Genomic DNA, 238,417 nt, shown 5'->3' on the forward strand with positions numbered 1-238,417 from the left:
TACAGACACTCGAAGAAATTTAATAAAATAATTATTATTTTATTTTTATATTATTTATTTTACATTTTTTGGAAAACTTACAACTAGGTTAAAAATGTAAGTTACATACATAATTACAGAAGTACAATTAAAAGTTTTCACAGATAGGAATCGATATAATATGTAAGAGTTAAGTGGACAACAAATACCAAAATTATATAAAATGATAAAGAGACAATAGAAAATAACAAAATAACTCAAATTTACAATTACACCTGATTGAAAAAGTTCTCAGTAAGGAGCTGTTTTACCTGCCTAATTTGAGTGGTGAACAAATCCAGGTCTAATAGCTTAGACAAGTCTTTGAAAGACTGACCAACCCGCAGTAGATAACTATTTTGTCTATAATTAGTTCTAGCTCCGGGAACATGCAGGCAGCATGGTCTCCGGAGTGAAGCAAACGGAACCTGAAGACCAATGCGCGCGAGCAGTTCAGGACAGTCGACCGAACCCCTCGCTTTATTCATTAAGTAAATCGTCTCCTCTTCCAATGGCAGAATATGGAATTTTTGACAGCGCTTATTGTAGTTTGGAAGACATGCTTTTATTTTAAATTGAAGATGACTCAGAAACCGTTTTTGTAACGCTTCAATACGTCTAATGTATATATTGTAGACGGGGTTCCACACTTGTGAGGCGTATTCTAAGTGACTTCTAACATATGCACAGTATAATATTTTTATGGCTTTAATGGAATTAAATTCTGAAGACATACGTAAGATAAAACCTAAGGATTTCGATGCCTTACTTATGACCGAGTTAATGTGATCGTCAAATATTAATTTATTATCAAATACAATTCCTAGGTCGCGAATTAAGTGGAGTCTTTTTAGAAACGAATATTTTAATCTATAATTGAATGTAATGGGAGTAGATTTTCTAGTATATGAAGTAACATTTATTAACATGTAAATCTAATTTATTTTCTAAGCAATAATGTTCAAATCTATCGAGGTCATCCTGAAGGCGTTGTGAACATTCAAGTGATCTGATAGGAGATAGTATCTTCATAACATCAGCATATAATAATATTTTTGAATTAAGAAAGCATGAAGAAATATCGTAAAAAGAAGAAGATATATATATATTAAAAAGAAGGGGACCTAGCAGTGATCCTTGAGGAACTCCTAATGGGATCACGATTGTTGACGATGCGTAGCCTTGTAGTACGACGGTATGGCACCTGTTTTGTACATATGATGTAAACCATCTGAACAGATTACCACGTATACTTACAGACTGCAACTTACGCAATAATTGTAAGTGGTCAATTCTATCGAAACATTTACTGTAATCTGTATATATGACATCAACTTGTGAAGGTTCTGACATATGGACAGCCAGATAGTCGCTACAAATAATAAAGTTTGAAACAGTGGATCGTCCTTTCAAGAAACCATGTTGCTCTGAGCTAAAAGTGTGTTTCAAGCAATCATATAATTGCTTTGCTTATAAACAACTCTCTCTAAAATTTTGGCAAATAAGCATAATTTAGATATAGGACTTTAATTTGTAACTATATCTTTAGGGCCTTTTTTGTGTATCGGAGTTATGTACGCCGTTTTCCAAATTTTAGGTACCACTCCCTCTGATAGAGAGCGTTTGAACAACAAGGTGAGGGGAATGACAAGACTCCTGGCACAATCTACAACAAACACTGCAGGGATGTTATCTGGGCCAGCAGATTTGGCTAGATTTAGTGATTTTAATAATTTATACAATTCCGGGGGGCAAAATTTCAGCATCATGAATATCTGTTACTGTAAAATTGTTATTTGCAATTTCATGTGTAGAGTAGTCATTATAATTATTATCTAGGAAATTGGAATAGAAGTAATCATTAAACATATTGCAAATGTCTTCCCCATGGTCTGAGAAGCGCTCCCCAAAGCGTAAAACCGCAGGCAATGAGCTATTGTAGATTTTAGATTTTATGTATAACCAAAAAGCTCTAGGGTTTGTGCAGATATTTTTTTCTATACTGGAAATATAATCTGAGAACATGTTCTTTTCTAAGGCTTTACCACGTTCCCTGAGAGTTATAAAGGAATTGAAGTCTGATCTGTTACCGTACATCTTGTATTTAGATTGGACTTTGTATTTCTATTTTAGAAATTTAATGAGTGGCTTTTTATACCAAAGAGGATATTTACGTGACGGGATAATTATTTTTGAGGGTATATACTGATTAAAATGCCATAGAAAAAGGTCACGGCTTATTCAAGGGATCTATAGGAATGGGCTAGTTTAAGATGCCAATCAATTATACTCAGCTTTGATATAATTGAGTCATAATCACCCAAATTATATAAGAACTTTGTATAGGGTCGAGGTCTTAAAGTATGAAGCTGCACAAAGTCGGCTAAAATGCAGAGAGCTGGGTGATGCTGGTCTTCAGGTACTAGGGGGTTAGGACAGGACGAGACAACAACTTCACTATTACAAAAAATTTAATCTAATATTCTGTCATTTACGTTAGGTATGTGGTTATATTGCGATAAGTTACTTAAATTAATATTATCAAAAAATTCTACTTGGTGTGGGCCTTGTACATTAAAAACAGTAAAGGACGACTTTTCATTACATTGATTCCACCTTAGGTTCGGCATATTGAACTCTCCTAGTCATATAAACTTATCGTATGGGTTATTTAAAACAAGATCGGTAAGGTGTACCGAAAAGGATATTAATTGTGCAGGTAATGGGTTATCTAAACTTTGGTTACAAAAATAAGCAGTACATAAATGCAATTTATACTTAATTACAGGCTTACGGCATTGCAATGTCAGCGTCACCCATATATCCTCAACATTCGAGCACTAGTCACTGCGACATTCGGAAGCCAGCTCTCTTATTACCGCGATTAATACCCCACCCCCAAAGTTTGCTTGGTCTTACCATAGTTATGGTCATGTCTATAAACAACGTAGCGATCATCAAAGAGTTCACTGTCATGCACTCCATCAATTAACCAAGTTTCTGTCAAACACGCAATATCATAAGTATTTAAGCAAATGTTTCGATAGAAAGCCGATGTTTTAGTACGTAAACCACGTACGTTTTGATAGTAGATATTGACCATTATTATAAAAAATATTTGCATAGGTACAGAATAGTTAGAAAATTAAATGACAGAATAAAGCGCAAGAAACTGTCCATAAAACCACAAAAAAATTAGTAATAAAATAAAGAAACTAATTTAATAAAATCATTAGTGTCTACTATAGGCACAATGGGACAAAAGCAGAGATGTAAGGCTGTCCGACCAAAAAAACACGATATTATTTGCAATTTGAGGGAAAACCTGCACGTGCGCATGGCACGTAAGTAAGGATACCTAGTATTGAACTGCTGGCAAATCGGCCCTTCTGAAACTTACAATACGGTTATAGGTATTATTAGTAGAAAATATAACAAGTTGAAACTTTATAAAACTATAGCTTACAACTAATTTGATTATGACATCTTTTTGAGATCTGATTCTGATGCAATTGATATAATATGAGAAGTAGGGTTTTTTCGAGCAAATATTTTGCACCAGGTCAAGGGACCCAGATGTAGGAAAAATCCCGCTCCTTACCTAGCCTCTTTGCTTTATTTAAGAGCATCTTATTTGTATACGTGAGGTGATCGTTCACATAAACCCTGTTTACACCCTGTAGGCCCAGGTCGGTGGGTATCAATGTACGCTTCTTTGCTGCAGCAACGAAGTCATCTTTTATGTATCTGTTATGCACCGAAACTATAATGATCCTATTATGCTTGTCATTGCGCATAGGGACTCTTGAAATGTAGTTTATTTGCTCTTTGGGGATGATGCATCTAATATGGCTCCCTAGTTTGTCAAAGACCTCAAAGAGATTTTCAGATGGACGCATAGGGACATCCTTTATTTTTATATTGTTCATCCTAGATCGTTGCTCCGTTTCCCGCATAGAGATTTCAAGATCCGCAAACCGCTGTTGCAGCGCTTGACCGTCTTCCTTGGCCTTTATTAAACCTTAAATATTACGACTGTTCATTGTCAGTAAGTACATTTATGAAAATTTAATATACCTACGTTTACAAAAATCGTCACCTTACTATTTAAAAATGTATTTATTGCTTTTCGAAGTATTCTCCGCGAAATTTGACACATTTTTCCATACGATGGAACCAATCATTGAAGGAACCATTTCATTCGGAAGTTGGGGTCTCCAAAATGGCCGTTTTGTAGGCGTCCACAGCTTTTACTTTTTTTGCACCACGCAATTTATTCTTTATTTTAGGGAAATTATAGAAATCATTAGGGCTTAGGTCGGGGCTGTACGGCGGATGGTCTAATAATTCTGTGTTTTCTTGCTCTTAAAACTCTTATGTTCTGTGCGCGGTGTGAGAACTCGCATTGTCGTGATGGAGGATGATGCGGCGGTTGCAGTTCTCTTTACGGAGTTCAGAAACGACCTGTGGCAAACAAATGCTAGCATACCATTCTGCATTAACAGTTCTTTGTCCCTCAAGAGGAATAGTCGCAACAGGGCCGGTTTTGTAGACAAACGTGGCCACCATTTTTTTTTGCAACACTCCGTGAACGAACAATTTTTGTTGGCTTTAACTCATTTTCGAACACCCAAACTAGTAACTGGTTTTTTGTTTCGGGTTCGTACGCGTACATCCCGGATTAGTCACCTGATACGATGTTGTATACATACAGCATTTGAAGATCCTGCGTGGAATCTTTCGAGAGTTCTGACGCACCAAGTAACGCGAGCCGCTTTTTACTCTTCACAGAGCAAATGCGGTATCCATCGGGAAATCAACTTTTTTACACCTAATTGTTCATGCAAGATTATTTGTATTTGACTCATGCCAATGTCTAAAGTTGCCTGAATTTCGCGGTATGTCACATGTCGATCTTCCTCAATCAGTTTATGCACAGCATCAACGTTTTCTTTGGTGACTGCAGTTTTTGGACGACCTTGACGGGGATCATCACTGAGCTTGACACGTCCACGTTGAAATTCAGCAAACCAGCGATAAAATGTGATTTTGGATGGGGCTTCATCACCAAATGCAGAAATCATCTGGTCAACACACTGTTTTTGTGTTAAACCACTTCGAAAGTCATAATAAATCATCGCTCTAGAATTTTCTCGAGTCAATTCCATTTTCTCAACAACTAAACAAGTTTGACAAGATCTTGCGACAAGACCGAGAATCTTTTTTTAAATAAATAAATGGTATTCGATTTTTAAAACCAAGGAGTTTTCAATTAAAAAGATTTTAATATGACAGGAACAGTGGAAATATTCCATTCCCGATACTTTTAGTGCAGCCTATGTAACTAATATTATTTTATAGCAATAATAAAGCGGAATGCTGGGAGAGTTTCTTGCGCCGTTTCATCTCTCTCAGAGCGCCATTTGTTACCGAAGCGGTGGTAGTGTTTCAAGTGACAATGGTAAAATAATCAATTTTGAGAAAATAAATGTCTTTTAACATCTAGAAGGGGGGTTTGTAGTCCCTTTGGGAGGTACTGGATTGTAGTTTTCCATCAACTGTTGGAGGTTTTGAGCACATGGAACGTTGATCATATTATGACGGCTGTCGATAGTTAAGTGTTTACTTTACCAAACCTGAGAAAGAAGAAGAAACATATACACATTTAAATTGTCTATTAAAATAGTAGTGAATGAGGGCGGCAAATGTTATAACTGTCAATATTAAAGTTAGCTCGAACGAATGATTTTTATCTGGGTGACAAAAATTTATATAAATTTGTCATATCATTCATCAGATATAGAGGTATAAAATAACCTCTATATCAGGACACACACTAAGGCAGTAGGGCCGAATATGAATAAATAACAGCAGCCGTTAGAACCTTAACATCCCTTTTCTGGCACATCTTCATATTGGTCATAACCATAAAACTCTAAAAAAAAAAATTAATGATCAAAGGATTACAATAAGAATATCTAGTTATATGAATAAGCGCATCAGTCTTGCGCTGCCCTCATCCAACGTATTCCGGCGATCTTGACCAGATTGTCGGTCCAACTTAATGGGGGGCCTACCAAAACTGCGCTTTCCGGTACGTGGTCGCCATTCGAGGACTTTACTATCCCAACGGCCACCTGTCCATCGAACTATGTGCCCTGCCCACTGCCACTTCAGTTTTGCAATCACTTGGGCTATGTCGGTAACTTTGGTTCTCCTACGGATTATTTATCTGATGTATTTATATTGATCTCCTAATATATATTATTTTAATTAAGGTAACATGCTTATATGTCTTCTAAATTTATGAAATATACATAATTCTAAATAGGCTATTCTTATTATCAAGGAAAATTATTACTTGTTCAACCGGTGACAATAAGTAGATAGATAGGTACATTTAAAATATTTAAAACGCAAGGACACTCATATTTATGGCAAAGCAATTAAGATTAATGGATAAGTTCTCAATGGAAATGACATTAAAATAAATCTAGATCTTTTGTTTCAAATACTTGCCCTAGTTCGTCATCACGCCAACTCTTTAATGGGTTCTTATTGTTATGAAAATTAATTGTAATATTATTAAGCGTTTTTCGAAAAGGTCAAGCTAGGTCCATTGTTTGTTAAATTTAACTCGACTTGGTAATAGGCTGTCGAGACTGTTGGTATGATTTTAAATGAACATTTTAACAACAGTTGCTCGGAATTGCTCTAGTCTCAAAGAATTTGATAATATCCGGACATTCGAGCCTTGCTCGGATTTTTAACAATGTACAAAACTTGAACAAAAAAAAACTAATAGGACATGGACACAACTAATGGACTCGAACCGGGATCTTCTGCTTTCCGGATCACCCAATGTCCTATTTGAGCTGTTATAGACTTGTATATTGTGGCGAAATTTACCTTTGTATTCTAATGTTATTGTTTAGGTATATATAAATAGGTACTTACAAGAATTGCTCGTTTAAAGATATTAATAGAATTGTTAAAGGTTACTTTAATATAAATGACTAACTTAATTTAAAGATTAAACAAATAAAATTTGTAACCAACATATATGAATGATGCGGGACTCGAACCAGCGGCCTCTCAAGCGCTTTAAGGGTTGGCTCAGTTGGACAGAGGAAGAAGGAGGAGAGAAAGAGGTTCGAGTCCCTAGTCGTTCATAAATTTTGGTGACAAATTTTATTTCTTAATTAATCGCAGAAGTGAGGGTTATTTATCACTTTAAATTAACAAATTGTTTAAATTAATGATATCATAGATTGGGAATTGAGCGACCCCTCATGCTATTTACATAGTAAAAATATTATTGAAATCTATTTTTTTTTAAAAGATGAAGCCCGCTGTTTTTCTTGTGCCCGTACTTCTCAAGTCTGTAGTACATACATTTTCTAATATTGTGTAGCAAGTTTAGCAGGAGGACAATTATATAGACCTAGGTATTTATTGCATGGACCTTAGTGGAAGACTTACCTAAAAAGATTGAAGCCGTAAAGTTTAAAGTGTTTAAAAGCAGAGGTCCTTTTGCAAACGTAGTAGAACATCGAGTTAGTGAGAACTATCAAACAGCGGTAGACTTCGTAGCTCGGTCATATACTGCGCTACGATAGGTACCGCCTGCTGCTAACTATTTTGATGGGGAAAATTGCTGGGAAAAGAGGTGTTGGAAGAAGAAAGAAGTCTTGGCGCAGAAACATTTGGGCTATGTCAATGACTTTAGTTCTCCTACGGATCTCTTCAATTCTGATTCTATCTGCAGGGAGACTTCGAGCTGAGAATATAAATTATAATATCATATAAAGTATTAAAGAATATATACTGTATAAATATAAATTATCGGATATTTATTTCAAATTATGTACATATGTAGGATACGTAGGATAGTAGGATCCGATATTATAGTTATTTGTATTTATCGGACTCCTGACTCTGATGTCAACTTTTTCCTTACCCAATTAAATTTATTATTACATAAAATCTGTGAAAAATATTATAAGAAAAAAATTATAGTTACAGGTGACTTTAATATTGATCTATTGAAACAAAGTAAACATTCGAATGACTTTAGAGATTTAGCAAAAACGTATAATCTTACATTTCACATAGATGGTCCAACACGAGCTCAGTCCTGTTTAGATCAAATATTAAGTAATATAAATAGAGTAAAAGCGCAGTTGCTACCTTTACACCTCTCAGACCATGACACAGCACAATTTATTAGTTTCAAAATATCTGACACAAAACGAAAATCGAATAAAAATGCTATTACGGGGCTAATATACAAAAGAGACTATAGTGAAGAATATATTTTCAAATTTAAAAATTATCTCCAAAATTTAACATTTTTTGACATATTTCAGGAACGTAATTTAAATCTGGTATTTAAAAATTTTTATGACACTGTCTGTCTTTTCTATAAGCTATGCTTTCCACTTATAAAAATTAAATTGAGAAATAACAGCAATAAGTGGATAACAAAGGGATTAAGAGTAAGTTGCAGTACTAAGCGAAATTTACGATACCGTTATTACCAAATGAAATCGGATATAAATAAATCTAATTATTTAAAATACTCCAAAATTTTGCGTAATTGTATACATAAGGCACAGAAAAATTGCAATATTCATTATTTGAATAAAAGTAAAAATAAATGTAAATCAACTTGGAAAATTATAAAAAACCAGTTAATTCTCAGAGTAGACGTACCGAAATTGATTCACTTTATTTTATTTATTTTTATTTTATTTTATTCGGGAAACAAACAGTACAACTTAATACACTTAAAAAATAAAACTTAAAATATAAATCACTGACCAATAAAAGTTTCCACAATTAAATAGTACATAGAAAAATGCGAGCAAATTAATTACAATTTAAAAGTACCTATTTGTAATGAAAATAATAAATATTAATTAAATATATTGAATTGAAAATAACAAAATATTTATAGAAAATTATATATGATTTTAGTAATAATATTAATAATAATAGCATACATTTTTAAGTTAATAAAGAGATGCAATATTTATTATATTTAATACTAATGAGAATTAATTAAAACTAAGACATTTTCTTAATTTGTTCAATCAACTTCTGTATCGACCCTGAAAAGTAATCAATTGAACAGAATTCTTTGTTGTATACTAAACAAGAACGATGAATAAAGGCATTTTGTGCATAGTTAGTGCGTGTAGTATGTAAATTAAATAAAGATTTAATTCGCGAAGATTGTCTTGGACATCGGAAATTAAGGCAATTAAGAAGAAGTGGAGAGTCAATCATATTATGAAGTAATTTTAGCAGAAATGTTTGATCCTTTACCTTACGACGTTTTTCCAGAGAGATTAAGTTAGGGACATATTGATCGATAGCGGAACACCTAAATTTTAAATGCTTTAAGAATTTCGTTTGAATTTTCTCTATTTCTTGAATATGGACATTGTAATGAGGATTCCAAATTACCGAGCCGAATTCAAGTAAAGAACGCACAAATGCATTAAATAGAAGAATCAAGGTGGTAATATGTTTAAAATCTTTACTGACTCTAAGAACAAACCCAAGCATGCGATAGGCTTTTGCAGTCACACATCTATAGTGGTGAATAAAGGTTAACGAGGAGTCAAGGTGAACGCCCAAATCTCTCACCCATGAAACCCGTTCAATAAGATTTTTATTTAAAGTGTACTTGAATTTAATAGCATTTTTTTTGCGAGAAAAAGATATTACGTTACATTTTTTAATATTAAGTTGTAAGAGATTATCATTGCAATATTTACACAATTCATTCAAATCATCCTGTAATAAGCTACAATCCGAAGGTTTACTTATTGTTTTATATATCTTCATATCATCAGCATAGAGAAGAATTGAAGAATGTTTAAATACTGCAATAATGTCATTTATGTATAGGTTAAATAAAAGGGGTCCAAGATGAGATCCTTGAGGAACACCAGAAGTAACAGGCACGAACGTAGAGCAGTAACCTTTAACTGTAACAGCCTGGCTTCGATCCCTGAGGTATGAAGTAAGCCAACGGAGCAGGTCGCCATGTATACCGAGTTCTTCAATTTTACGAATTAGGATAGGATGACAGATTTTATCAAAAGCTTTTGAATAGTCGGTATACACAACATCCACCTGGAAGCCTTGATCCATTGCAGTAGTTACCTGATGAACAAACTCACATAAGTTGGACTCCACAGATTTATTGCTAACGAAACCATGCTGTTGAGGAATAATAATGGGTCGTAGAATAGGAAAAACACAATCAAATATAATTTTTTCAAAAAGTTTAGCAATAGTACATAATTTGGATATGGGTCTGTAATTTTTCACATTGTGCTTGTCACCTGATTTAAAAACTGGTACCACATAACTTTGTTTCCACAGTTGAGGCATAACGCCACTACAAATAGATTTGTGGAATAATAAATAAAGAGGAAGAGATAGAGAGGTACGACACGTCTTCAAAAAAATAGGAGGCAAGCCATCTGGCCCACTTCCCTTATTAATATCCAGTTTACTGAGGTATCTCTTTACTATAATAGGAGAAAGTGAAACTGATCCAATGCTAACGGAGCTATACTTACTCGAAGCACTTACACAATTATTATTGTAGGTTAAGACAGGTGATTCATAAATGGATTCAAAATATTTACTAAAAAGGGAACAAATATCATTTCCATCACTTGCCGTTAATTCGCTTAAATTCATAATATCAGGGATATAACTAGAAGAGTTTTTCGCTCGGACAAATGACCAAAAGAATTTGCTACAATTTTTAATTTTGTTTTCAGAATTTGAAATATACAAGTCATAATATTTAGTTTGTAACCTTTTTTCGCGATCACGCAACAGACTAAACGTATCATAATCAGAAATTCTGTTATAAATTTTCCATTTCCTATGATACTTTAATTTTTCTTTAATAACTTTTATTAAGCATCTAGGGTACCAGCAGGGAAACTAATGGGTACTTCTTAAAATTTTGACTGGAATAAAATCATTTACAATTTTATGCATTATTTCATAAAAAACATTAACTGCATCCAAGATATCACGGCCATCCAATAATTCAAACCAATTAATATCGGACAGTGCATTATTGATTTCCTCGTAGTTAGCACGGTGAAAAAGTCGAATCAATCTAGCATTTGGCTTAATTAATCGTAAGTTCTGGATAGAAAATAATATTCCCAGAGCTGGGTGATGTGCATCCTCTTTAACAGGCGGTTGAGTGCAACGACTAACGGAACAGTGGCAGTCACTAAAAACAAGATCTAAATATCTGCCATTGACATTATGAACTGAATTAAATTGCCTCAGATCAGCAAAATTCATAAAGTTGGCCAAGGCATACACCAGACTGTTATCGTCGCAAAGGTTACACAGGATCATGACATTGTCATTCCTATCCCACTGCGCAGTCGGGACATTAAAGTCACCCAACACCAAGAAACTATCGTTAGGATAATTTAGCTTCTCATCCGAAACCAATTCAAAGAAATCAATAAGCCTCTCACAATGATGGTTAATATTAGGGAAATAGCAGCAATATATATGAAGTGACCTGGTTATTGCAGTAGACATCAACGATACTGTTACTTTCACTATTTCAGCTGAAAAGTTGCTCAATTGAATGGATGTCGACGAACGAACTGTTATGTTAGACTTTAATGCGATAAGTACACCGCCGCCCATTTTGTCACCACGTACATTATAATTTCTATCACATCTATGGACAGTGTATCTTGAATCAAAGAGTTCGCAATCAAAAATACCATCATACAACCACGTTTCGCTAAGACAGATAATATCATACTCCCCATGCAACATTGCCCTGAAGAACTTATTAGTTTTGGTACGCAAGCCTCGTACGTTTTGGTACAAAATGTTTAAATTATATCCCATGATTTAAAAAGTTTAAAGCAATTACACGTACAAAAAAAAATCTGTAAAATAATAATTATAACTCCACTATTCAATATTTGCCTGGTATTAAAAGAAAAATTATAATATATTACATAATAAATATAAAAAATAACTATAATAACATACATTAAATAGATTCCGCGACTAAAAACCCATATAAAAGATAACTTATAAACACAAATGCCTTCACAAACGTTAAAAATTAAAATTGAACAAAATGCATTATAAAGATATAAACAACTATAGCAGGAAAACAAAAAGACTTCATAACATGATGTGCCATAGGTAGATATATAAGTAATCCTTATACAATTTTGTTTAAATCATTCACATTACATATATTTAGTACAGCGCTATTTTCGGAACGTCTTAACATTATACTGCAATTTTTTATCCAAACATATTTATAATTCTTCTCCTTTGCTATTTTTTTTACAGATAGCAGCAAGGTTTTATTTGAACTTGTTAGATGCTCGTTAAAGTAAACATTATTATAATTGTTTGAAAAACCTAAATCATTACCCTTTATCTTTAGTTTTCTTCCTTGTGCAAGGAATTCGTCTTTTTTCCATCGACTTAAAAATTTCACAATGATAGGTTTACACTTTTTAGCATCCTTATTTTTGTTTTTGGTGGCAACTCTGGTGATAAAATCAATGTCGGTGCTGGGATCAATTTTAATGGAGGTTTTGCTGGCAACATTTTGTAAAATAGAATACAGATTTTCATTTTTATGTTCAGGAATTCCATAGATTTCAATATTCAATATGTTCACTTACACTAGGTAATCAAACAATAACAGACCCTACCCAAATAGCTACATCTTTCAATGACTACTTCAATAATATTGGTATACTCAATGCAAATCAAAATCAATGCTGTCAAAATCCATTCAACATTAGTCAGAATCCCTCTTCTATGTACCTGAGACCCATGTCTGAACCGGAAGTATATACACAAATTATGTCTCTAAATAATACCACTGCAGAAGGATATGACGAGATATGTACAAAAGTAATAAAACAATGTCAAGCAGAATTGGTACCCGTGCTGACACATTTAATTAACATATCCTTTTCTTGTGGTTCTTTTCCTGAAGAACTTAAAATATCCATAATAAGCCCCCTATTCAAGAACGGAGATAAAAATAACATTGAAAATTACAGACCCATTACTCTCATACCTATCATATCAAAAATCTTTGAGAAATGTATGTGTTTACGGTTAAAGGAGTTCAGTAATAAATTTCATTTAATTAAAGATGAACAATTTGCCTTTCAGAAAAATAGATATACTAATGATGCAATCTATTCTTTATCACACTCAATTGCTCAAAATATTGACACAAAAACATTGACTACAGTATTGTACTTTGACATGTCAAAAGCTTTTGATAGAGTGTCCCATGACTTATTATTAAAAAAATTAGAGGCATATGGAATACGGGGGCTTGTGTTAGATTGGTTCCGATCATATTTAAAAAATAGGAAACAAAGTGTAATTATTACTCGGATATATACATTTAACCAGTGTGGTGTACCTCAAGGAAGTGTCCTGGGGCCAATCCTATTTTTGTTTTACATAAATGACATTGTAGACGTTACAAATAATAAAATATCTCATACGCGGATGATATTTCGATAATTTTTGAATCTGACATTAAAAACTTTGATATTATGAAATTTAACAATGACACTATAAATAATATGGACAAAATGATCAAATGGCTTGGTATGAATAATCTTAAAATAAATGTAACTAAATCGAACTACATGACATTTTCAAATGTTCTACGTAATAATTTAAAAATAGAATATAATGACGTCATTATGGATGAAAAAAAGGAAACTTCATTTTTAGGTATTATTTTAGACAATGAACTAAAATGGACATCACACATAAATGAGGTCTGTGGTAGAGTAAATAAATTTGTTTATGCCCTGAGGCGCCTACGAAAAATTACAGACTTAGGTACCACACTGTCAGCTTAACATGCTCATATTGCATCTATCTTGAGATACGGTCTTATAATTTGGGGTAATGGCGTAAACATCCAAAAAGCATTTATTGCACAAAAAAAATGTATCCGTACGAATCGTGTAGACCGCTGTTTATTAAACTGAAATTGTTAACCTTGCCGTGCCTATACATTTACGAAATAAGCATTTTTGTAAAGAGGCATAAATATCTTTTCACCACTGCCAAGGAAATGTATGACCGCGACCAACGATATCCAAATAGACTTGTTTACAAAAAAGCACCCAGGACTACTTTGTTTACTCAAAATTGTCATGCCATGTGTATTGAAATATTTAATAAACTTCCCAATACTATTAAAATGTTGAATATCGGTCCTTTTAAAACTCAATTATATCAATGGCTAATTAGTTACAATTTTTATGCTGTATCCGACTTTTTAAATTTGTGATTTTCTTTTTTTTTATAATCTTGTGTTTAACTTTGACTACATAATATGGATATGACATGTATATTTTGTGTAGATGCTAATGTAATGTAACAATGAAATATTATGTGCTGTAATCTTAGAATTTTATTATTATCTAATGACATGGAGGTAATGTAATTTGCATGCCCTTTTTGGCTAATGTGTTGATTCGTATAGAATTATTTTGCTAACTTGTATACACACATTATGCAAATAAAGAATTATTATTATTATTATGACTTAATAATTAATAACGCTATTTATATAAATAAGAATAAAATAAAACTAAAGTAATCTAACAAAATTAATTAAGAATCAGAAGTGGGAGAGTCACGCAGCCGTCTTTTGACGTCAGCACAATCGGGCCAGACTCGTCCGGGTTAATTACCACACTCGCACAGAATACCGGCCTGAAGTAGCGGCCTAGTGCCGCTATGTTTCGCATAGGTTAGTGTCGAGGACCGGAGGCCATTCCCCCCCCCCCATCCCCAACAAAGATAATGAAAGCGGTCCCTAAAGAGATAGTACCCCAGGAGGGTACCGGCTCTACCAGTCGGAGAATCCCTCCCCGAGCACTCTAGCTCGGGCTGCCCTTCGTATTCTGGGGAGGGCACAGTACCGCGCATGACCAAGGACAAACGAGGCAGTAACACCACGGCACCCCGCTCCACACTCAACGTGGACTTTTGCAATATCAGGGGAATTCACTCCAACTTAAACGCCGTCCACCACCACCTTGAGACGGCGAAGCCGGCCTTGTGTTTCCTTACGGAGACGCAGATATCTCGACCTAGCGATACGTCATAATTAACGTACCCCGGGTACAAAATAGAGCACAATTTTTCGCCTCATGCCGGGGTGTGTGTGTACGTTAGGGAGGATATCTGCTGTCGCCGTCTCGGCAATTTTGAGGGTAGGGACCTGTCCACTCTCTGGCTCCGCGTAGATTTAGGAACGCGTCCGCATCTATGCGTGTGTCTACAGGTCCCATAGTGGTAACGCAGAAACCGATCATCTCATGGGCTGCGTTCAAGCGGCAATTGACGACGTGCTTGCACAGATCCCCTCCGCTGAAATCGTAGTCTTGGGTGATTTCAACGGGCACAATGCCGAATGGCTTGGATCACGTACCACAGACTACGCAGGGCGACCTGTGCATAATTTTGCATTGGCGTACGATCTGTTCCAATTGGTTGAGTCGCCAACGCGGCTCTTGACGACAACGGAAAAACACCGCCGACCATCCCGCGGTGTCAGAGCTCTATGCCTGAAGTACAGTTCAGACAGAAAACTGTTAGGCGAGCTCTGTTTTCGTTGGACGTCAGGAAGTCGAGCGGGCCGGATGGCATTTCTCCAATCGTGCTTAGAACGTGTGCCCCTGAGTTGACGCCGGTGCTAACGCGTTTATTCCGGCACTCTTATTCCAAAGGCGTAGTCCCTGACTCATGGAAGTCAGCCCTTGTCCATCTGATCCAAAAAAAGGAGACAGTTCGGATCTGGCAAACTACAGGCCTATTGCTATTACCTCCCTGCTCTCCAAAATCATGGAGAGCATAATTAGCCGTCAGCTCTTGGTATACCTAGAGGGTCACCAGTTGATCAACGACCGACAATATCGCCATGGTCGGTCGGCAGGTGATCTTCTGGTATACCTAACACATAGATGGGCTGCGGCTATTGAAAGCAAGGGGGAAGGCCTGGCAGTTAGCCTGGATATAGCGAAGGCCTTTGATCGTGCATGGCATAAGGCGCTCCTCTCTAAACTTCCATCATTTGGGCTTCCCGAGAGCTTGTGCAAGTGGACCTCCAGCTTCCTCACTGGGCGCAGCATCCAGGTCGTTGTCGACGGACATTGCTCGAACCCGAAGCCCGTGAATGCTGGAGTGTCCCAAGGCTGTGTGCTATCTCCTACGCTGTTTCTTCTGCATATCAATGATATGTTGGACACCTCCAACATTCATTGCTATGCAGATGACAGCACTGGTAATGCCGTATACACGGGCCATGCACGTCTCTCTCGGGAAATCGTTGACCAGTGCCGGGAGAAACTTGTGTCTTCTATCGAGTCCTCTCTTGAGAAGGTCGCGGAATGGGGTAAATTGAACCTTGTCCAATTTAACCCCCAGAAGACTCAAGTTTGCGCGTTTACCACTAAAAAAACCCCATTTGTCGCATCACCGCTCTTCGACAATACTTCCCTAAAAGCCTCGCCTAGTATCGGAATACTGGGTCTCGAAATCTCGAGCGATTGCCAATTCCGTGGCCATCTGGAGGGCAAAGCCAAATTGGCTTCAAAGAAACTGGGCGTCATTAATAGAGCACGGCAATACTTCAAGCCGGCCCACATTCTAGCGCTGTACAAAGCGCAGGTCCGGCCACACATGGAGTATTGCTGTCATCTCTGGTCTGGCGCACCTCAGTATCAGCTCGATCCATTTGACCGCGTGCAACGCAGAGCAGCGCGAATTGTCGGGGACCCAGTACTCTGTGAATGGCTGGATCACTTGGCGTTGCGTAGAGACGTCGCTTCATTGTGTGTCTTCTACCGCATTTATCATGGGGAGTGTTCCGAAGAGCTGTTTAACCTGATTCCTGCCGCCGAATTCCACCTTCGCACGACACGCCACAAGTTAGGATATCATCCTCACCATCTGGATGTGTGGCGGTCCTCCACAGTGCGGTTTACAAGGAGCTTTCTTTCACGTACTACAAAGCTGTGGAATGAACTTCCTTGTGCGGTGTTTCCGGGACGATACGACATGGGTACCTTCAAAAAAAGCGCGTACACCTTCCTTAAAGGCCGGCAACGCTCCTATGATTCCTCTGGTGTTGCAAGAGAGTATGGGCGGCGGTGATCACTTAACAACAGGTGACCCGTACGCTCGTTTGTCCTCCTATTCCATAAAAAAAAAAAATACAAATGGAAAATATCATTAAGATCTCTATCGGCAGGTAAGGTGCCCATGAAGCTGGCAACGTAACCTCTTTGTATAGCCAAACTTATCCTTTGACAGAGGTACGTACCAGATCTTGGGTCACCTGTTAAATCGGTTAGACGCCTAGCTCTTTTACGAGTTTTTGTGCCGATGAACCCCAAAGACCCATCGTCTCCACCCCAAAGGGAACAAATATGTATCCATCACCGAGTGATGCATATTTCTTCCGCTTTAGGTTTTCGGCAGATTCCGCCGCTGCACCTCCCGCTCTCGATGAATGTTCAATATGAGAGGGGGCTAGCGTGTCCACACAAGTCGCATCCCACACCAGTGGCTTTCCACGACTCCAAGGAATCAACGTCATGCCATCAGGCCTCTTACCATCATCACGTGAAATTCCATTTGGCTCTAGGATAGCCGGCACGTTGACGGTAGTAAAGGTCCGACGCAAGACGTCGTTTAAGGCGGCATGGCGTGAGGGACGGCCCGCACTGCGGCGGCAAGATAAGCCATGGTGACCAAGGCTGTCTACATTGCCTCCGCAGCGGCACATATGGGGAACTGTTCTAGGGATACCCAGACGTAAACCAACTGCGATTGAGAAGCTGGAATTATCAAGAAGTGTCCCTATATTACTCGAAGGAGTGGCCTGAAGCCAGTACCCTGAATCTCGTTCGCTAACAGCAATAAAACAAGCCTGATCCAAAATATTGTGATTTGATAATAATATCCTTTTGTGAATGATTTTGCACTGTGGCTCATCCCATAGCTTTTGTGATCGCATGTATAAAGGGAAATTTTCACTTGGACGGGCAACTTTCCAAGCATTTTTAGCAGTTTCCGCATACACCAGTGGCAGGGACCCTAATGACGGGGAGATAATTTTATCATATAAAATGCTGACATTGTGAACAGAAGATAAGAATAAGGATATACTAGATATTTTTCTGATGCCAATTCCACCAAAACGAATGGGCAGAGAAGCCTGGCACCAAGAAATATCAGACAATGAACAATTTAATCTTTTTGATAGTAAATTTCGTAGAGAATCGTCCAAACTTGACAAAAGTATCTCATGATTCCAAAGAGGGCAACATCGGAGAACATAGGTTAGCTTGGGGACAAAAAGACAAAACCGAATTATATGATATATATATAGGCCATGTGGGAATGTGAGCATAGTAACCGGTCTGAATATTGTTAAAATTTTGAATTTTGTTCATTTATATATGCTGAGAAAGACTCTTCCGAAATTGGTGCACCTAAAAGGCGAAGAGATTGCTTTTCTATAATTTTTAAATTTGGGGCAATAATGTTGAATTGTTTAATTATGGCATCTCTTCTATCCTCCTCCTCCTCCTCCCTGCGTCGTAATCCTCAGTACTGAGGGTCGTAACCACCCCTCTGTACCACTTTCTTACGTATGATCGCTCTCCATCTATTCCTGTCTCTGGCGGTGTGAAAGGCATTGTGAACCGTAGAGTCGAGGGCGGAGCGGATCAGATCGGACCATCGTGTTGGACTGCGTTCACGAGGCCTCTTCCCATCTATTTTGCCGACCACAATGAGCCTCTCAAGGTTTCCATCGTCCTTCCTTGCGATGTGACCGAAGTATTCTAAAACTCTGCGCAGACATTCGGAAGACAATCGCGAGGAGATCCTGAGTTCACGCAGTATGGAGAGATTAGATCGAAATGCTGTCCAGGGGATACGGAGCATCTTTCTCCAGCACCACATCTCAAAGGCGTCAATGCGTTTGCGGTCTGCAGCTTTCAGTGTCCAAGTCTCAGCGCCGTACGAAAATATTGAGAAGACTAGGGTCCGTACCAGTTTGGTCTTAGTTTTTAAGGAAATGTTGCGATCTCTCCAGATTCTTCCAAGCTGAGACATAGCGCTCTTAGCCATACCAATTCTCCTGCGTACTTCCCTCTCGCACGAACCATCGTTACTTATGTTGGGACCCAGGTAGATAAAGTGGTCCATCATTTCTAGGCCCAGCGCACCAGTTAGTTCCAACTTCCAAGATCTATCCACCACCATGACTTTGGTCTTGGACCTGTTTATGGGAAGTCCCATCTCTCCACTAATCCGCTCCATACGTTCAAGAAGTGCAGCCATTGCTGACTCATTTGCTGCAAGAAGAGTAGTGTCATCGGCGTAGCGCAAGTTGGTGATTGAAAATCACCACTCAATCACGCCACCAATTGTGATGCCTCCCTCCCAGTTCTCGCAGGTTCGTCTTATAATGTGCTCTCCATAGGCGTTGAATAGAATGGGCAAAATGCATCCCTGACGCACTCCTTGATGAAACTTAAAGGGTTTCGAGGTTGTTTTATCAACTCTTACAACTCCCTGGCTTGAGCCATACAGGATGCGAAGCAAAGCGATGAGATGATTTGGTACACCAAGCTCTTGCAGAACCCTCCATAAGCAACTCCAATTGACACAGTCGAAAGCCTTACTGTAGTCGACGAAGCACTGGCGTATCAAACTCGTATGCCTTCTCAATGAGCTGCCTGACACTGAGAATCTGCTCCCGAGTGCCCTTCCCCTTCACAAAACCAGCTTGCTCCTGCGGAATTTGCCAATCCAGATAGTAGTGGATGCGATTATTGAGAATATGAAGCAAAATTTTGCTGGCATGCGAGATGAGGGATAAGGTTCGATAATTGCCGCAGCTCTTGGTTGACCCTTTCTTATGCAGCGGAAGAATTACGGATTCCGACCAGTCCCGCGGCCAATCACCGTTTTGCCAGACGTGTGAACAAATATTGTATAGTGTCTCTTCACCCAGGTCACCCATAGCTTTAAGCACTTCTGCTGTTATTTAGTCGCTTCCTGGTGCCTTGCTATTCTTGAGAGACTGTAGAGCATTAGATATCTCGGAACTAAGAATAATGGGCCAGGTCCCTCCAAACTGGGGTAACTTCGGGCGTTGAGTGGGGATCTGTGTATAACCGGTCACAGTAGGTACGCCATCTTTCAGCAATGTGGTCGAGCTCGTGTAGTACAGTGCCGTCGGCATCTTCGATAATCCACGATTTAGCTTTGAACTGCTCGGAAAGGACTCTAACCTTCCTGAAAAGGTCTGCAGTTTGTAGCTTGTTCGAATGTTTCTCAATGTCGCTGCAGATGCCCTCAATGAAGTTGTTCTTGTCGCGGCGACAATTGGCCTGGATAGCTCTGCTAAGCCCGGAGTATTCGGTCATTACTTCATGATCTTGCAGACCCCTGGTTTTTAAATGTTTCCTGCGTTGAATGAGCCATGAACAATCGGAGATCCAGCGTCCTCTCTTCCGCTCCGGCATTTTGCGCTTTGAGATCTGGTCCAGTGCACCGTTGATATGACCTTTCAAATGTTTCCATTGAGTATCGGCGTTAGCGTGTTCATGCGCTGGGTCATCCCTTAGTTTGGCCTCTAACGCCTCCCGGAAGAAAGGTCGCTCAGAAGGATGCAGGCTTCTGGGTTTTGGCGATTGGCGTCTAGGCGCCTTTAAGAGGAGCGAGAAATTGGTCACGAGTAGGTTATGGTCAGAGCCGCACTCTGCGCCGGGATAGGTTTTCACATTCGAAACTGAGGATCTCCAGCGGGTATCTAGAATGATATAGTCGATTTGATTTCTGTGCCTATCGCCTGGAGATCTCCATGTGTATAAACGTCTTGGATGATGTTGAAAATACGTGTTCATAATACTGAGATTTTTGTCTGTACAGAACTCGATCAGTTTTTCACCCCGTTCATTTCTAATGCCAAGTCCAAATTTTCCAACTGTGCTTCTGATATGGTCATCCGCAACTGTACTACCGACTTTGGCATTCCAGTCACCAAGGATCATTTTAATTTCCCGACCAGGAATTGAATTCAGCGTTTCCTCCAGTTTCCCATAAAAGTCGTCAATTACCTCATCTTGAGCTTGTGCCGTCGGCGTGTATATTTGTATAATATTCAGCACACACGGTTTGGTGTTCAGCTTCATTGTCAGGATTCTATCCGACACCGGGTTATAACCGAGGACATACTTATTCATATGTGGCGGCAATACGATTCCGACCCCGTTCCTACTCGAATCTTCACAGTCCGAGAAGTACATGGTGTTCCCCGCCGTAGTGTTGTAGTGGCCATTACCACGCATGTGAGTTTCAGCAACGCCCAGTATGGAGATGTTAAGTGATTCCATTTCCTTTTCCACGATGGCCAGTTTCCCCGCCATTAGCAGACCTCGGACGTTCCAAGTGCCAATGCGACGATGGGTTCGAATTGCGGTCTTCTCGATATTATATGTTTTGACACCGACAGTAGCATTTCCCTCTTCTGAAGCCTGTCGACTCACCCCAGGGGAAGCTCCGGTCGTCAATTTCACACCATCCAGCCCGGATACTGGGTGGCGCCGATGGTTAGTCAGGTCGCCAAACATACTCACTTTTTCTGTTTCTGATTCCATAAGGGGGGTTTTCATGGGAAAATAAGCGCGGTGGGCTCCCACATCCTCCCACGTCAGTCTTTTAGAAGGTATTTAGATCCTCACGGTCACTGGTTACCGCCCCATGGGCTCAATGTCCACACAGGGATGTCGGGTTAGTTACCACCGCCCGATACTCGGTGTTGACTGTTTTACAGGATGGGTAGGTCTCCTCCACACCAACCCTCCTCCTTTCTCATTCGGGCTTGGGACCGACAACGGCGGATCTCTTCTATCAAAAGGTACCAAATCTGAGATAAAAAGTTCACACTTTGAAAAATTTAGCTCTAAACCAATTTCATACAACTTTTTTATCAAAAAACTGAGATCTTTTAGAACTGTATTTGTTTCACCTCCTAAAGTACCGTCATCTAAGTACCACATATTTAATTTAGAGTTTAGTAAATTAATTATTGGGTGTATAGCGAGACTGAATATTGCCGGTCCGAGTGGATCACCCTGTTGACAACCAGTAGAAGACTGGAGAACATTGTCCCTATAAAATAATTTTGACTCCGAACCATAACATTGCCAAAGATAGCTTAAATCGAATTTTGAATTTCTGTTAAAATGCTTAATCTACTTACAGAATTGAAGTCATTTTTTACAGCCACTTTCAAGACCACCTGGCCTCCATCATTTTTCAAAAAGGAACGGAGTGCGTGTACTGCAGCTTCGCAGCCACCTTTCGAACCAAATCCTAGCTGCAGTGGCAGAAACTTTTCAGCAAGTTTAGTCATAATAGACTTAAAGCAAACTTTGGAAGCTATTCGTCTATAGGTGCAACCTACAGCAATCGGCCTAATGCCACCATCTTTCTTTTTAAAAGCACATAGGTTGGCACCATACAAAATGGAAGCAAAATTATGGGGTACTTTGTCTGCCAGCATGACATTTATTAAAGCGGCGATATCTGACAGGAGGGTTCGGCCGGTGTGGCCAGTAGAACCGAAGACGAGATCTTTAATGTGTTGCGGTGTAAGGCCATCCAGGCCTCCAGCCGAACCATTCTTGAAAGACATCACCGCTGTCTTAACGTCTTTAATTGTGACCTGCAAAGGTAACTGAGGTGAAGCAGGCTGGAAGACAGGAGGAGCTGCTGATAAAGGATGTTTCTCTTTTAGGGCGTTCAGCGTTTCTTGCGAATTAGGCGCAATGACTACGTTTGAGGATAATAATTGTGCTGCACCTTTCAGGTCCCCATCACTCACTTTACTCTCGACTTTCTGGGATAAAGAGCGTGTTAGTCGGTGGTTGTCTATAATTTTTCTTATTAAAAGTATTTGAGGAAGTAAAATTTATGTTCTGTGGGGCCGTGGTTGAACAATTATTTTTAAGTGTGGATGTTAATGATTTATGTTTGGAATTGGCATGTAGAACCTGAAAGGGAAAGTATAGCAGCTGCTCCCAAGCACATTCTGAGTTTTCATTGATGGCTTTTTTAATTTTAATTGATAAATTCTGTACTACAACTATCCTCGCACCACGAGGGATACGCTTAACTATTGGAGTATTTAATTTTGATTGTGAAATATTTTGCCCAAATGGTTGTTGTTGCGATTGAGACAGAGAATGTGTTTGTTGAATGAAATGACTAGTTGAAGTTAAGCTGGGAATAGGGGGACTTGACTGGTCGCGTTGGGAGAGTGCCTTACCAGTGTGAATATTCAAACCCCGTTGACCTTTATAATGACGAGATAGAGAACAATGTGGGAATACTAACAAAGTTGTATTATTTTCATCAGTAGTTCGAATAACATGGGGCGGGCCTGCCGACTGCAACATAATATTTTTGCAACGTAAGAAAAAACACAAAATACTTACACACAAAATAACTAACAAAATCAATAATATAAATGTACACATAAAACACTTTTTAGTAATGTCACAATAACAGACAGGCGTCAGGGCCGGCGGACACAGAGCGCCGTCGCACCATCACCCGCGACTGGGCGCCATGGAGACGTCTAGGGTGACGTCTGGCTAGGGTGGCTGTGTCCCTTGAAATTATATTTTCAAGACTTTGAACCACACAATAATAGCTAAATAACACTTGTCCATAAAATCGATAATAATATTTTTGCTTGTCAAAATGCAATCCACGAACTCAAGACCGAGACTAAAGCACTTGTATATTTTTTGGTTCTAATATCAATCAGGTCTTCTTTTGCTTTGTCAAATTATTGGCACAGAATTTAGATATATTTTACCATTTTATAGTAATAAATATAATTTTACAAAAATAAACGAATATGAGCCTTGACGTGTTAAGTGTCAATCGAATATTGAATGCATCAATCAACCTTTAGAAATTGGATTCATTGTTTGTATATAAGGATGCTTCGTGACATGATGATCGTGATTACTGTCATAATTAGTAATTGAATCCAACTAACACAATGATTTCTTATCTATAATGTATTTCAGCACCGAGATAATGTCGTCGTTTCCTTTATAAACACGGATGAATATATTTAGTTCTTCGTACAATTCATGTTAAATATTTGCAAGCCACCTATCTATCAACTTATTACTAATTTCATTTAAATCTTTTTATATTATCCCCTGCAATGGAAAACAACGCGTAAACGCCTATACCGAAGATTTCTGATAAATCCGATGTTGAAAGTTATCGACCCATAGCAATTCTATCTTCACCAGCTAAAATATTTGAAAATGTTCTCTACAGACTAATTTATTTACAGGTAGCTAAACTTCTTAATAATGCTCAGCATGGTTTTAGATGCAGAAGGTCAGTAAGTTCAAATTCTTTAACATTAACAGAATTTATATCAACACAGTTAGATATACGATTACAAGTAGGTGTGCTTTACTTTGACTTTCGTAAGGCCTTCGACAGGTTATACACTATATTATATACCAAGATATATATATGGTCTCATGATGTTTAAGAGTCTCAAACCTAGAATGGCAGCTTGCACGCACATTGTTGACAATGTTATTTTGAGAATTCAGATTTTCCATTCCAGCAGTCATGGATGTAGACAGAGATTCGGGCTCAGATTCGTGTTCTTGAATTAATAGCGTTGTCGGCGGCACCGGTGATCTAATGATGATCTACTTAATTTATCATCATCCTCGCTGTTTTCGGTTGGGTCAGGATTAGGTCACTTTCAGTCAATAAATATTTTGTAAAGGTTTCCTGATCAACACTTTTTATATAAATCTGGATCTGTGGTGTCTATCTGGATGTGTGGTGGTCCTCCACAGTGCGGTTTTCTAGGAGCTATCTTCCACGTACTACAAAGCTGTGGAATGAGCTTCCTTGTGCGGTGTTTCCGGGACGATACGACATGGGTACCTTCAAAAAAAAGCGCGTACACCTTCCTTAAAGGCCGGCAACGCTCTGATTCCTCTGGTGTTGTAAGAGAATGTAGGCGGCGGTGATCACTTAACACCAGGTAACCCGTACGCTCGTTTGTCCTCCTATTCCATAAAAAAAAAATAAAGATCCACGTACATTTTCTTTTACCTGCATTCTTTTGATAGCATGTTTCCTTTTTGAACTACCCGAAATCACGATCACACGAACTCTTTTCGTAAATGTTATTTTGTTTCGCATAAACACTCAGAAATATTTTTTTTAGTATCACAGAGTTTTTTTTTTTACATTTCAGCTACTCGAACTTCAATTACTATAATTTTCACTTCTCCAGCGCACATTCAATACTAAAAGAACGTAAAATTCAATCAAATTGAGATATGTACGGTACAGTTTGAGTTTATTGCGAACAGACGGACAGACGCGGCGGGGGATTTTTTTTTATAATAATTATGCAGTGATAGTAATAAACAGAGATAAAAAGCAAAATCAAAAGGAAACTTGTAGCTCCGAATAGTCGACGTCGCAAAGTAGACCGTAACTGGTTTAATGGTGTTCATTACTTTAACTGAATACCCGAGAAACTAGTTAACGTAGGTACTTTTATGTACATTTCAAATACCGAAACGTTAAAAATACTTTAATTAAAATGGCTTTTTATATAACAGCTGAATGAATGACTGATAAAAGCGTTGGGAAATAATTATTATTGATTACTAGCTGACCCAGCAAACGTTGTATTGCCATATAAAGTAATAAATAAAAAATTTTTTGGGGTACTCATAAAAAATAGATGAACCCGATTTTCAAACCTAGCAAATATATCGTACTACAATTATTGTATTCGATTGCCATCTTGCAAGCCTATAGCGTATATGTGGATGGAACAGAATAATATAAAAAACGCGATACACAAATAGTTGTAGATCGTAGAAGGGCGAAAATTTTAAGTTATTTATATTTTTAATGATGAATCATAATATAATAAAAAAAATGGCACATTAATAAAAAATATATATTTAGGGGTAGGTCACCCTTATCATTTTGGGGCATGAAAAATAGATGTTGGCCGATTCTCAACGAGTAGGCATTACGCACACAAAATTTCATACAAATCGGTTCAGTCGTTTCGAAGGAGTTTGGTAACAAACACCGGGACACGAGAATTTTAAATATTAGATATTTTACTCTATATTTACAATGAGAACATATACACCAGTATTTGACATAGTTCACTGCCGATCAGCTGTTGTAACCATAGTCTGACACAAAGAGTATAATAATATATAGGGAAAAGAGATCCCTCTCTAGTCTCTACGCTTTAGGAGCTGTCTATTTGAAAACTAGCGCCATCTGGAGATTGGCCCCGAAAATAACTATATATATATAGCTCGAAATTATATAATTCATTTGTAATGTTGTGAGTTGTGACGCAATTAAATAACTAACTCTACTTTTTAATGTAGGTATTGCAATTTTTTACCATGTTGGAATTGCGCGTGGAGTTAGTTATTTAATTTTGTCACAACATAGAACATAAAGGATAGATTTAGTAGTGTAAATATGCAAAATGGAACACGAGAGCTACATACATGCGCAAACGCTAGACGTAGACGCCATTTTATGACCGGTGGGCAGTGACACAATTAAAGAAAAGTTGAAAGGTTTCAAAGCGAGTGACAGCTGACAAAGCTTTCATTTTCGGGCGAACTAACAGATGGCTCTACAGTCTTCTGAAAACGTCACTTTAAGGCGTCTGTCACACTCCTGGCTCATCAAACTTAGCCCCCCAAAAAAATTTTTTTTTCTATTTTTGAATTTTCAATATCGCATATCGTTAGTTCGTAGTTTGTTCTTAATAGTTCGCTATAAATAATTGTTTGTTCTTTTGTTGTTTATTTAAAAACAATTAATTAAAAATGGGGGGAAACGCCTACTATTTGGTTCAGGCACTCGCTGGCCGCTGCCGCGGCACGCTACGCTCGGCTCGGGCGTTGTTTTGACTGTTCTAACATAACCTAACCTAACCAATTTTAATGAATTGCAAATTTAAAAAAAAAATCGTGAACAAACAAATGTTTATAGAGAACAATCAAGAACAAATGGCGAACTAACGATATAATAAAAAAAAAAAATAAAAAAAAATAAAAATCTGGGGGCTAACTTTCTTGAGCTCCCACTCCTGGACTGACAATATACAAGCGTATAGACAAACACAGCGTGAACATCTAACGGAGATACAGCGATTTATAAAAGGTATAGATTTATAAAGGTCAGCCACGCTTGGTAGTAGCTTCTTAGTAGGTATTTATTTTATGACAATAAGGGATGAGACAAGCAGGACGTCCATCTGATGGTAATTGATACGCCCTGCCCATTACAATGTAGTACCGCTCACAATTCTTGAACATTAAACCACTAGCTAACGCACATTGACAAATATAACTGATCACATAATATCATCAGGCTGTCAGGTGGTCTACACGCTAGTAGGTATTATAAGTCTTTTGTAAACTATTTTACAAATGGATATTGCTATAAGTTTCACTTAATGTTTATATTTTTGATATATAATCTCATGTTTAAAAAAAAGTGTAACAAGAACAGCTTATTAAAAACTATTTGAATAAAACATTATATTTGAATTTAAGTCCCAATAAGCAATTTGAAGTTGCACCACAGAATATGTAATGTAATGTAAATGTTACAGTGCACTAAAATACTTTATCAAAAATAAACCTTGTGGCCATAGATACACGGTGATAATAATTAGTTCCACAAATACCGCCATGGCCGCGTCACGACAAAAAACCCAATGTTTATAAACAACCAAACAGGTACTCAGCGATAATAAATGCAGCTGACCCGATTCCTCATTCGCTTGGAAACAGTGCAACATAACATGATATTTATAACGACGGAAATGATCGACACTTTATTTCGTTGAGGTAAAAATGTTTTTAGTTAAATAACTTCAAAAAAAGAGAATCTTATCATTTTGAGATTACATTAAAAGATAGAAAATCGGACTGATCTTGTGTTGATACTGGAAATTAGACAGCGGCACTCGAGGAATAAGTAAAAGCATATATAAATTTATGTATGTGTCACTCATGTAATGAAATAGCCAAATTAGACATAGATGATTTCGATTCGAGACTTTAGTTATTTTTTAATAAACTAAGTGAAATAATTAAGTAAATTAGGAATTGTGTAGTTGATTTGATTTTAAATCTTATTCAAGCTGTGCGACCCTATTGGATTGCAATAAGATTTAAATTTAATTTAATTAATAAATAAATATTAGCATTATCATAAGACGCAATAATAATGTTTGTTACTAAAAAGTGAAAAATAAAAACTATATGCATAAATATATATATATTATAAGAATTTAAAGAAGTTAACTATAAATAGGAAATTAAACCAGTATTCTCTACATCTTTTTCAACGTTGGGTGTAGGTAATAACTATCTGATACCAATGTAAGAGAGACACTTGCCCAAAAAATAATAGAAAACTAACTATACCTATAAGGCGCATAATAAAAATCTAGATTTGGAAGACGATAAAAACTCTACAATTAATTGATTTCGTAAACAGATTAAGAACTTAAAACGAGAAAAATTTACAATTTCTCTTGCTTGATATAACTTTGCTAACCTCTCCGTATTTTATACCTACACAATATTGTGTCTGTGTTACTGCACTTAGTTGAAGCGAATGAAGTGTGAACATAACTATTTCATTCGCTCATCTGCCAATGGCTAACTTCTTGCAGTTCGATATCAAACGCGGAGGTCTCCGCATGAAGACCTCGTTCAGTGACAATAAAAAAAAATAATGAATATTCTAATTTCAAGATTGAATTGGCAGAATGGAACGCGCATCAACCAATACATATTTGCTGTTCTCTGTAAGTTTATTTTTAAATAACTAATTAATTTAGGTAAAAATACATGAAATAATGGTTTAATTAATTAAAATAATAATGTTTTTACAATTTAAAAACGGGACTCTGTTAAATATTGTAGAATTTAAATAGAATGCAAAATATACCTACTTATTAGATAGTTGAAGTGTAAGTTATACTTTTTTATTACTACCTTCCGATACAAACTTAACATGTAGATATTAAAATGATCTGTTTATTTGTATATTTATTTGCATTTACTGAAGAATGTAAATTTAATATTATGGTATCTTGTATTGTTCAAGGGAAGTAGGTAAAATACTTATTCTATATTTTAGCGTGCGATAAAATGTTTTCTGGAGCTTAGTAATTAATTAATACAATACCGCATTCTCATTACTTGAGGAAGACACTCTTTTTTTATAAAATCAAGCGAAATCTGGTTTTGAGTAATTAATTACGAACGAAGTCAGATTTGAATAATCCGTGCGCTTAACTTCTGTGATGTTTTTTGGAACGACGTTTCTTATGGGACGATGCGGAGGGGTACCCTAACCGGGAAAAAACATCCGGAACGTAAGATTATTATTATTTATATATAAATAAATAATTGACAAGTAACAATTATTGACATTTGACACATTTCTGACAAATTACATTGATTGTTTATTTGGTTTAGTTAATTAGAGCATGGGTATTTAAATCATATTTAAATATGTTTATAACTGCAAAATTACATTGACATAAAAGCACATATACCTTTTTGATGTTATTGAAGATACATTTCTTTGACTATTATGTTGCGCGCGCACAACGACATCTGAAAATAAAAGTTTTCAGAAATTTTCTGACGTTTGCGGCATTAATTGTTTTTTTTTTTTGGTTTCTTCGTCCATTATTAGGATAGGCAAAGGGTTCAAGGCAATACAGCCGTATTCGTTAATATTCAATAATTTATTTCACGATTTTTACAATATTGTTCTACAAACGTAGCACGACGAATAAATTATTTTAAGGATTTGTAGTGTTCCGCCAACGAAGTATAACTTCTTGTGTGTATAAGTAGTAAGTACATAAGTATACAGATTTTAATTTTAGACAGTGGAATTCAGTGGAAACTGCCCATATTTTTTAGGAAATCAGTAAAATTAATATTGTAAGTATGTTTGTAATCGACTTCTTTGGGCATGATTTTGACCCACTTTAAACGGCTAGATTTCGTTCAAACTTTGTAGATTTATCGAGGAGCGATGACATTATTTGATAAAATTATTTAATTTTTCAATTTGCAAAATATGATTTTTGTTAATTTATATAATTTTCATCTATAGTCGATAAGGCAGGAATTGGTGTTAAAGTACTTAATAGTTTTAAAAATACGCTTTTATAGAAAAATTTAACTAAAATATGAAAAAAAATAATAGCTAAAAAAAAACTAAAAAGCACGCTTTATATATATTTCAACAAAAAATAGAAAATAAATTTAAATTGAAAATAGTGTAAAAAAAATATATTTTATTGTAAAAAAAAGCGTGGGGTGTAGAAGAATTATTATTTTAATAATGTCTTAAAAAGCGTGCTTTTTAGTTTTTTTAACTATTATTTTTATTATTATTTTAGACAGTGGAATTCAGTGGAAACTTCCCATATTTTTTAGGAAATCAGTAAAATTAATAATTTTATAATAAGGAACTACGTTCATATCCGGTGTCCCACGACACCACACGGTGTTTTTTTAATTGGCTCGCGCTCCTTTTACTTATCATTCAGCCTGTTACTTATTAATTCACCCCCTTATTCATAATGGTCCGCTAACTTTAAACAGCCGCTTAATGTTTTTTCTCATTCTGACTTTTGTCAATAGAAGAAGACAGAGTGAGAATTAGCAATGCTTTAAGTTAGCAGATTATTATGAATAAGGGGGTCAATGTCTGTGGTTGATACCTTTGGTGATTGAAACTTTATGTAAGTTTCCTGCTTACAGGGAACCTACTAGCAACTAGAACAACCTCTTTCGGATTGGATGTGTTAAAAAATTGATTTTGTGTCTGCATTAGAAATTAGGGTTGAGGGGTGGAGAAGGGGGGAAGGAGCCCTTTAAACCCTAAAGCGCAGAAAGGAGTAGTTTTATTTAATTTTTACAATTTGAGGTTATGTTAGGTAACTTTTGAACAGGTGTGCAAGCTGTTTGCGGATTGCCTTTGAGATTTTACGTCAGACCCTTTAAACCCTTTTTTACCTGTTGTAAAGTAGAATCTGTAGATGAAGCCACAACCTGAGAGTTGAACAAAGCATACAAGATTCTATCAACGATACGACACTTGAACGCTCGTTTCGAAACTTTTTCTTATAAAAAATACATAAATTGACTAAAACTAAGTAGTAGGTACTAGGTTTTTTATTTAATGAAAATAAGGGACGAGGCGAGCAGGACGTTCAGCTGTTGGTAATTGATACGGCATTGTAATGGGTAGGAACCCATTACGATGCTAGGCACTGCATTGTATGGGTATGATATGGGTTTTTCAAGAATCCTGAGCGGCACTACAGTTGCGCTCGTCACCTTGAGACATAAGATGTTAAGTCTCATTTGTCCAGTAATTTCACTAGCTAGAGTGCCCTTCAGACCGAAACACAGTAATGGTTACATATTACTGCTTCACGGCAGATAAAGGCGCCGTTGTGGTACCCATAATCTAGCCGGCTTCCTGTCCAAAGGAGCCTCCCACTGTTAAAAATGTTTAACTCATGAATAATATTACAATAATTATTAGAGTGTGTAAGATATCTTTCTTTAATTATACTGTTCTTATAAAAATACGAATTAAACACAATTTAAATTCAAGTGATTAAACTAATTTCAATGACAAATAACTAAACGCATTTTTGTTGATACGAAACACAAACAAGGGTACAATAATTCCATTTCGGTCTTGGCTGTCCGAATCTGAAAATCGTCACCTTTTTCCACTTAATAGTGATTTTCATTATCATAACACTAGAACTAAGGGATTGATTGTAACTAATTCTAGTAGGCTTCATAAGATACATAATAGCTTTAAGGGTAAATGTATACACTTCTATAATAAAGTCCCAGCCACTGTTCAGGCATTATCTATAAATAAATTTAAATGTTTTATAAAAAAATGGCTCTGTCGTAAATCCTATTACTCCACAGCTGAATATGTAAGTGATCGGACAGCGTGAGACTAGATTATGATTATTTTATAAGGATAGAAATTACTGTACAATATTGTATATTTTTATTGAAAAGAGCGCAAAAAAAGGATGCTGGGAGAGTTTCTTGCGTCACTTCTTCTCTCTCAGAGCGCCATTTGTTTCCGTAGTATCTAGTATATTAGAAATAACATCAAAAATAATTGTAAAGTAATCAATTTTGAGAAAATAAAGGCATAAAAGCCTTTATGGTAGGGTGTTTCTTTGAAGGGACTTTTACCGGATGATAGATTCTTTTATAAGGACATTCAATAAGTTGTTCTCAACTATATCAATTGTATTAATTGTAAGAAGTCCCTTCATGAAGCAAAAAATGTCCTATGAAAATACAGATAAATTACTAATAATATACAAATGATTTAAGTTTTGTCGTCGATTTAAGGACGTGTTGTCTTGCCAAAATCTGGCACGAGACTGATGAGTCAGACTCACGAGACTGATGAGTCTGCCTAGTCTGAGGAGTCCGAGGATGCCTCGTGTAGAGGCGAAACACGTGTCGAATTGTTGAAAAACAAATATTGGCGGAATTAACACTAAAGAAAACTTAAATCATTTGTATAATTATGGATTTCCGCAAAGTAACGCCTACTTCAATAAATTTACTAATAATAATCAGTAGATTAATTTATACCTTTTTACTTTATTAAGTTTCTCTTTTTTGTGATTATTTAGTTTTACTGTAAGCTCTTTACGCATGAAACACAGGTATACCTAGTTCAGGCACAGTGTTAACTATCTTTTAAGGCGACACTAAATGCCAGCGACCTTGAGCGATATGAGCTCACGGCTGCCGGCCCGTTATCTATGTAACAAAGCCAATTTTTTCAAAATTCTTGCGTGGAAAATGTAAAATTTTAACAGTTTCTGACAGTTTTTGTGCTTAAAATCCTCGTCATTCATTACTAATTTGAATAAATGCACCTACACAAAAAAAGTACAAGCTATTAGAATAACTTTTCTGAGAGTAGTACTAAAAAAATGCGTCATGCCATGCCAAAAAACTTGTTTAACTGCAAAGAAAAGTGGTAGTTCAATAAGGCTGTGGAGTGTTAACTATAACCAACAGCAAGCATTAGCAACCTACAAATAAGACTTAAGGATATGTGTAACAGGATTAAGTAGTGTTCATAGCTCCAAATTCTACTTTTTCACCACAAAACTTGTCTAAAAACACCTTGTTTGCGTGTTTTCTGCTAACCCTTCGCCTTAAGTAAGACTTGTATTATTATTTTGTAAACTTTCTAAAATAAACGTACCCTAAGTTACTCGTTATTACATCAGCTACCTGCCAATAAAAATCCCGTCAAAAACGGTCCAGCCATTTCAGAGATTAGCCAGACAAACAGACAGATAGACAGACAAAAATTATATAAAATGTTATTTTGGTGTATGTACCGTATATATATTCATATATATATATATATATATATATATATATATATATATATATATATATATATATATTTACATATAATAAAAACAGTTATTTCAATATTACAAACAGACACTCAAATTTTATAGTATAGATTTAATAATCTCTTAATAAATCAATTTAAAATTGAAATTCAAATATATTGGATCTTGGTTTGGATGCAACTTTATAAAGTAGAATGATTTTAAATACACTGAATACTTAGCTAATTTGAATAGGTACAGTCTTTTAAAAGTGCGATAAATTTCTGGGTAATTTCAAATATTTGTAAGCATTGCCATTGTTCGGACCGGATTTGACGCAAAAGTATTGGAACAAACGTCAATTATAAACCATCTTCAAGATATTTTTTTGTTGTTTGTTGATACTGTGACGTCATAGTTCATGCGCCGTAATAGCAGGCGTTTAGTCTCCGCGTCGGTTGGTTTTACTTTCTAACGATTATTATTATATAAAAACTAGCTGACCCAGCAAACATTGTATTAAAATCGCGACACAACAGTAACTGTTGATCGTAGATGGGTGAAAATTTTAAGTTGTATGTATTTTTTAATGCTGACTCATAATCAAACAAATTTAAAAAAAATTTAAAAAAAATTAAAAAAAAATCCCTTAATATTAAGGGGGGTGAAAAATAGATGTTGTCCGATTCTCAGACCTACCCAATATGCACTCAAAATTTCATGAGAATCGGTCAAGCCGTTTCGGAGGAGTTCAATGTTTAAAACCATCACACGAGAATTTTATATATTAGAGATATAAAGTATCGATAAACATATAAAAAAACGGACATAAATAAGTATGTACTATTCGCGACATGGTGTTGAAAGCTAATAACCTAAACACATGATCGGATTTGGTACGGGCAAACCATCGAACGCGGTCTGGTTACCATGACGGACCATATTCGATGGTATGTCACATTGTCCATTCACATGTTATTATTATTTTTTAACGGCTAGACGGAAAAATTCAGACCAAAAGTTGTAACGACACTTTTTGCTATATTTTGTCTCTGTCTCACTCACTCTCTCTCTCATAGAATGCAAGCCAGTTATTTTCGATTCGTCTTTCTATATCGCATTGAACAGTGTGGTATCGCGACGATTATTTTTGTTGAGTGTATGTATAAAGGTTTTTAGTACATTTATTTATTAAAGCCTATTACAATATTAAAACTATTACTAATTTATTTACAATATTTTTTATATATCATCCGACTGCTGGGTAAAGGCCTCCCCCTTCTTTTTCCATTGGTCCTTATTGTTTGTTGTACGCGACCACATCACTCCTTCGTAATTCACTAGGTCGTCTCTCCATCTAGTACCAGGTCTACCTCTTCTTCTTTTGGCGTCTAATGGGTACCAGTTTGTTGCGATACTGCTCCATCTTTCGTTACTGGCCCTTGATATATGGCCTGTCCAATTCCATTTTGCAGTTTTTGCGATTCGTATTATGTCTTTAAGTTTACTTTTTCTCCGTATTTCATTCTTTATTATTTTGTCTTTTAGTCTAATACATAATAAGTTTCTTTCCATATATCTTTGCGTCACTTTTAGTCTTTTCGCTTGGTGTACGTACTTGGTGTTTTGTACATACTTAATAAATAATAAAAAATAATAACAATGAATTCTGACAGTGTTTCTGCTCAAGTTCCGGATATTGCAGATGGAGTAGAGATTTTATACAGACAATAATAAATGCTTATGTGCTTTTAGCAAGTACTCATTATAACCTCTCTTCACTATTGTGCTAACCAAGTCATACGCGTTATAATCTCTCCATTATTGTGTGTAAGCGTCATAACTTTAATAAGTTTCAAAGCAAATTATATTGTAATTCTTCTATAATAACTTCGTGCCATCCGTGTGTCCCTTGACACCTCTCATTTGTTTTTATTACCTTTCATTTATTATTATTCCGAGTACGTTCATTTGCGCCCGTCCGATGATCCCGCCGTACCAAATCTGACAATGTGTTTAGACTATTATACTTAGCTCGATTGACTCATACCACAGTGGAGCTTATCGCACACAGAACTACTATTGTACTGTCATAGTTGTATAGCTAATTGCTTTAATGCTTTGTACGCTTCTTATCATGTTCGGTTTCCTAGAGTCTGTATCGGACAATGTCAAGGTAGTCTGTAGCTTGCATTGAGAAATAAACGCAATTAGAAAACACGGTATCAATGCGGCTCTGTAATGTGTGGTTAGACTTAGGTTAAACGGTAAATAGCTGTCTTATTAATAAACGTAATGAAAAGATACTCCTAATTTAAAATTACTTCTCCCTGTCATGTTATTCTGTAGTGACAAAAGATCTCGAGACGGAATCTCGTGGCAGATTTTGCCTCTAAACACTGAAGAAAACTCAAATCATTTCTATAATTATGGATTTCCGCAAAGTAACGCCTACTTCAATAAATATTTTTTTGTAGCTGAACTAATCTTAATATATTCTATTCTTATACTTAATAATTATTTTTGTAGGTCTGTTTGCTAATCGGCAAAGGCCTCCTCCAACCTTTTCCATTCCTGTCTATTTTCGGCCACTCTATTCCATGTTACTCCTGCTACTTGTCTAATTTCATCATCACACCTTTGCTGTGGTCTGCCCCTTTTCTTCTTACCTTCTCTGGGGTACCATCGTATCACAATTTTTCTCCATTTCTCTTGACCTTTAACTTAGCATTTACTTACTTATTATACAAGCTTTTGTACGTATAACATACGAAATAATAACATTTATTACAATATACAAAACTTATTAAATATATCTCACTACAAGATAACAAGATATACCTCCAGTTTCAAATTCATGGCTTCCTGTATTTGGAATGATTTGCCACCGACTCTCAGAATGATAAAAAATTTAAATCAGTTTAAGGGTTAATATAAAATGGCTTTATTAAAAAACAACAGGAAGCCGAAAATTTCAACTATTGTGTATGGAAAGAACTTCCCTTAAATAAATATTTCTCATAATTTAACGAGAACATTTGCAACTCGATTCATATTACATTTACACTGACACATTGACACACACTCATATATTTATACAACACACACACTCACGCTCACAAATATACTTATAATTTATACAGAGGTTGATACTTTAAAAAAAGTTCCCATTTTTTTATATGCATTTTAATAGTTATTAGTTTGCACTCCTTACTATGTATCCCATCCCTATCTCCCTAAGGAACACCTTAGGGAGATAGGGATGGCTTTACCAGCGCTGCATGAAAATATTATTTCAAGCAGCATAAGCTGAGCCTACTACCTTTTGTCTTAATGAATGTTTATAATAAGCTGATATTGTATACTTAAATTAAGTTCAATGCTATAAATTTTATTATTATTTCCATTATGAAACTGCCTATGAGTGACTGTAATTGTATGTATTCTTAGCACTTAACAGTAATTGTTTTATGTTAATGTACTAATCGCAATTCTGTCAAAATTAACAGATTCTTTCAAAGTATTATTTATTATCATTGTAGTTAGTAATAACGCTTTCTTATACTAATTGTCAAACTATTGAAACTGTACACCGGATAATTACATTCAATTGAAAGAAATTAAAGTGATTATCGAGATAATATGAATAAGCCCTTGAGAATATATTGTAAAGTCGCTTCTGTTTCGTTACGCCTTATCTTCTTAATGTAAGGTAACGCGTAACTTTGTTTTACTGGAGGGTTTTAATTACAGTTGGTGGCATAAAATATTGGGCTCCATTTGAGCAGTTAGACCACGCTGTGGTCGGTCCTGCATATTCTGCTTGACTCGAGTCTTCTATACTTTGAATCACTGAGAACAAATTCAAGAAAAATATTAAAGCTTCTTTGACAAAAAAGGCTTACTATAGTATATTAGATTATACAGAAGATAATGGTGGATGGTTCTAGTCTTATTCTGCGAAGGCCGTTTACCAGTGGGAGGCTCCTTTGCACATGATGCCGGCTAGATTATGGGTACTACAACGGCGCCTATTTCTATATGAAAATAAGTAGCAAGACATGCCGGACGTTCAGCTGATGGTTATTGATACGCCCTGTCTATTACAATGCTCTGCCGCTCAGGATTCTTGAAATACCCGAAAATTCTGAGCGGCAATACAATTATTTCGCTCGTCACCTTGAGACACAAGGTGCAGTAATTTCACTAGCTACGGCGCCCTTCAGACCGAAACACAATAATGTTTACACATTACAGCTTCACGGCAGAAATAAGCGCTGTTGTGGTACGCATAATCTAGTCGGCATCCTGTGCAAAGGAGCCTTTCACTGATGTTAGTAAGCTTAGCAAAATTAATGTAAAGTTGGTCATTTATAATATTTTAAAAGGATCAAGTTGTATATAACATGCTTCAGGAAGAACAGTAGTATCTAGGAACTATAGAGTTATTTTAAACCTTATTATAAAGCTGCTAAGTGCTAGATTAAACAGTGGAGTATGTGTGAATTAATATAATTTGTAGTGTTAACCAAGCTGTTAACGAAAACTGTTGACATTACTATTTGCTTATGTGACGATCTGTCTGTGACGTGATCATTACGTCAATTTTTATTCAAAACTGCTTTTTGTCACGTTCAAAAATAACTGTTAATTTTTTTCTCATGATATGGTCTGCTGATATGACTAGTGTTTATATATATGTAAGGTATTATTTATTTATTCAAGGTCCACCAACACAGAATACACAATACATTTCATAAGATTGTAACATAAATTTCAAAAATCGTGTTCCTGCAATTACAGGTGAACACATCATGCACATAAACATACAAACAATTTAGTTGTTAATTAAATAAAAATAAATTGAAGTCCTATAACGCTAACATGTGAAAACAATATCTTAATATATATAAACTAGCTGACCCAGCAAACGTTGTATTGCCGATATTAAAATCGCGATACAAAAGTAACTGTTGATCGTAAATGGGTGAAACTTTGAAGTTGTATGTATTTTTTAATGCTGACTCATAATCAAACAAATTTAAAAAAAAATGTCAAAAAAATTTGGCGTGGACCACCCTTAACATTTAGAGGGATGAAGAATAGATGTTGTCCGATTCTCAGGCTACCCAATATGCACTCAAAATTTCATGAGAATCGGTCAAGCCGTTTCGAAGGAGTTTAACTACAAACACCGCGACATGAGAATTTTATATATTAGATTTACTATATTATTTAAATATTACAAGAGCCAATTATATGATTCAAATATTCAAAGTAGACCTAAATGCGACCATTTTTACCATTTTAGATATTAATCCCAGATCATTTATAGATACGTCTAGATGGACTGCGAGAACCTCTATTTTAAGCAATACATGCACACTAATACAAAGTGACACACAAATCGCGAGTGTAAGACGCAGCTCGTCACGCACACTAATGTAATAAACATGGCCTGTTTTCATCGGTTGTCAAGCAGCAAATCTCTATGTAGACGTATAAATTATCTAAGAAAATATCTATCTATTGAAAAGAGCGCAAAGAATGCTGGGAGAGTTTCTTGCGCCGCTTCTTCTCCCTCAATGGGCCATTTGTTTCCGAAGCGGTAGTGGTATCTAGTATATTAGAAATGACAATAAAAAGAAGTCTAAAGGAATCAATTTTGAGAAAATAAATGCCTTTTATGCCTTTTAAGAAAGAAATAAATAACGCAATATTTGAAACATGGTACACTCTATATTATAAAGATTAGATTAATAAAATAAAAAAACAAGTCATTTGACATCAATAGAATTTAATTTTGAATGGTAATAAAATTATGCCCTTAATTTATCACTGACTGATACTAAGATATTCGCTGTTATGAATATATTTTTATTGAGCTTCCGATGTTCTAGCATTGTCACAAGTGACGTAGACAAGGTTGCGTTATAGTTATTTATGCAACTGTTGTGTAATAAGGCAAGGCGAAGCCGAGTGTGATAATAGTATCACATGAGTGTTTTAATACCTAATTATCAAGAGTTGCATACAAGACTTTATCTACACCCAGAATATGAATCCTCTAAAAGATTCTGGAACAGTTAGCTTACTGCTAACATTAAAACACCAGTCCTAGTAGTAACCTAATATCATTCATTACTGATTATTTACAAATAAACTAAGTATTAATGAAACAATTATTTATTTTAGTAGTAATTTACATTGTGTATAGTGCAATAATTAAAATTCACTCGAATATAATGTTCTTTTGAAGCGTTTAAAATGAATCGCTCATTTTTTGTAAACAAAACAATAAAAATATCGAAGATAAATGGCGGGGATTTGAATAACCTACCTTTTTTTTACGGCGCGCGACGTTCTGGGAGTGTGGAACGCGCATAAACAAAAATGTTCTATTTTTGAAATTCATACAGATACCACGCATCGAGCAATAAGAATGTGGCTATATGTTGAAGCTCTTTGCACATGAAGGGATAAAAAAAAACATAGGAGTGTTATGAAATTCAGTGCACCATTACAACACTCTTTTGGATGATGTAATGGTTATTAGAACATTGGGTGTTTTAATGTTGGCAGTAAGCTAACTGTTTCAGAATCTTTAATAGAGGATTTAAAGCATAGGTATAGATAAAACGCTTAACGCTACCTGTGCTGTAGAGTGCATAGTCAACCACAGCGAAAATATTTAATTAATTTATAGTAATGGTTCACTAAAAGATTTACATCATAAATACGAAAATTAAACATAGATAATGTAAATTATCACTATCGTAATGTAGATCAAATTATAGGCAAACACAACTTTATTCATAGGAATACAAAGGTGTATAAGCAAAAAATAAAATTAAATAAACGAATGTTAATATGCGTTTTGTATTGTAAGATAGTTGTTGAATTGAAAACTTCTTTAGCATCGTTGTAATTTGATAGTCGGTGAAACGAAAAAGCAAGGCACATAAATTTATAAGATTTAACATGGGATAAAATGAGAAAGGAAGCATTATACAGTATTTTGGTACCAGGCGATCATAGTTGAAGAAGAGATTGTGACGTCATGCACGACCTTTTACTACATAAACACCAGGAGAACATAAATATGGTAGCGGTGATAGTAATTTCTTCCATAGTGGTTGAAATCATGTGTCATCCTAGCAACATGTACCAGGACTTCATATTATGCAGCTAAGAGGTTCATGCACAATGCAGGTTTCACTTCTGACATATTGTGTACTTTGTACGATCGCAATTTTTTTTTCTTTTCATACTCATTCTCGATTTGAATTAAAGCATATGTTAGCGCATAAATGGAGTGATTTTAATACAACAATATGCACTATAATTTATTTTTAGTGTTCGACGGTTTATCCTCCGACTTATTTTACAAAAACACCTACTATTTAAAACTATTTTAATTTTTTGTGTTATTATATAGTATATATGACACTCACAAAAATTTTAATTTCTATTGGTAACAGAATTTTCAAAATCGGCTTCTAGTAAATCCAGAGATGAAGACCGGCAACGCTCTTGTGATTCCTCTGGTGTTGAAAGAGAATGTGGACGGCGGTGATCACTTAACACCAGGTGACCCGTACGCTCGTTTGTCCTCCTTTTCCATAACAAAAGATTACCCTCTACAAAATTGTGTTAATGATTTTAAATTTAAGAAAGGATTTTCTTTTTTCGTCAATTCTACAATAATTTTATCTTATTCTGCGATTCGGAACGGAATCCAAATCAACAAATCGGCAAATTCAACAAATAAAAAATCATGAAATACAGTCTAGCCGTTCTCCAGATGTAATTAATTTGTAATGTAATTTGTACTAAGAATTTTTAAGATGATTTCACCAATAGGTATATAAACGCTATAGTTTGTAAGTATAGATAGGTATATGATCGTTAATAGTAATGCAAAAGCTTAAAAGCAAAAATTATGTTCAAAAATTTATTTTAGTCAGCATAAACATGCAGATTTTGCGCAAGTCACGCAGAGTTGGCCGTAGGAAAAACATGGCATGCCAAAATATATAGCTGTTTCTTTTAAAGTTTAACCCTGCTATTTGTTGATAGTTATTGAAAATGCAAAATTAAGGCAGGCATTTAAAATTAATTACCCCTCAACCCGCAGCCGTCCGTTCGCCCACAAGTCTGTCCCAGTTCCTGCCACCGGACCGCATCATAATATCACGCACTCGGTTGTAAACAACCATCATCGTCATCGTCATAACGATTCAAATATTTGTTCAAATAATGTAGTAAGTATATACAGAGATTATCTACTTCAAATTTTATTAAATTAGGTCATAAGATGTTGCTTTCTAAGCTATATAAGAAACTATAGTTTTCTATTTTTCCCACGGGAACTCATTAATTTTCCAGGATGAAAGGTATCCAAAATGTTGACCGGTAATATAATTATTAACATGCCAAATTTTATTAAATTATGTGCATAAGTTATTGTTTACTAAGCAATATAAATTACTTTAGTTTTTTAAATATCTCTCTTTAATTTTCTGGGATGAAAAGTATTTAAAGTGTTGACCGGAAATTTAAGGTATCAACATGGTAAATGTTACTAATTAGGTATTACTAAAGTAGAGGTTTTTAAGTGGCCCACGGGAACTCTTTAATTTTCCGGGATGAAAAGTATCTAAGACGTTGACCGGCAATATAAGATAAAAATATGCCAAATTTTATTAAATTATGTGCATACGTTGTTGTGTACTATGCTATTTAAGTAATTAGAGGTTTTTAACTATCCGGGAACTCTTTAATTATCCGGGATGAAAAATTTATAAGTTGTTGACCGGGGATGTAAGGTATCATCATGCAAAATTTCAATTAAATCGGTCCAGTAGTTTCAGAGATTACCCCGTACAAACAGACAAACAGACAGAGAAACAAAAAATTCCAAAAAAGTCAGGACTTGTTCTGTTTCTCTTCTTACATCCCTCTGACTCGGTTTTGATCATTTTTTTTCTTTGTACAGAAATTTGATCACTACAGATTTAGTATAAGTATAGATTAAAATTTGTGTAGAATTAATTATACTCCAGAAGCTTTAACAACTATGTAAAGAAATAAATTAATACCAATAGCAGTAGGTAAATTGTAATCAGTAATTATTTTGACACATGGCAACTTGTTCATAGCAAATTGTATATTTATCAGTACCTACACAAAAAACTGCTTATTTTTTATTTAATTCAAAATTTATATACACAATAAAAACCGAAAATTTATTGCTCATTACGAGTATGACAAAATTGTCGACCATCAGCCGAGTTTCACCAGAAAATATTATGTGCATGCGGAGTTTCAACCTTTGGAATTCCCCAAGCGCGGGAATAGCTAGTAACCGCTTTCATAACAAGACTTGCAAAATCGAAAAAAAAAGAAATTCAAACCAGTTAACGGTTTAAGTACTCAGAGAATTTTATATTCGGTTATATTTATTAATAAGTACCTACTGCCACGGTACACATACTTTACGTGTAACAATTACGGCGTACGAAGAACATCAAATCTATATTTTGTGATCACGGACGAGTAAAAAAAGATGGAGTTATGCTAGTGTGTGTCCGGTTACAGGGGATACTAGTTACACAATTTTTTCTCCCTTAAATAATCATATATGGCCACAAATACTTATATAGTATCGTTTTTACACTTTTTCACAACGCAAGACGGCATTTTTAAAATATTTTATTGAGACGCAAACTGATCTGTCACAGACGATGACAATTCTTATAATGGCCGCCTATCGGCTTGTAGTAGTGTGTGTGCGTGGGGCTATGCATTTACACGTTAATGGGCTTGTTTTGGTGCAACATTGTTATGTAAGGTGACACGGAGTCCTTATTTTTTTCACTAGTCCGTGTTTGTGATTCGAATATTTGGTAGACTACACGAGATTGACTCACAATGATTCTTATAATATATACTTCCATAATCTCATTCATATGAATATTATACACTAATAAAACTGAAAACAAAATTTTATGAACGATGTGGGATTCGAACCCGCGACCTCTCTTGTTCCCTGCGAGAGCTCTTACCAACTGAGCCAACCGTTCGAGTGACGTATCATTGATTAAATCTTGTATGCTTTGTTCAACTCTCACTCTACAGGATCTACTTTACAGTTGATAACCTGCTCAACTCAATCATGACAGATGTCTTGAATTGGTTCTGTGAGCAAGCGTTTTCTGTGTGTGTGTTAGCGTAAAAGCCTAAAAACATGGTCGGATTTAGTACAGCCGGACCAGATGAGAAAATAAAACCTAGTTACTCATGTGGTCCGCTACCAGAATTCTCCATATGGTAAGCCCCTTTCCGATTTTCCCCTTTTAATATTTATTTCCCTCCTAGCTGGCAGCCAACAATACATAAAGAGTTCAGTTGACTGAAAAGCAATTAGTTGGTGAAATTGTATCCAAGGAAATAGTAGCATGAATGATGCTGTATTACTTAATGGTAATTCATTTAATTAGTTAATGTTTAATGTAATATCGTTTAAATATAGCATTATATACATCTATATATACATAAGAGATTTCCACGTATATAGTCACTCATCACGATACCTCTGGAACCATTAGGCGTAGAGACCTGAAATTTGGTAGGAATATTCCTTTCGCCGAGTAGAGGTCAGAACAAGTAACAAGGATCTCATTCACACTTAAAATTTAAATCAACATTTTCAGCTTCATTATCTAATTATTTCCAATGTGACTAGATTTTTTAAATACACCAAAATCGGAAGTGCCGTAAGGCACACTACGCCCTGACCAAGTTCTTACCCTCTTTCTGTTTATAAAATGGTTTATTTTGCATGGTTTTATAGCTTTCTTATACATTCACTCAAATCATCATAATTATAAGCAATCTACGCATTAACAGACCGCTGCGCGCGCGGAAAAATGGCGCCGATCTAAGGCATACCGCGGCGCAGGGGCACTTGCCGATTTCGGAAGGTTAAACACAATCTTAACTTATCTTAGTACGGTAATAAATAGGTGGAAACCTTTTTATTACCCTTTTACAAATCATCTATTAAATTTTATATAACTGAAATCTGCACAGAATGAATTTTTGAATGGACACAGGTCCTCACGCATTGGGTGCCTCGGGACGGGCCAAGATGTCGAGGCAGAAGAACGATGGCATGACGATTTGGAGGCCTATAATAAGACTTGGTTGCGGAGGACAGGACCGAGATAAATGGAGTAAAACAGGGGAGGCCTTTGCCCAGCAGTGGGATCCGATAGGCTAATAAAAAAATAACTGAAATCTCCACTCATCGCTCTTCGGAAAATGAAGTTTGCCTTCAACATTTTCTCGTTCGATGAAATATATCGTTCGGTAAATCATTCTTACTGTAAAGACTGAGGCTGAGATAATATGTAGAGAGTACTTAGACATTGCTCAGACTTTACTTACGTAAAACTTAGCTGAGTGTAAGCTTAGCATCATCTTTGATTTCATTTTTATAGTCAATTAACAGCTGATATTTTGCAATCCAAAAGTAAAGTCAGTGTTTATCACACTCGGCAAAATTTTACGTCAGTAAAGTCTGAGCAAATTCTAAGTTTAGATCTCAGCCTGAGGACTTAGTAGTTACTCACACTTTTCCGAAGAAAAGAATTCGAATACCTTCCTGTTTCATCACCATGTCAATTTACAGCTTCTATTTTTAATATTTTCTTTAAAAAAAAACTACGTTTAAAAAAACCAATTTTAAAAACTGAAAAGTCTGAAATAACTAAAAATTTTATTTAATACACCTCTTATGCAAACCTTTACCTTTAATGTTAATAAAATACTATTATTTGTATGTGCGACCTATTGATAGATATTAAGTCAGTGCCAAGCCCTAAACAATATAAAACTTAATATTATAAACAGCTTACTTACTGTAGTTATTTAGGTTGTCTGGCCCGCTTGGTTCTAGAAGAAGCTATCTCGCTCTAAGTCACGCGTGGCGAGTGTAGGTACCTTTATTACATTTGGCTTGGCACCGACTTCAAAGCTATCTATATGTAGCACATAAAAAAATAATAGTATTTTATTAATATTAAAGGTAAAGGTTTGCATAAGGTAAGAAAACCCGTACACAGAAAACAAACTATGTTAAATTTATATGGGACCAAATGGCATCTATTTCGCATCGAACAAAAAAAGAATTACGTAAATCGGATCATAAATCTCAGAGTAATCGGTGTAAATACATAAAAAAAATACCGATCGAATTGATAACCTCCTCCTTTTTGAAGTCGGTTAAAAAAGGTATTATTTAATTCAAGAGGTTCCAAGCCCTTATTCACAATGCTTAAACTAATGTTTCCTCGTTTAATATTAGTTATTTACCTTCTCTTTGTTAGGTAATTTCAAATTTACATAATTTTCACATTTGTTACATTTTAGTTGCGCTTACTTCTTGAAAATCAAGAACATTATTAACTAATTGTAATCCAAATCAAAAGTAGTGTATCTCTACACTTGGATATATTTTTTTCATTTTTTGTAAGTAGTTTTTTTATTAGTATGCGGTTGTTGGGTTTCCAATTACATAAATAGCTCGATGTTTTGCCTTTACCTATCGAATAGATTGCTCTTCTTCTTTTTTATATCATCTTCGAATCTCAGACATGATTGGCCTTTTTTTCTTTTACGTTGTCAATAATTTTAATTTTAATTTTAATTTTGGCCTCTTTCTGGTTTTTTTATGACAGTAAGGGATGCGACGAGCAGGACGTAATTATGATGGTAATTGATACGCCCTGCCCATTACAATGCAGTGCCGCTCGGGATTCTTGAAAAACCCAATAATTCTGAGCTGCACTACATTTGTGCTCGTCACCTTGAGACATAAGATGCTAAGTCTCATTTGCCTAGTAAAGTCATTAGCTACGGCGCCCTTCAGACCGAAACACAGCAATGCTTACACATTACTGCTTCACGGCAGAATAAAGGCGCCGTTGTGGTACCCATAATCTAGCCGGCATCCTGTGCAAAGGAATTTTTCTTTGAGTAATTTTCATTTCTGGTTTAATTACATTAAATTGTCTTTATTTTGTCCGCTAACTCTTTTATTAATATTTATTATATTTGTAGTGTTAAATGTAAAGGAAACCTTTGCCTTCATAATAAAAAAAAAGGTAAAAATTACCATAGCCAAATACCGCTAGACCTAGTATAGCCCTAGTAGTAGTATAGCACTATAACCATTTTGTTTGTCCAGTCCATAAGGGATTCCCTTTATAGCCCGGAATAGTTAATACACCGTTGGAACTTCACAATCCTAAATTAATTTTGAAAAATGCATCATATACAAATAAATAATTTTAAACAAATAAAAAAAGTAGGTGAATATGATATAGAATAACCATAAAATATAATATCAAAAATATTTTCTACGAAAGTATAACGTCAATAATTTTTAACCCGTTTTTTAAATTATCTTGTTTTGTGTCTTCCCCGTCAACTTTCTAAGATTTGATTCGAGGACGATCCGTAGCGGTATTTTTGTTGTCTGTGAATTAAGTATTACAATATTAATTTATTATATAATTAATTACATAGTTTCTTTTTATATACAAATCCGGTTGAGGTGGGTATTTAGGGCAGAAACATATTCTAGGTCAAATCAATTCAATTCAAATATTTTATACAAAGTATTTTAAACACTGAACATCAACATCTGAGAAGAACGCAAGATACTCGGTGGCATTTTTTTTAAATAAAATAAAAAAAAACTACGTTTAAAAAAACCGACTTCTAAAAGTGAAAAGTATCAAATAACTAAAAATTTAATTTAATACACCTTTACCTGTTATATTAATAAAATGCTATTATTTATATGTGCTACCTATTGATAGGTTTTAAGTCAGTGTCGTTACAATAATGTCATTTATGTTATTTAAATCACACACACATGTGATAATAATCTTGATAATTCTTTTGAATTTAGTAACACATTTGCTTTCAAAATATTTTGGGATCATGTTGATATAGCATCGCTCAATTAAAGATTTACTAACTCGACATTTAAGATTTCAATATATACTTATAAGTAAGTAAGAAAAATTATAATTTCTATTGTTCATAAAATGAAAACTACTGGGCCAAACGATGTCAAATTTTTATGGGACTGAATGGGAAACATTCTGCATCAAACTAAAGAAGAGTCACGGAAATCGAATCATAAGCGTTATCTGTGTACATAAAAAAAATACCAATCGAATTGAGAACCTCCTCCTTTTCGAAGTCGTTTATAAATTTGGCTACAGTGAACCCAGCCTTTGCAGATTCTGCCAAGATGGTAACCATCACCCTCAACACATCCCAATGGAGTTTAAATCCATCGCCATAGCGAGAGTATGCCTTAAAACCCTCACACTCCAGTTAAAGTACCCAGCCTTGAAGGTAATACGCCTTTAACACGTCAACACCTAATACATTAATTAAAGAAAATTCATTATTAATTCAGACATTCATCTCGCTCACTGTACTTCGAGCATTCTGACATTATTCCCGTCCATTCATCCGTGAAAAAGTCACACTCAGGGTTTGCGTTCAGACGGACGTTGAACGCGGTGAGGATGCAGGGTATAGATGCCACTACCTGTGCATGCGCAACTGTTTGCCTCTGCGGAACCGCAAACAGTTCAAGTATATGATTACGGAGGTTCAGAACAAAAATCAGAAAGAAGTGAGTTGTCGATACTCCCGCCGAACTTCCAAAGAATAATATTCAGATACCCCAAAATAAATTTGATTCGATAATACCCGTATAAAGGTACCTCAGAAATACCTTCTGAACTTTTTCAAGGAGGCGTCTTTTTCCACATAGGCGTCCTCGTGCGGGTTCCAGATGCGCTAGATTCTAATTTTGATCTAACTAGCGCGTTGTAGATCAGCCGGAAGACATTTTTGTGGTGAAAATCCCTTGCGTTTCTAAGAAGGAAGCCGCGGCGCCTATGCGATTCTATACTTATGCGATTCTATATGTATAACATGATGATGAAAGTTCATTTTATGATCAAGTGTGACCCCAGGTCTTTGATGTTTGCAGACCTAGTGACTATTTGGCCATCGATTTTATGGTCGAACTTGATAGGGTACCATATTTGGCCATAAGTCATCAATGAGCATTTCCTAAGGTTGAAGTCCATTTTATTTATGAAACTCCATGCGAGAACAGCATCTATGTCATCTTGCAATGCCACGCAATCAGCCTCTGACCTTATTACTGCAAACAGTTTTAAATCATCAGTGTATAGCAAGCCCTTAGCGTGTTTGATGACTGTTGGAAGATCATTTATCATGAGTAGGAATAGGAATGGGCCAAGAATCGAGCCCTGACTAACTCCGGACGTGATTGATTACATTTATTAATTCGTAAATTCGATCGAGCTTCGTACCAATGCTGTAGAAAACTACCAAAATGTACACTCCACAATAATAAAACTAACTAGCCTCTTTTCGTGTACTTATATACAATACTTTTTAAAAATCCATCACCCTGAAGTCAGCAAGTTATACAACAGCTGCAGTCAAATTTTTTAACGCAAGCATACAAGACGCCGCCTGGACGGCAGCTCCCAAAAATAATATCACCAAGCCAGCAACACAGGTTGACAAGTCCACCATGGACAAAATTTATGAAAAACGAAAAGCAAGGAAACAATGGCAACAAAGTAGATGAATTGAATGATGAAAAAAATGATTAAACCACATGATAAAAGATGTGAAACGATCTCTGGATAATCACCGCAACAGAGGTTTCCAAAATTACCTAAGTACCTTGGACTCCACTGCGGCCACAAATTACTCTTAATGGAAAGCCATAAGAAAATTGAAACAACCGACTATTACATCATGGATCTGAGAATTTAAGTGCTTTACCGGTTGTACTCCTAAACATAATAATATAAATGTACATGTAAGTTAATAAAGCTAAGGAAGTATGCCAGTACCCTTTCTACCCTTCTGCGAGATAGGTGAGGTTAATTTCAATGTTCATCCTGTATTGTAACATTGCCGACCAAATTGATAGTTCTCCACTATTAAAAATTAGTTGACTGTAAAGATCCAATAGAAAATGTATTCATATATACTTTTAAAAGCAAAACAATAAATAAGACATAAAAAAGTTGTGAACCATGATAAGACACGTAGATATACAAAAAGACATATTGTGTACAATATCGAGGTAAACGTTCAGATTGCATATTACGAGATTTCTTCTTATGAACTCGCTAGTGACTTCGTGGAATAAATTACGCTGTTTTGGCCCAGAAGTCACATCGAAGGAACTTTTCGAGAAAGTGCAGTATAAAACTTACTAACGTACATCTTATTGTACCACTAGAAGCCAGTGGAAGTATTCAGTTTTATGTATTGCACTAGACAGTCTAGCGACTATAACAGTATTTAAAGGGTTTTAATGACAGCAGAACCATCGATATGATTGGATGATGAAGCTGAAGGTAAGGCATCGAAATTATTTGATGAAACCATTTATCGTATCAATGTTAGGGCTTCTGGGATACGTGGAGCACATAACACAGCTTTCTAGCTATCAAATGTAAAATATAAATCAGTCTACAAAAACATACAACTGCGACATATTGTATTTTTAAACAAGTTATCTATAAAAAAATAAAGGCCGAGTCTATTAATACGGGTACTGTACGAACAATTTGTAATTATTAATACGGGTACTGGACAAGCATTATAACCTAACCACAAATTATGACATTTTTAAGGGTTGGACATTTTTATGGGGAGGAAAGAAAAGGAAACGCCTAGAATTCGTTTCTGGCACTCGCCGGCCGCTACCGCGGCCCGCTACGCTCGGCTCGTGCGTTGTTTTAACTGTTCTAACATAACCTAACGTAACCAATTTTTATAAATCATAGTGATAGAGATTTGGTCCATGTTTATAGTGCTACTAATTTTATTACAATACACAATTTTCAAGAAAATAACGAAAAAAAAATACAACCTCTGAGCGGGTAAATAAAACACAGATCATACATTTGAATAGTTTATTAAAAAATCAGACAATGTGTTATGATAAGTTTATTAATATTATTAATAATTAATACATAAAAAAGGAATCATAAAATTAAAAAAACAATTTCCGACTGAGCTAGGTCAACTTAGAAAAAAAAATTGAATAAATGTACGAATAAATATAATTTATTCGTCCAGTACCCGTACAAACAGCCACTGCGAAAAATTAAATATGAATATTGTAGTTGTTTAATTTTTATTGAAGTCGTTTTTATCCATAAAACAAAAAAAATGTAAAGTATTTTTTTTTTCCAGTAACGATCCCACTTCTGAGTTTCGGCATGATCCAAGGATGGCTGTCGCCCATGCTGATAGTGTTGCAGTCACCTGACGGACCGTCATCACAGCCTTTAACCAGCTCGGATATATCCTGGATGACTTCGGTTACATATATTACTGCTATCGTCTGCGGAGCTCCTCTGGGTCATCTCACTGACAGATATGGCAGGAAGATCATGACTTTAGTCACCACATTATCGTTGATTGTGAGTATTACACAATATTATTAAGAAACCTTAGAAGGTCACGCGGGTTAAATTTTTTTTTATGAAAATAAGGAATGAGACGAGTGTTCGTTCAGCTGATAGTATTTTATAAGCCTTGCCTATTACTATACAGTGCCGCTCAGGATTCTTGAAAACCCCAAACATTCTGAGCGGCACTACAATTGCGCTCGTCACCTTGACTTGTCCTATAATGACACTGTCAAAATCAATATGTCCATCTCTTTTAATAGTTCAATTATTAATAATTATTAATTAATATTATTGAGGTCATCTATGACCATAATAAAATGAAAGCCAACTTACAATCAATTGCCATCTTAACACGGCGATCATTTATCAATATTTTTATTAAACATATTGTTTAATTTCTCTTTGATTTTTATCCGTTTCCAGCCTTTGGCATTTCAATAACCGATTAATTATTATTTTTAACTTCCTTCTATCTAGCATGATAATTAGTCGTCCCGAATTAAATCTATCCAGAAGTTTTTGCGTTTTGGCCGGACATATACAATAGGCTAACAGATAAACGGACAAATAGACAAAAATTCTAATAAAGAACACGAAGCAAGTATATTTTTAAAAATATTGAATATACAGTTTATATCGTTATGATTCTATTATATGTATATAGATTTACTAAACGTTTCTACAACATATAGGATATAGGTACGTCATATCCGGCTAACATTGAAAACGAATCCGAAACAACTTAATTTATTATATGGGTGCGTTAGTAAAAATGTTTATTATATGGAGAAACATCTACTGTACGGAAGTGAATGCATAATTTTAGCTTAAAATAGGCAGTCTGTCAGGTGCTTGACCTTAATACAAAAAATCGAAGGCCATGTCTAAACTACAGCAACTCTATAGTTAGATGTTTGGATTTATGTAAATCAAATAATTTTAATCATAATATAAATAACGTTCAGTTTTAAAGTTTGTCAGAGAGGAATTGAGAGAAGTTATATGGGGCTAAGAATAAGAGACAAAATTAAAAATGTCACAATATGAAATAAAACCAAAACAAAAGATGTAGCCTTATCTGTTCTACGTTTAAACGAAAGATGGTCCAAAGTAGTAACGAACTGGTACCCTATAAATAGGAAACGAAATTAAGGGGAGGCCTAATAAGAGATGGAGCGATGTCATAGTAGAAACAGCAGGAAAGATGTGGACAAGAATTGTAAGAGACAGGAACAAGTGGAAATCAATGGAGGAGGCTTTTACCGCTAAAGGCGGTCCTTATGTCGAAAATATTAACTAACAAAATTGGTATTTTATTATTTAAAACAAATACAATTTATAAGTAAATATCTAAATGTATAGATGTAAGGAAATAAATAATAATATAATAATCCATAACTATATAAATCATCAAAAACAAATGGCGTATAATCACCTACAACATTATTATCTTTAGGGCCGCTCTTATATTCTGGACTGTATTGAATGTGTCTTCAAAGTCGTCTGTTTGTGCAAAGGCTATTCAATTGTTGAAGTTAAACTTATTTAATGCGCGTAATGAAATAATGATGAGAGTGAAATTTTAAGATGCGCACGAATCACTGTAAAAGTAACAGGTTGAAGTTGGTTCCTAAAATTTTCTGACGTTTGCGTCATTCGTTATTTTTTTTTTTCTTCGTCCATTATTAGGACAGGCTAAAGGTTCAGGCCCATACAGCCGTATTCGTAATTAATTGTCAAAACCATTTTTGCAAGATTTTTACAAAATTGTTCTTTCTAGAAACGTAGAATAGCATCGAAAAAGCTTGAAAAATACATACAGCATCAAATTTTCACCTGTCTAAAATCACCACATAATTTTGTATGGCGATTTTTATATTATTCTGTTCCATCCACAGATCCGCAAAAGGATTACAAGATAACCAATCGAATATAATAACTATTAAAGTCCGATATATTTGGTAGGTCTGAGAATCGGTTTTCATCTATTTTTTATACCCCAAAAATTTTAATTATTGAATTTTTTTAATACAATGTTTAACTGGGTCAGCTAGTTAGGTATATAAAATAACAGAGATAGATTTCCGGGAGTCGGGACTTTTTTATTAAGTACCAGAGAAATGGATTATTATTTATTTACTTATAATGTTATATTTTAACTAACGATAAAAAATGTTAAATTTCTTATAATTAACCGCGTTTTTTATTTGTATGTGAAAATAACATTAGATGTCGCGTACAAGCAATTTTTAAACTCGGTCACATATTATGTACAACTTGGATAAATTGTTTTTTTTTTTTTTTTTTATGAAAAAAAGGGACGAGACGAGCAGGATATTCCGCTTATGATTACTGATACGCCCTGCCTATTACATTGCAGTGCCGCTCAGTATTCTTGAAACACTCAAAAAGCTTCTGAGCGGCACTACAACTGCGCTGGTCACCTTGAAAATTAAAGATGTTAAGTCTCATTTGCCCAGTAATTTCACTAGCTACGGCGCCCTTCAGACCCGAAACACGGTAATGTTTACACATTACTACTTCACGGCAGAAATAGGCGCCGTTGTGGTACTCATAATCTAGCCGGCATCCTGTGGAAAGGAGCCGAATACGATCCAGTTATCACATCGTACCAATGCAGTTACCAAGAAGAAACTAGTATAAAATAGTTTGCTTAGTTCCGATCTGTAATCTAATTAGAAGTTATTGTTACTGGTTTTGCGAAAACCACAAAAGAAAAATGTCTTCCGGTCCGTGGTGTTCCGAAGTTTTTGTATTAAAACAACAAGATAGACTAGTTCTATTGTTGTATGGCAAACTTTATTGTTTGATTTCTTTACTAGGAACTTGTGTAAGAACTAAGAACCATTGGTTTTGGAAGTAATTACATTGTCATTCATACATCTATATTCTTCTTCTATCATCTATATAATATCTTTCTAATATATAAAATTCTCGTGTCATGGTGTTAAACTTTGAACTCCTCCGAAACGGCTTGACCGATTCCCATGAACGTTTGAGTGCATATTGGGTAGGTCTGAGAATCGGATCCTTTTTTCATCCCCCTAAATGTTAAGAGTGGTCGCACGATTTTTTTTTAATTTTTTTTTGCCTTTTTTTTTAAATTTGTTTGATTATGAGTCAGCATTAAAAACTACATACAGCTTCAAATTTTCACCCATCTACGATCAACAGTTACTTTTGTATCGCGATTTTAATATCGGCAATACAACGTTTGCTGGGTCAGTTAGTCTTAATATATATAAATTACGTGACACGTTGTTTGTCCGCGATAGACACCTATACTAACGAACGGATTTAAATTGGGATTACTGCAGGGAGTGCAGTTTAGTCCAACTTGAGAGAGAAACTTCGATTTCCAATAATTATTTTTATTTCCAATATTTGTTATATACATATATTCTGTGAGAGAATTTAATGACGCACGGTTTGACAGTTCCGCTGTGAAACAATTTCATTATAACAACAGCTACAGAACAACGTCTGTCGAGTCAGCTAGTATATATATATATATATAACGAAAATGGTCTTTGTTTGAGGCTCTTTCACGCCTAAACCACTGATCGTATCGACATGAAACTACCATCATTCGATGCGAAATTTATCCTAGATGGTTATTGGCTCCTTATTTTTCGAATTTCAACGCTCCTTCCTTTTAAAGTTCGCCTAGCTGATCCGGCAAACGTTATTTTGCTATATAAATTATTTTTAGAGTTAGACCGTTTCTTGGACATTGCAACATTACTTTATTATTAGGACATTAGCAGTAATGTGTAAACATTACTGTGTTTCAGTGAAATTACTGGCGTTATTTGACATTTAAAGGATTAAAACACGTGTAATGCAACTGTGTTTTTACATTAGATTTTTGAGTAAAAGTTACATTTTTACTTGCCATTATTAAGTTTAGCGCCATTTATTGCCTCGGAGTTTACTATGACAAACTATCTAAACTAGTACTATCTTTGACATCATTTCATCTGCAGTCCCCCTGAAAACGAGATCTGGAAATGACTAGAAACGTCGAGTTAACTATAATAATGATAAAAATTTAACTTTTCCTCAAAAATCTAATGTAAAAACACATTTACAATTAATTACATGCGTTTTAATACTTTATCTACACCCATGCTTTAAATCCTCTATTAAAGATTCTGAAACAGTTAGCTTATTGCCGACCTTAAAACACCCAATATTCTAATAACCATTACATCACCCAAAAGAGTGTTGTAATGTTGTACTGAATTTCATAACAACACTCCTATGTTCTTTTTTATCCCTTCATGCGCAAAGAGTTTTAACATACAGCCACATTCTTATTGCTCGATGCCTGGTATCTGTATGAATTTCAAAAAAAGAACATTTTCGTTTACGCGCGCTCCACACTCCCAGAACGTCGCGCGCCGTAAAAAAAAAGTAGGTTATTCGAATCCCCGCCATTTTTGTGTAAATGTAAAATGTAAATTACTACTAAAATAAGTAATTGTTTCATTAATACTTATTTTATTTGTATATAATCAGTAATGAATGATATTAGGTTACTACTAGGACTGCTGTTTTAATGTTAGCAGTAACCTAACTGTTCCAGAATCTTTTAGAGGATTCATATTCTGAGTGTAGATAAAGTCTTGTATGCAACTGTTGATAATTAGGTATTAAAACACTCATGTGATATTATTATCACACTCGGCGAATCGTGTTTTAATACCCCTTATTACACAACAGTTGCATAAATAACTATTAAACGTGTTTTATTTAAATGTGTAGCACTCGCGTTAATCAAAGAAAATACTAAAGTTTGAAAGGTAAATAAGACGAACAATTGTCCTAATCATAGGTCTACATCTGTCCTAATAATAAAAGTCAAACTTATCTTCCAGATATACTGGCAGATAAAGCTGATATGCCTTGAGCCGTGGGCGCTGATCCTGGCGCGAGGAATAGCTGGTATCCCCAGCTCAGCCTGTTACATCGTGCTGCCGATATACCTGAAAGAGATCAGCGACATTGACCTGAGAGGAGCAGTTGGGTCATTGCTTATTTTGAACAGGTATTTAGTTGGTACACCAAGTCTTCTTTCCATGACAGCCCTAAACAACAACAGGATATAATAAGTCCCAACTTATAATCCCCTAGTAGGGCCACTCAGAATTGGGAGAAAGAAGGGCGCACTGCATTTTAATTTGAGAGTGTATTAGAAATAATTTGATAAGAATTATCTGAATATAAGAAATTCATTAATTAACGTTTTGCCCTTTTCTAGATTGCATAATAAATATACCAAATAAATAAAAGCAATTGTGTGCTTCTATATAAAAAAATTAATATAATGTAATAAAAAACCTTGTTAATTCAACGCCATTTATTGCTTCACTGCTTTGATATTTTTGTAAATGGTTGTTTTCAAAGTCATAACTAAACTTTATTCAATTAGGCTCAACTTTTAGCTTTTGAATCGTCGCTATAAATATTACTTTTAAACTTCTGAATATACCATATGTTCGGAAAAAGTTGAGCTCGTGAGAAAAAACATACAAGAAACTCAACTTCCTACTCGACCTTGGTTTTGCAATTTAAAGATATATCAACCCCAATATTTGCATATTGGGAAATTGACTAGAAGTGAGGGTTATCACTTTAAAAGCATAACAAATTGTTTAGATTTACAAGAGCGACATCTCAAGTCAATTTTCCAATATGCAAATATTGGGGTTGAGCAGGTTATCAACTGTAAAGTAGATCCTGTAGATGAAGCCACAACCTGAGTGTTGAACAAAGCATACAAGATTTTATGACGATACGTCACTCGAACGATTGGCTCGGTTGGTTAGAGCACTGGCACGGATCGCCAGAGGTCGTGGATTCGAGCCCCGCATCGTTCATAAAATATTGTTTTTCAAATTTTATTTGTGTATTAATACTAGAAGTGAGGGTTATCACGTTTAAAACATAGCAGACTGTTACAACATTAACTACATAATTATATTGCAATGCCAAAAGTGCATATCATTACAGGTAACTTATTATCGAGACGTTTTTGTATTAGTATTTATATATTTACAGGAATTCTAAACTTGAAATCAAATCAAATCAAAATCACTTTATTCATGTAGGTCACGGAATAACACTTATGAATGTCAAATTTTTTTTTCTTATTGAATCTACCGCTACTTCGTAAAAGATTGAGCTAATGAGAAGAAGAAGCAAGAAACTGATTGCCACTCTTTTATATCAAGATTTACAATTTTCATCGATTTACAAAATCATTTCAATTACAATATAATATATATTTTGAAGGAGGAAATATATTGACAGTCAAAAGTCAATGTTGAATGCCAAATAAATAATAATCTAATATATAAAATTCTCGTGTCATGGTGTTAAACTTTGAACTCCTCCGAAACGGCTTGACCGATTCTCATGAAATTTTGAGTGCATATTGGGTAGGTCTGAGAATCGGACAACATCTATTTTTCATCCCCCTAAATGTTAAGGGTGGTCCACACGATTTTTTTTTTTTAATTTTTTTGACATTTTTTTTTTTAAATTTGTTTGATTATGAGTCAGCATTAAAAAGATATACAACTTCAAATTTTCACCTATCTACGATCAACAGTTACTTTTGTATCGCGATTTTAATATCGGCAATACGTTTGCTGGGTCAGCTAGTTATATTTATAAGCATTGCTTTTGTGAGGTCTGACTATATGGTTTTAGTAAATAAATGATTGAATTGATTTTATTTGTGGTTTATAATATATTGTTCTGAGTTATTATTGTTAAGTTATTAAAAAATTCAAGGCACGGATTAGACGTTAGATATAATATCAGAACAAATTACAGTTAACTCCAATTTTAAAAATTTAGAATTAAAAATTCTGTTTAGTATTAAAATTCACTATTGTAATATCCAAATAAAATTTGAAAACAAAATTTTATTAACGATGCGGGAATTGAACCCAAAGTAAAATAGATAGGCGTTCCGTTCGAGTGCTCTGTCAACTGAGCTAACCGTTCGAGTGACGTATCGTCATAAAATCTTATATGCTTTGTTCAACTCTCAGGTTGTGGCTTCATCTACAGGATCTACTTTACTTTGGGTTCAAGTCCCGCATCGTTCATAAAAATTTGTTTTTGATTTTATTTGTGTAATAATCTTAGAAGTGAGGGTTATCACATTAAAAACATAACAAATTCCTTATTTTAATATGGTTATTAGTTCAATATGAATTACCTGGCTATAAAAGTTATAAAAAAATATAAAATTATTGGTTTATTTATTTTTATGCTGACCGTACATGTCCACACACGCAAATGCAAAAATGTTTCGAAAGAAACCTGTAAAAATAAAAACTTCGAAAGAATCTTTTTGAACATTGGCATGAGTAGTTTAATGGGAAAGTTTTCTTTCCATTTAACGTAATAGGTGTTGTCATTTCATATTGTAAATTTCACAGATTTCTTTTAAACTTTTTTTTTTATGGAATAGGAGGACAAACGAGCGTACGGGTCACCTGGTGTTAAGTGATCACCGCCGCCCACATTCTCTTGCAACACCAGAGGAATCACATGAGCGTTGCCGGCCTTTAAGGAAGGTGTACGCGCTTTTTTTAAAGGTACCCATGTCGCATCGTCCCGAAAACACCGCACAAGGAAGCTCATTCCACAGCTTAGTATCTTTTAAATTTACTTCTTAGTTTCTTTTAAACTTTCAGAAATATCGGCTACTTGGCAAGCTATGTCTTCGCTGATCTGCTGGAAGTGAAGACAATGCTGTGGATGGGATTGCTAGTCCCAACTGTTATGTTTTTCATATTTCTCGTGATGCCCGAAACGCCGGAGTATCTAGTCAAACAGGGAAAGATCGAGGTATGTTTATAGTATGACATCACTGGAGTCATCCAGTATTTAATTAAACTTAAAAGCTTCTACTTTGTATTTAAATTATTTTCTTGTTTTTTATTTCATTTTTTATAAATAATGGTATTAACATTAAAACATTCATAAAACATCTCTTCGGTTAGTGCGCTATTTCATTTACAATATGAGAACTTAATTGATTAATCATTACATTAATTGTTTACGTTTTATTTTGTTAAATTTATTCTCCTTGTATCTAACATTATCGTATACACAGAACAGAAAAAACTAGTGGAAGTGGCATGTGGGCGTTACCCTGTCGCCACTATTGTGTACAAATGTACCTACTCGAGGCTCAAGTGAGACCAGTCGTTTGATGTCAAGTGAAGCATTATTATCTTTTAAAAAAATACAAATATGCCTTATTGTGCTATTTTTGATTGTAGAAATCATAGCCGCAATAAAAATAAGTCCAACGAAAGGATAAACTACCATCGGTAATCATAATTTTCCGATTTAAATAAAATTAATATTTTTGTGTTGTGCACAATATACAATTAAAAATGAACTATATAATTACGACGTATGGTTCATTTACCTTTACGTTTAATCGATGTAACTTATGTTAGAATAATTAATGTAAGCAATAAAAATATCTTGCTACTCAACAAGTGCATGCATGTACATATCGATATAATTTTATCGAAACAAATTTTATCTTTATTAATTGTATTCAAGTATTACTCTTTTCCATGCATCATGCGATAAGGGTGTAAGTAAGCAAAATGTTATAATATGGTTGTGGTAATTTTTTTATGGAATAGGAGGACGAACGAGCGTACGGGTCACTTGGTGTTAAGTGATCACCGCCGCCCACAATCTCTTGCAGTACCAGAGGAATCACAGGACTGTTTCCGGCCTTTAAGGAAGGAGTACGCGCTGTGTACAAGAGAGACTACGATGAATTCATATTAATAGTTTTAATTGTCTCTTAGGTACAGATATTTATTATTTAACAAGTATGTGTGAGATTCCAGTTAAACTTAATAAGCGTTACTTTTTAATTTATCGTTTCCTTAGATTTTCATGATTATCGTATACATAGATTTTACGTTTCTGCAATTCTTCAATACTTGAGTTGCTTGCATGAGTTGCTTGCATGAATTGATTAGAAATTTGAATAGAATTATCAAATTCTATATACCAAGTAGGTACATAAAAGATGGTTTAGACTGGTGACCTATCCACACCACCTGGATGTGTGGCGGTCCTCCACAGTGCAGTTTTCAAGGAACTTTCTTCCATGTACTACAAAGCTGTGGAATGAAAAGAAGCCCGCTGAGTTTGTTGCGCCTGTTCTTATCAGGTCTGAGGCATACCTTTTGACCTTTGGAATGGGGGGAATTTAGTTTTTGACTTTCATTAAGTGATTTTATGTCCTATTTTGAATAAAAATATTTGAATCTGAATGAGCTTCATTGTTTACGGGACGTCACAACATAGATACAGGCAACGCTCTTGTGATTCCTCTGGTGTTGCAAGAGAATGTCGGCGGCGGTGATCACTTAACTCCAGGTGACCCGTACGCTCGTTTGTTCTCCTTTTCCATTAAAAAAAAGACTTTCGTTGGATCCGAGAGAATTCAATTTAAAATTAACAAGAACAAGCCATTATGATTTTTTTTATGGAACGAGAACATAAACGAGACTAGGCTACCTGGTGGGACCACCACTTATTCTCTCTTGCAACACGAGAGGAATTACAGGAGCCTTGCCGAGTTTTAACTGCTTGTAATAGATGTTTTACAGCATCGATTATCGTCCTGGAAACACTGCGCAAGGAAACTCATTCCACAGTTTTGGTTGTACTTTAAAGAAAATTCCTTGAAAACCGCTCTGTGGAGGAAGGCCAGATATCCATATGATGAGGATGATATCTGAAATTGTGGCGGCTGGTACAAAAAGTCCCAAGTCAAACAGCTCTTTGGAGCACTCCCCGTGACAAATGCGGTAGAAGACACACAATGAAGCGACGCGGACGTCTCAACGCAACGTGAAGCGGTTGAGCAACACTAGTATACTGACTCAATCAAATCAAAATGAATTTATTCATGTCAAGGAAATAACACTTATGAATATCAAAAGTTTTCTTTTCAATTTACTACCATTTCGGAAAAGGTTGACCTTTTAATAAGAAGAAGCGGAAAGAAATTCATTACCACTCTTTTAAATCAATATTGAGAGCTTCATCGTTTTACAAATCATTACAATTGCAATATATATGTAAAGTGATGCAATAAAAATACTCAACGTCAAATATTCAATGCCTTACATGAGTACGTCGCAAAAAGTAAATGTAAACGAATAAGTAAAACCAAGACTTACTGAGTAAAATAGATGCATCAATCCACACACATCGTAAATAAATAAAGGTATTTTGCGAGAATTTTATTAGTGATTATAAAAAATAGAATAGCTTTAATGTTTATAGCATGAAGCAGATTTTCTAGTAACAGGATCATCCAGCCATCACAAAAAGCGCCCTTGACCATATTTTAGTAAAGGCAACGACCGCCCCACGTTACCGCCACAAGCAGTGACATTTAAGCGAGCATGACGAAGCCTGTCACGAGAACTCAACCGAATAACAAAAAAGAATGTTCATATACATATTATGCAATACTCACTAAATAACTCTACAATTTGACCATTTTGCATAACATAATTCTGATAATCTGTTTATGATTCTAGGAGGCAAAGGCTGTGCTAGCGTGGTTACGAGGAGTGAAGGCGACCGACAGATCTGTTGAACGAGATATTGATAGCATTGTTAAGGTTGACAAACAAACACAAGCAGATGCTAAGTCAGTGTGGAAAATAATATGTAAGTCTTATATCTTTAAACGAGCAATTCTTGTATATATTTATAAATATATAATCTGAATCTCGGAAACGGTTCGAACGATTTTCATAAAATTTAGTATACAGGGCAATCAATCGATCTAGCTAGGTATCAATTTAAAAAAAATGTAGTTTTATCCGTGTTTTAATGAGAGACACCTACAATAACATTAGAATACAAAGGTAAATTTCGCAACTATAAACTCTGGTTCGAATCCAGATGTCCTATAAGATTTTTTATTGTTCAAGTTTTGTACATTCTTAAAAATCCGAGCAAGGCTCCGTCGTCCGGATCTTGTTAATTATATCATAATGGAAAAATAATCTAAAATTATTACATTCTTAATTTGCCCTGTGCTTGCCCGGGGAATATAAAGAACAGGGAAGTCCCAGGCCCAAGGGTGTCGTAAGGAGCGACTAAGGGCATCTACCAGTGGGATGCTCCTCTGCCTAGGATGACGTCTATATTATGGTTACCACAATGGCGCCTTTTTCTGCCGTGAAGCAGTAATGTGTAAGCATTGCTGTATTTCGGTCTGAAGGCGCCGTAGCTAGTGAAATTAATCGGCAAATGAGTTTAGTTGTAGTGCAAATGTGTTTTTGGGTTTTTCAAGAATGATGAGCGGTACTACATTGTAATGGGCAGGGCGTATTAATTCACATCAGCTGATCGTCCTGCTTCTCTCGTCGCTTATTGTCATAAAAAAAACGAGCGCTTATAAGTCTTTCTCCCTCACATCCGATTGCTATCACGTAGCTTCAACATCCAAACCAATAAAAATAGTATTTTTTTGTTATCTGGTACTTACTTCTGGTATTTAATTTTTATGAACACTGCGAGATCGAACCCGCCCCTCTTAATAACTATCCAACCGCACGAATGTCGCATGATCCATGATAGGTCTTGGTTGTTTGTTCAACTCTCAGCTTGTGGCTCCATCTACAGGATCACTACAGTTGATATTAAAATTCACATATATTTATATAAAATAGGATTTAAAATCACTTAATGAACGACAAGTAGTTTTTGGCCCATTCAAGATAGACTGCCTCAGACCTGAGACGAACGGAAGCAAGAAACTAAACAAGAACAATATTTTATAAAAATATGCATTACAATGTAAAATCGTATCGTTTTTTTTATGTTATAATAACCTTTCCCACACAAACATTTCAATTCTTTTAAATATCGTAACAGAAAGCGTATTAAAATACTTATAAAAAACTCGACTTAACTAAGAAGTAGGCATTGTAAGTTTATATTTGTTCCTGGTTTTAACATTATGGTTATTACAGTTTCTAGCAAATTAACTTATGTGCCTAGGCTATGCCTATAACTATGTTCGTGACATTTTCAAGAATATATTGAGAAGCAACAGTTAGGATGTTTATTTCTTAAAATTTTGTTCTCAATCATTCTTGTCTTTATATTAATAGATTATCTCTTTTTTTTCAGGGAGCGACAAACCCACGTTTAAAGCCTTCATCATAACTTTGGTGATCAAAATATCGCAACAGTTCGACGGATACCTGATAGTGCTGATATATGCAAGTTTTGTGACGGAGAAAGCTGCGGAAACCATCAGTCTGGAGTTGAGTCCAAACAAGCAAGTCATGATCATCGGAGTGGCCCAGCTGGTCGGCTCCATACTGGCCACGTGTATTGTGGAGAAGACCGGGAGGAAAGTGAGTATTCTTTTACAAAATTTATCTCGGGGAGTGTTCCGAAGAGCTGTTTAACCTGATTCCTGCCACCGAATTCCACCACGACACGCCACAAGTTAGGATATCATCCCCACCATCTGGATGTGTGGCGGTCCTTCGCAGTGCGGTTTTCAAGGAGCTTTCTTCCACGTACGACAAAGCTGTGGCATTCCACAGCTCATTAGCTTCCTTGTGCGGTGTTTCCGGGACGATACGACATGGGTACCTTCAAGAAAAGCGCGTACACCTTTCTTCAAGGCCGGCAACGCTCTGGTGTTGCAAGAGAATGTGGGCGGCGGTGTTCACTTAACACCAGGTGACCCGTACGCTCGTTTGTCCCCCTATTCCATAAAAAAAAAATGAAATCCTTTTTCAATAAACCCAGTCTGGCCATTCTTCTACTCGGTAGAAACGTTCTTGACAATAAGGGCAGATGTAATCCACCTCACAATTTCTCTATCTCTCTTTGTTAGAGGTCATTCTAGTACACTCATGCACGGGACCGCCCATAGCAGACTTGATCTGATCGGTCCATTGCATAGGTGATCTTCCACGCGGTCCAATTTCTTCCACTTTACCCTGGACAACAAGGCGTTCTATGGACTGCCTGCCTCGTTTCGATACTTGTCCAAAAAAGGTTATGTGGGATTGCACTCTGGAAGATCAACGCAGTTTGATTTTTAGTGCCTGGAGGATCTTAACGGTTGTACTAAATTCGGTCCACGACACACGAAGTAGTTTTCTCCACCACATTTCCAGACCCTAGTTTATTATTACTTATTGAACGTCAATAACTACTAAACTTCTATAATTTCACAAATTAAAATGCTTAAATGTTTTATGGCGTAACGAAATCTTAATAAATATTCAATGTGTTTATTTATTGATGTCTCTAGACTTAAAGTAATTCTATTAGAAATGACAGAAGAAGAATGAGGCCATTTAATCTATCTGCTTACGAATCTATGCATTCACTGTTAACATGGGTTTAGTCACAAGAGTCATCAGCATGTCGTATAGAGCACCTAAGTGAAAATGGCTTTTAAAAGTGAACATTATTTGTAATCCAAGGGATTCAGATCTGAGTTAATATGGTGAGTCTTCTGCTTTTATTAGGTAGTTCGTGCCTTTTGAACTGGTGCAAAGTCTTGCTGGAAAGGTTAGGTACATTTAACCAAGATAGGCTATTGATACACTTTTTCTTTTTCACAAAAGATCTAACATAACAATAACTTGACGTTGCGTAGAGATGTCGCTTCATTGTTTGTCTTCTACCGCATTTATCACGGGGAGTGTTGCGAAGATCTGTTTCACCTGATTGCTGCCGCTGAATTCCACATTGGCATGACATGCCACAAGTTAGGATATTGTAGCTGTACTATTTTCTGAACTTGTAAATATTTTTTAAGTAACAATTGTGATTGGGTAACTAGTTTTAAGGATTTTGTATATATATCATGTAACTTTTTAATAAATCAAATATCTTCCACATATTCCTCACAGTCAAGCAGTTGTTTTATTTAATCGCCAAACGCTCAGATTCTAAAATATCATCCCCACCGTCTGAATGTGTGGCGGTCCACCACAGTGCGCTTTTCAAGGAGCTTTCATCCACAAAGTCGAGATACGACATACCTTCAAAAAATGCGCGTACACCTTCCTTAAAGGCCTGCAACGCTCCTGTGATTCCTCTGGTGTTGCAAGAGAATGCGGGCGGTGGTGATCACTTAACACCAGGTAATCCGTACGCTCGTTTGTCCTGCTTTTTCCATAAAAAAATATTCAAACAAAAACACCAAAATTCAAGTTACTTTCTATTTTACAATAAAAATATGTGTGGTGGCAGTACTGTCTCGACGAACGCTACAATTATATCGTTAACAACCTATTTCCATAAAATCTAATGTATTCTAATAAGATGATTTAATTCCAGCTGTTGCTCGTGTCGACATCAGTAGCAGTGGGTGTCGGCATGCTGCTACTATCTGGCTGGTTCTACTTCACCAGCGCAGGGTTCTGGCTACCGGGCTGGTTACCAGTAGCCGCCATGTGCATCTGTATCTTCGCTGATGCAGCCGGCTTCCAACCCATATCCTACATTATCATCACTGACCTCTTTACCTTCCAAGTAAGTCTATATTTAATAATATAATAAACGGTTTTACGGGTAAATTCACAACCGTATTAATAAATCGCTAGTTCTTCCCTCCGCGCGATCACTGTATCTTTTCAAGGTTACATTTTTGCATAATCAATGTAGAAAATCTTACTAAGAAAATTTAAGCTTAGCCCGACAAACATATTCGCATTTCGAAGTTTTAGTTGGGAGCGTAATGCAAGGGGAGCACATGACGCAATCCCATAGTTGTTGGTAATAAATCTGTCATAGTAGACAAGATATGTGACCAGGGGCTTGCATATCGTATAGGCAATTAGGCAGCGCCTACTTCGTTATAAGCCGAAATAAATATAGCACTAGTGCTAAAGTTGATTTAGTTTAATTTTGTTCCGTTTTTTTATAACCAAACTATTGAACACCCACTCATAAAAAATTCCTTACGCTAGATACTCTACGGTGAGAAATCTTTGCATATTCCAAAGCTCAACTAAAACTAGTCAGATCCATAGTGCCTTCCTTGCTAGAAAACCAATGCACGTATGTGACCACCTTTTATCTTTGGCTGTTGCAATTTGCAAAACAATTATTAAAAATTTCGACACTGGAAATAAGGGCAACAAGATTTATAAAAGGCATAAAAGGCATTTATTTTCTCAAAATTGATTCCTTTAGAATTATTTTTGATGTCATTTCTTATACTACTAGATACTACTACCGCTTCGGAAACAAATGGCGCTCTGAGAGAGAAGAAGCGGCGCAAGAAACTCTCCCAGCATTCTTTTTTTTTTTGCGCTCTTTTCAATAAAAATATACAATATTGTACAGTTGCTATAAAATAATCACAATCTAGTCCCAGGCTGTCCGATCATTTAGATATTCAGCAGTGGAGTAATAGGATTTACGACAGAGCCATTTTTTTATAAAACATTTAAATTTATTTATAGACAATGCCTGAACAGTGGCTGGGACTTTATTGTAGAAGTGTATACATTTACCCTTAAAGCTATTATGTATCTTATGAAGCCTACTAGAATTAGTTACAAGCAATCCCTTATTTCTAGTGTTATAATAATGAAAATCACTATTAAGAGCAAAAAGGTGACGATTTTTGTGAACATATATTAAATTTTCATAAATGTACTGACAATAAACAGTCATAATATTTATTTCTTTAAATTTTTCTTTGAGAGACTGTCTATAACCAAGCTGATATATAGCACGAACAGCTCTCTTTTGCAGAGCAAACACTATATCAATGTCAGCAGCATGACCCCATAGTAATATACCGTACGTCATGATGCTGTGAAAATAACTAAAGTACACTAATCTAGCGGTCGCAACATTCGTGTACTCTCTAATCTTTCTAACTGCATATGCCGCAGAGCTGAGTCTATCTGCTAGATGGGTAATATGTGGATCCCACTGAAGCTTTTTATCTAACGTGATACCCAGGAAGACCGTAGTGTCCACAAGTTCCAATCTCTGGTCATTTATAAGTACGTTGGTTTGTACCTCCGCTGTGTTTGGTGTAATGAACCGTAAACACTTTGTTTTTTTACTGTTTAAGTGCAGATTATTCGTCTCAAACCAACGCACTATCTTTGAGAGTGCATTGCTTACCTCGTCATCAATATCCGCACGTCGCTTCACTTTAAAAATAAGTGAAGTATCATCAGCAAACAATACAATCTCATGGCTATCATCCACCACAAAGAGATATACAGAGTGTAATCGTTAAGTGTAACCAGGCGGTGGTTATCGAAGGAACGTTACGTGATCAGTAAAATAACATCAATAACATTTTAAAAATCAAAGACAAGTATCTACAATTTTGATATTAGGCACTCTCATTTTTAGTATGAGATTAGTAGAAAGGTCATTGTATCGCACAGCAATGATTTCACTTTGAACATCTGCTTTGAGGCCTGTCGCACTCCCCGTGTAGGTATCGAAATCGTAAGTACATGCGGTGGCCTCTACACAGTACTAGGCCAGCCAGTAAGGACTTACGGCGATTAGTGACGCACGATTACACTCTGTATAGGTACTGCTAGGTTGGCACTATAAATAACTTAGAAATATTTTGGTCACCTACGTTATTTCCAAAACAATAATATTGCTTACAACATAACATGCAATTAATAATGTACCGCAGTTAATTGTTTTAGAATTTTCTTGCCTTATTTTTTGAATAAAACCACGGCAAACGTGCCGGTTACTAATTTGCTTTAAAAGTAATTGCATGTTTCACATTCTAATATACCAGAGGGAGGCTCCTTTGCACAGGATGCCGGCTAGATTATGGGTACCCCAACGGCGCCTATTTCTGCCGTGAAGCAGTAATGTGTAAGATTTTACTGTGTTTCGGTCTGAAGGGCGTCGTAGCTAGTGAAATTACAAATGAGACTTAACATCTTATGTCTCAAGGTGACGCGCACAGTTGTAGTGCCGCTCAGAATTTTTGGGGATTTTCAAGAATCCTGAGCGGCACTGCATTGTAATGGGCAGGGTGCATCAAAATACCATCAGCTGACCGTTCTGTTCGTCTTGTCCCTTATTTTAATAAAAAAAAATAATATAATAATAATTACATTGGAGTTTTAATTTATCAAATAAAACTTTATTTTTTATATAGATTTAAAGCGTTTCTAATATTTTTATTTATTATTTTCCAGCTACGTGGCACAGTATCGTCATTTGCAAATATCTGCGCAAAAGTCAGCAACTTTGTACAGATGAAGTGGTTCACGATAATCTGCGAGCTTATCAGTATACATTGGACGTTTCTTTTCTTCGCCATCGTCTCTTTCCTAGCAGCGCTGTATACAGTTATATACTTCCCAGAGACCAGGCATAAAACCGTGGAAGAGATCTACCAGAAACTAGAGAAAAGAAAAGATGACGAGGAGAATGGGTCTTAGATGGTTGGTTGCTGGATTACTAACCACTTTGATAAATACAGGGCTAGCAGGAAATATGGATAGGAGTACAAATTTAGTGAAAAATATCCCGATAAACTAGAACTGGTTAACGATGTAATTCTTCACCCACGTTCAATCGCTGAAATACACTGTCGCGCCTATTCTAGCACTGATTTTGAGCTCACAGCGCGTGGACTGATAAGGCGCGGGCGGGCGAATATAATTGTCTCCTATTTGATCCAATAGAAAACGTCGCAGATATTTTAGGCTCACAACAATGGCGACAACATACTGTTAATAATCTGAAAGAGAATTGTAAACGAAAAAGTGTGATTATTAGTTATTTCTAAAAGTAGATTGTGTAGTGTGTACCAGCCCTATATTTTTATGCTCTCAGTTCCATTGCTACCAATTTCATATCTATGGTTAGCAATAATCAATTGACACGGAAATTCCGTTATGTAATTTTAAAGCGGTTTTTTATGACAGGAATTGTCGTTATACGAGATACATATTTTTCAATTTTACTTTGACAACAATATAAAGTCTCACAGTTGACCTGATAATAAGTATCTATATTTCCTAGAATCTTATTAACCTGATTAAGAATATTAAAATATATTAATAATTAAAATGAAATCTGAAAAAGGGGCTATTGCTTTTCTATTGTCACTACACAAGCCACATACACGTGGTGGTAATTATGTTTGCACGTGTGTTGGCATTGTTTATTCGTGAAGACATATTTCACATCTTTGCGAAGTTTTTGCAATAATTGTTAACAATTTATTCTGTTTTATAATGAGAGCTATTTTTAAGACTTTAACGAATTGTATAGATAAGTAGATAAGAAATATTGATTATATTTAAGATAATTCATTAAATTGGGAAGTCAATCGAATTTAATTGCGTGTTATCTCATATACCTACCGTTAAGGTGAGATACCTAGTTAATTTTATTTGTAAATAATGTATTTAGTTTTAATTTTATGATATTGATAGTATAAAGAAGCCTTGATTCTCCTACAATTTTAAAATATGATAAATTTAAATAATTTGATACAATATTGTAATTGGACTCGTTGACCAAAATGTCAGTTGAATTGAAGAGCGTGTCTCTTCTTTAAGTTCCTAGCGACAATCAATTTAACTTCACATTTTTTTGTGATAAGCTACATTCTACTACGTGTAAGCTACATTCTGACATAATATTTTGGTACAAATAGTTAATGGTTTAAATACTATAATATTATATGGTTTTTTCATTCTTCTTGTCCTCATATATTAGCAAACAGGATGTAAATACTACGTAATAAGAGGCAGGGCGGGCTAAGTAAAAATTGGCATTTAGTTTAGTATGAAATGTGTAGTGACTTGACATAAGTTTGAAATAGTGTTAAATTACTCTATGTTGCTTAAAACGTAGTGGATTTCGGCTCTCGCAGTTTTTACAAGATTATAGCCGTCATCTGTCAATCTATCAATGACTGCACATTTCATACAATCGAGTGAATCGCTTTTTTCTTTCTTTTTTTTTTTCCTCGCGAGTTTCGCTAGGCTGATATATTAGGTAGGTATATTGAGATGCTAAGTCAGAAAAATATTAGTTACAAATTGTTTTGTAGGTATTGTTTAATTAGATTAGTAATAAGGTATTTCATAAAACTGATCTGTGATCTTGTAGTCTATATTCACATAAATACATTAAAAATAATTTATCAATAGTAAATTTTATAGTAAAAAAAAACCAGGATGCCACAATAACAATTACACGATAACATTGACATTAAACTTGTGAGTAACCAGTAAGCTAATGGTTACACACACAAAACTTGAAATGGATATGACATGCACCATTTATTTACATTGACCGGATTTTTCGCAAGAATTATTGATTGTTAGGGCGCTTTCGCACTACGTCCGATCCGAATCCGATCCGTACCCGGCAAAACACGATCCAAAATAGTCTTAGAACTATTTCTATGGTAGTTTACGCACTAGATCCAGCTTCCTTCATCCGATTTCTTTCCGTCAACCGTTAGAAATAGTTCTACTAAACCGGACCGTATTTACACAGATACGGACGGACGTAGTGCGAAAGCGCTTTTATTGTTGAGTTTATAATTCTAATTAATTTTTTTTATTCATAATACAATTTTAAATCACTTATTGAGCGACAGAAACTACAATCTATTCGAAGATGTATGCCTCAGACCCGAGAAGAACGGGCGCAAGAAACTCAGTGGGCTTTCTTTTTGATATAAAATTTCGTTTCCACATAAAGATCTTTTAAAATAATAGTAGTTACTCATTCATCGTACCTATAGATAAAATTTGACTTATATTTGTGATTAAATTTATATTTTTATATATTCAAACTGGATTTTAGCTAAATTGAATATTAAACTATAATCATATTGGGATAGGTAATATTTGTGCCTAATTACGATATTACAAACATTTTTTTATAAAAAATAAGTGACGTTCAGCTGATAGTAATATATAAATAGGTTCATATCCCAATGAGTTCTGATTTATTCATAACCTTAACTGGGTAAGTTTGGAATATAAATCATAATTAAATTCAAAAACCGTAACCAAGTAATGATTTATGAAAGTCTTAGGGTTGCTTAAACTGATTACGGATGTTATTATGATAATTTTTAAACACTTGGTAAAAAGTAGGTAAATTATAACGTTCAGTTTTGATACAACAAAATGACGTAATATGTTGATAGAAATGTGTATAACTTTGCCAAATCATCGTTTGTCGTGTTATTTAGTGTAGTGTATGACCAGCTTAATGTTTATAATATTATTTTGTAAATCCTTAGCCACATCTATATTTGGAATCAATAGAAGTAAACTTATTATCATATAGATAATATTATTGTATAATATATTAGCATTAAAATTGATATAAATAGTTGTAAATATTACCCAATTTGTTAACTTAGTTAATATTAAAAATACTTAATTGTAATTAGATAACAACGGAATTGTATTTTATTATAAATAATACGTTTAAGCGAATAAATTATTGATCTATGGTTTATTTTTATTGATACAACTACATATGTAGCAGAATTCTAATTGATTGGGGTCATGTATGAAGTTCACCAACAGTGGAGGAAATATCTCTCATGTACCATCATTTAATGTTGGGTACATCTGTTTTTTTTTATAAGGGATGAGACCAGCAGGTCGTACAGCTGATGGTAATTGATACGCCCTGCCCATTACAATGCAGTGCCGATCAGGATGCTTAGACACAAAAATTTTGAACGGCAATTTGGAGACAAAAGATGTTAATTCTCATTTGCCCAGTTATTTCACTAGCTAAAGCGCCCATCAAATCGAAACACAGTAATGCTTACACATTATTGCTAAAGCAATAATGTGTAAGCATTACTTACGGCAGAAATAGGCATTACAAACGGCAGAAATAGGCGCCGTTGTGGTAACCGTTATCTAGCCGGAATCGTGTGCAAAGGAGTAATTAAATTTCTAAGACATAGTTGTTATATTATATGTGTACTACTGTTGATTTTCAAGAATAAATTAATGAAAAACCGCAGTGCTCTGAATTTTCTCGTCTCATCACTTTTTATCATTTAAAACAGTGTAATACCACATAACCACATGTATTTATTTATTTGTAAGGTGTGCCTACAGGTTTACATCTTAGTTAGGATCAGAATTCACATTCGTATTATAAAAAGAGATGCAGACCCAATTACAGGCAAACCCAGGATAAATTTAAATAAGAATATGGAAGACTAATTATTATAACGAAAATTTTGAATACAAAGTACTGAGAATGTAATATTACCTCAGACAGATTATTTACAAACGCCAAGAAAATTATTGGACCTAAGTGAGAACCTTGTGGAACCCCTGACGTCACGACATAAATATCGGAATCTAAACCGCAAACCGTAACTTTCTGGCTTCTAGAAGACAGATAGGAATCAAACCATGTCAGTTTTCGTGAATGCCAAGATGGTATAATTTACGTAAAGTAGGATGTGGTCAACTTTGTCGAAAGCTTTGCTGATGTCTGTGTAGATGGCGTCGATTTGATGACCTTTGTCTACCGTGTCGGTGAGATAGGAGACGTAAACAGCAAGGTTCGATATGGTGGACATACCACTACGAAAGACATGCTGACGACGAGTTTAAAATGGTTTCAGTTGGTTTGAGAGAAAGGGGTACAAGATCGATTCGAACAACTTGCTACAATAACTCAATAAAGATCAAACGATAGTTTTGTATATCGGAGACGTCTCCACTTTTAAGTAATAGTACAACGCTAGCATTCTTCCAGATTCGCGGAAGGTGCCTGTTTTCAAGGAGCGATTATAAATGATACACAGTGGTAGAGATAGGCTTTCCCCACACTTTGCCAAAAACATCGCTGGGATGTTATCTGGACCTTATTCTTATCGAGTTTAGTCAATGAGTTTTCAACAGTTGTTTGTGTGATTTAAATTTTACTAAGATAATAGTATTAGGGGAGTATTTATTAAACTTTAATAATTTTTTATTAAAATTCTAAGTACTTTGTTACTCATTGTATAATAACAAGCCTTGTTGACTCCAAAATTGTATATCGCAATTCGCATACAACACAAAATGGTCACAGGGTACCGCTGCCCACGCATCCCAAAGCACACAAAGATGATATTATCATCACAAACTAGCGGCACGTAGGTGAAGATAAATTTACTTTCAATTATAGCTTCCAGTTACAAGGTGTTCAGTATTTGCATGGAAGCCATATAAGGAAATAACAGCCGCCTCGAGTACATACTGATCGTTAAGTCTATTTAGGGTTATTGCGTCGTAAATTTGTAAGGCGTTATATTTTAATATTTACAATTATTAATGTGTTGGATATATTTATGAGATATTTTCGTAATTTTTTTTTTATGAACAAGGAGGGCAAATGAGCGTACGGGTCATCTGGTGTTAAGTGATCACCGCCGCCACAAATTCTCTTGCAACACGGGAGGAATAACGTATGCGCTTTTTTTGAAGGCACCCATGTCGTAGGGTCCCGGAAATAGGAAGCTAATTTTATAGTTTTGTTGTACGTGGAAGAGAGTTCCTTGTATACCGCACTTGATGTTCGAGTAGTATAGGATTCTTAACTGGCTTACAATATATATTAATATACATAGTTTAAAACAAAGTCGTTTCCCGCTGTCTGTTCCTATGTAAGCTTAGATCTTTAAAACTACGATAAGGATTTTGATACGGTTTTTTAATATATAGAATGATTTAAGAGGAAGGTATATATGTTTACATGCATAATATAGTAGAGAAATATATATATCTTAATAAAGAAGACACACAATGAATCAACGTATCTACTCAACATCAAGTGATCCACCCGTCCACAGGGCACTGGGTACCGGACAATTTGAGTTGCTCTGCGTTGCACGCGGCAAAAACGATGTATATTAAGCAAACAATATACAAACACTGATAGGAATTTTGAAGCAGTAATATGTAAGCATTACTGTGTCAGTCTGAGTGGCACCGTAGCTAGTGAAATTACTGGGCAAATGAGACTTAACATCCTATGTCACAAGTTGACGAGAGCAATTGTAGTGCCGGTCAGAATTATTAATTATTAAGAATCCTAAGCGGCACTGCATTTTAATGGGCAAGACGTATCAATCCATCAGCTGAACGTCCGTAGTCCTATTTTCACGGCTAAACATTTCTTTATTAGCGAATCAAATCGATAGATCGGTATATACATATTATCCTACCCAACAATATTTGTAAGCGTGTTATCAATTGGACGAATAAAATAACAAAATAGACTTTATTACAAACTTGAAGGAGCTTTTAAAACTGCCAAGCGATAATTTTTTTCTTTAATTTAAAATTCTTTTAACTATTTCCTAGGCCTGAAGATAATAGTTAATCAATATGGTGAAAAACTTCAATTAAATTCATTTATTATTATTATAAGTAGGGGATTTAGATGTTCTTAAATCCTATGATCTATTGTGCCCCCTGCTTGCGCTAGAGGACCCACTCTCGACTTCCTATTTCTAAAAAAAACGAATAAGCTGTGGAAAAATCGAGGCTACTGACTAGGAAACGAGTGCCGGGATTTAAATTGTGTTCTCAACACCTATTACTTTTAAGAAACGTAGGATCCTTAGAGGGTCCAGGCAGGGCACGTCCTCTGCTTTGAGTGAAGGTGACACCCCAGCCTGATTCTGGCAATGGCCTCGCATTCCAGAAGGATGTGTATGGTTTGATTCAGTGAGACCCATTCTGCTTAGGTGTCGATTCAGCTTGCAGTGGCCTGAGTGAGGACTCTCAGTTGTCTCCTGTCCAAGCTTATGCATTGTTTTTTTATATATTTGTTCATATGATTGATTTTTTATATATATATTTGTTTCTTATTTTGTCATCTAGGAACATATCCCGTATAATTCCATATAAATTTCCATTCCATATTCACAGTTTCTGTATTTGCCGCATATTTTCGGAACCCCGCGAATAACGATCTTCACTGTATTGAAAATCGTTCAAATTTTAGTGATCCAGTATTCTGATTCTAGGCAAGGCATTAAGACAAATATTTTTGGGAAGCGGTGATTGAAATCAAGATCATTTGCCAACAACGTCGAAGGAAGTGAGAAACTCATCATTTTAAAAATATCTTAGTTTAAAATTATTTTGATGATCACTTCCACAGTTTTGGAATCACATGGCTCCGTGAGGACGAAGAAACATCGTAAGAAACTCACTCTACCAGTGAATTTTCAGTAAAGTCTCCTCACGACAGTTCAGAGTAGAATTGTAAGATATCATCAATCTTCTGTAGCAATGATGAACCTTCTAGTTCCAGCTCTATTCAACGCATATGAAGTCGCGGTCAGTTATTAATAATATGTAGCTTTATTACTTTAATAAAATTAAATATAACTTCACTATCACTTCAGCCTTGCTATCCAACGGGGTAATGCTGCCAGTATTCTTGGTACGCTTCCACGTAATGATAGTTTTAATTTTATGTAGTTGTAGTATTGTAAATATAGTTATAAGATTTGTTTTGATTAAATAAATAACTTCACTATATTATTAAAATTTCTATCATTTAATATTTATGTACCTATATTCTGAATAGAAGTACCAAATTTCAAATTATCATCTTTAAAAAATATATATGAATGGAACCTTTAATAAAACAAAAAATATTATTGAACAATAGTAGTTACTCATTGGGTCACCAGGGGGCTGCTGAAAATCAGCGCTGTGTTGGTATTATACCAACGTAGCAGGACGCTGAGTCAGCTCCTTTTGATAACAGTAACTGCTACACAGTACTTTTAAATTAAGATAATCACTATTATATTATACATATATACGTGTTTTTTTTTTACTTTTTGTAATTTTGGTATGTTATTAGTTCTTAATTATTGTTTTTAACTCTGTAAGTCTTTTTTACTTGTATTATTCTGTGTGGTTTGTTTTTGTTATTAATAATGTTTCATTCATTCATTCATTCATTATATAAAAATTAATCGCCATTTGAAACACACAAAGATCTAAGAGTACATAAGTACCTAAAGCAAAAATATTATGAAGGAATCTCATTGTCTATCCCTCTTTAAAACATTATTAATATTCCGAGCACATAGTCTAAACACAGTAAAACTGTATTACACATTAGTGTTAATATCAATGTAATCATAAAACTTCGGTTCTTGTTTGAGAGTCGCTTGAACTCAACCCACGGAGAGCAAGAATTCATCTACAAATACTTAGGTCATACTTTTATTATATATTCTACTAGTAATAATAATAATAATAATATTGATATACATTTACACAAATTATCTTGCCCCAAGCTAAGCATATATAGCCTGTGTTATGGGTTACAAGACAATGATATATTTAATACAATATACTTACTTAAACATACATAAATTTATATAAACATACATAAATACATTTAAACATCCATGACTCCGAAACAAACATCCATATTCATCATATAAATTCTTGCACCTACTGGGATTCGAACCCGGGACCTCTAGCTTAATAGGTAGGATCGCTAACCACTCGGCTATACAGGCTATACTAGTAGTACTAGGCATTCTCTCATACAAGTTTCAAAGTAGGTATATTTTTCCTCTATTTATACATTCTTCCAGTTGTTCCAGTATTCCCGAGGGCGCGACGTCTTGAATGGCCCTCTCTCTTCAAAGCTTGTTATTTGTATACCTCTTAATTAATGTATAATGCTTAGATCATCGCCATCAACTGTAGTGGTTATCAGTTCTACCTAGTCTTGTCATAAATACTGAAAAAAAGAAAAAAAATCTATTGCAAATAAAATTTATAACGTTTACAGTGTGTTTCATACATAAATATAAAACAATCTATAAAAATAAAAATGAATTGCTGTTCGATAGTCTCGCTAAAACTCGAGAACGGCTGGACCGATTTGGCTAATTTTGGTCTTGAATTATTTGTGGTAAGTTAATTCCAGGGAAGGTTCAAAAGGTGAATAAATATTAAAATGCTTGGAATTAAATGAAAAAGTATAAAGTAAAAAGTATAAAGTATCCATAGGAGCAGACAACGGTTATACGAACTATATAGTGAGAGATCATTATGTAATCATGATGTATCTTTTCTTGTGTATGTGAAATAATATTCAAAATTATTTAAGAAAGTATGTACTATTGCTAAGTCAATGCATATTAGAGAAATAATTAAAAATGCTTCAAATAAAATAAAAATGACTTGGAAATTTATTAACTGGGAATCTGGAAGAGCTAAAGACGGCAAGTTTGAATATAATCTAATAATAAACAATACTAAAATCCACTCTGAGCAGGAAGTAGCTTCTGCTTTTGAGAATTTTTTTTCTGACATTCCAGTTTTCATCTCAAGCACTCTTGTCTCCTCCACCAGTGTTGCTGAGTCACTTCTTTTGGAAATTGTAAAGGAATGTAAACAAAATTCAGTGTTTTTTGCCCAGCAGAAATAATTAAAAGTTTCAGATCTTAAGAAATGAAAAATCTGCTGATATATGGGGCATATCTGTAAAAATAATAAGTTCAGTTATTGACTTCATAGCACCATATCTAGCACTAGTTTTTAATAGCTGTATTGAACATGGCGTGTTCTCTGACCTTCCGAAATATAGTTAAATTACACCAATATTTTAATCGGGACTCACTTCTGACCCGAATAACTATCACCCTGTTTCAGTGTTGCCGACCCCAAAAAAACTAAATCTTATAAACTTACATAATGTTACCTAATTTAAAATTAATTTCTTAAGTGTTTCGATCTGATATAATTAACGATGGGCAATGAATGAATTAGAACGTTCTACTTGTATATTCAGTGGCCGCATGTAAATAGATAATTTCTGTTCGTTGTTAGTAGTTCATAAAACTGCTAACAGCCAAGTATAAATAACTGACAACTGCCTAAATTATGAATTTAAGGATCTATTTTTTTTTACGGGTCACCTGTTGTTAAGTGATCACCGCCGCCCACAATCTCTTGCAACACCAGAGGAATCACAGGAGCGATGCCGGCCTTTAAGGAAGGTGTACGCGCTGTTTTTGAAGGTACTCATGTCGTATTGTCCCGGAAACACCGCACAAGGATGCTTATTCCACAGCTTTGTAGTACGTGGAAGAAAACCGCACAGTGGAGGACCGCCACACATCCAGATGGTGAGGATGATATCCTAACGAAGGTGGAATTCGGCGGCAGGAATCAGGTTAAACAGCTCTTCGGTGCGGTAGCTCTTCTTCAATGCGGTAGAAGACACACAATGAAGCGACGTCTCTACGCAACGCCAAGTGATCCAGCCGTTCACAGAGCACTGGGTCCCCGACAATTCGAGCTGCTCTGCGTTGCACGCGGTCAAATGGATCGAGCTGATACTGGGGTGCGCCAGACCAGAGATGACAGCAATACTCCATGTGTGACCGGACCTGCGCTTAGCAGAGCGCTATATGTGGGCCGGCTTGCCGTGCTCTATTAATGACGCCCAGTTTCTTTGAAGCCAATTTGGCTTTGCCTTCCAGATGACCACGAAATTGGCAATCGCTCGAGATTTCGAGACCCAGTATTCCGATACTAGGCGAGCCTTTAAGGGAAGTGTTGTCGTAGAGCGGTGATACGACAAATGGGGTTTTTTAGTGGTAAACGCGCAAACTTGAGTCTTCTGGGGGTTAAATTGGACAAGGTTCAATTTTCCCCATTCCGCGACCTTCTCAAGAGAGGACTCGATAGAAGACACAAGTTTCTCCCGGTCGACGATTTCCCGAGGGAGACCTGCGTGGCCCATGAATACGGCATCACCAGTCCTGTCGTTTCCATAGCAATGAAGGTTGGAAGTGTCCAACATATCATTGATATGCAGAAGAAACAGCGTGGGAGACAGCACACAGCCCTGGGGCACTGTAGCATTCACGGGCTTCAGGTTCGAGCAATATCCGTCGACAACGACCTGTATGCTGCGCCCAGTGAGGAAGCTGGAGGTCCACTTGCACAAGCTCTCGGGAAGCCCAAATGATAGAAGTTTTGAGAGGAGCGCCTTGTGCCATACACGATCAAAGGCCTTCGCTTTATCCAGGCTAACTGCCAGGCCTTCCCCCTGCTTTCAATCTGTATACCAGAAGATCACCTGCCGAACGACCATGGCGAAACCCGTATTGTAGGTCGTTGATCAACTGGTGACCCTCTAGGTATACCAAGAGCTGACGGCTAATTATGCTCTCCATGATTTTGGAGAGCAGGGAGGTAATAGCAATAGTCCTGTAGTTTGCCGGATCCGAACTGTCTCCTTTTTTTTGGATCGAATGGACAAGGGCTAACTTCTATGAGTCAGGGACTACGCCTTTAGAATAAGAGTGCCGGAATAAACGCGTTAGCACCGGTATCAACTCAGGGGCACACGTTCTAAGCACGATTGGAGAAATGCCATCCGGCCCGCTCGACTTCCTGACGTCCAACGAAAACAGAGCTCGCCTAACAGTTTCCTGTCTGAACTGCACTTCAGGCATAGAGCTCTAACACCGCGGAATGGTCGGCGGTGCATTTCCGTTGTCGCCAAGAGTAGAGTTGGAGGCGAAAAGAGCGCACAAGAGATCGGCTTTCTCTTTTGCCGTATGGGTCAGGGTGTCATTCCTCATGTGCAACAGCGGCATGGACGGCTGGCTGAAGTTACCAAGAGCAGCTTTCGACAACGACCAGAACTTGCGTGTTCCGGACGGGTAACTGGAAAGCTGCTCGCCGATGTTGACGACGTGTTTTGACTATGCACGGGCGATTTGCCGCTTAAAAAATCTGGAGGCACGGTTGTATTTCCTCTTAAGAACTATGCAGTTCGGATCCTTTGTGCCCAGCGCCGCAACCCAAGCTCGATACGCCTGTTTTTTGCAGTCAGATGCTGCTTTAACTGACGCATCGAACCAGGGCTGTGATCTGCCACCGATCGGTACTACAGAGTTTGGTATAAAAATATCCATGCCCTGTAGTATCACATCGGCTACTGCAACGGCGCAGGCACCAGGATCATCCGAAGGGAAACAAACCCTACCCCAAGGGTAGGATGCAAAAAAGGAACGCATCCTATCCCAATCTGCTGACTAGTAGTGCCAAACGCGGCGGGTCGCTGGTGGTCTGCGACGTTGGCGTCGGATAGGCACTACACTCCTGACCAGGCAATGGTCGGACATTACGAGAGGGGCGTCGACAAAGACTTGGTAACCATCGGGATGTGTAGTCAGCAGAAGATCCAATAAGGACGGCATGTGGCTATCCACATCCGGGAGCCGCGTTGGCGACTCAACCAATTTTTGACAGACCATAAGCCAATGCAAAATTATGCACAGATCGCCCTGCGTAGTCTGTGGTACGTGATCCAAGCCATTCGGCATTGTGCCCAAGACTACGATTTCAGCGGAGCGGATCTGTGCAAGCACGTCGTCATTTGCCGCTTGAACGCAGCCCATGAGATGATCGGTTTCTGCGTTACCACTATGGGACCTGTAGACACACGCATAGATGCGGACGCGATCCTCTAAATCTACGCGGAGCCAGAGAGTGGACAGGTCCCTACCCTCAAAATTGCCGAGACGGCGACAGCAGATATCCACCCTAACGTGCACACATACCCCGGCATGAGGCAAAAAAATTGTGCTTTATTTTGTACCCGGGGTACGTTAAATATGACGTATCGCTAAGTCGAGATATCTGCGTCTCCGTAAGGAAACACAAGACCGGCTGCGCCGTCTCAAGGTGGTGGTGTACGGCGTTTAAGTTGGAGTGAATTCCCCTGATGTTACCTCCGGTCCTCGACACTAACCTATGCGAAACATAGCGGCACTAGGCCGCTACTTCACGCCGGTATTCTGTGCGAGTGTGGTAATTAATTTAAAGTAAATTAAGTGGAGAGTTCATGTTTTGAATTGAAACAAACTTCACCTCACAAAGATAATGGAGAAAACAATATACGCGTGATAATATAGGTATTGTTCACCCAATAAAGATGCAATAATATGTTCAGTGAATAAGAAATATCTATTGACTTCCAAAAAAGTGGGAGACACAATATAAGTAGGTTCTAATCCTTGTGTTCAGCTATTTAAGTTAAAATAATATGTTCAACCATTACAGATACTTTATATTCATATACTAAAGATCAATATGTTTCGCTATTAAATACACAAGTTATCATCCCCATCATTTGGATGTGTGGCGTTTTTCTACAGCGCGATTTTGTATCAAAAAAGTCAAGCAGTGGAATGAATAACCAGAAATTATTTTTAAAAACTTTTATTTGTTGACAGCGAGAATTAGTTGCCAACAGTAATCACCTGATTATCCTTCAATCAAATAAACAATACCACCAGGAAACGGCTACTCTGTATCATGTCTTCAAAATAAAAAGCGGATGCCTATGAGATTGACTGATCAGGGTTAAGTACGTATTGTTACAATAACAACAAAAAACAATCGATAAACCTTAAAGAACGTATACAAATGATTTGAGTTTTCTTTAGTGTTAATTCACGTGTTTCGCCTCTACACGAGGCATCCTCAGGACGTGTTGTCTCGTCAAAATCTGGCACGAGACTGAATCAAATGAAAAAAATAATCAAATTCCAAATTTCTATATTTGATATTAAAATATATATACAAAATTACTTAAATCTACTTATTAAAGCAATTTACAATTAAGCCTTATCTATGTAGGTATCAGAAAACTTATTTCTACAACCCTATCTACGTATTAAGGGATAAAACTTTATTATGCTTAAGAACAAAATAACGAAGAATGCAGAATTAAGGATTGGTCTCCGCTCCGCTCCAACAAGATACCGCACTACTTAAGAACAATAGATTTCTTATTATTGCAACTTTATATTGTATTGTGTATTAGCTATCTGTAAAGATGCTTGTGTGCGTGGCATCTTGACACTCAATGGCATCTTTCTTTACTTATATACACTTCGTGTTATTTTTCATTTAAATTAATAAATTACAAAATACTTACTTATGATATATTGAGATCCCAGTGTCTTTCTTATTTCTTGTAGTATTAATATTACAAAGTTTCACTACGCAACCCGGCTTTTTAATTTCAATAATTAGGAATGTTTAACATAACATGTGACACGTCAACGTCACACATTGTTCAAGAATGGCTCGAGTACGCCCACTTGGGCGTAGTATTGGCTGCCAAACTTTGCGACTACGCCTGCCGTATCTAGTTTGAGCGCAGCGGAGACCAATCATTAATCTTTGAAAGAATTACACAAAAGACAATGAGCTAAAATGCACTTTAACTGAGAAGTTTTTATTTGGTTGTGATTTGACACATGCAGAGAATGTTATAAAATTACCTTTTTTAAATTCAAGGTTGGAAGGTTTTTCTCGAGCCATAGAGTGACATTTTTAACTCCTAGTTCAGCGAGTACCTGGACAGAATCCCAAGTTCTACCTGTGAAGAGCAGAACTGTATCATCGGCATATGATATTATTTTACAATTTGGAATATTCAGGGAGGAGAGCTCGTTAATATAAATTAGAAATAAGGTTGAACCTAAAATACTGCCTTGAGGTACGCCATATTCTACTTGTTTCATGTTACTGTACATGTTATCTATTTTAACAGTTTGCTTTCGATTTTTAAGATAGCTCTGAAAGAAAAGAAGTGCATTGTCTCGAATTCCTAGCCGTTCAAGTTTTGATAAGAGTATTGGTACAGAAACAGTAAACAGCGCGCGCTAAATCCAGGAATAATCCAGCACATTTATGTCCATTATCAGTATTTAAGACAATAAAGTCAGTTAGTGCATCGACTGCGTCAAAAGTAGAGATCTTACTTAGAAAACCAAATTGGTTACATGAAATAATTTTATTTGAGTTTAAGTACATAACTAAACCAAACGTTCTAATATTTTTGATAGTACAGGTAAGATGGCTATCGGTATATAATTGCTGACTACGTTTCTATCACCTGCCTTGTAAATCGGCCGAACTATAGCATGCTTAAATATATCCGGGAAGACGCCAGCATCTAGCAAGGGTTAAAAATGTATGATAGAGGTTGTTTTAAGATGTACACATTATCTTTAATTACTTGTCCCGATATATCATCTAACCCTATCGCACATTCCGCCTTTAAATTCATTGTATTATTAGCTACTTCGTTACAGTCATAAGTAACATGACGAAAGAATCAATTTTATTTTCCCTTTCTTAGTCTTTGGCTAACTGAGATTCAGATGAATTTGTTCTTATCAAGATATCTCGTGCTAATGTATTGCCTATGCTTGTGAAATATCCATTTGTTGAGTTAAGTGCCTCCAGGTGATGGGGTGACGCTGTTAATAGTTCTATAGGCTATTTTTATCCTTTTCTAAGTAACTAAATTTCTTAATAAGCTTCCAAAGTTCTTTTGGGTTTCTAGAGTGTTTCTCTATTTCCACTCGCTCATATGCACGTTTATCATATCGTTTAGTATCCTGTATAAGATTTAATAAGTAAATGAATTAATAATAATCTTAAATTATTACTAACTTAAATAATTAAGTAAATAAATTTCACCACGATTTAAGCAAATAATTTTCATTTCATGACATAAAATCTTGATTTTAAATAATCTTACATTAGACATCGAATACAGAAAGCGGCTGTTAGCCAACGTGTACTAGTAATGTTTAAAAAATATTTTAATGTGCTATTTATTCAATAATCCTCATTATAGCCATAAAATCTTACATAATCAAACGACCAATTGTTCTATATAAATATATACATTCTCAATCTCAGAAACGGATCCAACGATTTTAATGATTTGATTTGAAAGGTTTCAATTTAAAAAAAATGTTTTATCCGTATTTTAATGAGAATCTGCTACAATAACATTAGAATACAAAGGTAAATTTCGCCACTATACAAAAGACTATAATAGCTCAGATGGGACATTGGGTGATCCGGAATGCAGTAGACCCCGGTTCGAATCCAGATGTCCTATTAGTTTTTTGTTCAAGTTTTGTACCTTCTTAAAAGTCCGAGTAAGCCTCGGTCGTCCAGGTAGGTAATATTATTAATTCATTATAATATCCGCCAGTGAACACCCAGCCTTACAATGTCTATAAGTATAACCCCTCTATTAATTAGAAAGATCAATCTACAGTGTACAAACAGCTTTGAAGTTGAACCAACGGCCAACCTCATTGAGATCATTCGAAGTTCGAACTCGAGTCAGTGAAAGGAACGCGCCGGAACTGAGCACGCGTCAGTTTGCGTACAATCTTTGTTACGATAAACTTGTTTTCGATCTTGTGAATGTTACAAATTATTGTGAAGTAAGAAGTTATTTGTACAGTGTCTGTGTTTACGAAGTTTTCTGGCGATACAATTAGGTATGTTGCTGTTTAAATATTATTTTTTACCGAGCGATTTGGTTGGGAATGGGATCAACAGTACAACTTTTTATGATTATAACAACTTATTCCGCAAATCGTCGGAGTTTTTATGTTATAAATGTGTAACAAAAAATAGGCGTAGTGCCTGCTTTAACTGCAATAACATTAATTATAAATATTTTAAAAATAATTATGAATTGCATCTATTGAAGCATCTCAGTGATTTAAAAGTTGATTTAAAATAGTGTCATTAGTTTTTTGTTTTGAAACCTCGACCACCGCTTTCTTAGTAAGTTGATTGGAACTTGGAATAAGTGAAATATGAATTTCTAAATATGTCCATAAACTTATATATAATAACATTCATAACAAGGTACATTTTAATATTAAGTACTTATATTATCCTGTAATTATTTACCTATTTGATATATCAACAAATCTTGATTTAAATAAAAAAAAGTCATACAAAAATAATACAGCTGAAAGATTTAATTTGTAATCGATTTTATAACGAGCCTTACCAGGTTACAGTCATAAAATTCAAATATTAACTCTGATTATACAGTTCTTTATACAATAACATTGAGGATTTAAACGGTTATTGTTACTATTTGCCTAGCACTTCATAATTAATTTAATAATATAATATGAATTGTAAATACTATTTGTGCCCGCGCCTTCGGTCAAGTATATTACGGTGCATTTGTTGCATATGTATGGAGCACTTATTTTTAACGTAAACCACGTAAAAAAACATAACCCGTTTCTCCGCAACGATTTTGATCAAATCCATCATAATTGTACACATGCTACACTGAGGGCAATCAAAAGTTTTATGTAAGCCGGTCCAGTAGTTACAGAGAGTAACGTGTACCAAAATTTTGACAAACATCTTTTTATTTTATTTTTATGTTCAGATACACAACACAAAACAATATCCAAAGCAGACACGTCGTCTCTACAGTTTTATTATACTTACACACACACATGCGCGACATTTTTGTAGTTAAAACTAGCTGAGTTTTAACTACAAAAATGTCGCGCATTGTTCAATAGCGGAACCATAAATTTATATGCATTCATTTTTGAAGTTTTACTTCTCTAGGCGCGTTATGAAAAGTTCGTTCCCAAAATTAACTGACGTTGTCGTTTTTCTGCGTGTCATTCGCTTTTTTTTTGTTTCCTTCGTCCATTATTAGGATAGGCAAAGGGTTCAAGCCCATACAGCCGTATTCATTATTTAATAATTAACTGTCAAAGCCATGTTTGCAAGATTTTTACAAAATTGTTCTTTCTTAAAACGTAAAATAGCACAGAGGAATAAATCATTTTAATTATTGAAATAAGAAGAAAGAAGTATAACTTCTTGCGTGTAGGTATACATAAGTACACACACACTTTTATCGTACTGCAGTTCACATTAAAAGATTTGTAACACATTAAAATACTCAAAAATTATGGACATAAAAATCATTGACACCATTAACATATAACGTGCCGTTTATCAATGTAACCGCTAGTTGCAGAAACCGTCCTTAAAGTTAATGTTTCATTAAGATACCGTCACTTTCTTTTTTCATTTTGACAGTTAAAGATGCAGCCTGTGATTTAAGGTATGTTCCGATATGCACTGCGAGCACTGCACAGTGCTATCACTATAGAAAAATTCGTTCCGTTGTGGACTGCCAGTATACTGCCGCAGTACCCTAGGGTAATATATGACGTCATAAATCGCCGCCATATTCTACTGTGAGCACTGGCGTTTTCGAGGTAAGGTACTTTGATCACGTGATCAGTCAAAACCACTCGAGTGCCTAACGTTTTATAAACAATACCCATAGTTTAATCCAAAATATTTATAATTTGACAGTACTCCAACAACAGTTTTTTTAATGGACTAGAAAACTTTAATACACTCATTTGAATGCTGCGACAAAAAATGAGGCTGATAGTATACGGGATTGCGTTCCGTTTAAAATAGTAACCAATATAATTGGCTATAAAGGAACTGCTTCACAGTATACTAAACTGACGTCACACTGTACAGTGGTCGCAGTGCATATCGGAACATACACATAATGAAACATTAACTTTAAGGATGCCTTCTGCAACTAGCGGAAAGTGTATCAACTATGTATCAATGCATTATTAGTGGTGGGGGTGAGAGAATCGCTAGGCCAAAAAAGAGGCACAAAGTTGCCTGATGCCAATAGAATAAAAAAATATTGATAACAAACCAGCACCACACAATAAATAATAAACCAGAATAAGTAATAAATTCTTAGAACTAACTAATAAAACCAATTAAATAATACAATTTATTACTAAAAGCGATAAAGTAGGTACTGTGCGGCAGTGAATTTACCAAATGGAGATTACTCAGTAACAGGGGTGCGACAGACGCCTTAAAGTGACGTTTTCAGAAGAATGTAGTGCCATCTGTTAGTTGGCCCGAAAATGAAAGCTTTGGCAGCTGTCACTCGCTTTGAAACCTTTCAACTTTTCTCTAATTGTGTTACTGCCCACTGGTCATAAAATGGCGGCTACGTTTAGAGTTTGTGCATGCAGCTCTCGTGTTCCATTTTGCATATTTACACTACTAAATCTATCCTTTATGTTCTTTGTTGGGACAAAATTAGATAACTAACTCTACGCGAAATTTCAACATGGTAAAAAACTGCAATACCTACATTAAAAAGTAGAGTTAGTTATTTAATTGACTCAGAACATTAAAAATGAATTTTATAATTTGGAGCTTATATATAGTTATTTTAGGGGCCAATCTCCAGATGGCGCTAGCTTTCAAATAGACAGCTCATAATGCGTAGAGAGGGTTCTCTTTTCCCTGTATATTATTATACTCTTTGCTCAGTAATAAGCAACACTGGCATGGCGTGGCGCCAATTTAGCGCTGGTTTTCAGTAGCCCCAACATTATTGACTCCTGGAGTAGCAGCGACTAGTATTTTTTTTAAAATTATAGTTATGAATATAATTGAATAGAAATTAAAATCAGTAAATAAAGGCAGTACAGATATATTTTGGGTGTAGGTACATCTTATTAATTCAAAGCGTACACGCACATAATAATGTAAATGAAATTGCTATTTTCGTGGAATAATTTCTTTATTAAGGTTATTTTTTGCCCGTGTTTCCCCGGGGCATAAAATTATTAGTGAAATACTTAGTAGTCCCAGGCCCAAGGGTGTCGTAAGAGGCAACTAAGGGCAAATTCCCTTAGCCTGGTAAATACCAGTAAGGCTCTTTGCTCAGGATGTCGGCTAAAAAAGGCATTTATTTTCTCAAAATTGATTCCCTTGTCATTTCTAATATACTACTACTAGATCCTACTACTGCTTCGGAAACAAATGGCGCTCTGAGAGAGCTCGTTTTAAGAAAAATATACAATATTGTACTTACACTGCTATTGCTATAAAATAATCATAATCTAGTCCCAGGCTGTCCGATCACTTAGATATTCAGCTGTGGAGTAAGAATAGGATTTACGACAGAGCCATTTTTTTTATAAAACATTTAAATTTATTTATAGATAATGCCTGAACAATGGCTGGGACTTTATTATGGATACCACAACGGCGCCTTTTACTGCCGTGAAGCAGTAATATACAAGCATTATTGTTTTTCGGTCTGTAGGGCGCCGTAGCTAGTGAAATTAATGGACAAATGAGAGTCAACATCTTATGTCTCAAGGTAGTCAGCGCAATAAAATTATCGTGCCGTTAAAAATATTTGGGTTTTTCTAGAATCATAAGCGTAATTTATAAAAAATATCCATAAAATGCATACCTATAGAAATAAATTATAAAAAAGTATTTTTTTGTAATATTTTATTTAAAGCAATACATGCAGTCAACGCAGTGTCATATTGCTTATATAACGCATAATATCTAGATGCCTACTTAATAATAATATGTATGTATGTATGTACATATTTCACACCAAAATAAACACACAATCTAACATACCGACATTACTGAGAACCTGTTTCGTATCTTTTACTTTAACTCCCGTATCGATTTATTGATCATCTGTGGGTATATAAAAAAAGTAAATACAAACATTGTAATAACTACTTTGTTTTTTATTCCTGTTTTGTAAATACAGGTACATGTGTACCAAGATTTTTTAGCCTTATAACCCTTCTAAGAATCGTTCCAAATGTTAACCGTCAAGAGACGTCCAGCAGATGTGAAACATCTCAGTGAATATTAAAATTTCTGATATATTCATAAGCTAAAAACCGATAAAATTGATGGAGTTTACTCACTCTCTTTATAAAAATTAATTTAATATACACATATTAACTATTATACTATCTACTTTCATTATACTAACTACTATATTACACCAATCATTCCACACGGAATGATTGGCCTCGAAATAAAACATTGACGGACAAACAACCTATAAAAAGATTCCTTTTTTTTTACTCCGATGACATATAGAACTCTTACAAAAGTATTATTTAGCTAAATAGTGTTAATATAGTATTAATTATTACGTAAGAATCTAAGATAATATAAATGATCCCGAATTCAAACTGCCGAAACCTGATTCTTGCCGCCGAATTCCACCTTCACATGACACGCCACAAGTTAGGATATCATCCCCACCATCTGGATGTGAGGCGGTCCTTCACAGTGTGGTTTTCAAGGAGCTTTCTTCCACGTACTACAAAACTGTGGAATGAGCTTCCTTATGCGGTGTTTCCTCACGATATGACATGGGTACCTTCAAAAAAAGCGCATACTCCTTCCTTAAAGGCCGGCAACGCTCCTGTGATTCCTCTGGTGTTGCAAGAGAATGTGGGCGGCGGTGATCACTTAACATTCCATAAAAAAAATTCATGTTCTTCATCCCCGAGAATTGTAAAAACCGATATCCATACTGTCGTTTTAAATTAAATTCCTTTATTTAAATTTCGTTTATTTCAAATAATTGGATACCCAAGCGCCGCTGGCAGCTATTTCGGTCAACGGATCCGCCTAGCCATAAACGCGGAAATGCTGCCAGTATTCTTGGTACGCTTCCACGTAATGATAGTTTTAATTTAATGTAGTCATAGTATTGTAAATATAGTCATAAAATTTGTTTTTTGTTTAATAAATAAATTCTAACATATTTGGATATACATTTAAAGTGTTAAATTTAAGATTTCCCAGTAAATTGTCTTGTGACACTTATATTGGGATATATTGTCGTTATAAGTATTTTGCACGATGGTCAACTTATTAATTATTAGCCACATGTTATTTACTACCATACATAATTATTTCTTTGCGTGAACGAACATGAAACTTACAATTTATGGCGTCTGACATTGAAAAACGAATTACTACGTTAACCGCTGTTTTCACCCATCAAACCTTTAGCCAATCGCTTCAAATTTTATATATTCATCTATTTAGAAGTTTCTGGCGTTATAAAAACGAAAAAATTGTTTTTCGTTTAAGTGATGCACACATTATAGGATAGTCATAGGATAATGGGGGGGAGGGTCGACGATATGTTTTATTGTGTAACAATAGGTACGTTACATTTAAAAAACTGACATATCTAAGTATTATAACACTAAAATGGAAATATTGATAAAATCATTAAAAAAAATTTACTCTGTATAAAAGTTCTATCTATAGTGGTGTCAACGTAAAGCATACAGTTTAACTGTGGAATAATAATAATTATGTTATGTCGTCTATATTTTGCATGTTTCAAAGCCATTAACCAACATAGCCTAAACACATGGTCGGATTTGGTCCGTCCGAACTATCGGACGGGTCCGATTATGTGGATATAGCTTAAGAACCACGTAAGAGGCGCCAAAAAGTTACGCCCCTCGCAAAGATGCGTTTCAGAAATTGCTGCTTGGTGTGCCAGAGAAATATCGATGAAATAGATGGTGTCTCAACGGATTTTCTTGTTATTCATAACGAAATAACTGTTATACATACATACATACATAAATTCACGCCTCTTTCCCGTAGGGGTAGGCAGAGACCACTTCTTTCCACTTGCTACGATCCTTACATACTTCTTTCGCTTCGTCCACTTTCATTATTCCTTTCATACATGCTCTCCGGTTTAGGGTACTCTTGACCTGGCCTTTTTTCAAGACGTCCCTGATTTGATCTTGAAACGTCCGCCTAGGTCTACCCCTTCCAACACTTTCATTCACACTGGCCTTATACACTTTCTTCGTCAATCGTTCTTCATTCATTCTCTCGACATGTCCAAACCATCTCAGCATACCTTTCTCAATTTTTGTCACAGCATCTTCTTTCAGACCACAACGTTTTCTTATCTCACTATTTCTTATCCTGTCACTCAGTGTAACTCCTATCATACTTCTCAACGCTTGAGAGCGCTGTGTTGAGATGAGTCTCAACTGCATTTATTCTGCTTTCATGTTTCTTCTGCCATACCCAACTTTCACTTCCGTACATGAGTGTTGGAACCAACACCCCCTCATGCACAGCCAAGCGAGCCTTATTAGACACCTTCTGACTGTTCATAAAGGAGTGCAAAGCTCCATTCACCATGCTTCCTGCATTCACTCTTCTTTCAATATCACTCTCATACTTTCCATCTCTTGTAAATTTAGAACCCAGATACACAAACTCATTCACCTGTTCAATTTTTTCATCTCCAATCACGATATTGCAGTCTGTCACTACCTCATCTCTTTCAAGCACTATCACTTTCGTCTTCTTTACATTCATCTTCATTCCCTTTCTACCAAAAGCTCCATTCATAGCAGTTACCATCTCATGCAACTCCTCGGCTGAAGATGCAAGTAATACTTGGTCATCAGCATAGAGAAAACATTTGACGAGTAACTCATTCATTCTCAAACCACTGTCATTCTCTTTTAAACCTGTCAAACAATTGTTCATGAACAGATTAAACAGCCACGGTGACGCTACACATCCCTGTCTAACACCTTTTTCGATATTAAACCATTCAGTGTATGCCCCGTTTATCCTTACACAAGCACTAGAATCTCTATAAAGAGATTGCAATGCTCGTATGAGGACACTGCTCACACCGCTCGTGGACAATGCTGACCACAATTCATTCCTCGCCACTCTATCATAGGCCTTTTCTAGATCCACGAACGCGCAATAGACCTTTTTGTTTTTAGCCAAAAACTTTTCGGCTATGCACCGCAAGGAAAAGACCTGATCCGTACATCCCATTCCCTTTCTAAATCCCGCTTGTGCATCCCATACTTTTTCGTCTGTTTCATTCACAACTCTTTCAATCAACACTTTTGCATACAATTTACCGACGACGCTGAGAAGGCTGTTAAATAACTGTTATGGCTGTTATAAATAACTTATGCAAGTGGATACCAAGTCCATGGCCTCATAATGATTAAAATTGTATCATTGATTTATTAGGGAACAATTTAAATGGAAATAAAACTCATTTCGGAAATCTTTTTTTAATTTATATTTTCGGAATGCAGACCTTACTAGCTGGGCAGTTAGATAAAAAAAAATACGAAATTCGTGTGATATAATTTATGGGTGGCCCCTTGTATAGCTTTAAGGAAAATAACTGCCTGAGTGAAGGTTTCTATGTGGACCTCGGACATAAAGGTATGTTCCGTATAAGTTCCTAGAATAACGAGTTGACCGTCACTCCGCAGTTCTATATATTATATTAATTGCACATCCTTTTTGTTTCTCTCTTCCGCAGACTCATAAACGTTTTATAGATGCAAATGTACTGGTATATAGATAAATGTGCATGTACTAGTGGGAGGCTCCTTTGCACAGGATGCCGGCTAGTTTATGGGTAGCACAACGGTGCCTATTTCTGCTGTGACGCAGTATTAACATTACTGTGTTTCGGTCTGTAGGGCAAAATGAGACGCAATTGTAGTGCCGTTAAGAATTTTTGGGTTTTTCAAGAATCCTGAGCGACACTGCTTTGTAATGTGCAAGGCGTATCAATTACCATCAGCTGAATGTTCAGCTCGTCTTGTCACTCATTATTAAAAAAAAATGTAAGGATGATAAAAAAATATTTTTTAAGTAGGTACTACTTCTCTAGACAGATCTTCATATTATAAGAAATGACAGCGAAAGAAAGCTAACCATAGAAAAAGAAATACATTGTGTGGCGAGTAAAAGAGAGGCGAGACGTTTTACTGGCTTTCGTTCGCCACTATGACGTCACTTAAATGGTGGAATTTCCCATCTTATCACGCGGGGACTGTACCCATTTCACAAAATCAAAACCCCTTATTACAGACCCGCATCCTCTCAAGTTCGACAGATTATAAACTCTTATTCATGATTAGGATAAGATCAGCATTCCAGTGTTCACAAGGTTCTATTTTAGTTGACCAATATTGTCGCGCAGAACGCATAATCAAAGTCTAAAATTAAAACCTACGTTTAACTTTACCAATAAATAAATTGAAGTCGATGTGTCAAACCTTATTCAATAAGACAGCTCAAGTGACAACATTTTAAGTGTCAAACTTTTGTTATACCAGTGGGAGGCTCCTTTGCACCGGATGCCGGCTAGATTATGGGTACCACAACGGCGCTTATTTGGCGTGTTCGGTCTGAAGGGCGCTCGAGCTACTGAAATTACTGGACAAATGAGAGTTGACATCTTATGTCTCCAGATGACGAGCGCAGTTGTAGTGCCACTCAGAATTTTTGGGTTTTTCAATCCTGAGCGGCACTGCATTGTAATGGGCAGGGCGTATCAATTACTATCAGCTGAACGTCGATCTCGTCTCTTCCTTTATTTTCATTAAAAAAAAACTATTGTTATAGCCGAAACACATGATCGGATTTGGTACGGTCGAACCATCGGACGCGGTTTGGTGCCGGACCATATTCGATGTTGTGTTGCATTGTTCATCGCACAAAATTATTATTTTTACCGTCCGGACCGTTCCAAGTATTACGCCGGACCAATTCGTGTTTGATTGTTCGCACACAGGGTTCAATTTAAGTTGATTAACAAAAAAAATTTAGTCCGGCCGTACCAAATCCGACCATGTGCTTAGGTAGGTTATGAGATAAATTTTTATTTCTTCAACTTTTCTGAATTCCTGTTAACACTGTACAATTTGTAGTAAATTTTGTTGTTGATCAACTTAAATTGAACCGTGTGTGCTAATAATCAAACACGAAAAAAGCGTTATATTCTCGTCCGCCATGTACCAATTTATAGTCGGTTTTCAAATTCATATACGTTTATTCGACTCTTTATAAGGTCCGTTCATGTGATTCCTCTGGTGTCAAGATAGTATTGGCCGCGGTGATCAGATAGTACCTATGTTCGTTTGTGCTCTTGTAAAAATGCACTTTTTTTTTTATGCAATAGGAGGACAAACGAGCGTCCGGGTCACCTGGTGTTAAGTGATCACCGCTGCCCACATTCTCTTGCAACAACAGAGGAATGACAGCAGCGTTGCCGGCCTTTAAGGAAGGTGTACCCAGATATTTACATTTAAATAATCGTATAATACAAATCGCTGCACATAATCATTATCACTGACTAGTAAGATTAATAAGCTCCAATACAAGGAACGAAAAATGTAGAAACCGCTCTATAATATATTTCGTATATAATCTGATTTTGATAACTATGGGAACATAATAATTTAACAACTAAATCAACTCTTTACAATTCATATTTACAAAGTAGAATAGGATATAAAGATGGAATAATAAATAACACAGAATACAAAAGACTATTGAACCTCTGCGCAGATGGTATCACAAAGAGTCCGCTTAACTATAAACTACAATGTCCCCTTTGTCACCTTTTATATACGATAAAGTAGAAGTACCTGGATGTGACAAGCAAATAATAATAATACGGAAATCATAACAAACAAAAACTGTTGGGGTTACAAAGGACGATAACAATATTTTGTATTTAAAAACGCTTTTTATCGACTTTATGTATGTTTGTTTGTAACCGACTCATTTGGGCGCTATTTTGACCCACTTTAAACGGCCAGATTTCGTTCAAACTTCGTAGATTTATCGAGGATCGATGACAATAAATTAATTTGATAGAATTATTCCATTTGTCAATTTGCAAAATAAGATTTTTGTTAATTTATATAATATTTTCCTCTATCGTCGATAAGTCAGGAATTGATGTTCATTTTAAATTTCAAATATTATCTTTTAAACGTCAAAATCACGCTGGTTGTAATTGTAATTCATTGCAGGTTTTGCGTGAGTGACAGTAATTTAAGTGGTACTCGTAATTGAGTGATGCACATAAGGGATCTTCTGTAAAATTCGTGATATTATATAAGATATTTTAGGCTGCAAAAGCCATACTGAACGAAAATCATTAAACACAACCTTTCAGATGTAAATACAATTTTAATTTTTTTTATTTATTTATTGAACCAATAAGCGCCTTTTATCCTTACAGAGTGACCTATTGCGATAGAGGCTTAACTTATTTAAGTATTTAATTGAATATAACAATAAATCTTAGAGCTACTACGAACAATCTATAGGTACCTACTATTCTAGATAATAACTATTACTAGAACATACACCAACTAATTAAAATAATAATACTCATTGTAAAAAGATTGATAGTATAAGAGCAGTTACGAATTATAAGAAGTGTTTAATAAATGGTGATAAACAATACCAAAAAATTAGAAATGATGTTCAAAATTTTGAATTATTATCACCAGACTCAGTAGTCAGTATATTATTCACCCAAATCCGAATGGATCAAGAGCCAAACTTGTCTATCATCATTAGACTACTACAGCTTTTTAATTTGTCGGGGTTATAATGTCTAGATTATATTTATTATGGTCGTTCGGGTGTACTCGAATGGCAAATCCAGTTGATACTTGATCCAGCTTTAACCTAAACAAGATGATTCCAGTGCTTCTCAAACTAGACATTATAATGTTACTTTATAAACATTGTCGTTTATGTACCAAATTATTTTTAAATTTTGGTAATAGGTGACGGAACGTACCTCCACAATAATAAGTAATTAAGCTAATTTTATATTGTTTTAGTGTGATTATCATTTAAACTAGGCCGGCCCTGTGTTCTAAATGCTAATTCTAGCGACATTCGTAATCTATGCAAATAACATAAATCTACGAGTGTTTAAACAATTATGTTAAGGCGAGGTTTTCCCAACACTTTAGGCAAAAAGCGCTCGAACGTATATCTATTATAGCGTTAGATAAACTGCAATAATTTAGATAAAGAAATGAAGATAAACATGTCGAAGAATTGGTATTTGTAGAAGTATTTTAAGTAGTTTTTCAAAAATGTTACTTTTTAAGACTATGGCGCCTTAATATCGTATCTAGTACAGATTTATATTTGAGCGGTCATAAACATAAGAAAGGTATTCTAAAATAATGGTTTGACCATAAAAATTGTATGAGTACATCATGGTAAGTTAGTACAATTTGAAACAGTAATGTGTTAGCTATGAGATTATCATTATTACATAAATTATCAAGAATTGAGGCGAAGGTCAACAATATTATGTTAATTTCTTTAATTTTTTCCGGTTCATCAACCAAAGTTATATATTCGATAGCGGTGACTTAAATAATATCGGCATATTGATATCTAAGATAAATTTCAACATGGTTTTGTTTGTTATTATGACAATTTACACCATTGTTTTTGTGTGTTAATTGGGCACGATGTAAGCTGAACTCGATAATGACCTGCGTACGTGAGTAACCAATATCTTACAATAACACTTAACTATATGTCAATTATATAGGAGTTGAATTATCAGGAATGTGCACATAGAAGTTATTTGCGCAATATATAAGACAGGTATTTAAGTGATCAAGTGATCACTGCCGCCCACATTCTCCTGCTTGCTACACCAGAGTAATCACAGGAGCGTTGTTGACCCATTCACAAAACGCGTACGCATTTTTGAAGCAACAACTTCTTTCGTTACTGAAACGTAAAAGCGAGACAGTAAAAAGAAACAGACACGATTTAACGTGGGAGAAAATGAGATAGGAAGCATTATAAAGTGTTTCGGTAGTGATCATAGTTTAAGATGAAATTGTCTTATGTATGATGCGAGTTTCCTTAATATATTCTGACGTCATTTGCCCGGTGTAGTACTAGTTAGACACCTGGAGAATATAAATATGGTAGCTGTGATAGTAATGTCTTTCGTAGCGGTTGAAATTGTGTGTTATCCTAGCAAAATGTACCAGGACTTCATAAGCACCTTAGAGGTTGTTCATCACGGTGTTGAGATGCACAATGCAGATGTCACTTATTGTGTACTTTGGACCTATACCTGTGTCGTATCGTCCTGGCAACACTGCACAAGGAAGATCATTCCAAAGTTTAGTATAAATCGGATTATTGTTTCAGCTTGCTACTCAGAAGTTTAGCCGCAAAGATCGTTTCATTGGCTAGACTAATTACACCCTTGAACTAAAGATATGAGATATCTAACAGTTAATATTGCTCAACTGTTTCCAGCAAAATGCGGTTAACTTTGGTTTATGCGGATATTGTTGTTGTTTGATGTTAATTGTCATTCTATCTGTCTGAAGGCGCTCATTAAATAACATGCGACCGAGATAATACCTAATAACGAGCAGCTGTTCACCTCGAACGGGTAAAGAAAATCTTTTATTGCAATCACAGGACATGTTATTGAATAAATAGCATCAACTTATGTTATTGAACAATTCTAAGGCCAAGTAGATTAAGCACACGAATAAACGAAACAGAATGAAATAAAAAAAATTCAAACAAGCTGACCCACATTCAAGCGCTCTACAAAGCCACAGGTCCGGCCACATACGGAGTCTGGCGCACCCCACTATCAGCTCGATCCATTTGATCGCGTGCAACACAGAGCAGCTTGAGTTATCGGAGACCAGTGCTCTGTGAACGGCTGGATCACTTGGCGTTACGTAGAGACGTCGCTTCATTGTGTGTCTTCTATCGCATTTATCACGGGGAGTGTTCTGAGGAGCTGTTTCACCTGATTCCTGCCGCCAAATTCCACATTCGCACGACACGCCAAAAATTAAGATATCATCCCCACTATCTGGATGTTTGCCGGTCGTCCACATTGCGGTTTTCAAGGAGCTTTATTCCACGTACTACAAAGCTGTGGAATGAGCTTCCTTCTGCGGTGTTTCCGGGACTATACGACATGGGTACCTTCAAAAAATGCGCGTAGACTAGGTGACCCATACGCTAGTTTGTCCTCCTTTTCCATAAAAAAAAAAGTTTTAATGTTCAGGTGCAACTACGTTTTTTGGGCATCTATCAAAGGATGAGATATCGCTGGATAGATTTAATACTGAAATATCAAAATTTTATGGAGACGGGATAAGCTATTTTTGGAGTTAAAACTTCTTTAGTCATGTTGAGCACATTTTAGTAGGGGAAAACCATATATATGGGTTCGCATCACCGACAAGCTCATGACTGGCGCACTGACACTTTCTGAAATCTCATGAGTTCCCGTCACCGAAATGCTTAAAGCAGTATATCTGTAGCTATACAGCTGACGTATTGTGCAACATTAGTGCTGTGCATACCTAATCTTGTGAAATTGAATGGATTTAATGAAAAGATCAATGTGTAAAATATACTGTTGATTGTTGAAATACTGTTTTTGATTGATAAGTTTGTTATTGAAAATAAAGTTTTAAAAATAACTTGAAATTAATAATTTAATGTCTATATATTTAATTATTTTTTTACAAATCTCATAACTATATTTACATACCATGACTACATAAAATTATTATTATTATATCATTACGTGGAAGCGTACCAAGAAAACTGGCAGCATTAACCGTGTTGGATAGCTAGGCTGATCCGTGGACTAAAATAGCTGCCAGCGCTTGGGTTTCCAGTAGCCTTATTGAGGCGCGAAGATAGTATTTTGAACATTCTCCGCACCTCTGGGCCCCACGGGCCAAGCACAAAGAGGAAAGAAGACCAACATATTTGCGACGCTTGTCGGATGCAGTCGAAGCAGCAGCACCAGCACCAACTGACGTAACTTGGACATGAGAAGGAGACAGAATGTCGACACAAGTAGCGCCCTTCCCCGTGCCTAAGCCACCAGCGTCATTCCATCAGGACGCTTGCCATCGCGGCGGATATAATATACCATTTGGATAATTTAATTGTTTTTAAACATTATGAAATTTCAAATTTTAATACTAAAAGTTTTTATATTTCACTTCAATATAACTTTAAATTTTTTTGTTACGTTCATATTATGAATGGTTGATTTTGCGAGGATAAAACTGGTTTGAGTTTATATAGATTATGAGCCAGTAGTCCCCGCGTTGTTGCCAGGACATTGAGCTATCTATAATATATGTTATAAATATGGCTATACTATTGCAGTTTATAATATTATATATAACTAGCTGACCCAGCAAACGTCGTATTGCCATATAACATATTTAAAAAAATCAATTATTAAAATATTTATGCAACTGATTCTCAGACCTACCAAATATATCGTACTACAATGATTGATGCCGGCTAGATTATGGGTACCACTATGGCGCCTATATCTGCCGTGAAGCAGTACTGTGTAAGTATAACTTTGTTTCGTCTGAAGGGCGCCGTAGCTAGTGAAATTACTGGGCAAATGTGACTTAACATCTAATGTCTCAGAGTTACTAGTGCAATTGTAGAGCCGATCAGAGTTTTTGGATTTTTAAGAATCCTGAGCGGCACTGCTTTGTAATGGGCAGGACGTATCAATTACCATCAGCTGAACGTCCTACTCGTCTTGTCCCCTATTGGCATAAAAAAAGATAAAGCTCTTATGAACAACAATAATTTCAACGTAAGATAGCAAAGACATGATAGAGTGAAAATAGGAAACATACGCAAGAAACGAATAGTTTCCACATTTGTAAGTTGTCCAACTTGCTAAGTGGCGAAAGCAACAGAACATTCCAGATAGCACAGATAGTTCAAACATAGATAATTATGATTCTAGATAGACTCAAAAGCTGCGAAAGTGAAAAAAAATAGCAGTGAACTGTTTGCCTCTATTTTCAGCAATACACACACACACACACACAGGGGCTTGCATATCATATAGGCAATTAGGCAGTGCCTACCTCGTTATGAACTTGAATTAATATCACTAGTGTTAAAGAGAATTTATTGAAGTAGGCGTTACTTTGCGGAAATCCATAATTATATAAATGATTTGAGTTTCTCGAGACTCTCGTGCCAGATTTTGGCGAGACAATACGTCCTGAGGATACCTCGTGTAGAGGCGAAACACGTGTCGAATTGTTTAAACACAAATATTGGCGGGATTAACACTAAAGAAAACTCAAATCATTTATATCACTAGTGTTAAAGTTAATTTACTACCTACGGTAGGCAGTCTACAGATTGCTTATACGAAGCAAGCAGCGTTTCATACAACTTATGTCGTACTGTCAGATTTTTTTTTAGAAAAATAAGGGATGAGATGAGCAGGACGTACAGCTGATGGTAATGGATACGCCCTGCCCATTACAATGCAGTGCCGCTCAGGATTCTTGAAAAACCCCAAAAATTCTGAGCGGCACTACAACTGCACTCGTCACCTTGAGACATAAGATGTTAGGTCTCATTTGCCCAGTAATTTCACTAGCTACGGCGCCCTTCAGACCGAAACACAGTAATGCTGACATATTACTGCTTCACGGCAGAAATAGGCGCCGTTGTGGTACCCATAATCTAGCCGGCATCCTGTGCAAAGGAGCCTCCCACTGGAATAAATCGCAACTAGGTCTAATTAGATCTACAGTGCCTAACTTGCTAAAAAACCAATGCACGCCACTGAATGCACACACTTACTAAAACAATGTGACTGACGTATCGCGAGTGTAATACGTAGCTGTCATACACACTAACATAATCAAACAGGCTTGTTTTCATGCGTTCCCTTACAGCAAGTGGTTCTATCTAGATGTATAAATTATATATGAGTTCAAAGTAAAGCCTAAAAAAAGTTTTGACAAAAAAACAACCGACTTCAAAAGCACTATTCCAAAACAATACAATATATAATATGAACTAAAAAGTATAAAAATAATTGCGTATTTTATACAATCTAATTAATTAATCAAATTCTAGTTACGATTATTGTTTTTTTTTTTGGAATCGGTGTCAGCCAAAGTAGGTTTGTAGCATAGCTATTGGTGAGATGTGCTTGTGTCGCACGCGCGACGTCAGTTAGCCGGATTATACTTCGTCACCTTTTAAATTTACTTAGGCCTAGTTATTTTTATTATTATAACATACATTAGTATTATTATTTCATCACTATGTGTGTGTGTATTTACATCTTCTTTGGTAACACTCACCAAATGGAAATTGTCATAATCTGTTTTACTGTTTATCTTGTGCTTTGAATAGAGTTAAAGTAAAAAAAAAAACTACTTACAATTCGTAAGAGCTCAAGGCTCTTAACAAAAGTAAATTGTGTTTTTGTGTGGATCTTGAACATTATTTAAAAAAAAATTGGTATTTAAAGATATGCGACTAACTAATCGTTTTTCAGAAATTGTTCGACTAAAATCATTCAATAAATAATATTTATAAGTAATTGTGATTATGATAATATTCTCAGCTTGTTCCTATATTATACATTTTAGCATAAATACCTGTATCTACCGTATCTATTTAAAAGCAAAACGAACTCTATTTCAAGCATATAAAGGTAGATAATTTAAACAAAAATGTTATTTCTTAGTTCAAGCAAATTCTAAGAATATTAATTCTATTATGCACACATATTTGCGAATCGTATATCATAATCATATTGGCAATACAAAATTTACTAAGCTGAAAATAATATGACGTCTATTCTACTGTAAAACCGCATCGAAACACCATTTAAATAAGTGCACGATACAATTGCTATTGTGTTAAGTATGTGACTTTTTGGTTCTATTTTTTCCCAACAAAAAGTCGTAAACCAATTCGAATGAACACGTTCAAACGAAGGTGTAATAAATATGATGTACAAGAATAACTAAAGAGAAAAAGATTAATAATAGCATAATTAACGCTTTATAATATCAACGTAAGGAACGTTAAGGCCCGATTTCACTAATGACACTTCAAACTGATTTTAATAAAACTGAGTTTTCGGTAAACGAGTTCAAATGCCAGTCTTGATCTCGATTCAACACAAAGCGAATTCACCAATACCTTTTGAACGTGTTGTTTTAAACTGAGTTTAAAAGTCATAAACAATAGATTGTATCAAATACCTGTCAAAACTGTCATCGATAGTTATTAAATAAAATTAATTAAAAATTATTAAAGAAAACATAAAGTTAAGATTAATGTAGACAAGTTTAGACGTGCCGAATTTTATTCAACCTTGTTGAAGTCACTGGGTGTCACATTGTAATTAGATGAATTAACTTATATTGCTTCAGTTTTATTAAAAGTCAGTTCAGACCACAGTTCAGATATTACAAATCGCAAGCAACTTAGCAGCTGATCAAATAAATTCGAACCGTAGGTATGCAGCGTATAGGTAGTTGATCAATTACTGTGTAGTACAGTGTTTAGCCCACTTCCTTCGTGGATTATAACAATTTATTATAAATGTTTTTTCTTCCATTAAAAGCTCTTCTGCGGATTATTTTTATTCATTGTCATGTTACACAATTCAAATTCAAATATTTTTATTCAAAATAGGAATCAAAATCACTTATTGAATGTTAAAAACTACCACCCATTCAAAATAGACTGCCTCAGACCTGAGAAGAACGGACGCAAGAAACTCAGCGGGCTATTTTTATATAAAAAGTACGGATTACAATGTGATATCGTACAATAACATTTATAATTAAAGAGCCTGAAGGTGTTCGCTTCATTCCCAGTCTATGGTATCATTAAGAAAATCGTTTATGCTATAGTAACCTTTCCCACACAAACGTTTTTAACATCGCCCAATAAAACTACTAACTAACTCGACCTAACTGAGTAATAAGCATAACAAGTTTATGTTTGTTCCTTGTGTTAACATTATGACTGTCACAGTTTCTAGCAAATTCCTCAATGTGCTTATGAACGTATAAAAAAATATTAAGAACACTAAAATATATGATTATTTCTTTAAAAAATCTCTTTATGATTCTTTAGGACCTAGGTTATAATTCCGCGACCTTTTCGAGGGATCAAAGGGTTTTAACAGATACATATAGACAAAATAGACGAAAAATAAAGTGATTGTTTATGGGTTTCCGGTATGGACTTATAAAAAGGGTTGTTCAAGTTTGAATATCTGTTTCAATCAATGTTATAGTGTACTCAGGCTGAGTTGCATCATATAAGTTGCATCAGTTAAGACTCAAGTCAAATTTAACGTTAACAGTAACTCTGACTTTATCATAGACTGCGGAATGTGTTGCACCATCGTATTCCTAGGCATAGTTAAAGTTAAATAGTGAAGTAGCAAGTCAGTATCGAATATTTATTAGAAACTATATATTAACAAGTCGCTGTTTAGCTATTTAACATTAACAATAGCTTTAACCGCCGAAGATTGGACGGTTACGGTTAACTGTTAAAGTTATGACGTCATCTAAAAATTGTAAAATGGTGCAACACATGTTTTGCTTAACCGGTACTTTAACAAGTTAGTTGGTACAACCCAGCCTTAGAATCTCATGAATCAAATCGGTACCAATTCGGTGCGCAATTTAATTGTTCCGGTCACAACTGTTTTTGGCAACAAATAACGTCATCTCATCGCTCGTCAATAAATCTTCCATAGCTAATTTAATGATCGATCGCTAATTCAGTCGATGACGTCATACAATACCAGCGTTGTTTAGTATGTATAGTTTGCTGGTAAAAAACGAACTTAAAGATAATGATTCATTATTGACCTCTGAGTTAGCCAGGGGCCTAAAAGCCTTGTCTTAAGGATTTTTATTTTCAGTATTTTGTTTAACAAAAAAGTCCGATGAAGTATTCTCATCTCATCTGTCATCACTTACATTTACCTTTTCTGTATGTTTTATGTATGTTTTCACTATTGTTTAAGAAAGTAGCAACTTCTTTTGAATCGCTTACTTTGACACATTCCAGTTTAGGTTGAAATATTACCTCATGGTACGAATGAGCTTGCGATTCAATTTCGGACTTGATTTGACGTCAACCTAAATTGGATAGCTCTAATGACGTCGGGATATGAAATAGCAAAGCAGTTCATTTTAGGTCGTCAATTGAATCGCAATAAGAGTTTATGGTAGGCCCGCTGGTTAACGTTGAAATATGTATTATATATTAGTCCGTCCCACTTCCATCACATGGAGGGGAGTAGGTTAAATATTGTACCTACCTTAAATATTGTAGATGTAACATTTGACTAAAAGAAGACTCATATATCAGGCAATAAATAAAAAATCGTTTAGATTTAAATAAAGTCTTCAATCAGTAAAATACTACATCTACAAAATTTAAGATGCTTCCCCACCATGTGGCCAAGGCGTGGGACACTCGGTATTTATATTTATACAACTGATTTACGACTGATTTCTGTATCTGATAATGTCTTGTGTCAATCGATCCTAAGTCTTAGTGTTAATACCTTACCAACCTTAGTTTCAATACCCATAAAGTACAGAAAACGCAGATATCACCAAAACGATCCATAGATATTAAACATTATCCTTTCATCACCATTTTAGAACTAAGCAAGGATATACGTGGTGTTACTTGCTGAAAAGCTCTATACGAGTAAGATTCAATGAACATGAGTGTAGTTCCGCAGTAATTTATTTCACCTTCGAGCGAAGTTCCGTAAAACATTTCTACATTCGATAATCCACTTTCAATTGTTTTTTATTTATGCAGCTTATCCAAATAATTTGAGTTTTTTTAGTGTTAATTCCGCCAATATTATTCAGCTTAGACAAGAAAGATGGATACTTTGAAAAATCGAGTGATTTGCGTTTGGAGAGGAGGCTGCTAATAAATCCTAAGTACCAATTACTCCTTAGACACTACAAATCACCAATATTACACTCACCGTTTTATTGCTTGTAATACTCAGATTGAATGTTCTCCAGAAATGCTCAGTCATCGAATCATTCAATAAATGCACCTCCTTAAACGCCCTGAGCAACTCTTCTCTAAGGATTAATCCCGAATGATGTCGAGCAATGTATTAAATAATAAATAAAACAAGAAATAATAAACAAGTAAACATGTTGTTTATTACCTTGTATTTTACCAACCTATCGAATTTAATGATTCGCGAAAATTCGATGTCAACGTTTACTAACTATAGCGCCAGCGGATGGTGTGGAAGTGGATAAAACAGTTTGGGATCGCTTTTTCTTCCTAATTGCTTCACAAACATCGATACATACCAATTTGAGGCTAGCTGCGATGTGTATTTTATAACATTCTTCATCTGGTTTACTTGTAACAATGGGGGTGCTACAGGGCTCAATGTTACGGCCATTTCTGTATATATATGGTTTGGCAATAGATTTTAAAGTATGAAGTTGCCGTTTTATTGTAATAGGTACTTCAAATTGACATAGAATCTTCATTGTTTCAGGATTTTTGAATAAATTTTTTTTTTTCCACATGGAACATATGTAGTTCTTCTATTAAATGTGCAACATTCGATTATCAACTTTCAATCGTTTTTCTATTCAGCTTAGACAAGAAAGATGGAAATTCCGATCCGACCCAAGAATTAGCGGCATGGTTTAACGTTAAGTTACTAAGGCAATATTGACTCATTTGCGTCAAAAAAATAATGATTTTACTAATCTCCAGAAAGAAACGCTTGTTGAAACTTGTGTTGCTTTAATCGATACAGAAATGAAGGAATATTGGATCGTATTGTGACATTCGAAGAAATGTGGATTCTTTACGATAACCGTCAGCAAAAATGCAATGGGTGACCCCAGGTCAAACGCCACAATAGTGTCCTAAAGCAATGCTTACCAATAAACACTGTTTGTTGGCCTCAGAATGGTGTTATTCACTATAGCTTTCTCCGATCTGGTCAAGCAATAACGGCAGACGTCTACTGCGCCGAACTCCGAACAATGATAGCAAAACTATCAGTGAAACACAACACTTCCCTCAAAGCCTCGCCTAGTATCGGAATACTGGGTCTCGAAATCTCGAGCGATTGCCAATTTCGTGGTCATCTGGAAGGCAAAGCCAAATTGGCTTCAAAGAAACTGGGCGTCATTAATAGAGCACGGCAATACTTCAAGCCGGCCCACATATTAGCGCTCTACAAAGCGCAGGTCCGGCCACACATGGATTATTGCTGTCATCTCTGGTCTGGCGCACCCCAGTATCAGCTCGATCCATTTGACCGCGTGCAACGCAGAGCTGCTCGAATTGTTGGGCACACAGTGCTCTGTGAACGGCTGGATCACTTGGCGTTGCGTAGAAACGTCGCTTCATTGTGTGTCTTCTACCGCATTTATCACGGGGAGTGTTCCGAAGAGCTGTTTAACCTGATTCCTGCCGCCGAATTCCACCTTCGCACGACACGCCAGAAGTTAGGATTTCATCCTCACCATTCACCATAACAGGTCCACTGTTCCACACGCGATTTCAATTGAGTATAATATGTTTTTCGCTACATATGCACAGTATCTATATTTATAAGCTATGCACTTATATACAAATGATTTAAGTTTTCTTTAGTGTTAATTCCGCCAATATTTGCCATTAAACAATTCGACACGTGTTTCGCTTCTACACGAGGCATCCTCAGGCCGCGTTGTCTTGCCAAAATCTGGCAATGGCGGTCCTTCACAGTGCGATTTTCAAGGACCTTTCTTCCACGTACTACAAAGCTGTGGAATGAGCTTCCTTGTGCGGTGTTTCCGGGACGATACGACATGGGTACCTTCAAAAAAGCGCGTACACCGTCCTTAAAGGCCGGCAACGCTCCTGTGATTCCTCTGGTATTGCAAGAGATTGTGGGCGGCGGTGATCACTTAACAACAGGTACACTCGTTTGGCCTCCTATTCCATAAAAAAAAAACAGCCCCAACTCATGAATCTATCTTCACCATTATTGCTCCATGATAATAATTAAAATTTTTCAGTACAAATCATGAATTACTTTAACCTTTAATATGTATTTGATGGCAATATTTATATCTCTGTAAGTATATAATATAATAAGTGAAAACTAAAAATAAACATACATATAAATAACTGTAAGTTTTCTTGATAAATAAAAAAAAAATATGCAGTAAGATTTATTTAAATTCAAATACCACTAGTATCAAACTAACTCTATTTTATTAATATTTTTTTTATGAAAATTGGGACGAGACGAGCAGGACGCTCAGCTGATGGTAATTGATACGCCCCACCCAGTACAATGCAGTGCTGCTCAGGATTCTTGAAAAACCCAAAAATTCTGAGCGGCACTACAATTGCGCTCGTCACCTTGAGACATAAGATGTTAAGTCTCATTTGCCCAATAATTTCACTAGCTTCGGCGCCCTTCAGACCGAAACACTGTAATGTTTACACATTACTGTTTCACGGCAGAGTTAGTAATCATACCTTCGAGAATATAATAGATAACATTATTATTTATGAGTTCATTATATAATGGGTCTAAGCGTTGTCGCCATGAGACACATATTACATAAATTTTCCCAACAATTAACATAGAAACTTGTACTTTACAACTAGCGTGCGTCATTTATTTTAATATAACATATTTAATGCAGCACACATAAATAATTTTTCATAACAGGTCCACTGTTCCACACGCGATTTCAATTGAGTATAATATGTTTTTCGCTACATATGCACAGTATCTATATTTATAAGCTATGCACTTATATACAAATGATTTAAGTTTTCTTTAGTGTTAATTCCGCCAATATTTGCCATTAAACAATTCGACACGTGTTTCGCTTCTACACGAGGCATCCTCAGGCCGCGTTGTCTTGCCAAAATCTGGCACGAGACTGGACGAATTGTTTAAAAACAAATATTGGCGGAATTAACACTAAAGAAAACTTAAATCATTTGTATAATTATGGATTTCCGCAAGGTAACGCCTACTTCAATAAATTTTCTTAAAAGCTAAGCACTTGATGTAGGTAATATCTTTGTAATAAACGTGAATGTTAATCAATAATTACCGAGAGAAAAAACTACATACTAACAATCAAACGGAAGAATTACTTCAAATCCTTGTTTAATTTTGCAGAGGTCTTGAAGATTGACACACAAACAGACACAAAATAAGCGCGTACACTTTTTTAAAGGGTCTATAAGGGTATAAAAGAGTAGCAATGAGTTTCTTGCTACTTCTTCTCATTAGCTTTTAACCCTTTACGAAGTAGCGGTAGATTCATAAGAAAAATATTTTTTTCATAAGTGTCATTTCCGTGACCTACATGAATAAAGTGATTTTGATTTGATTTGATTTGGTCGACAATGCTCTTGTGACTCCTCTGGTATGGCAGGAGAATGGGCGGTACACTCTTTGTCCTCTCTTCCATAAAAAAACCATCACTTCAGTTGAAAGATGCTGCTGGACAAAGGCCTCCACCAAAGATCTCCACAACGATCAGTTTTGCGCTGACCAAATCAAATCAAATCAAAATCAGTTTCATCCTCTTCTCCGATCCAAGGCGATCTGTCGATCTTGTGGGGGACCTTCCAATACAGCGTCTTCCAGCACGTGGTCTCCATTCAAGGACTTTACTGCCATACTGCTTACATACATACCAAGCTAATAAAAGCGTGTTTAAAACAGTGACCAACCTTCTTCTAGAAGAATAACAAACCAAAACACATTAATTTAGTTCTAGCTATAACAATTATTGTAACTATTTCCGTAATGTGCGATTTTCCTCGAAAATAAAACTTGACCTCACGGAAGCATCTAATAAAGTAATTTATATAAAATCACATCAAGTTAATCTACGACAGGAAATACAACGTTTTATTACTTCATGCTACAACTTAACATTTGATTAATCGATTTGTTCCTGTTTCGCCCCGGGTTTTCGTCCCACATTCCTGTTTCGCCCCATGTTGATTTTTATTCCAGTTTCGTCCCATGTTGATTTTTATTCCTGTTTCGACCCACTTTTTAAAATTTTATTTTCGTACAGCCAGAAAATAATGTGAATTACAACAATATTCTAGATATATATAAGAGCAATAGTTTACCCGAGACCAAACGATGGCATGAAAGGTGTTCATAAACCTATTACATGATATTATGTTCTTGCAGATTGCGGCACGGCTGTCTTAGGTTGTCTTAAAAGTAGAACAATAAAACTTGGCACAAAAATACCATAAACGGACCAAGTTCATAGTAAAATTATCTTGATTCGGAAGTCCATGCATCAAGATAAAGGCTGAGAAAGAAAGAAAAATATGTTATGTTTTTAAAGTGATATCTCACTTTTAGGATTAATACACAAATAAAATTTGAAAAACAGAATTTTATAGCGAGGCGGTACTCGAACGGTTAGCTCAGTTGGTAAGAGCACCGGCACGGAACGCCGGAGGTTGTGGGTTCGAATCTCGCATCGTTCATAAATTTTGTTTTTCAAATTTTATTTGTGGATGAAAGTTGATTTTTCTCAGAGATAAACTTTTTAATGAAACAATTTATGTAATAATATTACATTTACAATAAATTAATATTGTATTTAACTACATATGTACTACAGTATACAAATGCTAGCACTTTTATACTGATAAATAAAGCAATTCGTCCGAAATTATTCCCTAACCATTCCAAAATATTCTAAAATGTACGTTTATGTTCAAGTTTTCACTTAACTCTCGAGGGAATTCTATTACATCATCATTCCTCATGAGATATTTGCTAGATCATATCCTGAATTTAAACATATATTTATTTCAACGTGATTGCCATAGAAGTGTTGATACTGTATCCGCAACATGGACAAATAACTTGATCGATGTCAAGAGATCAATGCAGTAATGATAATAGCAAGTCTTCAGATCTGCAGCAACTACTTAGTGAACATTTTGCATGACGAGTTAGCCCGCAAATCTTTAATTTCCGATCCGTCTCGCATTCGCCCTGACCATTCAAATCTTAAGGCCATTCCTTGAAAGTTTGTGGTATGAATCAAGACAATCCATTTCCGAAGTTCAATCTTTATATATATAAGAGATTTCCACGTATATACACATCACGAATATCTCTGGAACCACTAGAGCTAAAGACTTGAAATTTGGTAGGACTATTCTTTTCACCGAGTAGAGGTCAGCTAAGAACGGATTTTCCAAAATTCCATCCGCAAGAGTTTTTTTTTAATTATGAACAGAACAACGTCTGTCGAGTCAGCTAGTATTATCATAAAACTATGATGGATGTAAACACAAAACTTATTTTATTCGAGTTTATTAGTATTTATAAATATTCCTCGTGGGTTTTATCAATTCGCTTTGTGAATTATTTTAGATTAATATTTTTCGTAATAAACTAAACGCGACGCCTTGGTTGCATGCTTGCTGATGCCAGCAGTACGCACGTGACCACTGTTAAGGACGGTACTGTGTTCGTTTCTCTCGGGCTCACATTACGTAAGATTTTAGCAAACAAGTACAAATCGAGAATCATAGTAAAAAATGAAAAAATGATATATCGAGCAACGTTCAGTTCCGTGGTCACTTAGAAGAGAAGGCCAAACTGGCCTCTAAAAAGCATGGTGTACTCAGTAAGGCGAGACAGTACTTCACTAAAAGCCACCGCCTGCAACTTTATAAGGCGCAAATTCGGCCTCACATGGAGTACTGTTCTCACCTCTGGGCGGGTGCCCCCCACTACCAGCTTCTTCCATTTGACCGCATACAACGAAGAGCCAAAGAATCAAGCCATCTCCGATCATTGCGTAGAGATGTGGGTTCTCTCTGCATCTTCTACCGCATTTATCACAGGGAGTGCTCAGAGGAGCTGTTCGGGTTGACTCCAGCGGCCGAATTCTACCACCGGACACTACGTGCAAAGTACCACCCGCACCACGTAGACGTCTGGCATTCCACAACCGCACGTTTCGTTAGAAATTTCTTGCCTCGCACAGCCACTTTGTGGAATCAATTACCTGCTGCGGCTGCGGTTTTCCCAAACAGATACGACTTAGGGACCTTCAAGAAAAAAGCACACTCCCACCTTATAGGCCGGCAACGCATTTCTTGACACACCTGATGTTGCGGATGTCCATGGGCGGTTGCGTCACCTCTCCCCATCTCTCTTATATATATAAAAAAATCCATATTGTTGAAATCATAATTTTGCGCGGCGGCCATCTTGGATTTCAAAAATGATCCCAGAATCGTTCTCTGCACCTTCGAGAACCTCGGATACGATACCCATAATGTTGTAATCATAATTTTGCGCGGCGGTCATCGTGGATTACAAAAATGATGCCAAATTCGTTCTCTGCACCTTCGAGAACCTCGGATAAGATACCCACATTGATGAAATCATAATTTTATGCGGCAGCCATATTGATTTCAAAAACGTTCCCAAAATCGTTCTTTGCACCCTCAATAACGTCGGATACGATACCCATATTGATGAAATCATAATATTGCACAGCGGCCATCTTGGATTTCAAAAATTATCCCAGAATCGTTCTTTTCACCTTCGAGAACCTCGGATACGATACCCATAATATTGAATTCATAAATTTGCGCGGCGGCCATCTTGGATTTCAAAAATGATCCCAGAATCGATCTCTGCACCTTCGAGAACCTCGGATATGATATCCTTAATGTTGTAATCATAATTTTGTGCGGCGGCCATCTTGGATTTCAAAAATGATCCCAAATTCGTTCTCTGCACCCTCGAGAACCTCGGATTCGATATCCAAATTGTTGAAAATATAATTTTGCGCGGCGGGCACCTTGGATTTAAAAAAAAACTGCACAATACAAGGCTAGTAACGAAGATGTTCTACTTACTAGCGGCCGCGCGCTAAAACTGCACGATACAAGGCTAGCAGGGAAGCCCGAGAGTAAGAAATACTCTCCCTCAATCGGTGTCAATCGCTCTCTCCCTTGAACAAAAACCTCCTCCTCTTCTTGAATAAAAACGTCTCAAATTTCTGTGACGCCCTATTCCGTTTCATTTGTAAAAAAATTACCCTCATGCTTTTAAAGAAGTTTCACTTCAAAATGCATAAAAATATGACATCATTTCGTACTCTTGCGGAACTATAAGTTTTATAAGATATTACGCGGTCCTTCCGGGGTGGGGTCGTTGACCGGTATCGCTTGGCTTGTGTCTCGGCCATGCCCGCGTCGAACATATATCTAACTCTATAGATATAAACGTTCGAGCACTTTTTGCCTTACGTGTTGGGAAAACCTCGCCTTAAGAGGAGAGGTAATCGATATACAAACAGACGCGGAAAACGACTTTGTAAAGGTTTACAGAATCGCAAAGTTCCCGCTTTGATAAGAGGTGACAGCTGACTACTGTAAATTTGTTTAACACAACATTAATCACTACAAATTTGGATGAATAAGTAGTGATTTGATGTTATTTCCGTGACCTACATGAATAAAATGATTTTGAATTTGAATATGAACGTTTATTTAACACTTTATTTAAGGCTGGTAGTGTTTCCCCTGGTGTTACATGAAACTACTTACCATTAGATGACCCGTATGCTCGATTGTCCTTCTCTCCATAGAAAATATTGAATATATATATATATTGTCGTACTACGGATGTTTTTGAACCAAGCCTCCTCCAAAAAATTAAAAAAGATTGTGTGGTTTTATGAAAACACGGTAAAATTGAATTTTTTTTTTCACATTATAGACATTTAACGAGAAATGAGTAATAGTCTATACACTACACGGTCAGCTGCTGCGAACTATAGGCGCCGCCCGACCGTCACGCGACATGCAACACACAGAGGAAAAAGTTTGAGACGATGTAATAATAGTTTTACTTTACTAAAATATATAGTTTATCAGACATGAACGCATATAAAACACATTCGTTCATTGGTTTATACTTTATCCTGACAATTATAGTGTCAAAGTGACAAGTTTATCTAAGTTAGAAACAGAAGATAATTAACTACAAAAAAGTTCAGATAAATATTCTATAATTGCTCTTTGTTGTCTATTTTATATATTAATTCCTGCTCTATACTAATCTATTATGTAATAATATTATTTATTATTTATATTGCATAACTTAATACATAATTACGTTTGATAAGACTACATGAGTAGCTAGTTTAACTTTATTATTAATACATATTTTAGACAAAGGACGCGATGACTTGTCCATGCGTCATGCTCGTGATCAGGCGCTACTTGTAGTGGTTAGACGTTGTTAACAAGAGCTATATTTTTTACTTACAAGATTTAGAATTGGTCTCCGCTGCGCTCCAACTAGATACCGCAGGAGTAGGTGCGACAACGAATACTACGCCCAAGTGAGCGTGCTCGAGCCAGTCTCGAACAATGTGTGACGTTGACGTGCCACATGTTCTGTTAAACTTTGCTAATAATAAGTACTAAAATGCCGAGTTGTGTAGTAATGGCCGGTCTCAATAATCTTAATTAAACTCGGTTAGCTACTAGAGTTTATCGGTAACTTGCAAACTATCTGTTACAGCCGTGTCTATAACAAAACTCTCGCAAGGCTAACTACAGTTAAAGACTGATTGGTAAACGTCCCGTCTCGCGCGTTCTGTTTTTATATTTTAACAAAACTGCTTCGTGCTAATTGTTGATAAACAAATGTTTAGAGTTAGGATTTACTTTCGTAATATAATTTTAAGTAATATTATGCCTCTTTTGAAAGTTCTACCTCAAATGTATACATAAAATAAACAACGTTTAAAAAAACCGACTTCAAAAACAGATAAACAAAAAAAATAAGAAAATTTATAGAAGTAGGCGTTATCCATCCATAATTATACAAATGATTTGAGTTTTCTTTAGTGTTAATTCCGCCAATATTTGTCTTTAAACAATTTGACACGTGTTTCGCCTCTACACGAGGCATCCTCAGGACGTCTCGCCAAAATCTTGCACGAGACTGAATTAAAACTAAAGAAAACTCAAATCATGTGTATAAAAAAAAATAACTAAAAATTTTGTTGAATACACCTCTTATGCAAAACTTTACACACGACTCATGTTTTTTTTTTATATGAGAGGGAGCAAACGGGCAAGAGGCTCACGGGATGGGGAAAGGTGAGGCAACCGCCCATGGACATCCGCAACAACAGGTGTGTCAAGAAATGCGTTGCCGGCCTTTAAGGTGGGAGTATGCTTTTTTCTTGAAGGTCCCTAAGTCGTATCTGTTCGGGAAGACCGTTGCCGGTAGTTGATTCCACAAAGTGGCTGTGCGAGGGAAGAAATTTCGAAGAAAACGCGCGGTTGTGGAGTGCCAGACGTCTACGTGATGCGGATGGTACTTTGCACGTAATGTCCGATGGTGGAATTCGGCCGCTGGAATCAACCCGAACAGCTCCTCTGAACACTCCCCGTGATTAATGCGGTAGAAGATGCAGAGAGAACCCACATCTCTACGCAATGCTAGAGAATCAAGCCGATCGGAGATGACTTGATCGTCGATGATTCGAGCCGCTCTTCGTTGTATGCGGTCAAATGGAAGAAGCTGGTACTGGGGAGCACCCGCCCAGAGGTGAGAACAGTACTCCATGTGAGGCCGAATTTGCGCCTTATAAAGTTGCAGGCGGTGGCTTTTAGTGTAGTACTGTCTCGCCTTACTGAGTACACCAAGCTTTTTAGAGGCCAGTTTGGCCTTCTCTTCCAAGTGACCACGGAACTGAACGTCGCTCGATATATCGACGCCAAGTATGCCAATACAGGCTGTGGCAGTTAGAGGAGTGATCTCGAATCGAGGGGATACGACAAAGGGAGACTTTTTAGTGGTGAACGCACAAACTTGTGTCTTCTTGGGGTTGAATTGGACTAAATTTTGTCGGCCCCATTCCGAGACTTTGCAAAGCATAGTCTCGATTTCAGACACAAGTTTGATCCGGTTCTCGTCGACGCTATCCCGGGACATGTTGGCACGGCCGGTGTAGGAAGCATACCGTCTGCATAGCAATGAATATTGCTGATTTGCAGCATATCATTGATATGCAGAAGAAACAGCGTAGGGGATAGCATGCAGCCTTGCGGGACACCAGCGTTTATGGGTTTTAAGTCGGAGCATGCACCGTTGATAACAACCTTGATGCTCCGATCAGCCAAAAAGCTAGTGACCCATTTGCACAACTTCTCGGGAAGCCCATAGGATGGCAGTTTCGCTATAAGCGCTTTATGCCACACCCGATCGAAGGCCTTCGCTATGTCCAAACTCAACGCCAACGCCTCTCCCTTCGACTCAACCGCTTGCGCCCATTTATGGGTGAGGTATGCAAGAAGATCACCAGCTGAGCGACCCTGACGGAAACCGTACTGGCAGTCGCTGATCAGCTGGTGCCCCTCTAGGTATCCCAAGAGCTGGCGGTTGATGATCGACTCCATTACTTTGGAGAAAATGGAGGTAATGGCAATAGGGCGGTAGTTGGACGGATCTGAGCGTACACGATTCTTAGGGATCGGGTGCACTAAAGCCGCCTTCCATAATTTCGGGACTACGCCTGATCAGTAGGAGAGCCGGAAAAGACGGGTAAGAACCGGCGCCAGTTCCGGAGGACATGTCCGCAGCACTATCGGCGGAATGCCATCGGGCCCGCTCGATTTGTGAATGTCCAAGGTGAGAAGCGCCTTAAGCACGGCACTATGCCGGATTTTTACCTCCGGCATATATGAATCGCACCGCGGAATATGCGGTGGTGGTGCACCTTGGTCATCCAGGGTCGAGTTGGACGCGAAGAGGGAGCCCAGGAGATCAGCTTTCTCTTTCGCGTCATGGGCCAGCGAGTCATCATCCCTGTGCAGTGGCGGAATGACTGGCTGGCAGAAGTTTCCTTGGACAGCCTTGGCGAGCGACCAAAACGCACGAGTTCCCGAGGGAAGGCGTGCAAGTCTCTCGCCAATTCTGCCAATGTGCTTCGACTTCGCGTCAGCAATAACTCTTTTGAAGGACCTGGAGGCATGATTGAAGTGTTTTTTAAGTTCGCTGGAATTCAAATCCTTAGATACCACCGCATTGACCCAAGCCTTATAGCACTCCTACTTTCGGCGAGAGGCCATTTTGCAGGAGCGGTCAAACCATGGTTGGGACCTGCCACCAATAGGCACAGAGGAGGATGGAATGAAGAGTTCCATACCTTGCAGTACCACATCAGCAACAGCGTCAGCAGCGGCATCTGGATCTCCCAGCGAAAAACAGATCTGCCTCCACGGGTAGGATGCAAAAAAGCACCGCATCTCGTCCCACTCTGCTGACCTATAGTGCCACACGCGGCGACAACCTAAGAAGCGGGGCCGTGTTAGGCGCGTGATCGGCACGGTGCTCCGGATCAGGCAGTGGTCCGACAATCCCAGAGGAGGGTCAACGTAGGTAGCCGTCCGGATGTGAGGTTTCAGAAGGTCCAACAGTGAAGGTGTATGATCTTGCACATCTGGGATTCGCGTTAGCGCAATAACCAGTTGCGTCAGACCATATGCTAAGGCGAAGTCGTGAACAGATGTCCCGTTGGTTACGTTTTCTTTAGTATAGCTCTTATTGATTTTTAAGGTATCGCTCATCTCTTATCAAGTCGTCTGTCGAGATATATGATTGATTCCTTACCCTTGTATTTTTTTTACAATTGTAATGGTAATGGGTATTATAAAAGTTGGAAGACCGTGTAAGAGGTGGGCTAATGATGTGATTGAATACGCTGGAAAAGACTGGCTAATATCGGGCAATGACCGTATAGTGTGGAAAAAAATGGAGGAGACCTTCACCCAAAGGGCCCATACTACTAATTAAACATTTATTATTAAGAAATAGAAAAAAAAATACTTGCATAAAACTATTCTCTTTTTAAGTTCTTATAATATTAGGCTTAAGTTAAGTTTACTAACAATAATTATAAATTTGTTTTAATTTTAATATTTAGTTTAACTTTATCATGTATTTTAGTATGGGAATAAAAGGCTTTTTTATTTTATTTTATTTTTATTTAATGACAATGGGTCAGTTCATCTTTTATTATTTTATTCGCTTTTACTCACAAAAAATCTTACACTTATCCAGTAAGATAGTCTAAAGTTATCCCACGGGAACTCTTTAATTTTCCAGGATTAAAAGTATCCAAGATGTTGGCCGGCAATAAATATAACATGCCAAATTTTGTTAAAATCTGCATATGTTCTTGTGCAATAAGCTATATCTATAAGCAACTTTATTTTTTTAACTATCCCACGGGAACCCTATAATTTTTCGGGATGTAAAGTTTCTGAGATGTTGACCGATAATATAAGGCCAAATTTTGATAATTAAGTGAAGTAAGTTGTTGTGTAATCTATATAAACTTTAGTTTTTTAACTATCCCACGAGAACTCGTTAAGTTTCGGGGTGTAAAATATCCAAGATATTAACATGCCAAATTTTATATATATACATATATATGTGCATAAGTTGTTGTGTACTAAGCTATATACGTTATTATAGGTTTTTAACCGTCCCACGGGAACTCTCAAATTTTTTGGGATAAAAAGTGTTTTACATGTTGACTGGGGATATAAGGTACCATCATGAAAAATTTCAATTAAATCGGTCAATCGGTAATCAGAAACAAAAGTAGAAATAAATTCGGGACTTATTTTATTTCTTCTTAGATCCCACAGACTCGGTTTTGCGATTTTTTTTTCTTAATAGATAACAATAAAATGAAAACATCCCATATTTGAAGGCATAAAAGGCATTTATTTCTCAAAATTGATTCCTTTCGAATTCTTTTTGATGTCATTTCGAATAACCACTAGATACAACTACCACTTCGGAAACAAATGGCACTCTGAGAGAGAAGAGACGGCGCAAGAAACTCTCCCAGCATTCTTTTTTTGCGCTCTTTTCAATAAAAATATACAATATTGTACAGTCATTTCTATCGCTATAAAATAATCACAATCTATTCCCAGGCTGTCCGATCATTTAGATATTCAGCAGTGGAGTAATAGGATTTACGACAGAGCCATTTTTTTTATAAAACATTTAAATTTATTTTTATAGATAATGCCTGAACAGTGGCTGGGACTTTATTATAGAAGTGTATTCATTTACCCTTAAAGCTATTATCTATCTTATGAAGCCTACTAGAATTAGTTACATGCAATGATTTGTTAGTTAATGTCGTCTCAAATCATGAACTTAAGATAAGTAGGCAGTGAGATAATTATAGAGATCACAATGTTTACTATGCCACGTCCCGAAATAAAAAACGATAAGGAATAGTTACGCAAACAGACACGAGATAAATTTAAATAAAAAGGTGCCAAGTTCGACTCGGACTCGCCCATGAAGGGTTCCGTAGCAGCAAGTAACATAATATAAAAGTTATATAGAAAGGAAAATTATATTAAATTATGATATTATTAATGGAAAAGGCAAAAAATCTTTGCTCAAAATCATACAGTGCAAATAAGATCTTATCATTTGTACGCATTTAAAAAAAACGACTTACTAGATCTCGTTCAAACCAATTTTCGTTGGAAGTTTGCATAGTAATGTACATCATAGTTTTTTTTAGGGGACAAATTTTTTCACTTTGGAAGTGTCTCTCGCCCAAACTATTCAGTTTAGAAAAAAATTACATTGGAAACCCCATAGAAGACCTATCACATACCTAACACGTATGTGTTTGTTGAAAAAAAAATTATGTTTCAGTTCTAAGTATGGGGACAAATTTGTGTAAAAAATTTAATGCGGTTTACAGAATACATCTACTTATCAAGTTTAGTTCTTATAGTTTCGGAAAAAACTGTCTGTGACATCCGGACGTACAGACACACAGGCATGACGAATCCATAGGGGTTCCGTTTTTTGCCATTTGGCTACGGAACCCTAAAAATGATAACAAGAAAATACAATCAATCTCCAAGGTCATTCCAAAAATTTTAAATAATATCTAATATACTGACCTAAGATATTCTCTTGGTTATCTCTTAAAATCCATATATTTGAAGAGGAGGATAAACGAGCGTACGGGTCACCTGATATTAAGTTGTCACTAAGTTCTCTTGCAATATAGAGGAAGCGCTGTGGACCTTTGAGAAAGGTACATGCGCTTTTTTTAAAGGTGCCCATGTTTTATCGTACCGGAAACACCGCACAAAGAAGCTCATTCCACAGCTTGTTGTAAGTGGAAGAAATTTCCTTGAAAACCGCACTGTGTAGGAACGCCACACGTCCAGATCGTGGGGATAATATTGTATTTCGGAATACAGTCGCGGAGAGGGTTTGTGCCATACATCTTATTTTACACAGTTTAATACACTTTCCCTTTAACGCAGTGTTTCACAACCTTGCTTAGGCCATGCCCCTCCTGAACATTTGTAAAAAAACTTATGCCCCCCATATATAATTTTTAACTATAAAATTGTTATAATCGTAAGTAAAATTTTAAAACATGTAATGAAAAACTGAATTTTAAAATAATTTTAATATTGATTTTTCTGTATTCATTTAGTGCGATCGTAACGCTTGATGCTTGCTGCACAGAGATTTTATATTAGGTTCCAATATATTTAGCATTGCATTACCGATATCTAGCATTGCATTTAAATAACCCCTAAGCGAAAGGGTTAACCGTTAAAGTCATGTCGAGGCCATTTTTAAACTTATCTTGTCTTATGACGTTTGCAGTATGTATGACTCGTATAAGTATTTTTTTTAATGATAATAAGGGGCGAGGCGAGCAGGACGTTCAGCTGATGGTAATTGGTACGTCCTGCCCATTACAATGCAGTGCCACTCAGGATTCTTGAAAAACCCAAATATTCTGAGCGGCACTACAACTGCGGTCGTCACCTTGAGACATAAGATGTTAAGTCTCATTTGCCCAGTAGCTACGGCGCCCTTCAGACCGAAATACAGTAATGCTTATACATTACTGATTCACGGCAGAAATAGGTGCCGTTGTGGTACCCATAATCTAGCCGGCATCCTGTGCAAAGGTGCCTCCCACTGGTGAGGAAAGTATCAAGGAATCCTTTTCATTCTTAACAATAATTGTTTGTCCGAACATTGCTAAGCAGAGAAGAAAATGTTGATGACGTGGAGGTGCATTTTGTAGTTAATGTGATCTGATAGGCGAAAAATAATCTTAGCACCGAGTTTTTGGCATTTTTCATCAATAATATAAAACAACATGCACACACGGACGGGTAAAAAAAGAAGGACTCCACGCCGTGATTTTAGCAAGTGAAGCACCGTTATGCTAGTGTGTGTGCGGTTACAGGGGATTACGGGGGAGGTTAGCTAGATCGATTTATCACCCCCGAAATCCCCTGCATACTTAATTTTATGAAAATCGTTGGAGCCGTTTCCGAGATTCAGATTATATATATATATACAAGAATTGCTCGTTTAAAGATATAAGATAAGATATATGGCCACAAATACTTATATAGTGTCGTTTTTACACTTTTTCAACGCAAGACGGCATTTTTAAAATATTTTATTGAGACGCAAACTGATCTGTCACAGACGATGACAATTCTCATAATGGCCGCCTATCGGCCTGTAGTAGAGTCAGTGTGTGCGTGGGGCTATGTATTTACACGTTAATCGACTCTTGTTTTGGTGCTACACTGTTATGTAAGGTGACACGGAGTCCTTTTTTTTTACTAGTCCGTGCATGCACATTGTTATTTATTTATTTTAGAATGCGTCATGCTCGTGATAGCGCGCTGCAGGAAAATTTCATACATATTCCATTGGCAATTATTTAAGTGATTGTGTTAAACAGGCGTTTACTTATATACAAAATTCTCGTTTCCCGGTGTTTGTTACCAAACTCCTCCGAATCGGCTAAACCAATTTGTTTGACAATTTGACTGTATATTGGGTAGGTCTGAGAATCGGCCAACATCTATTTTTCATACCCCTAAATGATAGGGCCCACCCCTAAATATTTTTTATTTATTTATTTTCTGACAATTTTTTTTTATGATTCAGCATAAAAAATACATACAAATTGAAATTTACACCAGTCTACGATCAACACCTATTTTTGTATCGCGATTTTAATATTATTCTAATCCGTCCACAAATACGCAATAGAGTTGCAAGATGGCAATAGAATATAATAATTATTGTAGTACGATAAATTTTATGTACGATCTATTTGGTAGGTCTGAGAATCGGTCGTCATCTGTTTTTTAACCCAAAAATTTCAATTATTGAATTTTTTTTTATTAATTTATATGGCAATAAAACGTTTGCTGGGTCAGCTAGTTATATGTATATAGAAATAATGCTTAAGACGTGAAACGGTGAAACACGTTCTCGCCAAAAAGAATGTAGCAGTGATTACTTCACATACTAGTTAGCTCTACAACGGTAAATATAAGAGCTAAAATTAAGCTCCTAGATTGTCTTTTTTTTGTTTTTTTTTGACGACAATTTTTTTATCTTCCATTGCAATGCTCAAATGAGTAAAATAAATCATGTTGTTTTGTTTCAGATTAGTGAAAAATGCGAAGCACGTAACAGACAAGTGCATATCTCAGTATGTTTTATGCGTCTGCGTTGCTGCGATGGTTCAGGAAGTTTCAGCATGGTGGTGTGGCCAACCAGTTCTTCATGGCGTTGATGGGTACGTACCCCAGATACCTTCATATATATATAATAAGCCAATATATAAACATATACAACTACTTAAAAAAAATAAGGTTTAAAAAACCCACTTCTAAAACTCAGAAGTATAAAATAACTTAATAGAGATAGTAGACACAGTTGAGGTTCATCACTTTAAAAACATAACATATTGTTTAGATTTACAAGAGCGACATCTCAAGTCAATTTCCTAATATGCAAATATTGGGGTTGAGCAGGTTATCAACTGTAAATTAGATCCTGTGGATGGGGCCACAACCTGAGAGTTGAACAAAGCAAACAGAATTTTATAACGAGGCGGTACTCGAACGGTTGGCTCAGTTAGAGCACCGGCACGGAACGCCGGAGGTCGTGGGTTCGAGTCCCGCATCATAAAATTTTGTTTTTAAAATTTTATTTGTGTAGAAAGAAGAAGTGAGGTTTATCACTTAAAAGACATAACATATTGTTTAGAGATCGTAGAACCAAGATAGGTGTAGTTGGCACCACTTCACAGTTGGCAATGTGTTGAAATTCTACTCTATCATCTTGGTTTTAACTCTGTTGATGGCCAGTCCGAATTCAAGGCTGGTTATTTCCAAACGTATTAGTAGTTCTTCAATATCCTCCTGCTGTAAAGCTAGATAGTGCTGTCAAAATGTAAATCCAAGATGGTGGCTGCATGAAATTGACAATTTTATGCAACATGGAGGTCGTTTTCATAGCTGTTGAGAGTGCTGAAATAGATAGTGCTCTCAAAATGTAAATCCAAGATGGCGGCTGCAAGAAAATGATAACTTTTTCGTCATGGGTGTCGTTTTCATAGTTTTTGAGGGTGCTGAAATAGATTCTTCTTCTCAATCTGTCAGATTGGCCGTGGTTGCTAAGTTGATGCTACATTTTTTGCAGCCGCCATCTTGAATTTTCATTTTGACAGCACTAGTTGGTATTAGTTTCAACAACCACGTAAACCATGACAAAACACATGTAGGTAACTTTTTTATGTCCAAAATAAATATACAAAAAAACCTAATCGAAAACTATTAAACCACATACATAAAAAATATAATAAATATTGCAGCCGCCATTTTAGTTTAACATTGTGAATTATGTTCACAAATTTATTACAATCGATCTGACGGACGTACAATTCGAATACTAATTACAATTATAATATAATAATAAATCATTCTTAGTATTATACTATGCTACTTTATGGTTTAGAAAAGGATAGCTCCGGTTTTAATGGAGCCGAGCTGAATGAAATACGCTGGTATTTTAAAAAGATCGCGGAAACATTAATAACAACGTGACACTCGTGTCGTCTTGATCGCGAAAACCGCTTAGGGGCTCGTCGATGCACATGTTTGTGTGAGTGTGTTATTTCGAACGATTGTAGGTTTAGATGGTAGGTAGTTTCCGTACTGGAGCCCTATTACCAAAATCGAAATACGAAGTTTCGGTTGACGGATCGTACATTTCCCTATTACGAAAGTGTTTCGGATTCGAAGATCGATACGAAGTTTGCGATTAGACATTCTGTCTTTCGTTTATCTTATTCCCAAATTCAATTGACATTTACTTTTTATGGTTATGTCTATGGTTCCGAAACGAAATCCATCCGCACTATTCGGATTCGAAGTATTTTGGTAATAGGATTTAATTCTCACCTCTGGGCGGGTGCTCCCCAGTACCAGCTTCTTCCATTTGATCGCATACAACGAAGCTCGAATCATCGACGATCAAGTCATCTCCGATCGGCTTGATTCTCTAGCATTGCGTAGAGATGTGGGTTCTCTCTGCATCTTCTACCGCATTTATCACGGGGAGTGCTCAGAGGAGCTGTTCGGGTTGATTCCAGCGGCCGAATTCCACCATCGGACATTACGTGCAAAATACCATCCGCATCACGTAGACGTCTGGCATTCCACAACCGCGCGTTTTCTTCGAAATTTCTTGCCTCGCACAGCCACTTTGTGGAATCAACTACCGGCAGCGGTCTTCCCGAACAGATACGACTTAGGGACCTTCAAGAAAAAAGCATACTCCCACCTTAAAGGCCGGCAACGCATTTCTTGACACACCTGTTATTGCGGATGTCCATGGGCGGTTGCCTCACCTCTCCCCAACCCGTGAGCCTCTTGCCCGTTTGCCCCCTCTCATATAAAAAAAAAATAGGATTTAATTCGAAGTTCGTCGTTCTTTTGTTTCGGACCGAAACTAGGCTTTCGATTTTGGTAATAGACCTCCAGGTACATACCGTCTGCTTACTGGTAAAACATGTTAAATGCATATTTTGTCCAAAATGAGTTAAAATGCAGTTATATGTATTTTTAATGCTCTATCTACTGTCGAAATAAAATAAGTAATAGGATTATTTAAAGCAAAGTTACTGAAGTTAAAATATGTTAAATAGCAATGATATGTCATAAACAATTCGTTGAAGTTGAATCGGAGTTAATACATTTATTTACTTTGTTTCGGCAAAAAATACATGAAAACTCACAACTATATACATAAGGTTTTCTTGTTGTCAGTTCAATCTAGTAAAAGTACATCATTATTTACTGATAAGATATCATATATGCACATACTATATTTTATGTTTATGAATCATCATGTTATCATCCCGCAGCCTAGCTCTTGTAAAACATAATAAACACATTTATTACTTTATACTTATAGGAACTCTAGCGAGATTTCTCAATTATTACGATATAACCAAGTAACACGTAAACGTTTCACGAAAACTGCCTCCTTCCTTTTGGATGTGATGGATAAGAACTGGCTTCTATGAGTCAAAGACTTCGCCTTTTGAGTATGAGTGCCGGAATAAACGCGTAAGCACCGTCGTTAACTCAAGGGCACACGTTCTAAGCACGATTGGAGAAATGGCATCCGGCCCGCTTGACTTCCTGACGTCCAACGAAAACAGAGCTCGCCTAACAGTTTTCTGTGTGAACTGTACTTCAGGCATAGAGCTCTGACACCGCGGGACGGTCGGCGGTGTTTTTCCTGTGTCATCAAGAGTCGAGTTGGAGGCAAAAAGAGCGCACAAAAGATCGGGATTTTCCATTTGCCGTATGGGCCAGGGTGTTATTCCTCATGTGCAGCGGCGGCAGGGACAACAACCAGAACTTGCGTGTTTCAGTCGGGTGTTGACGACATTCTTCGATTACATATCGGCTACTGCAACGGCATAGGCACGGGGATAATCAGAAGGGAAAAAAACTTTGCCCCAAGGGTATGATGCAAAAAAAGAACGTATCCTATCCCAATCTGTTTACTTGTAGTACCAAACGTGGCGGTTCGCTGGTGGTCTGTGACGGAGCTGTCGGATTAGCACTACACTCCTAATCAGACAATACGGACGTTCTGAGAAGGGCGTTGACAGACAACTGGTGACGATCGGGATGTGTAGTCAGCAGAAGATCTAATAAGGACGGAATGTGGCTATCCACATCTGGGAGCTGCGTTGGTGATTCAACCAATTGGGCAGACCATACGCCAATGAAAAATGATGCACAGTCCTGCGTAGTCTCAGGTCCGAGAACAAGCCATTCTGTTGAAGTCGCCCAACATTTCAATTTTAGCGATCAACAGTCAAGATGTTTATTTCTTTAAATTTTGCTCGCAATGATACTTTAGTATCTAGATTATAGATAGCGCGCATAGCTCGTCTGCAGTACAGAGATGGCATTAATATCGGCAGCATTACCCCATAACAATATACCATAGGACATAATGCTATTAAAATAACTATAGTACTTTAATCGCGCCGTATCTAATAAATAAACTACTTCTAAATTTAAAGTACCTATCTACTCCTGTAACTTGTTCGAAATTCTTCCCAAGACTCCTTTAAGTGCTTTTCTTTACTCCTCATTGTTTCGGATTTGGTAATTCATACCCACTTAAACAGTTCATCCTGTATACTAAAAATAAAAAATAAAATAATTAAAAAGAAACAACCGAGTTCTAAAACACTATTCCAAAACAATAGATATAATATGCACTAAAAAATATAAAAATAATTGCATTTTCTTAGACAATCTAATTATAGACAAGATTATTGTAATCTTTGGAATCAAACTCTCACCACTGTTTAAAGTATATCCTTTACAATAAAAAAAACATAGAAATCGGTTGGCGCAATATTGAGTTATTCGTAAATTTGTCGCGCACATACTTACATCAAATTTAAGACTTTTATGGTTTTCTCATGGATGCCATTGTCACATCTGGACAATATTACAATGGGACCATACGGGAAGCATCAGCTTTAAAATAAAAAAAGTAAGATCAAAATCGGTTCACCCAGTCGAAAGTTCTGAGAACATAACTCCTTTTTTTTGAAGTCGGTTAAAAATAATTGTAGGAAACAAGAAGCAATTGAAAACGATATAAAAATAAAAGAAAATCACAAAGAAAGAAATAAATACACAAGAAAATTCATATAATTTGCTATTAGATAGTCTTTATGAGCACAAGGTCTATGAATGTCTAGAAATATATTTCCAGTAATGGATATCTGTTCTTAAAATAGAATGCGGTAGCCCCACTTACAAGTTACTACAGACAGGTTGTTATTTAATGAATAGCTGTTATTTTAACATTACCAAGAGATAATTTAATATTTTAAATATATTTATTTATTACCCACTGCTTACTTGCGGTAGTAACTTTTCTGGGTATTTATTGAAGTAGACTTTGCGGAAATCCATAATTTTGTTTCGCCTTTACACAAAGCATCCTCAGGAGATGTTGACTCGCCAAACTCTGGCACGAGTCCGAATTGTTAGACAAATATTGGCGGAATTAATTTTAAATAGATTTATTTATTACCCACTGCATACTTGCGGTAGTAACTTTTCTTGATATTTTTTGAAGTAGGCGTCACTTTGCGGAAATCCATAATTTTGATTCGCCTTTACACAAAGCATCCTCAGGAGTTGTTGACTCGCCAAACTCTGGCATGAGTCCGAATTTTTTACAGACAAATATTGGCGGAATTACTCGTAACACTGAAGTAAACTCAAAACATTTGGATATTTTTCTGGATAAAATATAGTAGGGCTGCCGACAGAACAAATAAATAGAGAGGAAGTACAATAGACTTTTTTTATGACAATAAGGGACGAGATGAGCAGGACGTTCAGGTGATGGTAATTGATGCGCCCTGCCCATTACAATGCAGTGCCGCTCAGGATTCTTGAAATACCCGATAATACTGCGGCACTACAACTGCGCTCGTCACCTTGAGACATAAGATGTTAACTCTCATTTGCCCAGTAATTTCACTAGCTAGGGTGCCCTTCAGACCGAAACACAGTAATGCTTACATATTACTGATTCACGGCAGAAATAGGCGCTGTTGTGGTACCCATACTCTACCAGGCATCCTGTGAAAAGGAGTCTCCCACTGGTTAGACTTAGAATATACTAGCGTTTATAACACCTGACAGCTATTGTCAATGTGTGCGTTAGCTAGTGGTTTAATATTCAAAATACTAAGGACCGAATGCCAGGCGTGGCTGACTTTTAACGACTTGTTAATCAAAATTACGGTTACATTAACAATATAGTCGCTTTCCTTTTCTATCTTGCAGTATCTTCGCTAAATATGCTCTTTTTTCTTGCACGCTTTGAATGTTTATACGCTAGTATAGGAAGTCTATGGAGAATACAGATTAATGCAATATAGATATACTTAATACATTTAAATTAAGAACTTGTCACATTGACATTTTATTTTGACCTGACTGATTGTGGCTGCGTTCAGAAACGCCTGACTTTTATGGTTGTGGGTACATACCACAAACCAGTAAGTATATAATAATAGTATTTTCAATACACTTGCTCGTAAAGTCAGTCTTATTACATCGTTTCATAAACCGCCGAATTCCACCTTCGCACGACACGCCACAAGTTAGGATATCATCCTCACCATCTGGATGTGTGGCGGTCCTCCACAGTGCGGTTTTCAAGGAGCTTTCTTCCTCGTACTACAAAGCTGTGGAATGAGCTTCCTTGTGCGGTATTTCCGGGACGATATGACATGGGTACCTTCAAAAAAAGCGCGTACACCTTCCTTAAAAGCCGGCAACGCTTTTGTGATTCCTCTGGTGTTGCAGAGAATGTGGGCGGCGGTGATCATAACACCAGGTGACCCGTACGCTCGTTTGTCCTCCTATTCCATAAAAAAACAAAAACCAAACTATAACACACACATGCCTAATAATATTACACACTAGTGTATAATATAATTATCCCTACAAAGTTAAGTTAGTACCTAACTACAAATTAAATGTGAGTAAACAGAGCACTTTCAATTTAACCGGGTAATACAGTTTTTTGTGTAACAACAAAGAGGTTTTATGCCGCTGAAAATCTATCTAATTTTATGGAATAAGTAAATTTGTCCTTAATTATGACGGAAAATCATGTATTATTATAAAATGTTTTATAATTCACAATAATTTGTTATAAAATATAGGCATTTTATAAGTAAAATTATAATTTTGAACTAAACTGTATGGCTATTATTATGTAACCCAACACCTTATATTTGGCGCGTGCAAAAAAAAAACTTGCGCGCCATTTCCTAGTAATTTTATATTTTGTTTGTATCGCGTTTGTTTCTATATGGTAAATACCTAATTGTAAAAATGTCAAGTTTTTATACATAAGATGAACACTTGAAATATTTAACGCCGCATGAAATACTAAATTAGCACAAATACAAACGAAAGCTACTTGCAAAATCTAGAGAAAAGTACTTAGCTGCATATGATACTATAAAAATGTATGCGATACATGTTTCCATATACACATAAATCCATAGATACACATATGGGTTTGATGAAAAAAAATATTTTTAGTTTCAGTTTTAAGTATGCGTAAACCCCCAAAATTTATTGTTTTTTTTTTTTCTATTTTTGTGTGAAAATCTTAATGCGGTTCACAGAATACATCTATTTAACAAGTTTCAACAGTTATAGTTTCGGAAAAAAGTGGCTGTGACATTCGGACGGACAGGCAGACAGACATGATGAATCTATAAGGGTTCAATTTTTTGCCATTTGGCTACGGAACCCTAAAATGTAAATAAAAATAGTATTTTATCGAACTCTTTTTTTTATGAGATTTTATGGCCTGGTAACCTTATACCTTTAAGCCAATTATCGAACTCTATTAGTAGTATAGATTATGTTATGATTATTACAGAGTACATGAAATAGAATACAATGCTCTATCTTAGACCACGGGTGGCAAGTGGCAACCCTGACAAGCCTACCGCGAACTTAGCTGCATAGATTATATATAATAAAGGACCTCTCAATCATATTTCGTCTCAGCTCTTCAGCCTAGCGAAAATCTCTAAGAAAAAATCGATACACTCGATTGTATGAAACGTGCAGTCAATTGATAGATGACGGCTATAAGTATAATCTTGTAATATAAATGATACTAGCTGACCCTACAGACGTTATTCTGTACATAATTAATAAAATACTGTTTTTTTTTGTGAATTAGTCAATAATATTTAATAACATCAATAATTATTTCATAAAATATGCTCCCTGTTGTTATAATGAAATTGTTTCACAACAGAATGTCAAACCGTGCATCAATAAAATCTCTCATTGGAAATATATCCATATAAAACAAATATGGGTAATAAAAATAATTATGGGTCCCAAATCAAAATAAAATCTTTCCTCTCAAGTTGGACTAAACTGCAATCCATGAAGTAATCCGCAATCAAATCCGAAACACACATCAGGACAGTGGATTAATATATTTTAAGATGACGATAATATAATTCAGTCATTTAAGCAATTCACAAACGCCAAAACGCGTAAATGCTATTTAGAATGAAAATGGTGGCGTTTAATTAATAGAATTATTCTTTGTTACAACTCTGGAAACAAGGAATTAATTAATACTAATTCTGTTAGTCTATTGAGACAAATTAATAAGATACAAGTTAATTTGAATTTTGCGAATTGATGAACAGCAGCTGCGAGCCTCTTACAAATGTGTCTAGATCATCTGATCTAGAAATAAATATAACGAATGTGTTAAAAAAAATGAATTTTTGGGAATGCAAAGTATATTAAGAGAGTACCGTTTCCTTCTCTCAGGACACAATAGTTTCCAAAACGGTGGCAGTGCTCCAATTGACATCTGAAAGAGTTAAAAAATAACCAAATGTCTATTTAATGTCTGAAATTTGTCATTTCATTCATAAAATAGTTTCAAATGATGCAACGTTTTGAATGGGTGTGTGTGTAACCAGTTCACATCGCTAGAATAATATTATGGTTTTACCGACAAAACATACAATACAGAACGGAAAACGAACAATTGATTACAAACTGGAAACATATACGATTACGAATGGAACATGTTCCTACTCTGAAAAGAATAAATAAAATCCTTTCTCAACTCTTACTACCTACTTAAGTTACAACAATTTTTTTATAGAATAGGAGGACAGTCGAGGGTACAATAAAAAATTGTGTAACTGGTATACCCCCGTAACCGCACACACACTAGCATAAAGGTGCTTCACTTGCTTCATCACGGCGCGGAGACCTTCTTTTTTAGTAGCCCGTGCCATAGGACTACAAATAACTGAACTATTATTGTAAATATATATTTATTTTCTATTCTATTCTAATAAATGGACAGTAACAATATCATTAGTCTTAGTTTCAAGTCAGTGATTACTAAATTAAATATTAATAATCATGCAGTAAGATTTGATTTCGCTAACTCAACCCTACTCCGGGAATTATACTAGTAAAATTTGCAGGCCATTATCACGGACTCGTAAAAAAAGATGGACTCCGCGCTGTGATATTAGCAAGTGAAGCACCTTTATGCTAGTGTGTGTGCAGTTACGGGGTATACCAGTTTCACAATTTTTTCTCCCTTAAATAATCATATATCCACAAATTCTTTTATGGTATTGTTTTAACACTTTATCACAACGCACGGCGGCATTTTTATAATATTTTATTGCGACGCAAACTGATCTGTCGCAGACAATGGCAAATCTCATAATGGTGGCCGATCGGCTTGTATTAGTGTTAAGTGTACGCGTGGGGCTATGTATTCACACGTTTACTGGCTTGTTTTGTTGCCTCACTGTTATGTAAGGTGACACGGAGTCCTTTTTTTTTACACGTCCGTGGCCATTATATAGCGACCAACTAGGAATGGAATAAGGATCTTGAAAAGGGGTTTTTTAAATAGCGTTACTCTATAAATTTATCATTTAAATGCCCGTTCGTACGTAAGTAGATGCTCTTGGCCGTCACGGGTTATCCTGCCTAATTTGCCGCTCTTAATATATCAGCTGTTTTAGAGCCAACTGGTATTTTCTTTATCATTATAGTATAGTTTCAATTTTTCTCACCCACTAGGAAAATGTAACCTGTATATTATCATTATCAAATCGTTTTTTTCTCCAGTCCTATTCCATAAGAAAAAGGAAACAAGTGGAAATATTGTAATCAAAATTATTAAAACATTTGTGTCACTTATACGTCCAAAATTGAGACTAGTAGATTATAATTTGTATGCGTCAGAGAAAACAATGCAAGTGTCGTTACGTAAACTACGGAATGTGGGTAGAATGATAATATGTGTTGTGAAATTCAAAGTTACTAAAACATTTTCATTTAGGAAGTAAAACTTCTTTAGGCGTGACTTGGGGGTAACTCAGAATATTTTTCTGACGGAAGTAACGTTAGTACTTCGGTAGAAAAAAAACAATTGAAACAAATTTTTAACCATTATAATTTAATGGTTTAAAAAATTGTTTAAGTTTGCTCTGACGTTTGCGACATTCGTTAATTTTTCTTCGTCCATCGGACAGGCAAAAGGTCCGAGCCCATAGAGCAATATTCGTTAATATTCAATAACAACGTTATATTGATATGTGTGATATTAATAATTTAATTATTTTTATTCAATTATTTATTAAAAACACAGCTTCAATTAATGTAAGTATATCTTTAATGGTATAAATTAAATCTTCTTGTCTTTCAACTTTTTAAGAATATTTGTTATATACTCGATGTCCTAGAATAGGTGGGACCAACAAGGGCAAACGAAAATAACATATTTTGTAAATGAGCTTTCAAATAAGCAAAAAAAGTATATATATGTATCGGTTAATTATTCCTAAAGTTAATTATAATTAAGTTTTACTCAATCTTTAATCGCGCGTAAAGATTACACGCACACAATTTTTTTATGACATAGGAGATAAATGACGGGAGATCTGATGTTATGTGATCACAGTTGCCCATTCTCACTTTCAACACCAGCGAAAATAGGACTGCAGTGTTGAAAGCCTTTGAGGTACTTCTTTAAGGCTTTTCTGTACGTGATCGCCATTCGAGGACTTTACTGCCCCATCGGCCATCTGTGCGTCGAGCTATGTGCCCCGCCCACTGCTACTTCAGAGTTGCAATCATCTGGAATATGTGGATGACTTCGGTGCTCCTACGGATCACCTCATTTGTCTGAAACACCGAGCATAGCCCTCTCCATTGTCCTTTGAGCGACCATAAGCTTTATCATCAGGCCTATAGTTCTCTATCGACCTCGTCTGCGTTCCGTATGTCGTCACTGGCAACACACACTGGTTAAATCCATCGTCTTCAAACACGTGTAGTGGTGTTTCAATATTTAGTTGTATATATTTAGTACTACTTAGTAAATGGTTTCCATAGGTAATTTATTTTATCTGTAAAAGAGCCCCGAATACACCATAGTCCACACCACCACTGACACATAGCTCAGATAGCCATGGTTGCGAAACTGGACGGATGGCCGTTGGGGCAGTAAAGTCCTCGAATGACGATGACGTACCGGAAGACGCAGTGTAGGTAGGCCCCCATAAGATGGACCAACGATCTGGTCAAGATCGCCGGAATACGTTGAATGAGGGCAGCGCAGGTCCGAATGTCGTGGAGATCTTTGGGGGAGGCCTTTCTCCAGCAATGGACGTCTTCCGGCTGATGATGATGACTTTGCCTTTTCAGAGTCGCACCTAACGGATTCATGTTATTTATAATATTTGATTTATTATAATATTTCTGAACTCGACTGACCTCAGATGCTGTCTCTGCAGTTAGTATCAGTAAATTATACTAAGGCTGCGTTTAAATTGTTATTAAATTATTGTATTTAGAAATCATCAGCACGTGTTGAACTTATCTATACTATTAATTAATATTATAAAGCTGCAGTGTTTGTTTGTTTGAACGCGCTAATCTCTGGTACTACTGGTCCGATTTGAATGATTCTTTCAGTGTTGGGTAGTCCATTTATCGAGGAAGGCTATAGGCTATGTTTTTTTTTCAAAATTAGGGATCCGTAATAAAATTGCTATTTTGTAACACAAGGTGTAAAATCGAAAACCTATTTTTGCGTGCGCTGCAAAAACTATTGACAATAGAACAAAATGATGTACAGGCTATAATATAGGCAATATTTTATTACTTATAAAACTATCGCGTGAATTATACTTTATATGGCAAAACAACGTTTGCCGGGTCAGCTAGTATAGAATATTTTATGTATATTTTAAAGGATAAAAGTATGTTAGTTAATAAAATTAAAATATATTCCATTTTTTATGACAATAATGGACGAGACGAGCAGGACGTTCGGCTGATTCGCTCAGCCCATAACTATGCAGTGCCTAACAGAATTCTTGAAAAAAATTCCTTCAGAAATTCTGAGCAGCACAAGATTGCGACGAGCGCAAGACATAAGATGTTAAGTCTTATTTGCCAGTAATTGCCCACTAGCTATGGTGTCCTTCAGACCGAAACACAATAATGCTTACACATTACTGCTTCACGGCAGAAATAGGCACCGTTGTGGTAACCTTAATCTAGCCGGCATCCTGTGCAAAGGATCCTTCCACTGGTGCATACTGGTGCCATTTTACATGTGCATATAATAGAGTATGCCTGACTCACGGGAAGGCATCTATAACAGATACGATTGGGGGGCTTGGAGAAATTTGTTTCGGTTTGAACGAATATAGGTTAAACCAAGAATCCTAAGGAGCACTGCACATTAACGGATGAACTAACTATCAGGTCTTGCACGTCTCGTCATTCTTCACACTTAGGTTTTTTTTTAATTTTGTCATGGTCATGGTCCTGATTATTTCAGGCTGACCTCCAGTCTGGCTTCTTCCATTAGCATCAAAAATATCATCGTCTTTTGTATTTCGAATTCTGTTATTTTTGGTGTTGAGATTTTATGATTCACTTTTGCAAAAACAAAAATCAAAATTGCGGATATTCCGTAGATAGATATCATATATGATATCCTGGCGTGCATCCGTGCAGAATGGGATGTCGCTATGCCAACTTAAGGGGAAGAGTAAGCAGAAAACACGCAAAACAAGGTGTTTTTGGACAAGTTTTGTGGTGATAATATAGCATTTGGAGCTACACTATACACTACTTTATCCTGTTACACATACCCTTAAGCCTTACTTGTAGGTTGCTAATGCTTGCTGTTAGTTAAACTTAACACTCCAGAGCTATTATGAACTATCAGTTTTGTTTGCAGTTAAACAAGTTTTTTCTCGGCATGATGCATTTGTTTAGTATACTGCTCTCATAAAAGTTCTTCTAATAGCTTTTACTTTTTTGTGTTGGTACATTTATTAAGACTAGTAATCAATAATGAGGATTGTAAGCAATTAAACTGTTTGCGCCTTTAAGATGTTAAATTTTCGACGCAAGAATTTTGAAAATATTGGCTTTGTTACATAGGAGCCATGAACTCATATCGCTCAAGGTCGCCGGTATTTGGTGTCGCCTTAATGGCGGACAGGCTTGCCCTGCATGTTTCAGTATGACAACTCTCTCTGTTATCCCTACTTAAACATTTTATTGAGATAAAACCTTTAGTTGCGAATGTAACGGGCAACTACCTGTCTAAAATATAAGCATTCTATTTGTTTTACCCTTGAATAATTTATACGTCCAGATAGACTGTGACCGCTGTGAACACGCCGAACTATTAACCTCTATTTTCAGCTACGCACGCACACTAGAACAAAGTGACTGAAGTGTCACGAGTATAGGATAATGATGTCATGCACACTAAATTAAGGCGACACTAAATGCCAGCGACCTTGAGCGATATGAGTTCACGGCTGCCGGCCCGCCATCTATGTAACAAAGCCAATATTTTCAAAATTATTGCGCGGAAAACAGTTTATATGCTTACAATCCTCGTTATTCACTACTAATCTGAATAAATGAACCTACACAAAAAAGTACAAGCTATAAGAATAACTTTTCTGAGAGAAGTACCAAAAAAACGCGTCACGCCATGCCAAAAAACTTGTTTAACTTCAAAGAAAAGTGGTAGTTCTAAAAGGCTCGGCAGTGTTAACTATAACCAACAGCGAGCATTAGCAAACTACAAATAAGACTTAAGGAAATGTGTAACAGGATTATGTAGTGTTCATAGCTCGAAATGCTATACTTTCACCACAAAACTTGTCTAAAAACACCATGTTTGCGTGTTTTCTGCTTACTCTTCGCCTTAATAAGCCTGGCCTGTTGTCATGCGCTGCATAACAGCAACAAGCTCTTTCTTAACGTAAAAATTTTCTAAAGTATTTCCCTTCTATCTATAAATTGATAAAAAGTATAGGATGTTAATTAAAAGGGTTGTGTACGCGCCTTTATTGGAAGACCCGTTTTTATGTACCTCTGATTCATATTCCAGTTTTGCATTTTGCCGATCAGGTTAATCTTGCGGTGAAACGTAAGTTGAAAGTCCAGCAAATTTATAATATAGCACATCGCTTACCAAGAGGAAAAAGTTATTTAAACGCCAAATTTTTCTTGAAAAGATGTATTGCCAAATATCTGACATAAAATGTTTTTTCTTTATTTTATTTATTTATAGCATCGGCAACTGGAACCAAAATACAGAATTGATGAAAATAAAAAAAAAGAACATTTAATAATTTACGTGGTTACAAAAATAGATCCCCTTTAGGAAAAATAATTTTGTAAATTAGGTTAGTCCATAAATAATTGTTTCATAATTTTAATTTTATTTATTAAGAATAACTAAGAGCATTGGCAACGAGGCCTGAAGCTTCTGCCCTAAACTACACTATTCGCTTTTACGTTAAAAAACTTACTTTAGGTATATTAACCGTCCATTTTTATTCTCTGTTTCTCGATACACACTTAAATATGTTCCAATCGACTAGTCAAATAATTCGGTCAAAATCCTACTCACACTGCACATTGAACCATTTATATGCATGAGGTTCAATTATCATTCTACCCACATTACGTAACAACACCTCCATTGTGTTGTCTGACGCACACAAATTAATGTCTACTGGATTTAATTTTGGAAATAGAAGTAATTTATTGACGTAAATGTAATTATAGACATTCATTAGTTTATTTTTGTGTAGCTGGACGAGTCGAGTGAGAAATTCAAATATTCTAAATCACGTATAGAAATATCCATACAGAAAAGACATGCTCAGACCTAAGAAATGCGGGCGCAAGAAACAGCTAGCTCCTCGGGCCTTTCAAGATAAAACTGCATTACACAAAATATTTCGATAATGAACTGACGTCTGAAGTGAGTCTGACGGAACGGTCTAAAGGTCCAGTTATTAACGTGTATCATTTGTAAGCCTCTTCATCTCCCCTTGCGATTATGGCCCACTGATGCATAAGCGTAACACTATGCTTGGCGAATAAATCCTGCTTCCAGGTGTTGTTTGTAATACTCGCTTCATGAAGATACTGCGGTTCGGAAATGCGGGAGGGCTTGAAGAGCTTGATTCACACTAGGGGCAGTTGGGGCAAGTGCCCAGGGCGGCAAATTTCTAAGGGGGGCAAAATTTTGAAAAGTGAAAAAAATTTTTTTTTAGACTTATCAAGATTGCTCAATATAATTAATTAATTCTGTTGATTTATAATTTTTGGTTTAATTGATAATTCAAGAAATTCAATTGAAAAATATAATATATAAACTATAAGTTTAAGTAAAATTCCAGTATTGGGGCGGATTTTTTTCCGGTGCCCAAGGGCGGCATTAAGTTTAAATCCGGCCCTGGCTATAAGTATGAGTGGCGAACACAATAGTTCAATTGTGAACGCGGTATTACCAAGACTCATTAGGACTAGACCAGTGTTTACCAACCTTTTTTAGGCCATGCCCCACCTTAACATTACTAAAATTTTTATGCCTCCCAAACCTATTTTTTACACATTAAAAATTATTTATTCCCGAAATATAAATGATAAGTTTTAGGGAGAAATCACTATAAAATTGTTTACAAAAAATCGTAAGTAAAATTACAAAATATACAATGAAAACTGAAATTTAAAATAATTTTAATATTGTTTTTTTTTGTATTTATTTAGTGCGATCGTTGCGCTTGATGCTTGCTGCACAGAGATTTTATATTAGGTTCCAATTTACTTAGCTTTCATCTCCGCGTTGTGTTATATCAACTCGATTTATTTTTTTATCAGTGAGAATCATTTACAGCACTAAATCCACATTCAGCTAAATATGCAAGATGCAAACGGTAGTAAAGGTAGTTTCCTTGCACTTTCTTCGAATTCGCCTTTTTTGTTAAATTTTTCACCGATAGCGTTGCATTTAAACTACCCAAATCGAAAGGGTTAAAGTCATGTCGAGTCCATTTTTATATTGCCCCCCTTAATTATCAAATTGCCCCACTGTGGTGCGTGAGCCCCACTTTGGGAAACACTGGACTAGACAAATAGCCGCCCTCTCCAAATAAATTAGTTTCATTTGTAAAGTCTTTTAATTGTGGTAATAAGAACTAGACCTACTTTACCTTTACCTACTAATATTACTTATTATTTGAAGTAGGTATAAAAAGGTTTGAATTAAAGCACACACACACGTACACACTCACGCCTTTTCCCGTAGGCAGAGACAACAGAACGCCACTTGCTTCTATTCTTACTAACCTCACGCGCTTCCTTTACATTCATGACTCTTTTCATACACGCTCGCCGGTTCCGGATGCTTTGGACCTTTCCTTTTTCAAAACGTCCCCCATTTTATTTATTTATTTATTGGTGGACCTTGCCACCAACATAGAATACATATTATGTAAATTCATAAAATTGTAACACAAAGTCCAAAAATCGTGTTCCTGCAATTACAGGTGAATACAATGTCATGCACATAAATATACAAACATGTTAATTCATAACTATATAAAAGTAAATTGAAGTCCTATACGCCAACATGTCAAAATAATATAAAAAGATAAATTAATTGCACAAGTCATTACAAGCTACAATACAGCCACTTCAATAAAATTACTAAAATACAATAAACAATATATTTTGTCAATGCGTTTTTAATTAAAAATTAGGTCATTACATTTTACTAATCAGAGTGTCAGGTTTCTCTTAAATTGTGTTCAAAATTCCAATTCAAATATTTTTATTCAAAATAGGATGTGACATCACTTATTGAAAGTGAAAAAACTACCACCCATTCCAAAATGAATGCCTCAGACCTGAGAAGAATGGGCACAACAAACTCAGCGGGCTTTTTTTTTCATAGAATAAATATGTTTACAAAGTAATATTGTACAATTAAACTTATTATTTAATAGCCTATAGTCATTCCATTCCCAATCTGTGGTATCATTAAGAAAGTCATTTATGTTATAGTAACCTTTACCACACAAACGTTTTTTAACAATTTTTTTGAATAACGTAATACTTTTGTTTTGAACATTTTCTGGGATCTTGTTGTAAAAGCATATACATCTGAATATTTATCTTGCTCAATAGCTGCGGGCAATCCATCATGCCATTACAAAGAAAAATATCTGTTTATGGATTTGCCTACAATCCCCAAGGATATCATTTTATAATTTGCTAGCCTGCTACTATATCTGTCGAGATATATGGTTTTAGGGCGAAAGAAAAGAAATTTGGTCGACGAAGAGGTCTTCTGCGACCGACTTGCCCAGACATGCCTTATATGAATATATTTAATTGGTCATCATTTCTTCACTCATTCACTCCACGTGTCCAAACCATTTCAACATTCCTTTCTCAACCCTTGTCACAACATCTTCTTTCAGACCACAGCGCGCTCGTATTACCGAATTCAGAATTCTATTAATCAGTCTCACCCCACACATATTTCATATATCTTTATTATTATTTCAGTGACGATTCCTGTCCTAAACTTCGGAATGCTGATGGGATGGCAGTCTCCAATGACGCCGATACTCCAATCACCAGACGGCCCAGCCCCAGAACCCATCAGTGACGAGACAATATCCTGGATGGCTTCGATCACATTCTTCCCCTCAATATTCTGCGGCGTGTTCGTCGGGAAGCTAGCTGACAAATGGGGGAGGAAGAATACCACAATGTTGACGTCGCTATCTCTTGTGGTAAGTTTCTTTCTTATACCTAACAATATACCCAGTTTTGCCATAAATACTGAAACAAAGAAAAAAACCTTTTTTCAAATTTTCAGGTAAGAAATGAACAGTACGTCTTTTATAGGTTGCAAGTCCAAAATCATCTTTTAAAATACGCGACATGGGTCTAGGTGCTATCTTCATCTACTGAGATAACATCTTTTGCTTTGACCTCATTTTTCGTACGAATACTACAAGGACGGCCAGATCTTTTTCTGTAACAAACAGAGGAGGTCTGATTGTACCTCTAATAGCCCGGTACACAAACATTTTACTAATATCAAGCGTATGGAGAGTTTTAACAATTGCATTTGGCTCCAAACCTACTTCGTGTAATGCAATCACAGCGATTCGGTTCTCTTTATCACCCCACTCCATTTTAATATCGTAAAATATTGTACAATGTATTGGCGCCAAAATGAGAAAACTCAATGATAGTATCATATAAAAATGACAGATTCTAAATTCAAATGTAATATTTTGTTTATTTTTAATTGTAACGTTGTTGGTTCCATGTAGATGGGATCGAGCTAGCGTGTATGAATAGGTTGCACCCCATACCGGCGCCCGTCCCATCTTCCATGGAATGATATTTATAATTATAATATATATATAACTAGCTGACCCGGCGAACATTGTTCCGCCTTAGAGGCAATAAATGAGCAGATTTTGGATTTAATTAATTTCAATATTTTAATTGGATGATAAATATAAGGAAATAAAAAATTAACGTTAATGATTCTTTATTGGCTGTGTATTTTGGTACTTGGGTTGCACTTTTCAGTGAAGCACCTTGTGATAGACGACATTTACCGTTTTATTATCATGCGCAAAAGCAAATAACGCAGATGGTCTACCATCCCGTGAACATGCCACTTATAATTAATTGAACATGGGAAATGGATTCTAGATTCAGACCATAAACTTTCAAGGATTGGGCTTAAGATTTGAATGGTCAGGGCGAATGCGAGACGGATCGGAAGGGAAAGGTTTGCGAGCTAACTCGACATGCAAAATGTTCATGAAGTAGTTGCTGCAGATCTTGAGGAATTGCTATTATCATTGCTGCATTGTTCTCTTGACATCGATCAAGTTATTCCTCCATGTTGCCCATGAAGTATAATTGTAAAAATTTATGCTATGTATCTTCGAGAGGTTGCAATGATCCAATCCGATGGTGAATCTGTCCTTATATCTACAATATCAAAAGCAAAGTCCGTATTACTGATTTATAAACACTTTTTTTAGAATTAGCATACATAATACATAGGAATAAGTATAGTAAGTATGTTATTCTTCTACTGTATTGTGTGTAAGTATATAAATAGCTTGAATGTCCTCGTTCTTAGATAATGTCCGCCCCAAATGGGGTCATTTAGAAACAAACATTGTATTTTTGAGTGTTTGCTAGAAAATGTCGTGATTCGGTAGTTTCCCATTCTCAAACAGTAATGAGTACTGCAATCGTATCGAAATGCTCCTCGATTCAAATCAGTACTTCATAAATTTCTTCTTGTGCGTCGAAAATTATCTAGTTTTTGATCTCTGAGGTTTTCCTGGACGATTTCGTATTGCCAGCCGATCCGTTTTACGGGCTGCCTCGCATTGCTCTTGTGATTCATAGCACGAAGTCGATCCATACTAACGCGGTTCTTTTCACCTGCAATTTCTTGTTCTTCTTCAGTCCTTTCATTCGCAATGTTTCGAATCCTAGTTGCATTACGTCTATGTCGGGAATAATTTGATCGTCTTGGTCGTGACATTGTTAATGATAATATCGGCACAATAAGCTAATAGAAACTCGAAACAAACACACCAACCGGTCAACTTGAATAACATGACGTGCACTATCAGTTGTATTTTATTACTCATGTAGCGTGAAACTAACAAAAAACTTCATTGAATTCTTTCTATTCTCGAGATATCATCAAAATGTAAATCCATACAAAATGTATCAGAAAATAAATTTAGTTATAATAATATTTTTTCGTGATTTTTTTGATATTTTATTACTTATTATCCTATTCCAGACTAAGAGAAATCCAAAAAATCTAACAAAAGAAAAATTGGTCTAGCCGTTCTTGATTTATAAACGGTGTAACTAACACGACTTTGTTTTATATATATTATATATATTAAATGACTTCGACAGTCAGATATTATTTATTGATCATATTGAGATCATGATGAAGATTTAAATCAGTAACAATGGAAATATTTATAAAAAATTATAACTGGCAGAAAGAAGACATTTTGTTTGTGGACAGATCCAACAGTCAACAACCGCATAACTCAGTTAAAATATTGTGGTTGGTCGCACAAACGTAGTAGAATCTTGCCGTGTCATCTCCGTTAACTGATAATGTGGATCAGCCTAGGATAATATATACTAATTACCATACTATTATATTTCCTGTAGAAGGCTCTTTGCAGAGACTTAGGATGGGTTGCACCATAATATTAACTGTTATAGTTAAAGTTAAATTTAACGTTAACAGTAACGCTGACATTAACATAGACTGCGAAATATTTTGCACCATCGTATTCCTTGGTCTTAAAGTATTTGCTGTACTGGACTCACTGCTTTATTTCTAGAAAAAAAATATAAATTTTGTCCCAACGAAAGAATTCATTTAAAAAAGAAAAGCCATGAGGCCTATTATAATTATAATATTACCAATAAGTAGGCACATAGTTCGATGGACAGTCGACATGCAGTAAAGTTCTCGAATGGCGACCACGTACTGGAAGACGCAGTGTTGGTAGGCCCCAATAAGATAGACCGACGATCTGGTCAAGATCCCCGGAATACGTTGGATGAGGGCAGCGCAAGACCGATCTTTGTAGAAATCTTTGGGGGAGGCCTTTGTCCAGCAGTGGACGTCTTCCGGCTGATGATGATGATGAAGTAGGCGTAGTTACCTACAATAGGAACCCGATGCAAGCGGACATTATTATGTAGGAAGATAACTACCAAACTACCGACTGGACGTCAAACATCCTTTGCGCCAATAATATTATATATAAAGGAAATAGGTTTCCTGCAGGATTGGTCTGTACTTACTTCATTGTTGGAGATTTTAACCACCGTTCCAATCGTACAGCCAGCCGCAAAGCTACATTTTTCAAGACTAGAAATCTCTTTTCTTTTTCTAGAACTGATATTGATCATAATTTTATTACTTTTGCTTTCAGAAGTACTAGATTCCTCGATTAATTCTCTAAGCAGGGACATTATGTTATTTTGGAGCACAAACGCTATAGGTAGGCAGGCTATACGCGGCAGCTATTTAACATAAATAATAGTTTTAACCGACGATTGGATGGTTATGGTTAACAGTTAAAGTAATGACGTCATCTAACAATTGTTAAATGGTGGAACTCATTTTTTGCTTCACGAGTACTTTACATGTAATCGGGTTATTTACCATTGAAACACTTTTTGAACTTTGGAAGGTGCCGCTGGTGAAGTTACGAAGCCCTACTAAGGCTGGGCATCTTATGCCTCCAGGCGTTGCTAGAAAGTTTGGGATGTCAAGATTTTTTTATCAGCACCGCTGGCTGCCTAGTCAGGCTCATAAAAAAGTATTGTTTTTCGATCAATTTAAATGATTACTGAGAACTTCAATATTTAGATAAATATACTAATTTATCTAACAGACTAGTTTATTAAAACTGGTTGTTTCGAAAATTTAAACATGATTTCATTATGTTGTTTTGAGCCGGTAGGACTGATTTGTAGAAATTTGATCGATGTGTATGTAGTAAGTAGTATCGTATCGTTCTTTTCTGAGTCAAAAATAGTCATTAAGCTGACAATTTCGTGAGTTCAAATAGCAATCCATAATGTTATAGTTATTAATGCAACTGTTGTGTAATAAGGGTTATTAAAACACGAATATGTGTTGATAATAGTATCACATGAGTGTTTTAATACCTAATTATCAACAGTTGCATGCAAGACTTCATCTACACCCATAATATGAATCTTCTATAAAAGATTCTGAAACAGTTAGCTTACTGCTAACATTAAAAAAGCCAGTCCTAGTAACCATAATAATATTATCCAAAGGAATGTTATTATGAAAACGGATGTTGTAATGTTGTACTGAATTTCATTACAACACTCGTTTGGATGATGTAATGGTTATTAGGACATTGGGTTTTAATGTTCGCAATAAGCTAACTGTTTTAGAATCTTTTGATTTAAAGCATGGGTGTAGATAAAATATTATTATGCAACAGTTGTGTAACTAGGTAAGTCAAAGAAAGCTATTAGTGTCATTCAATCATTTTTAAATGTGAGTGTATGAATGCAGAATCAGAAAAGCATTGCCGACCTTATAAAGCCTCGACTAAACGTATACAAATTCAGAGAACCGAAAACACCAAAGAGGATGTAAATATTACGTAATAAGAGGCTGGACTGGCGATTAAAAATTTGAAATTTAGGTAAGTATGAAACGTGCAGTCATTTGACATAAGTTTGAAATAGTAATTACAATAATATGGCGACGAAGTATAATCCGGCTAAGTTTGGAAGCAAATAGTTGCTCGGCCGTTTTAAATATCCTATCTATCGTTAGTTTAGCTTACTAGATGTAGACAAATCTATCGTTTTACGCTTACTTACATTTCAATAACCTTTTTTTTATGAAAATAAGGAACGAGAGGAGTAGGACGTTCAGCTGATGGTAACTGACACGCCCTGCCCATTACAATGCAGTGCCGCTCAGGATTCTTGAAAAATCCAAAAATTCTGAGCGGCACCACAATTGCGCTCGACACCTTAAGACAAGATGTTAAGTCTCATTTGCCCAGTTATTTCACTAGCTACGGCGCCCTTCTGACCGAAGCACAGTAATGCTTACACATAACTGCTTCACGGCAGAAAGAGGAGCCGTTGTGGTACCCATTATCTAGCCGGCATCCTGTGCAAAGGAGCCTCCCACTGGTAAACCTATCGACATTATTGTACTATAACAAAATTGGACATAACTATGGATAGATAAGATCTTGTCATTAAACGGTGACAGCAATGTATCCGCAACTCGAGATACGTTATTGAAAACGGCCGTTAAACGTATTGGATTTCAGCTGTCTCTGTTTTTTACAAGATTAAAGCCATCACCTGTCAATCTATCAATGACTCCACGTTTAATACAATCGCTTTTTTCTTAGAGAGTTTAGCTAGGCTGCAAAACACACTGTTGCGTGGCGGGCGAGGATCGAATCGGGAGCTCTGTGGCGAAAGCCAACGTTACAACCTATTGCGCCGCTGAAACACTTTGTAACTACATAATATTATATCTAATATATAAAAATCTCGTGTCACACAACATCTATTTTTCATCCCCCTAAATGTTAAGGGTGGTCCACACGAATTTTAATTTTTTTAACATTTTTTTTTTATTTGATTATGAGTCAGCATTAAAAAATACATACAACTTCAATTTTCACCCATCTACGATCAACAGTTACTTTTGTATCGCGATTTTAATATTATTCTGTTCCATCCACAAAACCGATATAGGGTTGCAAGATGGCAATAGAACATGTACTGTTACAAACGTATCCTCGTAATGAAATAATTTGAGTACAAATTACACTACACTGCTTCATCGTGGAACATATTTTTGTATCCTATATAAATGTAATTATGCCTTGTGTTAATAGCATTGAATGATAATAACACATAATGAACACAATTATTGAAAACATATGGCAATATACAAATTAAATAAAGGACAAAAATATGTTTATTATGGTAATATTTCCGAATTATTTAAATCACGATTGAATAAAATGAATATTTACAATACAATCAAAATAGGCTAGCTCAGGGGTGCTCAAGCTTGAACTGCTGGCGATATACCTCAAAATTGTTAGACTACGATCGATCGACTAAGAGAGGCTTCAAGTATGTGTGATGAAGGATTGTCGACTAGGTAGAGTGTCACGATGACATAGGTATTCGTTTTGCTCACAATAATATGCATTTTTTAGTCAAGGTAAGTGTAGGTCTGCTCTTAAAGGTCAATGAAAAAACTCATAATTATTCAAAATTGCGAGTTTATTGGTCCATACAAAACAAACGCGTTCTAGTGTCTGAAGTTCTAAACTTAACTAAAGAGTGACTTCGGATGTTGAATCTGCATGACACTGCATGTCCTGAGCATACTTTTAATAAGATGGTACGTAATTACTGATTTTAGTTACCTAAAACAAAATCTGTGAATAGTTCTATATCGGATTTTTTTCTCGAGATTGACCATAAAAGGACTCGCGATCGACCTGTCGTTTGAGCACCCCTGGGCTAGCTGTATACAGGATGTAATCGTTAAGTGACCAGGCTATTATTCTATAACTATTACAAATATCAAAAAACTTTAAACTGATATCAAAAGTACGTTATCTAATCAGTAAAATTATATCCTAAATTTTGTTATTTAACACTCCCTACATACATTAAGTATGGGATTAGTAGGAAGGTTTTAGTTTCTCTATGTTAAAAGGTTATTTTAGCTTAATGTTGATATTAAAGGAAACTATTAATTAACCTAATGAAGTAATAAAATTATCATTTAGTTGAATACTATTTATTTATTTCTGATTAAATACAAAATTTTATTTTCGAACTGACGTTCTTGTTGTATGAAACAATGACCTTTCTACTAATGTTATCAGCCAGGCGAAACTCTCTTAGAAAAAAGCGATACACTCGATTGTATGAATCGTGCAGTCATTGACAGATTGACAGATGATGGCTATAATCTTGTAAATAAATGAGATGAAATCCACTACGTTTTAAGCAACTGTTTGCTTTCAAACTTAGCCGGATTATACTTTGTCGCCATATTGTAATTACTATTTCAATGCTGATGGTAATTGATACGCCTTGTTCATTACAATGCAGTGCCGGTCAAGATTGTTGAAGTATCCAAAAATAATGAGCGGCAATACAACTGCGCTCGTCATCTTGAGACATAAGATGCAAAGTCTCATTTGTCCAGTTATTTCACTAGCTACCAGACCGAAGCACAGTAATACTTACACATTACTGGTTCTCGGCAGAAATAGGCGCCGTTGTGGTACCCATAATCTAGCCGTCATACGGTGCAGAGGAGCCTCCCACTTTCGTCAAATATGCACTGCACGTTTTATACTCAACTAAATTTAAATTTTTACTTAGGCAGTCCCTTCTCTTATTACGTAGTATTTACATCCTCTTTGAATGTCATACTAAATATATGGAAGTGTTTTTAAAAATTTATTGGTGTCATTTTACTGATTAGGTAACGTTTTTTAAATATCAGTTTAAAGATTTTTTTTTTGTTGACGTGTTTCGTCTCTGCATCCTCAGGACCTGTTGACTCGCCAAAATCTGGCACGAGACTTTGCATTATTAAGAACTAGCTGACCTGGCAAACATAAAGAAATTATATATGTAAACATTCCTTGAGCTTCAACGAATCTATTACAAATAATTTCATTGAGATCGGTCGAATAGCTTAGGAGTTATTAGGGAACATACAAACATACATTCTCTTTTATATACATATATATAGATAAGCACTAAAGAAAACTCAAAGCATTTGGATAATTATAGATTTCCGCAAAGCAACGCCTACTTCAATAAATATAAGCTTTTATAAACCGCCAAGAAATGGTTTAAATTATGCGCTACTTTGGCGATTTTTTGGGATAGCGGCCTTAACGATTACACCCTGTAATGCCAAGTATGGATGAATGTCGATATCTAAACAAAAACAATTATTCAAATACAAAGATTAATGCATTCAAACAAGCAATAAAATTGTATAACATAAGTATAGATAAAATAACACTCACAATATTTACGTTATTTAATATAATTATGTGTCATAAAAATTACTCACAAAGCGGAAATTTACCAAGAGTACTGAGCATTCCGCAATGAATAGCTAGGACGATCAACGGATCAGCCAACTGGCCAACGGGCAGAAACAACTGCCAGGCCAAAATATTAGAGGTTAAAGTATGAAATTGCCATATTTTTATTGTAATACGTACTTTGAATTGGCATAGAACCTTCGTGGTTTGAGATTTTTGATAGAACTTTTTCACGAGGTATTTAGTTCTTCTTTTAAAAAATATGCAACATTCGATGTATCGACTTCCAGTGGTTTTTTTATTCAGCTTAGACATTTTTACTTGGAAAATTCGAGTGATTTTTGAATACGAGTTCCGAAGCGGAACTAACGCGGCAGAAACAGCTCGCAATATCGATGGGACTGCTTATGAACGGACCGTGCGATTTTGTTTAAAAGCTTTCGTGATGAAAATTGAAATAAAGAACGAACCACGTGGAAGACGCACGGTCTTACCCAGGAATTAGCGGCATGGTTTAACGTTACCTTACCAACAACATTGACTCATTTGCGTCAAATTAATAAAATAAAAAAATATGATAAATAGGTGCCTCATGATTTGACTCTGCAGAAAGAAACACTCGTTGAAACTCTCTTGTCTTGTTGAATCGATATAGAAATGAACGAATATTGGACCGAATTGTGACATGCGATGAAAAGTGGATTCTGAACAATAACCGTAAGCGAAAACAACAATGGCTGACACCAGGTCACACGCCGCAACTGAAACCGTAACTTAATATTCAAGGCTTATTTCATGAGCACTTCTTATGTCAGCGGGATGGCATCTGCGACCGGCCGTCAATGCGTGGACGTTTAGAAATTCGAAATGGCAAACAATGACGTTCGGGACGAAACTTCGAAACGAATGGAACCGTAGTAGGAAACACCCGAAACGTCAATCGAAACTTCGTTTTTCGTTGAATAAGAGTAGACCTACTGAATACTCGATGAATATAAAATTGATATGAACAAAGTGTGACTAGTTTGCACAGCTGACATGACTAGGTAACAAGAAAGAATAAACATCATGTTTATTCTTTTGTTTATACAAAACTGCTAGATATGTCAAGATCGAGGCCTTACGCCTACCTATCGATTTCTACGTTTACAGCATCTTCATCCAATTTAAGTAATCCAATTCACATTTTTATACATACCAAGGACCGATGATGATACAATATAGCGGGATATATATACATATATAGGAAGAAATCGAGCTATTCTTTTAATAAAAAAAATAATCAGTGGACTTTTTATAGCTATAGAACGAAACCATTTCTTAAATAACTTTTTGAAGCTTGCTCTTTTAAAATATTATTAATTTTATGTAGTCCTTGAAGAGATCAAAGTGACTGAAAAAATACACTGTTTCAGATAAGTTGGAGCATAACTCTATTCTCCCTTCGACCCTGGGCCCTCATCACCTCGCGAGCTGTGGCTGGTCTAGCCTGTGCTGGCTGCTACGTGGTGACTCCATTGTACTTGAAAGAGGTAAATTTTTTTTTTTTATGGAATAGGAGGACAAACGAGCGTACGGGTCACCTGGTGTTAAGTGATCACCGCCGCCCACACTCTCCTGCAACACCAGAGGAATCACAAGAGCGTTGCCGGCCTTTAAGGAAGGTGTACGCGCTTTTCTTGAAGGTACCCATGTCGTATCGTCCCGGAAACACCGCACAAGGAAGCTCATTCCACAGCTTCGTGGTACGAGGAAGAAAGCTTCTTGAAAACCGCACTGTGGAGGACCGCCACACATCCAGATGGTGGGGATGATATCGTAACTTGTGGCGTGTCGTGCGAAGGTGAAATTCGGCGGCAGGAATCAGGTTGAACAGCTCTTCGGAACACTACCCGTGATAAATGCGGTAGAAGACACACAATGAAGCGACGTCTCTACGCAACGCCAAGTGATCCAGCCGTTCACAGAGTACTGGGTCCCCGACAATTCGAGCTGCTCTGCATTGCACGCGGTCAAATGGATCGAGCTGATACTGGGGTGCGCCAGACCAGAGATGACAGCAATACTCCATGTGAGGCCGGACCTGCGCTTTGTAGAGCGCTAGAATGTGGGCCGGCTCGAAGTATTGCCGTGCTCTATTTATGACGCCCAGTTTCTTTGAAGCCAGTTTGGCTTTGCCCTCCAGATGGCCACGGAATTGGCAATTGCTCGAGATTTCGAGACCCAGTATTCCGAATCCAGGCGAGGCTTTAAGGGAAGTGTTCTCGAAGAGCGGTGATACGGTTAAATTATTACTAGAACACAAATTATTATATTATTTAATCATAACAGTAATAAAAAAGATAGTAGTGTTAATAAAAATGTTAACACCTACTTAACTGAACCAGATGATAAAAAAAAAACCGACTTCAAAAACTGAAAGATTTAATTTACTACACCTCTTATGCAAACTTAATATGTCTAATTTTGCATTCATCATAATACAGGTTGTGGCTTCATCTACAGGATCTACTTTACAGTTGATAACCTGCTCAACCCTAATATTTGCATATTAGGAAATTGACTTGAAATGTCGCTCTTGGTAATCTAAACAATTTATTATGTTTTTAAAGTGATAACCCTCACTTCTGGGATTAATTACACAAAAAAAAACTGAAAATACAATATAAAATATCACATTGGCCCCCATGTAACACAACAAACTTTTATATTTTGAAGTCGGTATTTTATTATTTTTAGTTAAAAGGTTTTGTATTCGATACTAAAACCATGACGGTTTTTTTATAGATCGCGTCAGACAACATACGGGGTGCGCTAGGTTCCCTCTTCATCCTCGTCCAGAACCTGGGTTACCTGGTGGTCTACGTGGCAGGAGATATCCTGTCGTTCGCAGCGGTCATGTGGCTCTGCACTGCTATTCCGGTGATACACTTGCTTGTGTTCATGATGATGCCAGAAACTCCTGTGTTCTTAGTCAAACAGGGCAAGATAAAAGTAAGTTCATTACCTATAGATCATCATCAACATCATCATTTTAGCAGGAAGACACCGGTCCACTGCTGGACAAAGACCTCCCCCAAAGATCTCCATGACGATCGGTCCTGCGCTGCCCTCATCCAACCTACCCAAGCGATATTAACCAGTTAATCGGTCCATCTTGTGGCTACTAACACTGCGTCTTCCGGTACGTGGTCACCACTCGAGGACTTTACTGCCCTAACGGCCGCCTGCCGCCTCAAATCGAAATCGTGAATGAAAGAAAACCAAATAAAGTGTTTTTGCGGAATTAATCCGAAATTCCTAGTTCGATCAATTCAAACTTATAAACTCGGTTCATTCATTCCAAAGTTACCTCAGTTTGAAAATTAATAAAATAGTTAGAAAACTTCTGTCGGACATAAGACTCAGCATAGAAGACATATATTTTTGAGCTCGGAAAAGTTGAGTGCGGGAAGTTGCAGACATGTCCTTCAGGATAAACCGTTTCACTAATTACGTAGTATTTACATCCTCTTTGGCGTTGACAGCTAGACAGATGTTAACAGAAATAGCAGCCGATTAAACAGTGTGAATCCTTTATGTCGAGGAATCAATCAATAAATTTCTGTTTTCTGGAAAACCTAGAGACATCCAACATCATAAACATTATCTTTAAAAAAAATAAGATTCTTTTACTAAGCAACATCTGTTTTAATATTCATAAACGATTCAGCAGCGCTTAAGATTCATAATGCATTTCGTAATGTTTATAGTAGGACGTTGTATAACTACATAATAAACCACTTTTTGACCCAACTAAGACTGAAGAATTCATACTAATTAATTATATTTTTTGCCTTAATATTATTTCATGTTCTTATGATGTGTCTGCATGGCTAACATCAGATTGTTCACTGTTAACTGATATTACAAAGAGTATGTAAGTAATATGTTCACGCGTTTCAATGTATTGTTTTTTATTTGTATTTAATATTATCGGAATACGTAGCAATAAAAACGCCACATTAAATTAGATGCTGTCAAACGATGTTGTTTTTTATTTTTATTATTGTTCAATTCGGGGAAACTCCGGACTTCCCGGTGAGTCGAAATTTGTATTCAAGTTTTTTGAATATTTACCTTATCGTTATTAAGTATGAATGAAGTATGTACGATGATTTTACAACATGGTTTAATAAAATGATCTATTTAAATTATTTATTAGGCTTAAACGTAATCAAAATGGATGGCTGTAGCATAATACAGTTAAAATACATCTGTGTACATACCAATAGAAAAAAAAGAGTACCCAAATTTTTCTGCAACATCACAGGAATCCATGTTGTATCGTCCTGAAAACGTAGCGCTCCTTCCATAGTTTGGTTGTACGTGGAAGAAAGTTGAAAATCGGTTAGTAGCGTGTCGTGCGAAGGTTTTATTTGGCGCCAGTTATCAGATAAACAGCTCTTCGGAACACGAACGGAACTTCGTGATAAATGCGGTAGAAGGCACACACTTAAGCGACGTCTCTACGCAAGGCTAAGTTATATAGCCGTTTATAGAGCACTGGATCTACGTCATTTCGGGCAGTTGCACGCGGTCAAATGGTTCATGCTAGTACTGCACCAGATCAGAAATAACAGCAATACTACAAATAAGTACGGGTGGACCTGTGCTTTATAAAGGCATGAAAGGCATTAATTTTCTCAAAATTATTCCTTTAGAATTATTTTTGATGTCATTTCTGATAACTACTAGATACTACTACCGCTTCGGAAACAAATGGCACTCTGAGAGAGAAGAAGCGGCGCAAGAAACTCTCCAAGCATTAATTTTTTGCGCTCTTTTCAATAAAAATATACAATATTGTACAGTCATTTCTATCGCTATAAAATAATCACAATCTAGTCCCAGGCTGTCCGAATATTTAGATATTCAGCAGTGGAGTAATTGGATTTACGACAGAGCCATTTTTTATAAAACATTTAATTTATTTATAGATAGTTAATGCCTGAACTGTGGCTGGGCCTTTATTATAGAAGTGTATACATTTACCCTTAAAGCTATTATGTATCTTATGAAGCCTACTAGAATTATTAATCCTATAGTGCTCGGGCTTGAAGTATGCTCTTGATCTATTTGTGATCCCCGTTTCTTCGAAGTCAATTTGACTTTGCCTTCAAGATAACCTCTGAATTGGCAATCGCGAGAGCATTTATTTATTTACTACACATAGCAACTGTCATTACAGGCGACCTCTAATGCGTTACAAACAAACAAGAATAATACATGCAAACAACAAGCAAATCAATCTTACAATAATCAAATAACAATAATACAAAAGCATTAAATACTACATTAAAAAACATATTATATTAAAATTAATACATTATACTAGAAAATACTAAAAAACTTGAACATACAACTATTTACCATAAGATACTACATATTATAACAATACCCTTGCAAGTTCACTCCACATACACCCAAAAAGGTCCACTTTGCTGTGGGGTTCATTTATAAGGCGAAGGGTTCTAGTTAAAGGCGACTTTGCCGACATCTCAAACGATAGGAGATAAACACCTATGCGAGTATGATACGAATACGGTCGGGTCTGGTCTGTACGCTGATCTAAGAGACGGATTAACTGAATTGCAAATACTTATAATGCCAATTCTTGCGGAATCATGTATTAAAATGTGTTTATGTTATTCATAACATGTAAGTTATTTGAATATTTTTGATTATAGGAAGCTAAATCGTCTCTAGCATGGCTTCGGTACACAACGGTGGACGACAAAAATTTAGAAGAAGAGATAAAACAGTTAGAGAGAGAAGAAGACTTTGCGCGTTCTATGAAAAAAACTTCGTGGAAAAGTATATGTAAGTATAATGTGTCAATCTATTTCATAAGAAATATTTATTATTAAAAGACATGGATGTCTTAATAAAGAGGCGTAGAGATAATAATAGACATGTTACAAGTGCTATTTCCTGGGGGGAGTCCGGACGCTGTCTCCTATACAGGATTTGCCTAATGAATAGATAATATTGCGGTACCCTCGGGTAGACGTTGTGGCGTTTTAGAAAAATATGTTTAAAGTTTAGTAAAAGTCCTTCGGTTTTCGAGATATTCGACACTTTTAGAAATTCAAAAACAGACCCCTTTGCCACTCTTTTACGTGGCAAGACTCCAAATGAAGGAATTTTTTCAGTCTGTCTTTGGAATAGTATCTGTTAACGTCGCTATCTGTCTATCCTCTTCCTTTTCCTATAAACCTCTCTTTCTCCCCCCTTCACCGCGCCCGCGACACTTCGCGCCATTTTGGAACGATGGACGTGCGAGAGTCATCCAGCAGTAAGCAGTCGCCCGCCGAAGACGGTCGCACGAATGCGCAACCAGCTCCGATCTCTACTCACAAATGAACGCGCCGCGAAACGAATTGTGAAGTAGTGAGGAAATTCGCCGGAACCAACCGGATTAAGTGTCGCTGGCATAGCCAACCTCATCATGACAGTTCCTAGTTCCATTTGATCTTTCCACAAAAAGTGCACTTACCTGCGACTGTATTGCTCACAGTATCCCTCACAAAAATGGTCATGTAAAAGCTAGTACGACGAACAGGTACTCACGGAATTATATACAGAAAATTTAAAAAAAGTATAAAGAGTTTAGAAATATTCGTCTTTCTAATGTCATTAAATGGTTTCAGATCAAGACAAGACAACATTCAAAGCGTTCAGGATATCCCTGAACGTGATGCTGTCACAGGAGACGTGTGGCTATCTGGTGGTGCTGATGTACGCTGGCTCCATCTTTGACCAGGCATCGCAGTCCATAAGCCTGAAGCTCAGCCCCAACAAGCAGACCATTGTTGTGGGAGCCATTCAGCTGTTGGGGTCCGTAGTAGCCAGCTGCATCGTTGAGAAAACTGGACGAAAAGTAGGTTTTATGAGACTTTATAACTTAATATAAAAATATGACATCTGCGGAACTACGCAGTAAATAATACAGTCGCTCATAACTCCAGACGGGCACGGAGAGATTAAGCGTATGGCTGGTCCATGCGTCATGTTCGTGAATGGGTGCTACTGGTGGTGCCTGGTCGGTCATGTCTTCGGGGTTTTTTATATTGTTATCAATAATGTACCATTTTATTTTTAGGGGTTTTCATGGCATTTAAATGTATAACTTTATCTGTATGCTTTGTTTTGAACAGTAAAAAGAGGTTATTAATTTAAATATGAAATTGCTCGTATAATATCTTAACTTATTTACAGTGTATGCGCACTGATACATCTACTGCACTTGACACTCTTGAGTTTTTTTTAATGATTAAGCAAGTATTTTTAATATTTATGGCTTACAAAAGTAAGTTAAAACGTTTGAGTAATAATAGTGCATCATTTTACATAAATTTTTATAATTTAATGAAAATTCTGAAAAAGTAAATATAGATTTGAAAGAGAGGCAATGAATTTCTTGTGACTTCTTCTCATTAAAGCTCAACTTTTCCGGGTTTTTGACATTCATTACAGTTATTTTTACCAGAGTGAATAAATGATTTTTCTTTCTTTTTCTTACACGTCACGATTAGTCTGGTGTTGCACTCTGGGATACGTTGGTCTCATTTCGATCTCCGTACGAAATAATACACACTGTTATTAATAATTAATAACAGTTAAATTCAAAACCGGTTCCCAGCCTAGTAACTAGTAATGTGCATTGGCAGCAATGATGAAATCAAATCAAAATCAAGTCATTTATATTTTGCATAGATTGAGTGGGTACATTGGTATTATATTATAATTATAGGTGCTCACAATCTGCCGGGTAGGCATTTAAAAATTATATTTTACTAATTCTTATTCCAAGTTAAGTGAACAACATAAAAACAACTTTATTCATAAAAGTGTACCTTTAAAATTTTATTATTAGGATGTCAAAAGTAAACATATTTTAATGGTACACTTTTCGCTCACAATCTCGAATTATTTTTCATAAAACTTTGTTCATTTGTTTTTCCACAGTGGCTTCTAGCTTCCACGTCTCTGGCTACGGGCTTGTCCATGCTGGCCTTAGGAGCGTGGTTCTATATCACCTCGTTCTCCATATGGCTGCCTGGCTGGCTTCCGGTCCTAGCCATGTGTCTGTGTATCTTCTCAGACGCCGCAGGCTATCAACCTGTGCCATATGTTATTACTTCTGAGCTTTTCTCATTCCAGGTAAGACCATTAATCTGTTACTTGTACTGCGATTCTCCTTCGCTACACATTTGAATCCAGATTTTTAAATTTTTGACGAATTTCTCATAGAAATTTTAGTAGTTTAGTAGTGCGAGACCCCAACGTATTTTGTCTACAAATTATACTCTCGTAGAAATTGCTATCTCCAGCTGGTGAACCATGTATGAACCATATATTATTTCTCCGTCTTGGTATTGAGGGCATCGACTTCTAGCGCTACAAACTACACCCTCATAGGAATCGCTAACATTTTCTCCTTGGTTAACAATATACCATTTACTTTTTATTTAAAGATCGTATAAATCGTCTAGTCTCGGTAACTTCATAGTGAGGTTGTTGACAATTAAATATATCTGTCGTATTTTTCAGCATCGCGGCATGGTTACATCGTTCGTCAGCAGCGTGGATGCTCTCAGCGACTTCCTGCAAACGAAAGCCTACGACCCACTCCTCAAACTACTGGGTATACACTGGGTTTTCATATTCTTCTCAATGATATGCTTCCTCGGTACTGTGTACACAGTATTATATGTACCAGAGACTAAGGACAGAAGTGTCGAAGAGATTTACGCAATCCTCGAAGATGGGAGACAGAAGGAGAAACGGAAAGACATGGAAGCTGGTAATGAAGTAACTAGATTGTAATAGCTTGAAGATACCATCCAATATCAACTGATACAGAACTAATTCGAGCTCAATAGAAATAAGAATCTTTATGTTTTTGTATTGGATTGTATTTGGACATCTGGATCTTAGCGTGACGTTTCGCCAACTTCTAGTTCACTCCGACGTTACTTCAAGTCGTTGCGCAGTAACAAATATTAATTTGTTCAATCACTCTAATGAGTGATGCATGTATCAGCACAACTCCAGAAGTTCAGATCATAAGTTTGGCGACGGAAATACCAAGGACCAACAAACAATGCTACAAATTTCTTACACAGTTACCTATGTAGATGACTTGGTTTTTTACGTTCGCATTCAATATGTACTTGGTGAAAACTGAAAGAAAGATCTGTCCGTATGCGTGGAATACATAGTAGCGGTGAGTCTCAATCAATACCCGCGTAATTTTAGTAAAATGTTATTTAAATAATTTTTGAATTGCAAATGTTTGTCCAGTGTACCTTTAAATAAACATAATTTGACAATTATCTTTCCTTTGCGGAAACTTATTGTATACTCATAAAGCCAGTCGTACATGGTCATTCATTTTCACGCTGCGACTGCTCGTATGGTAAGTTCTACGGGCTCCTATTTATTAATCACCACCACCAGAGTTACTAATCCAACTGACGTTTACGTCCACTCTTAGCGTATAATAATTAAAATAAAAAAAATAAAAAGAGTAAGTATATAACTTACTCTAAAAATGTAGTAAATTAGTAGACACTGCTACTAACAAACAGCTGTTTTATAAATTTCATAAATAATACTTGACCTTAATAAATAATTTGTACTAGATTTATAGTAATCTCACTTTTTTGGTTCTGCGGCTGTTGGACGTAAGGCTTAACTCAACTAAATATTTGTATTTGTGTGTAGTATTTATACTAAATAATAAATAAGTTTATTTAAAGTAATGTAGTAAAATATTGTATATAATATTATTATATATTTTAACTACTTATTTGTACTAAGTACATGTTGTACAACTAAATTAAATAACTACTTAAATTAAATATTAGTTTAAGTATAAAAAATTGTTATATTCTACCATAAAGCGAACAAGGTTTAATTTCCGCTATAGAGATTTGGGACCTAGCTATAATTTATTTTATATGCTAAATATGTACTTATTTTATTTTTTGGACATCTTCAAGAAATTAATGATTTTACCAGTCCATATTTATATTTTATAGTGCTTCTATTATAGTTATAAGATTCATTTTGAAATACCTCACTCATGAGTTTTATGTACTTATGATAATATTTTGTGACTAACTTCAATATTGTCGGAAAATCGTGACGCATCATAAATAATTTACTCAAAAAACGTTTTAAGTCTGAACTGGTTAGTAAGATAATAATATTGACACACTTTCAACACAAGTTATCCTATTCCAAACTAGGCGTAGCTTATACTACGGGTGTTAGAAAACTATATATTTATTAAGAATGTATTTTATATATACATACAAGATCCATGACTCAGAAACAAACATTCATACTCATCATATAAATGTGTGCATCATCGTATATTTTTTCCTTAAATCATGTATACATCTAGATAGACTGTGACAGCTGCCAAAACGTCGAAAACAGTTTAGCTTGACAGTTAACCTCAATTTTGCAACATTGCATGTACACAAATTGACATACAAATCGCGAGTGTAAGACGTAGCTTGTCACGCTCGTTGTCATGTTATACATCTGGCTTGTTTTCATCGGTTGTCTAGCATCAAAAGGCTCTATCTAGACGTATAAATTAACTAAGATTTGTACTTATAAAATAATCAGTAGTACCTAACCCTTTACAGCCTGTTAATTTTACATTGACGGTTGGCAAAAACGAACTAACGAATTATTATAATTAATTACTGATGGTATTATTTAATATAACAACATAGTTAAAAAAAATATGTGTGTATACTTATGTATGCACTTAAGAAGTTATACTTCTTTGGCGTAACAAAGCAAAAATCCTTAAAATTATTTATTCCTCCTACTAGTCTACGTTTGTGTAAAGAACGATATTGTAAAAATTTTGCAACGATGGCTTTGACAGTTAATTATTAAATAATGAATACGGCTGTATGGGCTTGAACCTTATGGGCCTGTCCTTATAATGGACGAAGAAACTAAAAAAATAACGAATGTCTCAAACGTAAGAAAATGTTAGGAACACACTATACCCTGTTACTTTTCTGATACAGTGATGCGCGCGCATCTTAAAATTTCACTCTCATCATTTTTTCATAACGTGCCAAAAGAAGTATGACTTCAAAAATATTTTAACTACTTCAAACGTTTATATGAAAACGTCAAGAGCGCCCACAATTAAATGCCATTGATTATTACTTGACGCGCTGAGATCCGGCCTAATTGACCGGTCCAGTCAAAACACTTAATATATAACGACTAACTAATTAGTTTGTGTATGTTCTTCTACAGTAAATTCATAGCATTTGCTAAACATAATTAATGATTTTCAGGGACCAAATGGGACCAAAATAGTATTTTTTCTAATATCAAGTCAGCTTGCAATAAAACTTTTTAATCTTTATGCGAAACACACAGACTAGAAGAAAAGAAGGACTCTGCGCTGTCATATAAGCATGTGAAGCACCTTTATGCTATTGTGTGTGCAGTTACGGGGTATACCATTTACACAATTTTTTCTCCCTTAAATAATCATATATCGACAAATACTTTTATATCATTGTTTTTACACTCTTTCACAACGCACGACGGCATTTTTAAAATATTTTGTTGCGACGCAAACTGATCTGTCACAGACGATGGCTAATTTTATTATGGCGGACGATCGGCTTGTATAAGTGTATGCGTGGGGCTATGTATTTACACATTTACCGGCTTGTTTTGGTGCCTCACTGTTATTTAAGGTGACACGGAGTCTTTATTTTTTACTAGTCCGTGGCGAAACATTTTCTCAAACTTAGTCCAATTTTTTGTCTTTTTATGCATTCCGAGTACTTAAAAGGTGCTTTCAAACTGTGATATAAAAAAAATCGAATATAATAATATATTATTTTAATATACTCGTGCCACGTATTGTACTGATTGTGATATTACGACGAATTATTAATTTTTTTGTATTAATATATTCTAAGTCGAAACGACAATAAAATATTTAATATATTTGTTCGTTTTATTTATTTTCGAATATCCTTCGTGGGACTTGAGAAGAGCTATCAGTAGGGCTATTCTACTAAAAAATGCAACGAAGGACAAGAAGTGATGGCACGCATTAGGGTGCGTTGCCACTGATGCGGAGCGGGGCGGAGTGGAGCTGATCTACCACACTGTGTGGCAGCACCGGGTGGTGTTGCCACACCGCTACTCTCCGCTCTATCCAGCTTGGGGCCGCGCGTCTACACATGTTATTTGAAAATCGTTAATAAATTGTTAATTAAAAAATATATCAACGTAGGCGGAGCGGAGATTTCAAACATTGTTATTGGTCAATTCTCGGTCCGCTCCACCTCAGTGGAAACGCACCCTTAAGCTCGCGAACGCTCGCTGTTTGGGAAGACTGGTCAATCATGTCATCGCGAACTATACTTTGTCTTCTAAAAATCTAATGTCTTTTTTATGAAAATAAGGTTGTTTTAGGTTTTACTGTTTGATCTGTTCTTAAATGATAGATATCTGACACCGCGGGATGGTCAGCGGTGTCAAAAGTGGAGTTCGAGGCAAACTGCCCAGAAGAGCGGTAAACTCTTTTGCTATATGGTCTAGGGTATTCTTCTCCATGTGCAGTTGCTGCTGGGATGCCATGGGCGGGCTGCCATTACCAAGTGCGGCTTTTGACAGCGCCCAGAAATTTCGTGTCCTGGAACAAACACATGAAAGCCGCTCGCCGTTTATGATACCGTGGACTTTGCAAGTACAGTAAGTAAGTAAGTCACAAACTTACGGCTAATGGATATTTCCTCTTTAGATCTTTGCAGTTCAGATTCTTTGAGTCGTGTGCACCTCGGGTTCGATGTTCGAATGCTATCAGTTGCTGTTATATTTGTTAACTGATGCGTTGAACCAGGGCTGTGATCTGCCACAGATGACTACTATACAATAGTCGTCGACGAAGGGTGACTTGTAGAATGAAACTTGGTGCATTGCTAGTGTTATTCGACTAGATCGTTTAATGGGCACTACATTCCTGGATGACCAGGTGTAGGCACTACATTCCTACTTAGTGAATGTGAACAGCAGATTCAGTAAGGACGGCATGTGGAAACCCATCGTTGGGAGCTGCGTGGATGTCTCGACCGATTGGGAGAGATCATAGTCCAATACAAAATCATGCAGACATCGCCCTAGTCACACAAGATTACGAATTCAGTCGTTTACAAGCACGTCGTCTACCCCCGATTGAGCGTAGTCTTTGAGACTAACCGTCTCCACATGACGAAAATGGCACGTGTGTCACGCGAAGATTTGGAGACGATCCTCAAAGTCTGCGCTCAACTGTAGGCTGGTAACTCGTCCCTTAAAAGTGGTGAGACGGAGATTTAAGCGCTTATCCTTATCCTCTATCCGCAATGAGTTCTTTAAGTCGGCTTGAGACAATGTAAGACAGCCCACAGTCGCAGTCCAGTTTCGCAGATGCAGGTGTCTATAAACTGGACTGCGACTGTGGCCTGTCTTACATTAGGCAAACCAAACATAATATCTCAAGCCAACTTAAAGAACACATTGCGGATATCAAACACAGACGTCACTCTAAGTCAGCTGTATGTGAACACATAACAGACCGTCCTAACCACTACATCCGGTTCGACCAACCAAAAGTTTTGGTAAAAGAGAATAGATTTCTCCCAAGACTGGTACGTGAAGCCATCGAAATTAAAAAACACCCAAATTTCAATAGAGAAAATGGTCTAAAATTATCTAACACCTCGGATCCAATAAGATCTAAATTAAAACCCATAACTACACATACCAAAAAAGAAGAGGACACTGTCTATAAATTTTGCCAAAAACCATCTGTGTACAGCAAAATATACCACCTCCGAGGAAATAAATGGCGCTAAACTTCATAATGACAACTATGACAAATACTATCGTTGACTCAATTCATCTGCAGTTCCCCTGAAAACGAGATCTGGAAAGGTCTTGAAACGTCGGGTTAACTAAAATAAAAATGTAACTTTTACGCAAACATCTAATGTAAAACCGTTACAATTACACGCGTTTTAATCCTTTAAAAGTGTTTTATTTAAAAGCTGTAAGTGTTAATTTAAAAGGGTGGAATGTTACTCTTTGGAGTTTCTTGACAAATGATTAAATCTATACTGATTTGGCAACTACGCTGAAGCCATGCCGAATGATTCAGATTTTTTTTTATCATAGATATATACATATATAGAAGGATCACCAGCAAATAACTTATTGAATCCCGTTTGGAACAATCGTCACTCAATAAATTTCAAATAGCTTTTCGTAAAATATATATTTCTCATATAAATTTATCTGTATCGAACGTCCTTTAACGGATTCGTCTTGAAACAGTAAAGGCTTACATTTATATAAACTCATAAACACGTATGTACTATGCTGAGGTACTATGGAATGAGCTTCCTTGCGCAGATTTTCCGGTACGTACGATATAACATGCAAGAATTCAAAAAAGCGTACACGAACACATATTTTGGCCGGCAACGTACCTACCAATAATTAATCCGGTGTTGCAAGAAAGTTAGGGTTTGGTAAACACTTAAGTTTTGGTCAGTGGCCAAGGTACTTTAGATGTTGAACTTAGGCCAGGACAATATTTTTTTAAATTACTTTACATTCACGTAATAAAATATTCCTAATAAAATATAAGAGAATTGTCTCATTACAAAAAAGAAAATATCAATATGACTTTGATTTTGTTCACAATTTATGAGTTATTTTTTGATAAATATGTTATTTCAACGAATAAAATGGTGTTAGTTAAGAATACGTCTGGCCTGGGTACATAGGGTATGTTGTACGTTGGCCATAAATACCTTCTTTCGTTGTAATTATTAAAACTTGACTATTTTGGTGGTGAATACTCAAATAAACCTTTCAAAAGAAGCAAAAATCGCTTGAGAACAGTTTGTCAAATAAAAAAATAATTAATAGATATCTAAAAAACTGTCCTAGGTACAACAGGTGCCCTACTCTTGATAACACGCGGATTCTTCAAAGCCAATTTTTTATGCCTTTGCAGACGACAACTATAGGTACCGGCAAATACTTCAAGTTTCGATACTTGGTGGGGCACTAAAGGGAGTTTTCTTGCAAAGCGATTGGTTTTCAAAGTAAACCACAAATATTCCATAAAATTGATAAGTATTTTGGTTCAGTTACAACCTCGAATTGGTTGAAATAAAAAAGTTTTTAAACATTTCGACACATCGTAAACATGAAATTTTATTTCGATGTTGAAATGATAACATTTTATGTGTTACAGTCAATTCTCGAATAATGCTTTATATTCTAGCTCAGTTTGTGTTTGCAATAATAATTGTTTATGCGAATGCTCATAATGAAAATATTATAAACGTGAAACCGGCAGAATGTAAGTAATAATTAGTATCTACAACTTTACTACATATAGTTGTATTAAGTTTTTTTTATGAAAATAAGGGACGTGACACACAGGACGTTCAGCTGGTGGTAATTGATACCCATAACAATGCAGCGCCGCTCAGGATTCTTGTAAAACCCAAAAATTCTGAGCGGCACTACAACTGCGCTCGTCACCTTGAGACATAAGATGTTAAGTCTCATTCGCCTAGTTATTTCACTAGCTACGGCGCCCTTCAGACCGAAACACAGTAATGTTTACACATTACTGCTTCACGGCAGAAATAGGCGCCGTTGTGGTTTCACCCGCTGGTTTTTTTTACTTTATTATTGCTTATAAATAGGGAAGGACTTAAATAGGTCATGGCCAATTTTCTAGGCTGAAAAGGCTCTTAAAGAATTATAAATCTAAAGGTTAAATATAAAATCAATGTGCGTATGTTGCCTATGGATTCCAAAATTTTCAGGCAATCCGAAGATTAGACCAGCGAGTAATCCTGTGATCCAGTTTTCCTGTGCAAGGCAAAAATATTATTGCAATTAATATTAGACATCAATATAATGCGGGTAGGTAAACCACACATTTTAACGTGATGGTCATACCCCAAATAACTCCTCTGATCACTACCAGTAATTTATTCGGAGGAAGTTTCAGAGAGAGCCCACATCTCTTCGCAAAAACAAAGAATCCAGCCTGTCGGAGATGACTGATTTAGATAATAATCGAGTCCAATGTTATTCTGCTAAGGCAGTTACATAGCTTTTTGCTCTTAATGGTGATTTTCATTATTATAACACTATAAATAAGTGATTGCTTTTAACTAAATCTAGTAGGCTTCATAAGATACTGTATAATAACTTTAAGAGTAAATGTATACACTTTTATAATAAAGTCCCAGCCACTGTTAAGGCATTATCTATAAATAAATTTAAATATTTTATTACAAAAACCCTCTGTCGTAAATCCTACAATATTGTATATTTTATTAAAATGAGCGCAAAAAAAGAATGCTGGGAGAGTTTCTTGCGCCACTTCTTCTCTCTCAGAGCGCCATTTGTTTCCGAAGCGGTAGTAGTATCTAGAATATTAGAAATGACATCAAAAAGAATTCTAAAGGAATCAAGTTTCAGAAAATAAATGCCTTTTATGCCTCATATACGAAATATTACTGCATATTTATAAGTAATTACCGGATAGTAAGTTGGTTCCGGATCTGGTGGATTACATTAGCTAGTGCGATCAAACAAAAATGTCTTCAGCTTTATAATATTAGTGATGCAAACGATTTACTTATTACAGTTAATTTCAAATTAAACCTCTACGACCCTAATCGGGAGGTATCACAAGAATACAGAAGAAAGAACAGCGACAGAGACAACAAGAATGATCTCAGAATCCGGAATGACTACTCCGTCTACTTCAGCAAGGACAACCTGAGGATCCTGGGCGGTAACTCCTCCAGCACTCTGAACTATCCATACATGGCGGCCATTATAATCAACGGACGGCTGTGGTGCGCAGGCGCAATAGTAGATGTTAACTGGGTTGTAACAGCCGCGCATTGCTTGAATTAGTAAGTGATTCTATATAACAACTAGCGGAAAATAAAAAAACGAATTAGTTGACTATCTAAACCTGACGGTGTGCGATCTGTCTCAAACTGCCAAACAACTGAAAGTTATTTTGTTGTTTAATTTCGATTACTAATAGTTTCGATTACAAGAAAAACCCCTGTTACGGTTATGGGCAAAAAAGTTCTTTATGTAGGTTAGACCTCCTTCTTTTATTTTTTTTTATGAAAATAAGTGTCAAAACGAGCAGGACGTTCAGCTAATGGTAATTGAAAGGGCCTGCCCATTACAATGCAGTGCCGCACAGGGTTTTTGAAATACCCAAAACTTCTGAGCGGCACTACAACTGCACTCATCACCTTGAGACATAAGATGTCAAGTCTCATTTATCCAGTAATATTTCAAATAAAGTTGGGGCTAAGGTTACAAAAGCCTATAATAAAGGTCGTTAAGCTTTAAGATTTTTTTCGTTTCTGCGCATTTTTAACAAATCGGGTTTCTACCTATTGCTATCGATATTTTTTATTACGATGGTGAATAAATTGATCCACTATTGAAGCTGGTGAAAATTACCTTGAAAGATTAACTACATCATGGTCAGATTTATAGAATATGCGGTCTGTCTATCCAGTCGACTATCGATTATGTGTTTATGTAGAGCCCTACAAGCCTGGCTTATTTGCTAAGGCACTAGAAGGAGTGAACGTACGTGATTTGATCACAAACGTGGGATCAGGAGTGGGAGCAGCACCATCTGCTGCCTCTGTTGCTGAAGCTGCCAGGGAAGATAAGAAAGAAGAAGAACCCGAAGAGTCAGATGATGACATGGGCTTCGGTCTGTTTGACTAAAAGGCTTTATTTTAAAAGATTTTATTCCGTTTTAAGCTTTATGAAGCTTAGGTGTAAGAAACTGACATTAATATCTGCCGCGACCCTCAGGGATATCTCAGGCACAATTTCAACTTGTTGCATTAACTGACAGACGGTAAAGACAGTGATCCCATAGCTATTCGTATTTTCTTTATAACGAAATACAAAAATATTTGTATTAACGCCCATTTTAGTGTTCTCCACGTGTCTCCAATGAAGACCCTGAGCAAGTTTGTAAAAGTACGCGTGGGCAGCGAGAAACCTCATGAAGGGGGAGTCCTCATGGACGTGGCTGGTGCAGTGCGGCACCCCAAGTTTGAAGAGGAACCGGTACCGCATGCTGATGTTGCTTTACTTAAGCTGGCTTCAAATCTAGGTAAGTATTTGATTGGGCAAGAAAGTCTCAAGAAAAACTCCATATTATATTCAGTAGAAACGATTCTTATTTAAAAAATATTAATGATATTTAATATTTATATAGCTACTGGATTTTATCCGCGACTTCCTCCGCTTGGACTTTGATCTCTTATTCCATCTCCAAATAGATGATTATTTGCTTCTTTACATTTACAATATTAGTATAAGCTATCCCAGCTTAGTGTATTCAGTCAACTAACGTTGGATGATCTTAAAGATGCTACTCCTGACCGTTTTTTGCTCATAACATCATGGAATCCGTCTACACAAGCATTCAGCGAACATTCCAGAAGCAATGAGACTGCTTGAAAGTCCTAGCATCTCCCTAAAAGCATTATTATAAGCCATACGTGACGCATATAACCCGTGCGTAGAAGAGTTTTTAAAAGCGGCGCGAAAATAGTTAAACTTCTTTAAGGAAAGAAATTATGAGAGAGAATTTTTACGCTTTGCAAGCACAGTGACGCAGTTTTTATACTATATATGTCAAAAATGTCTTAAGTCTGTATCTTATAGTCTGAATGTCTTATAGTTTTTATACTATATATGTCAAAAATCTCTTAAGTCTGTATCTTATAGTCTGTATGTCTTATAGTCTGAAGTGTTCTTATCTATATTTTTATCAAAGAGAACTAACATGTAAGCCACATGGGACGACACTTACAGGCATTTTTCGGGCCTTAAGTTCGCGCCCTATTTAAAAATGCCCACGAGCTACCAACACAACTGAGAGATTGTTTTCCCATAAATTGGTTCTTGAATTACGTAAATATACAAACATTGTTCTGTGGGCAATACTTATTCTTGATGGGCTTAAAATCAACAAGGTTCAGTTAAGTTTACTTAGCCAACGTCAAAATTATAGTTTTTGTAATTTCTCTACAGAGTTCAGCAAGTACGTGAATCTGATCAAAATCTATAGCGGAGTCAAAGAGCCATTTGCGCAGAGCTTCGTAGTTGTCACGGGCTGGGGTGCCACAAGGGTAAACACTACTTATTTATATTCTAGGAAATAAGACCAAAAAGGATTTTTCCTGTAAAAGGAAATAGAAAAATGTTACAAAACTTAAAGCAATATACCTTTAAGAATAATGTCACAACCACTAAACAATATTCGAACAAAAATTGGACAGAGTAACATCCTAACTCGACAACGGTTGAAGCGGACGTGCCAACATCAGTTTTTTTTTTTGGAGAGGAAGAAAATACATTTACGTATTGAAGACCCCGAAACGGGGCCAATATGTTCGGCTCGGGTGTAATTACCCCCTACCGACTAAAAACCTCCTCTGTGCCCTAAAGACTTTTACAGCGAAGCTCACAGGCGCGGGGCGTCTCGGAAGGAGGCTCGAACCTCGGACCACCTGCTCGCTAGGCTGGATGGAGGGAAGATCACTTCATTTACACATATTTACAAATGTGTGAATATGTAAACGCATGCCAACATCAGTGAGGAGGTATCTCATTTTATAGATATCTCCCCACTCTTCTCCTTTCACTTTCTAAGATATAATTATGATCAAATTATTTACTAACTTTAATATTCATTATACAATGTCAATTAAACCTGTCTATATAATCGTTTTAGCGCCGTTTCTTTCTTTCTTCTGTCATAGACTTAGAAGATACTAGCGTATAGACGACCTGCTCGATAATGTGTGACCAATTTTGATTTATCTCTTACTTTAGATAAAAATCGTAAGTATCGCTGACTTTTCTGTCCCAATAAAATATCGACGGTAACTCACCTAATCCGTACACGCTGTCTGTTAATGGGACGACGTATAGCTTACCAGCGATAGAAGTTTGTATGGAAATTGCAATTCACGTGTCCCAATATAAGGCGATAAGAATCGCTTATCGGGTATATTGGGACAGCTTCAGATTATTGACAGCTAATTACTGACAGTAGAAGGCAGTAATATATCTATATATGTAGATAGTATATTGGGAACGGCCGTTAGAAGCTAATGCCAAAAGCTCTCATACGCTTTGTTAGTCTATTGACTAGTATAGTGGAAGTCTATGTTCTTAAAACTTAGATTATTTATACGTCTAGATAGATTGTCACAGCCGTGAACACATTGAAAAAAATAGGGGCGAACTGTTAACCTCTATTTTCAACAACGCACGCACACTATAACAAAGTGACATACGTATCGCGAGTGTAACACGTAGCTTGTCAAGCACAGTAAAGTAATAAACCTGGCCTGTTGTCACGTAGACGTACCTATAAATTATCTAAAGTTTAAACTTAACAAAATGGATAATATCATTGCTATGGAAGTCTTCTGTATAAGTAACTTCTTTGTATTAATCATTTCCATCTTCTTGTATTCAGAGTTCCGACACAGACTTCCGCGAGCACACTCCAGATATGCTGACAGCACGTCTGAAGGTCCGCACGACACACTACTGCAGGGACGCCTACCAGCTGGTTAATGGTTTCCAATTCACGCCTGACTTCTTCTGTGCTTCGCTGAGGAACGGAACGAGGGATGCCTGCTTGGTAATATTTCGTGAATGTAGTCCGTAGAATGAATAAAAGAATCTCGTCCCTATAATATCTGGTCAAGGAAGGTATGTGTGAAAAATAAAGCTGTGAGAAAGTTCAACAAAGGAAACTATTACGAAATAAATATAAATGCTGTCTCAGGCGTTATTTTTAGGCTTAAGCCAATTTATAATAATTTTTGTTATTATTATAACTATTATGTTTTTACTATTGATTTTCAATTTAAAAAACGACTAATAATAAACGAAGAAAATAATAAATAATTACGGAGAGTTTGTTCTATCGTTTATCAACTTCAATTAAACTTTTTAATTATAATAAAATAGTGTGAAAATATTTCAAGTTGGTAAATCAGACAACTTGAAGTAGGTAATTAACAAAAAGAACGACCGACTTCAAAAAAACTATTTCAAAACAATAGATATAATAATGCACTAAAGAGTAAAAACAAATTGCGTGTACAATACAATCTAATTAGTCGTACTAATTATTCTAATTCTAGTAACAATTATAATTATTTTTGGAATCGGTGTCCTCCCGCCGCAGCCTCTCGACACGTTGCGCGTGCGATACAAGCACATCCCACCTACAATTATGTTATATAGTTACAAACGTATCGTAACTTACCGCTAGGTAGGTTCTTAAGTAGATATAGTAAGGGCCAATGCAGCTGATATTAAAATTTGCTGCAAAAGTAGACTAATCGCACTATTTGTAAATTGGGATCTGGAGCATTATTAAAGCAATTTATTTAAATTTTTTTATGATTAGGTGCTTATTCCTTTTCATTATTGTTGGCGGTTATCTGCAACATATTACTTCGCATTCTCTCAAAATTAAAGATATTAAGTATATATACTTTTTAAATGTACTTTAACAACCGCGATTATACTATTCCTAATTTTCACCACATACGTTATCGATAGGTTCATTCATATTCCTTTATGGTTATAGAACACAACGTGTTTTGACAGTAGGAGGTAATCTATGGTCACATAATTCGTAGGTATTATTTTAAGATTGTATCTGTAATTGTTGAGCAATTTAAAAAAACTTCCGTGATTGTCGTAATTTCATTTCAATATAAGATTAGCGTAGTGGTATTAAGGTCGAACTTGATGTTAATAAATGTATGTGGTACTGCCTTCTCTTGGTTGTGAATTTAGGCCTATCATAACGCAGGAATTATAGTGTGCCAACTGTATATTTAACAGATAAATGTGTGAGTGTATTGACATCCGATCTCTGAGTAAAGCAAACATCCTGCTGCCACCAAAGAGCATGTCAATACTAATAAGGGGCGGGACTGCCTAAGTAAAAATTTAAATTCAGTTTAGTCTGAAATGTGAAGTGATTTGACATAAGTAGTAGTAATTATGGCGATTGGCAACGAAGTACAATCCGGCTAAATTTGAAAGCGAAGAGTTGCTTAAAACGTAATGGATTTTGGCTACATCCGTTTTAACAAGATTATAGCCGTCATCTCTCATTCAATGACTGCACGTTTAATACAATCGAGTGAATTGCTTTTTGGTTAGATAGTTTCCCTAGGCTGCCACTGTTTTTGCGGTAGCGCCAGGTACAGCCTAGCTGTAGTAGATTATACTGTAATTACTTCTATTTCAAACTTATGAAAAATCGGGGCACGTTTTATACTACACTAAATTTCAATTTTTACTTAGGAAGTCCCGTCTCTTATTACATAGTATTTACATCCTCTTTGGTTGCGCAAGTGAATGTATTAAAACTATGTTCATGATAAACGCGTCGAAAACTGTTTTAGTTCGACGCAGGAGCGCCAGCGGTTCAACAGAACAGCCTCATGGGAATAATGAGCTTCGGTCCTGAGCGCTGCGGCCATGAGTTCCAGCCGGCGGTCTTCATCAAGGCTTTCTATTTTAGGTATTGTCTGTCTGACACAAATATTATTTATGTTAAAATATTTTATTACTTTTATAACTCTGCGAACAGCTCGGTTCATGTGTGTTGTATTATTGTGCGTCTCCCTGCCGCCAGACAGGCCAAATCTTTACAATCTTGATGTGAAGCAATCTTCAAGAAACTTTCGAATGAACTTCCATATAAATTATTATGGATTATTAGAATTACGTAAATTAAGAAGAGTACAACCACAGGTGTTGCCAACTTTTAATAGAGTATGGGTGTTGGTAATCACTTAACATAAGATACTGGTGACCCATACGTTTGGTTTATGTACTGGCCCATGAAGGGTAAGCCATGTAAAGTAAGCTTGAACCCATATTACTAAGAGTCAATTAATATTATGTAAGAATAATAGAACATCAAAGTATTGTAATCTGTGTTCATGTAGTCTATGTATCGAATGTGACATTTCAACAAAACCAGTCAAACTGTTGTTCGATTGCCGTGGTCGTTTTATTAATAAAGTAACCCATGATGAAAAAATCCAATACCGGCTGTATTGAAATTTATAAAATCATATTTAAAAAGTACTTTAAATAGAACTCCAAAGTCGTTCCTTGTGGAGCTGTGGGTTCTATTCAGGGCTCCATCATTCGATTAGATTTAACACTTTTTACTCAGAAATTAAATCACATTTTCAATATGCAGCATTGTTTATTTGAAATTAGTACGTTCTGCATAAGTTGCATTTTGTTCGAGTATCGAATAAATAATTAGTTTAAGTTAGTAAACAAAGTCATAGTGAAAATTAGCCAATCATCATCAGCTGGAAGACGTCCACTGCTGTACAAAGGCCTCCCCCAAAGATTTCCACGACGATCGGTCCTGCGCTGCCCTCCTCCAACGTATTCCGGCGATCTTGACCAAATCGTCGGTCCATCTTGTGGGTGTTCTACCAACACTGCGTCTTCCGATACGTGGTTGCCATTCGGGGACTTTACTGCCCCAACGGCCATGTGTCCGTCAAACTATGTGCCCTGCCCACTGCCACTTCAGTTATTATAAAATTAGCCCAGCTGTTCCATATCTAGTAGCGACCTAATAGTCCATTAAGTAATACGTAAACTGTACCTACACATACTGTGAAAACTATGGGCGAATATTGCCGCTTAACAGTCCGACCAGACATTTATGCCCTAAAGAATTATCCTCAACAGGGACTTCGTAAGGACAACCATTGCATCATACAAGACGACTGCAGACATCATAGAAGCTATCCAGGAGATAGACCCGAGTATACGACCCCCCCTAGCAGTAGCCGATGACGATTTTGCTCCGGTCAACGTTGAGGAACGGACCGAACCTGATGAAAGACACAACTAGCCTTTACAAATAAATTATATAAGACTTGTATATTCTGGCCATTTATTTACTAAATTCAGCTTTGTATCTGAACACATCGCAAGAGAACGCCTCGAGTTTACTCAGTGCCGATGCGAGAAACCGAACCAAGTTCGGAGCTATTGTGTGGACCATCGCTTATATAAAACAAATAACACTAGAGTCTCCATTATTATGAGTATGCTGTAATCTTTGTATGTGCAACTTCGACAAATGATTAATATAGCAACCGTCCGTCAAATCGTTCCTTCCATCAAGTTCCACATTCTTCGTTCCGGAGTTTTTTATTTCATTCTGCAATAGCATCTTGCTTAATACATATTTTTATCAAATATTGCTTCACTAGGGGGACCACAAATAAAAGGACACAATTCAATTTTTAATTTATTTATTACATAACTACAGAGAATCACCATCGCATTAAGGGATGCATCGCGGATATATTTGGTACACTTAAATAACATTCGATAATCTTAAGGTGAACATCGAAATGTTTTACATAATTGTATTCAATTATCAAGAGTTTTTCACAAAAAACTTTTATATTTAGATCCAAAATCCTATGTAGCAATCCGTGAAAGAGATGTTTGATAGTTCCATAAACTTAAATCATCGATAAGAGTATATTAACGTGCAAATCAGTAATATCAAATGTTAGTGTCATAATGGACTGGTCTAACCAGGGTTACCATTTAGTAATTTTTGACAAGTTCTGACAAATAGCCTGACATTTCGATAAAAGTCCAGACATTTAGTTGATCTCATTTAGATTTCGCTTCTCGTAAAGATTAAAGACATATATGATATTAGTAAGTATGTAATTTTATTATTAAATTCCAATTATTTAAATAAAAAAATCAGGACAAGGTAGAGAGACGGACAAAATCTGGACTTGAGTCTAAGGCCCGGTATCCACCAAAGCGGAGAGGAGAGGAGATGTATTTTGATAACCAATCAGATTTCGTTATGTCCACATCTCATCTCCGCTTAGTTTCGGTGAAAATGAATCAAGCGGAGAGGAGAGATGTCTCATTTGTCTATAAAATTTTGGGCCGCGTCGAGCGATTAAGCGGCGCGTCGGAGCGGAGATGCGTCTAGGTGAGCGGCCGGCCCTTTTCCCGGCACCTTGTCCCCGTGCGTCGTAAGCGTTCTATTAACACAGCTTACATCTCCTCTCCGCTCTGATGGAACTAGCCTGACATCTTCGCGGCTTATCTCCTCTCGTCTCCTATCCGCTTTGGTGGATACTGGGCCTAAAAGTCCGGACATGTCCGGATTAATCGGAACGGATGGTAACCCTAGGTCTAACTCAATGTAGTTAACATTAGGTAAATTGTGGTGGAAATAACAAAAGTATAATTGCAAAGGATAGAATGTGATTAAAGTGAAAAAAGGTTTTTAAAACAATTTTAATAAAAACACTGAAAGAATATGAGACTTCCACTTCTTAAGGACGCAACACTTTTTGATATAACCAATATGTTTGATATATATTTTCGGCCAATTCGTTATAAAAACCTATAAGGCTCTTTTCAGACTACGCTATATTATAATAGCATATAGTTCATAGCACAACAATACCGCGCACCATACCTTATTATGGACACGTTTACATTTCACTGTACGATATATTATTTTTGTTACGGAAAAAGGGACGAGACGAGCTTGACGTTCAGCTGATGGAAATTGATACGCCCTGCCAATTACAATGTAGTGCAGCTCAGGATTCTTGAAAAACCCAAAAATTCTGAGCGGCACAACAATTGCGCTCGTCACCTTGAGACATAAGATATTAAGTCTCATTTGCCCAGTAATTTCACCAACTACGGCGCCCTTCAGACCGAAACACAGTAATGTTTACACATTACTGCTTCACGGCAGAAATAGGCGCCGTTGTAGTACCCATAACCTAGCCGGCATCCTGTGCTAAGGAGCCTCCCACTGGTTAGCTATATACGTAATAACATTGAGTCTGTGTTGAGTTCATGCTGTGCTATATCGTGAGCAGCCCTCTTCCTCCTTCTTCCATCATCTAAAAGTTTCAAACCACTACGTTCTCCTCTGAACTTTATATCCATGCTCTGGCATTTTTCTTCTTTCATAGCATTAATGACAAGATAGTGCCAAATTCCGCATTGTCATCATCGTTCGACGAGCTTTCAATTATCCAGTATTAAGGCGAAGAGTAAGCAGAAAACACGCAAACATGGTGTTTTAGACAAGTTTTGTGGTGAAAGTATAGCATTTCGAGCTATGAACACTACTTAATCCTGTTACACATATCCTTAAGTCTTATTTGTAGGTTGCTAATGGTTGCTGTTGGTTATAGTTAACAATGCCGAGCCTTTTTGAACTACCACTTTTTTTTGAAGTTAAACAAGTTTTTTGGCATGGCGTGACGCATTTTTTGGTACTTCTCTCAGAAAAGTTATTCTTATAGCTTGTACTTCTTTGTGTAGGTTCATTTATTCAGATTAGTGGTGAATAACGAGGATTGTAAGCATATAAACTGTTTTCCACACAAGAATTTTGAAAATATTGGCTTTGTTACATAGATGGCGGGCCGGCAGCCGTGAACTCATATCGCACAAGGTCGCTGGCATGTAGTGTCGCCTTAACTTCATTGTGTCGATCGTGTGCACACTCTTCAAAGATCGCGGTCAACTTAGCTTGCCATATACTATAAATGCTTGAGATTATATCGCGTAATGTGAACGCCATGCTATATATAGCATCAGGTCCTTATTTGCTATATTATATATCACAATAGTATAGCGTAGCCTGAAAAGAGCTTAATTAGACGTAGTTCCTGAAAAACGTTCACAAACATCACATTTTAAGGAATTCGTGTTTGAAGTTTAATTAATATTAGTGTATCCCATACATGTGGGTTGGGCTATTAAGTCATGATGTCATTTAAAGAGTAACAGTAGGGCTTCGATTTTTTGTCAATTCCTTAATATGAATCAACTGAGTAGTTTTGTGTTCTTAACTCAATTTCGACATGATTGTAGTTTGGAACGTTTTTCTGGAATTACGTCCAATTGATATAGGAACAATCCTGTTGGAAGGTTATCGCAAAGAAGACAACTAAATCTATTCAGTGAAAACCATTATTATTTAACAGACAACACTATCGGTGCTGTGCCGGAGTGAAAGGAAACAATATAATTGTAAAATAAAAGATACTAACTGAAAATTTGTGTGAAAATTTATTAGGTAGGTATCAGGTAATAATATATAAATAATAATATAGGAAATTTCGGGAAGAAAATACTAAAGAAATGCATTTCTAAATACATAAAACAATTCTCTATGTACGTTAAATTTGTAAAATTGCTATACGCAAATTGTTTTCTCAAACTACCCTCATCTGTTAATTATTTTAATTTAGGTGTATACATAGGCTGTCTTATTAATAAACGCAATGAAAAGTTACTCCAAGTTTAAAATTGCTTCTACCTGACAATAAGTAATTCTGTAGTGACAAAATAAAGATAAATACTTACGAATAAACTTGGATAAAAGATGTTATACCTGAGAATAAGCCAAGAGTATGAAAAACGTTGAGTATATCACTGACAACACTGACTGAATACAAAGATAATTCTGAAGTTTTTCGAATGTCAAGCAGCCTTACAAATAAACGCGGGAAATGTTATACGTCCAAATCACGGACGAGTAAAAAAATAAGGACTGCGTGTCACCTTACATAAGAGTGAGGCACTAAAACAAGCCGGTAAACGTGTAAATACATAACCCCACGCACACACTTACATTACTACAGGCCGATAGGCGGCCATTATGAGAATTGTCATTGTCTGTGACGGATCAGTTTGCGTCTCAATAAAATATTTAAAAAATGCCGGCGTGCGTTGTGAAAAAATGTAAAAACAATAATATGTAAGTATTTGTGGATATATGATTATTTAAGCGACAAAAAAATGTGTAACTGGTATACCCCGTAACCGCACACACACTAGCATAAAGGTGCTTCACTTGCTAATATCACGGCGCGGAGTCCATCTTTTTTTACTAGTCCATGGTCCAAATAAACCATTTCTATTTCATGTTTATTTACAAACATTTTTCATATTCTTGTTTTATTCTCAAGTATAACTTTATTTATACTTACCAAGTTTATTTGTGAGGCCGATAAAGTTTTGAATTTGGAATAACTATACCTCGCGTTTTTAATAACACAGAGGGTGTATAGCACGGACTAGTAAAAAAATTAAGCACTCCCTGTCACCTTACATAAAAATGTAGCACCAAAATAAGCGGATTAACGTGTAAATACATAGCCCCACGCACACACTTACACTACTACAGGCCGATAGGCGGCCATTATGAGAATTGTTATCGTCTGTCATAGATCAGTTTGTGTCTCAATAAAATATTATAAAAATGCCGTCGTGCGTTGTGGAAAAGTGTAAAAACGATACTATATAAGTATTTGTGGCCATATATGATTAGTTAAGGGAGAAAAAATGGTGTAACTAGTATCCCCCGTAATCGCACACACACTAGCATAACGGTGCTTCACTTGCTAATATCACGGCGCGGAGTCCATTTTTTTTTACTCGTCCGTGGTGTATAGTAGCACTATGTGTATGAATCACTCGAGAGAAGACGAGACTTCTCGTTCTGGATTTATTGAGGCCCTCGGCTATCCACACAAACTACACCCTCGTTGAAGTCGTGAAAATTAGCTTAGCCAACATGTTATATAATATATATTTATCAGATGATGTTTAAGAGTTTCATTAAAGTAAAATAATCTTCTTGATCTTTTGACAATTTTCTATTTTCTCAAAGCATCACCCCTTAAACTTGTTTAACCATTATACTTAAAAACTTATATACTTATCCTGTACACAATTATAAAAAAAAATAAATTAAAAACACACATAATTCAAGGAACAATTATTGAATAAAAGGTGAACGCACACTTATCCGAGCCGAACACGTCGAACGAATCGAACGAAACGAATTTTAGAATTATGTATATGAAATCTCATGAAACTTCGCACACTTTTATCGCACGAATTTGCATGATACTGATTTCTAAAATTCGTTAACCATACTTGCCAACTTAAAAATAAATTTAAAATTCACCACATAATACATACGTACTTTTTTCTATTAAGTATAATGCGACTACTCCAAATATTTGTATGAGAAACACAGCGTCCTAACGGATTGATTTGGAACTAATTTGTACATACAAATATTTAACATATTCGCGAATATGCAGAGAAAAACTTGTATAACGTATTTAATATGCATATGGTATAAGAGTCAAATACTTTTTTAATAAGGTTTAATACCTCACTGCAACATTAGTATCAATTTAAATATTTCAATTTAGAACCCAGTCTCTCCTTTTCTTTGTTTTTGTGATTTTGACGTCATAGTGCAAAGCGATCCAAAATGGAGGCCATTAAAGCGCCGGTAAGCTATTTATAAGTAATATTTTTTAATTACTTATTTACTTTTTGACTTATAATATTTTATTATTACTGTATATCGATGTGACTATCGAATGAAAATATGTGTTTAGTACATATCCGTACATATTAGTAGGCTGAAAAATATTGTAAGATTTTAGAAATATTTTATGATCTTAAGAATAAATACCTATATGTTCACGACTCTTTTTATATCTCCTTGTTATTTCATCACCCTCCCTGTATTTAGACTTACAATACACTATATTATATACACAAATAAAATTTGAAAAACAAAATTTTATGAACGATGCGGGACTCGAACCCACGACCTCCGGCGTTCCGTGCCGGTGCTCTAACCAACTGCGCTAACTGTTTGAGTAACGCCTAGCTATAAAATCTTGTTTGCTTTGTTCAACTCTCAGGTTGTGGCTTCATCTACAGAATCTACTTTACAGTTGATAACCTGCTCAACCCCAATATTTGCATATTAGGAAATTGACTTGAGATTTCGCTCTTGTAAATCTAAACAATATGTTATGTTTTTAAAGTGATAACCCTCACTAACAAGATTTTATAGCGAGGCGCTACTCGAACGGTTAGCTCAGTTGGTTAGAGCACCGGCACGGAACGCCAGAGGTCGTGGGTTCGAATCCCGCATCGTTCATAAAATTTTGTTTTTCAAATTTTATTTGTGTATTAATCCTAGAAGTGAAGGTTATCACTTTAAAAACATAACGTATTGACTATATTATATTACAAATTACAATATGTGTTCTCGCATGCTTTCTGTAAACTATAGTAGTTGTATGTAGAACATGTCCAACGAATATACAACAAGATAGAAAGAGAATACGAAGATATTGTTAGTGTTTGTAACTAATTTTGATTGATAAGGCATACATAGTCAACCACACTTGGTGTTAGCCCCTTAGTATTTTGAATACTAACCACTTATATAATTAATACGCCTAGATAGACTGTGACAGCTGTGGAAACGTACAAAAAAATATCGGCGAACTGATAGCCTCTATTTTCAGACACTCACGCTACTAAAACAAAGTGACTGGCGCATCGCAAGTGTAAGACGTAGCTGTCATGCATAATAAAGTAATAAACCTCTTTTTTTTTATTCAGTCAGCCCCCCCAAAAGATAGCGTCACCCATTGTATTCAAAAACATGGCAACACCCATATATCGTTACTATATACATCGATTCACTGTTAATATTAATTTCAAATGAAGTTAGAGTTTGTTGACAATCGAATTTGAATCGTATTAACTTATACCGAAAGTTCATTTTCCACAAAATATCGCGATATAGTGACTGACACAAGACTAAAATGTTATGTGTACGCTTTCAATGTGCAATCTTCAGTCCAAAGATATTTAGAAACCAGATTTAATGGCGTCCTTCAATAAACCCTGAATATCCATTTCTTCATAGAAATAAAAAGCTAAAAATCATCCCATAGATGGTTCGAAAAAAGAGCTCAATAAAGTTCCGTAGACATGTAACACAAGTGGAAAAAATATGTATAGAAATTGAACGTAAATCACTTATATTCTTTATCTACACCCATGCTTTAAATCCTCTATTAAAGATTCTGAAACAGTTAGCTTATTGCCAACATTAAAATACCCAATGTTCTAATAACCATTACATCATCCAAACGAGTGTTGTAATGTTGTACTGAATTTCATAACAACACTCCTATGTTTTTTTTCGATCCCCTCATGCGCAAAGAGTTTCAACAGACAGCCACATTCTTATTGCTCGATGCGTGGTATCTGTATGAATTTCAAAAAAAGAACATTTTCATTTACGCGCGTTCGACACTACCAGAAGTCGCGCGCCGGTAGAAAAAGTAGGTTATTCGAATCCCCGCCATTTTTATTGTTTTGTTTACAAAAAAATGAGCGTTTCATTTTAAACGCTGCAAAAGAACATTATATTCGAGTGAATTTTAATTATTGCACTAAACAAAATGTAAATTGATACTAAAATAAATAATTCTTTCATTATTACTTAGTTTATTTGTATATAATCAATAATGAATGATATTAGGACTGGTGTTTTAATGTTAGCAGTAAGCTAACTGTTTCAGAATCTTTTAGAGGATTCATATTCTGAGTGTAGATAAAGTCTCATGTGATACTATTATCACACTCGGCTTCACCTCGTGAGATAAATCCACATTCGTGTTTTAATACCCCTTATTACAAACTATTACATAACGTTTTCTCTTGAATTTCATCGATTAAATTAAAATTATATTTTGAAAACACCAATTATAATTTTCCTTTAGTGCTTGTGAAGACGACACTGATTCAACTCTTTCAGAGCCAAATACGCTACAATATTATGCAATCGTTAACTTGCATATGATTCACCAGATGCTATGTGATCACCGCCTCCCACATCCTCACTCAGGAATCAAATGAGCGTTACTGGCCTTTTAAAACATACCTAACAGTCAAGCGTCATTCGTTAGCCAAAAGTTTGTTTCTCCCAGCGTTTGATCAATATTTTCGTTGTCCAAAAAATTTTTCCCAAATTCAACTCTCGCTAAGATGCCCAAGTATTCTTTGACCCAATCATGCTAACCGACAAGGTATTATTTTATTTAATAATAGTTATACGGCGACCACGTACCTCCATATTATCAATTGGTAAATATTTACAAGAACTTCAAAAGCTTTTACGAAAAAATTATTATAATTGAATTTGACACATGGCAACTTTGCTCGTAATCTGCCGCAGTCACAGATTGGGGCCTGATAAATTTAGACCAGTTCAACCTAAAAAGGACACAGGTTTGTGTCCCCTTTGTTGGATCTCCTAGATTGTAAATCTTTTAAAAACACTCCCCGTTCAGTCACAGCATGAATTGACATACTTGATATAAATATATTGTTCCGTGGTCATCTGGAAGGAACATCTAAGTTCAGTAATTAATGAAATCTACAAATTTGGCCAAACATGGAGTACTTTTCTCACCTCTAGACGAGGACTCCCTCCCACCAATCAAGCTCAATCTATATGATATCATAAGCAACCAATCGTAGAGCGAGAAGGCGATGACGCAATTGTGATCCTCATTGGCCGGCTCGAGCACCGGTTAACAGCCAATCACAGAGCTTATAGGTTACGCAATACTTTCCTCCCATTGGTCATCACGGATCACGCAGCATAGGACACTACATCGACCACTGCGATATAACTTGTCATCGTTCGATTGATAAGTGAGTTTATTGAATATGAAAATAATAAAATCACACTTAAACAGAAACTTATTTTATTACAAGCTTAAAATAAATGAAATATTGAAAACTATTCAATACATCCTGCAATCAGATTAACTCAATTAAGATTTGAGTGTTTAAAAAAAATTGTAGTTAGACAAGAATAAATAAACAAATGAAAATTATACTTAGTAAATAGCCGAGTAATTTTCACTTTTATATGCATCTGTCAGTCATTGGGTTAAGATCTATTTTCTCACACGAATAATCACACTATAGCTGGATTAATTTCGCTTATCTTATACAAGATGTATACAAATGGAAATAATTAAAACATCACAAAATTTTTCAAAAAAAAAAAAACAAAAAGCATATGCAAAACACATTTGTTTTTGCAAAAAAAAAATTCATACCACAATTCTTAATTTATAATGTTTATTAACAAAATATGAAAAAATGACGCATTTATAATTATAATAAAATAACTTAAAAAACTAGAATGGTTTGGAACACTCTTGGCACAGCACTAATTATAGGATAAATTAGGGAGTTCCTTGCGAGGCCTGTAACCGGTTTTACTTAATTTAACGGTTAATATCGGTTTGTATCTATTTTTTCGTTCGGAGTGTTAACTTTAAGGGAGATTTTTCATATTCCTTATAACCAGTTAATTCCGCAAAAATGGACGAGCGTAATACCTACCAAAAAATAGGTATGTTACACTCGTGCGCTTAACAATATTAGGTAAATATCACTAAACTTCGAATTGTAAGACATATCAAAATTTATAAACATGACGGCACTCGAACGGTTGGCTCGGTGGTAAGAGCGCTCGCACGGAACGCGAGAGGTCACGGGTTCGAGTCCCTCACCGTTCATAAATTTTGTTTTCAAATTTAATTAATTGTGTAATTAATCCCATAAGTGAGGGTTATCACTTTAAAAAATAACAAATTGCTTGAAATTGAGTCAAATATCTCGGTGATGTAAAAAACGGTCTAAGCCGATTCATGGAACAAAACCTTTATAGTGAACTTTAATGAACAAACACCGTTATAATTGTAGTAAATGTAAAACTAAATGGAATTAAAAGTTCTCTATGTAGTGAGGTGTTAAGCGGTTAGAATATTTTTCTGTTTCCCAGCCTTGCTTTCTCGATATTTTGACGCTCTAACAAACGCTACATTCCCGTCGCTCCGAAGTAACGGATGTCATGAGCGGGTACTTGTAATTTTAGCAAATATCTATCTACCCTTATTTTCTATCGTCTATTTGCGGTTGCAGCCTACTTGAGATAAAAATCGTAAGTATCGTTGACTTTTCTGTCCCGATGAACTTATCGACGGTAACTCAACTTATCCGTACACGCTGTCTGTCAATGGGACGACTTCTATCCCTGGTAAGCTTATAGCTTAAGTTTGTATGGAAATTGCAACAGTGAACTGGCGATAAGAATGACTTTTCGGCTATATTGGGACAGTTTCAGATTATTGACAGCTAATTACTGACAGTAGAAGTTAGTAATTTATCTCTATCTGTAGATAGTATATTGGGAATGGCCGTATAGCGTCTACCTTGACTATTGTCACAGCTTTAGACGTCATGAGGCGGAAGTTGATAGAAATATGCAAATTTAAATATAATATAATTTAAATTCACAGCAAATATTAAATGACAAAAGAGTAACTCAAAGTATTTAAAAAATATTACTAAAAACAGCCAACAGGTCACTTAAAACCTGCCATTTTAACGTGCTTGGTGCGCATGAACTATGACGTCATAGAACATAACAAAATACAAACAGATGATTGGTTGTAAATTGACATTTATCGCCATTACTTTACTTGAAAGTCGCTTTGACCAATAGGGTCGCTTTTAAATATGTATTCGAATCACCCAGAAACGATTGCACTCTTAAAAATTGTTTTATTGCTCAAAATAAAAATATCATTCAAAATATTGATGCAGGCTTAGATAATTTATACGTTTTGATAGTCTCTTGCTGTTAAATAACCGATAAAAACAGGCCAAGTTTAATACTTTAGTGTGCGTGCATTGCGCAGAATAGAGGTTAGTTCTAAACTCTTTTTTTCGACGTTTTCACAGCTGTCATAGTCTATCTAGACGTATAAATGATATATAATGATGTCAGTATAAAAATTGTTTGCCTCTTATTCAAATCAAACGCCATACAATATATTCCAGATTATCTAAACCAATTGTAGCGACAATAATTATGAAGGTAGTTAGACTGTACATATCTACCGATAATAAGTTCTCGCTGACAACATTTTTTTTACTTATTTATACTATCATTTACAGAAAGAATCTTGAGCTAACAGCCCCACAAAACTGTTTGGACAGTTTGTCTGCAGGATCCAGTTTACTTACATACTTGCTTCTTGTATATAGCGAAAGATCGGGAAACTCAAAACACACGAATTATATATAGCCCGGTATAAGTGCTTACAATAAAACAGTTCTCAAAAAGCAGATATCTATATTGACGTACTATAAAGAACTTTACTCCCAATCGCCTGTTAAAAGGTCGTCAAATCTGTCCGGGCCGCGTTGTATATACGTATACATTAATTACTTATACAGATAACATTAAAACATTCTTGCAAAATAACACCTTATTTCGTAGCAGTAATGTTCAAAGTCTATTGCATACGCTCATTAGAATTAGTAACACTATAGTAGTAGTATAGTAGTAGTATCACGCGCGAAACAGACGCGAACACGACGCAAGTACATGTTATTTTAGCAATTGAATTGAAATTATTTATCAAAATAATTATATTGTTAATTTAAAACATTTTTATGTTTTCATATGCTGCTATTTGAAAAGTTCTTCACAAATACTTTGTCATTGCGTGGCGTTGTATTCAAAGCGCGGTCGTAACACAACTGAACGAAAACTCTGCCTGATAGACGCGTAGTCAGAGTTTTGCTTCAGACAATTTTTAGTGTGATTGTGAGTTTAGTTGTTTATTGTACGTCTTTTCTCCAAATTGTACTCAGGCGGTGACTATTTGGATAGTATGTAACTTCAGTCTTTTTTAAGTGTAAGTCAGTAACAAAGGTTTGGCTGTCACATATTCGCCATATAGGTACTGTTATACACTTGTATGCATAAATTTGTTTCCTTAAAAACCACAAAGCTGAATTTTAGATACAAATATTTGACATAAAACAACTAAGACCCACAGATACTCTGCAGCATACAATATATTGTATAATTAAATAAGATTAAATTGAATTATCATAATTTCAATCGCAACGAATGGTCCAGTTTAACAGTTATTATATTTTGATCTGTCAGTGGTTAAACCACGTCTGCATGTAAATTATATAACTATAATTTTATGACAAATGACTAAAGTCAATAATTTTAAATAAAAGAAATTCAAGGCTACTATAGTGGTAGCAACTTAATAGAGATAGTATTGGAAACATTGAAACAAAAATACACTACTGCGACACGAAATAACATGCAAAATGACACTTAAGTATACTTATTGTTAAAAAATTTTTTACATGTTTACCAATTTATTCCCTTGAAATACAGTTGACATTTCGATCCTCACTCCAGTCCGAAAATTAAAAACGAAACTTATTAAAGAAAAACTGTATTCACTGGCGTTCGTACGTTCACAAGAGCCTATTGACCGCCACTCACACTGTACGCGTCCATGGAGGACGTAGACGTACACAAGGGGCGTGGCCACAGCGCAGCGGGGATGCGACGGTGTGACGACTAGTCACTGGTGTTGCGTTTGGCTTGCGGCTCTTCTAAATCGGTCTCAGGTGGTTGTTCTAGTCCGGGCACTATGATCTGTGTTTCTGACGCTTCCGCTGGCTGTGGACAATTATTTAACTTGTAATACTTATTAACTATAGGGAACCATTAGATGTTTACCAGTAGGAGGCTCCTTTGCACAGGATGCCGGCTAGATTATAGGTACCACAGCGGCGCCTATTTCTGCCGTGAAGCAGTAATGTCTACGCTATTATTATGTTTCGGTCAGAAGGGCGCCGTAACTAGCGAAATTACTGGGCAAACAAGATTTAACATCTTATTTCTCAAGGAGACGAGCGCAAGTGTAGTGCCGCCCAGTTTTAGGAGAGCGGATATCAAATACCATAAGCTGAACGTACTGCTCGTCTCATTCCTTGTCATAAAACTTTGACTTTGACTTATGTTGAAAGTATGATTTAATAAGTCTTATCAACCGGTTAGTTCTGCGAGAGGAGCGTACTGACCTGAGAAATAGTTAAACGTACGCTCGTATTTAACATTACAATGTCAAATCATTCAGCGATGGAAATACGTGGAAAAAACCGTTCCTAACCAATTTATTCAAAGATACCTTTGTTTTGAACTTAAATAATCAATAACCGTACAATATAGTAGAGAAGTAGATAAAACGGAATGTTATACTAATATGTTTTCTATGTACTTAAGCATTAACCGGTTCAAATTTTTTTTTTCGGTTTCTTGGTTGTGAGGGATAATAAGGGCTTTCTTATGTATTATTCTATTTTAGTTTTAAGAAACCGCCCAAGTTGTCACACAAAAGTGTCGTTTCCGGCAATATTTTCTAAAATTATACCTAGGTAACACTGAAAATGTTTAGAAAATGAAAAACGGCTTAATGTAGAAAGTAGTCAATACTTTTATTGTTTTTGGAAGTAATCTCCGTTCCTCTCGACACATCGTCGCTTTCGATGGAACAACTAAGAAAAGCAGTGGGCCCATTCTTCCTTAGGGGTCTCTTCTATGGCATTTTCGTACGCTTGAAGATGCGGTATCGTCAGGGCTCGTAAAGCGAATACCTCGAATTTTTTCTTCAGTTCTTGGGAATAAATAAAAGTCGCAGGGCGCCAAGTCAGGACTGTATGCCGGATGACTCATTATCTCAACACCTGCCATAGGCAAATATTCAACAGTCTGTTTTGCGGATTGCGCTGAAGCATTGTCGTCGTGAAGAAGGATCCTGCTTCGAGGGCGCTGCTGTCGAATTTTTCCAAGACAACAGGCAAACAACGATTGACAAACCAGTCTGCAGTAACTGTCCTTCCATCTTCTAGCACAACTGTCGCGAAATGACCTTTCCGACCAACGAATGAGGCAATCATCTTTTTTCCTTGACTTCCTTTCTTTACCTTAGTTGGCCGATCCTCGAAAGGAAACACCCACTGAGCTGATTGTCTTTTGGTTTCGGGTTCGTAGCAATATATCCAGCTTTCATCACCTGTGACGATGTCAAATTTGAGTCACCGCCATTGAACTTATCTAGCATTTGGTGACACCAGTCCGTTCGAAGGTGTTTGTGGTCCTCGGTTAAAGTATGGGGAATCCATCTGGTACAAAGTTTCCTGACGCCTAAATGTACGTGTAATATTTTTTGAACCTGACTCATACCAATGCCTAGGATTGCCCGTATCTGCTGATAGGTCACTCTCTTATCTTCTTCTATCATACATCGCACAGCACTGATGTTATCTTCAGTAGTCGCTGTTAAAGGACGTCCCTCACGCGGATCATCATTGAGATTGCTACGTCCACGCTTAAACTCGTTAAACCAAATGTTAATGGAAGTAGTGGCACGAGATGGGGCCTATCATAGCTTTGTTGTTGTGTAAGCCCACAACAAAAGTCATAATAAATCATTGACCCAAAATTTTCTCGCGTTAGGTTCATTTTCACGTGTAACAAGGAGTTTTAGATTTGCCGCCAATTCACAAAGACAAATGAATGCAATAAACTACATTAGGTTTTCATGTAATGTTTCTAACTGTCCAGTTCTTAACATTTTCAGTGTTACCCACGTACCAATAGTAGGTTGGTCAATTAGTTAGGTTGTTTAGAGTGCCAATTTCAACCAAACTACAGCACTAGTACAAAAAACTAAAAACTTTGTATCCGTAAGCTTAACCATTCCAACAATAATAATTAATAAGAGCCAATTGCTAAAAAGCACATACATGCATTTCATACAAAAATACGTTAATGTGTTTCATAACGTGGACACAGAACTTTAGTGTTCATAATGAAAGATACAAAACACCAGTGTGTTACTGCAATGCTTTCATGAGACCCGGTAGGTTGATAACGAATCTTGTGACAGGCGTAAAACTTGCGATCATTGCTGTCAAATTCAACCACAGACAAAGACCATACTTATGGAACGTACCAAAAAGTTATAAAGTTAAAAAGTATATAGTCCTAATGCGAGTTGCGCTAGTATCTATAGGAAAAGAGCATTCTGCGAAAGGCCAGCCTAGCGAAACTGTCTAAGGGTATGTTCCGATATGCACTGTAAAGTGTGACGTCAATTTAGCATACTGTGAAGCTGTTCCTGTATAGCCAGTTATACTGGTTACTGTTTAAAACGGAACGCATCCCGTATACTGTCAGTCGCATTTTTTGACGCGGCATTCAAATGAGTGCATTAAAATTTTCTAGATTATTAAAAAAAACTGTTGTTGGAGTACTGTCAAACTAAAAATATTAGGCGTAAAAGTTAGGCACTGGAGTGGTTTTGACTGATCACGTGATCAAAGTACTGCGAGTAATTTACCTCGAAAACGCCAGTGCTCACAGTAGAATATGGCTTCGATTTATGACGTCATATATTTCCCTAGGGTAGTGCCGCAGTATACTGGCAGTCCATAACGGAACGATTTTTTCTACAGTGATAGCACTGTGCAGTGCTCGCAGTGCACATCGGAACATACCCTAAGAAAAAAGCGATTGTATGCAATTGTATGAAACGTGGAGTCTTTTGTAGATTGACAAATGACGACAAATCTTGTAAAAAACGGAGATAGCCGAAATCCACTACGTTTTAAGCAACTGTTCGCTTTCAAACTTAAAGGGATTATATTTCGTCGATTACTTTTTCAAACTTATGTCAAAACTCACTGCACGTTTCATCCTAACTTTATTTCAATTTTTACTTAGGCAGTTCCGCCTCTTATTCATCATCATTATCATGACCTGGAAGACGTTTTCCAAGACGATCGGTCCAACGACCGGCGATCTTGACCAGATCGTCGGTCGATCTTATGGGGGGCCTACGGACACTGCGTCTTCCGGTACGTGGTCGCCATTCCAGGACATCACTGCCCCAGCGGCTATCTCTCCGTAGAACTATGTGCCCTGCCCACTGACACTTCAGTATCGCAATCATTCGAGCTATGTCGGTGACTTTGGTTCTCCTACGGATCTCCTCATTTCTGATTCGATCTCGCAGGGAAACTCCGAGCATAGCCCTCTCCACTGCCCTCTGAGCAACCATGAGCTTTCTCATAAGGCCCATAGTTAGCGACCACGTCTGCGTACCGTAAGTCATCACTGGCAACACACATTGGTGAAAACCTTCGTCTTCAGACACTGTGGTATTTGGAGCGCGAAGATTATACGTCTCTTATTCGGTACGTATCATTTACATCCTCTTTGCGACAGGCGAGCAATAGACGTGCGATCGGCTTGCGTAATAGGAATTCTATTGACATATTGCGACCGATCGTGTGTGGTTGCTGCCACACTGCTACTGCTATCGCTAGGTACTGCTAAGTTTTACATAATCAGCCCGCCGAACAAATTTTGTACCTCAAACGAAATTAAATGTTTGTATACGGAGCATTTTTAATTTAATTCGGTTATACAGTTTTTTTTAAACCAACATTTAATAACGAAGTCTGTATTTTTCTCGCAAGTGTGATGGAGAGCGTCGTCTAAATGCAATCCTTTTGTGTAATTTTCAAATTGAATTACTTCCCATATTTAACTCTTATTAACCATACTATGAAAGAGTGTAAATAATACTGTTTTTTTTAAATTAATTTATAATTTAAATCAAACATTTTCAATAATTTCCTGCCTACTAAAATTGTTCTTTCGAAAATTCAATGATGCTATTTTAGTATAATTAAAAAAAAAATTGAAGCAGGCGTTATTTTTTGGAAATCCATAATTATCCAGATTTTCTTGAGTTTTCTTGACTGTTAATTCCGCCAATATTCGTCTATTCGAGACTGAGTTTCGTGCCAGAGTTTGGCGAGTCAACATCTCCTGAGGATGCGCCGTGTAGAGGCGAAACACGTGTCGAATTGTTTGAAGAAGAATATTGGCGGAATTAACACACAAGAAAACTCAAAACATTAGTGGAGTAGTATAATTTGGTCAACCAAGGCTGTGGTTCTTTAACAGCATTTAATTTAGGTTTATATATTATATTCAAATACTTAATCTCCATTATTCAAGCAGGATTGGTAAGAGTACTACACAGCAAGTATTTGGCAAATATTTAAAAACAATAAATGCCTAGAGAATACAAAATCGCAGCAAATTAAAAAGAAAAATCTAATGTACCAATCATTAGATGCAAATCGTCACAAGCAAATATAGATCCAAGCATTTATAGAAAAACCAATGTAAAAAAACTCTATTGCCAAACAGATTAGATTTACCTTCACATCAATAAATCCGGAAAGACCAATGATAAGCTTGTAACAATAATGATGGTATGTTACAGACAAACTGGCTTGGTTGAAGCAACTAGTTGCAAATAGCTCTAATTTAGAAGAATTTTATTGATTTTACACTTTTTTTTCTATCAGGCATTTGTCTAAATTAGGGCTTCCAATCTCGCTGGCTGTATTAAATCTCGGCATTTGCGGGACTACGAATTTTCAATCCCGCGGGATCTAGGTATTTGCGGGATCCCGCATAATGAAAATATGCACATTTTAAAACAATGAATTTATCAACTCCACAGTTACTTACGTACATATTACTATTAAAATGAGATCAATCAAATTATAGTGTTTTTTGACAAAAAAAAAACAATAACAAATTCTGAATAATAAGCAAAACAAAACAAATCGTTTTCAAAAAATACACAACGCAAAATTACAAAATCAACCAAAAAAAACACATTTTAAACTGATAAATTATTAGTTAATGATTAAGTTTTTCAGTTTTTAATATTAACTGAAAATGTTTGCGAAGGAAATACAACATTTCCAAACTGTCGTCTGCCAAACTACAGCACATTTTACTCTATCGCCTGGCCAGAAAATGCCCTTTCTGCTTCCACACTTGTGGTCGATATTCCTTTTAAGGTTCAACGAACCTTTCATTCACGTACACACGCTTAAAATTTTTATTCTATTCTAAAATGATGTATCAATAAACATCACGAAAATACGAAACAGTTAATAATTTGAGTTATTAAGAATAAAAATTCACGCAGATTATCCTATTTTGCATCGCATGCAAGCTTTTTTTCAATATCGAGATCTCGGTATTGCGGGATTGGAAGCCCTAGTCTAAATTGATATAGATAGCATTGTTTGAACAATTCTTTTCATTTCACACTTATATTTCTACTTTGTTTTATTTAAATTAAAAATGATAGCTTAGTCACGGACTAGTAAAAAAAATAAGGACTCCGTGTCACCTTACATAATAATGTAGCACCAAAACAAGCCGTGTAACGTGTAAATACATAGCCCCACGCACACACTTACACTACTACAGGCCGATAGGCGGCCATTATGAGAATTATTGTCATCGTCTGTGACAGTGATCTGTTTGAGTCTCAATAAAATATTTTAAAAGTGCCGTCGTGCGTTGTGAAAAAGTGTAAAAACGATACTATATAAGTATTTGTGGCCATATATGATTATTTAAGGGAGAAAAAATTGTGTAACTAGTATCCCCCGTAACCGCACACACACTAGCATAATGGTGCTTCATTTGCTAATATCACGGCGCGGAGTCCTTCTTTTTTTAATCGTCCGTGAGCTTTGTTATAATTTTAAAGATGTACACACATTTCGGACAATTGTTTAAAATGAGATAAAGAGATTTAATTGAACAAGTTTATTGATTTCACAGTTATTTTTCTATCATACAATCGTTGTAATATGACGACCTGTATAACCGAGTGATTAGCGATCCTACCTACTAAGCTATAGGTCCCGGGTTCGAATCCCGGTAGGTGCAAGCATAAATATGATGAATATGGATGTTTGTTTCCGAGTCATGTATGTTTATATGTATTTATGTATGTTTAAGTAAGTATATTGTATTAAATATATCGTTGTCTTGCAACCCATAACACAGGCTATATATGCCTAATTTGGGGCAAGATAATTAGTGTAAAGTGTGTCAATATCAATATGAATTAAAAAAAAGTTTATGAATTTTAAACTTAGTTTTATGAATTTAATTAATTTCACACAATTTTTTCTATCAGACAATTGTTTAAATAGACATTGATAGCATTGTTGGAGGTTCTCACGGATTTTTTTGAATTGAGATACAAAGCAATTATAAATATAAGATGCGTGGAGGAGTGGTGAGCCAATCCCCCAAGGATTGAAGAATTTTATTAATGTCACACTGATTTTTTTTAACCGACAATTATTGTTTAAAATAAAATGATAGCAAAATTTAAACAATTTCATTTTTTTTAAATGAAAATAAGGGACTAGACGAGGAGGACGTTCAGCTGATGGTAATTGATACGCCCTGCCCATTACAATGCAGTGCCGCTCAGGATTATTGAAAAACCCCAAAAAAATCTGAGCGGCACTACAACTGCGCTCGTCACTCAGAGACATAAGATGTTAGACTTAAATGAGACTTCATTTGCCCAGTAAATTCACTAGCTACGGTGCCCTTCAGACCGAAACACAGTAATGCTTACACGTTACTGCTTCACGGCAGAAATAGGCGCCGTTGTGGTACCCATAATCTAGCCGGCATCCTGTGCAAAGGAGCCTCCCACTGGTTCCACTTCATTAATTTCACACTGATTTTTCTATGAGACATTTGATTGAACTGTGATGAAATGAATCTTACATTATTAAGATTCATTTCATCACAGTTAAGCCTTCTGAACTGCCCACGCTCATGCCAAAATTCGAAAAACGCAAAATGCGCCCGGCCCCCGCACCACAAGTATTTCATTGTTAACAAACAAAAACAACTTTTTGCTATTAGTAACTGCATATTATAGTTACTACAATCATTGCAATGCAACTATAATCATTCTTTCAAGATTAAATATTTAATTCTTAATAAAAACTGTCTATTTTATTCATGGCTGGAGTTATTGTTTACTCCTTTATTCCGAGGAAAAATTCGGACGGTGATCCAGTATCAGTTAAGAACATTAATTTTATTCTCGTTTATCGACATTATTTAGACATCCCTATTAGATTTTTGATTGGTAATGATATAAGAAATAATCCGATAGTGTAATCACTGCACTGGAACATCTCAATAAATGAAATTCTATATTTTACAGATTTTTGTGTTACATTAGTAACACCGAAATTGAACCAGTCAAATTCAAATTTAAATTTAAATATTTTTATTCAAAATAGGATGTGACATGGCTTATTGAAAGTCAAAAAACTACCATCCATTCCAAAATGAATGAATGAAATGAAAAATTATGAATGCCTCAGACCTGAGAAGAATGGACGCAAGCTGTTGCTTGCGTCCATTCTTCTAACTCAGCGGGCTTTTTTTTTCATCGAATAAATATGTTTATAAAGTAATATTGTACAATTAAACTTATTATTTAATAGCCTGACGGCGGTCACTCCATTCCCAATCTGTGGTATCATTAAGAAAGTTATTTATGTTATAGTAACCTTTACCACACAAACGTTTCTGTTTCAAACCAAGACAGTATTGTCGGTAACAAAATACGCGGGAGGTACATTGAATAGCTTAAAAAGGTGAGAAAGCTCACTAAAAGTATTAATTAATTTAATGTATATTACAGTAATGCTAATATTACATTGGAAGTCATTAAAAAACTACGAATGAAACTAATTGTGCTTTAGTTAATACCTACGAATGAACTATTCACAAACAGTCTCTGCGAAAGTAATATTCATTTAAGTGTATTTCTTACCATTTGTATATTCATACAAATATATAATTAATTTGGGACAAGTATTATGGATTCTGACTATACACTAAACCATACCACAAACATGCCATACCTTTCCTATGAACATAATATCATCAAATATAATAGGAAATATGCATTGTTTATCAGTTTTGCTTGATAAGATAGGTCCGTATTCGAGAATCATGTTGAATTTGACACTGTTTCAACCATAAACTTAGTATACTAACGTAATAGACGAACCCTGTGTGGGAGGGAGACAACTATCCTTACATAAAAACCTAGGTGTGAGAAAGAGACTGAATAGACGGAACTTGAAACCGTTTTAAAACAATTTAGTGTCCATTAGTCTCCTGTCAAATTGGACCGCATTTTAATTTTAGTGTTTTTATCGTACTTGTTCTGTGTTTTAACAGATATTAATTAAAAAATATAATGGTGTCGTGTTCTGTATTAGATTGTGTTGTTACATACAAACAACAATCCAACTAAATAAACATTTCACAGGTAAATACTAATTCTTCTATACTGCTTTCGTGGTGCTTATTTTCATAGAAAAACTTACTAAAATATTTTGTATAACATTTTATATACGCAGTAAATACACTATTTTCTAAAGATTATGATAAATTTTATAGATATTTGTCACAGGGATTGTCTAAAAGTAAAATACTACACACTTCGCTAACTTACACATCTGTAAATCTAGAATGAACATTTTAAATTTAGTCTCACCGTAATGAGGAGAGTGTTTGTCTATTACGATGGCATACTAAGTTTATGGTTTAAACTGATCTACGGCGGATGTATATATTTGATTCAATGTATCTGACAAAAAAAACTTGTCGAATAATGCAATGTAAATGAGCCGTAAATGTACGAGCGAATATACACCTTATAGTTTAGAACATAAGACCTACCTCACACTCGTTGGAGATTTCTATGTCCTTTTCGTTTGCGCGCTGACGTTTTCTTCCGCGCGGTATTGTCGTCTCTGTGTTGGGTCGCTTTGGTTGGAACTGAAAATACATTATTAGACTATTATATGTGACGTCACAATACTTGCGTCTGAGAACCGCACTCCTGCACCTCAATGGTCGTATCGAATATTTATTGAAATCGTAAGCTGTATTTTTCACGCTCATACTTTGAGTGAGATACTTTGAATGAATGAAAACTTTATTAATAACAAACACAAAACACACAGCATTCTGTGTGGTTCGTGTTTGTTACAACTAAATAAGACGTAAAAAGAAGAGGTAAAAAAAACATTGCGTGCGTACAAATATCAGAAGTGAAACCTGCATGGAGCATGAACCTCTAAACTGCATATGAATTCCTGGTACGTGTTGCTAGGATGACACATGATTTCAACCGCTATGAAAGACATTCCTACCACCACTAATATATATAATAATATGTTCTCCTGGTGTCTATGTAGTAATACGTCGCTCGTTTGGAGTCAAAATATATTAAGGTATACTCGCGCCATACTTAAGACAATCTCTTCTTTAACTATGATCGCCTGGTACCAAAACATTGTATTATGCTTCCTATCTCATTATCTCCCATGTTAAATATTATGAATTGATGTGACTGCTCTTTTTACTAACGCTTTTTCGTTTCATCGACTTTCAAATCACAACGATGATAAAGAAGTTTTCACTTCAATAGTATGCATATTTCTGTCTCATTCTTTGTCGGCTTCATCCTACACATTTTTGTATTTGTGTCTCTTACCTGTCGTTTTTTCCGTTGCATCCGTTTTGAAATCACAACGATTGTAAAGAAGTTTCACTTTAAAAACTTTGCAGCAAACAGATAACAAATCTTGACTGCACACACGTTTCAAAAGTCGTCTCAGTTTTTTTAACCCTACGATGTTTTGTCTATGGTCTTTTATAATTTAAAAAAGACTATTAAAAGAACAGCCCAAATAATGTATATTTATGTAATTAGACAATTTTATTTTGAAATGTTGTTTATTGTTTTATTGGCGGTACTTTTACGCAACATAAATAAAATACAGTCGAATTGAGAACTCATCCTTTTTTGAAGTCGGTTAAAAATGGCGCTCTGAGAGAGAAGACAGATTACCTGTAGCTCTGGCGGCAGGAACACTCTAGAGTTGGCGAAGAACTCTGGCTGCGGCGCGAAGTACATAGTGGGGATGCGGACATCGGTGGGGAACTCGCGAAGCTCGAACGTGGTTGAGCGAGCCCAGATCACCGACATGGCAAGATCGCATGTCGCCCACAGTTTCTGTGATATAAAATGACGTTTTAACAATACATACAGACAATTTTTTACGAAAAAAAAACAACCTGTAGCCTGCTTAATATCAAATAATTCTGGTAAAATGTGATTTGTTTACAGAATCTGTATTGTTTTTTTAATTTTTGACATGAAATTGGTTCTTGCGACCGGAGAATGTGATGGCCAATAGAACGAGCTGTTCGACACAAATTTATACAAAATAAAACAAACTCACATAATTGACGGCATCGTCATTCTCATTGAGCGCGTCCTTGTGGAGTTTCATCTCCTCTATGAGACTCTTGTAGAAGCCGTAGCAGTAGAAGTCGTTCCGAGTGATCAGTGGCTCCAAGATGAACCAGAGGCATTGTTTCACCATCTGCAACACGAGATATACTTCAATAACTCCATGATATGAGGTTATTTACATTAATAGTTATTTATATTTTTACATACATATACATATAATCATATAGATAAAAATTTCATGTCACTGCTAAACTACTGAGCCGACTTGAATCAAATTTTGAACATTATGTGCAGTCTGATCCAACTTGAGAGATAGGATAAGTTTTTTATTTCTATTCATAATATTTTTTAATTTCAAATTGTGTTTCTGTTTCATTAATTCTATGAGATAACTTTTGGCGCACAGTTTGACAGTACAATACAAGAACAAAACGAAATTATTATTGTAAAAAAATTATTTAAAATGAATTTGTTAACCGACTTCAAAAACGGTAATTCGGTCGGTAGTTTTTTTATGTATGTACACCGATTACTCTGAGATTTATGAGCCGATTTACGTAATTCTTCTTTAGTTCGATGCAGAACAGATATCATTTGGTCCCATAAAATTTTACATAGTTTTGCCCAGTACTTTTCATTTTACGAAGATTTTTTATGAAAATTTTTGTCTACGTGGATGATATAATTGTTTTTTTTTGTACGGCTTTTTTAGATTTGTTGATTATACATTGTTATTAACTGACACTAAAAAGTAAAACAAAAAAAACCGACTTCATTAAAAGTAAGGGTCATATTAAAAGTAAGGGTGTGCATAAGAGGTGTATTAAATTAAATTTTTAGTTATTTGATACTTTTCAGTTTTTGAAGTCGGTTTTTTTTAAACGTGTTTTTTTTATCCAGTGGCGGTTCTTACCGTTTGGATTCATCCGAATAACGTGAAAAGAGAACACTGTAGAGCATCCACACCTTATTTCGAGACCTACTAAATGATGAAAACGTTTTCACGTATTTTAGAATGTCTCTTTTAATCAATTATCTATTATCAGTTTGAAAAACTATTTACAGCGTTTCTACATACGTCTAGATACATCTCAATTTTGCAATTTATCAAATAAATTACGACGACACGAGGCTGTGAGACAAAACGACGCGGAGACTAGATTATGGATACCACAAAGCGTTTTCTGCCGTGAAGCAGAAGTCATGTGTAAGCATTACTGTGTTTCGGTCTGAAGGGCGCCGTAGCTAGCGAAATTACTGGGCCAATGAGACTTAACATCTTATGTCTTAAGGTGACGATCGCAGTTATTGTAGCGAAGAGCGGCACTGTATTGTAATAGGCAGGGCGTATCAATTACCATCTTCAGCTGTTCAGCTGAACAACCTGGTCATCTTGTCATAAAAAATAAACCTTATTATGAAATCGAAAACACATTAGCCACCTATCAGTCGCGATGTCGGTAAAATAGTTGATATAAGTAAATGAAGATATGCTTGTTGCTATATGTTTCTTTTAATGCTTCTATATATTTTTTTGTATTAAGATTCATGTATATATTATTATTAATGTCTTATTGAATTATTAATTATATAAAGACCACACTGTATCGCCAAAGTTAAACAGGCACTGCTGAAAATCAGTGCTGTTTAATAGCCACGGCCGTGTCACAGATAATCCCGAGTCGGTGACCCATTTCCTGCACTGCTCAAGAACTCTCTTATATTAAATCAATTACTATTTAATTTCGATCTTATTTGGTTTGTCTTGTACTTTTATCTTTTTATATAAAGTGTAACCTGTGACCCCCTTATTCATAATGGTCCGCTAACTTTAAGTTTCTGACTTAAGTCAATAGAAGAAGACAGAGTGAGAATTAGCAATGCTTTAAGTTAGTTAGACTATTATGAATAAGGGGGTGAGTGTTTTGTGAAAAATATGTTTTTCTTTCTTTCTCATGTTTACCTTGAGCTGGGGCACGTTGTCATAGGCCTGAAAGCTGGGGTCGTGCGTGAGAACGGGTACGGCGAACACGAGCATATAGTCCGGCATTATGTGTTGCAACTGGCTCATAGCACGCTCCACTGGCGACAAATATAAAGGTATATAGCAGAATACATCCTGAAGAGAAGTAGCTCTCCAATAATATTAATGGAACAACATTTATTTATTTATTTGTATCATCAACATTACATATATTACACATTTATATAAACTTATGCTAGGTACAATTCTGATATATGTAACAATTAAAGATTAACACATCATTCGATGGTAACAGTGAACAGTGTGATTTATACAGTCAAAAATGTCTAAGTACTAAAATTTATATAAATTAAGGATATAATTATATGGTTTCATAATGAAGAGGATATGGGTACATACTACTTGGAAAAAATTCAATAATAATAAATCTTTATTTGTTGCAAAAAAAATACAATTTTGCTTAAATTTACCCTCGACCCCCAAACTAGGACAGCCCGTGACACGGGGGTCATCCTCTTCCCAGTTGTGCGATGTAAAATGTCAAATAACAAACATCAACATATTTTAAGGTCTAACAATGGAAGTTATGCAACAAATTATGAACACAAAAAAACTATTTTATATATAATTTAGGGCGTGTGTTGTGTGTTTGTGTGTATGGATGTGTGTGTGTGTGTGTGTGTGTGTGTATGTGTGTGTGTGTGTGTGTGTGTGTGTGTATGTGTGTGTGTGTGTGTGTGTGTGTGTGTGTGTGTGTGTATGTGTGTGTGTGTGTGTGTGTGTGTGTGTGTGTGTGTGTGTATGTGTGTGTGTGTGTGTGTGTGTGTGTGTGTGTGTGTGTGTGTGTGTATTTTATTTATCAAATGCTATACCTAATATAAGTAGTGGTTAACGAATAGGATTCTCAGTAGCTTCGTAATTTAGGTTTCTTAACATGTTCTTGAGTTTATGTCTAAGTTCATATATATATTCAATCTATCTATAGATTCAAAGGGATAAAAAACAATACATACAGATAAATTGTCCTACTCGAATAGTGTTAGTGGAGGAAAGTACAATGAGTGCATATATTTAAGGGTACATAGAAGAAAAAATACTGGTGACAAGCCTTATTCTTGTAATAGTTGTGACAAGAGCTTTAAATTCTCTAGTCATCTTAAGACACATAAATGAATACATACACGTGAAAAACCTTATTCATGCAATGTGTGTGGTAAGAATTTCGTTCAATCTGGTAGCTTAAAGACCCATATTAGAATACATACTGGTGAAAAACCCTATTCTCACCCAAAGGGTGTAACATATCATTATTATTTAACCAGTGGGAGGCTCCTTTGCACAGGATGCCGGCTAGATTATGGGTACCACACGGCGCTTTTTTCTGCCGTGAAGCAATTATGTATCAGCGTTATTGTGTTTCGATCTGAAGGGCGTAGCTAGTGAAATTACTGTGCAAATGAGACTTAACATCTAATGTCTGAACTCTGAAGGTGATGAGCATGATTGTAGTGACGCTCAGAATTTTTTCAGTTTTTCAAGAATCCTGATTTCCACTGCATTGTAATAGGCATAGCTGAATTACCATGAGCTGAACGTCCTGCTCGTCTCGTCGATTATTGTCATAAAAAACAATATTCTAAGAATCTCAGCACGAATGACATACCTTTAGTGCCGATGGTAATGTTCCGGACGTACTCCCTCCGCCGCACCACGTCCGCCATCATGTACTGACGCACCAGCCCGCGGATCCTGCGGTCCGGCTCTCGACCCGCCAGGGCGTACATACCCATGAAGTCCAGCGGCAGACATTTGTTTGGTATACCCTACAATTTAAAACGATATTCGTTATAATATTGACACACTTTTTATTACAAATTATCTTGCCCCAAGTTAAGCATATATAGCCTTTGTTATGGGTTACAAGACAATGATATATTTAATACAATATACTTACTTAAACATACATAAATTCATATAAACATACATAAATACATTTAAATATCCATGACTCGGAAACAAACATCTATATTCATCTATAAATGCTTGCACCTACCGGGATTCGCACCCGGGACCTCTAGCTTAGTAGGTAGGATCGCTAACCACTCGGCTATACAGGTCGTCATAAGGTCCTTATAAATTGAATAAGCCTAGTTAGCCAATATAGAAAAAATTATAAAGTATAAAATATTAAAAGAACGCACGGGCACGACCTACTTAACGTATTAAAGTATAAAAATATACATACATAATACAACTAATTAAAATTAAATTTGTAAACAAAATTTACGAACGTAGTGGGACTCCTACTAGCGCCCCTGACCAACTGAGCCAACCGTTCACATAGATCGTAAATATCGATCGTAAATTCATAAATTAAGTTAACATCATATTATTTTCTATTATATATATTTTCTATTATATTATATAGCTAAACAATTTGAATAATTTTAATTACCTTTGACAATCCTTTGTGTAACTTTGCTGCAAAAGCCTCTCTGACTTGGGGAACTTCGTCCTGCAAAAAAAAAAAGTAAATATCATAAGATTTTTTTATTCTTTATTGATTTAGGGGCTTTTTATACGTATACAGTACATGTCGGCCCCATTATAATCTAAGTACATTAAAAAGACAAAAGAAAAACAAAATTCTTAACTTAACAAACTAAAAAAAAAAGTTAATAAAACCAAAAACAAGTTATATCTATAGCGTTCAAACAATAAGACTTATGAATTCAAACAGACTTATGGCATCCTTAGATGCAGGGCGGGCAAGTATATTTACAAACATGCCCGTATCAAATCTGTTCAAACCCATAAGTCCTACAATTTTGTCTCTACTAGACTGAAATCGGACACATTCCTTTAACAAGTGCTCAACTATTATAAGATAAATTAATTAATAACGGTTATTCAGGCCTTATTTGATCTTGTCAATTTATAGCCTTTTATGAACAGTGTTACATAACCCCATCGGAGTTTTTTTTAAATATCTGCAATCAGTCTAACTATAGTCAAACTATGAGCAGATGAGTTGGATATCTAGACTTTTGTGGCAAAAATGGTCAGTCTTTCGTCCTTTACTTCAAGTCCAATTCCACAATGCTATTTTGGATTCTCTGTGGATAGTTTATAGTGAGAAACTCAACTGCCAATGGGTTTGGATGAATTGCTAGGCGTTCTTTGTAATTTGAAGAATTTGATTGAGTTCTTAGGAGTTCTTTGTAATTTGAAGAATTTGATTGAGTTCTTAGGTGTTCCTTGTAATTTGAAGAGTTTTGATTGAGTTCTTAGGTGTTCTTTGTAATTTGAAGAGTTTTGATTGAGTTCTTAGGTGTTCTTTGTAATTTGAAGAGTTTTGATTGAGTTCTTAGGTGTTCTTTGTAATTTGAAGAGTTTTGATTGAGTTCTTAGGTGTTCTTTGTAATTTGAAGAGTTTTGATTGAGTTCTTAGGAGTTCTTTGTAATTTGAAGAATTTGATTGAGTTATTAGGCGTTCTTTGTAATTTGAAGAGTTTTGATTGAGTTCTTAGGTGTTCTTTGTAATTTGAAGAGTTTTGATTGAGTTCTTAGGTGTTCTTTGTAATTTGAAGAGTTTTGATTGAGTTCTTAGGTGTTCTTTGTAATTTGAAGAGTTTTGATTGAGTTCTTAGGTGTTCTTTGTAATTTGAAGAGTTTTGATTGAGTTCTTAGGCGTTCTTTGTAATTTGAAGAGTATTGTTTGATTTCTTTTTTAATGTTATTTATTTTACTGATTTATTTTTGGAATAGAAGGAAAACGAGCGGCCAGTACACCTGATCGTGAATTTGTTGGTGAAGTATTATAAAAAGTACCGTTACCATACCAAGTGGCATTCATCATGAGTGTCGTAAGAGGCGAGTAAGGGCTTGGTGATGTGGGACGAGTTGTAGGGCTCAGTATCGAATGGATCCTAAAGAATAATTGAGAGCAAAATGTAAAGATATTAACATTTTAACTGTTGCTCCAATATATTTTTGAAAATATTATGTATTTACATAGGCACACAAATTATTTTCTAGAAACTGTCATAACCACCAACCGTTAACACTATGAACAGACATACACTTATTAAACCTACTAGTCGGCTAAGTCAAAACAAATGTACTATGAAATTCAAAAGAATTGTTAAAAAACGTTCGTGTGGTAAAGGTTACTATAACATAAATTACATTCTTAAAAATACCACATATTGTGAATGGAGCGACCACCCTCATTAAATAATTAGTTTTATTGTACGATATTACATTGTCACCATATTTTTTATGGAAAAAAAAGAAGCCCGCTGAGTTTCTTTCGCCCGTTCTTCTCAGGTCTGACGCTACTCTTTCGAATGGGTGGTACTTTTTGACTTTCAATAAGTAATATCCTATTTTGAATAAAAATATTTGAATTAGTTATCACACTCGCACAAAACGAACGGGTACTTACGATCATAAGATGCGACAGGTTGTAGAACTGTTCCGCCGTGAACTGGTCTCCCACTCCCTTCTGCTCGCAGATCTTCAGCATCGCGGCGCCAGCAGCCAGGCGCAAGTGGGCCATCTCAGCGCGAGATAACTGGTTTTGCTGTCCACATGACACATTTATTTTTCAGTGATTTTTCGTCATTTGAAATTGATATTACATGACATTTGTTTGTATAAGAGTCCGGTCTAAAATTTGTTATGGGCACACTCCAACCCTCCGGTCCTTTCCGGCACAGCATGCTGGCTAAATTATGGGTACCACAACGGCGCCTGTTTCTGCAGCGAAGCAGTAATGTGTAAGCATTATTGCTTCGAAGGGCGCCGTAGCTAGTGAAATTATTGGGCAACGGACACTTAACATCTTATGTCGTAAGGTGACGAGCGTTGCGTTTTTCAAGAATCCTCAGCGGCACTGCATTGTAATGGACATGGCGTATCAATTACCATCAGCTGAACGTCCTGTTCGTCTCGTCCCTTATTGTCTTAAAAAAAACGTGCGGTTTTATTCATGAAACAATATCAATGTAAGAATCCTACTATTTCTGCTACTAAATGAAATGCTCATAAAAAGTACCGTCAGATTACTGACGACTGCCTACCACTAGCCGTATATGACAAGGTCTGTCACTGACTCAACAAAACCCCCGCGGGTTATATATTACATAACATGTATAAGCTTATACAAATTAAATCTGTAACAAAATTTGTGAACGATACGTGACTCTAACCCGAGCCTAAAAATCCGTCTGAACGTTCTTACCAACTGAGCCAACCGTTCGAGTGACACATGGGTCGCAAATCTTGGTATGTCTTGTTCAACTCTCAGGTTGTGGCTCCATCTACAGAATCTACTTTATAGTTGATAGCCTGCTAAACCATTGGGGTATAGCAGGCTATCAACTATTAATGCAATTATTGAATTGCATCGAAATTGACTTGAAATGTCGCTCTTTCAAATCTAAACATTTTTTAATTATATAGTGATATCCCTCACTACTGGGTATTATTTATACAAATAAAAATCAATCACCCCCTTATTCATAATGGTCCGCTAACTTTAAACAGCCGCTTAGGAGTGTTTTTTCTCATTCTGACTTAGGTCAATAGAAGAAGACAGAGTGAGAATTAGCAATGCTTTAAGTAAGAAGACTATTATGAATTAGGGGGTAAGGTTGTATAAACTTACTTGTAACAAATCACCCTTATGTAGGATAAAAGCGTTTAGCATCCTGAAAGTCTTCTGGGCCGAGAGCTCGTCTTTCTTCAGGCCCAGCAGCCAGCGAGCCATGCACTTGAGGCCTTCCAGCTTGCAGCGAGTCTCCTCCGGGAGTTCATCCTCGTCACACCACTCACCACTTGGCGCGTTCGCCCCGCCACCACCTTCGCGTACTAAAAGCTCTTTGACAATCTGAAAAGTAAATCATTTTTATAAGTTTATAACAAAGTGAAACACAGGTCTGAAAAAATTGCGACGTAATATTAGCGAAATTGAAAAAAAAAAACACCGAAATTTGTTGCTTTTTTGTTGCTAAAAAATTAATATTTTTGCTCTTACCGATCGCAAAAAATCGGCAATAACGCTAACTTTACATTAAGATAGCGTGAGAATTATTTTGAGATAAAAGGAATTAGCGAAATTGAAAAAAAAACACCGAAATTTTTGGCTATTTTTTTTGCTAATTAGTTGCTAAAAAATTAATTTTGGAGAAGGAAATAAATTAATGAAGGAACGTTGCAATTCGAAAAATAAGTAGCCATAAACCATCTAGGATAAATTTCGCATCGAATCTTGGTAGTTTCATGTCGATACGATCAACGGTTTAGGCGTGAGAAATGTGTGGGTATTGGCAAAAAAAATTTACGCAAATAAGTATTTCTCTCATACAACTCACCTTTCTAGAAACAATATTCTTGATGTGAACGGGGAAGTTGTCGGGTAAGTTGTGAGCAATGTGTCCCAGTGTCACGATGGCCGTCCGATAGTGATCCGACTGCGGGTGAAGGGTCGTCTTCAAGGTATCCAATATCTCCGTGAATATTTGTGTCCTTTGCTCCGGCACGTTCACGAATAGGCACCTGTCACAAAAAAATACATTAATAATTGCAAGCTTTTTTTTTACGATAATAAGGGACGAGACTATCAAGACGTTCAGCTGATAGTAACTGATACGCCCGGCTCGTTACAATCTGACCGGCACTACAACAGCGGTCGTCACCTTGAGACGTAAGATATTAAGTCTCATTTGCCCAGTAATTTCACTAGCTACGGCGCCCTTCTGACCGAAACACTGTAATGTTTACACATTACTTCCTCACGGCAGAAATAGGCGCCGTTGTGGTACCTAGCCGGCATCATGTGCAAAGGAGCCACCCACTGGTAATGTGTGACACTTGGCGAATTTCCCCCTCTTATACACAACTAGTTTTGAAACGATAGCTTAAAAAAAAGGCCCGATGAGTTTGTTGCGCCCGTTCTTCTCAGGTTTGCAGCATTCTCTTTGGAATTGGTGGTAGTTTTTTACTTTCAATAAGTCACATCCTATATTGAATGAAAATATTTGAATCTGAATTTGAAACCGCTTCGCAACGTAACGCGTTACGGAGCCAGTCTGTCTGCCTTCCCTTTCTCTCACGCATACGACAGCGGTGGACAGGCTCCACCTCTCTCACTCTAACCAATTGTTACTTTTGTAGGACTAAATATTGAACATACTAATTATTTACATATGCAACATTGTAATGTACATATTATAGAAGAATAGTAACCAAGAATATAATATATTTTATAATCAATAAAAGATTTTATTAAAAATAACATCATGGTCATAATACCTATTAGAAAATTTATTGAATTAGGCGTTACTTTGCGGAAATCCATAATTATACAAATGATTTAAGTTTTTTTTTTTGTGTTAATTCCGCCAATATTTGTTTTTAAAACAATTCGACACTTGTTTCGCCTCTACACGAGGCATCCTCAGGTAGTGTGACTAAGATAATTATTACAAATTGCTGTTAATTATTATAACACTATTAAATAGGATCTCTACCGGTGGCTGGGAGAGAGCGCAGGACCAGGAAAGCGACAGAGAACCCGAGGTCTAGTTGACCTAGCTGCGATTTATAAGTTTACCATTAAATTATCCCAAAGAAAAGAGTTCCTGTGTCCTGTGTTAAATTTGACCAGTAATTTTAACTGACAAACTATTTTTTTAGGATAATTTTAGAAATAAACTACTATTTGATGCAAAAATGGTTGGCCAAAGGTGAAAGTTTTGTCTACATGGCAATTCGACCTTTCCCAGGTTTCCGGAGCAGTCATCTCTAGTAACAATCATCTTTAGGATGCTGTTACCTTTAGACCACTTTTTCGCGCATGATGGCACGGAAATCATCCACACATACATCTGGAAAACATTCCAAAGGGACTGAGAGCCTCCTAACGGCATTATTCTTCATACATACGAACACATCCACAGGCCGCATGAGTTAATAGACTGACAGTATACATTGACCAATGAATGCATTGATTTGGTTATGTAACATGTGTGAACTCCCCTGTATTAGTGTGCTATAAGTACATAGCATATTCAAATTCAAATATTTTTATGCAAAATAGGATGTGACATCACTTATTGAAAGTCAAAAACTACCACCCGTTCCAAAATGAATGCCTCAAGCCTGAGAAGAATGGGCGCAACAAACTCAGCAGGTTTTTTTTTCATCAAAAATATGTTTTACAATTAAAGTAACATTTACAAAGTAACATTGTACAATTAAACTTATTATTTAATAGCCTAAGGGCGGTTGCTCCATTCCCAATCTGTGTTATCATTAAGAAAGTCATTTATGTTATAGTAACCTTTACCACACAAACGTTTTTTAATTTAAAAAATAAAATTTAAAGTTTTTTATTCTTTTGAATAACGTTATACTTTTGTTTTGAACATTTCCTGGGATCCTGTTGTAAAAGCATATACATCGCCCCATAAAAGACTAACTCGACTTAGCCGAGTAGTAGGCATTATAAGTTTATGTCTGTTCCTGGTGTTAACATTATGGTTATGACAGTTTCACGCAAATTCACTTATTCTTCACTTCATATACATACCTGACTGCGTTTTTAGCTTGTTTCGGGGTCCCAACCTCCGCGTACGCCTTACACAGAGTTATTAACTTTGGGAATAATGTCACGCACGCCTCACCTGGAACAAAATAATAAGATTAAGTTTTATTTTTTATGGATAGAGGTCGCCACTTCCCATATTTACTTACAAGACCATAGGAGTGTGGCCAGACTTTTAGGTGAGTGTATGCGCGTTTTTTGACGTTTACTACAGTTTGATTGTCGCGTACAACGATTCCTTTGTTGATGAACCTTATGGTGCTGGGATAATATGTTAGATTTTTGCGTAAAGTGTGATGGTTCTACTGAACCACTACCAATAGACGATAGTTAAGTAAATTTCAATTTATATACAAGTTTTAAAATAAAAAATAAATTCTAACTGTAGATATAAAAATAATTTCATGATATTTATTTACATTTTAATTAAATAAATTATGCGGTATAATTATAAGCGTAAAATAGCACGAAGAATAAAATTTGTTAAGGATTATTGTTTTATTACGCCAAACAAGAATTACTTAAATAAATGTGAAAACTTTTAAGTATTGTAAGTAAGCCTTCATTACTTTTAATTATTTCATAAGTTATAATTGTAAGGTAGCTGTAAGTCTATAATTATTCAGTCTGTAATTATTAATGAAAAAAATACTTCTTGCGTGCGTACATTAAAACCTCTTTTTTTTTCTATATCATCATGTAACTGTCCCAAAGTTCATCGCTAAGCTTGCACATGGATGTGGACTAGATGATAATCCGCGAGACCCAAGGAAAAATATAAAAATATCGAAAGATTGACGACTCTGTTTGTTTTTTGGTGAATAACCGCCGTCTTCATCCGTGCCCGTGCTATGAGGCGCGATTAGCCAATAATGATACGTATTCGGCAAATTATCATATGTATGTCGCAGTCAATAACGTCGAGCACAAGAAGCGAGTAAGAAGATGAATTCATCTTAGCTCGGGTGATATCGGCGTGCGGTGCGGTTGCAAGCGAAAGCGGGCACCGGGCGAGCGCCGAGCTGGCATTCAGGATATAACTGTCGAGCGAGGCGGTAGTGTTTTACAACACGTTCTTATTTATAATAATATAGCCTTTATTCAGATCTTAACTAACAAAGATAACTAACAATACTCTAAAACAAACATAAAACATTAGAAACAAAATAACTTATTCTAGTATTTGTATTTTTTTTTAATTTTTTGTGGATCTGTTTGCCAATCGGCAAAGGCCTACCATTTCCATTCGTGTATTTCTTGAGCCACTCTGTTCCAAGTTACTCCTGCCACTTCCCTGATATCGTCCTCCAATCTTTTCTGGGGTCTACCTCTTTTCCTTTTCCCTTCCCTGGGATAACATCTTGTCACTTTCTTACTACATTTGTCATGTCCTCTTACCATGTGCCCAGCCCATCTCCATTTGAGTCTTCTAATTTTGGATTTGACATCGATGACTTTTGTTTTACTACTGATGACGCGGTTTTTTAGTCTGTCTGATCAGACGTTCTTATTACGTAATCGTAATTGCTATATTCATGAAGTGTACTTAATTCTACGTAACGATTGTTGCTGATTATTATACCGTGTGTTTGTAAGACTGTGTTTTACTTGCTGTCGTGTTAAAACGCCCACAACAATGGGTAACCACGAGGATCCTGACCATGTGACCGGCGTTCCCCCGTCATGTACTGTAAGAAACCAAGTATTCTGACTCCACATCCGTTTTTCCCCTGCCCTTTTTTTCATGAAAATAAGAGACGAGACGAGCAGGACGTTCAGCTGATGGCAATTGATACGCCCTGCCCATTACAATGCAGTGCCGCTCAGGATTCTTAAAAAATCTCAAAAATTCTGAACGGCACTACAACTGCGCTCGTCACCTTGAGACATAAGATGTTAAGTCTCATTTGCCCAGTAATTTCACTAGCTACGGCGCCCTTCGGACCGAAACACAGTAATGCTTAGACATTACTGCTTCACGGCAGAAAAAGACGCCGTTGTGGTACCCATAATCTAGCCGGCATCCTGTGCAGAGGAGCCTCCCACTGGTAAACCCTACAAACGGACCAGGCCAGACCTAACTAGTCGTACTAGATTGCTTACCGTAGGAAATTTATGAGTGGGGTTTCAATAGAAGTTTAGTTATAAAATAACGGAACCAAATTAAACTAAATTAACTTTAACACTATATATATTTAGGTTCATAACGAGGTAGGCACTGTCTTGTTGCCTTTATGATAAAATGCACGCCCCTGAAAGAAACTATAGCTGTGTCGAGATAATTTACTCACTCAATGGCCTATATTTCCCGAGGAAGGTGAGGGCCGCAAGGATGTGCGGAGCGATGCAGTCGTCATCCAGCTCCAAGAGTGACGTGAGCCGCTCCAGGATATCCTCGTGCAGGAAGTGCGCGGGGAACACGAAAGACAGCATCACCAGCAACTTCAGACCTTTCTCCGCCGCTATCTTTATATCAATACCTGGAAGAACATATACGTTTACGAAGATAAATTCGAAGTGGGAGATAAAGTCTGTGTAGAAAATGGAATGTGGAGCTGGAGAAAAATGCTATAGATTCTATGGACCGCCATTCGCACCAACGTGTCTATTCTGAGAATAGACTTTCCACTGTATGCCTACGTAGGGTGCTGGAATTCTTCGGACATATTGCTCGTAAAGACAATCACAATCTTGAACAGCTGATAGTGACAGGCAAGGTAGATGGCAAACGTCCCAGAGGATGCAGTCCCACGAGATGGTCGGACGAAATACAATCCTCTCTGAACTAAAATAAATTAATCTCCACAATGCCCTTCATGACGCTAAGGATCGCAGCAGATGGAGGGAAATCGTACGGGAGAACCGAAAATCGTCGTAGAATGTCGGTTGATTAGAAAAAAATGGATGAACTAAGTATTGGACCGTACAAATTTTTTAATAGGATTTCTAATTCATTATATGAAGTTGGCACAAGAAAGCAGAATCCAATCTCTACCATATTACGAAGCTAACTCCAGTAGTCACTGTACTACTTAGCTCTTAATCGAATAATACATGCAATTGTTCTCTTCGAGGGTAGGAGATGTAAGTATAATTACTACTATGAAATACTAATTCCTTAGGAAGTCACATAGATGTCAATTATCACTGTGACACTTGCGAAAGATTGGAATGTCATGGTAAAGTGTAAGATAGGAAGAGTGATTAATATTAATATTCGAAATTATGAAAAGATAATATATTGGCTTTAAATCTATTATTAAAGAGAAAATCGCAATTAGGTTTTTTTTTTCATCCTCTTAAGTGTAATGATGTTATCATTATATATTTTAATAAAAAAGATATAGGGTGTATAAGCAACAAGTGTCGGACCCGTCGATTATACAAAAGTTACGATACGTGTGCCCCGGACAAACAGATACACGTGACAATACTGACTAATGACCGGTCACAAAAAAATTTGAAGCCATTAAAGGAGACGAGGATTTCTGGGCCAAAATGTAATGAGTTGAGATATGGTTTAAAAAAATTGTCATATCTTTCTATTTCAATATATAGAAAATTATCGTAATTCACAATCTAGAAAACGAGAAATCTAAAAATATAAGTTTTCATTATCTTAAAATTCACGAGTAAAATGGGATATCGATTATTATAATAGATTAATGTGTATGAGTTAATAGAATTCAACCCAAAACCACTTGCACCAGATGATTGATTCTATAAAAGTACCTAAAAAATAAATATTAATTAACATGACATAATGTCATTAAATATCAACTTAATATTATAAAGAAAGCGGTCGAAGTAAAAGTCGATTCTGAATCTCGTTCAGTATTTTTAATCTGTGCTGACAGTGACACGCACAGAACTGTCTAGAATGTCAAATGTCAATTGTCAATCACTCGTTTCGTAGTATCTATCGTTTGTGCGTACCTACGCGATTTGTCATTTGAGTGTTTCCCGTTGAATTTATTGAATTTTATGAGTTTCTATTTGACTTCTAATATCGCTAAACTTGTACGATTATAATCTTACAACAAAAAAACAATCGCATTTAAAAAATCAGCGGTCTTAATATAGATTGTCGAGATAACTCAGCTTTCAGATTGCCAAAAATCTTCAAATTTTCAGTGACGTTTTTTTTTTAATTTATAAGCTATTTACTGACATTAATTTCATCCTTCCATCCATCTTGGCCCAATAAAGTATGAAAGGGTATCCGTCTCCTTTAAACTCTTAGCCCTAATAACTGTCCCTTTTTAGTTTACTACTGAATTATACAACTTTTTTATACAATAAGGGACGAGACGAGCAGGACGTTCAGCTGATGGTTATTGATACGCCCTGCCCATTACAATGCAGTGCCGCTCAGGATTCATGAAATTCTGAGCGGCACTACAACTTGAGACATACGATGTTAAGTCTCATTTGCCCAGTAATGTCACCAGCTACGGCGCCATTCAGACCGAAACACAATAATGCTAACACATTACTACACAAATAAAATTTGAAAAACAAAATTCGGGACTCGAACCCACGCCCTCCGGTCATCATGCATCTACAGGATGTACTTTACAGTTGATAAAAGGCATAAAAGGCATTTATTTTCTCAAAATTGATTCCTTTAGAATTCTTTTTGATGTCATTTCTTATACTACTAGATACAACTACCGCTTCGGAAACAAATGGCGCTCTGAGAGAGAAGAAGCGGCGCAAGAAACTCTCCGAGCATTCGCATTTTTTTTTGCGCTCTTTTCAATAAAAATATACAATATTGTACAGTCATTTCTATCGCTATAAAATAATCACAATCTAGTCCTGATAACCTGCTCAACCCCAATATTTGCATATTAGGAAATTGACTTCAAACTAACATATTGTTTAGATTTACAAGAGCGACATCTCAAGTCAATTTCCTAATATGCAAATATTGGGGTTGAGCAGGTTATCAACTGTAAAGTAGATCCTGTAGATGAAGCCACAACCTGAGAGTTGAACAAAAAGCAAACGGAATTTTATAACGAGGCGGTACTCGAACGGTTAGCTCAGTTGGTTAGAGCACGGAACGCCGGAGGTCGTGGGTTCGAGCCCCGCATCGTTCATAAAATTTTGTTTTTCAAATTTTATTTGTGTATTAATCCTAGAAGTGAGGGTTATCACTTTAAGAACATAACATATTGTTTAACACATTACTGCTTCACGGCAGAAATAGGTACCCATAGTAGGTTGTGGTACCCATAGTCTAGCCGGCATCCTGTGCAAAGAAGACTCTAACTGATGCCTCCCACCGCCTCCCAATGTATATATTAACAAATCCAAAGACATCAGAACCAGGCTAGAAACTAAATAGAGAAATATCCAATGAAAATAAACTGAACATATTAATATATCATTGATAAGTGATAATTGTGCCATGTATAAACAACATCGATACATACAACTCTAGCTATATGTCGACAACACAACACGAAGGAAGCGGATGAATTGATAATACTAATAGTAACGATAAAACAGAACTATCAAACATTGCTAATAAGACGAATATCGACCTACAAATTCTAAAAATATCTATTTGCTTATCTGATTACATTCCAGTGTTGTTTGCTTACAAAAGCTGTTCTTAAAATTAAAGTTATTATATTTTTATATCCCTATTAATATTATAAACCACCGAATCGATTTTGTTAAATTTCGTACAGAGATAGCCTAGAGCTTGAAAAAGGACATGGGCTACCTTTTATTGCACAAAATTAAATGGCTGGGTTGAAGTAGGGGATGCCAGTTTGTATAGAAATTTGTCATTATCTAAGATAAAACCGTGAAACTTTGTATTAAGACACTTGATAAGAAATAATTTATAAACATTTGTTCCAGGGTTTTTGAAACATTTACGTACATAGGGATGAAATAGGAGATTAAAATTCGCAGGGAAATATTAATACCATCTTTGTGCTGCAGAAGTGGGCTATTCGCGCGATTTAAAACCTAGGTCCTAAAGAATCATTAAGAGAAAAATTTAAAGAAATAAACATTTTGTCTGTTGCTTCTCAATACATTTTTGATAATGTTTTGTATGTTCATAAGCACACTGAGGAATTTTCTAGAAATTGTGACATTTATAATGTTAACACGAGGAACAAACATAAACTTGTTATGCCTACTACTCGGTTGGGTCAAGTTAGTAAGTCTTTTGTTGGGCGATGTATATGCTTCTACAATATGATCCCAGAAAATGTACAAAACAAATGTGTTACGAAATTTAAAATAATTGTTAAAAAACGTTTGTGTGGGAAAGGTTATTATAGCATAAACGATTTTTTTAATGACACCACGGACTGGGAATAAAGCGAACACCCCCAGGCTCTTTAATTATAAATGTTAATTGTACGATATCACATTGTAGTCCATATTTTATATTTAAAAAAAAGCCCACTGAGTTTCTTGCGCCCATTCTTCTCAGGTCTGAGGCAGTTTCTTTTGAATGGGTGGTAGTGTTTGACGTTCAATAAGTGATTTTAAATCCTATTTTGAATAAAAATATTTGAATTTGAATTTATTAAAGAGACTGTCCGCAATGACAAGGGATATGTGCTGTTTCATGAAAGAGCTGAAAGAGCAGATTGTATAGTGTGAATAATTTGAAAAGTATCCTAAAAAATAAAAAATATTGCCTAAAGTAACAATTTAATGCGGGAAATGTCGCGGGTAAACGCTAGTTTGCTAATAAAATCCTCGCAAAATACCTTTATTTATTTAAGGTGTGTATAACATACATGCTGTACTCAATAACTCATGTTTTGTATTACATTTACTTTTTTTGACTTACTCGTCTAAGGCAAAAAACTATTTGATGTTTGAGTATTTTTGTTGCATCACATTACATTATACTGTAATTGATACGATTTGTGAAACGATGAATGTAATAAGTAAAAAATGAATTATCAAAATCGGTTCGCCCAGTCGAAAGTATTGAGGTAACAAACATAAAAAAAAATACCGACGAATTGAGAACCTCCTCTTTTTTTGAAGTCGGTTAAAAAGAAAAGCAAACTTTTGAGATTCATAAGTGCCAATACCTTGACCTATATGAATAAAGTGATTTTGATTTGATAATATGTTAAGTTACTGTTGTGTGTTATTCAATATGAAATAATGTGTTCTCATTCAGAACATGACATTTTAATAATACGCCCGTACGACACCTTGATTGATATGCGAGAGTAAACAAAATTAATATTTGAGTGACATTCAGATCCACATCAAACGAGAAATTCTTGTATCCAATACCAAAGGGAATTCACCTATATGCAATGAATGAAAATACATGGAATACTAGTAAAGAAAACCATAGTTAAATTAATTTTATTACTAATCATTGTAAGTAATAAGTAAATTTAAATACTGTGAATTTACATTTTAAAAGAAAAGAGACTGTTTAGGAAGAGCGGCAACGTTGTACGCGGAAATGTTAATATGTCGCTGTTCAAAGTTCGAGGATTCATGTCCATTTAATCATTGACCTAGTGATCTATTTCTACAGAGCGTTCAAATTTGCTCAAAAGTGAAAGTCTAATTTTTTACCTCATTTTGTGTATCCTCAGCATATGCGATAAGTTTTAAGTTAAATTTGTTATTTAAAATGTTATAAACGATGATCTCTAATGTCAATTCCGTTAAGTTCTACCAAATCCCTGCGACATGTGTATCGCTGTTAAACGAGTTAAAATTACCCTCTTTCCAGCGTTTGGAGAATAAACAGCTCCTGAAGGAGGCTCGCGAAGAGCGAACACGCAAAATATTTTTTTAAGTCTCATCATAACCCATCATTAAATGCCACGAGGGAATCCACAAACAACTCCCCAAAGCTTGGTATTCAAAGGCAAGAAGCAAACACAAACTTTTCTATCTACCCACTGTAAGCACGGACTAGTAAAAAAATAAGGACTCCGGGTCACATTACATAACAGTGTAGCACCAAAACAAGCCGATTAACGTGTAAATACATAGCCCCACGCACACACTTACACTAATACAAGCCGATAGGCCGCCATTATGAGAATTGTCATCGTCCGTGACAGATCAGTTTGCGTCTCAATAAAATATTTTAAAAATGCCGTCGCGCGTGAAAAAAAACTACGGAACATAAAAATTGTCAAGGAATTACATTTCACAGATAGAATTTTAGTAATCACACTTTTTTTGTTCTTTTCATAATAAAATTGATTCGATGTTTGGAACACAAAACCTCCACAACGCTTGATAACGTATAACATACAGTGTGACCGGAAAATAAACAGGGACATTACCCGAAAAATTGGGTAATCCATATTTTATTGGTGTTCTAAGTACATAATTCATTTTTTTTATGAAAATAAGGGTCGAGAAGAGCAGGACGTTCAGCTGATGGTAATTGATACGCCCTACCCATTAAAATGCAGTGCTGCTCAGGATTACTAGTTTTTTTTGACTTTCAATAAGTGATGTCACATCCTATTTTGAATAAAAATATTTGAATTTGAATTTGATTTTTGAAATACCCAAAAATTCTGAGCGGTACTACAACTGCGCTCGTCACCTTGAGACATAAGATGTCAAGTCTCATTTGCCCAGTTTTTTTTTTTTTTAATTTTTACCAACATTTTTTTAAAGTAGTTCAAACCAGTCCATATTTGTGTACTTTATAAGGTGCGGTTCCGGCCACATAACGAGTATTGTTCCCATCTTTGAGCAGAGCTGCTCGTATTGTCGGGGATGCAGAACTCTGTGAAAGTTTCCATTACTTGGCGTTGTGGAGAGACGAATTTATCACGGACATAAAAGTATGAAAGAACATAGGTAGTTATTTGTTCTCTAAAAATCTACTTATTTGATACCACGTCAGTGACAAAAAAAAACGATTTTAAGAATGAATTTTTTGTAGGTATTCTTAAAAATTAAGAAACGTTAGTACGTCATTTTTATATCAGTTAAAACAAAGATTCCTTACTTTCAAGGTGTAACTGTTCATGTAATTTATTTATTTACTCATAATTCTCATTTTTATTTAAGAAAACAATCTATCAGATATTAAAATATCGGAGTTACAAGTAACGTGGCTAAGTAATACTATGACTAATAACGGGAAAACATTTGTGCTATCTGGTATCCCCACTAACTGCACACACACTAGCGTAATGTTCCTTCACTTCTTAATATCATAGCGCTGAGTCCTTCTTTTTTTATTCGTCTGTGACCGTAAGAAATAACGTTGGCAGCAACGCGCCATTATATCGTGTCTGTCACTCATAAATAATATTTTGGAGAAACCCGGGGCTGATCCATTTTGCGATAGCCTCGTAGCATTTAAACGTAAGGTATTGCAACTATAGTATAATGATTCTAACTTTTTTTTATGGAATAGGAGGACAAACGAGCGTACGGGTCACCTGGTGTTAAGTGATCACCGCCGCCCACATTATCTTGCAACACCAGAGGAATCACAAGAGCGTTGCCGGCCTTTAAGGAAGATGTACGCGCTTTTTTTAAAGGCACCCATGTCGTATCGAAGCTTATTTTATTACTTATTATCATTTTTTTTTATATATTTACTGTATAAGTCTTTGTGTTAAATATAAGTGCCCAATAGAAATGATTCTCGTTTATGTTATGTGCACCTGTAATTGACTCATACACTGGAACAATTTTTGTGCAATATTTAAGTTTAAGAGTGTATTGTATATGTTGTTGGAGCACCATTAAATAAATAAAAACATATAATAAAAATAATAGATGTTTCATACAAGATCAACAAAACTCACCGCACTCCTCCGCTATAGATGTATCGGTACCTCTGACTGCACCCTCAACATATCCCACCAGTATCAACAAGGAATCATGATCTACCATCACAGAACTGACTCGTTCCAGTAACATCTTCACAGTATTGTAGTATAAATTCGTCATCACCGGCTTGCCCAATTTCTTTAGGACACTCGACTAAAAATAAGGAGAGAAATTTGACACACTTAACAATTAATAGTTAACTATTCAAATTCAAATATTTTTATTCAAAATAGGATTTAAAATCACTTATTGAACGTCAAAAACTACCACTCATTCAAAAGAGACTGCCTCAGACCCGAGAAGAATAGGCGCAAGAAACTCAGCGGGCTTTTTTTTTAAATATAAACTTAACATTTACAGGGGATCTTTGAACACAATTCCGTTTATATGGACATAGCCCGAGTCAATGAAATAAAAATGGACTAAAATGGCGTCACTTATCCATCTTTCTCACACACGGCACCTGCTATTGCTATACTCACACACACGTACATACAGCGTGCAAAAAATAACTATATTAAATTTTGAACACAAAATCTTTAGGTCAAAAAAGAGGTGAATTGCAGGCGAATGCTTTTTTTGAAAACTGTACTTTTGTAAGTGTAGGTACAAAAATTTGCGATTTTTTTTTTATGGAATAGGAGGACAAACGAGCGTACGGGTCACCTGGTGTTAAGTGATCACCGCCGCCCACATTCTCTTGCAATACCAGAGGAATCACAAGAGAGTTGCCCTTGGCCTTTAAGGAAGGTGTACGCGCTTTTTTTGAAGTTACCCATGTCGTATCGTCCCAGAAAGGAAGCTCATTCCACAGCTTAGTAGTACAAGGAAGAAAGCTCCTTGAAAACCGCACTGTGGAGGACCGCCACACATCCAGATGGTGGGGATGATATCCTAATTTGTGGCGTGTCGTGCGAAGGTGGAATTTGTGGAATGGATTTTAGAATTTATCTGTTGACTAGGCTTGCACCTTTTTCTGCCATGCCAGTGCAAGCACTAGTATATAATCCTTAGATTACTTGTGTTACGATTGCGTAGTAAGCAGGGCGTTTCCCTTCAGGTCTGAGGTATATCATTAATTCAATGATTCTCATCTCATTGATACACAGTTATGAAGGCAGTGACAAAACACCCTTGATCACTAACAACGCATTGAGACGCCTTGTCGGATAAGGACTTGAAAGACAAGCCAAAAATTTCACCAAACTGAGTAATATTTTAACGTAAATTTTGCATCGACAGAAACCGTAAAATGTAATATATCAATAAACTACTTACAGTGGTCCTTACACAAACTTCACAGCTAACATTCGGACTCAATATTGTCTCCATACCCTGCAGTAGTTCAGGCGCTTTCTTCATGTGATCGGAGAACTGGTTTAAAAACTCCTGGGCCTTCACAGATTCGGGCAGAAACTTTGTGCTGATATGCAGCACTTTTGTCATAATTTCCTTCTGAACAGCAGGAGTAGGTGGTTTTCTATGCAGCTCAATCCATTCGGCAACTGTCCTCCGAACAGCCAACTGGTGTTTCTGGAGCTCTATGAATGCCTTTGTAGCATTATCATCGACATTTGACATGAGGTAGTACAACTTCTTCATTCTTATTGGCGCTGGTAATGTGTAGGGGACCAGGGAAGTGTTCAAGAGCCTCTCGACTAGGAGTCTATCTTCCAACGCAGTCATGTAGTAACCATGGAGTATTTTGTCTTTGATCCACTGCACGGCTTTTTCTGTAGCCGGTGGAACGGACTCTTCGGTTATAAACTTCTTGTATATCATAGCAAGGCCAGACATGGCTTCTTTTCGAATCTTAAATTTCTTATCCAGAGTTCGTTCTTTTACAAAATTTAGCAGATCTTCTGACTCCGCGACGGCCTGAAAGTCTCTCTGTGCCGTCGCTATAATGGCCATGACTACTTCATATCTAACTTGTTCATGTGCATCGTGTTGACGCATTTTCAAAGTCTCAGTAATGTCTTTCCTCAAATCCGGATGGTGTACCAGAAAATGCATACAGTATTGTACACATTTGATTCTGATTGGCCCTGAAATGTCATTGAATCGACCTAAAAACGCGCGCCACAAGGCCGAATATTGTTTGGCCAGCTGTGATCCTGGTTCAGAGAACATTCTCGCGAGTAAGGCAACAGCGCTCAGTCTTTCATGGAATTGGGCTGACTTTAGTTTGCACTCTAACTGCGGCAAAACTGCAAGCAGTAGCGACGAACAGCATTGGTACAATTCATAGATCAGTTCGTATACTTTTGAGAATATCAGAAGACCCTTCTCTTCTTTTCCGAGTATAAGCACGTGATTGAAAAACTGCAAATAAAAACAAAATCATTATACCTACTAGCACACTAACGCCAATGAACATTTTGATTAATGTAAGATACATTGCTAGTTATGTAGGCACCACCACAAATCTAGAGCGGACACGAAAAGTAATGCGAAGGTTGCAGTTGTGGACATTGGTATTACGCGCTAATTCATAAGAATCAGTATTGATATGTAGTTCCGAGAGCAGCGAATCTTCGACATTACTATAGAAGGATATAATACAATAGGACAGGCTACTTACCGCTTGTATATACGGCTCTAGAGTATCACTAGTCTTAACTATGAGGTCCTTAGCGAGCGCATAGGCGTGTTTATGTTCTCTCTTGTTGGGTTCCACCAGGTTCACCAGAATCACGTTGAGCAGCTCGTTGGAGACAACGTCTGACTCCGTGATGAGTGGGCACAGAACGTCCAGCATAAACGACTTCACTTTCGTCGAGTGGTCTGAGCTAAGGATATTAAGGAGAGTACACATTAGGACTGTGCAGCACTGTTGGCATCGATATACTTTCACATAATAATATATATTCAATTACATACGAGTTCCCCTTCAAACTGTCGTCAATTGTTTAAACCGTAACAAATTATGATAAGGTCCAATTGACACATTTATAAAAAATAAAAAAAAAAAGTTTTTCTAATGGGACCTTTTTAATAACATGTCTCATTGAATTCGCGCTCGACGAAACAAATTAACATAAAAATTATTATACTGTTATTTCTTAAAGAAATATTCAGAATCTCAATATGTTTAATAAAAAAAATGTTATTTTGAAGAAAATAAGAAACTTCGAACTTTTAAAAGAGTCGTCAAAAAAGTGCGAAGATCCTAAAAAAATACATTTTGGAGAAAAAATCTTTCATAGCAAAATAATGATTATCTAAAGTAAATGCTTACTTGACAATTTTGAACATGAGCGAGAACAGCGCGCAGAATATCTCCTGACAGTCTTCCAGCTCAAAGCACATGTTGAATGACTTGACATAGGCGAGGTTCTCCAGCAGATAAAAGTACCGCTTGAACGCCGGGTTCTTGGGATCGCGGAGACCTTGCAGCTGGTTTATCAGGAACAGGAATATTGTTTTGACCTGTACATGTAAATATATAAATACTAGTATATATTATAGTATTGCCATATAAAGTACCTAATTAAAAAATGTTTGGGCTTTAAAAAATAGACGACGACCGATTCTCAGTCCCACCAAATATATCGTACATAAAATTTATCGTACTACAATAGTCTTTATATTCGATTGCCATCTTGCAACTCTATTGCGTATCTGTGGATGGAAACGAATAATATTAAAATTGCGAAACAAAAATAGGTGTTGATCGTAGACGGATGAAAATTTTAAGTTGTGTGTATTTTGAATGCTGAATCATTATAAAATAAAAATAAAAAAAATCGTCAAAATAAATAAATAAATATTTAGCGGTTATTATCATTCAGGGGTATGAAAAATAGATGTTGGCCCATTCTTAGACCTACCCGATATAGAAAATTTATTGAAGTAGGCGTTACTTTGCGGAAATCCATAATTATTCAAATGATTTGAGTTATCTTTAGTGCTAATTCACGAGGGCATGAGTCTCGTGCCAGATTTTGGCGACTCAACATGTCCTGAGGATGCCTCGTGTAGAGGCGAAACACGTGTAGAATTGTTTAAAGACAAATATTGGCGGAATTGACACTAAAGAAAACTCAAATAATTTGAATACTACCTGATATATACACAAATTTTCAAACAAATTGGTTGAACCGTTTCGGAGGTGTTTGGTAATAAACACCGGGACACGAGAATTTTATATATAAGATGGACTTAGTATTGTTATTAGGATGATGTCGGAGCCGCATGAACCAATCATTAGGGCTGGTATTCGTACGTGCATTTTATTAGACATAACAGAAGGTCCCGGGTTCAAATCCTGGTAGGTGCAAGCATTTATATGATGAATATGGATGTTTGTTTCCGAGTCATGGATGTTTAAATGTATTCATGTATGTTTATATAAATTTATGTATGTTTAAGTAACTATATTGTATTAAATATATCATTGTCTTGTAACCCATAACACAGGCTATATATGCTTAACTTGGGGCAAGATAATTTGTGTAAGAATTTGTGTCAATATTATTATTATTATTAGACATAATAAATAAAATTTGAATATTTCTGTTATGAGTTGTTGATCAGAAACACCTAGGTGGATATGCGAAACAACAAGTTTCGTGCCAATTGCATGAATGTGGAGATATCAACGAGCTGCGGAAGAAATAAAAAGAATTGCATTTTGACATGATGTCCTGTTGTGGTTTTCAACTGGTGTTAACCTGACCAATTACTCAGACACTTCCACGATATAGGTATGTATGCGTTAGACGTTCCAGTGGGAGTCTCCTATGCACAGGATGCCGGCTAGATTATGGGTACCGCAACGGCGCCTATTTCTGCCGTAAAGCAGTAATGTGTAAGCATTACTGTGTTTCGGTCTGAAGGGCGCCGTAGCTAGTGAAATTAATGGGCAAATGAGACTTAACATCTTATATCTCAAGGTGACGAGCGCAGTTGTAGTGCTGCTCAGAATTTTTGGGTTTTTCAAAGATCAATTACCATCAGCTGAACGTCCAGCTCGTCTCGTCCCTTTTTGTCATAAAAAACACACCTCAACGTAATGCCAAAGAGTCAATTCGTTTGAGAGACCTTTTTATATAAATATTAGAAGGGACAAAAGGGGCCAGCAATTTCAGAGGTCAAGAGCTGCGTTGCCTCAAAGACAGGTAGGAGTATAAAAATTTTCGTAGATGATTCGAGCTGCTCTACATTGCGTCACTCGAACGGTTGGCTCAGTTGTTAGTTGTATTAATTGATATGTCGCTCTTTCAAATCTAAACAATTTGTTATTTTAAAGTAATACCCCTAACTTCTGAGATGAATTATACAAATTAATAACATAATAATTATATGACACGGCGTTAAAACAAACCGTTCAAAACCGGTTTACGAAACAAAACCATTATAACGAACTTGAATATCGAAAAACCATAAAATTAGTAGAAGAAAATGGAATAAAGAGTACTCGATGTACTTAAACGTTAGCCGGTTAGTAATTTTCCGGTTTCCAAGACTTGCACAATATGCAAGAATGTAAACAAAGCGACGTAAAAAATCGATCTCGTACAACATTACAAAGTACATACATGCTCTTCAGCAAAATAGCTATTTTGTGGAAAAAGGCACCAGCTTTTATGACTTCATATTATGAAGCACCCACCCAGAGAAGAGAACCCACTAATTAATGTGCGAACAATATCCGAGTGGTTGGAAATACGTTGGAATGCATCGGCTTCCTTACCTGCTCCTGGTCCTTGTAAGGTGCTTCTGGCGCGTAGACCCTCAACACATCGGCGATACAGCAGGCGATCAACAGCTGCACGTCTCGCGACGGGTGCGTGAGGAAGAACTCGTCGGCGAGGTGCAGCGCCAGGGGGATATACTGCTGGTACATGCCCTCATCCTGCCCGAGTCCTTGCAGGGTGTGTGCGAGGGCCTGCCGAAAATTATCTCAAATTAAATACACAATAAATACAAAATCGCTACACATACCAGTGGGAAGCTACTTTGCACAGGATGCCGGCTAGATTATGGGTACCACAACGGCACCTATTTCTGCCGTGAAGCAGTTATAAGTAAACATTACTGCGTTTCGGTCTGAAGGGCGCCGTAGCTAGTGAAATAACTGGGCAAATGAGACTTAACATCTTGTCTCAAGGTGACGAGAGAAGAATTTTTGGGGTTTTTGAAGAATCCTGAGCCACGCTGCATTGTAATGGGCAGGGCGTATCAATTACCATCAGCAGAACGTCCTGCTCGTCTCGTCCCTTTATTTTCATGAAAAAAAAATACAATAAAACCGTTTGCCTTTTTTGACAAATATTTATTTATAAACATTTAAGCAATTTGTTATATTTAAAGCTATATCTTCTTTACTTCTGGGATTAATTATACAAATTAAATTTATAAAAGATGCAGGACTCGCACCCGCGACATCGGGTTCCATCCGAGCGCTCTTATCAACTGAGAAAACCGTTCGAGTGCCGCATGGTTAGTAAATCTTGGTATGTCTTGTTCAACTCTACCTCTCCCTTCATAAAGGGATATCACTTTAAAAAAATGTTTAGATTTGAAAGAGCGACATCTCAAGTCAATTTCCTAATATGCAATTATTGGGGTTGAGCAGGTTATCAACTGTTAAGTAGATCCTGTAGATGAAGCCACAACCTGAGAGTTGATCAAAACCAAGATTTACGAACCATGCGTCACTCGAACGGTTGGCTCAGTTGTTAGTTGTATTGAGATTCTCTGAGTCTCTCTTTAAAATCTAAACAATATGTTATTTTAAAGTAATATCCCTAACTTTTGGGATGAATTATACAAGTTAATAACATAATGATTATTTGATATAATTAATATCAGTCAGATTAAATCTTTCCTCTGTTAAATGACACGGGGTTAAAACAAACCGTTCAAAACCGGTTTACGAAACAAAACCATTATAACGAACTTGAATATCGAAAAACCATAAAATTAGTAGAAGAAAATCGAATAAAGAGTACTCGATGCGCTTAAACGTTAACCGGTTAGTAATTTTCCGGTTTCCAACACTTGTACAATATACGGCCCAAGAATTTAAACAACGCGACGTAAAAAATCGATACAACATTGCAAACTACATACATACTCTCCAGCAAAATAGCTCTTTTCTGGAAAAAGGCACCAGCTTTTTTGTCTGTTTCACATAAACCTACTGTCTGTATGTAGGTACCTACTTTATTTAAGAAGTCCTAGCAGTAAGAACTACTTGTTTAGATGCATTTACCAAACTTAAGTACCTGTGTAGACGTCTTCTTAATCTTTGCACCAAATTGTTGTAATGCATAATGTTGTGTAGTAGGTATTATGAGTATGTAGTAACTTGTACATGTTTTTTTTGTATAATACATTTACACAAATAAAATTTGAAAAACAAAATTTTATGAACGATGCGGGACTCGAACCCACGACCTCCGGCGTTCCGTGCCGGTGCTCTAACCAACTGAGCTAACCGTTCGAGTACCGCCTCGCTATAAAATTCTGTTTGCTTTGATCAACTCTCAGGTTGTGGCTTCATCTACAGGATCCACTTTACAGTTGATTACCTGCTCAACCCCAATATTTTCATATTAGGAAATTGACTTGAGATGTCGCTCTTGTAAATCTAATCAATATGTTATGTTTTTAAAGTGATAACCCTCACTTCACTTCTTCTTAATACACAAATATAATTTTATGAACGATGCGGGACTCGAACCCACGACCTCCGGCGTTCCGTGCCCGTGCTCTAACCAACTGAGCTAACCGTTCGAGTACCGCCTCGTTATAAAATTCTGTTTGCTTTGTTCAACTCGCAGGTTGTGGCTATATACATACATATATAATACGTTTTCTTTTGAATGTGCGAAACACAATACACAGTATATATTGTATTTGCGAATGTCGTTTCAATCGCGGACTCAAGTAGAATTCGAAATCCAATACTTGCGATATTGTCATAAACAATTTAAACATTTCGATTGCTCAACCCGCTTTTGTTTTACGTCGACTTGCATCGCCAGGGATTCGCAACGGTTGGTAATGTTGCGCTATACACTTACCGACTTCTAATATTATATAAAATTCTCATGTATTTGTAGTTAAACTCCTTCGAGACGGCTTGACCGGTTCTCATGAAATTTTGATTGAATATTGGGTAGGTCTGAGAATCGGACAACATCTATTTTTCATCCCCCTAAATGTTAAGGGTGGTCCACGCCAAATTGTTTTTACATTTTTTTATTTAATTTATTTGATTATGAGTCAGCAATAAAAATACATACCATACGATCAACAGTTACTTTTGTATCGCGATTTTAATATCGGCAATACAACGTTTGCTGGGTCAGCTAGTATCTTTGTATATATAACTAGTGGACCCGACAGATGTTGTCCTGTACACACGTCTTAAATTTTTAAAATCGGTACAGCCGTTAGCCGTTCACTAACATACACATGGGCAGGAGAATTATATTATATAAACGTAATCGAGAATCTAAACAAATCTCAAATTCCCTGGAACACACAAAAATATCATCAAACCAGCCACCAGTTTGGTGTGTGTCTTCAGGTGGATTCGAGAATAGTTTAGATTCACAATTGAACTACCTCCTAAACGGCTGGATATAATTATAAGAATAATTTTTTTTTTTTGGGAAAACGTGGCTGTGTCATACGGACAGTCATACATGACGAATCCATAAGGGTTCCGTTTTTTGGCTACGGAACCCAAAAAGATCGGTTATAGAAATGCCAAACGGAAGAATTGAAATAAAAATATATCAATCTCGGATCGCTAATACACCATCACGATTGCATACAATACAGACATCGGTCATATTATCTTTTATACACTTTTAATTTTACCTATTTCATATGCTCACTTTATGTAAGTGACCATTTTTTCGCGCTACCCACGAATTGCGACTCCACTTTGTTAAATTCTCTAAATTGTCAATATAGCAGTCTGCCGCTCATTGCGCGTTATTGAAACGTCCGTTTGAAAGAATTGAAATAAAAATATATCAATCACGGATCGCTAATACACCATCACGATTGCATATTATCTTTTATACACTTTAATTTGACCTATTTCATATGCTCACTTTATGTAAGTGACCATTTTTTCGCGCTACCCACAAATTGCGACTCCAATTTGATAAATTCTCTAAGTTGTCAATATAGCAGTCTGCCGCTCATTGCGCGAGTTCTAAATATAGAGTAAGTATGAAGTATTATTGATTATTCTCACAACAGTACCTTTCGTTTCTTATTAAGTACAGCAATATCTGGTTCATTGCTTACGTCTGGTTTAAAATCTAATATTTATGCTACGGATACGTTATATTCTCAAAGCTTATTGATAATCTAATATATAAAATTCTCATGTCGCGGTGTTTGTAGTTAAACTCCTTCGAAACGGCTTGACCGATTCTCATGCAATTTTGAGTGAATAGGACTGAGAATCGGACAACATCTATTTTTCATCCCCCTAAATGTTAAGGGTGGTCCATGCCAAATTTTTTTTTAATATTTTTGACATTTTTTTTTAATTTGTTTGATTATGAGTCAGCATTAAAAAATACATACAACTTCACAAATACAACTATACAACTACTAGCTGTAGTATATATTATATACTAGCTGACCCAGCAAACGTTGTATTGCCGATATTAAAATCGCGATACAAAAGTAACTGTTGATCGTAGATGGGTGAAATTTGTAGTTGTATGTATTTTTTAAAGCTGACTCATAATCAAACAAATTTAAAAAAAAATAGCAAAAAATTTAAAATAAAAAATTTACCTTAACATTTAGGGGGATGAAAAATAGATGTCCGATTCTCAGACCTACCCAATATGCTCTCAAAATTTCATGAGAATCGGTCAAGCCGTTATATGTTAGATATTTCGATTGTCCGTTATTTTTTTTATGGGAAACGAAGACAAACGAGCGCACGGGTCACCTGGTGTTAAGTAATCACCGCCGCCCACATTCTCTTGCAACACCAGAGGAATCACAGGAGCGATGCCGGCATTTAAGGAAGATGTACGCGCTTTTTTTTTTGAAGGTACCCATGTCGTGTCGTCCCGGAAACACCGCACAAGGAAGTTCATTCCAAAGCTTTGTAGTACGTGGAAGAAAGCTACTTGAAAAGTGCACCGTGGAGGACCTATTTACTGTAATTTATATTTTACGCGTTCATTATGTTAGATATTTAGATTTTCCGGTATTTTTCACATTTCATTCGAGATTGCACAAAGCAATTCTGGAGCCATCTTTAAGACACTTCAAAAGCTTAGTATCGATCATAATATTATGTTCGTATATCGTGCTATCGTAATACCAACATATGATAAAAACAACATAAAAATGGAGAAAACCGTATGCTGTGATAACTTTATGGGCGCCTGTAAGGGGAGGCCATTAGATACGTGAGGCATTTTTGAAAATTTTCCGACCCCACCTTGGCGAGATATGTTTCGGCTGTTAAGCGTGTTAGATTATTGATATAGAGAGAGAGAAAAAAAACACAACTAGTTCTATTACTTTTATTGAAGACTAGCTGACCCAGCAAACGTTGTATTGCCATCATAGTATCATCATCGACTGTAGTAAATCAATGCACTATAGGTAGCTTAAATGAATTTTTTTTTAACTCCTGAGAAAGTTAGACAGATACAAAGATTCTAATTAGTTATTCATATTAAACTATTCTTCCAATTTGATTTCATATTCATTGAGATTTTAAACCTTCCCTGGACTCCCACAAATAATTCAAGACCAAAATTTGCCAAATTGGTCCAGCCGTTCTCGAGTTTTAGCGAAACTAACGAACAGCAATTCATTTTTATATATATATAGGACTAGTATTTGTGAATATTAAAGAATTTTACACCGTTTTCTGCTAGAAAAAAAAATTACGTGAAATTAGCCACGACCCCTCCCCTCAAAGTGAGTTTTGGAAAGATTTAAGTTGATCCCCCTTCCCCCAACCTTACGTAATTAACGGACGCCCCCCTTTAAATGCTCTTAAAGCCGACCTTTACCTTGAAACCTGAAGCTGGGTCGCTTGCTTACTTATTGTTTATAGACAGGACACGCCCTAAATCAATACCTACAGAGTGTCTCAATCAAAATGCATGTCCTATACAGTATTTAATTTACCAGTGGGCGGCTCCTTTGCACAGGATGCCGGCTAGATTATAGGTAACGGCGCCTATTTCTGTCGTAAAGCAGTAATGTGTAAGCATTACTGTGTTTCGGTCTGAAGGGCGCCGTAGCTAGTGAAATTACTGGGCAAATGCGACTTAACACCTTGTCTCAAGGTGACGAGCGCAGTTGTAGTGCTGCTCGGAGCTTTTGGGTTTTTTCAAGAATCCTGAGCGGCACTGCATTGTAATGGGCAGGGCGCATCAATTACCATCAGCTGACGTCCTGTTCGTCTCGTCCCTTACTTTCATAAAAAAAAACAGTATTTACTGATGAAAATATTTTCACAATTGTACCTATAGCACTCTTCTCAGAAAAAAATTTGCAGAAATAGTAAAGTCACCAATACCAATGCTTGTGGGCTAGATGAAATTTGTACGAAGATATTTACAACTATTTAAATAGGGAAATAAATCAGAAACTGGGCGTCATTAAAAGAGCACGGCAATACTTCAAGCCGGCCCACATACTAGCGCTCTACAAAGCGCAGGTCCGGCCTCACATGGAGTATTGCTGTCATCTCGGGTCTGGCGCACCCCAGTATCAGCTCGAATTGTGGAGGACTCAGTGCTCTGTGAACGGCTGGATCACTTGGTGTTGCGTAGAGAAATCGCTTCATTGTGTGTCTTCTACCGCATTTATCACGGGGAGTGTTCCGAAGAGCTATTTAACCTGATTCCTTCCGCCGAATTCCACCTTCGCACGACACGCCACAAGTTAGGATATCATCCTCACCATCTGGATGTGTGGCGGTCCTCCACAGTGCGGTTTTCAAGGAGCTTTCTTTCACGTACTACGAAGCTGTGGAATGAGCTTCCTTGTGCGGTGTTTCCGGGACGATACGACATGGGTAACTTCAAAAAAAGCGCGTACACCTTCCTTAAAGGCCGGCAACGCTCCTGTGATTCCTCTGGTGTTGCAAGAGATTGTGGGCGACGGTGATCACTTAACAACAGGTGACCCGTACGCTCGTTTTTCCTCCTATTCCATAAAAATATAGATATATATATATATATATATCTCTAATTACCGTCCAATAACTCTTATCTCTATCTTTGCTAATATAAATCGCTCTTGACAGAGCGGTCGTGATTGTCACGAAGTTTCAATAAGATTTCAGATCTAATGCGCCTCACAATTTGACAAGACTTGACTTTGACAAGGAGCTCTGCGTGCGCTTGACTTGGTCAAACACCCGAACTACCCAAGCTTGGATGGTAGCCGACTTTCCGAACTTTCGAGAGCCCATTGGACTTGGTGATTAGTTTTAGAGGACATGGCCTGCTCTAAATGATACGCCGACATCGAAACGCTTCTCTCTAAATCTATATAATATAATTTTTCTTACATACGTATAAATCGATTGTAATAAATTTTTGTACAATGTGTACAGTTTGTTCTTACTTGCAAAAATCGTCACCTTTTTGCTCTTAATACTGATTTTCATTATTATAACACTAGAAATAAGGGATGCCATGTAACTAATTCTAGTAGGCTTCATAAGATACATAATAGCTTTAAGGGTAAATGTATACACTTCTTTAATAAAGTCCCAGCCACTGTTCAGGCATTATCTATAAATAAATTTAAATGTTTTATAAAAAAATGGCTCTGTCGTAAATCCTATTACTCCACTACTGAATATCTGAATGATCGGACAGCCTGGGACTAGATTGTGATTAGTTTATAGCGATAGAAATGACTGTACAATATTGTATATTTTTATTGAAAAGAGCGCAAAAAAAGAATGATGGGAGAGTTTCTTGCGCCGCTTCTTCTCTCTCAGAGCGCCATTTGTTTCCAATTTTTATACCTTTTTATGCCTTGAGAGGTGTATATATCGATTCGCGACTCAATAATTTTTATTGTAAATTTAATCTCTATGAAGAAAATGCTTAACACTCAATTTAATAATTCTGTTGTAACATGTTTTCTTTACTACGACGAGAAAAAAAAATAACCAGAAAATTGTTGATGTCATGCTAAATAAATATTTTTGTGGAAAAATATATATTAATTAACTTACCTTCTACAGAAATATGTTGCCTCTGTCTGTTAATAATAATATAATAATACCGGAGACCAGAGGGATCACAGGAGCGTTGCCGGCCTTTGAGCTTCCCGGAAATACCGCACAAGGAAGCTCATTCCACAGCTTCGTAGTACGAGGAAGAAAGCCGCACTGTGGAGGACCGCCATACATCCAGATGGTGGGGATGATATCCTAACTTGTGGCGTGTCGTGCGAAGGTGGATCTTGCCCTACACTAGGCATATCCTTCACATAAATGTTGTTTGCACCTACCATTCGATTGGATTCGAACAAGGGACCTCTAGGTAAGGCTATCACTGGGCTAGTCAGTGGTAGCCAGTAACGGGTCATATATAAAATTTTTTGTGTACCAATTCTACGTCAAAAACGGTTTCCTAAAAAAAAGTTGAAACTATACTTCAATATATAGGTTCTCAACGTTGGCGATAATGCCCCCTTGTGGGCGTTTGAGACTTTCGGGGGGGCAGTAGAAGACCCAGAGAAAATTAGGGGGGCATTGAGATGGCGCAGATGGGGCGTGGGTAGATTAAAAATATAGTCTAAAAAGGCAAAAAAATACACGAAAATACTCTAGAAAAAATCATATTCTCAAAGTGGGCGGTGAGCAAAATAAGGTTGAGAAACTATAATACTGTCGGAAAAAAAAGGAAAGGAGAGAGTCCTGAAATGAGTCATGCCCTCGATTTATAAGAAAACAATAGCTGAATATTTAGTTTCTTTTTTTTTTAAATTTCTTAAACGTTTGACGGAAATCGGCCCGAATGATTTTAAAAAAAACTACTCCTATATTTTATTTTCACCAATCTGTTGCTGAAAAGGATATTTTTTTATTTGAATTAAAATCATAGTGTTTTATTAAATTTTTACCAGACTTTTGAGCTAACTTCCTTGTGCGGTGTTTCCGGGACGATACGACATGTGTACCTTCAAAAAAAGCGCGTACACCTTCCTTAAAGGCCGGCAACGCTCTTGTGTTGCAAGAGAATGTGGGTGGCGATGATCACATAACACCAGGTGACCCGTGCGCTCGTTTGTCCTGCTATTCCATAAAAAAAAACTCTTTGATCTCGAACACAAGTCATATTTTCGAGCTCGAAGAGTTCGAAAACGTCATAAGTACAATTCGGAGCGTTTTCCTAACTTTTTTTTTATAGAAAGTGCATTATATCGAAATTATTTGAATTGTACAGAGAGAAATCATAATGCATATAATTACAAAATCTTTAACGGTAGCTTCTCTGTATTTAATGTCAGGCTAGCTCTACATTGTATCGTATTACGACGAGTCAACGAGAAACATCGTCGCACTAGTTAATAATAATACTACTTACGCTTGCTCTGTGGGATTCTGTCCAATGCACTCCATGCAGTAAAATTATGTTTAATGTTTCTATTTTATAAGATAAACTTAGGAAACGTGCAAGATGTTACAATAGTATAAGTTAGTAGTAGCCCTGCTCATTTACCGCTTAGAATTTTTGATTAGGGGCGTAGCTACCGCCGTGTCAATTATAGAACGGCTGGACCGATTTGGCAAATTTTGGTCTTGAATTATTTGTGGAAGTCCAGAGAAGGTTTAAAAGGTGAATAAATAGGAAAATGCTGCAAAATTAAATAAAAACAACAAATTTGTTTTTCCTTTGATGTGTCAATACATAATTTCTATGTGAGAATTTATTGACGCACGGTTTGACAGTTCTGCTGTGAAACAATTTCATTACGACAGCAGGGTGCATATTTTGCGAAGTAATTTTTGATGTTATGATATATTATTGACAAATTCATATAAAAACATTATTTCATTTATTATATACAGAACAACGTCTGTCGGGTCAGCTAGTGATGAATAAATATTTCTTTTAATTCTATGCAAAAAAAAATATTATTTTGTGAGAAATCTTTACCCCAATTCATAAGGGATATACCACTACGCAAATTTTTATACGGGGCTTTGCCAAAGCACGCTACGCCATCACAGTGGCCCTTGTCACTTTGAGACATAAGATTTCAAGTCCCTAAAGCTCACTGAGCACAAATTCAAGAAACATAATATTTAAGTTATACATAAGTTTCTTTGACAAAGAAGGCTTACTATAGTATAGTAGGATATATAGATGACAATTCAAATTTCAAATTCAAATATTTTTATTCAAAATAGGATTTAAAATCACTTATTGAACGTCAAAAACTACCACCCTTTCAAAAGAGACTGCCTCAGACCTGAGAAGAATGGGCGCAAGAAACTCAGCGGGCTTTCTTTTTTTATATAAAATATTGATTACAATGTGATATCGTACAATAAACATTTATAATTAAAGAGCCTGAGGGTGTTCGCTTTATTCCCAAACCGTGGTGTCATTAAGAAAATCGTTAATGCTATAGTAACCTTTCCCACAAAAACGTTTTTTAACAATGATGCATGGTTCTTGTCTGCTTCTGCGCAGGCAACCTAAAATTGTTATTACTAGCTGACCCTGGATCATAATAAAATAACACCAAATTGGTTTAGCCGTTTCGAAGGAATTTGGTAACAAACACTGGGACACGAGAATTTTATATATATGACTTGTTGACCCAGCAAACGTTGTATTGCCCTATAATGTAATTAAAAAAAAAAAAACAATAATAAAAATTTTTTGGGTATAAAATATAGACCTACCAAATATATCGTACTACAATTAATATATTCGATTGCCATCTTGCAACCCTATTGCGGATCTGTGGATGGAGCAGAATAATATAAAAATCGCGATACAAAAGTAGGTGTTGATCGTAGACATATGATATTTTGAAGTTGTATGTACATATTTTTAAATGCTGAACCATAATTAAATAAAAATAAAAAAAAAATTGTCAAAAAAAATCAATTAGAGGAAAAATAAAAGAAAAATATATTTTGGCCGCTTCTCAGACCAGTATATATCTCATAATAGTAGGAAACACAATTGAATCAATTAAGTACCTATGTTCCGGTAAATATACCTATTAAATTATTATTATTATAAGCGGATTTATAGCCAAACCCACAATAATTGATATAGCTAGTAATTAAGGTTTCATTATAATGTTCTTATTGCAGATGTGCTGGCTCCCTTACAGGTACCAGTCACTTTATTATTTAGAGAATATTTTTCTACTGGAGTTATGCCAATATTGTGTAAGTCTGTCTGGATCAAATAAAAATATTGAAACTATTCTATCTCAAAACTTTGTCTTATCTCCTAGTTATTGAGCAACTAATCTATGTCAAAATGCAAGATTTTAAAATTAATATGTTCCCCCAGCAACACAGCTTTTTTCATCAAAATGTAGGTCACCTGGTGTTAAGTGATCACCGCCGCCCTCATTCTCTTGCAACGACAGAGGACGACAGGATTTTAACACTGGGAGGCCCCTTTGCACAGGATGCCGGCTAGTTTCAGGCTCAGTTTGTCCGGTAGTACTATTCGGTTGCAGTGATTTAGTGTGATTATGTATTGAAAGGGAAGAAAGGCACATTGACCCCTTCCTTTAGTGGTGTTGCTGCAAAACCTACCTACCTACTTATACCTGTATCATGTCTGATATACCTGGGCTTTATTTTATGGAATAGGAGGACAAACGAGCGTACGGGTCACCTGGTGTTAAGTGATCACCGCCTCCCACATTCTCTTGCAACACCAGAGGAATCACAAGAGCGTTGCCGGCCTTTAAGGAATGTGTACGCGCTTTTTTTGAAGGTACCCATGTCGTATCGTCCCGGAAACACCGCACAAGGAAGCGCATTCCACAGCTTTGCGGTACGTGGAAGAAAGCTCCTTGAAAACCGCACTGTGGAGGACCGCCACACATCCAGATGGTGGGGATGATATCCTATTTTGTGGCGTTTCGTGCGAAGGTGGGCTGTTTTGAAGGAACTTGTGACTAAATAACTAGGTACCTACTTACATAACTATCTAAAACATAATCAACATGTTATGTGGTGTATTCTGTGTATTTAATGTGAATCTACAGGAGTATTTAAAAGCTGCCCAGGATACAAACAAAATTGTCTAATAATCAAATTGGAAAACAATATTTTTATATATATATATATATATATTCCTTTTTTTTATTTATTAAATAAATGTCACAATAGTATTGCATATTAGTCAAATAACGTAACAATGAAGGGATATTATAACTCTTTTTGATTCACACAGTATATTAAACACGACACCCCTCGAAGCCAACATCCATTTTTTACACGAATGAAAGTAAATACAAACCTGGGTATAAATTCTCCAATCGAGCGAATGGCAAGAGAATATAATGAGTACCTAAATATAATACCAGACTTGGACATTGGTGCAGATGGGTTTACATTTATAAATAAATGTACTAAAATTTATAAGAAGTAAATGCTGTTGTTTTGTATTGGACTTAATTTTAATTTTAACATAATATTTAGATAAACTGTAATTTTACTAACATAATATTTAACTTTAAACAAGTTGTATTGTATGGTCGGGAAGGTAACAGATAATGAAAGATGTGTAACCATGTAAGTTATTTGTACACTTAGATATATATATATATTTTATTTTTGTATGCAATTTATGTATTAGAGTGCGATTGTTGGGTTTCCGAATAAATAAATAAATATACTTAGTACTTAAAAACACACATTTAAAACTGGCATCAAACCTAGAGACCTCCAGCTCAGTAGGCAGGGTAAGCAACACCTGAGCCATATGAGAAATAGCACAATAATGTAGTCTAAGTCAAATAAATTATATTCAATTGGATGTAGTTTCTAAAAAACGTTCCAAGCCACAAACATCACATTTTAAGGAATTCTCGTTTAAAATTTAATAACTATTAGTGTATTCCATATGTGTGGGTTGGGCTACTAAGCCATGAGGTCACATAATGAGTGACAGTATTGCTGCTATTTTTTGTCTGAATAACATGAGCAGTTTTGTGTTCTTAACTCAATTTCGACATGATTGTGGTCTGGAATATTTTTCTGGAATTATGTCCAATTAGGCTTAAAATAAACGGTTATGATTCGACACTATAAATATTTCTTATAAATTACTGAATCTGCAGAAGAAATGTGAGAAGAACATACAAGAAACTCAATGGCCACTCTTTTAAGGAGTAAGTAATTAGTAAGACTTAGAACTGGTCAACTTAAAGTTTATCCTTCTTAACACATTGCTTTAACATGAAAATATGTATTCAAAGTGTAGTAAAATTGTGGACATACCTTAAGTCTCCGAACCAGCTCATCAGGACCTAGGTCATCGGTAATTGGCCGGCAGCCTTGCGGGTACACTATTTCCGCCATACTGCCAATCTGCAACCAGTACTGAAGTTAAAATTTTAGTAGTAAAAAAAATTTTAAAAATAGTTGTTCATGAGTAAGATGAAGATATTATGCCAATATATGAGATAAATGTAGATGTACCGCAGGGCAATGTTATGTGACCCACACTATATCTTCTTTATACTGTGGAGCTTCCTACTTCTGAGGTAACTATAACAGGCACCTTTCGGGGATGAGACAGCATTACTGTCATCGGATAAACTTCCGGAAAAAGCCATAATCCAAAATATTCTTGACAGCATCACAAATTGGCCTAAGGATTGTATTTAGGGAAACAAATCAAAAAATCTCTAAGTAACTTTGACTACTCTACCTGCCCACCAGTCAAATTAAATGGACTTCAGATTCCAAAAGCTAATGAGCAAAATACTTAGCAATGTACCTTAACAAACAGTTTGTTTAACTGTTGTTTTTTTTATAAATAAAATATATGGCAATCTTTTTCATTTTAAAATTTCATTTGTATTGCAATCATTTTGGACACCATTGCTGCTCAAGTTTCTCAATATCCAGAATGTTCCAAGCAGATGTAGCAATGTATTATATATACTAGCTGTTCAGCACAAAACAAGGTCTGTTGGGTCCAACAGACCTTGTTTTGTGCATATAAATAAACTGGCTGTTCCCGTTCATTTGTGTAGGAGTTCACTGGAAACAAAGAGATGGTGTAAGTAAGTTTCATAGTAAGATGTAGATAGCGTATCTGACTTCAATCTTATTTGACTTATATGTTATTTCTTTATGTACCTACTTTGTAAGTTGTAGTTGTTTGCTTTTCCTAATTAAAAAAATAATAAAAAATAAAAAAATTACACTGTTATATAAATTAAGATATAATATAGGCAACAGTTGTCCTACAATGAATAATAAATAAAGCATTTAATAACAATATTTAAAAATATTAAATAGAAACTTCTAATAAGATTACATAATGCTAGGTACTCTAGAACATATATTTTACCAAATGGTACAAAACCAGGAACAGTAATTAGTGCACAATAAGTAGACAGTTAAAAAAAACTAAAAAAGCACAATATGAGTGCACTGCACATAATATGTGCACATCCAATCCATGATTTGGTTGTAAAGGTACTTGTTTCCTAGTAGTAGAATGACCACATTACGGGCCTGGAATGTCTAGAATATTCTAATTCAAAAATGAAATTCAGAAATCATTTAGATATGAGAAGATTACACAGATTAGAATTCCACTTTGTAACAATCTGCTAGCAAGATGTTATGTAGTATTGAATATTAATTATTCATATAACCTACAAAAGAAACAAACACATTAGCCAAAAATGTATAAACTTGCAATGAAATGAAATTATTTTATTTGCAAGAAACATTGTTAACATTTTGAATGTCCACAATATCAGAAAAATAAAACTATCTTCTATGCAATTATTTTTATATATCTTAATATATTGTTAATATTGACACACTTTTACACAAATCTTGCCCATACCAGGCATAGCCTGTACTATGGGTACAAGACAACAATATATTTAATACAATATACTTACTTAAACATACATAAATACATATAAACATCCATGACTCGGAAACAAACATCTATATTAATCATATGATTGCTTAGTAGTCAGGGTGACTAACCATTTGTCTATATGGGTCGTCAAATTAAAGAGGGGGTAGATGGGCAATAGGCTCATGTGATGGGAAGTGGTGAGACAATTGCCCAAGGTCTGCCCCAATACCAGAGCTCAAGAGATGTCTTGCTGCTGGTGACCCCCCAAGTAAGGCCCACTATGGGAGTTGTGACGCACATATTGAAAATTTCTGCCTTATATAGTTGAAGGTTAACATCTGCTAACACTTAAATTGAAGTACTGTCTCCCCATACTGAGTGGAACAAGGTTTTTTGAGGCCAATCTAGCCTTCTCTTCCATTTGACCATGGAACTGAACATCGCTAGATGATGATTATGACTATAAAGGTTGTGGTAGTTAGAGGAGTGATCTTGTACCAAAGGGATACAACAAAGGGAGACTTATTCATATAAGAGGCCAGAGGGACAAATGTGCAGCCTTATAATACAGAAAGACATAAATCTCATAAATTTCAAATAAATAATATTTGTCAAGTATGTATTGTTGAGTAGATTTTAAGGTCTTAAATAATATGCTTTAATTTGTTATCCAAAATGTTAATAATCTATCATAGATCAGCAACAAATATTACAATATACTAATTCTAATCCATATTTCAATAACATAGAATACACAGTACATAATGTTACATTGTATATTTTACACAATCTGTTTTTTCGGTAAGAATTCACAAATCCCGTAATGCTACGTCATTTATAAGGATGGGCTATGTAAAAAAAAAGTTTATTCTATACAAATTTAAATTCGAATTAAACATGCAATAACTATTACAATCTATAATCTATTGAAAACAAAAATGGATACAAATCAAAGCCAATACTCAACTGCGCCCAGCACATCGTGATGCGTGTTTAGGATGCTTACATTTTTATGTAGAAGTAAACATAAAAAAAAATTACTTCGAAGAAGAAATCATTATCAAATGTGTAAATTATATAGATTAGGCGTATTAAGTGCCTATTGAGAAATACGACAACACTTATGGATAAATTACGATGAACCGTTTAATATAATACTCACAAGAAGTCATAGACGTGGGGCTTGCGTTCCCAATGTTTACAAAATCACAATAATAGTCCGCCACAAATAGCACATTCACTCCAATAACATAGTTCATACAAATAATGATGACCGAAAAGGTATTAGTGATGAAAAGATATCTTTTAATTCCTAATATCAAAGAAAATTGTACCGAGTTATACGTGATTCGGTAGACGCCAATTTGTAGGAAAAACTACTGTGAAGTTCGCTTAGGACTCAGAAAAGAAGTCAGAACCAGAAGACGCCAGGCGGTTAGACACTGTCACTGTCATACATATATATTTTTTTAATTTCTTACTTATTCATGAACACAATCATTTCTCTTATGTAGCCTGACTAATAATCGATTCTGCAAGTATCTGTTTTTTTGATAAAACTAATTAATAATAAACGTTGAGAGAGTAAACAATGTATTAGCTTAGTTGCCTATAAAAAATTCGGCGCAATCTTCTGTAATCAATTTGCTGTATAAATTGCAAGTATATGTTTTTGTTAATAAATTTTACACAATTTAGAACCCGATTTGGACAGTGACATCAGTGGAGTAGCAGTTAGGTGTTTTTTTAAGCCCAGACGAAAAAGAGATTACTGTTACATACTATGATATACTACTATTTTCTGATCAAGATCTGTTCAGTCGGAGTTTTTTTTTTAAGTTTGTGATAAAAAATCACACTCATATTATAAAGGCGAGAGTATATTTATTTATTTATTTATTGGTATGTGTGTATATTTCTAACTTCTTGACGTTTTAAATGTATTTGGATCTTTTAAGTAACCTATAATGAGGGAGAAACACTCAAATATAATATTTTTATTTACATAAAATAATTCGGGAAACTGGTTATTAAAATGTTAAGTTCCCTGAAATAAATTTAATTTGTTAAATTTTGTCTTAGAGACATAAACATCTTTTGGAGGGTATCTTTTCGGCATTTGTAGCAAGCGGACAGCATCATATCAACCATACCAATATGGCAGCTTTTGTCAAATTATAAATATGGCTAATTGGACTTTTGTATGTGCGTTTTTGAGATTCAAAATATAATTTAAATAGGTTAAAGTGATGCGAATAAATCAACATCAACGGCGAATACATCACTCACCTTCAATTCGCAGACGATATCGTAATCATGGCCAGTGGCGTGCATTGGTTTTCTAGCAAGGTAAGCACTGTAGATCTAGCTAGTCGTAGAGCCGCGCTCTAGTCTGACAGTACTAGGTTTTGAAATCTACATACTGGAGTTGTTTGTGTTTCGCATGTAGTTTCCGTACCATATGGTCAACCTAATATTTTACTTCGTGTCATTCGAGGCACAAGTATACCTTAAACTGCTTTCTTATTTTATCTCAATAGCGTAAGCGTGTTTATTTAACAAAAAATATTTATTAAAATTCTAAGATTACACATATTTTCAATTTTACCGCCATCTAGCGGTAAACACCCATACTGCAATCATTTACTGTCAAACCTAAAATTTCATGCGTTTATGATGATATTTATAGTTTATACCTTTAATTATTATTGAAAACTCTAAATAAAGTAATATTATTTTGAAACGTTTGTGTCTTCGAAAAATAACTTTAAACTCAAATCACACAGGACCTTTGCATAAAGACTCAAATTATGTAATTTTTTTGAACTTATGACCTCAAAATACCACTGTCGGCTTCATAGTTCAAATTATAATTTTAATACTATCCTTTAGCTTTTCTAGATAATATTATTATACCTACTTGATTTATATAAATTCACTTACCACTTCTTTTGCTGGTTTTTCGGGCTGTAACTTGTTTTGATTACAATAACATTAGTTATGGGCCGTTCGAACAGTAATTTTTTACCAACACAAATATCTCAAAAATGCTTGAACATTACTCGTAAATTACTGGTCCATTAAAAGAAACAATTTTTATTTTATTTATTATTGAACGCTGTATCTATACCATAACCGGCACATTAATTTCTCTATTACTTATATTTTTAAAACCCAATACAGTAGTATCACACAAATCACACATCAACTTTTTATCACAGTAAAACTTAACACGGGTCAAGGATGACGGAGTGAACTATAATAAAAATAAAATACTAATTATTAATCAATACCTATTTACTCTAATGATTCTCACGAAGACAAAAAACCGAAATAGCCATAAACTCCTAATATGGAGGGAGTGACACAGATGTGGGGTAATCGGTTTATCTCGCTACAGATCGTAAGTAGGCATGCCTATTGCCTACATAGCCGCCCATATTGCTAAATATCGTTTAATTAACTGTGACCAATACTTTTCTAAATAAGATCTATGAAATACTCGTTGTGGCGTATAGGCAGTTTTGGGACTGCCTACCGTACGAATGTAGTATGTATCTAGCGTAAGGAAATATTGAATGAGTCGGTGTTCTATATATTGAGTAACTATATTTATTTGTTTTATTTAATACTTTCATAACGAGATAGTCAATGCCTAAAAGCATATATGGAATGCACGCCCCTGATCATGGCGGAAACCATGGAAGACTTAAGCCATATGCTCGATGTCCTCAA

General features: G+C 36.0%; 4 protein-coding genes across 4 annotated transcripts; 3 read left to right on the top strand and 1 right to left on the bottom strand.

Moving 5' to 3' along the window:
- Nucleotides 1-28,929: 28,929 nt before the first annotated feature.
- LOC126969911 (facilitated trehalose transporter Tret1-like) lies at nt 28,930-70,185 on the top strand. The gene is made up of 8 exons (XM_050815537.1): nt 28,930-29,059; nt 51,035-51,264; nt 56,157-56,326; nt 58,992-59,145; nt 61,887-62,019; nt 63,493-63,722; nt 65,674-65,868; nt 68,535-70,185. Exons 1-8 carry the CDS (start codon nt 28,987-28,989, stop codon nt 68,778-68,780), a joined length of 1,431 nt encoding a protein of 476 aa, XP_050671494.1. The 5' UTR covers nt 28,930-28,986; the 3' UTR covers nt 68,781-70,185.
- Nucleotides 70,186-84,567: 14,382 nt separating this feature from the next.
- LOC126969909 (facilitated trehalose transporter Tret1-like) lies at nt 84,568-158,959 on the top strand. Its single transcript, XM_050815535.1, has 9 exons — nt 84,568-84,718; nt 121,388-121,519; nt 138,780-139,009; nt 148,327-148,443; nt 149,699-149,905; nt 152,641-152,773; nt 153,604-153,833; nt 154,922-155,116; nt 155,507-158,959. Exons 2-9 carry the CDS (start codon nt 121,435-121,437, stop codon nt 155,780-155,782), a joined length of 1,473 nt encoding a protein of 490 aa, XP_050671492.1. The 5' UTR covers nt 84,568-84,718; nt 121,388-121,434; the 3' UTR covers nt 155,783-158,959.
- A 3,213-nt stretch (nt 158,960-162,172) lies between these two features.
- On the top strand, nt 162,173-171,050 carry LOC126969937 (uncharacterized). The gene is made up of 7 exons (XM_050815575.1): nt 162,173-162,371; nt 163,680-163,953; nt 165,016-165,197; nt 166,124-166,221; nt 167,580-167,747; nt 169,537-169,655; nt 170,855-171,050. The coding sequence occupies exons 1-7, from the start codon at nt 162,278-162,280 to the stop codon at nt 171,018-171,020; spliced, it is 1,101 nt and encodes a 366-aa protein (XP_050671532.1). The 5' UTR covers nt 162,173-162,277; the 3' UTR covers nt 171,021-171,050.
- An 8,720-nt stretch (nt 171,051-179,770) lies between these two features.
- LOC126969876 (sister chromatid cohesion protein PDS5 homolog B-B) lies at nt 179,771-236,084 on the bottom strand. Its single transcript, XM_050815460.1, has 19 exons — nt 235,845-236,084; nt 233,074-233,163; nt 220,303-220,497; nt 217,846-218,036; nt 217,189-217,396; nt 215,883-216,929; nt 214,580-214,757; nt 207,071-207,259; nt 204,765-204,858; nt 202,546-202,729; nt 201,840-202,061; nt 200,616-200,753; nt 198,624-198,683; nt 197,832-197,991; nt 196,148-196,266; nt 194,171-194,314; nt 193,777-193,941; nt 192,600-192,698; nt 179,771-183,596 (listed from the first exon to the last, which is right to left on the bottom strand). Exons 2-19 carry the CDS (start codon nt 233,152-233,154, stop codon nt 183,495-183,497), a joined length of 3,576 nt encoding a protein of 1,191 aa, XP_050671417.1. The 5' UTR covers nt 233,155-233,163; nt 235,845-236,084; the 3' UTR covers nt 179,771-183,494.
- Nucleotides 236,085-238,417: the final 2,333 nt, after the last annotated feature.

Source organism: Leptidea sinapis, chromosome 19 (assembly GCF_905404315.1).
Source record: "Leptidea sinapis chromosome 19, ilLepSina1.1, whole genome shotgun sequence".
Taxonomy (NCBI): Eukaryota; Metazoa; Arthropoda; class Insecta; order Lepidoptera; family Pieridae; genus Leptidea; species Leptidea sinapis.

What these genes read in the sequence shown, in the direction of transcription:
- LOC126969937 (XM_050815575.1), top strand. Translation starts at nt 162,278, where the DNA reads ATGCTTTATATTCTAGCTCAGTTTGTGTTTGCAATAATAATTGTTTAT. An exon ending in GCCGCGCATTGCTTGAATTA is followed by an intron (nt 163,954 to 165,015) that starts GTAAGTGATTCT and finishes CGCCCATTTTAG; the next exon opens with TGTTCTCCACGTGTCTCCAA. An exon ending in ATCAAGGCTTTCTATTTTAG is followed by an intron (nt 169,656 to 170,854) that starts GTATTGTCTGTC and finishes TATCCTCAACAG; the next exon opens with GGACTTCGTAAGGACAACCA.
- LOC126969911 (XM_050815537.1), top strand. Translation starts at nt 28,987, where the DNA reads ATGAATATTCTAATTTCAAGATTGAATTGGCAGAATGGAACGCGCATC. An exon ending in TCACCACATTATCGTTGATT is followed by an intron (nt 51,265 to 56,156) that starts GTGAGTATTACA and finishes CTTATCTTCCAG; the next exon opens with ATATACTGGCAGATAAAGCT. An exon ending in GTCAGTGTGGAAAATAATAT is followed by an intron (nt 62,020 to 63,492) that starts GTAAGTCTTATA and finishes CTTTTTTTTCAG; the next exon opens with GGAGCGACAAACCCACGTTT.
- LOC126969909 (XM_050815535.1), top strand. Translation starts at nt 121,435, where the DNA reads ATGTTTTATGCGTCTGCGTTGCTGCGATGGTTCAGGAAGTTTCAGCAT. An exon ending in CTCCATTGTACTTGAAAGAG is followed by an intron (nt 148,444 to 149,698) that starts GTAAATTTTTTT and finishes GTTTTTTTATAG; the next exon opens with ATCGCGTCAGACAACATACG. An exon ending in CTGAGCTTTTCTCATTCCAG is followed by an intron (nt 155,117 to 155,506) that starts GTAAGACCATTA and finishes CGTATTTTTCAG; the next exon opens with CATCGCGGCATGGTTACATC.
- LOC126969876 (XM_050815460.1), bottom strand. Translation starts at nt 233,154, where the DNA reads ATGGCGGAAATAGTGTACCCGCAAGGCTGCCGGCCAATTACCGATGAC. An exon ending in AGCTGGTTCGGAGACTTAAG is followed by an intron (nt 220,498 to 233,073) that starts GTATGTCCACAA and finishes AATTTTCGGCAG; the next exon opens with GCCCTCGCACACACCCTGCA. An exon ending in ACCTGTCGCATCTTATGATC is followed by an intron (nt 198,684 to 200,615) that starts GTAAGTACCCGT and finishes TTTTTTTTGCAG; the next exon opens with GACGAAGTTCCCCAAGTCAG.